The 261,253-nt window shown below is 44.4% G+C and overlaps 4 protein-coding genes and 1 non-coding gene across 7 annotated transcripts; 2 read left to right on the top strand and 3 right to left on the bottom strand.

The window, feature by feature from the left end:
- Positions 1-20,490: 20,490 nt before the first annotated feature.
- On the bottom strand, positions 20,491-31,454 carry LOC126543958 (ubiquitin domain-containing protein 1). 2 transcript variants are annotated; one of them, XM_050191120.3, is made up of 3 exons: positions 31,232-31,454; positions 30,318-30,554; positions 20,491-22,037 (listed from the first exon to the last, which is right to left on the bottom strand). In XM_050191120.3, the coding sequence occupies exons 1-3, from the start codon at positions 31,311-31,313 to the stop codon at positions 21,664-21,666; spliced, it is 693 nt and encodes a 230-aa protein (XP_050047077.1). In that variant the 5' UTR covers positions 31,314-31,454; the 3' UTR covers positions 20,491-21,663. The 2 variants fall into 2 exon arrangements, with proteins under 2 accessions (XP_050047077.1, XP_050047078.1); XM_050191121.3 differs by having other exon boundaries at positions 30,318-30,545; positions 31,232-31,453.
- A 143-nt stretch (positions 31,455-31,597) lies between these two features.
- Positions 31,598-104,844, top strand: Mms19 (MMS19 nucleotide excision repair protein). Its single transcript, XM_050191111.3, has 25 exons — positions 31,598-31,733; positions 31,939-31,987; positions 32,052-32,155; positions 32,230-32,318; positions 36,062-36,206; positions 37,583-37,708; positions 43,284-43,345; positions 51,178-51,339; positions 51,639-51,716; positions 51,803-51,889; positions 53,013-53,046; positions 53,110-53,240; positions 58,520-58,598; positions 63,124-63,328; positions 72,477-72,568; positions 72,648-72,767; positions 77,027-77,246; positions 77,319-77,373; positions 78,056-78,361; positions 83,004-83,078; positions 84,255-84,363; positions 84,460-84,542; positions 85,792-85,950; positions 86,356-86,516; positions 104,540-104,844. The coding sequence occupies exons 1-25, from the start codon at positions 31,640-31,642 to the stop codon at positions 104,568-104,570; spliced, it is 2,856 nt and encodes a 951-aa protein (XP_050047068.1). The 5' UTR covers positions 31,598-31,639; the 3' UTR covers positions 104,571-104,844.
- LOC126543951 (lateral signaling target protein 2 homolog) lies at positions 104,621-173,289 on the bottom strand. Its single transcript, XM_050191112.3, has 14 exons — positions 173,060-173,289; positions 124,664-124,810; positions 124,467-124,598; positions 124,252-124,401; positions 122,332-122,384; positions 122,176-122,265; positions 119,104-119,193; positions 118,939-119,040; positions 115,772-116,467; positions 115,524-115,684; positions 114,694-114,812; positions 111,142-111,325; positions 105,363-105,466; positions 104,621-105,267 (listed from the first exon to the last, which is right to left on the bottom strand). The coding sequence occupies exons 1-14, from the start codon at positions 173,093-173,095 to the stop codon at positions 105,133-105,135; spliced, it is 2,199 nt and encodes a 732-aa protein (XP_050047069.1). The 5' UTR covers positions 173,096-173,289; the 3' UTR covers positions 104,621-105,132.
- A 614-nt stretch (positions 173,290-173,903) lies between these two features.
- On the top strand, positions 173,904-232,265 carry LOC126543955 (ribonuclease H2 subunit A). Of its 2 annotated transcripts, none has more exons than XM_050191116.3 (8): positions 173,904-174,108; positions 176,682-176,753; positions 176,828-176,951; positions 178,174-178,261; positions 188,555-188,692; positions 199,086-199,173; positions 218,222-218,345; positions 230,511-232,265. In XM_050191116.3, exons 1-8 carry the CDS (start codon positions 173,982-173,984, stop codon positions 230,653-230,655), a joined length of 906 nt encoding a protein of 301 aa, XP_050047073.1. In that variant the 5' UTR covers positions 173,904-173,981; the 3' UTR covers positions 230,656-232,265. The 2 variants fall into 2 exon arrangements, with proteins under 2 accessions (XP_050047073.1, XP_054917410.1); XM_055061435.2 differs by lacking the exon at positions 173,904-174,108 and adding an exon at positions 175,356-175,427.
- A 21,460-nt stretch (positions 232,266-253,725) lies between these two features.
- On the bottom strand, positions 253,726-253,798 carry TRNAK-UUU (transfer RNA lysine (anticodon UUU)). Its single transcript has one exon. It is a non-coding gene; the product is annotated as a tRNA-Lys (tRNA).
- Between the last annotated feature and the right edge of the window lie 7,455 nt (positions 253,799-261,253).

Genomic DNA, 261,253 nt, shown 5'->3' with positions numbered 1-261,253 from the left:
AACTGGTTGGCAAAACTTGCACGTCAGCGGGTCGTTCTTAACAGCGCCTCCATGGCCCGGAAAATCTCGACTGTCCAGCGCTGACAACCGCTGGGCAGGAAAAGAACGGCTGGTGGCCAGGGGGTGATGCCTTGGCTCGCAGCGACCACTTGTGTAATGATTTTACCGCCCCAAAACAACCGACAAGGATAGGCAACTACAAAACGAACCCCACAACACGGCTCTGCGCCGAGATGACGTACCTTGGCTCTCACTTTAGGCTTCAAAGAAAACATAAGTGCAGAAACAAAAAGTGCTGCATTTCGCTATGCCAATGTTTTGAAGCAATTTCGTGCTGACAAATTCAGCAATCATGGAGGGAATCCTGCTAAATGAGAGGGGATCTTCTTGGCTTAACAAAATTAACACTAGTAACCCTAAAATTTAGGCGGGACCCTCAAACGCAGAATTCAAATTAGCCTGCTCAAACCATCCGCATTGCTATGCAACTTTCCCTTTTTATATCTAACGGAGAAGTTGTACTCTTGGAGAGTGAGACTCCATCGAAGTAAGCGGCCATTTTTGTGTGACATTTGATTGAGCCACGTCAGAGGACAGTGGTCGGTCTCGAAGATGAACTTCGCTCCGTACAAGTAACACGACAACTTCTGGGCGGCCCAAACCAAACAAGCGCATTCCTTCTCTGAAGCGCTGTAGGCTTCCTCTCTTATATTTAGTTTACGGCTGGCATAGAGGATAGGATGCTCCTCGTTATCGCCGCCGACCTGACTAAGTACCATGCCCATACCTCTGTCGCTTGCGTCGCATTGAACTATGAATTCCTTTGTGTAGTCTGGCGCACGAAGCACAGGACGAGAAACCAATAGCGTTTTCAAACTTTGGAAAGCGTTCTCTTTGTCCTTATCCCAGTGTACGCTACTTGGTTCTCCCTTTCGGAGGGCGTCCGTTAATGGACTAGCCATTTGCGAGTAATTCGGAATGTACCGTTGATAGTACCCCATAAGTCCCAAAAATGAACGAAGGTCTGTTTTCGTGCGCGGCTGAGAAAATTCTCGAATCGTAGCTATTTTCAGCTCGGCCGGCCGTCTCGTGCCCTGGCCGACAACATGTCCCAGATAAGTAACCTGTGAACAACCTAATCTACACTTTTCCGCTTTCATCGTTAAGCCGGCTTCCCTCAACCGTGAGAACACCTGTTTGAGGTACGATATGTGTTGTTCCCAGCTGTCCGAAAAAATTGCTACATCATCCAGATATGGCAAGGCGAACTCCTGCAAGTCTTTTAGGACAATATTCATTAACTGAGAGAAGCTAAACGGCGCGTTCTTCAGCCCGAAGCTGAGTGCCTACAGGTGAGGTGAATGCGGCCTAGCGGCTGGCACTTTCTGAAAGGGGAACTTGCCAGTACCCCCGCACGAGATCTATAGTTGAAATGTATTTAGCAGCACTAACTCTTTCAATTCGTTCCTCAATGTTGGGTATCGGGTACAGCTGATCCCTAGTGATGGCATTTAACTTCCTGTAGTCAACACACGGACGAGGGTCCTTGTTAGGGGTTTCTACCAGTATTAGCGGTGACGTGTAGTCACTCTCAGCGGGCTCAATAACTCCCAACTCTAGCATGCGCTGTATCTCTGCCTCCATAATTTCTCTCTGTCTTGGAGACACCCTGTAAGGCTTTGATCTTACGGGTTCGGCTGATGTCAGCTCTATTTCATGCGTTATTAGTTCGGTTCTACCTGGCCGATCGCTGAACCTGTCGATATATTCCCCTAACACCTCTTTTAGTTCCTCTAGCTGCTCGGGTCTTAGAGCGTGCGAGCTTACCGAATGTTTTACTACTTCTTCTAGGCCGATTTCAGAGTTGGAGGTCGCCCTATACTCCTTAAACTTGGTACTAGTGCCATCCTGCTCTTTGATAGTATAGTTAACGACTCCGCTCCGCTCTATATACGGCTTCATCAAATTGCAGTGATATATCCTCACCTCCTTCCTGCGACCGGGCATTTTCAGAGCGTAGTTAGTATCTGAAAGTTTGTGCAACACTTTAACGGACTCGTTCCAGTGAACTTCAAGCTTGTTCTTTCTTGAAGGTTTGAGGATCATTACCTGGTCTCCGGCGTTAAACGTACGAAGCCTCGCATTCTTGTCGTAATAGAATTTGGCGTTCTTTTGAGCTACTCCCATGTTCTTTTCGACTAGTTCTTGGGTTGCGCTTAGCCGTTCCAGCAAATCTAGCACGTATTGACCACTGTTGGACTCTCTCCTCTTTCTTCCCACATCTCTCTTAACATTCTCAGTGGAGAACGGAGTGTCCTCCCATACACTAGTTCTGCTGGCGAGAACTCTGTAGCCTCATGTGGAACCGTTCGCAAAGTAAACAATGTTGCCGGCAGACAGTTCTCCCAGTCCTCCTTGTGCTGGTAACAGAGCGCACGCAAAACTCGCTTAAGCACTGAATGCCACCTGTCTACACTGTTTGACTGAGGGTGATAGACGGAACTGTGTATTAACTTTACCCCGCACTTTTGCAAGAATGTGGAAGTCAGTGCGCTGGTGAATACTGACCCTCGATCCGCCTGAATTTCGGCAGGAAACCCAACTCGTGCAAACACTGTCAAAAGCGCGTCTACTACTTCGATGGAGCTGAGCTCTTTCAGAGGGATTGCTTCTGGAAACTTTGTAGCCGGACACAGCATGGTAAACAAGTACCTGTAACCCGATTTTGTTTTTGGTAGAGGCCCTACCGTGTCTATCACAAGTCGTCTGAAAGGTTCCGTTATTAAGGGCACTATCTTTAGTGGAGCTTTCCATGTCTCTCCTGGCTTACCAGAGCGCTGGCAGGCGTCGCATGATCTTACAAAGTTTTCTACGTCTTTGAAACAACCAGGCCAGTAGTATTCCATAAGCAATCTTTCCTTTGATTTGTTTATGCCTAGGTGGCCGGACCACCCATTTCCATGACAGAGACTCAAAAGGTCCTCCATGTACTTAGTAGGTAAGACTAATTGATCTAGAATCCTACCCTTTCGATCTCTGTAGTGCCGATACAACAATCCTCCTCTCTCTTGTATCGTCACGTTGTGCCTAGCAATGCCTTCTTTAGCTGTGTGGTATAATTTAGCTAAGCTGTCATCCTTCTTTTGCTCCGCTGCCAGTGACTCTCTGTCCACACGTAAGAGCTTATCAAAGTTCTTTGAGGCCGGTGATAATAACGACCCTATCTCGCTTGCGATTGCGTCAGCTTGCTCTTCCTGCAGGCTTGAACCTTGACACTCTAGCGCTACGCTCTCAGTGAACTTGTCAGCTGGCAGGCTCTCCTCAACTGTTTTTTTGTCCCTCGGGCCTAGATCGGATTCGGGTATGGAAGTTATCCCGTTTTCTGCTTCCACTGGAGCAGCTTATGCATTTTTAGCCGAAAGCGACGTGATTTTACGAGCTTGGCCTCGGTTAATGCCTGTAGTACGCCCTCTCCCAGTTTAAGCCCTTTTTCACACAGTAACTGATTCGAACGATTCGAAAAGATGTAAGGGTACTGCAGTGACAAAAATTTGGAAACTGCAGCTTCGGTCACTAGCTCCCCGAATGGTCCACTGATATTGACTTTGGCCATGGGCAGAGACACGCTGTGTTCTTCTACAACCTGTTTGATTCATGCTACTTCTCCGGTGAAGTCATCTACCGTCACGTAAGACGGATGGACAATGTCCATCGTGCCGGCACTGTCTCTTAGCACTCGGCATGGTTTGCCATTAACTTGCAGGTCGTGAAGATATGGGCTTAAAAGGTCCATATTCTCGTCTTTTTCCTCTACGTAGGAAAAAACTACACTGGGCTTCCCGCAGGTGACAGCTATATGTCCCAGTTTGTGGCATTTATAACAGCGGATCGGCCTAAAAGATTCGAATTTTCTTTTCTGTTCCTTTTGTGCGGTTTGCCCGTTAAGTTTCTCCTCGGTCTTTTCTGCGGGCTTTTCCTCCACGTCTACAGGCTCCGATCGTCTAGTCTGCGAACCCTTTTTGAACGGAAATGGTTTCCGCGGTCCATTTCGACCGTCCCAATTTCCGTCCTCGGCGTTCAACTTTCTACGGGTTGCGTACTCTTCGGCTAATTCAGCCGCCCTTTCCACAGTGTTTACATTCCCTCTCTCTTGCACCCACAGTTTCACAGCTTGGGGGATGGTTTTGTAAAACTGCTCTAGACACATGCATTCAATGATCATGTCTCTGCTGTCGTACGCTTCCGCGCTTTTCAGCCACTCGACTAGGTTGGCCTTTAAGCCGTATGCAAACTCCGGATACCCCTCGCTATCTTTCTTGCCTGTGCTCCTAAACCTTTGCCGAAAAGCTTCGGCTGAAAGGCGGTATTTCTTCAGGAGACTAGCCTTAACTTTCGCATAATCATATGCATCCTGTGCGCCGAGTCTGGTGATTACTTCCGCCGCCTCACACGGCAACATAGACAGCAACTGCTGTGGCCATGTACTCGGACCGAAGTTCATCTTCTCGCAAGTCCTTTCAAAATTGCTTAGGAACAAGCCTATGTCGGTCCCGACCTCAAATGGCTTTAACAGCCTGTCCATGCGGTATGATTCTGCCTCACTTGAGCGTCCCAGAGCGCCTTCACTTCCTTGAGACAACTCCAAACGTTTGCTTTCAAGTTCAAGTTGCATTTTTCTAAACTCGCGATCTTTATCGCGTTCCTCTCTCTCTCGTTTTTCTCTGTCCCGTTCTTCTCTTTCTCTTTCCCGTTTCTCTCTCTTTTTGAGAGGTTCCAATTCCATTTAAATTTCTTCCTCACTGGCCTGTTCGGAAATTAGCTCCAATAATTCCGGTTTTAGCATTTCCTTGCGTACATCTATGCCCAGTTCCTCACCAACAATCAACAATTCGTCTCTCAGCAGTGTCCTTAACTCCATGATTGCTGCTTTACTGCCTTGATGCTGCTCTCTAAATCTACCTAGGAAAACACAGCCTAGCTAACACTCAACAATCAAGCTTCCCTGCAGTTCTAAACAGAAAAAGCACAAAATGAAGCCTAGAGAGTCAAAGCAAGAACCAAGCACTCACCGCAGACACAGCACCACGTCGCAAAGTCCATCTCACCGCTGTCAGCCAGTTGTTAAGATTGGGGGCCCAATCCCATCGTTCGTGACCCGTTGTCAAGATTGGAGTCCGGCATGAATTAGAAGGTAGCTGGCCCGTGCCTTCGTCCAACTTATCCACGCTGAGGACGTTGATGAAGGGAAGGACTGCTTCTCATCGATAACGAGGAATATGGGTTTATTTACAGTATTTACATGCAGTTCATCAGTCTAGCATGACTGCGAGAGAAAGTATGTCAGTCTAACATGACTGCTTGAGAGAGAGTGTCCTGAGACACGCACGCACGCACGCACGCACGCACGCACGCACGCACGCACGCACGCACGCACGCACGCACGCACGCACGCACGCACGCACGCACGCACGCACGCACGCACACACACACACACACACACACACACACACACACACACACACACACACACACACACACACACACACACACACACACACACACACACACACACACACACACACACACACACACACACACACACACACACACACACACACACGCACGCACGCACGCACGCACGCACGCACGCACGCACGCACGCACGCACGCACGCACACACACACACACACACACACACACACACACACACACACACACACACACAGGTTCACGGAGTCCGCCGAGGTCCGACTGTCTTCGCAGAACTCGGGGCTTACTTCAAGAACGGTGCGTGGGAAGGGGTCTCCGTCGACGTTCCCGCGGCACTTCCCCGCTCGCGGCAGACCAGGGCGGCGGTGGCGAGTGCAGGCACAAAGCCTGCTTCGTCGAACTCGGCTGCAGCGACGGAGAGTTGAGGGCGCGCGTATTGTTCTCGACACACAGTCGACTTAGTCATGCCGTGGCTAGAGGTTTGCGGCGACGCTCCAGGAAAAGTTGACGCCCGTGGTCGCAACTGGTTGGCAAAACTTGCACGTCAGCGGGCCGCTCTTAACAACCCTTCCCAAACATAATTCTCAATCACTGGCGGCTCTTCTGTGTCTCTAAGGTGCGTTTCCGTAACCGCATACACCCCTATTTGTTCGCTATTTAACTGCTCCTCAATCTCTGCCCACTTTTCCTTCATTCTTCCGCCCTGCATATTTATGTAGCCTATTGCATGGCGAGCTCTCTCTCTTGCTTTCCTCCTTTTTCTGTTATGGACGGCGATGCTCTTCTGATGTTCCCCTAGGGGACCTTCTTCATTACTATCTACTCTGACCTCCTGAGCGCCTGCGGGCTCCCTAAAAAAGCAACAGCGCGACCACCATGTCGCTAGCCCACTTCTCGTGCTAGCATGTAAATGAAGTGGATCCCGTCTCGTTTAAAACCACCACAACTCCTCACTTCCCTGTTTACTTCGACAACCTCGAAGCCTTTCTCTCGGATCATTTTTCATATCGCCTCTTTAGCAGCCACTACGGCTCTCTGTACGTGACTGTCACGCACAGGCACTTCCGGTACCGTGCACACCACGATCTGTACCTGAGGGGATAGCTCGCGCAAGTCGTCCACCCCCTTCGCCAAGCGCTGGCCTAGTCCTGTCTCTGGCCTAGTCCTGTTCAAGTTTTGTAGCGTAAAGCTACATACGCATACACTACGCGGGTTGAAACCGAGCTTCGCGTGCTTCTGCGCCTGCCATACTGCGCATGCGCGAGAGCCGCGTGATGTCACGAGAAGCGCAGCTGCGTCGCCCTCGCCGCCGCCGCGGCCGTAGCCAGCGCGCGCTCCTCGCCGCCGCCGACTGCGGCGCGTTCCTGAGGTGCGACGTCGCAGTCTCCGCAGACGCGCCGGCGCCGTGTGCGCCCGCTGCTGCATTTACGATTGCGGCGCCGCGCGGCACTGCGCATGCGCGAGGAGGGTGCACCGTGCGTATACATGCGCGGGACAGACAGCCGAGCCGCTGCCAGTCGGCGCAAAAGACTGGAAAACCTAAATTCTTCACACCCCGAGGTTGTCGCTTGGCAGTTGGCCGTCGACGGTCGAAAGGACGAGCGTGCCAAGGCAAAACGTGCGAACGAGACCCCGCAGCAACGCGAAGAACGCCTAGCGAGAAGACGTCGCCAAGAGGCTCAACGCCGTGCTATGGCCTCCCAACAGCAGCGTACCTTCACAGAACACCTATACCAACTTGTACCTTTACGCTCCGTATGGGGCTCTTGCATTGCCCCGGGGGCACTGCGAAAATGGTGCTAAAAAGCGCCCTCTGTCCTGAACTGGGTAGTACCAAGCTCGGTCGTCTGCTTCGGAAAGCACGTTTACAATATGGATCCGTCACTTTCGGTATTGTTGTACCACGGCTTGCAGCGAATATCGGGCACTGCCAATTTTTTTTACCAAGCCTGTACATGCAGTTCCGGCCTCGCGCTATAGACTGGCATGGCTAGTCGCTCATAGCACTTGCGGGCGACGAGCGACGAATTCTAGATTTCCAGAACCGAGCGACAAGGCCTAGTGATCTTTTCAAGCGACGGCCCGTTTCGTCGCTCGAAGCGGTCGCTCGTCGCCGTCACGCACAAAATCGCTCTCATGGAGTTTAGCCTTTACAAGCGGCTGTTTGCAATCACACCTCTGAAATCGCGCACCGCGCGACAAGAGCGACCGCTGAAGTGGAGTCGCATCATGTTTCGTATTAAGTCCAAGTGCGATAGGGCGTCTTGCGCTGGAGTTTGAGGTATAGTAGCGGCGCCTGGTGGCGGCGAGAAAAGTTATCTGGGTAGTACCAGCTTGGGTAGTATTGAGCCCTGGCTGTGGCGAAGCACGTTTCTAGCCCGGTTTTTGCGTTGATTCGCACTTTTTTCTGCCCTGTTGCGAGTGCCAAAAGGCTCGTCACTTCTCACAGATCACGCCGACCACGCTGCGAGCTGGCCGCAGCCTATAGTTTAACGAAAACGGACTCTCCGTGTGCCGTGGGACATAATGCTGGATGCAAAAGGAATCGGCGACGCCGATCCGGAGAGACCTAGCTCAGCCTCGAAAAAGCGTCGCAGTCGTTACTGCTGCGTCATGGGCTGCCATGAACAAGAAGGCCTGAATAAAAACATCAGATTCTACCATTTTCCTTCAAGGCCTCACGAAGCGGAGCGTCGGGCGCGCTGGATAGCTGCAGTTCGTCGCGCTGGGTCAGCAAAACTTCGCGCCATGCTGACTGCTTCGCCTGTCTTGAAGCTTGCTTGATTATCTGCATTTCTAAAATTCGGTCTTTTGTACCTACAGTCCTGAGGGCAAACCGTGGGAATGCGCAACACAGCAAGCAGTGAAAATAGAAATGCACAGCACAGGCACGTACCCAGGATTTTTTTTTCGGGGGGGGGGCCCAACCAAAGGTAACATTTCTGTGCAAATGAGGGGGGGGGGGGGGGGGTGTACCTTTACTAGTACAATATGAATAGCGTCCAGCATTTGCCATAAAAACGCGTAAACCCACAAAAGAGAAATGAAATAAGGTGTACTTTACAGGTACGCCTGTGCTATACGCCTCTCCCTTACTTGGCAAACAAAGAACCACGTCAAATGGACTCGCGCAGGAAAGAAGCGCAGGAATAACACTACGAAGAACAAGTACAGAAGCGAACGTGTAACATAAATACTCCTTTAGTAGAATAAAACTTTAAGAAACAGTAGTTGACAACAAAGGCACACGGACTACGCGGAGTTGTGTTACTCCGCCAGCCAATCACAGAAGCAAACAACATCGTCGTCATGCGGCCTTTTCAAAATGGCGTCGTACTTGATACCTCCGGAGCGTCTGCTATTCTTCAAGAGTCTTTTCATCGGCGGAAGCAATGAGGTGTGCAACAAACATGGACAAAATGGATGCCGTTTACAGAACTGCGATATCTGTTCTTGATGCAGAGCTATGGATTTGTGGACTTCTTGCTTCTATTTTTTTCAAACTGTCGAATATTTGAAAATCTTTTTAACAAAATTCAGGCCCTAAATGGAAATTCCGCTTCTGACAGTCACTATAGTTTAGCTCTCTCTCTCAAATCCAACAAACTTTATTAAAATCGGTCCAGGGGCTATCTCAGAAAGACGTTTCTGCGTTTTACGTGTATTTGAATAAGCCACGTCGGAGTTGGGCTCGAGCTAAAGCTTCCTCTTAAGTTGTATCCGACTATAGTAGCGCTTTTTGAATTAGCTCTGGAAGAAATATACAAAAATATACATTTGCGGAACAATCACAGTTGTTTTGGATCTCTTGTTCACTGCTGTAACAAGTGCCACAACCGACTCGTATTGTTATTTGGGAAGCTACGTAACGATGCGTGCCAGCGAGCCGCGTACAACCGTGCATGGCGCAGGAAGCTGCGATTCTACACGTACTGCGCCCACCGCGGAAGGTTAGAAAAACATCTACATAAGCACAGGAGAGAAATGGCAACGTTAAGCGGCTCTAATGATAACTGTAGAAGCGTCATTCAGAACACGCGGAATTGTCCTCCATTTCCGGCGGTGTTTTCTCTACTTCCTTCTTAAATAAAAAGATGTTGATCCATAAATGTTTTCATAAACAACGGTTACAATTGTTTTTTCGCTCTTCCTTCCTGTTTGGCTGTTGCCTTGGCTATCTTTCTCTCTTAGGAGATCGCCTAATTTCTCAAATCCTTGCGACTATTGTTTTAACGGGTGACTGTCATATTGCCTAAGAGTTTAAGGGTTATTGCAGGGATTGATGATGGATGCTGTCTCGCATCATTTTATTTTCCACCTTATCTAACCCATATCACGGGTATCGTTCCGAGGATCTGTCAGCGTCGCGGCGAGCCGTCACTCGAGGAAATAATGGAACAAAAAGAAAAGTTAAAGGCAATTGGTATTTTCTTTGGCCGCAACTCGCTCCACGTGCACACAGACCAGCTGACCACGAACTGAATCCCTTTCCTGGCCTCTGGATCAGTCTAAACGAGGAAGGTTGAATATACGAAGCAACAACAATGGGCTTGACCTTTGAATAGACGGTGACAACTAAATACATCTCGAGTTATTCGCGCGGGCACCGAATTGATGAGGAAACTGGCAATAACATCCCAGGAGACGCCGATAACTGCCGCCATCCAAAAGGAGTGTGAAAGGCAGCAAAATGTGGACCGCTGAATAGCTGTCAAGCCTCAACACTGATTTGGCGGCGCTTTAAGAATGTGTATGAGCAATGGTGGCGTGGGGGGGGGGGGGGTATGCGTCTTAATTTCGGGGGGGGGGGGGGCGGGCCCCCCCGGGCCCCCCCTTGGGTACGTGCCTGGCACAGCATAATTTACAGACCATGTCTAGGGAATGCACAACACACAAGTAGCAAAAATTAGAGATGCAGTATATAATATACAGGTCAAGTTCAACATCTCACTTCTTATAATCACTATTAAATGGCAGACCGACATAGCAGCAGGCATGGCTGGTGATTCACGATTCGAGACCCGGCCACAGCGACAATTAACAATTCGACCGGTGCGAAGTGGGTGCAAATGACCACAAATGGTCGGGCTGATTCGGTGTCAATTCACTACCCCACTACGAGCAGCACAGGTTAGAGTTAAATGTGCTCATCCTTAACCTCAAGCCAGCACGTTGAGGCAGCGCAGCAAGGTAGTATTGATTGCAGCACATCGATGTTCCAGCGCTGTCATTAAAAGCTACATCAAGCGAGCAGCGCGCAAGCTCGCGCTACAGCGCGATTCGCACGTACGTTACTGCGAACTCATATGCATTGCATCAGTTATTTATCAGTTGCTAAAGGAACATATGGCCGCTACTACAGCGCAGGCATAACTATAGTTGTCTAGAGGCATTCAGTCAACAAAGATTGCAGAAGGCCCGCCGTTTCGCGGCATGTCGAAAGACCCCTGCCGTCGCGGCGCGTACGATCGTGCGCTCGAGCAGTTTCGTACACATGATGTCTGCTTATCGCTGCTGTGAATTCATTTATAGCAAGCATTTCCTCGCGTTTGTGCGCCTGAATCTAGCAGCGTGCAAACCTTACCTGAAGTTCAACTTCGTACGCGACTCGCTTCACTTGCGATTGACTCCGCGCTAAAACTTCGCCGCTTATTTCTTGAACCTCGTACACATATTCGGCGTTGCATAATTTCTTGCCTTTAAGCTGCTTGCCACCCCTGAAAAAATCTTCGGCGCCCGATATTCGCTACAAGCCGTGGTACAACACAACCGAAAGTGGCGGGTCCATATTGCAAACGGGCTTTCCGAAGCAGACGACCGAGCTTGGTGCAATCATGGCCGCTCGATGCAAAAGCACAGGTTTGCATCGGGTGCAAAAGGCATTTGCTTTGCATCGAGCGGCCGTGGTAAAACCCAGTTCAGGACAGAGGGCGCTTTTTGGCACCATTTTCGGTTTGGTTAGGGTTTTGTGGCGAATGGACGTGCTTTTCGGGGCTCCGTGGCGGCTACGAAATCATGTTTTTGTGTATGCTTTGACCTTGCTTCTGTTTTTGATTTGCTGATTTTTTTTGCCTTTAAATAGTAATTGGGTGGTTTTCTATTTCTTTCTTTTTTTTTTGTCCCGTATTTCGTGTGAGCGGGTGTGTTTCGTGTACATTTGGCTTTGCAGGATGGTTAGAGCGTCCTTTCGCGCCACGTGCTTCAACACGTGCAGCCGGGTGGGACTTTGAGTGTTTGTAGTCTTTAAATAATAGCTTAGAAGTGGCAAGACTAATAGCTATTAGTGTTTTACTGTGCGTGTTTTGGTAGGAAAGTGAGAGCGTGGCCGCGTGGTTGAGCGCGTGCGAGAGCGTGTCATACCTTCGGTCTCCGCGGCATTGATTGCTTTTGAAACAGTGGTGAGAGTTGCTTTGCGACATTTTGAGGATTTGGATCCTGTGCGTATCGGTTTTTTTCTAAAAGGCACGTGCTCTGCATTTATATAGTATTATAGTATTTGCTTTAGTAGTAACATTATTATAGTATTGTAGTATTTGCAAAAGAAGCGGTGCAATACATGGCGAGAAAGCCGGAAAAGCAGGCAGTGAGCGTGGGGACCCTCAAGGCAGATGAGGAGACGGATGAGAATGGAGAGGGCGTCGAATCAACCGGCACACAATGTGATGTGGATACTAGGCTGCAGAAAATGGAGGCTTTCCAGGAAGAGCTTGTCAAACAGGTGCAAGAGCTCAAAAATGAGCTAAACAGGGAGCGTGATGCACAAAAGGTAGTTGAAAAGAGACTTGAAGCAGCTGAGGAAAAGCTGAACAGGGCCGCCATTGTGAACGAGAATGTGCATGACAATGGAACGCAGACCCCTGAGGTGACAGGAGAGGGAGTAGCAGGTGCGCTAAATGACGTCCTAAACAGGAAAGGGACAGGACTAGCCCAGCGCTTGGCGAAGGGGGTGGACGACTTGCGCGAGCTATCCCCTCAGGCGCAGATCGTGGTGTGCACGGTGCCGGAGGTGCCTGTACGTGACAGTCACGTACAAAGAGCTGTAGTGGCTGCTAATGAGGCAATATGGAAAATGAACCGAGAGAAAGGCTTCGCGGTTGTCGAATTAAACAGGGAAGTGAGAAGGTGTGGTGGTTTTAAACGAGACGGGATCCACTTCAATTACAGGCTGGCACGAGAAGTGGGCTGGCGACTTGGTGGCCGCGCTGTAGCTTTTTTAGGGCGCCCGCGGGCGCTCAGGAGGCCAGAGTAGGTAGTAATGAAGAAGGTCCCCTAGGGGAACCTCAGAACAGCATCACCGTCGATAACAGAAAAAGGAGGAAAGCAAGAAAGAGAGCTCGCCATGCAATAGGCTACATAAACATGCAGGGCGGCAGAAGAAAGGAAAAGTGGGCAGAGATTGAGGAGCAGTTAAATAGAGAACAAATAGGGATGTATGCGGTTACAGAAACGCACCTTAGAGACTCAGAAGAGCCGCCAGTGATTGAGAATTATGTTTGGGAAGGGTGCATCAGAACTAAGTCCGAAAGACTGGGAGGGGGAGTCGGAATGCTCATCCATCAGGGAGCCAAACGGAAAAGAGTAAATTCACAATGTCAAGAGCATCTTTGGTTATCAGGTACAATGAGCGAGAAAAGAACTTGGCTGGGCGTTACGTATTTGTGGACCGGAAATAATTGCACAGAGAAGAATAAAGAGTTAGTGAAATGCATAAGCACTGATATTAAGGGTTTCGGGAATGGGGCTGGAATTGTCCTATTAGGTGACATGAATGCCCACGTACAGGATTTAGATGGCTATACCGACAACAACGGGAAGTCAATGCAAGACCTTTGTGGGCAACATAACCTTGTTATCGTGAATACAGGGCCTAAGTGTGAAGGGCAGATCACGTGGGAACTAGGAAACCGGCAATCAACCATTGATTACTGTCTGATGACAGAAGGAATTCATAATAAGTTGAGAGAAATGGTCATTGATGAGGAATGGTATAGCAGCATAGGGAGTGACCATAAACGCATCATTTTGAATATGGGATATGTAGTTGGGAAAGAGAGCAAGGAGCGCAAAATGGCCGTTCCAAATTTGAACGCTGAACAAATAGCAAATATAGTCACTAGAGTCGAGGAAGAACTTGGCAAATGGCCAAATAAAGAGTAGGAATATAATGAGCTTTAAAGTGTAACAACGACAGAAATACGGAAAGAGAAACAACATGTTCGTTGGAAAGGAAAAAAGAAACCGAGAAGCTGGTGGAACAGGGAGATACGAGAAGCGATCGCCGAACGACAGAAAGCATCTCGAGAGCACAGGCTGGCAAAGAAGGCGCAGTTGCCGCAGGATGAAGTAACCCAGTAAACGGGAAATATACCGGGAGAAAAAGTCTATGGTTCAAATACTGGTGCAAGTAAAATTAAAAGGTGAATGTGAACGTTGGTTGTCAGAAATACGTGAGAAAAAGAAGGCCGCACCTAGAATAATTTGGAACCACATAAAATGATTGGGCAGGAAGTCAACAATAATACAACAACATATCCTAGACGAAGATGAAAACAGACTGGAAGGGGAAGCGGCAATAAATTACATCCGAAAAATAACAGCCAAATCTTTCCAAGGCAATGACGAGATTGTATTTGAAGAAAAAAAGAGCATGAAAGAGAACCAAATGGGAAAGGAGCTGGTGCTGACAAATTTCAACTGGAAGAAAGCGGAAGAGAAAATTCCTAAGCGCACAGCCACAGGGCTAGACGACGTTCCCGTTAGGCTGATTAATGAACTAGGACCAAAAAGTAAGGATTCAGCCTTGGTGAAAGCAGTGGAAAAAACTTTAAAAGATAGACGAATACCAGACAGTTGGCGACAAACTAGGATGAATTTAATTTATAAAGGTAAGGGGGAGAAAGATAGAATTCATTCGTATAGAGCGTTGACCATTACATCGGTAATATACAGGCTAGCAATGCAGGCAATCAAATTAAAGCTTCAAGCATGGGCAGGGAATAATGGCATTTTGGGAGAACTTGAGAATGGCTTCAGAATAGGTAGGCGTTTAGATGTTAACTTATTTGTTCTTACTGAGTGTATTGAAATATCAAAAGTAGAAAGCAGACCGTTATATGTGGCCTTTTTAGACATTACAGGAGCCTATGACAACGTAGACCGCAACATATTGTGGGATATTCTGGAAGGGGAAGGTCTAGATCTATAGGTGACGATTGCCTACAGCTTTTGAGAGAGATTTACCTAGAAAATACCGTTTGCCTTGAATGGGACTAGAAGACGTTTGCCCTGCCTGAGTAGCCGATTGAGTTAGACCCATTCCCTCGGCGTTTTGGAAAGTGCCCACTACCTCGCCTTTTTTTATATCTTCGTGCACACTGCCTCATTGTCGTTAGGGCCCACTTTCATGCACACATGAGGCCAGTGTAAGTTCATCCCGTTTGCAGTGGGCATCGCGCGTTTGAATCGCGTAAGTAGACCAGGGCCACGAGATTATAGGATTCTCGCATAGTGAAGGCGTCACACCGGCGGTGCTGTCGCTGTCACGGGTTCACTGGAAGAAATATTTTTGATATAGTTTACTGAGGTATCGTTCGTCTCTACGAGAGAGGGCTTCACAGGCAGTTGAAAAAAATGGGTTATACGTAGCGTCCTTTAACCAGAGACCTTGGCTAGTTTTCAGTCAAGCACATGAGCAAGCTGCAATTGCTCGGGGCAACCACAGACCACACTCAATACCTTTAAGGCATGCTCCCCCTGTGATTTCGTCGAGAGATGCAGGCGCCACCCTGAAGCTTATGCTTTCTTGATTAATTTGCTACTTGTGACATATTTCATGATTACAAATACGAGATGCCACTGTGGCACGGTATTTAATATATCATTAAGCGGCTGCAGTCAGATCTTAGCTACGATCCTCGCAAAGTGCCCGTGTTCGAGCATGCGCAGGACTACTCATAGCGTTGTTCCTTTGATTTGGTCCTGGGAAACAGTAACTGATGATTACGATACTCGGAATTGTGAAATTTGATTGTATCGCGTTTGACAGCGGTCGCCAGAGACCCCCGCCCGCTCATCCAACATACGCTGCCAACGGTATGCCAGCCGGTCGGGTGGCTTCCGCTTCGCCACCGTCGCGTTCGCGCCGCGCTCGCCGCACTAGTTTTTCACGAGCGCTGTTATTAAACGACGCTTGAAAGTCATGCTTCCCTCGCCCTCTTTATCTTCGGCGCAAGCGAGCAGCGGCGCGCGCCGACGGTGGCAGCGCCGCGATAGCGGAACGCAGCTGCTCCGCGGCCGTTCACAGCGGGTTCAAGTTTTTTGACCAAGACTGTACGTCACTCAAATGCTACCGATTGTCGCACGGAACGAGCAAACGATTGAATATTTATACGTGCAAGAATAAGAACCAACTGCAAAACCGTCAGAAATATTTTATGCTGCTTTTTACAGTAAAATACATCAACTTAAATTAATAAAGCACGTTTCACGCTAATTTCGACGCGTATTTGCTGCCCTCAAATATCGGCAACACCGGGGAGACGTCGCTCGAAATCGTCGCTCGCATGGGGTACGCAAATCGCATACAAGCACACTTGGTTATGTTGAGGTTCTAAATACATGGTGTTCCATGGACAAGAGGCTATGGAAAATTAAATATTTATATCGAGAATTTCGTTATATTGAAATTACTTGTATCGATGTTTAACTGTATGTTATGCAACGGCACTTAGGGCAGAATTAAGGTACATGACACTAGTGAATCTCTGTATAGTACAGTTAAACAAGAAATAAGAAAAATGGCAAAAGTGAAAGGTGAAGTTCAACTAAGATATGCAAGAAATTACAAGATGCACAAAGGAAAAAAAATACTGGTTTAGGAATTTAAACTACGTGCTCTTTTCTACGGCGCGAAGGAATGCCAATTATGTAGGATACTTGGTTGAAACCGACACCTTGTTTCAATGGCCACACAACTAGCATGTAATAGATGCTCGGATGCTATCGATTTGTTGGAATCGGCATGAACTCCATCGCAGTGTCAAATACATGCTCCAAACTGGTGCGCATGCTGTGCCACATCTTTAGTGGACTGGGAATGGTACGATGATCAACGACTGGGTTTCAAGCCGCCGGCTTCGGGCGACGTGGTGTCGTGTGGTTGGGTAAGAGAGGTGAAACACTCGGCTCGGCATCACTTGGGACTCGGAAAAATCATTGACAGTCACTCTACCACAGCTGCACAGTCACTGCTCCTGCTCTGCCATTCTAGTACAATCGATTTCATAATTTTCACCCCACTCCTGTCAAACTCTTGAAAAGATTGATTAATCAAACAGGTTTAATTGATTAAGTCAATTAAATGAAAGGTGGAAATCAATGAAGATTAATTGTTTTGCGGGATACTTATAAGTGATTAATGTTGATCGATATGTTACCATATTACCAACCCATATTACCAACCCCATTGCACGAGGAGAGGTACGAGTTGTGGCAAGACAAGCATTGCTGCTGCTTCAGGACAACGAACCAAGTCATAACAGCTCCAGCATCTGCCAGTTCCTGGCCAAAATGAACATCACCATTCTGAAACAGCCCACTTAACTCCTTCACCTTGCCCCCAGTGACTTTTACAGTGGAGCTGTTATACGCTAGGTTCTGGCAGTTTGTGTGTTTGGGCAAAAATGATGGCGGCCACCCGAAAGCTAAAAGAGCCAAAGCATAAAGCAAAGCGTATCGCCGGGTATGCATCCTTCCTCCATGAGGGTATGTCCAAGGAGGTTAAAGAAAAACTGCTGGAGTGGAAACTATGCCACGAAGGTGAAGCTGCAAAGGAGGCCACAATAAAACAATAAACTATAAAAATTGTGAAGAAGTGCTTTTCGCGCACTTTCAATGTGTTAATCAACCTCCTTCGTTAATCATGGCTTATTTTACCAGACAGTTATTTATGTGCACCTCTGTATTACTGGTTTTAGTGTGAAATCTGAATGTCCTGGCATATTGTATTGGGGAGAACATCAATATTCAGAAGTTGCTATTTTCATTGGGAACAGCCAGCTTTTATTTTCTAAAAAGCCTAGCATTACAATAACAGAGCCAAATCACTCAATCTGTAAGCGGACCCGACAAGGCTCTATTTCAGGTGAAGGAGGGCATGCATTGGCTTCACCTTTCGTGGTGAAAAGCTACGGGAGCCTCCACTCCAGCAGTTTTTCTTTAACCTCCTTGGGTATGCCCCAGCTGCGATTGACCATGAGAAGTGTCAAAACGTATTATGATAAAAGAAATATTGTAATAAAATAAAGTAGAGCCGAAATAGACACTATTTAGTATGGATTGCCGTTTGATGTCACAGGCTCTATAGGCAAACCATAGGTGTTCTGTGGGCAAACCAGGTAACATTATCTCAGTTCCGTTCTACCCGTGCAATCGGTAGGCCGTGTGCGGTGAGGACTTTGGAAGAACAGCGCGCCTAGAAGAACACCATCATGAACAGAAGCAGAAATGTGCGTGGCGACGGCGAGCGATATGTACAGACGAAGATCGTGCCGCAAACACCAAACGTATGCACCTTTGATTGGATAATCCCAACCCGTACTGACTCCACTCCCATCGTAATTGTGGGTGATTTCAACATAGACGTGTCTTGGCCATACGGAAAGTGGTTCATGGCATTTCTCTTGGAAGGAGTCGGCGTTTAATGTTGCACAAATTTCAGTGTGCCCACGACGCGTCATTGGTCGTGTATAGACCTCACATTTGCCAGGAACCTTTCCAGTGTTGCCACAGAGCCACTGGCCGTCATGTCATAGCGATCATAAAGAGATTGCCACCTTGGTGACCAAATAACAAATAAAAAGAAAGCAAACAAAAGAAGGTTAAAAATCAGAAAAGCATCGAGTATGCAAAAAAAAATTTACAAAAAATTAATTGTGGCATGTGTCTTTTATTTTCTATCAACATTTATTATCAACATATTTATCACTATACATATATACATCTCTGCCGGTCATCCACCTTCACAGAGTGGAATGGCTGAATTTTTCTCATTCCCCAAGCTGAAGGTGTTTATCAAGGACGCTCGTTTTGAAGACGTGGAGGCAATGAAAAGGGCCATAAAGATGCAACTGCTGATTATCCTACAAGAATCCTTCTAGCACCGCACAGAGGCATGGTAGAAAACAAAAGTGGGTTAAACTGCAGGGAATTACCTTGAAGGGGGCACCTTGAAGTTTGTATGGTGTATAAACGAATTGTCAGTGACACCAGTCCCATTACTTTTCAGACAAATCTCACATTACCATGTATGGAATATCGAAGTAGATGTGGAGTTGCTGCACAAGTGGAGCCATTTTGTGATGGTCGAGTTCAGCCAGAGCACACACAACTGTTATTGCAATGATGGACTACGTTGTACTAAGCTTAAAGGGGAACCAAGAAAATTTTTGTCATGCGTTTATTGCTCTGTGAAATAGCTGCCGTTTCCCTAATCGCATTGTGATGCTTCAATTCCTTGAACGTGCAACAAATCATGAATTATAACATCTTTTAATGTGACAAATCCAAATAGCATGCCAAATGTTTTGGCAAAGAGTTCATTACAAGAACAACCTCTGTTAGTCATGAAAATTGGGGGTTGACCTGGTATCACTTGAGGTGATGTCAGCTGCATTTTGTGACATCCGAGCCCTTCATATGCTGGTTGGTGAATCACTCAGTTCAGTGGGAAAATTAAAGCTCCTTGGTGCCACAGACTATCCTATATACAAAACTTAATATGCACTCCTTCCCATGCAGACACTTGTGCCACTCAAGTGGTGCACATTGTAACCAGCAGCCTTTAGATGTGGAATTAGTGTAGCTGTAACAAGCAACTGTGTGGCACGTTGTACATGCTTCAACTGCGTGTGCATCTGCCTTGTGCTAGCAGCAGTCAGCATCACACAATGCTTTTCAGTACTTTCACTAAGGTAGCCACAGCAGGCTCTTCCCTTGCGCAAGGATTATAACCTTCGTTTTGCTGTGCCCAAGTTCACTTGCTTGGTTGCCTGTGCGAACATGAAACCTCTAGGTACTGTTTGCACCATTTACGCAGAAGTTTGTTAAACTGAAACTGCATAGCAGCTTTATATAATACAAGTGGCACAATTAAGCTTATCTGTCAGTGTTGTTTGTATCCATCTCCATGCTTGTATGGCTCATGCGTTTTCCTGGCATGGCAAGCCAGTGTACAGTTCTTCAATGCCACACAGTTCTTCAATGACAAAATTCTAGAGTTGAAATGACTGATTGAATGACATATTCCAAGTGATGATAGCAATGAAAAGGCCAAATAATTCATTAGTATTTAGAGTATTCAGATCAAGGAACTTTATAAAATGTTCTACACAATACCATTTGAGTTTAAAGCCTGTTAATGTGTCACTTGGACAGAGATTGAATTCGATACTTTGGAAAACCGTACAAGAGGCAAGAGAGGCTGAAACACCTGGCATTCAATGGGTTAATGGAGTGCCAATTGCAGGAACCCTTGGTGCATTACAAGAAAGGGCAAGGTGTGGGAAGAAAGCAGCAGCACTGTTGAGCTCTGTTTAAGTGTGGCAGTTCTGCGATCACCTCTTTCAGAAACTTCGGAAATGTTCATCTAAGGGTACTTTGAAACAGCGATTGAACAGCAAATTTATGCTCAGGGTGCTTGAGGTCCCCTTTTTGCTATCATGGGCTTAAAATGAAGCTATGCATGCAAAAACCCCCCCACTACTGCATTTTGTGTATTAAATATACTCTATTTTGCATAGTCAGTTAGGCTGTAAAATGAAAGGATTGACTAGGCAAAACAATTTTGGCAGCCTCTCCACATGGCCACAGTTTAATTCACAAAGAACGGTATTCTCTCCTGAATGAAACTTCTAACATGCTAGCAGGGACATCCTGCACACTGTCACTTGGCAGCAATAAAAAAAAAATTACTGCAAGCTGTCCACACAACCAAGCAATCAGTGCACAAAGATAGGATGTTTTTTATTTGTGTCTTTAACAGGCAAACACAAAAGTACACGCGCATAACATCTTGAACTAAATTCATGTCATCCTATATCTGCCTGGCAGGCTCTTTCAAATAAAGGTTATATCAAAAGCAGACTGTTTGTATACGCAAATACAAATGGCATTATTTGTATATGATATATACATATATGTACAGCAAACAAAATGACTTTTCATAAATGCATCCTTAAAAGCCTTAAAAAAGCAATAAGCCTAGGAAGAAAAACTAAAATTCTATCACGTTTCAAGCACGGTTGTGCCACTAGTCAACATGGGCACTAAGACATGCATAAAATGATTATCAGAAATGATTCATTTGAGAGGTCTGCCACAACACAACCTGGCATAAGGAGCCAATTATGGGCTCTCACAGAGAGGAGCCTCATGACATGGTTGCTAGGCATCCTCTGACTGCCTTGACTACATATCTGCTTCAATGAGGCTGAATAGACAATCCACAACTAGATGTGCTGTAAAATCTTAAAAAGTAGCAGCTAAAAACAAAGGCTCTGTCCATTTCCTGGCCCAGGCCATTGCACTGGGGCACGTGCAACACTGAAGGAATGCATCTTTCAGGCTACAGTGCTAATTGCAGTCCTTGGCAAGGTTGAACAGACTCAATCCAAACCAGGACACGGCAAATCAAAGGTGCCGGAAATTCTTAAAAGAAGCTTCATTCCGCCCAGGTTGCATGCCTTGGCTAAAGCAATGTGTGCAGTAAGCACCGCTTGACTCCTCACTAACACAACCCAGGGCAACATACACCTTTGGACTTGCGTGCAGCAAAAATGGCTGCAGCTGGCTTGTAGGGCTTAATTTTTGATGAAGTTACTGCATGAGCTGAATTGACTACTCAGAGCTACTCACGGCATTAAGTTAAAAAAAAAAATGGACTAAAAGTTCTTAAGAACAAGGCTCTGTGTCCATTTTCCCTAGGTCTCGTCCAAACCACTGCACAGGAAGTGTGCTCAAACACACTGGGCTTCTCCACACATGGCAGAGGTGCTGGTGCAACACACGACGCTGGGCAGTGCACCCACAGGCACCAATGTGCTGGCGTGCTGTGTTCTATCAGTCTTGTGCAGCAGGAGCTTCCAAAGCACAGTTGTCGCAGTGGGGAGGGGGGCACTAACTTGGAGTGGCCACAGCTACCTGGACAACAAAGCCCATCTGCAGCTTGGCTTCATCAACACGCGTCCGATCTGAGAGCAGCTTGCCCCCAAAGAACCAACGTTGGTGGCTGGCTGGGATGCCCTCAAGGTCCTCCAAGCGCCTCTTCGCAGCCAGTATGGTCTCACCCGTGCGCACAGCCATCTTGGTGTCCTTTCCTGTGGTAGAGAGGCGCAACTTGAGAAGTATCTCATGACCTGCACATGGTTCGCTCTCTGGTGATGGTGACTCGGCATCGCTTGTATCCTCCACCAGGTTGCCTGGCGCACTCAGACAGTAGACAGGCAACTGGTACCGATTGCCCAGCTCATCATAGCAGTCAAGCAAGGTCCCTGCAAGAATGAAACGAAGCCACTTTTCATGGTGACTGCCAACCATGTCTGCACACAAATGTGGTCACTAAAACTAGGTACATAAACAGAGCAAGTGGGCCGAGTATCTCAATTCCAGAGGCTAGCATCCTGCAGTATCAAGAGTATACACATCCTGCAGTATGTGTACATCTACATGTATATGACGCACATCATCTTGTCTGACATGTTCCTTTGAGCGCGTTTCCAACATGCAATTGCACCAACTTGCCCATCTATTAACTGTCCTAATATACATAAATAGCTCCAATTCTCAGAGTAAGACAATGCTTCTACACCCACAGCCAATGTGTGCAGTGTTGAGCATGTTGCATAATTTTACAGCTACAAATGCCTACAATGCAGCCATTACCGCACCTTTTTGAAAAACTGCTGTGCAAGAATGTTTTTGTAAAGCGGGCTGTGACTGTCAATTAAATATAATTCCCAAAGTGGGTAAAGAGAGTAAAGAGAGTGCAAGGAGGAAATCATGGCAAAAACGTGAGAAGAAAAGCGTAGTGCCGCGCATGAGGGGCTTTATGGCTGCGATGGCTACGATATGGCACCGGAGTAATGCGCGTCTGCATGGAAACAAAGCGCTGCATGAGCAGAGGTTGTCTGTGGTGGCTGCTGTGAATTGCACCCACGTGCTTCCTCTCGCAATACAGCTGCTCTCTAAATTTGCATTTGGGAGTATCGTAATCGTCGGTGAATTTTTTTATTGGGGAAATGAAAGATTTATAGTACTTGATAGGGCTACATAGAGTTTCTCAACTCCATAGAGATGATGAAAATGGTGCCTCCACAGACCATGCAGATTTCATTATGAGATATAGTATTTGGCTTTACCTAATGGCTGTGGCAATGTAAACTATCTCAGGAATAAGCGCCTTTTCCTACTTAACCACTACCCCTCACATGTGTATGATTGTAGTAATACACCCATTAAAAAAAGAAATGGCAGGCTCACACAGGTAATACATATTTTCTAAACAACTTCTCAGCAATGTGCTCAACATCCTTTTTGGCCGCTACAGTATTATTGTCAGAGTCTATGTTGGGCATAAGACCGCACAAAGATTTGCGAATGTTGTGTGACAGCACAGTGGCTACCATGTCCTGCTAAGAATTGCACATTGCCACAGGGACAACAGATTGAATCAGAGTAGTACTTGTGGTGAAGTTTTGAGTGTGCAGGCCTGCTATTTCGTAGTGATGCTAATGCCTTTAGGCACTTTTCACATTAGCGAGCGGCGGCATTCATTGCTTGGCCTGGGGTAGTGTTGCTTCACCACTCACGAATATGTAATGCGCTGAAAGGCATTGCTACAAAGTCAAGGGGGGAGGGAGAAAAAAAAGAAGGAAAGAGCGCTTTTTTGGCTACATTCCTCGCGAAACCTACTGCTGAAGCAATAAAACCTTTATGAGCATGATGCACTCTTCTAATAAGAGGTCTGTGCACTTTAGGGATACCCATGAGCTGACTGTATACAGGGTGATCATTTTTAATTGTTACGGAATTTTTAAAAATCACATGTTACAGATAGCATAATTCTCATCCTTGAGTTGAATTATTTGAAGATGTGGATATTACTAGCACCAGAAATTAAAACATTCAATTAACCAAATTTCACTAATTAACTTCTTAATTACTTTACAGCAAATACTGCAATTTACGAATTGCAGCCGGTGAGCTTTTATTTTATTTTTTTTTAATTTTGAGTTTACTTGCAACAATGTTACGGGAGACCAGGAGTAAAAGCTGTTTAAACAGCTTGACCTGGCCACCCTACATACACAGCATAATGGTAGTTGCAACAAGGAAAAAAAAAATAATGAAAAGGAAATACACAGTGCAGTGTACATGGCTCACGTACAAACAAAACGTACTTGCGTGTGGCACGCATCAGGAAACTTACACAAACACTATTTCAATAAACAGCAAAATGAAAATAAACAAATCGGCAAGAATTTCGTACAAACGTGTACGAGTTTATGGTAAAAATTTTACTTCCAGTAATACTCTCTGTAGCTGTTTGAATGAGAGTTGTGAAATGTCAAAGAGCTGTTCTTTACTAATTGTACTTAGTAATGTGGGTAGCAAGAACTGTAGCATGTGCTCGCCGTAATTTGTGCAAAGTTTTTTTATTTACCATTCTTCCAGTTTGCGTCTTATATTTTGTAATGTCTGCTTCTAGTCTAGCTAATATTGCTAGCGTGTTAGTATTGTTGACTATAGCAAATTTTTACTGTCGACACAAATTATAAGTGTACATAGAATTGACCTAAATACTATGTTTTCTGAAAAGGTCCTCGGTGTGAAAGTGGTATGGAACGCTATATATTAATTGAACCACACGCTTTTGCAACATTTCAAGCTTGATATTTTCGTTAGTGGTTGTACCCCAAACTAGTAACCCATAGTTATTTACTGACAGAAAGAGCATTATAAAGAAGTATGTTGACAGGTACAGGGAATTAAAAGAAACGCGACACATCACACCTATCGTTCTAGACAACTTACTAATCATATAGTTTATGTGTTCATCCCATGTCATGTGTTCACCAAAGTAGACTCCCAGGGTTTTTATTTATGGTACTAGTTCTATTTCTATGCCACTTAAATTAATTGGAGCAAGCTAGACAGGTTTGTTTTGAGGTCGAAATAAGCCCGCCTTTGCTTTATTAATGTTAAAACTTTAAGTGGTTTTGAGTAGCCCAGAAGAAAGGGGGTTAACCGAGGGGCCCAATTTTTATTAGTCATATCATAAGAAGCCAACAAACACTGACACCAAGGACAACATAGGGGAAATTACTTGTGCTTAATAAATGAAATAAAGAAACAATAAATAAATGGAAATGAAAGTGGGTGAAAAGACAACTTGCCGCAGGTGGGGAACAATCCCACAACCTTCGCATTTATGCGTGTGATGCTCTAACCAATTGAGCTACCGCGGCGCCGTTTCCCCATCCACTTGGGTATTTATGTTTCCTAGAGAACCCTGGGAGTGCTAGCCAGTGCCACCACTCACAAACCTTGGCGGCGGATGTGGAACATCCTTTCTGCCACAGACATCATGTTCTCACGACGCCTGCACATTCTCGTGACGCCCGATGCCTGCACGTTCTCGTAATGCCTGCGGCAGAAAGGATGTTCCACATCCACCGCCAAGGTTTGCGAGTGGTGGCACTGGCTAACACTCCCAGGGTTCTAGAAGGAAACATAAATACCCAAGAAAGTGGTTGGGGAAACGGCGCCACAGTAGCTCAATCGGTAGAGCATCGCAAGTGTAATGCGAAGGTTGTGGGATCGTTCCCCACCTGCAGTAAGTTGTTTATTAATCCACTTTAATTTCCATTAGCTTATAGTTCCTTTAATTTATTAAGCACAAGTAATTTCCCCTATGTTGTCCTTGGTGTCAGTGTTGGCTTCTTATGATTTGAGTAGCCGAGTCATTTATTTTAGATAGTGCTTTGTTACCTCTACTTACTAAGTCTGTGCCTGAATTTACCGCGAAAAATAAACTGGCATCATCTGCATATATTACAAATTTAGCTGGATTATCACTGGTTGGGATCCCAATAAAAGTCACAGTCCCAGAATGCTTCCCTAGGGAACACCACATTTGACCGGTTTCTCAAATGACCTTTCTTCTGCAACTATTACATACAGAGTTCTATGTCGTAAATAGGAGGAAATTAAGGGGTGTGCAACGCCTCCAATACCATAAAATCCCAGCATTCTCAACGAAATGCTGCGATTAACAAGGTCAAATGCCTTGGAGATATCTAAAATTAAGCAGAGTACCATTTTCTGACATTCGAATTTTTCTAATATTAACTCTTTTTGGGCAAAAAGGGCAAGTTCAGTGGATTTCTTTTTTTGGAAGCCGTATTGGGCAGAATGTATAAGATTATGGCCAACTACAAAAGATGGCAGGCGCTGTAAGATTATTTTTTCAAAATCTTTAGTAAAGACTGGTAATATGGATATCGGACTTTAATTGCTCAACGCATTTTTGTCCCCTCCTTTAAATACTGCAGTCACTTTGGCAGTCTGCATGTCACGCAGAAAAATGCCTAATGATAAGCTTTGGTTAAAAATATGAGTCAGAAATGGTGCCAGAACATCGATTACGTGTTTCACTGGTTGTATTTGGATACCTGACACATCAGTCGCTTTACTGTTGCTTAATGCCATAAAAGACAACTTCATTCTCGGAAACCGGTGTAAGAAACAATGTGTGTTCAGTGCGAGAAATTGTATAATTAAAATCTGCATCAATGTTTGAAGACTGACTGAGTGAAAGAAAGCAGTCATTGAAACTGTTCCCCAATTCGCTACCTGTCAACCAATTTGCTACTTGTCAATTCTATGCTATCTCGTAAAATCGTAATCATTTGTTCAGGCAATCTTCCTAGCATTGTATTAAAGGGGGCATGACACGGTCGCCCAACATTTTGTGGTTTCCCACGAGAAATTGTAGCAGAGGGTTTATTATGGCTATACACGCATAAAAACTGGGCAGTAAAGGCACATTTCTGTCTGAAACCTGAGCTAGAACTCGCTGGCTCTAAGCCCCGCCCTCCGGCGCCCACCGCCATATTGCCAAGCCATGTGCGATGTCATGCGCTGCATGGAACCGAGCCATCGTCTGCTACAAAATTGGCCACCGCGCCATGTGAGGTCAGGGCATAGCTGCCGTTTCTTACCATATTTGCTCCGGATGTCGCATGGCATGTCTTCGACACTGCCAACTGCACGTGATGAAGCAAGAGAGGCATCTTTCAGAAGCAGGTGCAGCGATGGCGTAGTATATGCTGCACATTTGATATCGACCTCATCGCCACCAGCTGGCTTGCGCAAATCTCGGAGGCCATGAACTAAGACCGCATAGGAAACGTGGTCAGCATAGATGGCGACATTGGTGTTGCGCTAAATGCTGCTGATGCCTTTCTGCACTCATGATATTTTATGCGTTCAGCACTGCTTAGCCATCCGTTCACTGGAGGCAAAGTCTGGTGCTACTTCGCACAATGCAAAGTGTTACGCGCGTAGACTGTTAGCGGGTATGCATTTCTCTAAGAATCGTACTCAACAAAACTATGTTGTTAAGCTGCCGTGCGTTCCCACCAGTTCTTTTTTTTTTTCGCCGGTAGTTGCGTGCAGCATATGTAAACAAATGCCCGCGCACATGTGTCCGTGGCGCAAGGATTTGGCTCGATGTATGCTTTGGCTGAACCTTCACTTGAACTTGCTTTATTGCACCAGATATCCATAAAACAAATAGCAAGGCTAATGTTTGGCCAGGGTGCTGCCTGCCGGATGGGTCGGTGCGCAAACACAGTCTGCATCGTGTCTGGCCGCAGCCTCAGCTTTCTCACAGGTATCCCAAACTCAGCAAGCAGGTGCAAATCGTCGTCTTAGCTGCTTGGCGTGAAGTGTTCAGAGAACAAAACAAAAGCTTCAGATAATCCCCAGTCCTTTCTGAAGTTTGACAAGCTCCTTGGGGAACCTGAAGTACGATACGGAGCACTCCTTGCTCCGTTCGCTGTAGCACCCAAGAGTGCTACATAGGCGCCGCGGTGGCATTGTTTCAGCCGGTACAAGTTGAACAATTCCAATGGCAAACTGAACAAAGCAAAAGCAGAAGCTTTCCACATGCGCGCACAGCCGACACACCGATTCTTCGCCGGAATATACCATATACATGCTAGCTTGGCAGGCACGCAGTCTGCGACGTCACGGCTCGGGAGCGTGCCAGTGTTGCCCCGCTGTTATGCCGTTCGAGTGCAATATAAAAAATTCCAATTGCAAATTATGTGCTGGTTCAAATGAGCTAAAATTTCACCAATGCGTTTTTGAACACACAAATATCTCACACTATACAGAGTAGAATCAAAAATCGGGTGTCATGCCCCCTTTAAGCATCGTCCTAATGTCAGCATTACGTCCTACAGACATATTAAACTTGTCGAATAGATATTCGTTCTTAGCCCTCTGTAATTCCTTGGTAACGGAGTTTCTAAATTGCTTAAACGCTTTAAGTGCCTCAGGCATTTTAGTTTTGATGAATGTTTTGTACAATTGGTCACGTTTTTCTAATTTGGTGGAGCAATTCCCTTGTCATCCATGGTTTCCTGCATTTTTTTTGAGCTTGCCAGAATTATTTACTTGAAATTAATTTCCAGGATGACACCAGTTTCAACATATTTTCCAAAAACAAAATACATGAGCGTTGCGGTTACTTTTGTGCTCCAATGAATAAAAGCAGATTTTGTTAAAAAGGTAGGTGGAACAACAGTGCACTTTTACGACAAGTTTGATGGTGCATATCTCCAAACTGGCATCATTCTGGAAATTCAAGATAATTAGTGGATGCTTGTTAATTAGCTTAATATGCATTTTGATTTCTCATGCAAGTAATGTCTACCTCATAATATTCCAACTAAAGGACTATAATTATCTGCAGGAGCGTATTTTTAGAAATTCCATAAAATTTTGGAAATGGTCACCCTGTATATAGTCTAAGATATAATTAACAGGGATATAACGAATTATGGGATATAACAATGTAAATCTAAGATTTGATTGATCATGCATTATTTGAATGGAGTATTCTGCTATAACAAAACAATGCGGGATCCAACATGGTATCACTTATAGTGAAGCAAATATTTGCTTGCAAGTGGCTGAAAATATATATTTTGGTATTAGAAATGTCAAATACAGCTATTTCAGACCTGCATGTTTATCTGGACTTCCCTGTAACAGTGCCACCTACCTGTAGAACCAATATGTAATAGCAATGGCAATTTTTGGTGCCACATGGTTTTCCACTAAATTTTTTGGACATGATCTGGGTGCGTGCAACACTGCAAACATGGTGCTGGACTTCACACCAAATCCCAACTTTCGTTGCCAAATCCTGAAATGAAGCTGGTTAAGTTTCCAGTCAAGGCAGTATGACTGCGATGAAAATTTGCCGACAGCAGGTTGGTGACGAGTCGCCGCAGGGAGCTCACCGTCAATATGTTCATGCCTATAGATCTCATCGGCAATTGAATGCGAGATCACATGTATGGGCTAGACTGACGAATGTAGTAGCAGAGCTGGGTCTGAGTGTGCTCCCCTCCATGCTCGAAAATTCACTTGGTGACTGTACTCATCAAGAGCAACATGAAAGAACACATTCTGGTCACATTCTGGCAAGCAGTTTAGCTTTGACACTGTTGCCACCAGCATAATGAAAAGGACAGATGAACGGACACAGCAAACCCAGTTTTGAGCTTTAAACTGCTGTATAAAACACTTCAGCTCGCTTGATTGCCTCCTATGCTACTACTCATTGTGAGGCCCGATGTAGCAGCATAGCAAATGACCGAGCGAGACGGAGCATATGTCAATGTTGCAATGGCCTGCTCTCACTTGGCCACCTATTGCATTATGACGTCACAACACAGCCACCTCCTGGGAAAAAGACACCGAAACTGGCCATAGAAAAGCTAGTAGGTTAAATTATTTCGTGTGCTTTGAGGCTAGCCAATATTTCTTCTAGAATTTATAGGTACAGAACCTTAATGTAATGCAAAAGAAAGTCTGAAATATGTCAGTACTCTTTTAAGGTTAATTTCCCATTATAGCTACTGTGTCTTCCATTCAAAGCGATCATCATCATGTGTGTAGGAAAGAGTACTTGTAAGGGCTCTTGAGGCAGTTATGTGAATGAGAACAATGCACATAGCCTTATATACACATACTATACTTTGTAGTTGAGATAAATCTTGTCTAAATGGCAATGGCAGCACAAATTTCACTACCTAGTTCATTTCCTGCACAGAAGCCAACGACATTAGGATGACAAACTGGGCATGTTGGTTTAGCATATTCTAAGGTGAAAGGTGTGTATATGATGACACAAGAGAGATATGCCATGAGTATCTTTTTTGTGTCCTCGTCTATGCGCCTTTCACCTCAAAAAATCCACGTCATTATTTCAGCAAGGCTGACAAGAACACACATTTTATAATTCAGGGTCCTGTTAAAAGCAAGAGACGTCATACCACAGACGAACTGCCAACCACGACACATGCCTGCTTCCCCATTATCAGCACTTCTCTGGATACAATCGACAAAACTCCAGTTCCAAGCATGCATGAAGCCCTCCGATACCTGGGCTTTGAGCCATTGCACCGGCATATTTCTCCTGCAGAACACGCACAAGCGAGATGAAAGTGTCGGAGTAGCAAAGAGTGGAGTACCGTTTGGGAGAGAGATGTTGGCTCCGTCAATGATAGCTTGCGCGAGAGTGAAGTCGTTGGTTTCTGCGGCATAAGCGGCCGCCTTGAGGGCATCCCAGATTTCTTTACGGCCCTCAAAGGCTGGTGCGGTGTCCCAGAACTCGTCCCGCTTACTACGCAGCTGGCCTTCCATGAGCGGCACATCGCTTTTCCACCGTGGCTTCTCATGTCGGAGCGGTTGGTTCTTTCCTATAGAAACTATAAGAATTAATGCACTTCTAAGTAAAGCTGAATGCGTACTGCGCACCTCAAGAATGTTTATCACCAACAAACTAATGCGCACCTGCGGTATTTCTAATCGAGTTACGAGTGTGTCACTCTACTACCAAGGGCCGAACAATGGGCGCGTCTTTTTCCAAGACTGGCAAATCAAACAAACCGCGGGATAATTCATGGCTCTCATCAAGAGGTCGCGCCCCTAGTACAGGAAGTATTCAAGTTTCACAGATATAAGTGAAGGGAACGCAACACTGAACTAGAATGCGCAATACACGGGCGTTTCGCGAGCAAGGAACAGTGCGCCTTGTGCGCTCAAAACAAATAGGAAGATTCAACGTTACCGCAACAGTACTCCTAGTTATGACAATGAAAGTAATGAGACATCATATGAATCGTTTAAGAGACCGCACCGAATCGACCTGACGTCAACTATAGTTCAATATTTAGGGTTAAACTAAACCATTGGCTATACAACTATCGATAATACTTCTAGAATAAAGCCATGCATTGCATTTGCGCTGTTTCCTTTGCATTTGGGCGAAACATTCTTGCTCGGCACACGACACAGGGCACAGAGCAGACGGAAAACAACGTTTAACGTGAATAACTACCTCTCTTTACAACTACTATAATAGACCAAACAATGAAGTCCATACCAGTTTGTTGCAAGTTAGTTTCATCGGTGGATTCAATACCTGACGATGGTCTACTGTTTCTGGTGCCAATGCAACCGCCCATCGTAATACTTTACGCCAACAAACATTGTTACTTCTAACATTCATAGAAGCATAGTTTTTCTAGCAACTGCCATCCCCTCAATCCTGCGCAGCTGACCCAAGGGACACCACCGTGCATCGCAGTGCCGCAGTCAAATGTTCGTTTTTGTTGTTGTTGTTGTTTTTCCGGGCGAATAATTGTTGGATTTTATAAGTATCTGTAAAAATATACTTACTTACAATTAAATTGGAACATATATTAGTACTTACGATGCTGAAGTGTGTTCTGGAGCTTGTATGCATGTACACCAGTGTACACTTTGTGGCGGTGCTGGAACTTGAAGGCACATGTTGAAAACGGGAGCGTCTGCTGCCATGGACGCATCTCTTCTCAATGACGGTGACGACAAGTTTCAAGAAGAAGTCGCCCGTTATGTGAACGGTAGAGTGATCAGAAATTTGACAAACACTTTGACTAGCTCTGTGCTGATGATGTGTTGGTAGTTGTGGTCACTGAAGTTGATCAACTGATCGAATTATTGCTTTGTTCCCACATGCGTTCCCGCAACGGTTTAGCGTCTGTGAGAATATCGGCAAAATGTGCTGAAGGCTGAATGAAGTTGTCTTTTCGTAACTGTTTATTGCAGTGATCAAAGAAGATAAGGATCAGTTGCTGCAGATGCTTGAAAGTATGGGGTAAGAGTACAAATTTTGATGTAATGTTTGTTCCCGCACTGTAAGTACTACTGTTGTCCTGTAGGCACATTTTGACGCACAAAGACTACCAGCGAAGGGCTACTGGTGTAAGAGTAATCACCAACGTCATCCAACTTCTTCCTCAAAGATATCTTGGAAAGGAGCAAAGTAAGTTTCGATGCACTGCATGCTTTCAACATGTGGACTGTCTTAATGTCGGTCTTGTGGTTTATGAAACGCAGCTACCACTCTACTTGATTACTATCTGAGCAAGCTGGAGGACCACCCAATAATGGTACCGTTCGCCATACGTGGCTTGTACGAGCTAGTGGTGAGTATAACCTACGGTGACCGCTTTCCCCATGTCCAGAAATGCATCTTGAAGCGTACGTATGACTTGATTAAATGGCGCCTGTCGTGAACGCAGTAGGAAACGCTATGAGCGTCTCGGGCACGTTCACGCCAGGCGTAATTTATGTCAAGTCGAGCATGGGCTTCAATTTAAGATGAGCTGAGCACAACGGGTGATCAAGCTCATATTCAGGCTACATCATACATCTGAAGTCCACCACACACTCGATCATTTTCGTCGATTGCTAATTTGCTTTCTGCGGCACTCCACTTGTGGTGGTGGCGTCTTAAAGTACGTGTGGTTGGTTATATTTCTCCCTTCTTACCTCAACTCAGGTTTAGTGAAATTGTGGGGCTTCCCGAAACAACTCGTAAGGGGTGGGGGGGTGGGGGGGGGGGACTTGCTCCTGATTAATTTAAATCACTTGGAGTTCGTTAACGTGCACCAAAAGCACGGTACGCGCATTTTTTCATTCCACTCCAATCAGAATGTGACCGGGAATCGATTCGGCACCTCGCGCATACTAGCAGAACACCATAGCCTCTGAGCCACCTTCCAGGGTCCAGTAGAAGAGAGGTTTAGTTCTAAGTTTTTTTTGGGATGCAACATGTGCACATCATATTAAAGAAGTATTAAGAGAGCAGAAGCGAGCAATACTTCCCAAAATATGCACAATAATACAATGCAGCCAGGGCACAGTTTCAACTCAAGCACAAACCAACACCCTACCTACACCCGCTAAACTCCACTGTATCTGGGTTTTGGCATAATCACCACCTTCAAGATGTATTTGCTGTGGACAACACCTCAACATTGAATACATGCACTAGCACTGCTATCCAACCCCCACTGCCTCATGCCCTCAGAAACCCAACTATCCCTGCCCCTGACTCAAGCCTCCAAGACAAGGTCAAAGATTCCATGCTCCACTCGTAAAATCAGCATAGGTGCATGAATACAGTAAGTGAGGCCCTGGACTGAAGGTCTCTGAAAATCTAAAACTGCAATAAAGCTTTCTCTCTCTCTGTAGATTGTGATATTCGCATTCACAGAAGCCATTCTTGAGTGAAAATGGAGCTGCTTTGCGAACTAAAAATAAAATGGGTGGTGTACTTAAAAATGTATGGGAAATGTGCGCCCATTTAAAGCTTCTTTATCTATAGCATTGAAGCGATGCTACGCCCTATCTTGCATTCATAAAAGGGCAGCGCATCCAAAATGCAGCTTGTGCCACTATCAAACAAACTGAAGAAAAAGTTAAAAATACAGAACAATCAATTTTTGTTTGCAAATCTATGCTTTACACCTGCTTATACCAGAAGCAGTACTGATAATCTAGCATTTGTATGTACAAGTGGTGTTTTGTGAGTCACAGGAATGCACTGAATTAGTTTTTGCAAGAGTTGCCTGGAAGAAATTCGAAGCACACATAAAAGGAGTGTGCGAGAGAGAAAAGAGCCATGGGACTCTTAGAAGTGACGTGATGGTTGTTTTCAATACGCTTTCTCTCGCACCCGCTGTGGTTGCTTAGTGGCTTTGTTGTTATGCTGCTAAGCGCGAGGTCGCGGGATCAAATTCCGACCATGCAGGCCACATTTTGATAGGGGCTAAATGAAAAAACTACTGTGTACCCTGCATTGGGTGCACAGTAAAGAACCCCAGGTGGTCAAAATTCAGCCTGAGTGTAGAGAGCCTTAATAATCAAGAAATCAAGGTAAATGCAGGACATCATTACTGGGACATTCAAGCACTTGCCCGATGACGAAAGCACTACTCAGTTGAATTCTGTCACTAGTACTCAACTACTCGTTGCAAAAAAACATCCTCGTATTGTATTATAAGATGAAATAAAATGCTACTTGACCAGTTCAATTTCATATTTAGAAAAAAAGAACTCATTGAAATTGCCGTTGACAACGACGCGGGCGGTCGAAAGGTTTCGTTTTCACTCGACTCTGCACCGTCCACGCTTTCGCATTTCAGTACTTTCTGATCGTGTAGTGCTGCGCTGGTTTTGCTGGCTATTAAAGCTCTCATAAACAACAAGTAGCAGAGAATTCAACTTCCATGTGATGTCACGGGATGCCCGAATGGTCTACGCCACTTGACCAAAAAGCAGCTGCTGTGGCGAATCCGCCGCTCTGTCTTGGCTTTGTGAGGGTGTACGCAACGTCACCACTCCCGTGGTTGGGTGACGGGAGATTTGAATTTTGAAAAAAGTATTCGTACCCTTCAGACACAATTTTCTTGTAAACTAGGTCTTTTCTTGGCACGAAACAAGCATTGCGAGGCTTCCGGAAAGGTATTTAAACAGCCCACGCCGACTTAGTATTTGCTTTCAGTGTCCCTTTATTGAATATATGACAGCATCAACAAAGGTTATAGAATCTATTCTTTAAGAAAAATTTGGGGAGAAAAAATGCATGGCACACCATCTTAATAAAGAAATTGTTCTTTCAGCATTTCGTTCTTCAACTAATATGTTTTTGTCGAGACGTTAATTTTTCATAGATTTGGTATATAAAATCTCAACTATGCATGTGCATCATGAAAATAGACTGTAATGTAAAAGTATGCTTGGTGGTAGCTAAAACTAGTAATGGTGGGGTTTACAGTGGGGCATTGTAATGACTACCCTACGGCCGCTCAAGTGAAAATGAAGAGAAAACTGTTTCAGCATTCCAATGTCTATTTAGAAAAATGTTTTTAATGAGCCAAGTTAAACTTGATGTTGAATAACTTCCTTTGTATTCAAAATTAAGCCTCTACTGAACTATTGACTGAACAGAATATTTGAGCATGGCTTATGATGGGCATGGTGCTGTCACTAGTGAATGTGTCTAGAGTAGAGCTTCATAGGAATTGCTTCTTGGCCTTGTTGGTATTGGGTGATAGACACATGAGTCGCTGAAAAGACGAACACAAAAAGGAAGACACATTGGCAATGGCTGCCTATGCTATCATCAACCCGTTTTATTTATTGTGTATCTTTTTTGTGGCAAATGTGCTGCTCAGTAGAGTAGAGCTGTTGGGGTTGTAAGGAAATCCACCAGGTCCTACTAGTGAGTTTTCTCACTGGAAACCTTGGTATATATAAAGTGCCTGCATCAGCTTTAGATATACAGTGAGGCATTTGTGCATCCTGCAATTGGTGTGTGCAGATACTTCAAGAAAAACATGGAAGGATTTGACATATGTCATATGAGATTGAAGCACATGGGCTTGAAGAATGTAGATTGTTTCAGGTGAAAGGTGCAATATGCTCTATTGGAAGAATGGAATGAAAAGGGTAATGTTAGAATAAGAAATTAATCGGAGATGACGATGCAAGCAAAAAAAAAAAAAAAAATCGGTGCTAGATTGCTGTGAAAAATTACTTTTAGAAGCCTTTCTAATGCCCCTCCATGGTGCATTTGTGCAAGTTATTATGCTTGCACAAATAACTTTGAGTCCGATAATGGTTATCTGCACTAAATTGCTGTTTGCATCAAATCGATGCACAGCAGTAATAATTGTTGTCCAGAAAGCAGTGTGCCTAATGCAGAAAAAAAAAAAATTGTGCATGTAGCTTTAGTTGTGTGTTTCAACTTAGTGTCAAAAAGCTACATGCATTCCTATAGATTTGTATTTGTAAGTGATCAGAAGATGAGTTGCTGCTGTATAGAACACATATGTTATGAATGTTTCCTTTTGAAGAGGGTTTAACCTTATGTTTTTTACAGGTTAACCAAGATAAGGTGGATGATGCCGAAATTGAGAAGTTACTTCAGGCCATCCTCTATGATGTGCAAATGCCTGGGCTTCTCCAGGCTGAACGCTACCTCGTCTACAGGATGCTAGCTTATATGCTCCTTAATTATACATCAGGTGTGTAGGCTAGTAAAAGCCTCCTCTTGCTGTTGACATTTCTGTTTGTCTAAGTAATAAGGAGTGTTCAGTTCTGTATGGCTCGAAAACAAGCACTACTTGGGAAAGCTGTGTCAAAATGTTATGCAATTGGTAGCAATTGTACAAGTTATTTGTGAGGAGTAGTAGTAAAGACACAAATTTCCACCACTGCTGCAGTAATGCAGACCTATGCAACTGAAGAGAAATTGGAAGGTGTTTGACAGACGCAACAGCATGTATGGCCTGCTTCAGATGTGCCATGTTTATAAATTAATAAAATCACTTCATACAAAATGATAGAGTGGAAATTCGGGCTAGTTGGTTATTCATGATCATCTAATAACAGCATGTAAAACGTTTAGGGACAAACATAAAAGCACCCACAGGGTTGTCTGAACAGACCAATCAAACTCTCTCCTTGTTTATAGGAGGTCACTTTTGTTTGCTTGAAAAACGAATTACATTGCCTACATTGAGTGGCTTGTCTTATCTAATTGGCTGACAAGAGGCGAGGGCATGCTCAAGTGCAGAGGGATTTTGATGGGGCCGAGCCAGTGCACTGAAAATCTGCAACTGGATGAAGGAAGTAGTGCCAGCGTCTGATTGGTCCGCTTTCCCTTACTTAGCTTGAGGTGGCTGGTCGAAAATTGCGGCGGCATGCAACGGAAGGTTAAGAATGCCGCTAAAATGTATCCTCAGCAAATAACGACGTCGTAAACATGCTGAAACTGCTCGAAAACGTTACACGGCCACGCAAAAAGTTTTATTGTACCCAAATATACCCATGCTGTCCTGCCGGTGTGAATAGCCAGTGCCTGAGTGATTGGTGGCAGCCATCTTTTATTCTTTTCGGAACGGGGCAGCCTGCGGCTATTCAGAAAAAAAAGCAGTTTTGTTCTGCATATTAATGCATCTTTAACGTGTACAAGTTACTTTGACGCGGTGAGTTTTCGCGGTTTTGTGACGTCGTGTGACAGGCAGGTAAAGTAGGTGCAACCCGAAAACATTTGGCCAGTAGCTGAGGACTGATGACAAAAAGGTGTCGAATGAGAAATAACTATTTTTCTTTTGTTCGGTCCAATCTTCAGTGTGTACGTGTCATATCAGATAAGGAGCTATCGCGGTTTTCATGACATTGCGTGACAGACGGGCGGGGTGGGGGAGTTCAAAAAAGTTTTTGACCAATCGCCGAGGGCTGATTGCAAAATTTAAATTGAAAAGTTTGGAATAGCTTTACGTTATAGCAGCCCAGGTCCTGTGCACTTATGCGGAGGGTACCAGTGCAGCATGTAGTGTCCATGCAACTTGGACAATGCAAGTGATGTGCATGTTCTCTGCTTTCTTTTCTTTTTCAGCTCTGCATAACATGGGTAGCAAGTTTGTGCATGGTTGCATTCAAGCAATTGAAGGCGAACGGGATCCACGGTGTCTCTTGCAAGTTTTTGCCATAATCCCTATGATTTGCAACAACTTTATTTTAGGTGCGTCTTTGTTTTGCACTGCTTTAGTGATAAAACTGTAACACAGGACTCATTATCACTTTTCGAGACATCTTTAATAAAAAAAATTTTTTTTTGCACTTGCTGAGATTGTTAGTGATAGCACTGTTTGACTGTATGATTGGAAAGGATCGCTGAAGTAACGTTGAAGCGCTTGTTTTCGCGCCTGTTTTTTGCGCTTGTGTGAAGCGCTTGTGTGAAGAATTTGTTGAGTGCAGTTCGCCATTTTTGTATTTATTTTGTTTTGTAAACTTACTCATGTACCACGCTGCTAAGATCTTGTTTAAGATCGCAGTATTTATAAATAAATAAATAAAGATGATGTAGAATGGAAAGCTTGGTAAGCTTCTAAGCAGTATGTTTATAACATGCTGCTTATAACTGCTGCTACATACTTAAAATGAAACATGTTAGAGTAAGATCGATGGTGAGTGCTGACTTGGTTTAACAAGCTGGCCTGATATGTTATTGTGAAGGGTCATCTCTGTGCGCCAAACAAGTGTTTGTGCACCCTGTACCCAGAATGATCCTGACTGCACACATACACGAATGTTCCTTGCCAAGAAAGGCTGGCTTGCTTTTATTATTATAATTTTTTTTGTTACAGGATGTGCATGCAGTCTTCTTATGACTCATGCATGCTTCTCACTTGTCGCAACTCTTGTCCTCTGCTTCACCTGGCAATCTGTGCTTTGTTGGACTCAGTGGTATCTGCACAATAAGCAGCATACTCTAGCTTTGAGTGGCTGTGTGTTGCGCCATATCATTGCCAAAACTTCTTAGTCTCTTTTTGTGGCTATGCAGCAACAGAAAATGACAGCAGAGGTTGACTAAAATATAACTTATTGGGTTTTGCATTTTAAATCTATACCTGGACTCCATGGGACGCTTCAGACCAATTTTCAACACGTGGCATGCACCGTTTTGGCATTTTGGTGTTTTTTAATTTCCGCCTACGTCAAAATGGGGTGGTAGTAGCTGGCAATTGAACCTGTGGCACCATGCCCAGTGGAGTGTGAAACCAAAACATGTTTCATCCCGGTTTTCATTCCAGCTCAGAGAAAAATGGTTAATTTCTGTTTCAACTCGAGAGCAAAAAAAATGCTACAAACTGGTGCCAACTGGTTTACATTCTTTTGCATAACCTAAGAATAATTACAAGAAAACAGCATAAAATTATTTTGTAGAAAAGCTGGGCGCTGCTCTTGAGCTGCACAGAAAGGACTGAAAAAAAAAGTGGTTACATGTGCGGTGTTTTTTTTCCACAAATTGATAAACGCATTATGGAAGCATACCTCAGAAGCAATGTGTCACAAAAGCCAAACATCATTTATATCACACCTACTTCAGTGTGATACCAGTGTAATCAAAAGCAACCACTTATCTAGGAAGTGCTTGTTAATTTCAGTAATTATATAGGTCTCCCACTACAAGAAATCTATTTGATGGTCAAAAATTTTGAATGCTAAAAATTCAATTACATTTTCACGTTTAACATCCTGGAACTATACAGAGGGTTATAAGAAATGCCATAGTGGGGAGCTTCAGGATAATTGTAACTACTTGGGGCTCTTTAATGTGCACGTAAGTCTAAGTACACAAGTATTCTTGCATTTTGCCCTCGTTGAAATGCGGCTGCCACGATTTTCAAATATTCATGAAGGTATTATTGACATGCTTGCCTCCGAACAAATTGGGTTGAAAACAGCAATAATGGTGTTGGCACTACTAAAATTATAACAAGCCCGGTGCATTTACAATGTTGGCATTTCTAAAATGATAGCAAGCCTGTTAGCACTCACAAATGAGGTGGCGTGGTTGAGCCACAAGTGCAAGCAATGCATGAATGAAACTCTCTAAAGATGGTGGCTAACCTTAACAAAAATACCATTTTCTTTTTTTATTCCGGAATGAAAAAAAAATGGTGTAACAACTCCAGTTGTTACATCATTGAAAAATTGAAACTTTGCTCTATTTTTATTCATAATGGCCATCTTTTTCTACACATTTTTGTAGACTGTGTTCCAATTTCTGTATCCCAATGTCGTATAACTCTGCCGCCAACCCGTTGAGAAAGCGTTTTACCTCTTCTTTGACGTCATTGTCGCTCCAGAAGCGTTGGCCACTCAAATGTTCCTTTAACTTGGGGAACAAGTGATAATCACTAAGCACGAGATTTGGACTGTATGGTCGGTGGGGCATGATAGTCCACCCAAAGTTTGTCAAAAGTTCCTGGGTTTGACGGGAGACGTGAGGTCGGGCGTTGTCGTGAAGCAGCGTTACACTGGCTGCCAGTCGTCCTCACCGACGGTTCTGGATAACTTGCCTGTTTTCTTAGTGTTGCACAGTAACTGTCTGAGTTGATTGTTGTCCCACGTTCCATGAAATCAATCAGCAGTATCCCCTTACGATTCCAAAAAACACTGGCCATGACTTTTTGTGCCAGCAGAAGAAGTTTGTACTTCTTTGCGACTGGTGACCCTGGGTGACACCACTGTTAGGATTTTTGTTTCATTTCGGGAGTGAAATGGAACACCCACATTTCGTCTCCCATAACAATGGAGTCCAACAATCCTTCCTTATCTTCTTGACACTTTTGAAGAAACTGGTGAGCACAGTCAAGGCGTTTCTTCTTGTGGTCTGATGTCAATAGCCGCTCGGTACCCATCAAGCACAACACTTCTGGTACCCCGATTTTTCAGTCAAAGCTCTTTCCACAGTACCGTAAGAACTCCCAGGAATCTGAGCAACACGTTCACGGACGGTGATCCTCCTGTTTTGAAGCACTTCGCGTTGGACCATCTCGATAACCGTCTCTGAAACTGACGGTCTTCCACTCCGTTCTTCATCATGGACTTCCTTCCGACCAGCATTAAACTCCCTGCACCACTTTCGGATGTGTTGAACGGACATACATTTGTCGCCATACACCTCTGTCAACTGACAATGAATATCCACGGGTGGAGTCCCTTTGGCGTGCAAAAAGCGAATTACGAAACGAGTCTCCCACTTGGCGGGATCAACAATGGGAACCTCCATATCAGACGGCTGCTGAGCCAAGAATGAGCGGCGTAGCGAAGCGCGGCCGGTGGGAATCGAGAGTGGGGGGACAGCCGCGCGCAGCAGTGTTGCCGGATTTCGCCTTGCACCTTTCTGTGGGGCTGGAGCTCTTTGGAAACCTTATTTCTGTTTCAACCCTCATATAATGAAGCTGATAACAAAATTTCTTTACCAATATCAGCTTGTAATGAATATTATAATGAAGGTGTTTTCGATTTGGATGTGGCTTTGTTATAGTGGGGTTCAACTTTATATTGATAATTGAGATTGAACATATTGGCTGTTAAATGTGTGGCACAATAATTCACCAGCCATTTGCATTCCAACAAAAATTAAGTGTTCCGGGTGTTATCGCTGAAGAAAATACTAGTAGACCAGCAACAAGTGTATCAGGTACTGCCAGCAAAGACACTCATGCTAGCTAGCCAGTTTGACGGCAACTTTTTTGTTTCATAGCTGATGGCATCAGAAGTGTGTACACTAAGTCTGTGCTTGAGTCTGTGTTGCTATCATTCTGCTATTTTGTTTTCCGTTGTTATTGATAGCTTGCACACTGTTAAATGCAAACTGTGAGTGGAAGGGCAGAGGAAGTGAAGTGGATGCAAAGTTATAAAGCTGTGATAAAGTGAGGCAGAGAAATCAAGCTAAATGAAGACTATGCCTCTGAAGGCCAGCATGTCTTTTAGACAGGGAAGTGAATGCATTGCTGGATGCTTGAGCCAGCAGTCCCACCTGTCTTGCTGTGTGGATAAGAACTGCATCAGTGGTACTGGCAAGCAACTAAGCATCACTTACTGTAGCACCAGTACTAATTGACAACTAATCATTATATGCAAATGTGTGGAAATATTATACAAGGTACCCCAGCCAGAGGAAGGCAGCGATATAAGAGTGCACGCTTCTCATTGAACCTTGTTATAATGAAGTCACATCCAACTTGAAGAAATACCTTTGTTATATTTGATATTCGTTATAAACATACGTTCATTGCACATTGATTTCAGTGAGAGACAGTTTAGATTTACTTTTTTATATCCAATAATTTGTTATACCCATGTTTATTGAATTGAGATTCAACTGTATTAACAAACAGGCACAGACTATAGGAATGGATGGACCCTCGTCATCATGTGTTTAAGCGAGAATGGGGGGCCCCTTGAGGCCTAGGAAGATGTATGAGGGAGGCAAGCAGTGGGCAGGGGGGTGGGGTCGAGGGCAACGTAGGATGTTGCAGGCTGAACTCATCTGGTTTTTCCAAGCATCATCAAAGAGGTTCAGCAGTCAGATAGTTTGTTAGGGGAGTGGGTAACTTGACCCCGTTGTAGGTCATAGCACCTGCTCTTCTTAGGTGACTCTTTGTTGTTTAAGCTTGAATTATGCATTGGATGTTAAACCATACAGGTTCCACAGCGAGCCATCATAACTTAAGCACATTAGGTGTGGCAGAAAACTTGTATTCTAAATTTTTTAATGCTGCAACTGAATTGTACATCAGTCTGGCAACAGTTATGGGTGACAAAATAAAGTGAATTCTGGGTGGCCGATATGCACTGTATACGCGTGGATTTGTTTTCACGTGTGCAACTCGGTGATAGACTAGAAGTAGTTTCTGAAGGCATTCCCTTGTTTGTGCTGTTGTTATTGTGCAAGTGAAAGAATTGTGGGCATAATGCAATGGAGATGGATGCCAGAGCATGTGAGCAAGGAGAGTAGGGTGCCCCAATGCATTACCTTTCAGCAGAGGTGCGCATTCAGGCACCTCGGGAGAGTCCAGCACAGCGTCCACGTGCTGGACTCTCCCAACAAACCATTCCAAAATGGCATGATTTGTTGGTGGGACGGGCTTAGAGGCAATGACGTTAAATTGAAATTTAGGGTTAAAAGTAGTGGTAAGAGCCCAGTTTAGTCGTTCATATAACCATAATGGCCCCTCTATTCTCTTTATAATGATAAACTGAGAACAGTTCGATGACCATGTCATTGCCCCTTTATTCTGCTCAAGTTCATGCAGCCAGTGCTGCATTTTCATTTTTATATTTTTGCATTAACTGTGTAGTGGCCAGTATCACTGTGCCTGTGAAGTATTAGGTGGAATTGTCTGTGTATCTTTGTGCATGCACTAAACATAGCCTTGTGCTGGTGTTGTCTTCACTTTTGTGCTGCTTTCACAATTCTTGGTACTATGAAAACTCTTATGTTGGCACTGAACTGACTTTCTTGTTCATTTATAATTTCTTTTTGTGACACTATTGAATGACTCTAGTGTTAGCTATAAATTGCATGTTTTATTCCAGCCAGTGTTTGCACTTTGATGATTGTAGCTGCTTCATTCCTTTCTTGAAGCCAGCAGTACAGTTTGGCAAATCTTGCTTTTCTATGTTGCGCATTTGCTCCCTCGTATTGTCAAAAGTTTACTTGAAAGCATGAAACTCGAAAGTAGGTTTTAAAACAAACCAACTGTAGCTGCATTTGAAATTGTGAATGCTTTCTTTTCCAGGAGAACTAGAAGAATCACTGTTTGAAGTGTGTGCGTGCTATTTTCCTATTGACTTCAATCCCGTAAGCTCTACTTTCTGCATCTATCATCCTTAAGTTGTTAATCTTTTGCCTTGGCAGAAAGTGGTGTCATGATGTTGTTGGCTTTGGAGCATTCCTAATTTACATTATTATGAAGGGCAGTATTAAGAGCTTATACAATGTTTTGCGATTGTCATTTCATGACAACAGTTAGAGATTTTTTAGAGTGCAGCTCTTAGGCGACCGTTCCTGCTGTGAGCGTCGGCGTCATACCTTGTAACCGAGCGAACAAGCACAGTGAAAGATGAGAGCGAACGCGGAACTCATGAGGCGGAAAGCGGAGGAGGAGGGTATGGCGAAAGCATGAGAAGAAAAGCGTAGTGCTGTGTGGGACGGACTATGGGAATGATGACTATTAGATTGCACCAGAGTAGTCGTTAGGGTTCCTCGATGCGCTCGCTCGCCTTCGCTCCCCTCGCGGGGGTGCGCGCATTCAGGCACTCTACCCATCGTCTGTTCACCAAAGCGTTGCATGAGTGGAGGTCTGTCTGCGGTGGCTGCTGGGAATCATGCCCATGTGTAGCGGATCAGTCGTGTCACACTTCGCTTCGTTTAGACTGTGCCGCATGAGACAGATTGTGCGCGCCTGCTAATATATTGCGAAACGAAAACACGTATAGAGCTCCGCTCAAATTTTACATTAGGGAGTATCGTAATTGTTGGTGGATTTTTTTGTACTTGTACATTTTTTACTTTGCACTCCCAGTACAGACATGCATTTCCATTGGAAGCAGGCACAGGTACCTCTGCAGACTACGCAGTCATCTCATTTCTGCCAAATGTAAACAGTGGCCCTTGGTGTCGACTTTGTCCAGTGTTAAGCTTAGATATGGCAATCGCCCGGTTTTCCTGAAATAGATTAAAATGTGTCATCTATCCATGGCAACACCAAATTAAAAATGTGGAACACTGTGCAGACTGCCATGGTATTGTTTAAAATAGAAATCAAATGCAGCACACTAACAGATAACAGAAGGGTGCTATTTCATTGCCCACATTCCAACAGCTGGCACAGCTAGAGATTGCTCAGTGTTGTTTAGCTGGACATTACTGAAGGTGGTGTATATTTATTTGTTTTGGATGAACCAAGGAAGATCCGATATTAAAAATGGCACAGTACTAAGCCTACCAGCAGATGTGAGCAAACGAGGCTGTTGGTCTAATGCAGAACAACCAATAAAAAAAAAATCATTTGTGATTTAGTGGCCAATGCGAGAAATGCATTAGGGCATTATGTCACACCTCTTTGAGGTCTCGGATCCATGATTTAAAAGTGCATTCACCACATTTCAAAATGTTGCTCAGGAGCTCACTTGACACGTGTCCCGACTCTTTGAGGAATGAAGTGCAACTGACAGTGGTCCGGAGCAGAATGCCGCAAGTAAACGAACAGGAAGAGAAGGGCAAGCAGAAGGGTAGAGGAGCAGTGGGTAAGGGGAATAGTTGGTTTTTGGAATGGCTGAGATTTGGGTGTGTCGTGTACTGCTTCGAACCTGTTCAAGGCCTCCGGACTCCCATTACATTTTGGCAGCAGCAGTCATGCTAACCCGCAGCAAGACGTCTCCCAGTACGATACCCTCGCTCGCATTGGTGCCTCAATTTATGCCGGTACCGTTATCGGGCACTCAACTGGACTAAGCACTTTCTGTGAGCGACACCACCACTCACTGTCAGCCTACACCTCGCTTAGCGGCTTTCCTGGTCGCTTTTGAAGCACGCCGTGACCAGCAACTACTCTCCGTTGAGAACTGTTTAGTCCAGCATATGTATTCTGTGGAGAATCGCTTCGCTGACCTCACCACACGTGTTTCAAGCCTCATGTTGCCTGTTTCCACTGATCAAGCCCCACCTGTCTCGGCACCTCAATCTCCCTTTCCGAATTCCATCACACAGCAATGTCAGGGACCCTTCCCTAGTCCACCTACCTTTGGTGGTACCATGTCATGGTCTGCTGTTTGTATGCAGTTCGAGTATGTCGTTGTTCTCCACTACTGGTCATCTCACCATAAAACTCAAATCCTTGCGGCTCAGCTTCGTCCTGCTACCTCTGAACTTCTGGAGTTCCTGCTGGCATCCGACCATTCCAACTACGCAAGTCTCATCCCGGCACTCAAGTCCTACTATGGTAATGCCCATCTTCAGCACTTAAATCTTACAAAATTATGGCATGTGCAGCAGGGCCACTACAGCCTGCAAGAACTCGCTGCTCATCTCGAGCGCCTGTCTCACGGGATCGAATCCCAGCCACGGCGGCCGCATTTCGATGGGGGCGAAATGCGAAAACACCCGTGTACTTAGATTTAGGTGCACGTTAAAGAACCCCAGGTGGTCCAAATTTCCGGAGTCCTCCACTACAGCGTGCCTCATAATCAGAAAGTGCTTTTGGCACATAGAACCCCATAATTCAATTCAATTCGAGCGCCTGTCATGGAAGGCCCTGGCTGGTTGTTTGAACTTCACTGCCGACTTCATCGCTACCAAAGCCTTCATCGAAGCCATTACTGACCTCAATGTTCAACACTTCATCCGCCTTGCCCGCCCGTCTACAGTTCATGCTGCCTTAGCTCTTGTCTTGGAAGCTCACATAGGGGAATGCTCCAAAGCAGTGCCCCACCCCTGCCCTTTTCCAAGTCAACAAGCATCAGCAGCCCAAGCCAATCGCTCCGACATATACCATTTGCGCTCTCCAACCATGCACTGCTATCAGTGCAATGAGATCAGCCATTACACTTGAGACTGTGTCTCTCATACTCCTTCATCAGAAAACTTCACTGTGGGCCACTGAGGAGCAGGACCCCGTGCAAGTCGTCAAGTCCCTCCTATCACTGGGCCCATTTACAGGTATGCCCACGTTGCAAGTCCAGCTAGGTGAGCCACCGGAAAACGTTGAAACCCCATATCAAAAAAAAAAGAAAAGAAATCTACATACCCTTAATTTTAGGCTGCAACTAGCGCTCAGCACTGGGCGTACGCATGGACTTTAACCACGTTGGGTGCATAATAGGATTGCACCCTCACGATCCGGCACCTGACCTGGCAGCCATCACAGTCACAAATGATATGTTGTCCTCGTGCGTGCGCTCTATTTTTAAGTTGGCCAGCCACGCGGCCACAGGAGCTTGCTCCTTTCTGAGCAATGGCACTTTGTCATTGCGTAAGCATTTCTCTTACTTTCATGTGAGAGTATGCGCCCTCTCAATATGGATATGTGTGCTAATGACTGTGCTTCTATTGAAGGCCCACAAACATGAACATGTTTGCCCACCACCACCACTTTATTTTCCTGTGCTGGCAACATCTATGGTAACTATACCCTTGTTTTCTTCTGCATGGGTACATGTTCTTTGTGACATGGACGCATGCTTAGATGCAGATGTCTTTGTTGACTGCACTACCTGCTTGTGACCGGGCAATGAATTTGCCATCCCACTCTCTTTACTGCGCTCCTCTTCTGCACTTGCTGTCCTGGTGTTCAACCTATCAGACAGCCGGCTGCACTTACACTCTGGAACTGTGTTAGCATCTGGCCCTTAAGCCCTGCTCCATCCTCACAACAGTGCAACACTGTACTTCTCCAGAGAGTGGCGATGATTCCGTCGACTGGAATGCGTTTCATTTTGGCCCAAACCTAATGTCATTCGAGAAGTCCAATATCCAAGCATTGCTGGGGAAATTTCAAAGGTGCTTAGTGTTATCACTGAGCGAACTTGGCTGTACTACTCTTGTTCATCACAAAATCAACACTGGCTCCCATGCACCCGTTCGGCACAACCCTCGTCACGTTTCTGCTTCTGAATGTGCTGAAACTACAACTCAAGTGGAAGATATGTTACAGCATGGCATCGTATGTCTCTCATTCAGTCCTTGGTCATCCCCAGTAGTTGTGAGAAAGAAGGATGGCACTACGCAATTTTGCATGGACTATCACAGCCTAAACAGCATTACAGAGCCGCATATATACTTTCTTCACTGCCTCAACGACGCCTTAGATTTGCTTCACGGGGCCAGATTTTTCCCTGCGCTCAACCTCCTCTTCGGCTACTGGCAGGTCGGGCTTGACAAGAACGACGCGGAGAAGACTGCTTTTATCACACCGAATGGCCTGTATCATTTTAACCACCTTTGTTTTAGTTTCTCTAATGCACCTGCAGTGTTCCAAAAACTAATGGACCGGGTCCTTGGACACTTGGAAGTGGTCGATGGCATTAGTATATTTGGGTGACATCATCGTTTATGCTTCCTCATTTTCCAAACACCAACGCTGTTTGGAGCTTGTCTTGCGTGCTTTAGGTGATGTTGGACTCCGCATAAAGCCTTTAAAGTGTTTCTTCGGCTATTGAGAAGTTACTTATTTGATGTTGCGAGTGCCCATGCATCAGCCCTGACCCTTGAAAACTACAAGCTTTAGCAAGCATTCCACTTCCTACAACGGCCAAATAAGTTTGGCCTTCACTTCCTGCTTTTGCCATTTTGTCCCTGGCTTCGCCGCTCGTGCTGCACCCCTCAACGAACTTCTGAAGAAAAATAGGTAGTGGCATTGGGGCCCCGACCAAGAATCAGCCTTCCAGAACATTAAGGCGGCTTTGATGACCCCACCGACACTTGCGCACTATCAAGAGGACACCCCTAGCATCATCCACACTGATGCCAGTGGTCTTGGCCTTGGGGCTGTTCTTCTACAGTCTGACTCTGAAGGGAATGAGAAGCCCATTTTCTATGCCACTTGCTGCCTCAGTGAACCAGAGACTCGGTACCATGCTTCAGAACTTGAGTGCCTCACGGTAGTCTGGGCCATTGAGAAGTGTGAGCTTATGTCTATGGCGAGCATTTTACTGTTGTTACTGACAATGTTGCACTGTGCTGGCTCCAAACAAAGAAAGACCTAAATGCCAAACTTGCCCAGAGGGCCCTTAAACTTCTTGACGACAGTTTCACAGTTGTTCATCGTAGTGGTTCTTGTCAACAAGACACCAACTACCTTTCATGCAACCCTGTCATTACTAGCTACTCTGCGCCAGCATTTGCAGTACTCAATCTCCAAGCTGCGCAATCAAAGGATACTGAAACTTGTGACATTGCCCAAGGGCCTCTCTGGGGATACCAGTACAGCTAAGCGCCACCTCGAGAGACTTTCATCAGCTTGTACAGTCCTGGATAGCATCCTTTATCATCGATGTACAGGAAGTGAATTGTAACTACCTGTGGTGCCTGTGGCAATGTGACCATCCATACTTTTCATGTGTCATGACGCCCCCTCTGCTGGCCACATGGGTCAGCAGAAGACTCTGGCTCACGTTAAGAGAAGATTTTGGTGGTCTGGCATGTGCGCCAGTGTCTACCTGTGCATGTCATCCTGCAACATTTGTCAAGCTTGTAAGGTCGTCACAAACCCACAACCTGTGCCCTTACAACCAATCACCCTTCCTAATGAACCGTTCAGTATTGTGGGCATTGATCACATGGGCCCATTTTCTCACCGCAAGCATGGCAACAAATTTCTCATTGTGGCCATGGACTGCCTGATTAAGTGGGTAGAAATTCGAGCTCTTCCTGATTCTGCAGTGCCTCATATTCTGCAAGGCACACCGAAGTTCATTTCCGACCATGGCACGGCATTTATGTCGCATGCCTTCAAAACTTTCTTGTCTAAACATGGAGTACGACACGCTGCAGTGTCCCCTCAACATCCACAAACAAATGGACAGGTCGAGCGCACCAACCGCACCATAAACAACATAATTTCTTCCTACATCTGTCCCACACACGATGACCGAGATTACTACGTCGGTGCTGTGGTTTTTGCTCTAAACATGTCCCAACAGGAAGTCACTCGCACCACGCCATTTCCGCTTTATGGGAGGACGCCAAGGTTACTGCAAGAACACCTTCTTGGCTGCAACACGTCTTTTCAAGAATGCCCTGCAAAAGTGGAGTCGAGCGAGACCCTGCGCCAGGCTCACCTCCGAGCTCAGTTGGCAATACTGAACCACCAAGCACAGTTTAATATGTCTTCTCAGCAAAGTTCTGCTCATAATGCAAAGAAGGGGTAAGGCATGCAGACATGGACACAAGAGGAGAGAAGTGGACAACATGAACGCCAGCATTATGAATTCTTATGAGCTGGCTCAGTTTTCTGTCGTTCTAAAAGTCCTGCTCGCTCTTTCCAATCAGGTGATTTAGTCATGGTCACGGGCTGTGAAAAATTCTTGCCCCGGTTTTCTGTCTTTTTCCATGTTGTGGAAGCTCTGGTTCCTGTGATGTTTTGTTTAGCCATGATTACCGAACTTGATGACAACCGTCACAAATGCACTTTTCCTATTCATACCAGCCAGATAACGCTTTATGTCCCTCGTGAAACCTGTACTGAACTCCTGTCTTACTCCTGTGCGAACTTGAGGGGAGAGGGGGCGGTGAGTGTAATGGCAACGAAGAATGCCTCAAGTGAAAGTAGAGGAAGAGAAAGGCAAGCAGAAGGATAGGGTAGCAGTGAGTCGGGGGAATGGTTGGTTTTTGGAACGGATGAGATTTGGGTGTGTCGTGTACTGCCTGGAACGTATTCAAGGTGCCAGACTACTGTTACAATATATGTACCATGTGACCGGCTTCCCGCACTTAACGCATGTACACTTTTTTTCATGTTGACACTCTTTTAGCTGGCGCACAATAAAAAGAAAATCTGTCAGTGCTAGATGGAAGGGAATTAGTATGTTTGTTTTCCTACATCTTTGACGGACCTTTTCGTGTGCTGCCACCATGAAGTTGTTCATGCATTCATGTTCATTGAAAATGCTCTGGCCTTTACATTATGTAATATTGTATAGAAAGGGAAGTTTCTCTTCTTGCTGCATACTACATTTGGTTATTGTTGCCTTTTCTGATGGGATTAGCTTGATGGTATGATGTGCTGTGGCGCATTCATGCAATGCGCCAGTGAATGCCTGTAGTGTTGTTTGTGCCTTAGCTAGCTTGCTGTAGTCCATTGCAGTTAATGCTGAAATAATAGATGTAATTTTTGAACATTGGCACGAACGAGGCAAGTGGGGCAATCAAATGTAGTGAAAGGAAAAGTTGATATCCACCTGAATGTGGCTACAAAGCTACAAAGAAATTCCACATGGGTTCCTCAGAAAAGAGCATTACATTTGGAAAAATAAAATGCCTCAGTTTTGGGATCAAACCTAGAGTACATCTGCCTGACTGGGGCATTCACTTTACCAATTGAGCTAATCAGGAGATCAGCAGTCGTCTCCTGAGTAGCTCAGTTGGTATAGTGATAAATTTTTCTTCATATTTATCCTGAAGCTTTCTATCTGAGGAACTTGTAGGGTTCCTTTGTAAGTGTTTGTTACATTCTCATAGATGACAACTTTTCTTTAATAAACCTACCTGCACATTGTAAATTACCACAGAACTCATTCGAGTAAATACGCTTTTTTGAAAGTAAAATTCAAACTGAAACTGCACAAGATAGACCAAGGATGTGGAGTGTTTCTGCTGTCTTTTGCAAGTTTAAAGTGACTTAGACATTTTTTTAAAGCTGAGTACACAAAGCTCTGCATTTTCTAACTACATCTTAATTAAATGGCGCGCTGTCAATTATAGAAATACCATTGCCAAAAGAAATGCTACTTGGGCATTAACTGCATTCTGTGATTGGCATATTGTAATGGTTGTAAATGTTCATCCTAGTTTTTTGCACTTAGATCTACATATGGCAGCATTGATGTTAACAAACAATACCTAAATTTAAAAGCAGAATTTGTGTTTCAATTTATATTATCTTGCTTATGATTTCATTTATCTCACTTTTGCAGCCTGCCAGTGATGCAGGCAAAATTAGCCGAGAGGATCTGGCTGAAGCCTTGCTAATGTGTATGACTGCTTCGGCTGGTTTTGGAAAGTACTGCGTACCACTGGCTGTAGAAAAACTAGATTCTGATCTTACTGTTGCAAAGTTGGACTCACTGAAACTCTTGGTAAGTTCTGTGGCTAAGCCTGTATATATATATGCATATAATCAGGTTGTTGCACCTGTTATTTGCTTTGTTTTGTGGCATCTGCTTGAGGCTGCTGAAAGCTGCTTTAAAAGCTGCTCTGGTGTACTGAGTTTCAGATTTAACATAATCAGGTCAGTGTATGAACTTCAATATCCTTGATATGTGTGTATGAAGCTTTCAGAGAAATAGAAAGCAGTACAGGACAGTTCTGTTGTGATTGATAAATGCTTATGTTAAAAAGCTTCTGGTGCCTTATTGCCATCTCTTTTTTCCTGCAGATTCAAGGAGCCAAAGTGTTTCCCCCTGCCTGTTTCACTGAAAAGACAGTACTTATCTGGAAACAAATACACAACCTGGTAAAACGTAACCTACCAATTAAGCTACCAGTGTCATTTTTCTTAGCCTACATAGAGAATAACTGAATTTAAACATTTCTTCATAGGTATTTGTGAATAGGCATGAGGCCATCATTCCCACTGCCCTCAATTGTCTTGCAAGTGTTTCAAGAGTCATCTCTCATCACAAAAATGTGAGTTGTCATAGGTTTTATATACTAACTGTAAATATAGCTAGCTAATTATAGCAGCTTTTTCCAAATCAGGTAAACATAATGTGATTCTTACTCTAGCTGTACATAACCAGATAACAATGTAATGTAACAGTGATGTAACATCATGTGAAGCTACTTTGGTTATTTTACTTACTTTAGTTCCAAGTTTTCTTTATGCTTGTTGGCTTTTATAATGAATTTGCAGAAGTGTATGAAGTCGAGAGTATGACGGAAGCCCATCTGGTCTGGATGATGCATACTTAAAAGGAAGAGGCCCGGACACCGATCAAAATGATTTAAAATAGATGTTTATGTTACGGCTCCCCACGGGCGCCTTGTTTACAATGAAACAAGTGGCAGAGCTGGCGCCCCATTTATGTGTGGCTCAAAACATGACTAAGCTTTCTGGTATACATGGGCAGCAGATTGCCTTCGTTGCAATTACGAGTGTACGCCATGGTTTGGATCATTAGGGACTCAAGATAGGTGTCTGTAAACGCTCAAGAAGTGTCTGTGAAAGGGAAGGAAAATGCACTGCTAGCAAATTTGTGAGTTTGTTGACTATAATTGGATGAAATTCATGCTTGTGATGCACTTATGTAATTCACATGGTTGTGTACGTATCCTGTGTAGTGTTTTTGCTCAACTACTGTGCAGTGTAGTAAAAAGCTGGGCTATTATTTACGGTGAAATCACCTATATGACATTGAGTTAAGGCCCATAGGCAAGCTTGTTGGTTGACTGAGTAATGCACGATTATTTCCAGCAGTGGAAAAGTTTAACGAAGAAAGAAAAGAAGAAAACACTGGGAAGAAAGTAGGGTCTTTTCTGTCTCATAATAAACTTTTTCACCGCTGGAAATTATGGTGTGTGATATTAACACTACTACTCCTCATGCATCAGTACAGTTGAACCTTGTTCTAATGAAGTCCAATATTTGTTTGTAAGCATACTATCTGATATTGCCACAAAGATTTCTGGATTTTAGATTTGCTTTGTTATTCATGATAATTTGTTATCTGTGTTCATTATGTCGAGGTCTAACTGTGTTCTATCTAACCTAACCACTAACTGGTGAGATGGAGCATTAAATTTTTTGCAGGGATTGACAGCACTCTTCAAAGTTGTTTGGAAAGGTGAGTTTGTTTTATATTGACTTAGTAGATAATTAACAATTGCTTTTTTGTTATCCCCTTCAGACTTGCAACGAGGTGAAGCCCCAGGAATGGGTAGAGTGTTTGAAACATTTGCAAGCGCTTCTTCAGAAGCCTGTTCAGTTGCCCTTGTAGAAGCACTGCCCAGTATTCTTCAGCTGCTGTCAAAGAATGAAGTAAGTGTTAGTGGCAGGCCTGCCCAAAACAATATACAACTGAGCAGATATGGTGATGTATGCTTGTGGAATAACATGGTTTGATTATTTATAGTTTAATATTCACTACAAGGACAGAAACTCATATTACTGTGGTATGTCGTGCTAGGACGAGCAGAAGAATTGCTGAGGTTAATTCAGGCTGCCTTGGCTTAAGTGAAGTTGGGTCTTTGCATGGCAAGCATTCCAGCCTTCAAAACTACAAGATTCATGGGCAGAATAGATACAATTTAGACACATCTACTGGGCAAGTAGCAGAAAGTGTAAAATCAAGTGTAAGAAGTGTGAGGTCACAGTAAAAAGCATGCCAGCAGTATATGAGGAGGGCTTTCTGAAAAGGCTGTTGTAGAATATACTAGTAAACACAGTGCGGACAGTGCCACAAGCACAGAACTTAAGAGCATGCCAGCAGCATATGAGGAGGGCTTTCTGAAAAGGCTGTTGTAAAATATACTAGTAAACACAGTGCTGACAGTGCCACAAGCACAGAACTTAAGAGCATGCCAGCAGCATATGAGGAGGGCTTTCTGAAAAGGCTGTTGTAGAATATACTAGTAAACACAGTGCGGACAGTGCCACAAGCACAGAACTTAAGAGCATGCCAGCAGCATATGAGGAGGGCTTTCTGAAAAGGCTGTTGTAGAATATACTAGTAAACACAGTACTGACAGTGCCACAAGCACAGAACTTAAGAGCATGCCAGCAGCATATGAGGAGGGCTTTCTGAAAAGGCTGTTGTAGAATATACTAGTAAACACAGTGCTGACAGTGCCACAAGCACAGAACTTAAGAGCATGCCAGCAGAATATGAGGAGGGCTTTCTGAAAAGGCTGTTGTAGAATATACTAGTAAACACAGTGCTGACAGTGCCATAAGCACAGAACTTAAGAGCATGCCAGCAGCATATGAGGAGGGCTTTCTGAAAAGGCTGTTGTAGAATATACTAGTAAACACAGTGCTGGCAGTGCCACAAGCACAGAACTTACCACAGCTTTTTATATATTGTGAATACTGTAAACATTGTGAATGCCTTCTCTTCTCCTTGCTGTCCTCTCTCTTCCTCACTGTCCCTGCCTCTATTTTCTCCTATGCTGTCCACTTTTTACCCCTTTCCCTCTGCTGTCCAGTGTTCAGATGTTGGCCATTCCAGTAGAATTTTCCTTTCCCTTTCTTTCCTCTCACAACCACAAATAAATATAATAGTAAAGGCAGTCGCATTATATTATTAGAGAACATTAGCGATTGATGAAAGAAGTGCTGCTGCTGGCATGAACGCATAAATGTTGCGAGGTAGCATCTCCAAAAGCAATCCAGTTTTGATAAGCAGTTATATCTATTGCATTATTGTGTTTTTTTATGTTAGTGAGTTATTGCATTGTTTTATGGTGTTAGCAGAGTTCTGTATATATTTGAACACAGATCTATCAATCCAGAGGCAGTAGGAGACATATGTTAAAAAAGAAAACAACAACAAAAGTATGGTTCCATTTGTGTCTCTTAAGTAGCTTGGGGGTAGAAGCTATTGCTATCAAAGCCAGCACTTCATGGAGGGCATTGGGCAAGCAAAATCTGGCAGAAGTTTCATGACCAGTCAAAGCACTGCAGGACTCACTGGGGCTATATGCATTGCCAAATACTGAATGTACTGGCATGGTTTGAACACTTCAAACCATGAAACTAATTGTTTAAGGAGTTCTTCGAGACTTCTTGGACACGGTAAACAAATTCACATAGTCTCTAGGCAATACAGTAGAACATCGTTGATGATAGTAACGGGACTGATCTTCAATGGTTATTTCCCCCCTCTTAAGGGGGGACCCTGTGCCTGAAACTTTTTTTAAATTTCTTTGTCGATTTTGGTGAAACTTGCTGAGTTTTATGTATTTCAATGTGCTAGTTTTAAATATACATCCAGTTTTCTTGCAGAGTTAATAACTTTCCAGAAACTGAAGAAATTCAGCTTTATTGCATAATTTGCATGGAGGTGAGCTATCTACTAAACTATACATGGCATAATAAATATCGACATGCCAAAATGATGTGGAACTAACAAAGAGTGCAAATAAGCAAGTATGGTGCTCTAATTAAATTTTATATCAAATGAGAACGTTGTAAACTTCAGTGAGAGAAATCCATCTAACTGCTAAAAAAAGAAACATTAAAAAAAATTTCCTAATAAATGCAACAATATTATTTCGTATATTTGCTCTCTGTACAGCTTTGCCTTTCTTGAAAAAAATAAAAAAGGAATTACAGTGAATAGCACAAGTACAAGCAGAGATAATGCACCTCCAATATGGCATCATAATCAAAATTGTGGTTTTGAGAAAACAACAAAACACATGTCCTGATATATTGAAAGAATGAAAAAATGGCACCAAAGGCTATCAGTAGGTACTAGGTATAATTCATGGCTGTTTGGCCGTTGCCGGTCGACGACATAGCATGCACTGCGAGTATGTTCACTTCAAAAGGATTACATGTTTTTGGGTCCTCGATTCCCCGCGAGCTCCATCCCGACGCAATTTCACCGCAGATCTCGCAACCCACCGTCTGTTTAGTAGCGAGACTGTAATCCTGGTCACTCCGCACCAGCTATGCAGAACCACCGCAAGTATTGCACGAGAAAACACCGAGAATATAGTTCACTGCTGCAAGTCCGACGACAACCTACGGAGTAGCAGGCTTCGCGACTGAGGCTGATGCACTATCGGCGGTCGGATCTTCAACAAAATGCCAAATCTTTCGCTCCGTAGTCGTCGTAGATGCAATCTTGTCGAGCATAGCTTTCTCATTTGCTCTTATCTTATACACTTTCTGTTCAGTTACGACAGCCGTGTTCAATTCTTACGCGAGTGTAACCAGCATGTGGATATGCGTGATCTGGCAAAGCAGTTGAGCGTCGACATTTGGCGGCGGTACGACTTCAGTGGCGAGCTACTGGGTATCCTGTGCCAACTGCGATGACAGAATCGCTTTTGGAAGTTCATTGCGTCTCGTTCGTTTCCGTCTGTAACAATTTACGGAGTGAAACTTTGTCGGACCTCCAGCATATCCAGCGTCACAGTCGCTGAAACAAAATGGCGGCTGTTTTCGTCGTTTGAGCGCTCGTGGTCCTTGGAGCCGATCATGACTCGCCATCTTGATCACATGCTCAAACTGGCCAATTATACCACGCGTCACAAATTTCGCTTTCTGTTGTTTTTTCGTGACCGCAGTGCCGGCAATGTTGCTGACTGACGAATAAAGAAAGGCAGAAACGTGAGCTTTCGAATTATACCAAAGTGCCACTGGCAGGGCGCATAGTTATCGAGTTATGCGCGATGAAAATCGGGCGCGATTTGTCCCCAATTTAAAGGGCAACGCTTGCGGATCTTTAGATCATGGTAATGGAAGAACCATGCGGTATTTTGAAACCAAATTTCGGAGATAGGTACGGAAACTCATCAGGAACGTGGAAAATAAAAATTTAAAATTTGAATTTTGGGCCGATATTCGGTCCCAAAGACCCAAGTCCCCCCTTAAACCAAGCAAACCACTCGTACACTTTCATTTTTACTGAGAGCATGTTTTTTGTAAGTTGTTTGCATCATCACAACAGTTCCTGCTGCATTCTTGCTGATTAAAAAAACTAAGCTTCAAAGCTGCATGTTATTCATGAGAATCTGCCATTTCTTCGTGTCACGAGTACACTACAGACAGACACACAGAAATGCCAAAGAAACCACACACGTGGTTGACGCCACTTGGCATACCGACTCAGGAGAGGTCCTCCCATAGGACCCTAGCTGCGCAACGTCATACTGCAAGTACACAATGCGACAGAGTATGATTTCGGTTATTTTTGGTTTCACCCTCGTACATGTAAAAAATGGCTTCTTCATTGGTTTGACAGGATAGGAAATGGCCTGCTGTAGAAGTAGTCTGGCTTAAAAGTGCTTGTTCTTGTGCTGGTTGGTGAAGAGCTTGTGTTCAGTGTTTTATCCAGCATGGAAATGAAGGGTGGAAAATGTTATGTCAGGCTGTGCCTACTGATAGTGCATTATTATTAATGTCAAATGTGCATGTGAAGGGAGGCTAGCTTCCTATGGTAAATCAGGCTATTGCTGTCCTGTATTTAATCAGTACACTATATTGAGCACTTCTAATGAATAATGAAGGCTAATATGCATTTGTGGAAACTTTACTTTTTGGTCAGCTTCAAATTGTGACTTTTCTTACCCTAATCTGTCATCATAAATTCGCTGTGTAGCAATGATTGTCCTCACTTAGCCTTCAGTTTTTACCATTGTGCAACAGTGACAACATTACAAATAAAAAAGGTCTGTTAGAGACAATCAAAAACCCATGGCCAGTGTCTCTGCTCTAACATCAACTGGATCTATCGAAGGGTTTGTTTCGAAACTTTTTACGTACTGAAAATTACCTGATACAATGAATTAGTGGTTAACACGAAACAATCAACTGCTCTAAAAAATAATGTATGGCTAGTACATAACACGGGTGAACCACGAGTATCACTAAAAGAAGCTGCAACATGCTTTTTCAATGAAGCAAGCCAAATTGTAGAACAATCTATGTACTACCCATCATTTCCACAGTTTTTGAGCAACTGCAGTCCCAGATTTTTCCTATAATTTTAGTATGAAACTCTGTGCAAACAAGGGTGGAGGGATGCAGTGGGAAGTTGGTTCACTGTGCTTTGCTTTACCTCAAGCATCTTTAGCTGTAACGGTGCAGTGCACACAACACCCACTGCGACCATATTTGAATGCGGGTGGAATGCAAAAGCATGCGTATCGTGCTTTGGGTATATGCTAAAGAGCCCCCTGGTGGTCAAAATTAAACCGAAGCCCTCTAGTATAGCGTCCCTCATAGCCCACTGTGTAGCTTTGGGACATCAGACTTCACAACTTATTTTAATAATGCAAACAACCACACAGCAGCGCCGTAATGCACTTGCTCACTAGAAGTATCAAGCACCGAGTTTAGGCCATCACATTTTTCACAATGTTCACATGTCTGATGGATGGCAGTGAGAGAATTTCAATCACGCGAGTCAGAGGGTAACTTATGAAAGGAGAAAAATTCGAAACTGTCAGTCTCATGGAAACCAAGAGTGGTCAGACTATTTGCCACAGTGAGGTGGAAGCAGCAAACTAGAGCAGTGTATATTCTTACACTAGACTGCAGATTTCCAAGGCTGTCTTGCAGTCTGCCATAGATTGAACATTTTGCAGGGTCTGAGGCCAATCCTGGTCCTTGAAAGTACCACCGCTGTGTTGTCATTATATGCGGCACTCTGCAATCACCAAGAGGGTGAGTGATCAATGTGACAGAATCTTATTCTGCTTGTCCTTTGAAATTGGAGCCTCTTGTTATTATGGTCCTGTAATTCCTGTGAGGCTTCTGTTGTTGCACTTTCCTTGACATACTTTACAGGTATTTTTAGAAGTGTTGCATGAGGGAGGAATGTGAACATAAAGGGAGATTTGTAATAGGATCAATACTTATTAGTGTCTTTGTTACATGCTTATACATACCCATTAGTCATGATTATAGAATAGCAAAACATATTGTTTCTTTATGACTCTTTACAATCACATTATACGTTACTAATTGTATGTCATCCTATCATTCATGATTCAATGCCCTGTTATGGCGATCTTTGGCCAGCCTTGGCCTTCATGCCTAAAAGCCATTGCACATCATCACAGATCAGATGAAAACGGCAGAAATATGTTTTTGATATCTCATAAACAGCTAAGCTTATAAGCAGCTAAGTTATTATCTTTGAAGCATACTTGTTGATGTTGACTACCTTTAACCCTTTGAAGCTGGAATTTTTTCGCTAATACCGTGCCTGTGTGGTCAGTTTTTTTTATTGCTATTTCTTGTGGTAGGAAATGATTGAAAACTTACGAATATACAACAAACATTATTGCAAGCAATATTTTGTCTCAAAAATGCTTTACTTGTAGCAACAGCATACACACAACTATGCAGTGCAGTAAGAGATCAAGAAAAATTTATAGGAAAAGTTTTGGCTATCAATTTGTTATCCTGGAAATGTGTTTGTTCAGAAGAAGTGCATCAGAAATGAGTCAGAAGAAAAAAACGCTTCAGCAGTCGCCGCGACAAGAGGCACCATGCGTGGCTATACTAAAATCACGACTTCACACACCCCAGCGTATGGAAACACACGATCTGCCATCTAAAGGGGAACCGTCATGGAAGGCAAAGAAAACGAAAATGTATTAGTATCTCCAAACTTCAGCTGTGCAGGCTATATCTAAGCTACCGGAAACGTGACAGCAGTGGCCATAAAAAGTGGTAGCATCTCCTTCACGCACGCCTTTGAAATAGCAGTCACCCACGTGACAATGTGACCAAGAGCTTGGAGGTAAACAAGTTGAATTGTGCACCCCAATTAGCTTAAACGCAATTTCAGATTACTTTCGACGACTCCATAGAGATGACAGCACCTCTGAATGAATAGGGGTGTTGAATACGAGCGAAATATCCAACATAAGATTGGCGCCATACATTTACATACATCAAAAACCATGTGGGATGGGTCAGCGGTGCTGTACATGAACGGCAAAAATCCTCAAAGGGTTAAAACCCATCAAGAACAAGAATTCAACACTATGAATACTTTTTGCATCTGCTCGGGCAAACATACCCATGCTGAACCACTGTAGGAAGATAAGAATCAACTAATAGCAACAGGTGGAGCTTTAGAAGGCCATTGAATAGATTTGGATATCTTGAGTTTCCTGTCTGCACCTACTTTCCAGTGGTCCCATCAATCCCACCAGCACACCACCTGCCAGTAGCTCTGGCATCTACTTCAATGTGCTCTGATCTTAATCATGTTAACCATAAGAGTTGAGGCACAGAACCATTGTGGTTGGAATTGTCGACTTCTACAACAAACACACATAGGAGTGCCACCATGAAGTAGACCTCCAATCCTATCTGCTCTTGCACGTTCACAAGGGCCTAAGTGGAGGTGCCAGACGGTAAGCATGAACGTTGAGGAAAATGTGCAGATGAGAGCATAGATGAAAATATCACTTCAAACACCTGTTGCTTGCCCAGAAGCGCACTTGGGTTGTATGTGACCAGGTCTCTTTGGATTCCCCTTAGTACTGATGCCACATTTTGTGCTAGTCAGTATCAGTAGGTGTCAGTGGCGTAGCCAGGGGGTGGCACACTGGTGCATGCCCCCCCCCCCTCTCAACCTCCTCGTTTCCGGTCAAGTCCGTGCCTTCCCACACAGAAAATATTTTCTGGCTACACCACTGGTAGGAATGTATACCAAATGAAGCGTCTGGACACGAGTGTGCGAGAGTGAACAAGATTTATTCGAACCAAGGCTTTTTATAGCCTCGGGCAGTATGCGCAAGGAACATGCGCAATATACAAAAGACGTGTGCCAATTACGCTGCATCAGCCTTGTTTCCCCTCAAGGCTGGTAACGATCCGGGGGTCGTCTGGTTTGCGTTGACCTCCGTAACATGTTATGGCCAAGCTCAGGAGCCTTTATTGACATCATGCTCGCTGCGGACGGCATTTTGAACTTGACTGCTGTCCTTAATTCATTGGCTGTCGCTTACTGGTTCACCTAGGCTCTTGGGGTTTTCTTCAGTAACTTGTGCGTCGGTCACTTGTGTGGCGGGGTCTGAAGCTTTGGGTTGCTCTGCTTGAACAATCGACTCGTGCTTGATACCCGTGTCACTAGCAGCAGATGCCACGTGGCTGGTCTTTTTAACCTTTAAATGGTCATCGTGTCGATTATGAGCCCGTGCCAGCGCTGGGCGGAAAAGTTGCAGCAGAGGCTTGTGATCTGTAATGAATGTGAATGTGCTACTAAGCAGGTACTCGCAAAATTTTGTTACGCCAAACACCACTGCCAGCACCTCATGCTCAATTTGTGCATAATTCCGCTCCTCGGCGGTCAGGGTGCGTGACTGGAAACCGGCTGGCCTCGAGTCTGTGTTGACGCAGTGGTATAAAACAGCGCCGATGCAGTACAATGACACGGCGAATGCCAATGACGTCTCGCCCACACAGGTTAGGGCCAGAGCATCGCAGTACTGCCAAGGCAGCTTCCAGAGTAATCCCACCGTACGTTACTGAGACGTCCAATTGACCCTTGACGGGAAGCTGATCGAGGAAGCAGGTCAGTTGCAAGGATGTTTTCTGAAGTCAGGGCCAGCGTTGAAGGTTCTTGGCGTATGTGGGCCATGCGATGATCGACACGGGGGAACCCGTGTCCACTTGCATTCGAAGTGGCACGCCATTCCATTCCAGGGTACAGAAAAGTGGCGGAACCATGTTTACCGACAGCGTTTGTAGGTTGAGCAGGAATTGCTCATAGTCATCATTGTCCGACCCACAACCTTGACAGTGAGCTACGCTGCTCTGTTGACGCTGTCGTTGCTGGCGCACACAAGCCAAGTGCCCTTGTCGATGACAACAGTAGAATTTTGCATGACGGAATTTGCATTTTCCCGCTGTATGACCGGTTCTGCCACAGCATATGCACTCCCCTTCGTGCCGCCTGTCGTGTCTGCCCGTCGCATTTTGCGGTAGTTGAAATCTGCTGAACTGTCCCTTATTCCTCAGCACATCGACCGTATTTGGTGCATCTGCCATCTATTCCACAGCCGCCATCTCTGCTGCACGTGCTGCCTCTTCCGCATCTTTCAGTGCGAGTTTCGTTTTTGCCAACAATTTCCAGCGCACATTCATGTCGTGCGACCCACAAATGAGACGGTTACTCAGCATTCTGTCGAGCGCATCACCGAAGTTGCAACCATTCGCAATCTTTTGTATCTCGACTATAAATTCATTCACCGACTCGCCTGCAAGCTAATTTCTTCTAACAAACTTGTACGATTCGGCAATTTCATTGCACATCGGGACAAATCGCTCACCCAGGAACTTCACTGCATCTTTGTACTTCAGCTCCTGTAACTTAGCCAGTGCGCAGCGTGCAGCCAAGAGATGCACTGTCCTGGTGCTCAGTGTCGTGACCAAAAGCACCCTGCACTTCTTCTCGTCGATGATGTCGTGCACCTCAAAGTATGATTCCAAGCGCAGCAGGTAAGCTTCCCAGTTGTCCACCTCTTCGTCAAAAGCTGGTTGCCCCTTGGGCGCAGCCATGGCCGCTGAGTGCCCACCGGTTCAACGGCCTCGTCGCCACTGAAGCGTCTGGACACAAGCGTGCGAGAGTGAATGAGATTTATTTTAACTGAGGCTTTTTGTAGCCTCCGGCAGTATGTGCAAGAAACATGCGCAATTTACAAGAGATATGTGCCAATGACGCTGCATCACCTATGTCAGCAGGTTTTAAAGGATGTCCTGTGATAAAACTAAACATTGGAATCTGAATAACTCTTTTGAAGATATTGGTGTCGTAAAGTAGTGCTGCGGACAGACCACTTGGCCATGCCCCCACGAAGTTATCGTTAGATTAGGCTGATTGATAAGTAGGTAATTCTTTTTGACATGTGGACAAGTGCCTCACCTCTATGTAAGTAAAAGAGAAGTACTGAATGCATTGTAAATTGCTGTCTTTCAAACAATCCTTTACCAGTCTAAATTCTGTCATTTGCTTAGCTGTTTGCTTTGTCAAAAAGTACGCTTTCGTATGGACATGAGTTACTTCAGAAAATTTTCCGTGCTCTATGTGCCAGAGTTGGGCTTAACTGTGGGCTTTATGATTTTTTTGTGCAGTCTGTATTATAGATGTAGTCAGAAGTGAAAGTTGTTTCTGCTACATACAAAGTTTTGCTGTAATACTAGCCCCCTCATGTTTTGGTCAACTATGCAGCGACACCAGAGCTGTACCAGTTGCTTGGCCTGCTGGCTGACCTGCTGTGCACTCTACTGGCTGGCAGTGATGAGCTAGCTTTACGAGCTGTTAAAGCTCTTCACACTGTGCTTCCAATTAAGGGCTTCTTGACAGAATCGCAGCTGCAGATAGTAAAGGGGCTACTACTGCATGTGGCAACATGTGAGGACGCTCCTGCACCACGGTAAGATGTCATGAGCATTTGAACTTTCAAGAAGTGGATACAGGCTAGCATTAGAAGACATCTGGCAAAACACATTGGTTTACCAGTTATCGCTTTTCTGCACTGAAAAAAAAAAAGAAAACGCAGTTAGGAAAAATGTCAATTAGAACAGTAATGTATTTTGCCCCACATTTTCTGTATGTATTTCTTAAAGGAGCCATATCACTCATTTTTCGAGCTAGATTAGGCATTGCATGTTAAACTGTATACATCCCACAGCAAGCTAGCAAAATTTGAGGACAAATGGTGCTGTAGACAACTTGTATTTGAAAATTTTGATATCGCAGTTGAACCGTATAGCAGTCTGGCAACACTAACTGGTAAAAATAAAATCGCACCCCCAGCAGTAGCGCCTTCGAATTAACGGAACCAAATCACGATGGCCATGCTTTTGTGCACTGCAACTTTTGGATTGTAGGAGCTGAAAATACGTCATGGTTGCCATTTGTTGTTTCATTTTTGCATGTGCGTCTCGACAGTCAGCGTAAGATGATTTATGCAGGTGTTCTCTGGTTTGTGATTATCGTGCAAGTGAAAGAATTGCGGGAACAATTCAATGGCAACACCCTTGCTGTGCCACTGGGTGCCAAATTAGGTGTGTGAAGCAAGAGGTTTGATGCGGTTCCAGACTGTTTTGTGGCAGACGACATACTAGTGGTGGTCCCGCACTTCCTGACATCACCCAAACCATTCCAAAATGTTCGTCTCTGTCTGTGGGAGGGCTTAGAGGCAGTGATTTCAAATTGAAATTTCAAGTTATAATGTGCACTGAAAGCCCAGCATCTTGTCTGTATATATAACTACATTTCCCGCTCTGCTATTTTACAATAATATATTGAGAATAGTTGGATGACCATGTCATGGCCCCTTTAAGAGCGGCACTAGATGCAGTTCTAGGAAATGGCTATGATTTGCATACAGTACTGGCTGACTTCAATTTCGTAGTTGCAACATGCATTTTATAGTGTTGATTTTTGAACTGCACAATAGAGGACGCAGAATAAACGACGACAGAGCGCTGACTGACAGCTGAACGCTTCTTTCCTGCAGTGGCATTTACAGTTAAACTTCGATAACGAAGTCAATAAAATCAATGCTTTGCTTCATTGTATAGAAATTTTGTTATACTGAAATTTGATCTTTTATGCAAAGAAGTACAGTTGCCAATAGTTTTTGTCCTACGTGGAAGGGGCTGCAAATTTGAACAAGACAGGAATTAATTTGATTGAACTTTAGAGTTGGCAATGAAAGATTCGGTTTCATGCCATGTCGAGCATATCTTAATAATTATTGGTGGTATGAAGCGAAGCTAACCACACTTTCGTGTTCACTCCACCGCTATGGCTGATAGTGTCGTCTGCAGTGGGATGACGCTATCATGAAAAGTGCCGGCAGCGGGGAGCGGATGCTTCGTCTGCCTCTAGGTTCAACAAGTCTCCGAAACTCGAGATTGCACAACCTCCAGCACTAAATGCGCAGGAAAACGGCACATGATGCCATGCCATCTCAGCGCTCCCAGTCTTTGTGCACACGACAAAAATTACCTCTAAAACAGGGCATGCAGGCTGTGCATGCACTCAGCCACGCTGACAGCCATGTGCAGCCACAGCAAGGCTAGAAAAAAAAAATGCCCCCCCCCCCCCTCACGCTTGCTTGATCATGTTACCATCAGCTTGCTTCCCTCCCCCCTTTTCCCTTGCTCGCGCGGGAAGACTGCGCTGATCAAGCCGCCATTCTTCTTGGCTCACCCTCGCGTGTTTTCACTCGCACCTAAGGCATACAGCATGAGGGGCACGATAGGATCTTAATTCACTTGGACTTAACGCTGCTTTGCCCTTTGGCAGTTGCTCTCATTTGCATGGCACACAATTTAAGGTGCGTTCGCAACGGCCGCATCTAATTCAACCATTCGACCATCTGTATCCGCAGAGGTTTGCATTTATTGTCTCGGTATTCCTTCGCGGCAGCAGTGAAATTTCGTTATACTGAAATTGTGTTAAACACACCACGTTATATTGTGGTTCATAACACATGGTGTCCTATAGACAAGAAACTAAAAAATTATGTACTTTGTTATATCGAGGTTTAACTGTATAGTCACATGGAAGGCATGGACAAAGAAGGAAAAACATCAGCATGAAATAGTATAAATAATTTGTTTTGTCAGTAGTGACAGGTTTGGAGAGCTGATGCATCTGTCTCCACGTGTCAAGATATTGAAAAATTTAAATATCTTGTGGGTATGCTGTTTGTGGTAATTTCTTACTAGTATTATAGTTTTCAAAGTTAAGAGTTCAAGCACACCTTTAACGTTAGTTGGTGAACTGATTGTAAGTGGATTGTTTTAGTAAAGCAACATGTTTCCGTAGGCGGTCATTGATACATATTGCCATTTGCCCAGCGTAGCAGTGGCTGCACATTAGCAAAATTAATCTCATGCATCAACGTGTGCAGTATTCAATAAAACGTTCTGTGGGTTTTTTAGAACAAGGTTGTTTTTTGCTTTCTTCTTGATTCACTTTCTTACATTTCCCAGACTGATTTTTGGAAGTGCTGAAAGTTACTGTCACTTTGGCCTTCACCGCAACTTTAATTTTGTTATGGGACATATACGTAAAGAATAACAGCAGTCCTTCATCCAGAAAGCAGGAATGATTGTTTTGTTTCTGTGCCCTACTGGTTTTGATTTCACTCATACTCTGTAGTACTACATTGGTCGAATAGCCAGCATATTTCAACCTGTAAATTTGTGTTGAAAAGCTTGTTTCTAATAATTGCTTGTACAAGTACATTCAAGCATTCAGTGATTCCATTCACATATATCCTGATGTCTACCACCCAAAAGTGGCTGACGGCGCGAAAAGTAAGAACGCGTAAAAAGAATACTCAGATTGACGTCAAATTTGTTGAGCAGGTTTCTCTAAACAAAGTAAATTAATGCCGTCGAAAAGAAAATTAGGGAAACTTCGATCTGGGTGGGAATGTCTCAGACGCTTATTTAAGTTCTGTGCCACATTTATTATTGCTAAATATTTTCCCTGACACACCCAGTATACCTGCATTCTTGTTCCCTATCACACCAAGTAAGACCAAATGATTAATGTTTTTATGCGCTGTGATAGTGTGTTCTTACTCTGCTGTATGCTTTGGGCTGTGACATAGTCTGAGTTTGGCCCTTGAGCCATGGTGCATGTATGTTTTGTGTACCGGTGACATATTATCTACCATAATGCTCATGCACCTCACAGGATATTAAAATTTTTTTAGTACATATGTACAAGTACAAATTAGGTGCCATTCATGCGGCTTGTGGGATCGCGGGTTGGTGGGGTTGGAACGTCATCATGGCCAGCAGCATGGTTTAATAATGGATTAGAAGTGTGCCATTTGTGAGTTATGTGACTGAGACGATGGCATGGAGCAGAGGCAGAACACTGGGTCTTTAACCTGAAGGTTGTAAGTTCGAATCCTCCTTCAGTACACTCCATTTTCCAACTTGGACACTGGCAAAAAAAAAAAAAAAAAAGAAAAAAAAAAGACGAGAGTCAGTGAGGTTATACTAGTCCAGGTGCAAACAAATTAGGCAGGTTCACTAAGCTTCAACAAAGGTACTCCCTCACCAGAAAAGGAATTGGCCTCCCTGATGCAGTATTTGGCTGCTACTGCTCTCATGACCCCTACAGTTAACCCATGGCTCTTAGTCCCCAGCGGCTGCGGAGCACCTGACCAAGGTGGCGGTCAGACCTGCGATGCGGCAGAGGGTGCTAAGAATCTCTGGACCCGGACAGGCTGCCACTGGAAACTGAACCTGGCAACGTTCAACGCATGAACCCTCTCAAGTGAAGCTAGCTTAGCAGGACTCCTTGAGGAATTATCAGGCATTGCGTCGGACATCACTGGCCTTAGTGAGGTTAGAAGAACTGGTGAGGCTTATGCAGTGCTGACTAACGGCCACGTCCCCTGCTACAGAAGAATTCCAGTTAAGAGACAATACAGGGTAGGACCTCTCATCCACAAGGACATAGCAGGCAACACTGTGAACTCTACAGCATTAATGAGAGGGGAGCAGTAGTCTTAATAAAGCTGAATAGGAGGTTTAGAATAAAGGTAGCAGAAGCCTACACCCCAACCTCCAATCACGACAATGAAGAAATCGAACAGTTTTATGAAGATGTTGAATTAGTGATGAGAAAATTGCAAGCTCGGTATACTGTAGTCAAGGGCGACTTCAATGCAAAAGTGGGGAAAATGCAGGCTCATGAACAAACAGTGGGCAACTACAGCATCAATTCTAGGAACACTAGAGGAGAGATGTTGGTAGAATTTGCGGAAAGGAAGAAGCTCCGAATAATGAATACCTTCTTCAGGAAGCATAGCAACAGGAAGTGGACCTGGAAAATCCCTAATGGAGGAACAAGAAATGAAATAGATCTCATACTCTCTGCCGATCCCAGCATAGTGCAGGATGCAGAAGTGTTAGGTAGGATGAAGTGCAGTGATGATAGGTTAGTGAGGTCCAGGATTTCCTTCACTATGTGGACGGATGTTTTTTTTTTTTTTTTTGCCACAACACCTATCACCACAAAAGGAAATTCACAACGTCAGTTCGAATGTTTAAAACTGCGTTTCGTTTCGTCCCAGTCGCCATGTCTCTAATGAGCAGAAGGTAAAAATGATTCCTGCCTTGGGAGCTGCAAATGACAACAAGAGGAAGACCGCAAATGTGTATCAGTCATGGAAGTGTGGCGGTAGACCAAACACGTTGACTATCATCAGAAATTATGAAAACCTGAGACAAACCGGCAGCTTCAAGAAATAGCGGCGGAGGACTCCACTTTTGAATCCTAGCCTACGCACAGATGTTCTAGCATTTATTGCCTCAAACCCTCCTGCTAGCGTACGGGATGTGCCTGCCCAGGTACCAATTTCCAAGTCATTTCCAAGCTGGTTAAGGTGGTACAGGTGAAAGGCCGTCGTTTAGAATCCAAACTGATTCTAAACGACGGCCTTTCACCTGTACCACCTTAACCAGCACCAATGCTTGGAAGATAGGGACCTGTAGAATCATCTAGATTTCTCGAATTGGGTCCTTACAAATGCTGATGAGTCACCGGACTATTTGAGCAACATCATGCGCACAGATGAAGCTAATTTTCAAGAAACGCCCGGGTAAATTTGCATAATGCACACTATTGGAGTGACTACAGTGCACACTAGGTAAGGCGCAATCGGCACCAGTACCAGTGGTCATTCAATGGGGGGTGTGGCATTTATTCTTGTGCTATAATCTGTCCCATCTTCTTTGATCACACCCTGACCGGACAGTGTTGCGTGGAAGGAATCCTTGAAGGAGTGGTGGATGAGTTTCTCAGCGAAGTCCCGCTGTCATGTCTTCCACTTCTGTGGTATCACCAAGACTGAGCACCAGCACACAGCAGCAGCCGAGCACGAAACTGGCTAGATGCGACTTTTCATGAGCAATAGATTGGAAGGCACGGGCCTGTAAATTGGCCGGCTACATAGGGTCAACTGACCTCTCTCCACTCGATTTATTTATTTTTTGGCGTTATGTGAGAGATCGCGCTTACAGGATCGAGACGGACGTAAGATTAGCTCAATACAACTTGGACAACGGATGTCTGCCATAGAATTCGAGTGTCGGTCATCAGGAAAGCCACTGAAGATGTGATAAAGTGGACTCAGTACTGCCTAACTGCCGAAAGACACCTGTTCGAACAGGTCCTCTAGGCAGCAGCTGGTGTTGAACAGCACTTATGAATTCATAGATAATAAGCGAACACTGAAATCTGATGGTTCTCTTTTTTTTTTTTGTGCAGATGTCCCGGTTGCCAATTCGGCTCATGTAGAAGTGGTTATTTACTTTCTTGAACGCATTAGTTTTGCCTTTTCTCAACATGTGGGTCTCTTCCCGGTCTATTTATTTCACTTTTATTTTATGCCATGAACCCGTTTTTGCAGAATGTATGCAGTCTCATGAAAACTAAAACCGTCACTTTAATTTGGCTTTGGTCCGAAGCAAGCTTCTTGCACGAAATATAGCTGCGCACGCACTCTGTCGATACGGTGGGGACCCGCCGTGGTTGCTCTGTGGCTATGGTGTTGGGCTGCTGAGCACGAGGTCGCGGGATCGAATCCCGGCGACGGCGGCCGCATTTCGATGGGGGCGAAATGCGAAAACACCCGTGTACTTAGATTTAGGTGCATGTTAAAGATCCCCAGGTGGTCGAAATTTCCGGAGTCCTCCACTACGGCGTGCCTCATAATCAGAAAGTGGTTTTGGCACGTAAAACCCCATATATTTTTTATATACGGTGGGAGCAAAGCCGGGATTTTGAAACATTTTATGCCTATTACTTTGCTTTTCGCATTTCGTGTATGGTCAGAGCAGCGCTTCGGCCACGTTATCAAGGGGCTTTTGTTATCAATTTGATCAGTCGGCCTTGAGAGAGTGATAATAAGTGTGAGGTAGAGAGGAAGGAATAGCTGCAAAGTCGCGAAACCTGCAGTTGGTGCTCCTTCCGTACCATTATCAAGGTGATGTGCTGTCTCTTTGGGTTTGCGACAGGCAATGCAGTTGCTATCAGTCAGCTTATTTGAGGGCGCTGCTTTATGATGCGGGTGGGAGCGCATTCACGTGGTATTTTTCATATTTTGTGGGGCTTGTTTGCCAGTCGGAAAAAATTGCATGCAATTACTACGTTGCTGAAAATACAGCAGTTAGATGTCATTTGTGGGTGCCTGGGGGTGCCTACAAATGCCTCATTGACTATGCCTCCTACTATGAGGTCTTGTAAATTCTCGTATAAGGCCGTCACTTCAGTGAACAATTCTTCAAGGTCACACGAACTTGACCTTCAAGTGCAATATATATATATTATAAAGGAGACTTATAGGGGTTCGTAGCGACCGCTGGTTCTAGGATGCACCGAGTAGTTCTCGAGCTCGAGCCTCTGCTGCGCGCTTGATGCTGCCGATGCCGCTGACTCAGTGCGCACGTTCGTTATCTTCCTTACAATGGCCCTGCGGAAATAAAGGCGCCATCCTGGCGACCTAGTTTTCTGGAAGCACGTTAGAATGGTGGCATGGCTTGAGACGCTGAACGTGAACGAATTCGCAGTTACGACATCGCATGTTGGACGGCGGCGTTAGCGGCTCAGCCAGGTAATTAATGGGTGATGTTCGCTCGAGAACGTGGTATGGCCCATCGTACTTCGGAAGGAGTTTTGAAGCGAGCCCGGGCGTGCGGTGTGGCACTAATAACCAGACGAGAGCGCCTGGGAAAAAAATGGGAGTCGAGTTCTGGGCATCGTGAATGGCTTTTTGACGGTTCTGGTCATCCGAGGTGAATTGGCGGGCCAGCTGGCAACATTCCTTGGCGTGTCTGGCAGCTTCCGAGATCGGCAGGCATTTGGATGGGTCTGGCCGGTAGGGCAGAATGGTGTCAATTGTGTGCGAAGGATGACGGCCGTAGAGAAGGTAAAAGGGTGAGAATCCGGTAGTGGCCTGAGTCGCGGTGTTGTAGGTGTAGGTGACAAACGGAAGAACTAGGTCCCAATTAGAGTGATCAGGTGAGACATACACGGTGAGCATGTCACCGAGAGTTCGGTTAAAGCGTTCCGTGGTACCATTAGTCTGTGGGTGATAAGCAGTGCATTTACGATGAACAATAGCGCATTCAGCAAGCAGTTGTTCGACGACTTCGATGACTGTTATTGGGGTTCGTAGTGACCGCCGGTTCTAGGATGCACCGAGCAGTTCCCGAGCTTGAGCCTCTGCTGCGCGCTTGATGCTGCCGATGCTGCTGACTCTGTGCGCACGTTCGTTATCTTTCTTACAATATATATATATATATATATATATATATATATATATATATATATATATACATATATATTTATTTATTTATGGGGTTCGAAAAGCTGGTTTGGCCCCAGCCCCCCTCCGGAAAAATAAAAACTTTCCGCGTATGCAGGAGGCATACGTGAATATCTTGGGAAATATCTACAGAGATTCCACAGCTACCTTGGTTCTCCACAAGCGTAGAAAGTTACCTTTCAAGAATGGAGTCATGCAAAAATACACAATCTCTCCAATGCTATTCGCTGCATACTTGGAAGAAGTACTCAAGCTATTAAACTGGGAAGGCTTAGGAGTAAGAATCGACGGCGAATATCTCGGCAACCTTCAGTTTGCCGATGACATTGTTCTATTCAGCAACAATGCAGACGAGTTACAGCAAATGATTGAGGGCCTTAACAGAGAAAGTGTAAGAGTGGAGTTGAAGATTAAAGATGCAGAAGACAAAGATAATGATGAATTGCTGGGCAAAGGAACAAGAGTTCAGGATTGCCAGTCAGCCTCTAGGGTCTGTAAAGGAGTACGTTTACCTAGGTCGATTAATCACAGGGAACCCTGATCATGAGAAGGAAATTTACAGAAGAATAAAAATGGGCTGGAGTGCATACGGCAGACATTGTCAGCTCCTGACTGGAAGCTTACCACTATCATTGACAAGAAAGGTGTACAAGCACTGCATTCTACCAGTGTTAACATATGGTGCAGAGACATTGAGGCTGTCAAAGAAGCTCGAGAACAAGTTAAGGACCACACAAAGAGCGATGGAACGAAGAATGTTAGACGTAACATTAAGGGGAGACAGGAAGAGAGCGGTGTGGATCAGAGAGCAAACGGGTATAGACGATATTCTAATTGACATTAAGAGAAAGAAATGGTGCTGGGCAGGTCATGTAATGCGCAGATTAGGAGACCGTTGGGCCATTAGGGTGACAGAATGGGTACCAAGAGAAGGGAAGCTCAGTAGAGGACGGCAGAAGACTAGGTGGTGCGACGAAATTAGGAAATTTGTGGGTGCTAGTTGTAATCTATTGGCGCAGGACAGGGCTAATTGCAGATCGCAGGGAGAGGCCTTCGTCCTGCAGTGGACATAAAAATAGTTTGATGATGATGATGTATTGTGTGAAATAATTGTGCACACATTGTTTTTTGAAACTGTTTTCGATAAATGAAAGTCTAATGCATTTTTCCTTTGTGCTTTGAATGGCTGCTTACTGGCTTGCTGCCTTTTCAGGGACGAGCATGTCTTACTACTGGCTACAGCTGCAAGAACAGCTAGCTTATCTGAAGAGATATGGTTCACACTAAAGCAGGAAATTGAAAAAGGTATTCAATGTTTTGTATCTATTAATGAGTGCCATAGCCTCAAGTCCAGTTTCTCACGTGCACTTTTTTGATGAAATAGGTTACCACCCTGGCAAGACTGAACGAATCATGAAAATAGCCACTGCGTGTGGTGGTAGCACATTATCTCTGTCCATATTGCTGCCATTGGTTGAAGAACACTTTGTGTGCGCTATTACAGGTGAGCACTCGTCACTCAAGAAACTCTATTTTCCCTATTGCAAGAAAGCAATTATTATGCATTGTATCATGTAGAAACACATAGTACAAAAGGGAAAAGGAAAACAGCATAGCTACCGCTATAAATAAAGTTTTTACTGCTTCTCTACATTGTGTTCTTTCACTGCAGTTACTTTAGCAATTTCTCAAACTTTGTCTTGAAGAATAAGAGCACGAAAACTTGTAAGGATAGGAAGGATGTCCCAAAAATACATCTCTTCTTATCCATGTAAGTATACTTGCACTGATATTCTTCAAGATAAATGGAGTCCAACTTTTCCAACCTGCTGCACTTACAGAATTCTGTTTTGTACATAGATCAGCCTGTTGCTACTTTTGTTTACTGATGCATGGTGTTGTTTGAGTGTGAGAGCTTATGCATATGCTCTAATGGCAACATTGGGAAGTGCTGTGTTGGTTTTTAATATTTACATGAAGTATTTGAGGAGCTTGCTACATTTGATAGGGCTGGTACAGCTGCGCTAAAACTAAAAATTCCTTCCAAAAATATGAGTGTGACCACCAAGGGTACGTGCTCAGGCCACTTTTAGTGGAAAGTGGAAGCTATGTAACTGCCAGGGCTTTGTTAACTTCACTCTCAGGATATCGGAAGTCGCCATAGTCATAAAGCATTGCACCATTCCAGCCTGCGTTACGCTGCATTTATGTGCGATAATGCACAGCCGTATTGACACTCCCACGAACCTGTGTTTTTGTTTTGTAGGGGGCTTATGATTTCCATATCTTCAGACTTATCCCACGATCATACTTGCCACCAGGGCTACTAGACCAAACGTGCTTTGCTGGCTTGGTCAGCCGGCGACGGGAGACGCCTGTTCTTACTCATTCAGTATGGTTATTTTATTTGTGTGCGGTTCCTTTACACACAGCAGTGTGAGTACATGTTGTGAAATGTAAATGCAAAAGCTTGGAATGGGCTGCCCGTCGCTTACGAGAAGCACTGTAGCAGTGCACAAGTTCTATTTGAGTCTAAGAACATTCGCTTTAAAGACACTTGAAGTGCCCATGTTGTAATAATGTTACTGCTTTTGTCAAATACTATTTTCTTACTGGATGCTCTGGGTACTAGGACCAAGGGAACCATAAAGGGGTTTAAATAATGGGAGTCCCTTTCATACAAAGCTACACTGCAGTCTGCAAGTTGTCAGAACATGCATTAAATGCGCTTGCACCAGAGTTTTTGGTAATGTGGTGGCCGTGACATCTAAGTCATTATATCAGAAAAATAAGATATTTCATGTGAAAACGCTAACGGAAAGGAACGAAGTTGATGAATATGTTTGTGCTGATAGAGACCTAAAATGCGTGCAAGAACTAGCTCTGGAAACCCAACTGGATTAATAACATACCGTGAATGTTGGCCACGGTTAGTATGTAATGCTAGCATCAGCAATTACAATAAGGGGATTCAGTACAGTGGCAAGTGCACCACCATCTGTGGCACGAATTCCAAAGTGCCCTGGGTCGGTCACACACTTTGGAAAACAGCATTCATGTAAATTCACATAAACATTACTTATCATTGGAAACACGCTGGTTTACACAGCATTTTAATGTGTTAGCATTCTTTGAGTACTTCATGCACTTTCTGGGGGCTATCTATCTGTGTTCATTTGTATGTTTGTATCTAACCATTTTCCCACTTATGTGGCCCACTGGGTAGTCCAAGGTCAAAGGATTAGCACATCGGCGGCTGCGCTCAGGTAACAAGGTTCAAAACCAACCATAGGACTAACTTGTCTCACTGAGTATGTGCCAGTGTGTACACACGTGCCGCTATTCAACTAAGCTCTTTCACATGGGTCACTGGGACATGGGTCATCGTAGATACGGGACTTGGTAGGCGCCGCTGTTCGAAGAAACTCTTTGATGCTGGCTTGGAGCGGCTTGGTATGTGCCACTTAGTCCATGCTAGTTTTCAGTGAAACTCTTTGATGTCGACTTGGGTCAGTGGGTATGTGCCATTACGTAAGTGCCTCTGTTCAATGGACGTATGTGACACCAACTTGGGTAACTAGGTATGTGCCACTGGGAATGTGCCGCTCTAGAAGGACGAAAAAGATCCCTTAGATTTCTCCGACACTGAGTGCAATCAAAACCACATCACAAGAGTTCCACAAGGTCAGCAACCCAGTGCATTAGCAGGCTGTGACACAAACGCAACGGATAGGTGCCGCTTTTTAAAGAACGCCTGTCATGCCAATGCTTTAGCGAGCTATATGCCATGAATGCACTGGGTATGTGCCACTCTTCAATGAACCTCTCGCCAACTTGAGTCACTGAGTGTGTTCCACTAAGTATGTGGCAAGCGAAGCAACAACTCTCAGTGTTCGCAAGCACCGGCGTGGCACGCTTCTCATCTCGGAGGCCACACGCAGACTTCTTGGCAGTGCCATTAGATGGCAGAGCATGTCCAGAAAGAAGCACAAGAGAGGAACCTGGGTACCGTATGACACATTTCTCAGCGTTCGCATGCACTGGCGCACCATGCATTTTGGAGGTCATGCGCAGGCTTCGTGGCGGCGGCACTAGATGGTGTGGAGTGGAGTGTGCTTAGGGGAGTGCTATAGAGCAGTCCCACTGCAGCATGTGTCTCATACCTCATACGTATAACTTGTTTCGATGGTGGCAGTATTTGTGTCACTATATTAATTCAGTGCTAATGCATTACCACCTACAGTCATCATGAGATGGGTTCTGCTGCAATTTTTTAGACAAACCATGGTTCAAATCGTTTGAAGAATGCCTGCAGCTGGCATCACGTGGTCCCCACCGATATGCAGTACACAGAAATTTCTGTAGCATACGCCATAGCTGTGCCGGAGAGCCTATAAGCATAGTGCTAAAAAAATGAGACGCAAATGTGTGTGTCATAGTGTTCGACCAGAATTTCATTTGGTGTTCAGGTATCGTATTTCTGCAATAAGTGGCAGGCGGAAGCAGGAATTCTGCTTGAAGTAATCATGTTACGCCTTTCTGTGTTCGAATACCAAGAGTTTTTCTCAATTAAATGTCTGGTGCTGGTGATCGGACCCAAAATGCCATTCGAGTTATCCGTTATATTGAACTGTGGGAACTAGAATTGTAGGGATTTCACTATTTCTGGTAAATACTAGAAAGCAGAACACAACAGTCTTTTGCGCACTCTGAAGTCGGATCTATGACTGCAGGATGAAATGTAAGAAGAAAGGACTAGAGTAAAAATTGCAATTACTTCCTTCATTGAGTTGCTCCAGATTTAGTGTGTTCTGCTACGGATTACTTGTTCCAATTATAATGATTGAAGCTCTAAAAATGTCCCTTTTTTTTGTCGTTAACCTGCTCCAAATTCAAAATATTTTGCTTCAAAACCAAGATTTTTCTTCTCCAAATGTTCTTCTTGCTGTCCCACTTCTGTATACACTTACCCTGTGAAACAGAAAGCTGTAAGCATTGGCTTGCACCTTTGGTTTTGGAGTGAGAGCAATAGACTTGTCTGTTTCAGTGCAGTCACACAGCCCAAAAGGGAATGTCCATGACTTTTACAGTGAATTAACCCTACTACTTCAGAAATTCGTCTTAGCACGAAATTCACTCCAAATGTTTTTTCATAAACCAGTCTGCTTAATCCTTGAAGTGCCAGGTTTTTCAATTGCTTCCAACTGCTGAGTGTTGTTTTTCTGCTCTGTTGAATGCGTATTTCATTTTCATAACACAATACCAGCCTTTATATACGAGTTCCTTCAAACAGCTATCTTGATGATTATACATTTCATCCTGCAGGTTTCTTTTATTTAAGGGCAGGCCTTTCTGTAGTACTTCCCTCAAGTAATGTACAATGGAAAAGAAGGACTTTTGTTTGAGATTTTACTAGGCTACTTTAGTTTCTCAAGCTCTGAATATTTAATATATAATTTAGCTCATACAAAGCTTTATTACTAATATGAAAATGGCCAACAGTTTTATTGTGACCTACATATATTGCATTGTTAGATCTGAATGCTTGCTCACGTTTGGGACACACAACAAAATAAAGCCAATCACCCATCAACCTTTTGTATGAATGGCTGTTGCACTGTATTATTATAGCATTTCAGCATTATGTGCAAAATTTTTAAACATTGTTCTATGTATGAAGCTGGCTGCAGCACTATTATTGCAAGCAGGAAATTTTGATCACATTACTTCTGATCAGAGTTTTTCTCACTTCCATCCTGCCAGAGTTTCAAATATGGTACCGGAACCAGCTGGCAAATTGCCTAACAGGAATTGCTTGCCAAGCACAAAAGTATAAAGTGAGTTTTCATCACTCATCACTGCTTAAGAAGATTGTGGTTGCCTGGATGGATACAGTGAAGCATGGAAATGAAAATGAGAGTTCTGAAACCTTTGCTGAGGTTGCACATCTGTTGCATAAACTTTCCGAAATGTGCAGCAACAGGTGGGTTCAAATGCTTTTTAGGTCTTTATAATAACTGATACTGAAGCTAACAATCCTTTTTACTCATTGCAGAGATATGAAAGATATCATTTCCCTTGTTGAAGAAGCATGTGTACAGACGTCGCTTGTAAGTGTTACGATAGTAGTGTAAGTTTTACATTCAGAAATGCTAAAAATTTGGTTCATTGTGGAACTGGCTGTATCTTTTGACAGCTTAATATTACTATGCAAACAAAAAAGAGAATTTAGAGGTAGACAAAAAACTTGAAGGTTTCATTTGACATGCTTCGTGGATGACAACGATCATTATTGTGGTGACACGAACTGGAAAAAAAAGTGCTAATATCAATTGAAGAAAAATGCCGGAAATTTGAAGCCTAAATGCTGATTAACAAACCCCATATATTTTTAAATGGTTTAGCGCCTCCTTCTCCAACTTCTTGATGAAAAGCCAACTTCACATTATTGATTCAACCAACTAAATTGAAGTTCAATAGTATAATGAATGCAGGTAGGATGAATTAATGGATAGAACGAACATATTTTTGTGTTGGATGCAACGGAGTTAGTATTATGAGGTTGGACTGAGTCATTAGTCATGTAATCCATACTGTGAATGATGTTCCTTCCTAGGGTGAAATCGCTCAGTAAAATATTGTATGTTTTGTAGCACTGAAGTCCAGTGCATTTAGTTTCCTATCCTTTACCCTGGATCTGCATTGTTGATAATGCACTCTACAAATGACATGGCTCAGAGTTTTCCATCTGCAGCCCCCTTCATTTGTATGCACATTCTGTTCAAATTGCAGGCCAACAGCTCACTGCTGTTGCTGGAGTGCATTGTGTGCCATGCACGTCCAGAAGCACTAAGTGCCAACCAGCACCTTGTGAAGCTGCTGATCAACGCCCACTGCCAGGGTACCTGCCAGCGTGCGGCTCAATGCTTAGCTGGCTATGTGAACAAGCTGCCAAGTGCTGACCTAGAGGAGACCCTGGGCTGCCTGTGGCCATGCCTTAAGCCTGAATGGACGGCAGCTAAGACTGAACTGCTGCTCTGGGTGATCAAAGCACTTCTATTGAGAGGGTACCCAGACCTGGCTCCATATACAAAGTTGGTAAGTTTCCAATTTATTTATTTATTTATTTATTTATTTATTTACAAAATTTTGTAGCACTATTAGGGCCAAGGTTGAGGACTGGGTGTGTTGGTATAGCATATTAGAGGCTCGATTGCACAACATTTGTGTGTGTCATCCAAATGTTGCGCAATCGAGCCTCTAATATACTATTAGGGCATTATAGCAGAAGGGGAAAACATGTACGTGCAACTTATTGCCACAATTACACTAGATAAATATGCACACTCTACAGAAGTAGCAAACAAAAGAACCACGGTATTGAATTGGAACTGAACCAAGAACAACACTGCTATTTTTGCTTGAACCAGAGCTGAGCCGGAACGTTAAGATTTCTTTCACTTTAGAACAAAACTGAAAAGAAAGAAACAATAGTTTTTGGTTCGGATTGGCCACCTTCTCTGGAGCCTTTTGTCTATACATGCACTGTAAAAAAAAGAAGAAGAAAAGGAAGAGGCAATTTTAGTGACATAACCTTTCCTATTTCTCACTTTTTCTGTAATTTCACTGAAAGTTGCTGTTACTGACTCTTTTTTGCCAATTTACAAGAAAAAAGATTGCTTCCGGAGTTCACTTCCTAATGAGAGCAGCATTTACTTGCCTCCTGACTGCAGTTCTCAGAGAGTACGAAACAGTCAAATGTTGTGATGTGGTTGTGACAGAACATACCAGTATAAATTACCACTCTGAAGTTGAAGACTGCACTATTTCGGACTCTCCAGGGACTGCAGTTATGTCCAAGAAATTGGTCCTTGAGTGCACATAGTGCTAGTACTCATGAGAATTGACGAGGCACCTGGCCCTACACTCTACTCTACAGTGCACTCTTAAAAACGTTTGCACCCTTTGGGGCTTATGTTGTACCACAGCAATAATCGTCATCTGCCTTGTGCACCTTTCCTTTCTTTAATGCTGTGTGCCCGATACTTCCAGGCCATGAACGGCACGCACGTCTTCGGCGTGACATATAACATTCTTGACAGTAAAGTAATGAGCACAGAGTTTCAAGACAGGAAACGCAAGCAAGGCAGATGACTATTATTGTTGTGGGACAAAATAAGCCCCCAAGGGGTGCAAACTTTTTTAAGACTATATATGTGAATGTAGCTATAGTCTCTGTGGTGTGACTAACCCGGCAAGCAGCTTATCTTTTTTAATAATTCACTCAAGCATATGAAATCTGTCCGCCTACAGTTACATGGGTGAAGCTGCACACAAATGTTAATAAAGGAACCTTAAAAAGCAATTTCACTCCCAGTACTTATGACAAAATTTTCACTTTATCTTACAGTGGCCATTTTTTCCGCAATGTTGCCTGGACTTTTGGATAAGCTGTGCTACCTGATTTATATATGCCCGCAAGCTTGCCGTGATTTTCAAAGTGGCAGCACATTTATTGCAGCTTTCAACATGTTGCTGTTAAGGCAGGCATGTTAGTAATACTTTTATGAGTGTTCCAAATTGGTGACCCACTAATAAATCTCCGGTAGTGGAAGAGCTATATAAAATTGCTCAAATGAAGAAGTACTCCCTAGCTTGGCTCTTACTTTTGATCACATTGGTATTTAAATTGAAGTATCTAAAAGAGCAGCGGCATTTGCTTTTGAGGTATGCTTCCACAATGTGATTTTTTTTTAACTGCTTGCAACCTGAAGAACAGCATGCATAGGTACTTTCTTCCAGTCTTTCTGTGTAGCTCAGTGGCACTGTCGAATTTTTGTTTCAAAATAAGTTCACGCTTTTTTCTTGTATTGTTATTTGGTATTGCAAATAAACCTAAACTGGTTCAAACTGTTATGAACTATATATTTTTTCTCTGGAGTTAAACCAGAACTGAACAGTTCTAACTAAACTGGAAAGAAAAGTGTTTCAGTATGACACTCTGTAAAGAACACAGACACACACAAAAAAAGAGACAGCATCTATTACATAGTTTGCCTTCAATATCAGCTCAAGTTGCAGTCATGTCAAAGCAAGCCAGTGTGTATGAAATGCAGCCCAAGTGACCATGAGGGTGAACATAATAGTGCGATGCGTTGAAGAGGGAAGCAACAAGATGTCTATACATTAGTAGTTACTGTTGCCTTTTCCTTTGTGTGTTCTCCTCAAACATTAACCACATGGACAATTTGAGGAAATTGGAACTGACAGACGGGTAGATTACAGATGCTTGACGTTTAAGTGCCGAAGATGTACGTACGTACATGTGTTGCAACACATAGCAGTGCAGTAGTCAGTCAAGGGTGAATCCTGGGTAGCCTTGATAGGGGCCCCATTAAAGCATACAGGGAACAAAGGTGAGTAAGGAGAGGGAGTGCATTGTGCCCCCAAGGCCTCCCTCTGGATTCACCAGTGCTAGCAGCTACTAGAAGTAGCTGAGCTGTTGCTGCCACTACGCCTCAGGCTACATTCTCCATAAATCAGTACCTTGGTGGAAAAAGCAATGTCACCAAGCACACAGAATGCATAATTGCATCTTATCCTATTTTAATCAATGCCAAGGATTTAACAGCTTCAGCTTTTTTCATAGAGATGAACTGAGGCTAGGAAAGAAAAAGGGGGAGAGGGAGAGGACAGTCAAAGGAATACTGTGGCACAAACATGTCAGCTCTTTTAGCGGTAATGTAAAAAAGAAGCAGTATGTGAAAGGTTCAGAAAACTTAATGGGAGCTGTCAAGCCATAGCACTCTCATTCTTTGAAGATAGCCAGGACCAAAACAATTAGAGGTCTACATAATGAACAACTCATATGCTAGGTATAAACCACATACATTGGACAGCTGAATTTGTTTAATTTAAACCTGCGGAAAGATCATGTGGTATTTACTCGACAGGCAGAGGCTTTATCAGAAAGACGAGATGCAATATCTCAGAGGCAATACCATAAAGGTGAAAGTTAAAGGGACTGTTTACCACCCGGAACATGTCTTTGGATTGTGGCGGGAATGAGAAGATTCTGTGTCGAATTAATGGAAACAAACATGCTTGTACAGTGTAAACAAGGAATTATATATTTAATTTGGCTCTGAAAGTGGTGCAAGAATGGCATGTGATGGCGCTTGATGGTGAAATGGTGCAACCAGTCAGTGTACCATCACGTAACGAAAAAGCCGGACAGGGAGAGCTGTTTTGCTTGAATACAATGTTGTATTGCCTGAAATTACTATATTTGATGTGCATTACTAACTTTTCTTTACATGAGAGAATAATTTCTTTCTTGTTTCCAGCTAGTATGTGTTGAAAAGTGGTGCTGCCTTGTGCAAACGCACAGAGTCACGGTGAATGGAATGGTGTATTGATGCATGGCCTTCGAGATTGCACATCCAGTAGTCAGTGTTGCTGGCTTCCATACACAGTTTTCAAAAGAGAATATGCATATTAGAAGACCTAGTTTTAAAATTTTCTACTTGCTTTCCAGAGAAACCACTGCTCATTTAGACACTTCAAATTGGTGGCTTTCTTTTGCACCACAAAATAGAAAGTCCTTGAAAAATGGTAGACAGTCCCTTTGGTGGGTTGAGCAGTTTACATCATAAAGTTTGCATCATGAGAGGACACCTACAATGTGATCTCGTATCCATTTAACCAAATATACATGAAGGGTTACTTTCCTAAAGCCTGTAAACAAATCCTGCATTAGAACATTAGAGTCAGCTGTGGCTGCTGTGTCATAAAAGCTCCAACTATTAAGAAAGAGCCTGTATACTGAAAGCAAGGTGATCTTACTTAAAATATTTAATGTATGTATATGTCAAATAGCAGACTTCTTAAAGGGGCCCTTAAACACTTCTAAATGTTGCCGATCTGTAGATGAGGCTCCTGTGAACATGCGAGCCAAATGTTATTGCCCGGTGTGCAGGAGGGAATTTACAATCTTGTGTCAAAAACAGTGAAAAATTGCTTGCTTTCTCGTTTGCAAAGTCGTCAGCAGCTACGTCGCAGGCCTATCAGGTATTCGCAGATTTCGTGATTGCAAGAAAATTCTCAGTAATACCATAACTGCTAACTTTGAGTTAAATAAATGAAAATACATGTGTCTGCAATCTCAAAAAGAACAATAATGTATTTAATCTTTGTTCTTTCGGTCTACATACGACAGTTGCGTGTAGCTGCGTCTGCTGCGCATCGTCTCGTAGATCGCACCGGCATGCTTGGTACATTGATACTGCAGCCGCCATGAGTGCCGCGATGAGCAGTTTCACCAGCAAGGTGCTCTGACAACCACGTGCTCCGATTGCTCCCTGTAAGCGAGGTAGCTCCACGTCGGAGCGCCCATCTCACATCAAGCTGCCCAACTTTGGGGCAGGGCCTTGCCCCCTTGCCATCCCCCCTTGTATCTTTCAGCAGGCTAGTGGATACAAAAAGAGCGAGAAAGCTGTGCATCAGTGTGATTACCTCTAACTCCACTTATACTTCAAGGATTCGAAAAGTTAATGTAGCAGGAGATTTGTGAGGTGACATCCTCTAAAAGTGAGGCCTCTTTAAGGGCCTCTTTAAGGGCTCCTTTAACAGATTCTTTGAAACTGATTCAAGTGATTCAGTGCAGTGTATACAGTATAGTCCAATACTAGAGTACTTGTAACCAATTATCAACGTATCGTACTGATCCTTTCTCTTTCAGCTGAAAGATCTTTTGAAAGATGGATTGCTGGGAAGACATGTCGCCAAAGGCTTTCGACAAATTCTGCAGCCATCAGTGAGTAAACAGGATTCTTGTTTGATTTTCTTTTGTTTTATATTATTGTAGAGCTATATTGTTGTTGTCATTGTTTTAATAATACACTGTCATGTTGCCAATTATTATTTATTTAAAACATTATCATTATTATTATAACTACTATTTTGTGTTATATTATTGTAAACTCCAAATGAAATTTAGAAGACCACAATGCATCATTCAGTACATGCTAACTGCTGCAGGGGATGTGAAATTTAATGCAGAAAATGTGCTGAAAATTTGAGCACACAAGGAATTTGAGGGTACAACAAAAGTGACAGGGAAGACCTCAAGCTATGTTGGTCTACACATTCATCGGCAAGCATTAAATGTGATTTTCACATGAATTGACATCATATTTCAGCTGCAGTAAATGCCTTTCTAGACACACAATACAGTTTTTCATTCAGTGTTTTGGGTCGACTTCTCATTTCGTGTGTTCTCAAGAATGTTTTTAATCTTAAGCAGTGTAAACCTAATTTTGCATGGAGGTGCTGAAATGTGTGCAGAAAGTAATTTTCTGAATTCCATTTGAGTCTACTTGATTTCATTAAAGAATTTAAAAGAAAAGAAACACGTAATTGTTGGCTTTACAAAGGAAGTTTGTGTAAAACATATTTTCTTGTTATAGAGACGTATCATGGTGTTTTCTTTTTTTTTTTTTTTGTACTGAATTGCATTCTTTGGCCTTTCTAGCAGCAACATATTGTGAATATTAATTCTCCCAGACCCAGTAAGATACTACAAGCCTGTACCAAAGAGCTTGTTTCCTGTATCTAAATACATTTATGCCATTTAACAAACTTGAGCTATAGCAAATTTACGAGCAAATTTGTAAACAGAAAATTGAGCTATACAAGCTACAAGCCTCATTGAAATATCTTCAGCATTAATAATGATTACTTTCTTAGGTGTACATGCAATATGCATGTGTGCCTGAGAAAAGCAGTAGGGCAAAAGTGGCAAATCAATGCTGGTTAAGAATGTCAACTGGCAATTGGAAACAGTCTGGCAACAGCAAGTTGACTTCACACATGAAAGTCTATGTTTAAATTTCTATTGATGATTAAGCATGATTGCCCTTTAAGTAATATCTGGTGAGGCCCACTTGTTTCTGTCAGAAAGATGTGGTAAAACTGGATTTTTTTTTTCAAGGTCTTGACAACAGAAGGGCACTGCACAATCATGCTAATGCATCCGCAGCGGTTCTTTGTGGAAACTGTAGACTTCTTAATCGAAGGTTTCAACAGTGCCACAGGTGAAGGTATGAAACAGATGTTTTACCGTGAATCTGTGAGATTTGGTGCGACTGGAAAGCAAGTGCCAAGTGTGAGATCTTGCCTCCTTTTGTGATTGGCAGCTGTGAAGGAGAACTTCCTTATGGGCCTTTGCTGCCAGCTTGCCTATGTTCCTAAGCCCGTGGTGAATACTTATATTGATGAGGTAAGCAAAACAAGATCCACAAAAATTGCACTAGTCTTTCCAAGTGTTGGACACACGATGTTTCGAATACTTACACCATGTCTCTCCGGTGTCCAATTTGTGATTGATTCATGGGGTTTAACATCTCAAAGCAACACTAGAGCTGGGGTCTCGATTAATTTGTACAACTTTAATGGGCACCTAAACCTGAGCATGTGAGTGCTCTTGCATTTCTCATCGAGTTCCGGTTGCTGCAGCTGGGACCTCAGCAGCAGAACACCATAGCCACTGAGCTACAGCAATGAAGATTGTCCAGCAGCCCATGCAAAAAAGTGCTTGTGCAAAGTGTCGTACAGCTTAGGAAGGCTTCACATGCCTGGCTTACCAGCTGTAAGATGGTTTAAAATAAGATATAGTGAAATCCTATTCTGAAATCTCACTAACCATTCATAGCTACACTACGGTAGAATTGTGTTGTTGCACAAAATGCAAAAATGCTGTTTCAGTAAACTTTTGGGGCAGTACAGTCCAGCTGTTTTGTCATAATATTCTTTTTAATCAGCTATGGTGTGAAGTTACTCCAAGATTAAATCTGACCTATAGTGAAGATTGAGCCAAAAATTATGCAGATCTAATGCATGCATGCAGCAGGGAGCCCACTATTTCGCATGAATAATCGCTTGCTCCCTCTTGTGGTTTTGGAGGCCTCTCTTTATCATGACCGATCTATGACATCATAGACGTGCGCGACAGCCGATAGATTTAAGCCATTTAGCACTTGTTCATGATCTTAAGTTACTCCCGAACACATGCATGCGCACCCCTCCAAACTTCTTACAAATGGGGAAGCAGTGGTTGTTAACGATTCTCGCCTGCCATGGCATCACTCCTTTGTCACTCTTGGGCAACTTTGTCAGGAACCAACTTTAAAAGCTTAACATAAGTGCACTGCAGAAATACGGTAAGTAGAAATTAGAAAGAAGCAATAAGCGGGGCAGTGCTGTCAGTGCTGCCCCAGCTGAGACAAAATACTGTGTTGAAGAAAAATGGCAGAAGTAAATATTGCAATCTTTATATCTCCGTTATTTTAGGTACTTGTAAAAAATTTTTATGGCAACATATTCATTGAAAGGCATCACACTCCTCCTGAATGAAAAAGCACAACTATACAAGTTTGTGTATATGAGTATAAGCATAGCTGTGTAGCTTGCATTGCACAAGCAGTTGCTTTAACTTCATGCATACTTTTAATTGCATTTTACATGCACAGATCCTGCCAATCTTGGTGACTGCCTTGAGCAGTGCAGAGGAATCAATAATAGGAGAATGTGTACTCCCATGCCTTACTGAAAATGTAGGCCTGATGGTTTCCTGCCTCAACTCAGTCTTGGTACAGCTTCTACGGCTTGCAAAGCCCCCTTTTTCCATGGTGAGAACACTTCTGGCTTACTGCACTTGCACGTTTGCTCTGCTGAGCTTCACATGCCAACATAGCAGATTCATTTTAGAACATCCAGAAATTAATCAAAACTGTACTTGTCTAGGATGTTTCTTTAAGAGGCTTGTGAAACAATGTCAGATTAGCAAGCAAACCTTGGACGGGCCTATGCCCTCTCCAGCACTGCCAAGGAGTAGGATAATGTCAGTATGTTGTCCTGAAAATCCTTCAGAACAGGCATAATATAAAGAAATGAATAATATTCTGACAAGGAGAGAGAGTGTTCAGCATTAGATGGACAGAGATCACTTAGAATCTTGTTACTAGTGTTTAGCACAGCACTTACGATGGTTGCAGTGAACCATACACAGTGCCTCTGTGTCACACTGTTCATAGGAAGTCCGCCGGTCAGCTTTGGAATGCTTGCTCCGGCTTTCCACCATTGAGGAGAATAAGTTGCTGCCCTATCGACAGCAGGTGGTACAAGGCTTGACACAGTGTTTGGCCGACCACAAACGCGTTGTACGCCAAGTGGCAGCTCAAGCATCATCAATGTGGTAAGTAAAAATTTAATACACTGGTGGATTTACAAATTATTCAATAAATACTTGCATATGTGAAATACTAAAACTTCATTGAAATTTAACAGTGAAACCAATTTATGGATAAAAAAATTGTGCTGTGTTTATACAGCAAAAACATCACAAATATTGCAGCAGTGAATGATAGGGTTAGCCCCTTAACCATTCTGGCAAGCCTAGTTTGCCATGCCCAACTGTCCCCAAACTGTTCTTTTTTATGACAAGTCGAGCTTCTCCATGCTGAGTCATTTCCACGAACACTTACGAGCTTGTCCAATCTCACTAGCTTTCTGCTTGAATGTTTTGAACAAGAAGGTCTCATGCCGTCTTGGAAAATAAGCATTTACATAAGTTCAGGTGAGAATATTTATTATAGAGGTACAGTTTTAACCCTTTCTGGGTCAATGGCGTAAATATACGGCACCGCAAACAAGTCCAAAACGGTCGATGCCATATATCTACGGTGCTATCTGTACGTTTAAAAAGCGTGCCAGTTTCCGAATTTTTTCTTTCCTGGCATGTACTGCCACTATGTGGGAATACAGGGAATTTTTTTCTCGTGCCTCCCTCTCTCGGTTTTCGTTGTATGGTTTGTTTTAGAGCTAGTTTGCTCCGACGCATCTATGTACTACCGCTCGCGCATTGGCGTGCATGCGGGCGGGCAGCGGATTGAGGTTTGTTCCGCGGGCGGTTTCGGCTTCTTGCACTCGCAAAACTGATGGCTATCTCGTTACTAATCGCTCAAAGGGTGGCCACCTGTTTCTCACTCGTTTAGTGCTCACAGGGGTGAGCATGGGAAGGATGTCGCTGTGCATGCGTTTCCTTTTCTTTTCTTTTTTTTTGGCAGACTCGCGATATCTGATTGCCTCTGGTTGGCGATAAGATGAAGATTAGCAGAAGTTTGTCGCACGTTTTGCTTTTTTGACGGGCACACAACCACACAGTTTTCTTTAGTGCGCTCACCTACGCAGTAATATTTAAAACAGCGCCAAAAAACACGGACAAGGGAGGACACAGGACGAGCGCTGAAACCATGTCACCTACGAAGTTCGATTACGCTATGGACGTAAATATTACTTTACTGAAAATATCCCCTTGGGTTGAAGTGCAGTGTTGATCATTTGTTTGACACAGTAAAAGTCTTTAAAAAAATTTAAACTACTTTATTCTGGTGCCCTGATGTTTGCTCTTAAGCTAATGTCACTGCAAGAAAAGTGTGAAGTTTATTTTTCAACAAAAAGAATCATGTTAAAATTATGTCACAAAAATGGTGGACCTGGTGAAATAGTATTGAAAAAAAGTGTTGTGACTTTGAAAACAACCTATTCACTTTTAAGTAAGTTTTATAAATTTAATCTAAGCTATTAACTTCAACTGGGATATTATCAGCTTGGAAACTACCAGCTGGACACACTTATGGAGAGCCTGTTCAAATTGTGTGGAAACAGTGAAAACAGTCTGTATTCTTAAATAGTCAGCAAGAAAAAATTTTTCTTATGATGGTGTCTGTAGATTGGCATTTTTATACTTCCCAGTTTTTTCATATTTGTCATGAACTGCTATATAATTACCTGGCAGTCCACTTCATTACTGGTTCTAACGTAGCCACTTACGATACCAGTGGATTACTTGTCATTTAACTTCCTTCTGATGACCTGTGAGACGCAATAATGGGCACTAGATTGAATTGTGTTTCATATATGCTAACCACTCTGCCAAGTTTGTCACTTTCAAAACAAAAAGACCTGATTAATTGATTTTCTGAATTCAGTGGGAAATATTGTTCTTTTTGGCCTCCCACTAACCTTTGCAAAGGATTGATGGCAACTGCAGTGATAATTATCTGTTCTTTCCTTAAATTTATCACAGTGCTGAAATCTTCTGGTATTTCTAGTTTTTCTTTGATGGACACTGGTATTAATGGTGTACCTCAAGGAAGTATATTGGGCCCCATGATATTAATGCCTATATATAAACATAAAAAGGGGTCCTACTATGCAAGATATACTATTACAAAAGTTGAAAGCATTATATACTACTTTCTGGTTGCAGTTTTGACTGTACACTGTATAGACCTCTAAAAACACTGAAAATCTGTTTCATACACTGTACATATGAAAAACTTGTTCAATAAGCCTTATGTGTTCATCTGCAGTGTCCTAAAATTTTTCATATGTGCATTGCAGAGAACTGGCTGAACAGAAAGGCATGAAGCTTAGCACTGATTTACGTGTTAGCCCAACTTAGTGTCTTTATTTCATCTCAGTAATTGAGCAGAATAGGAGATAATGCATAAGGACTCTGTACTTGAGGCCGAGGTAGGCATTCCTTATTGACTTCATGTTAAGAATGAGAACTACATTCTGCTTGAAATGCGTCTGTCAGGAATTAACATGAATTTCAGCAACAGCTCATCCACTAGTGTAGATAATCCAAAAATGCAATGGGTGTGGTAGGTTCAAACTGGCACACTGATATTAAAAAATTGTATATATGTTAATCTAATGAAAACAAAACTATTTTGCAAGCTGTGAACAAGAATGCTCTATGTTGCAACGCGCCCTTAAAGGGACACTAAAGTGAAAAATGATTTCTTCTGCATCAGTAAATTACCATTCTACAACACCAAAAACACCACTCATACAACGATAAGACGTTTGGTAAGCCAGAAGAAGCGCAAGAACGAAATACAAGTGGCGACGCCTACTTAAGTTCCCGCACCTGGGGGCTGTGACGTCTTGGATTTTTATAGCTTCTTCTAGGGCCTACTAATTATATATAGCGGTACAGATTGACTACACTGTGTTCTAAAGGAACCAAATATTAAACATGGCAAGTTTCGGGAACCTTTATGCAGCCAACGCGGCCCAAATGCGAAAACATAATTTGGAATTCCTGACGTCACGCTGACGTACCGGCGCTGGGTTTTCGGCACGAAATTCAAATAATAATACTTGGACCTTCATTTTCTCATCTAATAATCAAACTATTTTTTTTAATGACTGCCTGCAGGGTTCTCATACAATGCTTCATTAGTCTAAACTGATTTATTGTTTTGCTTTAGTGTCCCTTTAAATTGTACAATATGTAGCCAATGAGTGCGAAATTCTTGGTGTTATATTCTCACCATTCTGAAAATGGGATCAGCATGAAAGTTTTGGCAGTTTCAGGTGTGCTTTCTTGCAGTTTACTTTTCCAGTAAGGACAAATTTATTATGGTCTCCTCACATGATGTTTTATTGACTGTAAATTAGTGTGGGCGGCCACAATTAATTAATACACTGTAGCTGCTAAAAAAATGTGTGGTTCATGGCAAACATTCATTATTTCTTTTTGATGCACATTGCTTTTCTCTGCTTCGATGAAGGTAGACTACATCTGTGACCTGCATTGCCATTCATTTTGCTTCTAACCTTAAAGGGCAAATCCGATAACATAAGTATGCATTTTCTTAGATGTGCTCTCCTGGGAACATGCATAATGTGCACCATGCGGTGTGGCTGAGATTTGTGTAAAACACAGTCACACGTTCTGGTCAATGGGCAAATGCAGTGGTCTGAGCAAGCACAGAATTTCCTTCATGATGTGCGTTTTCTGCTTTGGTACTGCTGCAAAGCGTGCGGTGTTTTTGAAAATACATGCACAATGACATTTAAATAGAATTGGTAGACTTCAGATATTTTATTTCAAGTTTCTCGCAAAAGAATATTTTTAGAACAAACAAAGCAGCCAGCTAATTTCTTGATAATTGTGACAGTTGCCAATAAAACATTTTTTTTTTTCATTCCTGTAAGTAATGAAAATGCTGTGAAATTGAAATGTGCAGTAAGATGCCCTTAATTTCTTGCTTTGATGTCAATCGTCATATGCATTTTGTGAATGTCATTCTCTGTCCAGTTACTGTCATATTTATGAACTTGTCAATTGCTTTCTAGTAGAATTTTTGTTCTGTAAATGTTTTTCTAAAAATAGTAGCGATTAGCTAGGTGCGTATATTTTGTGTACTAAATTGTATTGCTTGTTGTAGAATGATAGATGTGCAAATGCTGCAATGTAAATGCTTGTTTTCAACTGTACTCTCTCTTGCTCACCGTTGTTTTGAGCTCTTATTTAAACATTATTACGTTTAAAACCCGCCTATAAATGGCCCTAGAGTGAACTCTTGCTTAGTGCGAATAGCTCATCATCAAAGAAGAAGAAAACACTAAATAAAAATTTTTAAAGCCTGTGGAATGCTCCCTACTTACAACAACCTGGCTGTTGGAGTCGGTCTGTTCAGAACAAAAGGAATGAGCTATGGCACAGTGGTGTTGTGATCATATGACACACACCCAGAAGCAAAAAGGAAGCACTACTAGCTTTCATGTCAGAAAATTGGCAGCAGAGTATGTTCAAAGCACAGAGGGACACTAAACATAATTTTTGAAGTTACTACCTTGCATGTCGAACTTTACAGCATTGAGCGCATAGAGAGGCTGTCAGGTGCCTACATTCGTTTGCTAGTGGCGGCCTCAACTTCAATAAAGCAAGGGGCAAGATAAAGCATAAAAGAGCAAAGAGAGAGCCTGGTGAAGTGTGTTAGATCATTGGGTGGGTGGGTGTTACAGAGCTTCAAGTAGGCCACAATGACATGCTTTTGAGGTTTCTGGGGGGAAAAAATCACCTTGTGCATTATATTTATGCCTCAAATATTGGTCCCCCAAGTTATTTACAATTATAGTAAAGTTCCACAATAGTGAAGTTTTTGCACCATGAAGCAATTTGTTATAAGCAGACTCAATTCTATATTTTGCAAAGATGTATGGGGCTATCAAGGTGTGGATACAGCTTCTAGCGATAATTCTTTCTGGAAAGTAATAAAACATTTTAACGCTGGCATTATTGAAGGCATGGCAGAAAAAAAATTGTGGCAGTAGATTTTAACTTCATTTAGCCCTCGTAATCGCATGCCGCCAATACTTTGTATGAACTTTGGGGTATGTTGTATATTCGCGACATCCGGCACAAAGGCCATGAAATGTTGTACACATATAGAGAGAATAAGAAACAAGTCTGAGCCAGTTCCTAACTTGCTCGAAACTGCTTATTTTGCACTAACGATGAGCACATATTTATGAATGGGCTCACATGACTTTTTCTTGTGACCTATGAGTGGTGAAAACGCCGATAATAGTTCACATTTTTGTTCAGACTGTGGTGCACGTGGTACTGTGCACATAATAACTGGCCAGTCCCTCGCAAGCTAGTCGATGGTTGGCATGTGCTGTTGATGGCTGGCCAGTGTCCGGTGATGTCAGTGCTAATGCAGGCTACAGACAGGGGTGAGACCATGGGAAGGGCAACAGGCGTAGGCCCTCCTCCACCCCTGAAAAAAAAATTGCTGGCTACGGGCACACACTTCACACGAGTTCTCTACCTCTTGGGGGTGATTCCACGAGCGCTTGATATTTTTGTTTTGTCTGTTTTTTTTTACATGTTATGTAAGAATATTCAAACTACACGGAACTGAAAATATTATTCCCGAAAAGCCTTCCCAGCAAGCTAAAAAAATATTCGAACGTGGCGACGCGAGCGTCCTATTGCTTACCACAATATTTTCCAATTTCATGGCTGAATTAAATGCAAACTAAAAACATTGTGTTGAAAAACTTTTATGGTCATTTTGATACGCTTTGCCGTAAATTAGTTACATGCGTCTTTTTATGCTATCCGCAAATTAAAATGTAAAAAAATTCTAAACATGGCCCCAAAGTAAGAAAAGTTTTGCAACTTTGATATGTCTTGGTGCGTTTTCTATTTCACACAGAAACTTGAAAAAAGTGTAAAACATAGCACATTCTCTTTGCAACATTTATGCAAAATATTATCTTCCTACATGAAACACAAGAGAAAAAAAAGATAGTTAAATAAGTTAAAAAGAAAGCTCATTTTCAAGAAACAAAATTTTAAAAACTCTGGTTCTAATTTTTGAAAAAATTTTGGATGGAAGTTCGCTTATGTCAGGCAAAACATGGGTGCGATAATATGTTTACTCATTTGCTTTATTCACAAAATATAACAGGCCAAAGTGACCCATGTTGAGGGTACTGGCTTCAGTACCTTTGCTGGTTGTCTGTCAGTTTGCATTGTACACAAATCTAGTCCCAATTTCTTTGCTGCTTCAGAACTTTGCTCTGGCAGGTTGTTTTCAACAAAAATGTATTATCAGATTTTATTTGTGTGTAGCATGCGCGGGGGTAGGGGGCTGCCGCCCCCTAAAGTGCTAATGCGTACTGAGTTTGCAGCCTACAACCTCTGTGGGCATCACACTAATAACTCCATTGTTCGCTTGTCAACAGCATGCGAGACACCGCGAGTGAATGTTGTGGCTGACTTTGCCAAAACCCGCCTGGTGCACACAGTAATTCACCTGTAAGTGGCACCAAGGCAGGCTAAACTGTAAGTCACGGAGCGCTCCCATAATTAGAAGGTGCACCATTATAGAGCTGCTACTTCACTGCCTGCTCCCCATCCCCACATGCACTGAATACTGGAACTTTCTTTGGCACCACCGCGTGAGACTCGCACTGTGCCTTTCTAAAAACTTATCTGAGTGGTTTCTCGAGCTGTTTATTTCGTTTCCCGTTATCACGTTTTCCATGTCACTCACAGATGTCTTCCTGGTGTCTTCCTGTCTTACCTCGACTTTCACCTCTGCGTTTCAGCTGTTCGAAAAAGTGCAGTGCGGCATGACTGAGCCAAAGGCTGCCGAAGTTGCCTAATTTATGATGTTTTGTCAGCGCCGTGCTGACGCACTTTCCCACGCCGCGAACAGCAGAGGTCACTGGTGGCGCCAGACAAACATTATCCTTTGTTAACAAGCGTGGCCAACATGTAGCTTTATAAGGCCTTGTTAATAGAACATGAAACTGTGAGATATTCTGGAGGCTCAGTCACGACAGCAGTACAGAAAAAGTGACAGAAAGGGTGCAGTGCTGTTCAGTATAAATGTTTCGACTTGGTCTAGCTAGCTGTTCATTACACGCAATGCATGTGGCTCATAGCTCGGTCCAAGTATTCCGTGCTGATTATTTACGCGTTCTCAAGAAGATTGCCAAGAAAAAAAATTTTCATTGCGTAAATGTTTTGGATGTTGCCTCCCTGCGGAAGCTACTGCCAGAGGCTGAGGATATTCGTGACACTGACGAGGTCTGTAAACATTGGTTTACGTGCATTCCTTCAGGAAGAAGAAGCGATTGACACCTTGAACAGGTACATCCACCTTTCTTCTGATGTTTGACCATTGAAGCTACCATCTTGCATTCACAAATGCAGCAGACGATCTTATAGAAAGAGAAAACGGGCTGAGATTGAAAGCATCGTGGTGATGAACATACATTCAACTTTAAGCACTGCATACAGAAGCGTCGGTACAACTGAACTGTCTGTGACAGAATGTTGTGCATGCACTGGTTGGTTAAATAGCTTGAAGCGAGCGTACAGGGCTTCAAGGTCCTATCGAGAGCGCCTCCATCTCTTAACCATCATGCCACCAGAAGTTGAAAACAAATGTGTTCAAGAGGCAATCCCACTTGTCACAATGTACATGCTCAAAAAGACCTGAAATCGGCGTGAGAAGCATGGAATGTGGTCAGATTTTGATCCCTACATGAGGTCAAAGTTAAGCCCATCGGATGTATAAGCTGCGCTCGACTACTTCACCAAGGGCGAACTTTGGTGCTCTTGGCAGAGCCCGAACAAGAAGGACATTGTGTCAGTCATCACGAACAGCCAGAGAGAGTACGGCTCAAAGTGGTGTATGACACATTCTGTCCGCGAGATGTTCTGTTGTGCTGCTCGCACCACAAGAGGTTTGCGTTTCCGTTTATTGCACTAATGCCAACCTTTGTGTCTCCATGTTTGAGGATGTTTGAGGTTGTAACTGGCATAGAAATCTCATTGAAAACCGTAAAGTATTGTGCCTTTACAGCTCCCAAACCACAGATTGTATGTTAGGTGAATGCGAGTGCTGCCCATAGAGTGAAAGCCTCACTTTTGCCAGTCTAGGAACAGCAAATGGACGAGGTCACATTTGCTGTTTGGGAAAGCGGTGACTTCACCACAAAAGACGTCGTCCCCAACCCTTTTTGTGAAAGAGCTTGGCAAATGGATGACCAAATGGATTCCTCACAAATACATACGCCACTCTCAAGCCATGGCTATTCATTAGGCAAAGAAGTGTGAGCAGCATGGAAGCATTGTTCTGCATTTTGATTTTGCGGTAAACTGGACTGTCCTTCTCTCATATGAAACACAATTGTACCATTGGCACAGGAAACAAATCTCCATTTTCACCTGTGTCGCCACGACAATTGGAAAGCAACGCATAGCTTTGCTGTCATAAGCGACGACATGCATCACGATACAGCACATGCCTGCTATGAACTAGGTAGAGTGCATGAAGTGTTAGATGAAAAAGCGCCCATCTCCTGTCACGTAACATATGTCAGCGATGATGCAGCGAGCTATTTAAAAAATAAGTACCAGCTGTATGAGTTGTGCCACTTAAGTTATACATCCTCAAGGTGGATATTTTCCGCTACCAGGCATGGGAAGAACGCCTGTGATGGTGTGGGTGGACTCCTTAAGCACCAAGCTTCCCTGCACAACCTGAGGTCTGGAAGCGCCGTCTCCATTGAGTTGGCACATGAGATGGTCTCCTAGCTTAGCTGCAACATCAAGAGTGTGGCCCTGCTTTATGTGCCTGCTGCAGCCAACGAGGAGCATCGTCAGCACAAGTCAGTGGAGTGGAAGTCAGTGCCGCTTATGCTAGGAATTCTGTCATGGCATGTGTGGTTATGCGCCTGCAGTCAGTCAAGTGGAGATGCGCTGTCTGTTGCGAGAACTACCCCTAGCCAGCTGATGGTGATTAAACCCTTTTTAATGCTAACTGCAGAGGACGCGCAATAAGTTTGTTCAAGCACCATGAGTAGTGTCGAGTTTGTTCTCTTTTGTGTCCCAGAAAACAAAGCAGAAAACATGTTCTCTGTATAACATGTTCTCTGTTCTTGCCACAATAAGAAACCCAGGTAAACCTTTCTTCATTTGCGGCAACCGTTGCCTTTTCTTTTTTTAAAGGAGCAAATGTTAACAAACCGGAACAAGTCATTGTGGCCCTAAAGCCAGTAAGCTCAACATGGGCCACTTTGGCCCGTTATATTTTGTGAATAAACCAAATGACGAAACATATTAGTGCACCCACGTTTTGCCCGACATAAGTGGACTTAAATCCAAAATTTTTCCAGAAGTTAGAGCCGGAATTTTTTTTCTAACATGAGTTTTTTTTTAAAAGACTTGTTTAACTATATTTTTCTCTAATCTTGTGTTTTATGTAGGAAGATAATATTTTGCATTATGTTGCAAAAAGAACGTTCTATGTTTGACATTTTTTTCAAGTTTTTGTTTGAAGTAGAAGTCGCGCTGAGACTCGTCAAAGTTACAAAATTTTGTTGATTTCGGCCATTTTTGTAATTTTTTGACATCTTTTTTAGTTTGTGGACAGCATGAAACTAATTTACTGTGAAGTGTATTAAAACCAGCCAAAAAGGTTTTCGACACAACGTTTTTAGTTTGCATTTAATGCGGCTGTGAAATTGGAAAATACTGTGGTAAGCAATAGGAGGACTCTCGTGCCGCCACCTTCAAATATTTTTGTTTCGCTTGCTGGGAACGCTTTCTGGGAATAAAATTTTCGGTTCCGTGCAGTTTGAATATTCCTACGACATATAAAACATACAGACAAAACAAAAATATCTAGCGGACATGCATGTTTGATCTCTCATGGAATCCCCCTTGGGCTGTTGTCGTCGCTTATATCATCTGGCGGAAGGTGTTCGTGAAGCCCGTTTCTACATTAAAAGGACTCCACATTCTTTTGATGCGTGACAACTGGTGCTTGAGCTAGAAAAGATATTACCAGGGCATAAGCTGCACTTATTTGGTATGTCACCAATTCGCGACAATCGGTGTTAAAGGGTTCAATCCCCACATTAATAATAATTGTTGGGGTTTAATGTTCCAAAGGCACATTTTTTGGTTATGTATGAGGGATGCCGTAGTGAAGGGCTCCAGTTTTGATTCTCTGTCATCAGAAATACTACCTGTACACAGGAGTTTTGCACTGTACCCCTGGCTGAACGCAGTTGCTATGGGTTCAATCCTGCACTCTCTTGCTCAGTAGCAGAGCAACTGTGGTGGATACACCACATTAAAATATGCATGACTCACCTGTTATTTCATTTCAAATTTTCATTTGGACAAGTGCTCTTACCAGATTGCACAATTCTCCCTTTGTCGTACAAGTTGCCTGTCCTTCCATAAACACAGCTGCACAGTGGAACAATCAGTCATCTAATCTACTCACTAGTAGTGTTAACTTTAATTATTCAGTCTAGGGCATACATTTTAACTTTGAAACGCCTCAAAGTTATATGCACATTCTGTGAGAGCTTTCCCAGATTACTTTCTTCAGTCAGTGTGTCGGCTAAATGCTTCTGTCCCACAGGCTTCACAGCTGACCACCAATTTCTGTTATGTCCATGACACTAGAATAAGGTGCAGCTATCTGGCCAATAATGAGCAATGTGTTCAGTACATCACTTGGTTAAATGAAGTCTATGGAGTGCAATCTTTGATGATGTATAGTTACTGATGTGCTTTAGCTTAAAGGGAGAGGTGCCTCAGAGATCCATTTTATTGTGATAGCAACTATATGGACACTCCAGGCAAATTTCCGCTGTTGTTGACGCCGTGAGGTTCCATATAAAGTCCAATTTTGATAAGATGTAGCTGCGAAGGAAAGCGTGTGAGAGTGAGCCAAGAAATATGGTGGCTTGATGTGGTGTCTTCTTGTGCACGCTAGGGAGAGAGCGGGGCAGGTTAGTATGAACCTCCTCTTCTACTCTGGCTGCAGCTGTGCACGACATTGTTGAGTGCAGCTGCGCTGTGGTAGGTGCAACGACTAGCCAACCCAAGAAGCCTGATGCTTTTCTGTGTGCTGTGTTCTCGTACATCTAGTTCGTGTTGAAGTGAGAGGCAGCACTAAGGTGAATTTGCTTGCTGCCACTGGCACTCTTTTTCATTTCAATGTTCTGACAGCAAGTGTCTACGGTCATCGAGTGAGATGTATTCATGTTTGCTGATGCTTGCGACACCATGCTTGTTAATTTAGTAAGCAAATGTTTACAGCCACTTATGCGACTGATAAAACTACTAACCTTACTTCATATAGCTATCGCAATCAAAGCTTTTTCATTTATAACAATAAAGCTAATTAGCTGGAATTTATCCATAATATAAAGTTTATTTTCCTATTTTTGAATATGGCTTTAGTTTTTCAATATCCTATCTAGTCATATTTCTGTGCTTCCTGGAAGTGAGAAAAGCATGGCCTCTTGAGCAAGGATTGAGCTTCATATCAGATTAAGTGTGTCATAAAATAGCCTATATTTCTTCCTATAAATAAGCAATTGTTTCAGTTTTAGTGTTGAAAGAAAAAAAAAACAATAATCTCAACTAGAGTTATCGACAACATTGGTTTCCTAAAAAGTGCATCACCAAAATTGCTGCAAATTGCAATAAAGCCTAGAAACTTTCATTCAACATGTCCATGCAAAATTTGGCTGAGATTGAGTTGCATTAAATTCAATTTTTGTTCACTAGCTGTAAAAACAGTAAGAGACTTAAAAAAGAGAGAAACAAAGTTAAAATTCCTTAACGTGCCGATTGCTATTGCAGATGATACATTTGCATGAAATTTGGCCACAATGTAGATTAAACTTTCCAGAAGAAGTGCAAAACGTCGGGGAGGAGGAGAGGAAGAGAGGGACAGGCTAGCCAGTGCTTAGACAAGAGGAAAAAAGAAAGACTGTACATGAGTGCAATGTAGCATGTAACACTTCTCAAAGTCTGTCACTTGTCCTCAAGAAGCAGACGAGAGAAAAAACTGTACATGAGTGCCATGTAGCATGCAACACTTCTCAAATTCTGTCGCTTGTCCTCAAGAAACCCAACGACACTTTCAACACCTTTGCTGAGGACAGTCTCGACTAGGGGACGTATTCTTTGACCATCACTTTCGGCAATACTATTGCCTCTAATGAGCCAATCGGCTCATCCAGTCCCCAGCTTCCATTCTTGCTTCTGACAAAGGCCGATTGTCTGTCTGACTGATGTGGTTAAGACATCTTTTCTAGGTGCACTGAAGTGATGACATTCACAAAGGAGATGTGCAATCATATCCTTGCAGCTACAGTTTTCTTAAGTGGGGTTGTCAGCCATTCTGATGCAAAATAAAACTTCAAAATTCTCCTGCTACATAGGTGGTACCCTCGGAACCCTTGTGAGCTTCCTGTTTCTGCTGGGTGTTCTCTGCTGCGCTGCAATGGCGAGATCAATCTTCTGCTATCTGCATTTTCCAGATAGTATTTTGATTTTTCCCTGGTCTCTAGTTGCTCAGAGCCATAAACTCCCGAGCTATAATGAAAAGTGGAAAGGTTCCCATGTGAAGGTGATCATTGACAAAATTGGATAGCATTTTCGTAGAATATTGTTGCAAAAGTACTTTGTTATGAAGGCTAGTGTTGAGTGCATTTTAGGCTTTTCTCTTGCTGTGTCTGTAACAGTCTTTTGTGTAAAGGATGTTAATCTGAGAAGCAGGTAGGTGCATGGTTAACTTATTAGGGTGAGAGCGGTTAAAATGGCCAATGAATATGTTTACTGCACCGATACTGCATTCCCTATAAGGATGTCATCTATGTAGCAGAGAAAGATTTAAGGTTCTAACTGTCTCATAAAGATGTTAGTGTGAAAGGGTTTTCCATGCTAGTGCTGAAACGTTGTAGGCATTAATTAGGTCTAATCAAATTCAGAATAGTTTGTGTAAATGGCCGAGACAAGTTACAAAAATGGCCTCGTCAGTGTGCATTTGTTGCCTTAATGGAATCTATTGTTAGAAGAAATGGGGTTTTGAAAGTGACTCTGCTTGGTACGTGTTGTTGGGTATAATAAGGCTGTCCGAGATATGTGGAGTGAACAATTCTTCTATGGAGACCTTAATGGGACTGCTTATTGTTTTTCAAGAGCCTTCTATTTTGTAGTGCAATAGAAAGCCTATTATTCAGAGTGTCTAGACATGCAGTTGTTTCTCTCGAAAGCAAGTAGAAAATTTTAAAACATAATTTTTTTTTATCTGCGTAGTCTTCTTAAAAACTATGTACAAATGCCGATAACACTGATTACTAGATTGTGCACTAGTGCACAACTTTGTTCACAGCGACTGTTTGCACAAGGCAGTGCCACTTTTCAATCCGTACTAGCTGGAAACAAGAAGTTACTCTCTCACGCAAAGATAAGTTAGCTGAAGTGCATGAAATACAATTTCAGGCAATACAATATGGTATACAAGCAAAATAACTCACTGCGCGGCTTTTTGGTTATGTGATAGTACACAAATTTGTTTCACTGTTTCACCGTTGAGCTGCGCCCCATGTCATTCTTTCACAACTTTCAGAGCCAAATTAAATATATAATTCTTTGTTTATGGGTTACAAGTATGCTTGTTTTCCTCAATATGACACACAATCTTCTCATTCCCACCACAATCCAAAGACTCGTTCCGAGCAATAGACATTCCCTTTAAAAATCGTGAAGTGGTATTCAGAAAAAGTGATTACATCTATGGTTAGAAAGTACATCTTTGTGTGCTTATGATGTCGTATTACTGTATGTCTTTTCTATCCACAAGTTATTTTGTAACTGTGTGCAGAATAAGTTCTTGTGCTTAGAATTTCTCTTGAGTAGTTTTGTGTATTTATCTAGTTTTTGGCATCTAGTGTCCATGTGCTTGGCAGTCGTGGAGCTTTGTTGTTTAGGTTGTCATAAGCTGTATCATCACTCAACACTTCATAATGACCTTTTTCGTTTGCCTTCTTCTATCTTTGACCTATGCGACCATCCGTTTAAAGTTCAGCGCTTGTCATGTTGTACATTTAACTACGCACATTCTTTCATACCACGCACCATAAGCGACTAGAATGCTCTGCCTCCACGTGTTGCTACTGTCACCGATCCCGATAAGTTTTGCAATTTGTTGTCTGCTTTATCCACTGCTTAACATGATGTGTATATTATTATTTCATGTTTGAACTGTTTCTTTTTACTTTGTATTTCTAATAATGTAGATGTTTTATTTTGTGCTGTTGTTTGGAAGATGTATAATTGGTATAATTGCCGACTACTGCCCTGTTCATGTTATTGCTTCTTTTTTGTACTTGTTGAAAATAACAGTATTTGGTACTTATATTCTAATGTCACATGTGTGCTTAAATTTTTTTATCAGTTGCCTGTACCCCCCTCCCCCCTATGTAAATACCCTCAGCCATGAGGGCCTTTAGATACCCCTAAAGATACCCCTATGCCTGCGGAGTTCATACAGTGAACTCTCGTTCAAGGGCCTCTCACCAGGTCTGGCCATTTTGAGCTGACAAGCGCAGAGCATACAATGTGCGCTAACGGTCGTGTTTGCAAAAAATTACATTGCTACGTGTCGCGGAACGGTCTGAAATTTCAATCCAAACGCTGTTTTCCCTTTCCCTCGCGGCGACCGCGCTCCAAGCCGGACGGTGACGTACTGGGGGGGTATTCTGTAAGAGTCCACCTAGTGGACTGTCCATTTTGGCCGCTGCTGATTGGATGCAGCTGTACGAGCGAGGAGGAGACGAGCGGCCCTAGCCAATCAGGAATGGCCGAAATGGACAGTCTGCTAGATGGACTCTCGCAGAATACCTCCCCTGGTGTCTCCGCACCTACGTACTCGGGTCCACAGCGTGATGTTGCTCGTGGCGACACATCACTGAGAATTATTCAAGGCAACATCTGTTATTTGTGTGATCTGTTGCTTGAATTGACGAATTGAAGTCTAGAGAAATAACAAAACACACAAATGGAATGTCTGCATGTTTTTTGTTTTACTTCGCACCAAAGCAAGAGAGATGTACTTCCGCTTCGTCTGCTTGTTCCCATGGTCGTGCAGTCACGTGTGCAGATACCGAAACTATGCCATTTTCTACCCTGTTCCAGGGCGCGATCATGCTCTGCGATCCGCTTGTTCTGCCTCAGTATTCGTGTAGCACTGAATTATACCGCTAGTCATGTGTCCTTGTGCACAGCGCGCAAAATTGTGCGCTGCGCGAAACCAGACAATCGCAACAGCTCATGCGCAACGCCGTCAGCAAAAATGCGCAGTGCCGAGGGGGAAAAAAAAATAAAGAGGAGAAAAAGAAATGACTATATGCTAAAAAATACTAAATGCTCGCGATGTATGCGCCACGCGATTTTTGAGGTCCGGTATGGGAGAATGCAGAGAAGGAATTTTGCTTGCGGAGGCAAGACTGGGCGAGTGGAGAGAGTGTCTCGCTATGCAGTGGAGCTCGCCTCCTGAAATCATATGTTCGTGGCACTGAAATATTTTTATCTCGGCTATTAATGAGCCGATATGAAAAATTTTTGCGGCAGAATGCTCCCTAGAGGACATGTAACAACTTTCAGTGTATAACCAAAACTTGCTATGGGGCCTGGTGAGGGGCCCTTTAAGACTTAACTCGGTTAAGCCGAATTCTTGCATATAACGAACAACATGGGAATGTTTGTTTGGTTTTCCATAGACTCGATGTAAAAAAAAAAATCTGCTTAAGACAAACCGCCTCAGATATACTCTTTGGTTAAGATGAACATTCGGATGAAGTGACCGCCATAGCTACCGATCCTGGGGCCGTATTCCGAAACGTTTGCCTTCTGTGAAAGTTTCACCGCCGCGATAGTCACGTTCAATAAATCAAGCGACTGCTTACCCGTGACGTCAGCGTGCACTACCAACACGCTGTCGAACACTTCACGTCGCATGAGAGAGTGCACCGTGCGAGTGTAGAGCGGCTCGGGTGTGTTGTTTTCGAGTGTAGTGGCCGCAGTACGGGTTCTGCGCACTGACTACGGTTGGTTACGGCCGCTTTAGGTAAAACAAGCTGAATAAATAAGTGTAAAATGTTTTATTTTAAATGAATCAACAAATATCGCTGCGAAACAATGCGTGTAAGACTACTATAAACTACCACCTATCTTATCTCTAGTACACTCCACCACCAACTGAATGCCAAAAGACGCCAAAGGACGTGTACGTTAAAATGGCCTGGGCCGGAACTACTAGATGGCGCTGTTTATTTTCCGGTTTTGCTAAAACAGCCAATCAAGGCGTGGCCAAGGCGATAGTTTCACAGAAGTCGAACGTTTCAGAATATGGGCTCTGGAGGCTAGGGTGCCTCGATGTGCCGTGCCCATTCACTTCGTGAATGTGGGTGACGTGTAAACATACGGGTGCTATAGCACATACGAAGCTGTTGGCCCTTGGTGCACCTAGACGCCTACACTGTCTGCATTGCAGATCGTACTCAAGACAACGCTTGCGCGGCCACGCCATACGCAGTAGCCACCAGAGTAGAATTCTCCTTGTAAACATTCGCTTATTAACTGCATTAACAAACATAATGTCAGCGCGTACAGGCAAACATGAACACATCACTTTCGATAACCATAGACGCTCGCCGTCAAAACGCTGGCACGAGGAATCATGGCAGCAGCAGCATTGAGAAAGGTGACCTTCGTGCTGTCTATTGCTTTAATGCAAATTGAGCACTGAGAACACAGTGCACGCAAAGCTACGAGCTATCGGCCCACCTAGACTGTGCCCCAAAGCAGATCGCTTTCAAGATAAAGCCTGCGCGGCCAATGTACAATAGCCCCCTCCCTCCTGTCCCCCCGTGCCATGCATGCAAAGGAAGACTGTTCGCTTCCTTCCCCTTTCCTCCCTTGTGCATGTGAGAGAGAGGCGCCATCGTCGGCTCACCAGTGCACGCTTTCACTGGCGCGCACAGTGTATGGCATGCGATGATGTTGTCATGAGACGATACTGGTACGTCCATATTGCAAACAAAACCTGTAGCAACTGATTCAGGAGGTCAACCCAGCGCGCCTCCACCTACCTTCCTCCTCCATGACGCTTCGCCCCATTTCTCCTTTTTCTATTAAGTTCAGCTAAATAAATGCTTTTTATGTCATTTTCCCCCTTAGCTCTACTTCATTTACCGTTTTGAAGCAAGATATTTGGATGCACCTGAACATGTTGCCAATTATTCTTCTGATAAGACTAACAAATTTTCATGGTTCCTTTGAGTTTGTCTTAAAGTGAGTCTACTGCAATTATTTACCGCACTGCTATGAAAAGCAATTGCTGCTTTGACCACGTCAGAACAGCAACTGCTGCTTGTTGAAACATTGGCTTTGCGAGATTCTTTGTTCGAGCACTTATGATGAAGCACCATGCATTCCGTAACTCGGGAGCAAGCAGAAACCAAATATAGGAACTTTTTTTCCTGTACAGGTGTTCGATCTTGACCTCTAGAAAGAGGCACTGGAACAATACAAAGCAAGTGCTATAGAATATGTTCCACCAAGAAAGCTTGTGTGCAACTTGTGCTCAACTGCATGTTGAGCATATTGCAGTTGGGGCTACACTGGCGATATTCACCCCCCATATTCTAGGATGCTGCTTCTCGACGCTCCATCAGCAAACAAGAAAATGGATAGCGGTGCCATTCCTTGACAGCATTAACACCGCAAAGCAATTCCTCAGTGAAAGATGTATAACTATGTTTTCAATGTCTGCATAAATGCAGTGGAGTGAACATGTTCTTTTGGGGAAAACACTGAAAAGCATTATTGAAGTATAGTGTCTGCTTTGGTTGAGAAGTGGCACTGTGCGCCACCGGCTAGAGTAGAGGCCAGTTTGTACTGGCCCAAATTGAGGTCGGTCCACATGTAACACTTGCCTTTAGAATGACAGCAGTGGATTTGAAAACTAGTGTGTTGGTGTACAGCAGTGGAAATACATTTGGCCTTGTATTTTTCAGGCACATGGTTGGAGAGCCAAAAGGTGTGTGACATCTGGTGTTTCTGTGACAGCAACTTGCATCAGAAGACACGAAGGCCACTGGATTGCATAACAAGTTTTATGTAACTAGATTCCATCTACAAAATGTGTTCAGTTCAAATTGCAACTTGATCAGGCCTGAATTAAGTTCGAGTTTTTAAAAGTAAAGAACTTTTGTGATATACTTGACTGTAAACAACAAACTTGTTTCGGTCACTTAAAAACGGAATGCAATGTAAAACTTTGGCACAAATTTTGCTGCAAATAAAGTTCTTCACTCATTTCGGCTGGGAAAAAAAGAAAGGGGGGGGGGGGGGGGCGGTTGGACTATCACACACAAACACACACTGCTGTTCAAATGCACAGGATGTCAATTTTATGGGCACTAGCGTTAGTACACAGCTATAAGACTAGAAAATGTCCACGACTGCAGTATGAACAAATGTTTGACACACAACTCAATCATGGCCAATGGCAGATGTACAGCAGTACTTGGCAGGTTCTCATCACAGGCATCTACTGGCCCTTTTGCTGCAAAAGCCTTGCCATCTTCGTCACAGAAAAAAACGTTGGTCAACAACCATGAACCAGTTCTTCCACCACAGATGTCACACGGCAGATGAAGCATGAATTGCAGACACGCACTGGCTTGTAGTGGCCATAGCGGGGCAGTGTTATTGAATGGGCACTGCACCGGGAACAGAAGATCTGCACAGACAATGCACAGGTTGCAGTCAGTGGCTCTACCAGGCAAAGACTTGTGGAAGTGCACTTATCCCCCAATACAAACTTGGACCACCTACCTTTCCACATCTTCGGCAGTGATGCCTCCGGCGCAGCAGCGTAAAGTGGGCATTACAGTCCATGCAGTTGGATGTTAACTCGTCTGGCATCCAGACTGGGCTACCTGAAATGTGAAACCCTTGTTTCAGCACATGACATTGCAAAGTCAAAATGACAGCAAGGTCTGCCTTTTCATTATAACTCTGCCTTTGATACCAACAGCAATATTAGTAATCCAGATTATAGGTTGAAAGGCTGCACATGAACAAAACCAACTGCATATTGCTTCTGGCTGTGTGTCCCAGCTGATAAGTTTTTATTAGTAATATTAACAAAGTGTCGGAGAGTTGTAGGGATGACCTAGCAACGTGAAAACCGTTGCTCGGATGGGCATGAAAATGCAAGCAGGGCATGAAAAATGTAATTAGTGCTTTTTTATTTGTAGCCTAAAGGAAATTGTCAGTGCTTCCTATAAAACATTCTAATTAACACTTTTGCCACAAAGCGTATCATTTTAAACTGGTTGATCACATTAAAAACGAGGCGAGACAATGTTTTTACCATTTAGACACCAAGTGTAAGCAAAACTAGCACAAATATGTAATTTATTCAACACATGTAGCTTGTCCATCTTTGTGGGCAATAATAATAGATTGTATTGGTATGTCTCTGCATTCAAGAGTATGACCGGGTGGCTTTTGTCCACGTCTTTTTATTACAAGTGTTATATGTACTATTGACGTGCTCTCTTGACTTGGTCGCGCAGATCTGCGGGTATTTAAGCAGGTGGTTCTTCAAAAATAAAACCAGTTGTTAGAAAGCGCTTGTCCTTGTGTTGCTCCTATTCTTCGTCCCTGTTTATTTGTGCACAAAAAGTTTTAAGATGAATCTGTTCCAACTAGGTCGACTCGCAGTTATGCTTCAAGAATATGAATTCTGATTACGATCCTTTGCGGTCTTCTACAAAAAGTCAGCCAGATAATTCTCCATATATTGTTATACATGTATGATGTGTATTATTTTACTGTATGCTGTGCTGCATTTGGCATTTATTATTGTATCCTAAAATCTACCTGAACTTGTGTGCAGAAGACAAGCATTACAACTTTGTTTGCAAACGGCCGAGTGGCAGCAATTGCACAAAATATGAAATACTAGATAAGTGGAACCAAAGTATTACACTCTATGCAATACCAACCAGCCACAGGCTAAGGCTCTGCTGTAATGCTTTATGCTATTCTAACAAATAAACTGATGATTTGGACATTTTCATAGGTCTGACAACTGTCATATTCCTGTAGTTAAATCTAACTGTGTGCAGTAAGAAAAAACACGGCCTATCCACAGATGAACACCCTTCATTATTTCAAATTTGTCACTCCCCATTTAGTTATGACTCGCATACGACGGCAATGTTTAAGGATACTGCAGAGAATAAGCCTAAAGCCAAAAACAGTACAGCAAAGGGACTCTATTAGACATAGGATGTTGTCATACTGCATAAACAGATGCGCCATTAGTGACCCTGTTGCGCTGCAGCAACAGTCGGTAAGAAACATGTTTTTGTTTCCTGCCAAAAAGTGCAGATAATGTGCCTGTGTCGGTTCAATTTTTATACATTTTATTTGTGTAGGCACATGCCACAGTGAAACACAAGTTGCTTCTAATGAATGACATTCCTTTCGTATGGAGCCTTCACACACGCGGTTTACTGCCTGGCAATCAGAATGACCGTGCATGCCCTAAGGACTAATTTATGAAAGCTTGAAAGCAACTCAATTTTTTGTGTATGGCACAAGGGGAATCGCTGTTGTGAGCCACAGGTGACCTATGCCACAGTGAATGTGTTGAAGAAAGCAATATAAAGCAGAATGCATCACTGAGTCTACATATTTTGCACATACAGCTAGTGACTCCAATGCTGGCATAATATGATAAGAATGACTGAACAGTGTGAATAGCATGAGCCGCCTAACTGCAAGAAGGAACTGGGCAGTTTTTCTCTGAAATGAACAGTAATGTAGAGTGTTTATCGACCAGTTTTCTTATACGCTGAAATTTACCGATTCTCCAAGACTATCAGCAACATGGATCACTTCCCAGGAGTGCACAGTGAATGCTCGAAAACAACATTCTCACTGGCCACTGATGAAAGTCACTATTTTCAGTTGTAACCTTCCACTCAAAATATCGCCATGGTTTGCTGGCTAGCTTGACAGACCTGACATCAGCTATGGTTAATCACGCAAATTTGAGGCCAGTTTTAACATCCACAAACACTGGGAAACAAAAAAATTTTAGCATGCAGGAATCCCCAAAAGCCTGTTCAGGTTCGTATGTTTCATTTAAAAAGACCAGTAAGACTGTGCAGAATGCTGTGCACACAGTAAAGCTGTGATAATTTGAATTTCACAGGCCCCCAAAAATGTCAGACTTAAGGCCCCATGAGCGCGATTTTGTGCGCGACAGCGATGAGCGACGGCTTGGAGCGACGGACCGGGCCGTCGCGTGAACAGATCGCTTGGTCATGTCGCGCGATCGCTCAGTTCTGCAAATCTAGAATTCGTCGTTCGTTGCCCGGCAGTGCTATGAGCGACTAACCAATAGCGCGAAGCCGGAACTGGATGTACATAACTCAAGTACTTCCGATTGTCGCATGGAACGAGCAAACGATTGAATTTTTATACGTGCAAGGATAAGAACAGTGCAAGACTTTCAGAAATATTTTATGCTGCTTTTTACAGTAAAACACATCAACTTAAGTTAATCAAGCACGCGTCACGCTAGTTTCGGCGCCTGTATTGCTGCACTCATACCGGCAACACTGGGGAGACGTCGCTCGAAGTCATCGCTCGCATGGGGTACGACTTGTAGGCGACGAGCGAACACGACAGCCATCTCCATCGCGTTGCTTGTCACTGTCGCGTGCAAGATCGCTTGCATGGGGTTTATACTTTATCCAAATGTCAAATTAATTCATCTTCATAGGAACCACAATTTCTGTCGCCTCAGGCAAATAAGACTTCACACCCTATCGGGATAACTCGCACAAAACTGCTGATGAAGAGGGCTTTCGAAATTCCTTCGTGGTGTGGTGGCAGAATGGATGCTTTCATCCAAATAGATAATGGGTACATATCCTACTTTCCTTGCCAGTGAGATAATTGTGAACTGCCTATCGTGACGCTGTCCGCAGGCTGCAGTCGAAGTGCCTCTTGTCTATTTTGCACATGGCTTGCACTACATTTATCACATCCCACACCACACACTGTATCAGATAAAGTGAAAGTGCTTGCCACAAATGCTGCTGTGACTACAGATAGTGACAATGCAGCTTCGCAGGCACACCGCTAACACAATGGCCACATGATGCTAGTTCTACTGTGTGGTTCCAAACTCTTCCTTTCGGTATGATTATTGCGACAATAGATACAATACAGTTGGACCTAGATCTAACGAATTGTCATATACAACGAAGTAAAAAATTCTCGCTTCTATTTACAGTGCGGCAGTTAAACCTCGATATAACGAAGTCAGTAAAATCTGAAATTTGCTTCCCTGTATTGAAATTTGCCCCTTTGTACAAATAAGTAGTCGCCAATCAATTTATCTTATATGGAAGGGGCAGCAAAATTTTTGCTATTATTGGGTAATCGAGAAATGAAAATTTGAATGCAAAAAAAAATTCATTTTGTTGAATTTGAGAGTCAGCAACTAAAGACACGGTTTTCTGCCAAGTCGGTAATAAATTAGCTGTACGAAACTAAGCCAGCCACGCGTACACTCAGCCCCTGTGGTTACTAATTAGTAATGTTGCACGCAGTGGGATGATGCTATCATGAAAAGCGGGTAGCGGGGAGCAAATGCTTAACTCTGCCTATCGCTTCAACGAGTCGTCGAAACTCGAGATTATGCAACCTACAGTACTAAATGCGTGCGGGAAGACTGCACACATGATGCCACGCCACGCTCTTTGCAAATGCGGCAGATTACCTAACAGGTAGCATATTCGCTAAGGCATGCTGGCAGCTATGTGAAGCCACGGCTGCACTAGAAAAGAAGATGCGTGCCAACCTGCCCCCCACTCCACCCTTGTATGCTTGATCGTATTACTGTGAGCGTTGCTGTCCTCCCCCCACTTTTCACTTCTCATGCGGGATGACTGCGCTCATTAAAGGGACACTAAAGGCAAATACTAAGTCAATGTGGACTGTTTAAATACCTTTCCAGAAACCTCGCAACCCTTGTTTCGTGCCGAGAAAAGACTTATTTTACGAGAAAATTGCATTTGAAGGGTCCGAATGCCTTTTTCGAAATTCAAATCTCCCGCCGCCCAACCGGGGGAGTGGCGATGTTGCATACGCCATCAGCACCCTTTGCTGCTGTCAGTGAGTAAGACGGCGTCCGACAGACGGCGGCACTGATACAAGACAGAGTGGTGGATTCGCTGCTGCAGCTGTTTTTTGGTCAAGTGGCATAGACCGAGTGGCCATCCCACGACATCGCATGGAAGTTGAATTTTGTGCGAATTTTGCAAGCCAGCAAAACCAGCGCAGCACTAAGAGATAATGAAACTAGTGAAACGCTTAAGCGTGGGCAGCGCGGATTCGAGCGAAAATGAAACCCTTTGACTGCCCACGTCGTCATAGGGTAATTACAATGAGTTCATTTTTCCGAAAATTAAATAGAACTGGACAAGTAGCATTTTATTTCGTATTGTAATACAACACAAGGATGTTTTTCTGCAACGAATGGCTGGGTACTAGCGACAGAATTTAACTGAGGAATGCTTTCGTCATCGGACAAGTACTTGAATGTCCCAGGGGAGTCTCTAACCATGTCTTGCATTTACCTCAATTTCTCGATTATTAAGGCTCTGTTCGCGATAATATTGACGCCTTAGAGATTCTCTAGCAATAATCTATCATTTTAGCTTGACTTAACATTTGCCTTTAGTGTCCCTTTAAGCCACCATCCTTCTCGGCTTCCCCTTGCACGCTTTCACTCGCACCCAAAGCATACACTACGCGGGGCATGTAGGCTCTTGTCGCACTGCGACTTTGTACGGAATGTGACGCTGCTCCACTTCGGAGATTGCTCTTGGTCGTGCGGCTTGAGAGGTGCGTTCGCAAGCAGCCTCTCGTAATTTAATCATTTGCACCCGTGGAAGTTTCCATTTATTGTCTTGGTATTTCTTCGCGGTGACAGTGAAATTTTGATATACTGAAATCGTGTATAAACACACTTCATTATATTGGGGTTCTAAATACATGGTGTTCTCTGGACAAGTTATGAAAACTTAAGTACTTCAGTGTATTGAGGTTTAACTGGTATTTGTTTATAATGAACATAGGATATAACTAAGCTATTTTTGTGTCATAAGCAACTTCATTATAATGAGGCTTGTTTGACATTAGTGGATTTCAATTAGATACTAGTGCTGCTTTAGTGCCTGAACTTGTGGTGCTCATTTGTTCAAATTAGCTGATGCGTGGTCAAATACTACTGAATTAACAAGCATTTGATGCCAATAATAATGCACGTTTGCCAGGACAAGATATGGAATTCAGATTTTCTTATCGAGTCAAAATAAAAAGGTAATGCAGTTGAGTACAACTGTGAGGAAAATGTACAACTCTGAAGGCAACTACTTGAATGTTGGTAGCACTAACATTCTGCACCACCTTTTCATTATACATAATTGATGCAATTAAAAATAACTTCACCATTTCAAGCACAAACAAGGCCTACAGTTTATGGTTCCCTTGTGTGTGAGGCTGCAGATAGCCACAACCTTACCTCCATGCCCAGATTCCGAGGAGAGCTCCAATGACAGCTCATCAGGCAATACCTCCTGAGCACTGTCCACTGAACGGCGGCCAGAGCTATCACGCTGCTCCCCTTCCTCTTCCAATTCCACCGCATCCACAAACGACAGTGAGAAGAGGGAACGCTCAGGGACACTGCTCCGCTCTGTAGGGTTCTGCCAAGCAAGCAATGGTCCACTCTGTTATCCACCATGGCATATAGAAAGGCACATGAGCTAAAAGAATACTGGGAAACAAATGCTATATCCCCACACAATGTGCCTTTGCCTTTCAACTTAAATGGACATTACAAAGTACTGCAAGTTACCCTCCAACAATATACCAATAATCCCATAATGGCCCAAATATGAAAAGAAAAAGGCTTTGAAATCTGTGAAGCTACATTGGCATGTGGAAGTTGTGGCACAAAATTTACAAAATTCAAATTTGGCCTTTTTTTCGTTCTTGTCACAAAACTAATAAAACTATAATTGTGAAAGAATACTGAAACACTAATTTAGTGTTTCTCCTTAGTGTCCCTTTAACGTAGCTCATTTTGAGTGGTGGGAGTATACTATCCTAATGTCGCAATTTCTCTTGAGGCCAATTGTATGAGACGTCGCTCTTCCCATCTTTCTCTCTCTCTCCCTGTGCGCGTGTGTGTGCACGTGCATCCAGAACAGGACAGAGGAAAGGACAATATCAGTGAACAGGAACAGGGAAACAACATGGGCAGCAGTTCCCAGTTGAACGCAAAGGATGGGGCTGATATAATCTGGAAAGCTAGCACAATGAGTAAATCAGATCTACACAACAGACATGAAAAATGTGTAACCCTTGAACAAAAGCTGCAATGCAGGAGGCCGTGAAGGAAGAATAGCAACAAGAAGATTACATGGAGGCAGAGTGGCAGATTCAAGCAATGCCGCCCATTATTATTTTACTAGGACTCTGTGTTAAGGGGCCCTGAACCACCCTTCGGGTTTGGTGAAAAAAACGCAGTCCACGGATAGCATACGCTGCTGTGAACATATCAGCCAAATTTTGCAGTCGTGTGCGGCGTGTGGATCCCTCAAATGGAGCGCAAAGCCACCTTTCTCTCAAACGCTCTTTTTTTCAACAGAAGCCTGCTCCTCACTTTTTTCTGGATGATTTATGTTGTAATACAGCCAATTCCCATGGCCATTAACTCACAACAATCAAGACGGGTATTTGGATTACTGCGCTTCTCCCTACTGTTACTGTGTATATTTGTTGATCCAGTTTAATAAACAGGCTGAAGTAAGCGAAAATATGCTTTTGAAATTCAATTATGTAGTTCCGAAAGACGGCAGCTATCGTCCGCTGAGAACTTGGCCGCAGCCGCCCACATAGGAATTAAACTTTGGCCAGTCTGCTTATAGGTGTCATAGTCATTGGGTCTCACTAATTTCAGCTAGTTCTGAACACTCAACTAGCCTTGAACCATGTGAAACTTAAGCTCAGACCACACACGCATGCTTGCCAGCGCGTGCTCACTCCTGTCCTGCTTAGACGCCATGGCAGACTTTGCTTTGTAACGATCTAGCTATTGATAGCGCTTCAAAATGCACAAAATTGATGTGTTTACTATCTGTCAGTCAAGCTTGGTGCAGGACAAAGCTGGTCTGCACCATGTAGCACAGCCAGACAGGAGCACATGAGTGCGAGTGTGCCCTCTAGCCCTGTCGTGCATAAAGAAAAACACTGCTGCTGCATTTAGTTGCAGTCTGCTACGTAGCGTAGGTACTGCGGCTTGCTGAGGACAACCACATTTGGCACGTTTGGTTACGTCTGGCACGTCACAGGTGCCAAAATTGGAAATAGTGGCATCTACGTGAACATCCAAATCAAACGAACTGCGCGCCATTGTGATGTTCGGTAGGCGGAGTGGTGTGGACATGCCCCACTCCGCCTTAGCCTTTGCAGTGCAAAGCATTTAAGAAGGCGCAGAAGCACCGTGAAGGGAATGTTTAATTTTCAATAATTCCACTTCTGCTGAATGGACGTAAATAATTTTTGTGGCAAAGTATTTCTGAAATGGGCCTAATTTAAATTCAAATGCATTTCTCTACTTGGATAAAAAGTTGTTTAGGTCCCCTTTAACATTGAACCACCATGGAAATAATGGGATTGTAGTAGGCTGAGAATGTGCTTTGCAATTTCTCATATTGTTCTTTAAGGTTTGGTTTTTGTCTTTTCATTTTGTTCTGCAGGAATTTGAGGTTCTGCAAACACACTGCACAGAACTCTACAATGAGATGCTTCATCTACTCAAATAGCAACCGCAAAATTAAATGAGTGCCGTAAATTACACTACATGTCACAATCTTAGTGCAAAAGTGCCACTTCAGCTTGCATTCCCTTAAGCTAACAAGAAAGAATGACAACACTTAAAAACTTGAAATGACATTGCTTCAGATTAAGCCAGGCCTGCCTTCTGAAACAGGTCCTAGTGTGACACAGGAAGGTTAAAAGATGTCAAATTTGAAACCAATAAACATAACCAAAGTGGCGCATTCACAAACAATAAAATCATAGTCAAATATTCATATGCTAACCCCAAGATCCATCATAGCTAGTTCCTACTTCTTGTTTGACTGTCATGCAAGAGAACTAACAATAGAATTTTTATTACTGATCTCTAATTATTTACAAAACACATGCTTCCCCAAAGCCAAACAGCAAGCTACATACATACACATAGTACAACACACTGAATATGGTTGGAGAGCAAATTTCTAGCTTCGCGGAGCATCTAACAAACCTCTAAAGGAGCAGAGATATCAAAATTCTGGTTTTACACATTTTTTAAGTTAAGCACAGAAATGTTGAAGCTGCCTCATAAGTATGTGCTAAGTCACATTAGACTGGCAAAGTGTTCTTTTGAAACTCTCTCTGTGCCTATCAGGTTGCAAGATTGATTGTTTGGTAAGAAAATCAAGGCCAATGGTTAATTCACTGAATCTGAATTTTGTGCCTAAGCAATTGTTCTGATGATGATATTCAACATTATACAAGCAGTAATGATACTGTGCGACGTAACAGGAAGCTGCCTCAAAGTCAAGGTGGCACTGCCAAGTGTCACTCACCTTTGAAGTCATTTTCACAAAAAAATTCTGCATTCATTGGAAATCACCTATACAAGTGTAACAACGCTATTACAAGAGTGTAATATACCACTCTAGTTTAACTAAGAATTTTTTCTGATTCCTTGCTCACTGAAGAGATTGCTCCAAAGCGCACAGGTAAAAAAAAAAAAATGTGAACACTGTGGCCACAGCAATTGTAAACCAGAGCTGTTACAACCTTATGTCTTGTCATGTCACAATGGGCACCTGATTTCCAGAATCAAAACCCACTGAACAGAAAAAGCTTGATAAAACCCTGGCACGTGTTGAGAATGTTACACACTCCATGTTGGCAAGAAAGTACTAGGTATTTCAAACAGAGAAATAAAAAATTTTAATGCCTCTGCTCCTAACAAAACTACAGTCAGTAATGCATACTGCTGACATGAGCCCACCTCCGTGTCCAGGGAAATGGCAGAGGAATCTTGCTTTGAAGAGCTGTTCATTTCAAAGACGCACTTCAGTATGTTTCTCATCTCGCCGGCAAAATTTGTCTGCAGCTGGTCAGCCACACCTTTTCCAAGAAAGAAGAATAGCCAATGCATGTTTGTAAAAAGATTTATTACATGGTTGCATTTTTTTCTTAAGATCCTGGAAATTCCACTAATAAATTTGGAGCAGCTTTTCTTAGTTTTGTGGATATAAACATAGCTGCTCTGTTTGGTAAAATGCTGCAAGATGAAGTGGTGAATTCAGAGATATATGACTTTAATTCACCAGTAAAACATGTGATCTTGCCACATATAGAGCAGACAAACACTCATTAACATATATAGAGGGAAAAGAAATTGCTCCAAACTGACCAGTGAAATTATGGACAAGAATTTCTAGAGGACATGCATTGCTGCTCACAGCCATTCCTGAAACACACTTTTTAAACGCTACAGTGATAGAAATGGCATCTGATCCCTTTTCAAGCAGGGCTAGCTAGTGACCAACATCATCAGTTCATACACCAACAATGTTAACCTTATAAAGCCTTTCCTCCACACAAGACCGAATTTTTCAAGTCGTCAACCAGCAAATGCAAGGTAACGTTTTTCTGTGTGAAGGCACCAAAAAATATAATACAGCAGTCCTGAATGCTTTTCATACAAGAAAGCTGACCCCCTTTCGAAGGTCTCTCCAGCACTAGCACTTTTGAAAATTATCACCAGGTTGATGAAAACCTTCACGGCTTTCACATATCTCGCACAAATGACCAGCACAGGGTTGAATAACTCACCGGAAATTCCCACGAAGAGTCTATGAATGAGGTCATCAGTGCTCTTGAACCGACAACGAAGCTCATTGTGAAATGCAATTTCTGCAGCCTGTAGAGCCAAAGCTATTTCTTCATCATCAGGGCAATCAGAGTTGTAGGAACTGGTGTCTGTGCTTTGGTAACTATGGAGCATTAGCAAAAACAGGGAAGAAAAAAAGGCAGAAAATGTTATCAGGTTCTTCTCAGTGGCAACCTAGAGATGAGCATACCTCATGCACTCCCATTCAGCACTTGAAAGACTTGACAGACTTTTGCAACTTGAGCATGGGGATGGCAGAGAGCGCTCTTCATTCTGCAATCGCCGAATCTGTGGCACCACTGGAACACGATCAGACGCATTTGATGTTTTGGAGGATCTGCGCAAGCATGGACTCTGCCTTGGCTGCTGCTGCTGCTCTGTGGAGGCACCTGCAGACGCCCCTGCCTGCAGGGGGTCACTGAAGAGAGGCCACCAGTTGTCGGAGACCACACTGTCATCAGAGTCGTAACTGGCACTGCTTTCACTGTCAACAGCACTTGGCTGCTGCTTGTGCGGTGAAGTGGTATTCTGCAATGGACACTGGGATGCTGCCGCAACTTTGCGAGCGAGCGGACTGGAGTGTTTTACAGCCCAGAACTCTTTGGTCTCCAGACCAAGCTCACGGATATGCTTTTGCATCTGCTGGACAGGCTCGCTCTCTGGGGCTACACCAAAATTGTGGTTGTAAAAGTCTTTGATGAACTGTTTACAGCTGTTATAATTGCTGTAGAAATGCTTGATGCACACATCAGAGTCCAGTCCTATATATTCGTCTGTACCAAATGAGCACTGTTTGGAGTTGATGCATGCTTTAGGCTCTTCAAGTTGGCATAAGGTTTTTTCTAGAAGCCAAAGCTCCTCTCTTGACAGGGTCCACAGCAGTTCCCTAAAAGAAAAACAAAAAGCACTCAAGCGAACAATCATGTTGTTTGGCCACATTCAGAAATCCTGCATGTTCTGCAAATGAATAGAACATCCTCAAAAAGTCACTTGACGGTACTTGACAAACAAGGTAATATGGTGGTTAGATATCAAGCTTTAGGGTAAAGAATAAACAAAACCACAAATAATTTATTAGGACATTGATGGTGTACAGAACACTACAGGGTAGTCCACTGTTTGCTACATTGCTTTTCTCACTACAATTCAAGTTTATTTCTAGGATACGTACCGAAAATGAATATGGGCTAAAAGCTGAATCAACAGCTTTACTAGGCCCATAAGCCCTTACAAGGAAGGCTATACAAATGTCTACGAACATAAACATTACCTATAAGACACGAGACACATAAACAGCATGTACATTGTAGCTTTTACAAATATATTCAAACATCTATGACAAAAATTATAACGCATAATAACTACAATATTCACATTCCCATAGGGCCTTAAGCAGGAAATTTTAAATGCAAAAACAGTGCAAACGAGGTAATAGTTCAGACAAACCATTAGATATCAATGAGTTTATCCCAACTATACTTGTACAAAGAGTAACATTCTTGTTCTGCACCACAAATGAATCTAGCAACCAGGGCCGGATTAACCCATTGGCTATAGTGGCTGCAGCACTTGGCCCCGACTGCTAGGGGGCCTCATGAAAAATGTTTTTTTTTTTCATAGGCCCCTCAACAATTATAAAAAGTCCCTCAACATTCATAAAAAGTCTCTCACCAGGAGCCCATAGAAAATTTTGGTTGTACAATAGCAGTTGTAAAGCATCGTAGTGGTTCTACCACAATATTTCTTAAAAAGGGGTTTAGTAGCAGCCGAAATAGAAGCAAAGAATCTGTGGTGCGAGGAGGCGACCTGCCCTTCGTGCACAGAGGCTCTCTCCCTTTGCTCGACCAGCGCCTGCAAACGACCTTCCTCTCTTGCCTAATTCCATATCAGAGTTCAAGGGATCACACCTCCTAGTACATGTGCTATCTGGTATTCGCCTAGATTGCATGCAACATATGCAGAGAAATTGAAAGTGTTGATGCGAACTAAAATGTTTGTTGCTTTACAACAGGCGATTCTCTTTTTCCCAATTGATGGAGATGGAGCAGTTTGTGAATTTTTGACTAACTTCATTACTAAATGATAGCGACGTGCCCGTTAGACAATATAGCATTGGATGACAACTTGGGAGAAGAAAAGAAACATACTTTCTCAAAGGAAAAATTTTGCTAACATTATATCAAGGTTAGATGCCCTCGTGTATGTTCATGGGCATGTAACGTTTTTTCCAAGAATAAAATTGAAAACAGAACTTGATACCTGCAACAGTTTAAATATTTGGCATCTTAGGTGATCGCCATGATCATCAACATCGTCATCACCGAGTCTCCCAGGCAAATTTAGACACGGGCCCATAACTTCTTAATCTGGCACAGCTGGCAACAAGTGCGTGATTCATACAAATGCTTCATAAGAGACAGTATCAGATGGTAACATTCATAAGTTAGTGACAAGACAAAAAAATCAAAGAAAAATACTGTTTACTGCTTGTATATATACCATGTGTTCTAAGTAGCTGGACAGAACCAAGGTAGTTAACACTTTACAAAACCTTGGCATGTTCTAAATTAGAGTACGCATGTGCCATATGGGATCCTACTCGGACTACACTCATTAAAACTCTTGAAGCCATTCAGAATTGCGCAGCACGTTTAATCTTATTAAATTATTCACATCATTCCAGTGTCACAAAACCCTAAACTTGCCTGACCTTACGTTGCATTGAAAGTCATCTCGCCTTAACCTTTTTCACAAAATCTATTATTTTAACAACGATTTGAAGGATGTTCTGTTTCATCCACCTCACTATATATCTACAAGGACTGATCATCTCTTCAAGGTGGGCCTACCGTCTTGTCGCAGGAAATTGTGTAATGACTCTTTTGTTCCTAGAACAAGCGTTGCATAGAACTATCTTCCCTACAGAATCGCCAGCATAACTGATGACCAAGAGTTCAGGATATATATATATATATATATATATATATATATATATGTATTTGTTAGCTGCACGTCCTGCCATTTTCTTTCCACTCCTTTCTGTTGTGCTTTTGGGCCCTGAAAGTATTTTTAATAAATAAATAAATAAATAAATAAATAATGTTAGCTGTTGCTTGGAACAAGTCAGACTATGTTTTGTATTCTGCTTAATTACAAAATGAGTTAATAATCAACTTCTCAAATATTATATTCAGAGCAAAAGTATCAATGACAAAATTTTAGGTTGGCCTACCTTTATCCACAGCCGAAAAAAAATTCTTTTTTTTAATGCCACCACGTTAGCTGCATCATCAAAATACTTGCTTTTCAAGGCAACACATAAATGTAAAGCACATAGCAACACAAGTAGTCACATACCTGATTTTGCATAGAAGACTGTAGAATGGCCGAAACAATTCCGAAAGGCTTGAAGAGTCCTTGTCAACATTCAAAGGACCATCAGAAAACAGCACCAGCCCACTGGAAATAAAAAATCCAGCCATTAGTTGTCCTGCTAAGCTGAATTTCGTATGAATAACTTACGCAACAATTGCTAGCCTTGGAATGGTGAACATGAGTGCTGGATCGTATGTCTCCACCATCTCCTGGGGAACTAGCTTTACCTCAATTGCTCTGAAATTGAGTACATTTCTTGTAAACTGGATGACTTTTGCCAACAAATAAATAAACCACATTTTTAAGGGCTTACAAGATGTCAACATCACATCCTGGCTAAGACAGCAACTTCAAAGTGCATCAGTGTTATCGGTGGTGCAAGTGCCTTTAGTGAACACTAATGAAGTCACATGCAGGCAAAAACACTTTCAGAAGGCTATAAAGCACAACCCCAAAGCCACAAAGTGCGAGACCGCAGCCAACTATCGGGTACATAGTCATCCTCCTGTTGCACTTCTGCTTAAAGAGACAGTAAAGAGAAAAATTATTTGACCTGTATATTACCCTACCACAACACCAAAAAAACCATTCTTACCATGATAAGTGGCTTAGTAAAGCAAAAGACTAAAAAATAATGATGGTTGGTGCACGTATTTCCACTTTGTCAAGGGCGCAGACATGCAAGAGCTGTGCTGCCTTTGTCCGACACTTGTGCGCATGCACGAGTTGAGAGAGAAACATCGGGGGATTGCATCTAGGTACTACAGAGGAACAGAGAAGAACACGCTCAGCTCCGTTTGTTCCTAGCCCATGGCAATACGCACTGCGTGACAAGCGGTGCTTAACTTCCGTTCAAATGGGATAACAGCAGCCGATACAGAGTCCGTAATGGGGAAGCAAACAATACAAGAAATTCACTGTAACAAAGTGTCATTATATATTGGCCTGCGGCCACTAAAACAGCATCTATTAAGTACCCAAGCCCACGCTCCGTGCCGGGTCACTTCACTCCCCTTGGCAGAAACCCTACGCATTAGGTGTGTTGCTGAAGCATAGGTAAAGAACAATGTGCCATTATTCATTGGTCTGTGGCTGCTAAGGCGGCATCTACCTAAGCCCCCACCACCGCATCTTGTGCCGGGTCGCTTTGCCCTCTTTAGCAGGAGCCCTACAGCATGGAGTTTCCTACAATAATTACTAGAAGGAACTCAGGTGCTCCGATTGTTGAGCCATCATGGGAATGATGGTTAGTACATAGATTTGTCTGATCTTCATGCTTGTGGCTTCAGACGTTCTCGTGGCTTCGTTTATTACCCATTATCTGCCTTCGTTGGCCTAAATTTCAAAGCGATCTATGCCTTCTATAAAAGCAGAGAGACTCCATGAACACGCATAATTGCTACTTATTGCAGTAGTTCCATTTGTCCATGAGTCCGTAGTGCAATGGTTTCAATACTGGGCTTCTTTGTTAGAGGTCCTGTGCACAAATCTTGTCATTGGGCAATTTTAATAATGTTTAATTATTTATAACACAGTACTTTCTTGAAACTGATCAGTTTGCAAAGTCACGAAGCCATTTAAAGCCAGAAAAACAAAGTTTAGGCATATCCATGTACTAACTGTCATTTCCATGTTGGCGAACCACCCTGCTTGCAGCTCCTGTAGACACTAGCACCACAGTTCCCTCCAGTGATTGTATGCAACTTTATGCCCTATGCATCAGGCATGCTGGTGAAGCATGGATAAAGAACTACTACTGTTCGTTGATCTTCGGCCACTAAAGCGGCATCTACCTAAGCCCACACATTGTTCCCATTGGCAGGAACCCTCCGTGTCAGGCCTGGTGCTGAAGCAGGGATAAAGAACAACTACTGCAAACGTGAAATGGGGGGAATGATATAACAACGCAGATCTAAAAAATAATTTTCGGAACACGCATTTGAATTATGGTACTCCCAATTACAAACGCGGTACTGTGATTGCTATGCCAGAATAGGTGAACGAAGGGAGAGCTTATTCCGAAGTATTTATTCGTAGATAGACAGATAGATAGATAGATAAACTTTATTAAAAGAATAATCAGAAAAACCGCTAATCGTCGGGGCCCTTAGTCCAGGGCTCCGCTGGCTCTTGCCATCTTCTCAGCTCTCTTAATCAGCGTGAGCTGGTCGTCGAGGGCCGAGCTGGACAGCAGTGCCTCCCATTGCTCCCTCGTTATGTTCGTGTCTGGGTGTTCTATGTTGTGTAGTGTGCACTCCCACGTAATGTGGTATAGGGTTGGTGTGGCCCCACACCATGGGCATTCGTCCCTGTAGGCTGTGGGGTGTATCCGATGTAATATGTGTAGGTTCGTGTAAGTGCCTGTCTGGAGCCTACGCCAGGCAGCGGCTTCTTCTGTCGTGCTCGCGTAGTGCAGTTTGGCTATGGACAAACCGGCCTAAATGTGTCCTCCTCTGTAGTGCCTAGAGGCAGTCCCAAAATTTTTTTCTTGCAACTCATGCATGCACACAAAGGCCAGGACAATGCGGCGTATCTCTCGAGTACCTGTGCACTTGACAAAATAAAAACATGGAGGAGGTGTACTACTATGAAGTTTCCACACCAGCTCGTTGTGACATCATTGATTTTGATGGTTCCTGCCCGCATTTATTTAATTTGTTGTTGGCAAAGGTTAGCTACATTGTGTTCAAAAAGACCCAAAGACTGAACTTAGCAAGTTCACAGCCACAAGAACATGTAAATGTACTCTGAAATTTATGACATCACACTGATTTACTGGTGCAGGGATGTCGGTGCCAGTGTGTCAGCGTCATGAAATTTGAAATATTTATTTTTTAATAATTAACCTATTGCCACAAAACTTAAAGAAAATAATCTTTTGAATGAATAAGTCATTAGCCTAAACTGATTTAGTGTTTATCTTTAGTGTCCCTTTATGTGCTCAAGAATAGGAGGCAAACCCCTGGAATCATGCTCAGTACATTGCACACAAGGGTATTCCGCCACCAGAATTATCATAGTTGCAACACAGTGCAGCCAGGACCCAGCAACACACATACTCCAAGTAACTCTCTTTGGTTGTTTTTCACAAAAGCTGTACATTAGACACATATGCATACAGTGGCCTACTCCTACGAAAATCTGAGGAAAGAAATTGTTGAAATCACAGTTTCCTCCTGTCTTGCATGCATGTGGAGGTTTAGCTGCAGGGGAACAAACCTTTGCAATGTCTCGGAAAACAACACCACAACTTCTTGTTGCAAGTGGTATTCCTTGGCAGATTTTACAGGTACCATAGCACTTACATAACTGCAATAAAAAAAAAGATCAGTATTGTGCAAACTGACTTATTTTAAATGTGCAAAATAATTTTACCTCAATTCAAATTCAGCGAAAAGCCTATCAAACGTCTTCAATGATTCTTTCAGCTGTGGAAAAGAATGAGAATCAGTGTGAAAATGACAACAGAAGTTATAGGTTAGCACTTATTTGCTTTGCGACCCTGGGAGTGTTAGCCAGTGAGTGGCACTGGCTAACACTTTCAGGGCTAATCCTGTACACATACACAAACACCCTAGCCAGTGGGCGGGAGGATGAAACCGTGCTAGCTTAATCGGTAAAGCACCACAAGTGTAATGCGGAAGATGTGGGCTCGGTCCCCACCTGTGGCAAGTCATCTCTTCGCCCACTTTCATTTCCTTAAGTTGCACCACTCGGATCCCCCGCCATTTCTCTAGTTCATTATATATATGAAAAAAAAAAAGAACAAACTAGAGCATGTAGGCAAAAAAAGCGACTTTATTGATGTTTTGCCTACGAGACTGGCTGTTTTTTGTTTCCCTATGTTCTTTAAGCCTTGTTTTGCTTATTATACTGCCAGATCCTGCGATTGAATGTTTCACTGATTATAGAAATCTTGGGGGCACTAATGATCTGAAGTATGTTCTTGTGTAATCCATACTTTCCTTATTTGCAGTACATCTCAGTAAAATTATTTGTTTCATTAATACTTCTGCATAGTTTCCACTCAAAAGTTCAAATTGCAACCAATATTTATTGGAAAAGGTAAGAACACTAAAAATATGGGCATTTGCTGCAGTAAGGAACAGTTTACAGGACACCATTCTTTGAAATGACTTGGTTAAAATGAACGTACATGCACCACAAAGTTGCGTGCCACAGCATAATTTGTATTGTGAAACAGAAGTGCAAAAAACTGCAATACATATCACTCTTCATGTTTAGGAACCTGAAACATGACAGGGATATCCAAACATGCGAATATCTGAGCAGACTATGTGAATATTAAAATATGTAACACATATGGCATTCTGTGGTGGGAAGCACTGGTCAGATTAAGAATCCGTCACTACTCAATTGATCCATTCGCAACCAAGGCCAGCAATTTGTCAGGTGAGAGGTATTGTTGATTTAAAAAGCGTAGATGACCTGAGAGAGAATATATGCTGGACAAGTGTCGAAATATTGTCAATAGATGGCACCAGGTGATCACTTCAATGTAGTTCGACTTATAAAAATTTTCACTTGATATTTGTCAAACGTGTTCACATGCATAATGTGCATTCTGACACCTATGTGCCTTGAAGAGTGCAGTGGGTGCATTTGCTATGTCAGATTCCACTGTATCTTGGCAAACAAAACACATCCTGGCAGTGCGAAGTGTGCAATGCAAAAAGGAGGAAAAGCACAGCAGGTGAGAATGTGAAAAGACAGTGCTGCATTCTGAATGTCTTAGTGTTTCAATGTTTTTCATATAAAGATGAATATGTGACTGCCATTAGGTTTCTGAACTGAAAAGTGCTGCTTCATACTGTAAACACAACTTATTTGTTTGCATTTTTCAGCATTTATTACTATCGCACTATACAATAAGTGTGACAATGGAAATTTGCACAGTGTGCCACATACAGTGCAAAAAAATAATTGGAACAGAGGGCGATGTAGCCGCATAATATTAAGCGCTTGCATGTCAAATTTCCTTTTAAAGATGACGCTGATGTAAACAACCCGATGAGAGAAAAAGTTCCCGAAGTTGGCAAAGAATGCTTCGCATTAAAATGATTAAAGTCAGCTAAGTTAAGCCCTCCCATTCAAGCTGAGTGTAGTATGCAAGTGATCTCTGACTGCCGCAGGCACCACCAGGCGCTATATGGCAGAGAGAAACTATATCCATGTGCCATTGACCGCTCTACTACCTTGCAGGCAGGCATGGGTTCAGATATGGATAGTTTCAATGGTTCAGCACGATTTCAATGTGGAGAACACACAACCTACCTTCTCTGGGTACTCATGTGGATTGCAAAGGCACTGTTCCCGTAAAAGGCAGCGAACATTGTCCAAAGACCTTGTGAGAGCCCTTGCCAATGGCCGCATCTGTGAGCTCTCCTGTTCCCTGTTCATGATGTTTGAGCCAGCAGCAAGACACTGCAGTTCAGAAAGGAATAGTGCTTACACCTGAACCACATTGCCTTCCTAACAAGTTCTCGTACCTCAGCACCAAACCAAAGCAGGCCAGACATGTTTTCCTGCAGCACATCATCAGGAAACTTGGCACGAAAGTCACGATTTGCCCGAGCATCGGGGATGGCTTCATCCATGATGTCATGGCAAATCCCTAGCACCTGCATATGGTGGTAAAAACCCGTATTGCTTGACATGGCTAGAACAGCAACAAACTGTGCCTTACCCTGTCCTGACAAACACGAAGCTGGTTGATTAATGCAGAGCATCGATCTGGGTCCTTTCGGCCATCAAAGCTGTCCAATTCAGTAGCCACTAGATTGAGTTCTTGATCGGCCCAATAGAACTGTGCAAGGGCTGAATTATCCTCCTTCTGCAGGTAAAAGTAAAATGCGTGACATATGTTAAATATCTATTCACCACAGAAAAAAGGACACAGGAAATAATGCACAACAGCAAGCAGCTGAAGAAAAGAAAAAACTACGAAATATTGCAGCTAAAGTGGTAAAAGTTTCAATATACATCAGTTGTTGAGTTGAGTTGAGTGGTTGTAGGCTACTGGTGGGATTAGCCTTGCAGTAGCTGCCGGCAATTGCTCCACCGTAGCAACACTTAAAATACATAAATCATATAAATCAGACACAGACTTCACAACTACACATAGTCACTCCTAAGGTCACCATGTGGAGGCCGAATCCGTGTCCTGCAGGTAATTTAAAAGAAGGCGAGAAACCTCCTTCCTATCTAACTGGTTCCCGCGCTGGAAAACTGTCCTGAAGAGAACTGTGGGAAATTCCTGTCTTCTTGAGGGACCCGAATAACACACTCCTTTCTGCGTTATACAGAGTACAGCACATAAGGTAATGTTCTATGTCACCGCACACACCACACGTTGAACACAATGGAGACAACACCAGGCCAGTCTTATACATACACGCAGGGGTACGAGCAGAGTCCGTGCGAATGCGGAGCAGTAAAGCGGCTTGGTTTCTTTTGAGACCCTTGGTCATTGTCATCACCAATCCAACCTTTAGAATGTGAACGTTTAAAACCCACAGGCTATACAATATTTCTACAGATCTATGCCACTATCAACAAGTTAACAGATGCTCACTCAGTTTCAAAAATTTTCGTTTGAAAAAAGAAAAACAAAAAAGAAAAAAAGGAGAGAGAGATGAGAGAGAGAGAGAGAGAGAAAGGAGAGAGAGAGAGAGCACACTGATCTTGAACTCCCAAAAATTAACTTAATTCCTACAACGAAAGACATACCTCTTCAAGTTTTTATAAGGGCCACCCCAGCACACAATTTAAGCTTATTATGTGAAACTTTGCGCATTTCTTTTTAATTTAGAAAATTTTTTCTTCCATGTTTTTTGTTCTGGATTGAGACTTTCTGGTGCTTTGTTAGGTGTCTGCCCAACCAGAATATGTAGTAAAACTAGTGCTCACAAATGCACATATTTCTCTAAGATTTTCAATTATTTTACATTTATTGTTTTCATTTGGCTGCAAACGCCATACGAGTAGAATCATACCATGACGTCTCTGCATATTATAATGCAATACTTCTGTTGAAAAGAACAAAACATTGCAAGTTTATTTTTCTGTGCTTAACGACAGTGCACACTAAAAATTACGTGGCAGAAAGAAACCTAGCTCTCTCTCTTCTTTATTTGCAAATACTGTTTGCAATAGTGTTGCAATAGCACTTTCTCCTATATTTCTTGTGGCAATTAGAAAATGAACAAAAAGAAAGTTCTTCAGGAGGGAATATGTTTGGGCATGTTGGTTATTCATCATATGCAAGTAACATAGCGCAGTAAGGGCGAGGGACAAGTTGAGACAGGACAAGCGCTAACTTTCAACTAAGATTTTATTGCAGATCCTGATTATATATGCGCGTAGTGTGCGTCGATGGACGCGCCACTGGTGGCAGCCTTGCGCAGAACACTTGGGAAAGGAGCCAGCCGCGCGCCGCAGTTTGCTGCATCGTTGATCGTGCTTCTCTGTCTTATTCCCATTTTCAGAGCAAAATAAGCAACACCCTTCGCATGTGTGAGGTGGCCAAAGCTTCAGGGAATGTCGAAGAAGAATTGTTGCACGATGGGGGGCTCAAATACCAGCAAAAACGTGCCAGTGATACGGTTATAATCATTCCCCACAAAACCTCATCAGCGGGAGCAACAGTAGCAATGGATTGCCGCTGTTCGGTGGGAAATTTCTTGTTCTCATCCTTTCCTTTGTCGTGTCAGTGTTTTTTCCACTCGATCATAATTACACAGGTCAGCGACGAAGTTTGTTTGCAGTGCAGCATGTGGTTTAAAGACATTTCACTAAAGTTCTGAATGCCGTTTGCCACTTTTACTGCTTGCCGCTTCATTAGCGCGTTGCGCCAGCTAGGCAGCACGACTGCACGAGCACATTGTGTTGTATGTTAAAGCTACTGAAGCTTGCAAGAACTGAAATTGTTGTTTCTATGCAGCCCGGTAAATCCTCGCACCAGCTGTCGTGCAGATTGAACTGTTACTAGTTGCTTCATGCATAACTGTTGATTTTTTTTAGGTGCGAGGTTTTCACCCTGCCTCATTTGTAAAGGGTCTGAATCACGCTGTGTCTTATCGGAATGATACCAAGCAAGCACTTCTTTAACAGCTTTATTCTTTTCGCCTGAGTGCATCTTAGATATCGTGTTTCTTTTGGGAAATGTGTTTAGAAAATAGGTAGTTCAGGGCAAGAATTGCTAATAGTAGCTGCATATAATATTTTTGTTCTATTTTCGCTGAAAAGTTCGCATTACGTTTGGCAAGTCATCACACCTCGATGCTGTCTGAGCAGACTTACCACGCCGAGTGATTTGTTTGTTTCACAACGTAGTCCCTTTTTGCATGTGAATTTTGTACTCAACTGAATTCTTTCTTATTATGCTTACGCTACAGAGGACTAAACCCGGCCTTGCCGCCAGCACTCATCGACTTTGACTGGCGCTGCTCTGCCTTTCAATATATCATGTGGCATCTCTCTTTAGTAACATTAAAAAAACAGCACTGAAAATTTGGTCAGACTTTAGCGTTGTACGTTTCCAAGCAGTTCCCTAGGGAAATTTCAAATTGCAAGAACTACAGCGGGAATGGCAGTTCATCGGCGTATGCAGCAGAATAGCTTCAGCAGTACAGCACTGACACGCGCTCTTATTAACCTGTGCGTTTGGAGACTTTGTTGGGTAGTGTACGCGTTTCCATCAATAAATTCGCAATTACTCTTCCTGGGGGGACTTTGAGTGCACTTATTCGGCGATGTCACATGTATTCATCGGCAGAAAGATCACAATGGCATGTGCAGACATCGCACCATGCAGATTTGTTTGAGATATAAGTCTGCACTAATGATGGGTGCTTATTATTGAGGTTCAGAAGCAGCATTAAAGCAAGGATAGAATTAAAAAATAATGATCGACACATCGCATTACTATAAAAAATTTAGCGGCTAGTTAACGTGAGCTCCACTTCATGTAAATGGAGTTCATGGCGTTTGTCTGCGGGATGCACCTGGCACGTATGTGGACCGGGTTGTCCCAAATACCGGTAACATTGTGTTCATACCCGCTCCCACAGAGGCCAACGTCATCCCTACAGCTATCACCACAGAAGAAGCAGTCTGGCACCCGAACAAAGGAGAAATCGCAGCTGCGAACTTCATCCATCCTTGCTGCAAAGGGTTGTCGTCTGCTCCTGCTATTGAGTGTACTGTTGGAAGCGCCCACTAGGTGGCTATCAGTGGCGCCTCTATAGGCGGTGCACTATGCATATATACACACACCCATCTGAATCTGCAGAGAAGAAGGTAAACTGCCACGTGCCGACTATGTAAATAATTCAAGCTCTTTCTTTGATAAAACCACTGATGGACAACTAATGCAATCATCTCCTTCCCATGCAATCTCGGTAGCTTCTACGATTTGCCTGGTTAAGTTGTTGTGATGGTGACACACGATCAAAAAGAGGACAGCAAGGTGGCTGCATGTCACATTTTTTACAATGGGCAGCCGTTTGGCCGTCTGTAGCCACATTGCTTACTTTTTTGTTGTGCTCTTGCAGACGCACATTTAAGCACCTGCTTGTCTGACCAAAGTAGCATCTTCTACAAGAGAGTGGAATTCTGTAAACAACTCCCTTTTTGCAGGTGACGTAGGCATCTTTGTGCTTGATAGTACAGTCTGGTTTGTGCATTCTCGTAGAGCAGCTAAACTTGCACAAACTCAAAAGCTTATTTGGCGCCGTGTACAACATTTTGACACTGGAACGTCATCCTACCTTTTTAAGATTGTGAGAAACTTTATGCAGGTAGGAAATCACTGCTATCTTACCTTTTTGTCTTTCTTCTTCTTTCTTTCTCTTGTCTTCCACTCTTTGTTCGTTGCTCATGCGCGATTCAGCCTTCCTTCTGCGATGCAAGCCTTCAGCAACTGAGACTATAACGTGCCTCAGATACCTCGCCACCTCTCCAAGCGTGCCACTTGCCTTTGAAGACTTTCTACCATGGAATGATCGCATGACTTACAGAGAGCACCCGACAAGAAAGAAAGAACTATATGTCTTTTTACAAACTTAGACTGTGCTGAGCTGTAGAGTAAAGGGGGCTTATTAGCTCTTGGCCCATACACCAAACACGTGTGATCATCTTTAAAATGCAGCCGTAAATCTAAAAACCTAATCCTGTCTTGTTTGAGGAATTCAAAGGTGAAAGTAAGTGGCCTCAAACATGCATTAAAAGAGGCTAATATATGCGAGACAATAGGGTATGTAAAATCTAAAGAGCAATCTAAACGCATACTGACAGTAGGGTTCGTAAAAACAGACCTATCTAAAAAAGATTTAAAAATCGTCAATGTAACGGAAAATGTTTAAAACCTCAAGTTCACCCAGCAGCTCAAAAAGAGCCTTGTCACATACAAGGTCAACCTGTTGAATGTAAACAAATTGTAAAACATTGTAAAGCAAATAGAAGGTAGCAATAGTGATTGTCTGGAAATGTTTTTCTTGGCTAAGACCAATAAGGTGGAATGTCCTTTCCGCGTGATTGTCTTTGAATTTGGGTTGTGGCAAAAGTGTGCTACGGACTGCTTGCAAATCAAGTTAAAATGACTTAACATGACTGACCTGCTCCTGACTAAAGATTCTGCTGCCGTTATTGATTTCTTAAGATAAAGTGACCACAAAAGTTTAATCACTTTTTCTGTTGATATAAAAGATTTGTTTTATTCTTTGCTGCATGAAGGGCTGCTGTCCTGCGACAAGGCTGCAATTGACAAGCACAGTGCTGTGGATTTTTCAAATGCCTGTGGCGTGAGTACAGCTGGTTTTTAGAGCTCTTATCATGCTATTTGACATCAACATTTGTTTCTTTCGACAACAACATTTACCTGCAAAAGTAGGGTGTTTGCATAGGGTCATGCATTGCACCTATTTTAAGTGATTTGTTTTTAGCTTGACGTGACAAGGCTCTTTATGAGCTGCTGGACAAACTTTAAGGTTTTAAAGGTTTTCTGGTATGTTGGTGATTTTTAAAATTTTCATAGATCTGCTTTTACGGACCCTATTGTCAGTACTTGTTTAGATTGCTCTTTAGATTTTACAGACCCTATTGTCTCGCATATTTTAGCCGCTTTTAATGCATGTTTTAGGACACTTACTTTCACCTTTGAATTCCTAGAACAGGACAACATTAGGTTTTTAGATTTGCAGCTGCATATTGTTCCGCGAAGGACGAGTCAGTAAGACGAGCAACTATTTACAGGTTGTATTTACAACAGCAGTTGCAGCGCTGACCGGTTAGATTCACACCGCGAGCACCATTCGTTCTTCCTCTTCTTTTCTCGAGTGATGGCGCCCACACACCTCTTTCAAACAATCAAATACCACCCGCGTGTAGCAATATTAAAGAAGATCACGCGTGTTTGATGTATGTGCCAAGAACCAATAAGCCCTCTTTACCATACAGCTCAGCACAGTCTAAGCTTGTAAAAAGAAATATAGTTCTTTCTTTCTTGTCAGGTGCTCTCTGTAAGTCATGCAATCAGGTAGAACGCCTTCAAAGGCAAGTGGCACGCTTGGAGGCGGCGGGGTATCTGAGGCACGTAATAGTCTCAGTTGCGGAAGGCCTGCAACACAGAAGGAAGGCTGAATTGCGCATGAGCTACAAACAGAGAGCGGAAGACAAGAGAAAGAAAAAAGAAGAAAGACGAAAAGATGAGGTAGAAGTGATTCCCTACCTTCATAAAATTTCTTACAATCATAAAAAGATATGGCGATGTTCCAGCATCAAAGTGTTGTTCACGGCGCCAAACAAGCTTTTGAGTTTGTGCAAGTTGAGCTGCTCTACTAAAATGTACAAACCAGACTGTACTGTCAAGCACAAAGATGCCTACGTAACCTGCAAAAAGGATGTTTACAGAATTCTACTCTCTTGTGGAAGATACTACTTTGGTCAGACCAGCAGGTGCTTGAATGTGCATCTGCAAGAGCACAACAAAACAGTCAGCAATATAGCTACAGACGGCCAACTGGCTGCCCATTGTAAAAAATTGATGCACAGCCATTTTGCTGTCCTCTTTTTAATCAGACTGCTGTGTATTGCCACTGCAACAGCTGAACCAGGGAAATCGCAGAAGCTACGGAGAACGCACGGGCAGGAGCTGATTTCATCAGTTGCCCGTCAGTGGCTTTATCAAACAAAGAGCTTGAATTTTTGACACAGTTGGCACGTGGAAGTTTACCTTCTTCTCTGCAGGTTCAGGTGTGTGTGTGTGTGTATGTGTGTGTGTGTGTGTACACACACACACACACACACACACATATATATATATATATATATATATACACGCAGGAACGAGACGACGAACTTTTTGGAAGACTTCTTTTACTTAACGTTTTCGGCTGGTGGACCAGCCTTCGTCAGAGTATATATATATATATATATATATATATGTATATATATATACACACATACACACACACACACACACACAGGGTGTCCCGCCTAACTTGGACCAAGATTTTGAAAAAAAACCTATGCGTTCTTCAGAACAGAAATCGTGTGGATGTTGTTGGCGTTTATCTAAACTTGCAGTACCATCTTTTTGCTCGCCTTTTTTTTAGTTATTATCCAAGATAAATTAATTAACTTTTTAAATATTGCTTGAAATGTTCAGGTGTCAATAGAAAAGTTGTGGAGCTTCACAAATATTGCCCAACCCAGGCACTCCCAATGAGATAGACTTAGCGTGGCCTTTTTATTCGGGAAAAACGAAAGCCCGCAGAGGTTAAAAAATACCACGTGACAGCGTGCTCTGTGCACCCGAATGCGCCACAATTACAGCGCTCTCAACCGTACTTTGTAAAAAACCATCGCTCGCTTCGCACCTTTCGTGCTGCCCACGACAGAGCTTCGCGTTGTGCTTGGTCCCGAGATAAACGCCAGTTGGTTCAGGCAGCAGCTGAAATACAGCGCGGCTACCATTTCTGTGGTAATAATTGCACTCTCACGCTAGCAGTATGCATGTGGAGGAAAAATGACAAGCTGATGAGTTCGAATTTGGAAGCAAGACCCAAGAAGCAAACACGCATTATAACAAGCTTGATAACGTCATGTAAATTACGCTGGTTGTCACAAAAGGAAGGATTGTAAACTGACGTGGAAGGTTGCTTTTTAGCTTTCTGTCCATTCCTTGCTGGTAGAGAATTTGTAATTTCATATTACTTACATGCCTTTTCCACGTCGTACAAAAGTTTCACACAGATGGCTCTTTTCATGGATAACGGTTGTAGAGATTTATTCGCTCTGATGTCTGTCTAAAGAATGTGTTCAAACAAGTCACCCTCTGCCGTATTGCAGTATTGGCACCTTTTCTGCATGTTCGATGTAGCTTTTTTGATGACGCAGGATGGTATCTCGCTGCAGGCTTCAGCAATCGCAGCCTTTAGCGCTTCTGGTGTAGTTGTAGGTTTGCGGTACACTCTGTCTTTCACATGTCCCCGCAAGAAGAAGTCAAGAGATGTCAAGTCCGGTGACCTTGCAGGCCATGTCACTGGTCCATGCCGCTTGGCCTACTGGCATTTGAAGGCTTCGCCAAGCCAGGGTTGGGCAAGGCTGCTGCTGTGAGCTGGTGCACCGTCGTGCTGATACCAAGCTCATTTTAAAAATGCAAGAGGAAGATCCGAGCGAAAATCTGACTGGGCCTTCCAAGATGTCGTTCACGTACCGCTGAGCAGTGAGCATGTGGTCAAAAAATATGGGGCCAATTATTCTTCCGTCAAAGATACTGCACCACACACTGAATGATTACTGGTACTGGTGTCTGGTCTGCGCCACCCAATGCGGGTTCGTATCGCTCCAGCAATGCGCATTATGGATGTTGACTTGAGAATTTCTGGAGAAGGTTGCCTCATCTGTTGAGAGCACTTTGTCAACAAAATCCATTATTTCGTTACTGTTCACAAGGATCCTATTTGAGAAATCAAGGCGCCATAGAAAGTCTCTTTCTTGCAGCTTTTGATGCAATTGGAGGTGATACAGATACATTTCAGCCTTCCTAAGAACTCTTGACACTGAATACTTTGAAATGCCGACTTCACTCACATCACGCATGCTAGAATGAGGGTTTGCAGTCATGAAAGAAAGATGTCTCCTTCAGCCTCTTCACTGATGGTCCCCTTTCTGTACTGCGTCTTCTTGAAGCTACCTGTTTTTTTCAGCATCAAGTAACCCCTCATAATTGTGTTCGTGCTAGGTCTTCCCTCACATTGCCAATTTTGGTATACCTTGGCAGCTTTCCTCTTGTCGCCCCGTGATGCTCCCAAGGCTAAGACCATGTTCGCCCTCTGTTCGCTTGGGTACGGCATGCTTTAGGCACTGCAAACAATTTCTTCGAAACGGTTGCACGGCATGACAGTAATAGACAGTTGAACTCACATGCATCTAGCCGCTGGCACAGCTTGGAAGAAAAGCGGCGTTGTAAAAAATTATGCTTTCTCTTGCACAGGTTCCAGATGTATGATGCATGTTTTGTGTGTATTTTTTCTATTCCGCATCGACCTGAACACTGGAAAAAAATTGCTCTTCTCGTCATGTCGGAACAAACGGCTGATGACGGCGCATTCTTCGGTGACAGGCACGAGCGGCTGCTGACGAAACGCTTTTTCGTAGCACCGTCTCGCCAGCCGGTGCCGGTAATATCAGAGCCGAGCAAAGGTTGAAGCCCTTTCTCATAAGTGAAGGGAAGGCGCGGCGATGTTTTTACAAATCAATTGTGAGAGCGCTGTAATCGCAGCGCATTGAGGCGCACAGAGCGCGCTGTCATGTGGTATTTTTTAAAGTCCGCAAGCTTTCGTTTTTCCTGAATAAAAACGGCCACACTAAGTCTCTCGTTGGAAGTACCTGGGTTGGGCAATATTTGTGAAGCTTCACAATTTTCCGATTGACGCCTGAACGTTTTATAAGCTATATTTAAAAAGTTAATTAATTTATCTCGGCTAATTACTCAAAAAAAGATGAGCAAAAAATGGTACTGTAAGTTTAGATAAACGCTAACAACATCAACGTGATTTCTGTTCTGAAGAACGCATAGGTTTTTTCAAAATCTTGGTCCAAGTTAGCTAGGACACCCTGTATGTATGTATGTATGTATGTATGTATGTATGTATGTATGTATGTATGTATGTATGTATGTGTGTGTGTATGTATGTACGTACGTATGTATGTATGTGCTCAGGATCCGCAATAAAATCTTTGTTGAAAGTTAGTGCTTGTGATGTCTCCACTTGTCCCTCGCCCTTACTGCGCTATGTTACTTGCATTACGATAGTTCATCAGGCATTATATACAAAACAGTTTTTGTCGCTAGACAATAAGGTGGTTGACCACAATAAGAAACACATGGCATGACACAAGCACATAAAAAAAGTATTTTGTGAATGTTTCAGGTACATAGATATGCATAGGCTTTGCATACAAGTTTATGCACTCTACATAGCATAGTATCTGGTCCATAAGAATCAGCACACAGATGGTCTAGAATCATAGAACACCTTAGCTTTAGTTGTTCCCATAGCTGTGTTGAGAAATGAATACCTGCAATTTCCAGCTATGTTGTTTGTGGATTGTTTGACAGTGTGTGGTGTACTTAATGCACACACACACCGTTTTTATTCTTTTCGGAAGTTCCCTTATTTTGTAAAAAGGGGGTTGTTTTCTACTTTTATGTGTTCACCCACATTAATTTGGAATCAACCAGTATGCCTATGGCCTTCCTGTGTGAAGCCCCCTTCAAGAGCCTTCAGTAAAATAAATAAATAATAGTAAGAATGGCAACTCTAACATGTGGGAAAAGACATGAACAACCAATGCCAATTGAGAGATGAACTGCTTTCTTTCTTCATTATCAGCCTAGATAATTTCCAAATACATATAATAAATGTAATTATGACATGATGCAACAGAATGTGGCAACCAAACCATTATATGAGCCATATTTTTATGAACAAACAAACAAACAAACAAACAAACAAACAAATAAAAATAGTGCAGATTCAATGCACATTGTGGAATCTATGCAAGACAAAGCTTCCTCGAAGCGGCTAGTAAATGTATTGCCGTAAAACAACCTTCTGCAACATGTTTTGCATCAGAGTTTTACGTGCCTGCTTGGCAAAATCAGCAAGATACGAATCCCCCATCCCCCACCCCGCGACCGCAGATTACACTATCTCTGGGACTGGCCCGCTTTTTATCATGCCCACCTCCGGGATCTGACCAGTTTACTATTGCGCTATCTCCAGGACTGGCCCACCGAGGTGGACCGAGCAGACTCGCCGAACCTCAGAAAAAGAGACAGACAAAGCTTTGCTTAAATTTATAATTGTTGCAATGAGGATATTTAGGTACCGTTTGTTGGAGCAAGGTACATCTGTAGGGATAGCACGGATATGGCTCTATATAAGCCGATGAGTTGCTCTCCTGTTCCGCGGGACGGAAAGATTTACTGAGCGGCCACTCTACAGAGCTTTGCTGCATTACTGTACTGTGCGGAAAAGCATCTGACCCTATTTTCCGTCCGACGAAACGGCGCAGTCACGTACAAGGCACGTGATTATCGTGTGGCCGATTCTTTAACGTGCAGCTAAGTGTCTCCACGCAGGCGCTCTCGTATACCGCTTTGGTCGGAATGCCGCTGCTTAAATAGGATGTCGTGCTCCCAAAGAAAAAAAATTGGACGGACACGTTTGTGCCCATCACAACAGCCACGCAGAACACCGTATCAAGCGACAGGCAAACGCGTGTCGCGGCAGCTGACGTGACCCGGAAGGCCGGGACGCCGCTCCGGGACTGCCGATTATGAAGCCCTCCCCTCTTATTATTTTCCGGGGACAGTGCAACGCCGGCGGCAACACCGCGAAACGGGCGCGTGACAAGTAGACCCGTGCGACCTTGCGGAAGTGGCGCCAGGTCAGTGGAACTCTGAAAGCGGGCCAACCGGTCTACGATCGGCAAACACCCTCCCCAGTTACGACAGGCCGACCACGAGGCGCAGCTCGACTAGGCAACGCGCCGCCGGTCACGGGCTCTCGCTGAAGACAACTCTTAAAACGGTTGCACCATTTGGGGTGTATATTTGCCACACCACGATAATCGTCGTCTGTCTTGCCCGCATTTCCTTTCTTTAAGGCTGCGAAGCCGGTACTTCCAAGTCACCAACGGCATGCGCGCTATCAGCATGACTGAGCATTCTCGACAGGAAAGTAATGAGCGCAGTGTTTTCAAGAGAGGAAACGCAAGCAAGGCAGATGACGATTATCGTTGTGTGGCAGATATACATCCCAATGGGTGCAACTGTTTTTAGAGTTGTTGTGGGACAAGATAAGCCCCAAACGGTGTAATTTTTTTAAGAGTGTATACACTCCTAAACAAATGCTGTGTCAAAAAAAGAAAAAATTGCCTGTACACTCTAAAAACAGTTGCACCCTTTGGGGTGCATATTTGCCACACAACGATAATCGTCATCTGTCTAACGTGCGTTTCCTTTCTTGAAAACGTGCTCAGTGGCTATTGTGTTGGGCTGCTGAGCGCGAGGTCGCGGGATCGAATCCCGGCCACGGCGGCCGCATTTCGATGGGGGCGAAATACAAGAACACCCGTGTACTTTGATTTAGGTGCACGTTAAAGAACCCCAGGTGGTCGAAATTCCCGGAGTCCTCTACTGCGGCGTGCCTCATAATCAGAAAGTGGTTCTGGTACGTAAAACCCCATAATTTTTTTTTTAATTTTTCTTGAAAACGCTGCGCTCCCTATTTTCCTGTTGAGAATGCTTTGTCATGCTGATAACGGGCATGTCGTTCGTGACTTCCAAGTACCGGGCTCGCAGCGTTAAAAGCACGACCTACTGTACAGTAGGTCGTGGTTATAAGGAAATGCGGGCAAGACAGACGACGATTGTTGTGTGGCAATTATATACCCCAAAGGTCGCAACTGTTTTTAGAGTGTACAGGCAAATTTTTTGTTATTTGAGATTTTTAGCACAACTACCAGACCGGTTCAAGGTGACGTGGTGACGTCGTCAAAAGCGTTACAACATTGATATGTTAACGGGCGCATATGGCGCATGGCAAAGCGCGCCTTCCGAGGCCCGAATCACAAATGCGACAAGTTCCCGTCATTGCCAACATGGGGGAAGCGAAGGTCGTAGGGTTGTAAACAGACCTATTCGCTCTTCATACTTTGGCTGCACTGGAACGTGCGACTATACGGATGGTAGCGTGTGCCGCGAACAAGTCCGGCGAGCGGGATAGAATTAAAGCAGCGACGCCTCGATTCCGGATAGCGCAACCTTGACTGCGTACGAACTCGTCCGATCAGTGCCGCTGGCGGCACGCCGAGACCCGCTTCGATTCGAGCCGGATAACAGGCACGGGATGTCGAGCGCCACCACCAGCGGCGGGGGCTACGCAATACCTCATCGTGACGCAACGAGGCCTCTTCCGAGCCGGTCACGGTTTCTTCCACGTGCACCGACGCCGCCACGATAGCGCGCAACGACTTGTTCATCACTCACTGGGCCACGACCTTGCGGGTCGCGCTCACCTGGCCGAGATTAGAGCCAGCGGCTCGGCACGTCCATCCGCTTTTCAGAAAGCAGGTTTCGCTTTCGCGCGTGTCGTCTCTCGCCGCGAGCTGTGACTAAACAGCCGAAGAACAAGGACGGCAGAGCGCAGAACTCCAGCTTCGACTTTTTGTTCCAAGTGGGCTCTTCCTTGGCTAACTGACGCACGGTTTCGAACGTAATTGATAACAACAACGGACCAGAGAGGGCGAGAGAGAGGGAAATGTTTCAGCCTTCTGTCGTCTGCCAGATGTAGAAACTTTTAAAAGGAAGGCATTTTCACCTGCTCGTTTGCGAAAACAAAGCCGAACAGGAAGACCCGCAGCGATGCCGGAAGAAAACAAGTCACATCTGCTAAATGGTAGGTTCCAGGCAACCTCATGGATGCTCGGTCAACGATCTCCTCGAAAAAAAAAAAAAAAAAAAAAAAAATGTGGGGTGTACATGATAAAACTATGGACGAATCACAAAACGAGAAACGTATCAAATGCAACCCGCAATTTGACCGATTTCACAGCTTTCACCACGCCATTACTACTGCAAATGTTACCGATAGTTCCTGACCGATTACCTGCGTAAGGTGTCTTTTTCGCCGGCATTTAGGGCACGGATGAAAACGGGATCCGTGAAGTCTCGCACTCTAAATTAGCACAAAAGACGAGAAAAAAGCTATCGCGGCAGAGACACTGGTCCGCGATAGACAGATGTTGAATTGGCCTATGTGAGAAGACATCCGTGCTTTTCCACAGAACAAAGTAGAGGAGAGGGAGAGATAGCAGGACAGGCACAGACAGCATGCGCGTTACCTTCGTCTTCACGTCAGAACAATAGGCGCAGATTAGCACACGAAAACACCCTAGAAACAAGGTTGCAATCGACGGCCTAGACGCACAACAGCTATTCGGCATCCCCGTAAATATCAGCCACAGTGGCCAGAATGCTTTACTTCTGCATAATCAACGGTTCAATTTGCAGAGGCCGCATTGTCGTGGGGGCGGAATGCCAAAACACCAGTGTACTTATATTTCGGTGCAGGTTAAACAAAAAACAGGCTGTCAGAATTACAGCTGACTGAAGGGGTGCGGATATGGTACGTTGAACACATATCATATATATTAGATGATGAATTAATTTACAAATGAGGGCATATAAAAATGTCGTTGGCCGCGAACGTATTGACTGTTGCTTTAGTTGCGGTGGCCACGACCAACCCACTCTTTTAGGCACTGTTCGACATAGTAGCGAAATCCGAAGCGCCGGCAACAACTGCGGTTCTGGTATCTGCGGACTGCGCTAGACAGACAGGCCGGTCAGTAGGAGACTTTTTCTACCCTTCCTTTATTTACCTAGTTATTTAAAATAAACCAACTACTACTACAACAACTGTCATAGTGTGTTGTCGACACTAGTACACTGACATCAGAATGCTTCTGCGCCCGTCCGTGTCGGACCAAGCTGGTTCTAGTAACGTTGTATCGGACACCATGCCCTAGTGCACCTGATGATCAAGAGACTTCTCGCGCGCCATACTGCTGGCGCCAGCGCGCTGTAGTTGCACACAGTACTCTAGAGAAAGTGTGGCACAGTAGTTGCCGTGCCGGTAAAAGTACCGTGTGCGGTCATAGAATTGCGCTCAGCATTCATTCAAGGCAGGGTGCCTCGATGCGCTCGCTCTCTCCGCCGCTGTGGGGAGAGGGAGCGCACTGAGGCACCAATGAAACGTGCTACTGCTTATCACGTTGTTGTGGCCGAGTTCCGAAACTTGAATGACCTTTCCAGTACTCAGTCCAGTACGAGTCGCAGGCAGTGCGTTTCCGCACTGCCTGCGACTCGGTGAACTCCGGCTGCAAGCAAGTGAAAAGCGGCGTTGAAGAACGTTTTAGAACGCACGTGTGCGCTGTGGCATTGTGTCAGTTTTGCTAAACTAGCCACATCCCTTCACTTCTACAGTGCTCATGATCAGTTTCTGCCTTTTCTATGCATGGTACGTTTTCATTCGATTCGTGCAGCTGACGACAGACGATAGTTTTCGTTCACATGCTCTCTCCCATTTTTCTTAAAACTAGATCACCTAGTTCATCCTCACGAAAAAAAAAAAAAAAACGCAAATTGATCAACGCATTTAGCGTTTCCTTTTTTTTAACACCAATATCCCCCTCCCACACTACACATTCTCCGGCAAACGCTGCATATTTTCTATCTCTGCAGCCATTTAAATTTAAAGGCCATTTAAAAGCAGCCAATTTCAAAAAAAAAAAAAAACGGCAGTTACCTTTAGCCACACAGCGAATCATTATAGCCCATTTCACTCGTACATTTTTTTCTACGTCTTCCCGTCCCACAAGAAACCTTACGCAAGGTAATTTCAACCTACCCTATGTAAATAATATTTAAAGGGAGTGACAGGTACAACTTACAGGAGTTAAAATATCGAATAGTTAATTACCATAAGAATTAAAACAATTAGGGGCACCTACTGGCCAAATTCAATAGTTTTTTTCTTTCAATGCGATGATTACTTGCACTGTATTCCAAATGTCTCACATACCTGTTAAAATAATTACTTCATCACCAGCTGACATATTGTGCCACGTTACATTGCTCGTATGACGCCGTGTTTATCAGTTATTCTTTTTTCTAATAAAAAAAAAAGCTTGATTTTTCTACCATTGTTTATCTCTTTTGTCGTAATATTTGTGTGGAAACCTCAAACATCGTTATGTCCTTCAATTGTTATATACATTTTTTTACACGTAAACCATGTGCTTATAAAAAATTGCATGACATTTAATAAAAGTGCCTGCGCCATATTCACTGATATATTTTTCTTTCATTAGACCCGTTACTAGCCTTTGGCTATGGGCCCAAACATTTCTTGCACATTTTGAATGACGTATTGTATAAACAAAGTATTAACTTAAAGAACTCGAATCTTTAAATGCAGCAAAAAGTACAGGCAATGAGCCACGAGTACAAAGGAAGTCTCCATTCCACGAGCACAACGAGTACAAAAATGTCTTCATTCAAGTGCAGGTGTCCGTGATAGATAGATATATCTTATTATGGTGCACAAAGGTTAAAGATCACTGCCCTCGCAACGAACTTTTTGCCATTTTAGAGCACGCCCATATGAGCGAGTTGGACGAATCTCAGGACAAACGGAACAAAACTACATTTCAGCTGTCCCTCCCTACAGCCTGGGTTGTGCAAATATTTAACATATCTACTACCAAAACAAGGCTTCTGGCTGTATCGCGATGATTCCAAATCTGCAGATATGTATGAATGTATACGTATCTTTTTTATAATACAAAATCCATAGATAATATATATATATATATATATATATATATTACTTATCGTAGAGGGGGTCGTTTTCTTTAGCGCGATTCTGCATCATTCAGCCGCGAAATCGCCCGAACCACCCATTCTTGCTAAGGGAATTATTTTCCTATATCTGCCTGCGCAAAAACATTTCCTTATGCATTCCATGGACGAAAAACGAACTGCGAGAAAAATCTGGTATAACCTTTGCAGCTTTTTTCATAAAATGTTCCGAACACATGCAGACAGCGAGGTTATCTGACGCATGAGGCAGCCGGCGAAGGCTTAACTTTTAGTCGGCCTGGCAATTTCACATTGAACAGCAAACTAAATCGTTCAAAGAGTATTGCGGTACTGTGGACGAAGCGGATGTGCGCGCACCTCTCGTGCGTCAACGAATTGCGCGGGACGGTAAAGGCGACAGGTGCACCGGAACTGTGACATCATCGCCGCACTGGCTCACCTCCCTTAGGCTTTTCAAGGTATTGCACAGGACGGCATCGCAGCGTGCTCTATAACACTGCCTGGTCGCAATTACGACAAACGCGTTAAGACTGCGCTGAACGTTCAAGCACTAAATTGTAAACTAAATCACTTCAAAATCTGATTGCAAAACTGAGAGAAAGGTTCAACCAACTGAAGGCTATCCGGAAAAATGTCGCCACGACGGTTCTGGCACGCCTGCTAGCGGATCGCCAAGAGCTCAAGTTGCGTGAACCCGATCATTTGACTTGGTGGTTCCTGGGTCGTTCGAAAGCGCCGCAATGGTGCTTTTGCGCGGCTGCGGTTTATTGAGCGTGTCGGATGCAACTGTATAAGCTTCAGCATTTTTTTTATACTACAGAAAGTACAGAAAACCAATCGGACCCAACGCTCGCGTTCCATACTAACATTGGAGTATAAAGGGGTTATGACGTATACACAGATCGCCCTCAGGCGTAACTTTTCGAACACGCGAGACAAGAAAGCTTCGAACACCCAGCGACAGTGCTCAACCGACAAGATTCCTGCAATGGCCGAAAAAAAAAACGCAATTGGGTATTTTTTTCATTAGGAAGACTGAGCGATACTGCGACACACAAGCGAAGTATTTACTCGGACACTAACACACCCTTCTTTGTGTCGCCGTCTTTTGTGACAAGAAAAGCAGTTTCTCGCCGCCTGCCATAGCAACAGAAGGAGTCAGACGAAACAATTTCCTGGAGTATCCACGTGAGCGACTTCACAATGGCCAGGTGCTGTACAGATAACTGCAGGTCGAAGGAGCGCGCATTCACTGTTGTCATGTGTGCGCCCGAGCTGAAGCCGTCTGCCGAAGACCGTGCGCATGTAAGGCGCACAGAGGTGTCAGCAGTGTGCAGCCACAAAATAAAGCAACAAAGACAACCACGCTTAGCGCCACATGGCTGAAAGGCAAAACATCTTATGCAAAATAGTTGGCATTATATATACAGTGTTTATACATACAGGGTGTTTCACTTGAGCTAAACTTTAAAGAAATATGCAAATGCTACGTAACTGGACAGAACCAAGGGAATGTTTGCCGTCGCTTGGAGCGGCTCGAGTTATTTCTGCCAGAGATCTTTGTAACCAAGGCGCTCTCACATGTTCAAAATTGAATTACAGGGTTTTGCGTGGCAAAAGCACGATTTGATTACGCGGAACGCCGTAGCGGGAGACTCCGGATTAATTTCGACCATCTGGGGTTCTTTAACGTGCACCCATAGCACGGTGCACGGGTGTTTCGGCATTTCGCCCCTATTGGAATGCGGCCGGGATTTGATCCCGCGACCTCGTGCTTAGCAGCACAGCACCATAGCCGCTAAGAAACCACGGCGGGTCTCACATGTTTCGTAGTCGGTCGAGCGCCTGCGGGGCACATCGAGCAGGTGACCGGTGTTGTAGAGGCAGCAGCATCATAGTCCGGCGAGCCCTCAGCTTCACCGACTTCCATGCTGGAGTTGTCCGGTTTCTCGCTATTGCAGACCAATGGGTTACGTACGGCGCGGGCCTTTGTAGAGACGCCACTTGGCCAGCGCGTCCTCTGTCGGAGGGCGCCTTTGATGGTGACGATTTAATGGCATCTCCTTTGAAACGGGGCGGTGACAGATAGCCACCCAGCCTGCTTGACTTAATCAGGTATGCTATACATGTTTTTTTTTTATCTAGCATTCTTGTATACATCTCCGGAATATTTTTTCCCTCCCTTCAAAATCTACCCTGTACCGCTAGCTATGACTAAGAGATCCGGTCGCATCAATCTCCTTCTTGCTTTTTCTTCCCCACCAATACTCTATATGTCTCCTGCCTATCTCGACTGCTTACCGGTTGATGCTTTGGTCCACTTTAAATCTAAGCTCTTCTGGGAGGCGTACGTTACCTATACGGTTCTCACTGGGTGAATTCCTTCGCATTCCATCAGGATGTGCTGAGTGGTCTCCGGACTTTTCATACAGCAGGCACATGCATCATCTAGTTCCGAATATTTGTTCCGGTATGTTTTTGTCCTTAGGCAACCGGCTCGAACCTCAAATAGCAAGGCATTGTTCTTTGTGTTATCGTATAGATTTTCTTTTCTAATTTATTCCTTCTCATTCTTGTAAATCTCCATGGTCTTTTTTTGTTTCCATTCTTTGCATCCAAAATGACTGTCTCTGTTTCTCTCAATTTCTTTCTGACTGCTGGTAGTCTATTTACAGTTTCACTTACCCTGTAACTTGATTATCAACTTTCTCGACCTCTTCCTCCCTTCTGTGTCCACGCTTTTCAAGTACAGATACTTGTGCCACTTTAGTTGCCCATTTAATTTTATCCATGTTCCTAAGTCTTTCTTCAAAGCTAATTTTGCTCTGCGCTTCTCAGATTTCAAAAGAGGCCCAACCCACGTCACCCTGCACTGCCTCATTTGTGGTTTTACCGTGGGCACCCGAAGCCAACCGGCCTACCGCTCTTTCGTTAGCTTCCAACCCCGACAAGATATTCGGTTTTAAGCACAGAATGGCACTTGCGAACGTTAGCCCTGGCACCACTACTCCTTTACAGATTCCAAGCACCAGATCACACTTATTGTGGCCCCACAGTGCTCTGTGTTTCATTATTGCTGCATTCCGCTTTCCCTTGATTTTCATATTATCTTGGTGGGTGCATGAATAAGTCTCCTTCGTTTATGTATACGACGAGGTATTTATATTGCTTGACTAGGGGTATATGACTTACTGTTGAATTGATACCGCGTAATTGCTCGTCTCTTCATTAAACATCATAATTCGCGATTTCTCTGTGCTAAACTTAAGGCCTAGATTTGTCGCTGCGTTGCCACATATATTCAAAAGTGTCTGTAAATCTCTTGCATTGTCCGCTAGTATCACTATGTCGCCCGAGGACTTTCTGTTGCACCATTTGTCCATTACGCATGTAGGAAAAATCAAACTAATTCGCGGTTTCCAGTCGTCTTTCTATTCCCTTAACATAAAGCGTGAACAACAATGAAAACAGAGTACATCCTTGCTTCAGTCCTTGGTGAATTCTCACCACTTCATTACCTTTTCGACCGTCCCATACAACTTGAACTAGGTTGTCTCTCTCTCTCAATATATATACATCAGCAGCTCCACGAAATCGTCCTCTATGCTTTCGTGCTTAAAGGGACACTAAATCGAAACAATAAATCAGTTTAGACTAATGAAGCATTGTTTGAGAACTCTTCAGGCAGTCATTTCAAAAAAATTGTTTGATTATTAGATGAGAAAATGAAGGTCAAAGTATCAGTATTTGAATTTCGCACGGAAACCACAGCGCCGGTACGTCAGCGTGACGTCAGGGATTGCAAAGTATGTTTTCGCATTTGGGCCGCGTTGGTGGAATAAAGGTTCGCGAAACTTGCCATGTTTCATATTTGGTTCCTTTAGAACATAATTTAGTCAATCTGTACCACTATATATAATTAGTAGGCCCTAGAAGATGCCACCAAAATCCAAGACGTCACAGCCCCCAGGTGCGGGAACTTAAGTAGGCGTCGCCACCCGTATTTCGTTCTTGCGCTTTTTCTGGCTAACCAAACGTCTTATCGTTGTAAGAGTGATGTTTTTGGTGTTGTAGAACAGTAATTTACTGATGCAGAAGAAATCATTTTTCACTTTAGTGTCCCTTTAAGAACACCCCATACCTGTCTACGTTGTCATAGCCTCCTTTAATATATAGAATTGCTATCAATAAAGATCTATTCTGAGCTACTAAGATCTCTATGCACTGAGTTAGCACAAACATATCCTCAAAGCGACTGCCTGGTCTGAGCCCATTCTGCAATTCCTCCGATATATCATTTTTTCTACACCCATTTCGACAGTTCTAATTTTATGGCTTGCATTGCAATTCTATATATCACCGACGTTACTGTAACTGGCCTGTACGAGCTCATCTTATCCTTATCACCTTTAAAAATTAAATTATGGGGCGTTACGTGCCAAACCACGATCTGGTTATGAGGCACACCGTAGTGGGGGACTCCGGAAATTTGGACCACCTGGGGTTCTTTAACGTGGACCTAAATATAAGCACACGGCTGTTTTCGCATTTCGCCCCCATCGAAACTCGGCCGCCGTGGCCGGGATTCGATCCCGCGACCTCGTGCTTAGCAGATCCTTGTCAACTTTGCTTTTGTAGATGAGATTCATCTTGCTTTCACGCCATCCAACCGGAATTTTCTTCGTTTTAACCACTTGCTCTATGGCATTAGTCAGCAGTGCCTTGCTCTTTGAACCGGAGTTCTTTATCAGCTGTATTGGAATTTTATCGGGGTTCTGCTGCCGTGTTATTACAGACATTTTCTTCAGCTTTTTTTTTTTTTCCAGTAAGAGCTTTCTATGTTATCTCGCAGGGTTCTCTGCTGTTGCTGGATCTGTTTGACTCTGAATTATCCTGCCGAAGTTATCCGTAATAACGTCTGTCTGTGATGTACCGCAGCGCATCTTCATCTATTACAGCCGTTTGAGAATTTTTAGTTGGAGCTCCGAGTGCTCTTATATGGTTCCAGAATCTTTTTGGGGCACCTCTGTCTCTTCTGCGAATGTTATGCACCCAACGTTCACCTATGCAATTAATTTTCTCTTGCACGAGCTCACTCGCCACCCTTCTATTTTTTAGATATTTGTTCCATCTAAGGAGCCCCTCTTCTTCGTGTAATCCCAACTTTTCGGCTTCTCGATGATCCCTAGACGCCTGCTTACGCTCTTCTATAGCTTGCTTAATTTCCTTGTTCCACCACTTACGTGGTTTCCTCTTTCCAAACCAACAATTTTTTTCTGCCGTGTCTCACTTATTTCCTGCTGCACAACGTCTGCCAGTTGCTTCTATTCCCAGACTGCTGTAGGAAAAACCTCCATTTTCTTTTCTATGTTTTTTGCGATCCCTGTTATTTGCTTTTCATTCATTTTTAGAAATTCTGATGCTACTGGTTCACGTTTTGCGTATCTCTCTCAAACTTTAATTTTAAGCGTCTACGATCGCTACCCAGGCTAACTTTTTCCGCGCTCGTTTATTATCACTTGGTCTAGTTGTTCGTAGACCATTTTTGACACTACGGCGTAGTCTATACATGACTGCCTGTTTCCGCATTGTCACGTTACCTGTCCACAACACTTATTCTCCCTGTTAACTGCTATAAGGTTATGTTCACCACGCAGATCCAGCACTAGAGAACTGTTGTAATCAGTATATCCGTCTAAATCATAGATGTGGGCGTTCATACCTCCTACTAAAGCCACCTGGCCCGATTTCTTGTACGCATTGATATCGCTTCTCATGTAATCAATCAGTACCTTATTTTTATCTCTGCTATCACTACCTGTCCACAAGTCAGCTACTCCCAGTCACGTCTTTTTGCCTTGCCATGTGCCGCTAATCCATAAATGCTCCTTACATCTCTCTTTTACCGTTTGCCGCTTCAGACTTCGCCTAATTAGTATGCCTACGCCTCCGGCTTTCATTGGCCCAGTCATTCTGTTGCACCCTTCACATACAAAACTGTCAATAACAGGCGGCTGCTCCAAATCTCGTAGATGCGTTTCGGTCAAGGCGTACACGCTAATCGCTTCGTCATTGAGCTGCGTTTGTATATCCAGCCATTTTTCCTGCTTGCGACCTTCCTGCATGCTTATGTAATAAATTTTATCTTCTCTATTCTTATGCTTTGTACGTATTTTCCTAACTCCTTGCTGTCTAATTCTGCCCTTTACTGGTGTGCCGCTACAGTCAATACTTAATATTCCTTACTGATTGTTTGCCTGGGGTCTGCCTAAAAAAGCTAGAGCCCGCGCCGCGAATCGACGTCGAACCGGCGTTGCTACACTTTCGCTAAATGTATCCCCTCACGCACAAAAGCGCCTTCGCGGCGTGCTCAGTGCACTTCTCGGTTAATGTCAATGACCATTATAATGTTATAACCTTTTGGAATTCACTGCGTGCTTGGAAGAAGTATTCAAGCTATTAAACTGGGAAGGCTTAGGAGTGAGGATCAACGGCGACTGTCTCAGCAACCTTCGATTTGCAGATGACATTGTCCTGTCCAGCAACACTGGGGACGAATTACAACAAATGACTAAGGACCTTAACAGAGAAAGTGTATGAGTGAGGTTGAAGATCACTATGCAGAAGAGAAAGATAATCATGAATAGCCGGGCAAGGGAACAAGAGTTGAGGATCGCCAGTCAGTCTCTAGAGTATGTGAAGGAGTAGGTTTACCTAGGTCATGCAATTACTAACAGGGAACCGTGATCATAGGAAGGAAATCCACAGAAGAATAAAGATGGGTTGGAGCGCATACGGCTGACATTGTCAGATCCTGACTGGAAGCTTACCATCATCATTAAAAAGAAAGGTGCACAATCAGTGCATTCTACCGATGCTAACATATGGGGCAGAAACTTGGACACTGACAAAGAAGCTCGAGAGCAAGTTAAGGACCGCGAAAACAGCGATGGAACGAATAATGTTAGGCGTAACGTTAAGAGACAGGAAGAGAGCGGTGTGGATCGGAGAGCAAACGGAGATAGCCAACATCCTAATTGACATTAAGAGAAAAAATGGAGCTGGGCAGGTCATGTAATGCGTAGGTTAGATAACCGGTGGACCATTAGGGTTACAGAATGGGTGCCAAGAGAATAGAGGTGCAGTCGAGGACGGCAGAAGTCTATAACATCACCCCACCTTTATAGGTGGGGTGATGAAATAAAAAAATTAGCAGGCGCTAGTTGGAATTCGTTGGCGCAGGACAGGGATAATTGGAGGTCGCAGGGAGAGGCCTTCGCCCTGCAGTGGACATAAATTAGGCTGCTGCTGCTGCTGCTGCTGCTGCTGATGATGATGATGATGGTGATCCTTTTGGCTAGCACTTGGGCGCCGCGTGGTAGGTTAGCCGGTAGCACGTGGTCATTCGTCACAGTCTGTGCCGCCAGAGGACTCCTCCTCTTCTGTTCGACCGTGCTGACGCGCTCGGCCGGGTCTGGGTCGTTCGGTGCGGGTAGGATAGGGAGAGCCGGCTCTGCAAAGAACCGCTCCTGGCTGGGCCCGCGTACTTTGGCAAATCTGCGTCCCGGTCCGCCACACCCGCACTTCAAGGCCCCTGCGGAGCCTGTTGCTCCAAATCTTTATGACCCGAGTGTGGGTGAACACTTTGGGGTGCCTACGATTAAATTCAGGGCGTCCCTGTTGTCAGTGAAAACCTTTAGTTTGTCTCCCGCTTCACGTTCAGCGTTCCAGCTAGGGCCTGTTTGTATATATTGTGGATAGCGGCAAGGATAGTGCCCAGTTCGAGTTGGTTGTAGCTGGGCGTGTGGCCGCGGCCATACTTGTGCGTGGTTTCCCTTTTACCATGCTACGTCACTACCGCCAGGTTAGCTCGTCTCGTGGTCGGGTCCCATGCCGCATCAATGAATACTGCATTCTCAGAGCGATCCGTAAGTGAGACAACCGCTCTAGGTTTATCAGCGTGTCCTTTCTTGTGAAATCTGCGAGCAAGGGGGTTTGGAATGCTCACCAGGTCATCTTCGCGGATCAAGGAGTCCCGGGATTGACTGCTCAATAGGTGGTCGGTGTCTGGGGGACTGTCGGATTGGTACCGTGAAGCAAGGCTGCCTTCAACCAGCCTCCCGTGCTCTGCATGCCTCCTCACGCCATGGCCCTCGTTGCGCGACTCAGTGATTGCCTTGAGTGATCGTATAGGCCCGCATATCTGTAGAACTCGGTGCTCTACGTGCACCGTGGCAGACCCGTCGCAGGCACACCAGGTAGAGAACTTCCGGTCAATTGCTTCAAGTGCGTACACCGTTGAGCTGGAGATACGCAGCTCCACAACAAACCTTGGAGGTTAACGTAGCCCGGCCGCACGAGTGGTGCAGGTTTCGGCACCACCGAAAGCGGTGTAAATGCGTGCGCGCTTATATTGTTGCGAGGCGGAGACAAGCACGAATGTTGTTTATGCAAGGCGAATGCTGAAGGCACCAGTTGACACTAGAACATGGCGGCCGAAGCGCCACAGCAACAACAACACTTCTTCGTCATCGTCTCTTGTCTACGCGTCCTGTTCTGCATCGCGACACTACGTCGTCGGGGTTGGCGCGCCGACCCGGCGCAAGCGATTACGGCACCGCAAAGGCACGCACGTAAGGCTTTAAACGGGAGACATGAACGTGCGTTGTCTGGGCAATGCTGACGAGGAACGGTGGGATGCCCTCGAGGTCGCGACGAATTAACCGCGCCAAATTTTCCTGTCCAGACAGAGGGGGTCCACGTGGCTGTTCCTCACACGAAAACGTCGAAGCTGTATTTGGTAGCCTGTTGACCTGCTGCGTAATGCGGCGACTCTTCATCAGTTCAAAATTGCGTCCACCGAGTCATAGTTCTTGCAGATAAGCAGGTTGAATGTGTCATCTGCTACGCCGTTCAGGATGTGGCCAATCTTGTCGGTATCGTTCATGTATTTGTCAACTTTTAATCTTGTATACCACGTAAGATTCTGTCGACGTTTGAGCACGGGTCAATAGCTCCTTCTTCGCTGCCAACTGACGGTCAATTAATTAAATTAAATATGGGGTTTTACGTGCCAAAACCACTTTCTGATTATGAGGCACGCCGTAGTGGGGGACTCCGGAAATTTCGACCACCTGGGGTTCTTTAACGTGCACCTAAATCTAAGTACACGGGTGTTTTCGCATTTCGCCCCCATCGAAATGCGGCCGCCGTGGCCGGGATTCGATCCCGCGACCTCGTGCTCAGCAGCCTAACACCATAGCCACTGAGCAACCACGGCGGGTAACTGACGGTCAAAATGCTTTCCAAAAAGGTCTAGAAACTGCTCCTTGCAGACGTCCCGACTCGTTATGTGGTGTCCGTGGGTCTCGTACGATGCGAGCGCTGTGTCTCGGAGGTAGAATGCCACATTCGCTAGCATTAGCGTTGGGGCCCACCGATTATTCTAGTGTCAGGCACCAGCTGACACTAGAACATTGCAGCCGAAGCGCCCCAGCAACAATAAACACTTCTTTGTCATCATCTCTTGTCTGCGCGTCCTGTTCCGCATCGCGACACTATATATGAATGAAGTAGTTCTTTGTACCCTGTGTTTACAAAATTGAAAGTACGGACACACCTAGAAAAACGTTTAATTCCGACGTTTCGGCCTGCTTTGTATTTGCTCATATTATATATATATATGGACGGCATCTCCCAGCGATCTCCAATTAGCCTTGTTTTGCGCTAGTAGATTTCAACTTGCCTCTGCAAATTTCCTCATCATCCCACCTAAAATTCTGCCGGCCTCGACAGCGCTTCCCTTTCCTTGGCACCGATTCTATAACTATAATGGTCCATCAGTTACGTACCCTACGCATTACACGAGGTATTGCATAAAACGAGGTTTTGTTAAGAATGCAACTGGAACACCAATGCATTTCTCCGCAAAAGTTCGGGAATTAGTATCTCGAAACTGATGTCATCCTGAGAATTCGTTCCAAGTGTATCCGCCTTGCGAACTCCACGGCTAGAATTTGTAAATTGCAATACGGACCATAAGGTAAGTAGTTAAAAACTTAGTGAATTTGTTAACTAGTCATCTATAGATTTTAATTTTGTGAGCATGTCCGCCTCTTCGAGAAGCCCAGTTCGTGAACTAGAATTGTGCTATCTGCCACAGGAAACCTTTAAAATTAAAAGTGTTCGATGAAACACACGGTACATCAGTTCGCCTGCGGCACCCGCGCGCGCGACGTGATACGGAGACAGTGAGCCACGCCATGTTCATCCGTGGACTGAATCGGCGATTTGGTCCGTCGTGCGCACACAACGTAAAGAGTAACACGAACTGCTTGCACCGGCCAAACTTGATCCATTTAGGTTCCATGAGTGGGGTCAGAGCAGCCACGCACGCTGATGTCGCGCCGGCGTTAGCGCACTGATTGGTTGCATCCGTTCGCTGCGCGCGATCCGAGAGTCTGGATGTTGCGGCAAGAGGTGGTTCCTGATGAGGAAACTTCCGGTGAGCTGGTCGACGTCTTCATTGCCGACGACACCGCAGTGGCCCGACAACCAAATCACACGAAGACACAAGCTTGGGCGAACGCGGCGGTGTTGCACAGCAGTGGCGACGCCTGACCTCTTGTATGCAGTTGACACTTAGCGTGGTCGCTCGCGGTACACAGAGCAAAACATTACGCAGGCGGTGACGTCACTGCCAAAGCAGGTTCAATCCGAGCTTCACTCCAATCAGTTCCACCGTCTCCCAAGTAGGTGATGCGCTCTAAGTAGGCTGATTTGCATATGAGATGTTCCCGCAGCTGTTCGTGCAGGATGGCTTCGGTCAGTTGAAAAATATCACAATGAGTGTTGTAGATGCCGATCATGTTTATTATCGCAACGTTCGACTGATGGCTAAAACTTTAGGCAGCTGATGTAAGGGTGGGTCTCCAGGTGCTGTGACGTGAAACGGAGGCAAATCAGCCAGTGCGCACGTAACTACCCATCATGACTTAGCGAACGGCACCAGACAAGCATAGGCCTTGGAGGATTGCACATGCCGCCCTCGGCGTTCCGCTCGGTGAAGTACACAAGGCTCTACGGTTGGTGGGCGCCGAGCCAACATTTCAGGACGGTGGCGTCTTTTTCCAATTTTTTCTCGAGCAGTCATATACGATGACGCCGGATATGCTGCGAGTCGCGGCCCCACGAAAGGAAAGATGCTTCAGCACCCGCGGGGGAAATGACGCGTCAAGCATGCATGCTCACAGCATCGGATCCAGAACAGCAGCACTCATTAACCGTTAATTAACCAATCGTGCCTCGGTCAAAGCGGTAACAATGGGGCAAGGTTCGCTGCCGTGCACTTGATATGACGGCCGATCTGCACACGGTGCGCGTGGTGGAACGAACAGAATGCTTTCTCGGTGTCGCAAAACGCACAAATATTCTCTGCTTTAACATCTGCCGCGTGACTGCAAAAGCTTAAGAGCCAAATAACAATCGCTGCTGTATTCCATATAGCACTGCCGCCACAATGACGGTTTACGATTAGGAGGAGAGCTCTTACTCTCCAGGTCTAAGGAGCGTCATCAGTTAGGGCATCAGAAGAGCCACTACATGGCCCAAAAGTTACTCGCGCTCCGAGTTGGGGAGAGGTATTTGTTCTTTTCACAGACAGCGCATAAGATGCTCTTGTGGATAAGCTTAAAAAAAAAAAAAAACTGCTTTAAAAAACTGCTTTCATATATCAATCAATCATACAGCAGAGCCAAGCGCAATTAAGGGTGGCATTAAAAACAAACCAATGCATTCCTCACGGAAGAGTGACAGAACACTAAAGAAGTATATAAGCTATAAGAGGCTGTTCATTTCGGAAAATTAATTTTTTTTATCGAGAACGAGGAGGGTGTTCATTGGCGTTTATCCGTTTTCTTTAAAAATAACCGGTGTCATTCGATGCGATGCGCTGCGGAAGTGCGAAAAAGCGGCAATTACCCACGAAAAAAAAAAAAAAAAAGAGGCAGCAGAAAGCTGCCATCGTGAGTGCTTCGTATCCAGGGAGAGCTCCTGAATACATTGATTGATGCTGATTTTTTTGTTACATGCACGAATAACACGCGTTAGGAAATAGGGACGTGCCAAAGGAAGTTTTGCGTAAGTATAAACAAACGTCAGAACGCACACATATACACTATATGGATAGCGGAGGAGGAGCAGCTAAAACCTCAAGATCAATGATCAGAAGCGCTTAATTGTTGTTCGCGTTAAGCGGCGGGAGCATAAGACGCTTCTTTTGATAATCATACAGAACGCTACAGTGGGCTCCCTTTCAACAACAACAACAACAACAACAACAACGATAATAATAATAATACCTACGCTAACCGCTGCTGTGTTTTCATCACAGTTCCACACACCAATGGTTTTATTGGATTCGCCGGAATAACCAGACTGAAGGACGCCGACCGAAAAATTCAATCTTGTTGCGAAATATGAGCGAGAACAAAGAAAGCAGCGATAAACACAAAATCTTTCTCAAGGTTGATAAAAACGAAGGTCACTGTATATACATTTAACCCGCACTTCGCCCAACAACTTGGAGCTCGAAACACCCACCTTGCTTAACGTATTTGACCGCGCGCAAGGTGTCGTCTGACGCATGCAATGGCGGGAACGCCGAGTATTTGAGCCTGCTACAGAAAGTTTAGCGATCGCGAGTTGTCCACGTACAGAGGCATGGCCAGCGCAAACAGAAAACAGATTTCCTGCAAATATTTTCCCGCTATAGACATGTAGGTGGGAACCTGTATATATAGAATTTTCCGCCTTGTTAGTCACCTTCGACAGATCTATAGATTGGTCCAGCTGTGCACAGCGAGGGCTCGTAATGAAACGTGTTCCTTGTTGCACTAACGGAAAGGAAAGCACAGACGTTGTCAAGCGGCTCAGAAGAGTGCTTTCGCGCAAATTGTCTCGGGAGGCAGCTATCTTTAGTTTTGCTGCACATTTTACAGCCGCCGTAAATTTATGCGTCACAAGTACTGCGCTTTTCAGAGCAAACATATGAGACCAGGTCGTTGACTTTCTTCATTGAAATGAATGGATTCCGCAATGGTAGCATCGCGCAGCGCCCCACCGAGATGAAGTACACACAGACAGGGTTTTTTAAGCGGCGGCCGTCTATCGGTTAAAACCATGGAAACCTCGGAGGAAAAAAAAAAGAAAGTCGCAATTAAGTAGACAGCTATAAGAAGTAAGGACAGCAGTTTTATCGGCCGTATAAACTTGGAAACATTCGCTTACTAATTAAATTAACATGCATGATGTCAGCGCGCACAGGCAAACATGAACACATCACACTCAATGACCGCGGGCACTCGCTGTCAAGACGCTGGAGTGAGAAAGTGCGGCTTCAGCAGCAGCGAGCGAAGTGATCTTCGTGCTGTCTATCGCTTCAACTTAAACTGTGCGGCGAGAACACATCACGCACGAAAGTGTGAGCCGTCTGCAGATCGCTTTCAAGATAGGCGCGCGCAACCGCGTAAAGTATGTATGTACACTGTCGTCCTTTATGAAAGGGAACACGCGAGCGCGTGGCCTGCGCTCTGCGGCGGCTGCCTACAGTGCCATCAACCTACAGCTAAAGAAAGCGCGTCCGCTTTTGGCGTCATCTATTGGCAAACAAAATGACGACCGTGCTTGTGCACCACGCTCGATTTGTTGGCGGCAGACGACGCGCTACAGCTATCGCTCGTTGCGCGAGTGAAGAGGGAGCGTAATCTAGCAGCGCTTGTCCACCGGCCATGACTCGTTGTTTTGTTTGCCAACAGATGACGCCAAAAGCGGACGTGCTTTCAGCTGTCGGTTGATGGTGCTGTAGGCAGCCATCGCAGAGCGCATGCCACGCGCTCGCGTGTTCCCTTTCATAAAGGACGACAGTGTACGTACGCAGTTGCTGCCGGAGTAGAACCCCCCTCCCTCCCGCTTTCTTCCTGCGCGCGTGCGAGCTTGAGCCGCGATCAACGGTTACCGTCGCGCCCGGTCGCGAAATACGCAGCTGCGGCCGGAGCACGACGCCCCCCCCCCCCCCCCCCCCCCCCGCCGGCCTTTCGCGCGGCTGAAAACGGCGCGTTTCCTCGCCGCTTTTTTTTTCTCTTGCGCGCGCCAGATTGAGCCGCGATCGTCAGCTCCCCTCCCGCGCTTTCACTCGCACATACAGCATACAGCGCGCGTTTATAGCCCTTGGTATCACGGCGATGACATCACGGCGACGACAAAAATGCTGGAGTGTCCATATAATTGCTATCGCAACAAAAATATCACGAAAGGCTTACTGGAAGCCAACGCGTCGGCCCCACGCAGAACTGAAACGTACAACCTGCCAGGGGCCCTTATAAAGCAAAACTATTCCAATTCGTTTGTATTCCAATCTCCTGAAGTAAATTAGCGTAACCGCCGACGCAAGGCAGCTATCGGGCGGTGACCCGCAGGGTTGTCTAAACAGACCAATCAAACGCTCTCCTCTTTTAAAGGAGGTCACTTTTGTTTGCTTCAAAAACGAATAACATTGCTACGCTGCGCGGCTTGTCTTATCTAATTGGCTGATAAGAGGCGAGGAGCACGCTCAAGTGGAGAGGGATTCGATGGGGCCGAGCCAGTGCACTGAAAATCGATAACCGGATGAAGAGGGTGGTGCCGGCGTCTGCGATTGGTCCGTTTTCCCTTACTTGGCTTGCGGTGGCTGGTCGAAAATCGCGGCGGCATGCAGCGGAAGGTTAAGAATGTCGCTAAAAAGGATTCTCAGCAAAGAAAAGTTGGCTGACCAAGGTCGTAAACGTGCCGAAAGTGCTCGAAAACGTTACATGGCCACGCAAAAAGTTTTATTGTACGCAAATAAACCCATGCTCTCCGGCAGGTGCGAGTAGGCAGTGCCTGAGCGATCGGCCACAGCCATCTTTTATTCATTTCGGAACGGGGCAGCCTGCAGCTATTCAGTGAAAAATTCAGTTTTGTTCGGCATACTAATACATCTTTAAAGCGTACACGTAACTTTGACGCGGGGAGTTTTCGCGGTTTTGTGACATCGAGTGACAGACAGGTGAAGTGGGTGCAGCCTGAAACCTATTGACCAATAGCAGAGGATTAATGGCGAAAAGGCGTCGAATCAGAAATGATTATTTTTCTTTTGTTCGGTATAATCATGCATAATCAGTGTGTACACGTCATGTCAGATTGGGAGCTATCGTGGTTTGCGTGATGTCGCGTGACTGACAGGCGAAGTGGGGGTGGCCCCCAAAAGTTTTGACCGATCGTGCAGGGCTGATTGCAGAACTGGAATAGAAAAGTTTAGAATAGCTTTACGTTATAGCGGCCCTGTACTTGCGTGCAGCCAAAACGCGAAATTACTTCACTTATTGCGTTCTTCGAACACATTTCGCAGTCAAGTTCACCGACCACAGAACTAGTAGTATAGAATTTTAACAGCTTCGGGCACAAAGATAATTTCCCAGCGAACTGTACTAATGAGAGTGAATATCAAACGGATGAGAAGAAAACGATATGTCATTAACGCGCCAGGCTTTTAACCAACGTATGCAAGGTCGCGTAATCTTACTTCGTTGTTTGTTCCTTTAACAGAACGATACTGTCACCTCGCTGTTTCCGTTCATATTTTCTACCTTTAACTGTTAATGACACGTCCCCTTTGAAAGCACTAAGGTCACTGGTGTTAAAAAAACGCCAAAGAGCAATACAAAAACCGGTGACTGGTAAAGCATTATTTCAGAACTTTACTTACATTAATAAGCGTTTTAAAGAATTCTTACTGGGAGAGAAAACGGAAGTCAACCTTAACTAAAGTTCGCGCACAAACAGCCGAACCAGCACGTCAGTGTGACGTCACGGATTTCAGTGTATTTACTCGTATTCAATGTGTTTTGTTCTTTTTTCGGAAAGGAAGGGGGGGGGGGGGGGTGTGGAGAGAATTCGCGAGGTGTAGCCGTGCACTGACCCAGCTAGCTGAGTCAAGCACGAAGAATTAAAAAAAAAAAAAGAACCTCATTCTGCGGTTGACATTATGTTGCGCACAGCACATATCAACAGCTGTCTCCACCACGGCGACGCACGGGAGTTTGCTGTCAGCTGATGTGCAGAGTTGAAAAGCTGTCAACAAAAGAGCCACTTTGAAGAGCCTATGTTTTTTTTTTTTACTAGACCCACGACTACAACATACCCGAACAGTAACGCCAGCAGTTTTTGCTGCCTTTGATTCACTTACCCCGCATTCAAGAAGGTTTTCACAATGTCGAGAGAGCAGAGCTTGGGAGCAGGGGCGCGGAAAGCTGTCGCAGTGTGCCGGACGAAAAAGATAAAACGACACGCACAGACTTGTCGCGAATAGAACACTGACCTCACAATGACTAAGAGCTTCCCAAGTACAATGGAAGTCACAGTACACCATTGAATACGCATTGATCAGCGGACGCGAATGCTTCAGTTCTGGGAAGACGGTAGTAAGACCAGGAGGCTGGGAAAATTCACAGTCGCGTACGCGTGGCAAGAAAGGGCCTGACAATTTGCGGGGCACAACGCGCGCGCGGAAATATCCGCCATCCTTTCGCATCCGTCTCGAGCGAACAGCCGAATACGCTGAAACCCTATTCGGGCGCCCTTACAGGCAGCCTCCCCGCTGCGCAAACATCCGCAGCATCAGTGCGAATTAGACGGTTTTCGGTACTTGAAAACCCCTTATCAACGCACGTTACAGAATGTACTTACGACACCCGAGTTTTGTGAAAAACCTTCGGAGCTCAATGCAGCCTCTCGCACTGCTCCTTCCAATAAAGGGCGTTGAACGCAGGCTGTGGAAGAAAGCAAGAACCGGCACCTTGGGCCGACAAAACACGACAGAGGCTCTCATTTGCCCTCAGTACACACAGTGAACTGCCGAACACAGAAAGCAGCAACCTTTATGGCGCCAAACAACCGTTCTGCTGAAGTGAACGATGAATGAAGGAACGCAGGCGTGCTTCAACGAAAGGCGATACGACTTGTATTGCTCCTGTGAATTCGCGTGAATAAGCGTCTATAGCCGCGAAGGTAAGTCGAAACAACAGTCGCACCTAGCTCTGACAAGGGCGCCCTGATATGGAATGGAGTCAACAGCCCAGGAGAGACGCTATGTCTGCTCTAAGGAAACGCGTTATCACGAGAGGAGCCCAGAAACACCCGTCGCAGTAGTCCGGTGGCTACAGCACTGCTAAGCTTGAGGTTGCGAGTTCGATCCCGCACCCGGGTGCATTTTGATGGGGGTGAAATGTAAAAAGACGATTACGATATTCCCTAATGCGAAATTTGAGCGCAGCTTCATACGTGTTTTTATTTCGCGATATATTGAGGCAAATAATTTGAAAGAGACATGAAGCAGAGTCGACAATCGTCGCAAATCTGATATGCGGCTCAAACGCGTCGACTTTTATACATGACTCTTCGAAGATCCCAGTGTAATCCCTGGTTCCGCGTGGCTTCCAGAAAGTACTACACCATTCGCGTCGCCCATGCAATCAAATTACGAAACACTCGCAAACAATGACAATCGAAACAAGCGAGAGCGAGAGCTGGCGCGAGCAGACGATAGTACGCATCGAGCGGCTCCGCAGGCAGCAGTTTCCCGCGCGCACGTCACTTAAGGGGCCGCTCTCATTGGCCCCCGCCGTTCGCAGCTTACGTGTTTCATCTCCGGCTCCGCGTTCGCTCTTTCATCTTTCGCTGTGCTCATTCGCTTGGTTACGCCTACGACGCTCGCCTAAAGCTGCGCTCCAAAACGCTCGTGAACTTAGATATGGGCACATTAAAGAATTCCAGGTGGTCCAAATGAATGCGGAGTTCCCCTGGCGTGCCTATATACTCAGATCGCGGATTTGGCACGCAAAACACCAGAATTTATTATTTATTAGAAGCACAGAAAGACGCGAAGGGGACGTGGGACCAGGGCAACGGCTCGTTTACACAAACCTTGCACGAACCGGCTATCGGACGCGCCCGATTCGAGCGTGTGGCACGCTGCCGCGTCGACAGATCAGCCGCAGCCGACGGCACCCGAGGGCAAAAGGGTCGCCCGCTTGCCGGCGTTGGCCAGCCGCTGTACGGGGAAACGGAAACCCCAATCCGCCACCGCGCACATAGGCTTATAATAAGATCGCCCAATTCAATGCCGCCGGCTTCCTCTCGCGCCACTGCCTCGCCAGCCGCTTAACTTGACGCGCGCGCCCTAGAATTTTCTCCCAACACAGTTCCCTCGCTTGCACGGTCGGAATTCACTAAGCGTCTATTAACAAAAAAGTGGCACACGAGAAGGAACGGTCGAGCGAGCTACAGCACATGCCAGGCCGCCGCCACAGTCGTGCCCCAACAGCGCTTGCTGGCAACGATGCTTCGCAGCTGCACTTTCCCTCGACCGCGTTGAGATTGTAGCGGATAGGTAGCGACAAGGAGCGCAACGCTGAATAACAGGTCCAGTGTACATGGTGTCAGCTAACTTTAGCTAGAGCTTAAAAATATGCAAATGCCACGTATCTAGACAGAACCAAGTTAATGTTTGCCGTCGCTTGGAGATACTCAGAGTATTTTTTTTTGCGTTCCGACCAATTACATAATTAGTCGTAATTAATTAAACAACTTCTCAAACGGTATAATTAGATTAAAAGTGTCAATGAGAATATTGTACAGCGACATGAAAAACTACCGATACAGCTTTCTGTTGCTCAAAACGTGCTACATTAGTGTTTTTCCGATTGTGAAAGAAGCCTGCGAATACACGCAAAGTGCCTCGAGCGGCCAGTCGCGCGGCAATTTTTAGTGCATTTGCGGGCTTCTTTCACGCTCGGAAAAACACTTTTATGTAGCACGTATTGAGGTACAGAAAGCTGTATCGGGAGTTTTTCATGTCTCTCTACAAATTTCTCATTGACACTTTTAATCTAATTATAATGTTTGAGAAGTTGCTTAATTAATTAAGACTCATTATCTGATTAGGCAGAATGAAAAAAAAAGTAGTTTGAGTTTGAAACTGGCTAAAGTTAGCTGGGACACCCTGTAAGTGTGCGTGTGTGTCAATTCCCTGCATCACACGCTCTTGACGGCCGGGTGCTGCGGCTGAGTCAAAATTTCCACCGCTACGATATACACGCGGTGGCAAGGCCATCACAACGTAGGTGTGGGCTTTGACGTCAAAGGCAGCAATATGGTGCTCCCTTAGCGGTGACCTTCCGAGCTGTTTCAACATCGCGCCTAAAGGGCGGATGGTCGCTAGACTGTGCAAATGAGCTTACTCTGAAGGAAACTCTAGTCCTGTACTAGAATACGCATCCATCTCAGACTTCCGCCAGCAATCGAGATGACTCTTTAAGGGCCCCTCACCAGGTCTGGCCATTTTGAGCTGACAACCGCAATGCAAACAATGCGCGATTACGATCGTGTCTGCTAAGTATCATATTCCTACGAGCCGTGGAAAGAGCTTAAATTTCAAATTAAACGCCATTTATACTTCTCGCGGGCGCCGCGGTCCCAGCCGGGGAGTCGACGTATATCGCGCAACTGCGCCTACGCACATGGCAGTGCTGCGACGTCGCTCATAGTGCCACAGGACTTCGAGAATTATTCAAGGCAACATCAGTTATTTGTTTGATCTGTTGCTTCAGTAGACGAATTAAAGTTTAGAGAAATAATAAAAACATACAAACCGAACGTCTGTGTGTTTTTGTTTTACTTCGTACCGCAGCAAGAGAGATGTGCTTCCGGTTCGTCTGCTTGTTCCCACGTCGTGCAGTCGCGCGCTCAGAGAACGAAACTGTCATTTTCTACCGTGTTCCAGCGCCGCGATCACGCTCTGTGATCCGCTTGTGTCTAGTCAGGTGTTCTCGTGCACAGCGCGCAAAACTGCGCTGTGCGAAACGAGACAAGCACAACAGCTCGCACGCGAGGTCGTCACCGGTAGTGCGCCACTCAGCAAGAACGCGCGAGAAAAAAGAAAGAAAGGAAGAAACAAAGAAACAAAGGCGGGGCCCGTGACGTATTGGTCACGCGACCCTCCGGCTCCAGTATGGGAGAATGAAGGGAAGGAATTTCGCTTGCGGAGGCCAGACACGGCAAGTGGAGAGAGTGTCTGGCGGTGACGCTCGCCTCCTGAAATCATGGGTTGGCGCCACTTCGAATACTTCTGTATCTTCTATTAATGAACTAATCTGAAAAATTGTTGCGGTAAACACTCCTTAGAGTGCACGGAACAACTTCCAGCGTATAACTAAGATTTGCTATGTGGCCTGATTAACGCGTGCACAAGAACAGTATACCAGTTTGCTAAGCACGGATAAGAATATCAGCAATATGGTAACAGAAAAGTCATCTCATAACACTTAAGCGACATGGTCGAACAGTAAATCACCGTATAAACTCGTGTAAGGGCCGCACCCCCGAACTCGGCAGCCCAAAATTTGGAAGAAAAGAATTCCAACGGAGAAGCAACCACGTTCGGTGCCCGGATGCCGGGCGCGCGCTTCGGCGAATTTGCGCGCGCTGCGTACTTCTGCGTGCCGCTACTAGATGGCGAGAGTCGGGGTATGCACAAGATCTGAGGTGTGCACAAGTCGCTGGCTGCGCCAGCACCATTTTCCCCAAAAGGTGCGGTCCCGTGTAAAGGCCGCACTTCATCAACATCGTGAAAAAAAAAAAAAAAGCCCGGCCGCCGTTACACGAGTCTATACGGTACGTTCTACAGGCATCCGTGTGTGTGTGTGGAGGCTGCACACAACGGGGTTTGCCATTTGCTCCCTGATCTCCCTCTGAGAGCCGAGTACATGAACTACACCAGTTGAGCTAATAGGGACCTTTAGAAATAGTCCTTTAACGTGCACCTAAATAAGTGAACGAGCGTTTTTGCATTTCACTGCTATTGAAATGCGGCCGCCACGGCCAGTGATCGAACCAGCTGAGAGCTCACGCTCAGCAGCAGCGCGTTTCCCAAAACATTATCAAAACAGCGGTTGCTGTCCTAGCGATGGCACGATGGCGACGACACGACAAAGAAAACGACTACTACACCCGTCTACAACAGAGCACACTATTGAGGAAGAACGCGCCGCGGAAGCTGTCGGGTGGCAGCTTTTTCGTGAGGGGTCGGTTCTGGACGGATTTTTCGCTTCTTGCTGCGTACAGCGGACTGAGGAGACCATTGAGAGCGGTCCTTTCAGCGAGAAACTGGTGTCAGGACCCGCCCGAGAGCTCGATTTGCACTCGCGTCTGGTGTGAGCCGGACTAATCGTTTCGCATTATCGTCACGCTTGTTTTGGTTGGCTTGGCTTGGTTTCATTCGCACTTGTTTTGGTTCTCAAGGCTTGCGACTGTTTTTGCAATGATGAGTCTAAACCGAGATGTCCCGACGGAAACGTTTTTGGAGAAGGGTTGAAATCTGGGCCAGTTGGTACATACTTGAACGAAAAAACCAGTCAAAAACACAAAGGACAAGAGGAGAGGTTAACACCACAACGACTGGACTATCAACTGAGGTTTATTAGAATCGGTGTAGTCCCACCAAGGACAGCAGAGCATGCGCAACTGCATCATCGCTAATCACATAGCATGAAAAGACAAGAAACGCTTCTATCGTGACCGACCTAGAAATTCAAATTCTTTTTCAAGTAAGCGCACCGAGGTTGTACTAACGCAGTCATCACCTAATAAACTGATGTAGTACGCTTCCAAGATTTCTCGCTCTTCTTTGCCCTTGCCCCTACCAAGAATCGTCACATTGCTGAACAAAGGGTAACAACCACACTCATTGCAATGGCGAGGCAAGTTTGCACCGTTATCTGACCCCAGGGAGGAGTGGTGCTCACGCAGGCGGTCATTAATACATCGACCGTTTTTGGAGACAGTGTGCCATATCCGATTCTTCTGTACGACAAGACGGACCCTGAACACAAGGTCGCGGAGGCGACTCTCAGTGTCTCGTTCCCTTTTGAACACGGCGACGTCGCACCAGAAAGATGCACATCATCATGATTATGATCACAGTGGCAACGACGCCGTCATTATCATCTGACATGACTTACATTTTTCACGCAATAATTACTATAGGGAACTCTGGCGCTGCGATCGTTCAGCCAGCATAGGGATGATGGGTAGTACCTACATGGACTGGTCTGATCTTTGCGCTTGAAGATTCAGACGTTCTTGTGGCTTGGTTTACTACCCACTATCTGCCTTCATTGGCCTAAGTTTCAGAGCAGTCTATACCTTTCTTGAAGTGCAGAAGGCAATAAGACTCTGCGAACATGCATAATCGCTGCCAATTGCAGCGGTTCTGTTTGTCCATGCGTCTATGGCGTAATGATTTCAACATCGAGCTTCTGTGCTTCCTGTGCTCGAATCATGCCGTCGAGAAATTTTAACATTGCATATTTCATTATTTATAGCGCCGTACATTCTTGAAAATGACAGGTTTGAAAAGTCACGAAGATGTTTAAAGCCAGAAGCACGAAGTTTAGGCAAATACATGTACTACCTATCATTCCCATGCTGGCTTAACCGCTCTGCTTGCAGCTCCCGTAGACACTAGCGCCACAGTTCCCTACAGTAATTGTATGAAACTCTACAGCGTTAAGGCTGAAGAACGTAAACACAGCGCCAATCTGTCAGACGAAGGAAAAAGCGCGTGACATACACGCAGTGAGGAGGAGAGATTTTCATGCCGTCACTTGACGGCCGCAGGCAATTTTGCGTGCGTTCGCCGGCTTTTTCCACGCTCGGAAAAGCACTTTTACGTAGCACGTATTGAGCAACAGAAAGCTGTATCGGTAGCTTTTCACGTTTCTCTGCAATTCTCTGCAATTGACACTTTTCATCTAATTATAATAATTGAGAAGTTGGTTAATTAAGTCTAATTATGTAATTAGTCGGAATGCAAAAATAATCTTAGTATCTCCAAGCGACGGCAAACAGCATTACCTTGGTTCGATCTAGCTACTTGCATAGTTTCAATGTTTGGCTCAAGTGAAAGACCCCGTATACGATTAGTCAGTATTCACAAGAATTTACTCTCGATTCGTCCCGCGGGTACATTTTCCACCAGAAGGAGTAGAAACCGACAGTGGTCGAAGATCGGGGCGTGACCAAACTGACCAGGCGGGCGGAAAACATCCGAATCTTGAACGCCAGGGGTCTGGACAGTGACAAATTACGCCATATTGGCAAATTAAACTATCTTGTGGGTTCTGATTGGCCCAAAATGGCAACATAGCGAATTTCGATAAGATTGTCGACTCTGACAGAGTCCAGAAAGACCACTCCGGGTCTGGACATCCAGACGCCGCAGTCGGACGAAGTTCGTCGAGTGCTCGTCGTTTCCTCATCCTCTGCATACTGTTTGGGCCATGCCAAATTGGCCTGCACAGTTTGTAAAGCAAAATAAATAAAGTACTCTAGGCTTTGGGCACTGTTCCCATTGGCGGCTACAAATGCGAATACGGCTGGTGCTACAAATGCAAAAAAGTCATCTGAATTTGCGACCGCAGCCACCTCACCGGCAAACAGCTAATTAGAGAAGATAGTCGCAGCTGTCGTTACTTATTGCACAGAGTATCCATTTGGTTGAGAAGAATCTCTTGCGCTTTGTGGCGACAAACGCCGTGTCGTGTGAAAACGCCCCAACACTCGAACTACACAACGCGAGACTGCCACGCTTCGCATTCACGGCAGCAGTTGCCGGTGAAAACCGGCAGCAGTCGAACCGAGCTCGTGAGGAAAAGATGACGGTCAACAAGCACGACTCAACCGCAGATTGCACCGTTCGAGTGAGGGCTTGCTTGAGCAATAAACGCCTATGTGCAACCTGATTGCAATATTTATGGCACGGAGCGAGAACATCAGATGGTGCCTAAGTTGCTGGAACACAATACTACATTACTGCAACAGCGTTTGCTGAATACAGCCAAATGCTCCCCCAACCCACATCCAAAGTTTTTTTTCTTCTATCCTGGGCGCGTCCTTGTGTACGCACGCGAGATATTCGACCACTTTGGCAGCTGTATCGCCGCGTTCGCCATGTATGTACTTCTTGGAGGCCACCATCTTGATCGCGCGATCGTTAATACAACTTGAGCGTGAAACACTATCTGCTCATGGAATCGGCGCCTAGAGCTACAACTATGCTGCTGCATAATTTTGATATATTTTGGAGCCGCGGAGCGCTGTTTTGAGCGCATTTTAGCACAAGGTTGGCTGGCAAACGATGCACCAACAGTCAACAAACAGATACGTGCCCGTTGTATGCATACTTTTGTAAATTTCTAAGCTCTCCGACATGACAGCTACACAAGCGGCTGTTTATGCCTCAGATATATTTATCACGCAATATTTCTTCCTTTGAGTACATGTTCCCGCTGCCTTGTCTCTGGCAGATATGTCAGCAGTATTTCTTTCGTTCCCTAAACTCGTGTTACGTCAGAAGGCGTGCAGGAGTCTGCCGATATCACCTTGAACACACCGACCCTCCCGCCTAAAAGAAAGGAAGAAAGAAACAATTTCCCTGCCATGCAACTTTTACGATTTCGGCGACACGATTGAAATGTGTAAATGACATAATTAAATTAATTAAATTCTGGGGTTTTACGTGCCGAAATCGCGATCTGATTATGAGGCACGCCGTAGCAGGGGACTCCGGAAATTTGGACCACCCGGGGTTTTTTAACGTGCGCCTAAATCTAAGTACACAGGTGTTTTCGCATTTGGCCCCCATCGAAATGCGGCTGCCGGGACCGGGATTTGATCCCGCGACCTCGTGCTTAGCATCCCAACATCATGGCCACCAAGCAACCACGGCAGGTGCACCCAGCGGAGGCTACGAGCGCCAGTGTGCGCTTTAATAATGGACCTCAGTTACATGCGACAGCCCCCTCGACTGCCTGCACGGCACGGAAAAAAAAAAGCTGTCATGGGAAAGGAAACAAGCGCGACTTAAGTACTTGACTCTCCCAACAACAGCAGTGGCACACGCTTGCCTCCTCCCTTTGTTATACTACCTGCCCCGAAGTATGTAGAATACCATGGGCGGGTGTCGGACATTCGCATTTTCGAGGCTGTTGTAGCATTGAACGGCAGTCTTGTGCGGACAAATTCACGGGAGACATTACGACACTCTCGCAGCCCTTACTCCATTACTCAACACGCCACACGCGACCGCGCTGCCTGGCGACTTTCTCATTCGCTCCAGCGAGCGGCGCTGCTGAGCAGCCTAATTAGCGCCGCCTGTAGCCCGGGTTGGGAAGTGTATCTTAACTACGTTTACTGTTGCTATGGCACTCAGTGGCCGCCGCTTCTGCGGTGACTTACTTTGGGTCAGAAATGAAATAGCCCTAAAATTTCTTGCTTATTTCTGACACAACAGCTCAAACTAAGCCGATCACACAGAAGAACGCAAGGTCATTGACTTCTATTGTCGTTTTTCTCGCTATTATGTCTTCTCTAGACGCGAACCAACTATCCAAGCAAAGAGGTCTGTTGAAGTATGTGTCAGGCGTTTCTTAAAAAAAAAAGAAAAGAAAAAAGAAACGGTTTACCATAGATAAAAAGGCTATTTATCAGGCAACACAGCCTTCGCCTTGCTGGACAACAGTCGCCAATAAGCTCTTCAGTTAACTATAGTATCAGCGAAATTCAAGTCTGTGAGCGGTCAAGGCCCAATATACGTCCCCAAAATGTGCCCGCAAATACGCCAGTGTCCCGCGTATCATTTATCCACAAAGCCTTATTCCTTACGCACTGAGAGACGAACCTATGCAGAGCACTGACTTCGTGGATGACATTGGCGACAAAGAGCTAAAAGAAATGCTGTAATTCTACAATTATATGTGCGGTCAAGTCACGAATTAAAACCTTATTAGTTAGCCTTAATTAAAGGGCTTACGCGTGACTACTGAGCATTTGGACGTCTGCTGCCATGAATGTGTTGAAAAAATAGCCTGTTCTTGTAGGCCACTGAAACAATCGCTACATACTCGACGACCGACATGTCACGTTTTTCAGGCGTTTGGTGACGTATGCGCATCGGTAGTGCTAGTAATAAAGCACCCATACGTATAATTCTTGTAGAACGCAAACCCTAACACGCGCAAGAAAACAACGCAAAACAATGCGCAATGAATGACTGATCGATAGCCTGATTCATCCATGGGGTTTATAACGCCCTAAAGCAACTGCAACATATGATAGATGCCGTATAGTGGCAGGCTCTGGACTAATTTCGACCACCTGGAGTTGACACGTACAACCAAATCTAAATGCACACGAGCTTTTTTGCGTTTCGCCCCTATCAAAATGCAGCCGCTGCGGCCGGGAATCAAAATCGCGATTTCGTGCTCAGCAGCATTGCACAAGTTCGCCTTTCTCGAAGTGAAAGCGCTGCACATTCAACTCGTGCCCCTGTGTATACACCTCTACTTGGCAAAACTCGCTTGCAAACCCTGTTGGTGCCGATTCGAGCATCTGACTCGTCGAGACGAAAAGCAAGCTGGCAAACAAGACGGAGCGAGGCTGGGCTTTTGATCGTTCGGTTTCACCAATTCGAGGGAAACCATCGGAGAACTGGTGCGCGCACGACAATGGAATGTGCCACGCTATTTGGCAGGGATGTGGAGGCAGCTGCTAAGCACGACCGAAGATGTTTCATCGCGATGATCGCATTGGAATAATGACGCGACGCGCCGGCTCGCGTGACTACCTCCTATATCACACGCCAACGGCGCACGACACGCGCAGGAAACAGAGACGTGCGCGCGGATCGCAATGGCGCCGCACTATGGACCCGTCTCGTGTGGCCGCGAACGCTTCGGATGCCCGACAGCAGCAAGTACGCGCGGCATTTCGTCAACCAAATGTCGCTCGCGACGTGGCTAATCTGTCGCGCGCGGTAACTGGACAATCGCGCAAACAAGACCAAAGTGATGTAATTCGCGGTGGCTGACATCATCACACAGCAAAGTGGACAATTTTTAATGTCAGGTCTCAACGTCAGACATATAGTCGGGAAGCAAAACTGTTTTAACGCGATATCGTTAAAGGCCCCGTGTCGCATACCTAGGCCCCCCATGTGGCGCAGGGAAGCTACTGAACTAATTGAATTTCTCGAACTAAAATACGCAGAAAAATCGCAAAGTACGACTTACACACAACCTACAGACATGACAGCGTCGGATTGTAATTTGACTATGCGAGAAAACATAATTCTGTTACGCGAAAACTAAAAGAAACCACTTTTCCAGCGTTTCTACCATTCATACATTGGCCACGGCGTTCGCCATTTGCGCGCGCCGGCGTGTGGGTATCTTGGAGGCCACGCCTCATCGCAGCCCACGCAAGACGCCGCGTTTCTACCAGAAAGGTCGCCTTCGTGCATAGCGTTAGCGGCCAGCGTTTACCGGTAAGCATTACGGTTTAAATACGCTCCAGTTGCCGGGAAGCGTGAGAAGCAGTCAGGAACGTTTGAATGCTATCGCGTTCCATTGTTAAAGGCGAAGCTTAAGCGTTCTCCAAATTGTTTCACGTTCAACCCCCCGCGGTGGCTCAGTGGCTATGTCATTCTGAGCACGAGGTGGTGTGTTCAATCGCCGGCGGTTACAGCGCCTACGTTCCGCGCTCTTTTGGTGCACGTCGCCAACTCCAGGTGGCCGACCGGAACACTCCAGTAAACATGCTCTAATTTGCCCGTCTCCGAGACGTTCAACCACATTTTTTTGTTTCTCTTTACTTATTATTGTTGTTGTATTTGTATTATTATTGTTGTACATGAGCAGCCATGAAGCAAACCTCGCAGGATTTCAATTTTATCACGCCATGCTAGACGCATGCCAACGCCTCTCGCTAACGCTTTGGATTAAGAAATAAAAAGAGGAAAAATAAAGGAACCGATGATAAAGAAAGTGACAGGCTAGGTCTGTTGGTTTCCGCGGTGGAAAATGCATGCTACACGCTCGTAAAGAACGCAGCTTGTACAAATATTTATGACATAGAGTGGAGGAGGGAGGCACCCGACTATTTTGACAACTTCGGATTTTAAGAGAGGTCTTGGAGGAGGACTGGAGGGCGGGGTTACATACATGTGCAGCGCGCGGAATAGGCTCTGCCTTGGTATGTAAATTTCCCCGCTCATGTGGGGGGGGGGGGGGGGGGAGAACATGTTTAGGGTAGTTGGCGAAGCGACGAAGAGGATCTCGCACCCAAGACGCAGGGCTAACCGCCAAAATGCGAACGGGAAACGTGCACTCACAGCCGCTAGTCCGAAATAACGCGGGCCAGACACGAAATCGTCCCCGCGCACTGCACCGCCACGAGACGACGGCGCTCAACGGACCCAGACGAGCCCCAGGGTGGGGTGGGGGTTGTAGGGGTGAAAAGCAGCGAACGTTCCTGGAACGCTGGCAGAGCTGCGAGACGCGCCTTCGCGGTAATCGCGCGGGAACTTCCCACAAGCGTCCACTCATCCCGCCAGTCAACAGCTACTTTGTGAGCAATGTCAAATCTTGTCTCAGCTCCCTGCAACAGGAGCGACATCGAGCAGACGTCGGTCCCCACGCTTCCGCGAATAACATACGAAGCGGAATTCGCTCGTTCCATTGCAAAGAGAATGTTTTTCAAAATCATACGCGGCAGGGCGATAACGGCAGACTCGACCGTCGCCCACGCTCGACGCGATCGAAGCGTTCGAGACGACGGGAAAGCTACTAGTAATTGCGGAAGTCAGGTGCCGACTTTGCCTGCTCTCTCCGACCACCGACGCCGAATCGTACGTACACTGACTTTTGACGTTCACTGTGACTTTTAGCGTTCACTGAAAGTTCCAGAGCGTTTCACGAGCGAAATAAATGTAAAATGTGCACTCGCGGCTGGAGCACGGTCGTGGTTCCGTGACGCACAATATACCTGCCTCACCGAGTGCTACAATCGCAACAGCTGTACTATAGCAGAACGCACTACTTGCAAAAGAACTTGAGTAGTTAGCATCCTGTGTCATTTGCGCTTCTTGGCGATATCCTTCGACGTTCTGAGAGAAGACATATGCAAACACATTTTACTTGAATATATCTTTCTTTAGAGTGGCGGCGACATCGGCTCGATGCCTCTGCTGTTACAACGAGCGGAGAATTCGTGCAACGTTGTGACATTAGCACAGCGCCGTGAGAAAAAAAAAAAAAAAAAAAAAAACACACAGTACAAAGATTACTATATTAAGTTGTCGGGTTTAACGTCCCGAAACTGCACAGCGGGTTAGGAGGGAAGCCGCAGTGGAGGGCTCCGAAAAAAAGCACGGTACAGGAACGCTTTTGCATTCCGCGCCCATCGGAGTGCGGCCGTCGCGGCGGGAATCGAACCGACGCCCTCGTGTTCAGCAGCATAACACCATAGCCACTGAGCCATTGCAGCAGGTCCTCATAAACATTAGACCCACACAAGGGCAAAAGCAGAGAAGTGGTCCGTTTATCTCTAGTTCTGCATGTCTTTGCACTGTAGCTTTTATTGTTCTATGCATGTGACAAGTAGTTTGCTAAGACGTGGATAAGAAAGTCGAGTGTTCTCCAGTAAAAACGGAACTATCAGCAACTTAATCCTAATCTCTGAGCCTTGGCACGCTCAGAGGGCGCCTCAGTGCGACGTCCTGACCAAGTGACGATAAAAGCAACAACGTGGCCAGATTGAAACACGGAAACGGCCCTCAAGCAGCGAACGGCCTCGCATGTAGGATACCGAGAACAAAGTTCCCGTCACCCTTCAAGAGAGGCCCCGAGCTAGCAGCACCACCGCAGTGAACAAACACACTCCTCACATCACAGCGAACACACTTCTCAGTGAATGACCTGCGACGCATGTTGCGGCAAGCACAGTGCAACATAAGCAAGGTTCACCAACAAGTCGCTGCCACCGACTTCTTTTGGAATGCTTCCGCCCACCAAGGCCGCGTGTGAGGCCCCACGCGCTTGGTGGCGGTAAGTAGACATGGCATGGTCGAGCCAGAAGACCGTTCTACGCGAAGCACATATCTGCGCCTGTGTCTTCTTCGCTTAGTCCTGTCATCTGCGTTGCTTGTACTATAATCGAGTGCCACGTTTTCCTGCCGGTATGCCTTCCCCCGAGGAATCGCTCGCGAGAAGTCGCCTGATCGTTTGTCCAGAATAACGCGTTGCCGGGCAAGTCGATGCGGTTTACTATGCATTCTTCTTAACGGCACGAAACGCTCACACCGTGCAGTGAACAAGAATACGCGCTTGTGTGTGTCGTGTTCGCTGTGTGGTGTGTTTTTTCGCGCCGTTAAAAATAATAATAGTTGGTCGCTATATAGAGTTGAAACATAGGAGGATATGGTTGTAATAGCCTGCCTTGTAGCACAGTTCCCGTTGTAGTTCAGTTCACGTAACTGAACGATCCTGCATTACGACAGAGACACAAAGACGGCAGATGAAATCTGCGCGGCATGCCACCAGAGCTTCAGTTACCAATCGTCAGCGCAGACAGAATTTAGACCGGAGCAGGTGCGGACACGCACTGTTGAGGTTTTGAGGATATATATATATATATATATATATATATATATATATATATATATATATATATATATATAATATTGCCTGCGGCAGACAGGAAAATTCTTGAACTAGATGGCTCGAGGAGGCAGACAATACTTGCAGAATAAATCGCGTATTATAATTGACTGATTAACCACATTTCACTAATTAAGTATTGAACTTATTACTTAAGGGCACAATTTACAAATGATAACCGGTGAGTTCTCAAGGCATTGTCCACTTGGAATGAATTCTGAGGATGGCACCGGATGAGCGGTAATATAGTGTTACAATCAATGAAATACGCGTAAATTACAATCCAGTGCCATCAGCGAAATAAAATAACAAATAAAGACTCCAATCCACGAGAAGGGGGACAGGGGCAATCATCGACCCCCAAAGTTTCCTCGCGACCACTTCCTCAAAAACACGGAAGGTAACGAACGGCTGGCTAGCTTTGTCACGTCGTACCTACAAGACCGATGGGCGACACAGCGCACGAATGCGATAAGGCACCTTGGTGTCAAGAATATAACAATGTTCAAGCAATCGACACCTTAAACCACTCCTCGGTGCCTCACGCAGTTGTTAAACATACGGCACAACGAAAAGCTAGCCGAAAGTAATCTCGATGCAGACGCTCATCGGTGTCAAACAGAAACGCGATTGTCAAATATTGATAAAGTGATCCGTGAAATCACTGCTATCTTCACTTTATTTTAGACAGAAAGGACGCAAGAACATTACCAAAGAAGAAAATTATGAGGAACCGACAATCGTAATTCAAATAGCAGAGGAATTTTAAAGGTCATAAAATACTTATAGTCGGAACAGCTACGTAGTAGCCGTCACGACTAATGAAATAGCTAAACGTTGCGAACTATGCATCATAAATTGTGCGTGATGTCAGTTAACGGCAGGGGCAATTCGACACACTCTGCTCCACGTCGGTTTCCGCACATAACGTTAGCTGCATCAGCAAGCGTGTGAATATACCGCTCGTCAAATTATCAACTACTAGCGGCAAAAAAATATGGGTCCCGAGCGTATTGCATTGGCACGTCACACAGGCCGGCGCGAAGGGGCTCACTTTCCGGATGTCACGGCCCAGCGATTTGAATATATCCCTGCTGAAGAGATTGCGAAAGCTAATGGGTCTGATGACGCATTCGGCACAGCCGACAGACAATGCTCACTCAAACTGCACTAAAGCAGATGTAATACGCCTATGGATGGACAAATTATTCACACAGCATGCAAACGATCGTCGGCCACCAGTCCTGAGGCTGGAACCGCGCGCTTCAGCAGACGCGTTTCACTGTAGTTTAGGACGCTACTAAATGTTGCTGAAGTAAACAGTAGGCCAAAGTTAATCACACTAGTTGTGCGGCGTTGTTTGAATAAAGTCTGAGAGTTGGAACATTTTGAAAAACGACGGCGCACCACGCATTGCAGATCATGAGAGACAGGCGCGGATGGTACGCAACTGCTGCAGACGATAAAGTCGATCAAGCATTAAGCCTAAATATCTCACCTTTGGTCTGTAGAACCATTTCCTCAGGGAGTTCATCGTGCGGCTCTGTGCGTCTTCCTGATCTGCCTTTACTCAGTCCGCCAACGCTTCGCAAATCATAATAGCTATTAGCCCAGCCAACAGCAACTAGAGAACCGGGTCGAAACCGTCGCGACTTTCAGTCACGCCCGCACTCGACCGAAGCCCCTTCAGTTTGCGTAGCTGCTCGCGGAACGGGACGCACAGCACGGGACGCGAGCAAGAAAACAACGCATGCGCGAAGTGCGATGCTCTTTCTACTTAACTTCCGGCTCCGTTTTCAAGACGGATGTACGACAGCATGACGCTAAAATGTATATGACATGATCATTGAACGCACTGATCATAAGCATAATAATGGCAGGCATATTTCTTGTTTGTTAAGTTGATACTAAATTATATATCAATTTTTGTGAAGTGAACTTGTTCTTTCTTGGAATTTAGGCTTTGCGCATCAAGTTCCGTTGAAAAGAAATGGCAACATTGCAGTGCTCTAAATGCATATCTAAATGCAAGGCCTTTGAGATTGTATACATATATAATGCCGGACAGCCGCGAAGAACTGAATGTCGCAATCTTGGAGGCCATACCAACTTGCAATAATTTGAACTTTAGGACTGTCTAATAAAAATGTAATACCTATTTCACTACTTTGAGCTAGCCATGAAACCAACGCAGAACCGTTCGTACATTTATTTGCACTTTTGAAGTCCCATCGAGGACAAAGCATGGAGGAAGGAAGTTTTTACTTCCTCCATGAGGAAAAAGAAACTGAAAGGGGGGGGGGGGGAACTTTCAGGAGTGGCTTTGACAGCGATCAACAGGATCCAATCCAATCTACAAAGCGTTTACTGAAAAGGCGGGCTGCTTCAGTATTTTTCGTCGTCAGAGTGCCATTGTCAGCATGAATTTAGATACTTTTAATAAAAATAATAGCAAAAATGCTATAATTAAGTCAGTTGTACCGGATGTAACAAAATCAGAGCCTTGTATGCTGGGCGTGGACGAGGCTGGAAGAGGACCTGTTTTAGGTGCCGTACATGGATGCTTACTTTTGTTGCCATACGCGTGATCTACATAGCTCTGAATCCCGCATTGGAATAATAGACCCAGAAACCTTTCAAGTGATTCGCTGATGTACCTTCGATCATATTGTAGCTACCGTCAGTCGCGGCAAACTCGGAATTTTGCGTCCTATAGTACATGCTTTGAGTATGAAACAATTATTCTCGACATACACAGTAACACTACACATTCAAGCACTAAATAATATATCACTAATATACTGAAGCATTCAGCGAGACAAGCAGAAAAAGAAAAATAACGTTTTGATTTTATTTACTGTTATGCACGCAGTGCCGTGGGTAGCGTGTTGCAAGTCTAAATTGTAATTGAATCGTTTTGAGTAAGAAGCTTTCGACAAAACTTCGTTAAATATCCCTTATCATCCTGACGTAAACACGTAAGTTTACGCGGATGATATTGCGTTCCTTGTTTCTTCAGATGATATTCAGTCTCATTACGGGACGTAAGATTATCACCACCCTTGAACAGTGGCTAGAAAGAACTTACCCGTCTCTCAACGTTAACAAAAGCGTGGTTCTGGTCTTCCTTTCCGCTAAGGAGTTCAGTGTATATATCTCTCTGTTATCAGAACAAAGTCATCCCCCAAGTTGAAGAAACTAAGTACTTTGGGGTGATTTGTGATAGTAAACTCAATTTGCTACTGCATATTGAGTATGTTGCTGCAAAAGGAGGCAGTTCTCTCGGAATATTGCGACGACTGAGCAATAATCGTTCTGGAATGCGAAGAGACACGCTGCTAATGATATACAGCATGTATGTCAGGCCAATATTAGAATTTGGGTGTGTTCTGTTCTCTGAAGCTGCCGCTTATAAGATTCGTCCCTTTGTTTTAATAAAATTGGATGCACTACACTTTTGGCTTGGCCTCCCCAAATTTCTAGCGAACGCTGTACTGTACCTGGAAGCGCGAGTGCCTTCGTTAATGTCTAGGTTTTGACTACTAACAGCTGAAACCTTTCTGCGACTGCATGAAGCCCATTTTAGAAGACACAAGACAGTGTTTATTAGTCTTGATAGTTTATTTTTTAATGTCCATTGGCCCCATTTTCATGCTTACTGGTGGTCTCTGCACAGGCATTAGTTCAGCCCTTGAACTCCAGCAAATTGTACTACTGTCCCTCTAGAAATTATTTTTGATAATGTCTACCTAAATAATGCAAAATTTTTATCTTTATGAATTCTCAATAGCTTGCTGGGTGATCACTTCAGGCATATTCAGACCAACGTTATAATAGCAACAGATGCCTTGCAGAGCAATGAAAAGGTAGGTGTAGGAATCTTTTCTCATTTGCTAGATGGGTCCCATTCACTTAGGCTTCCTGGTTTTACTTCTATCTATTTAGCAGAATTCTTAGCTTTAGTTTTATCATTGTGGAGATTGAACCCCTCTCTTTCAAAGTAGCTACTATTGTCACCGACTCGCTCTCTCTATGTTGATCACTTACAACATGTAGAGACTAAAAAATTTTGCAAGCATTATATCTATTGGCTCTCTCTCATTTGTATTTCCTTTGTTTAATTAAGGTGCCTCGGCACAAAGGTTTACCTTTGAATAAGTGTGCCGACTCATTAGCGTAGGCTTTCCTCTGTGGCCCTTTAGTTTCTGCTGTTCCTTATATCACTGCCCCTAGGTTTCATAGATTAACAGTGATGAACGAGCTGTATAAATCTAGCCTGGCCTCATGTTCTGCCTACCACCACCTACTATTCCCCTGAAGTCGTAAATTCTGCCCAACATGCAAATTAGAGGTTGCATTTACTAGGGTACGCTTCCGCATCCTGACACTAAATTTCTATATACACAGGGCTGGTTTGGTGGCATCTCCTTCGTGTATAGAGTACGATGAACTGGAAATAATTGACTACTTTCTCCTTGCTTGCCGACGATTTTGCTCAGTAAGAAGGTTGCTCAAGGTCCCTATAAACAAGCTTGGCCTCAGCATGAATGTCCCTGTCCTGCTTTTGTTTGGAGATTCCACATTGGGGTACAGCCACCAGAATGTTTGCACAGTGATGAAAGACTATTCTTGACACCAATCGGCTGCCTTCCTAAAACAGTAAACTTAGGATAACTATTTATCTATTTTTTAGGACACTTTAGCATGATGGCTGCTCCACTTTAAACAGTGAGCAGAATACATGTTTCCTCAGTATTTTCTTTTCTAAACTTCTTTCACTCATTTTCTGCGAACTGCACACTTTTTCTCAAATAAACAAGTGCCATTATTAGAAAATTTATGACTGGGTAAAAAGTGAGGTTACCTTAAAGATGATATTGCTATGCTAACATAACTTCTATTTTTTATTTGTATTCTCACTAAACTACAATATAAAAGTTAGTTATGAAGCACCAGAGCAGTGTAGAAAGCATATGCACAAAAGAATTTGTATTGTTTTTGAATGCAATATTTATTCAAACATATTTTAATTTGTAGAAGGGCACAGCTGTGATCATGAATTGTTTTCACGCAAAGGGGCACTCACCACTTTTTTTCTTTTTGAAAAATGTTTATTGCAGGTCCCATGGTCTATGGAATTGCTTACTGTCCACTTTCAGCAGAAAGTCAACTGAAAGAACTTGGATTTGCTGGTAAGATGTTCCCAAACGAGCAGCGCAAGACTGCTGCAGACATGTACCATTTCTTCTTGTTATTGCCTCACCAGATTCTAAAACTCTTACTGAGGAGAAGAGGGAAGAGCTTCTGAGTTCTGTGGAGAAGTCTTCATTTCTTGGCTTTATGGTGGAAGTCATACCTCCGTCTGTCATCAGTGGCCACATGCTTGATGTGTGAGTGCATATTTGGCAAATCAAAATCCCTCAAGCAAGCATCTGTGCACATGTGCACAAACTGTGCTGGGCTGCAATAATGCAGTCCTTCTATTCCATTGCTGTTTCAAAGCACTTAATTTTGTCCTTGGCTTCAGTAGCTATGTTATTAGCACCAGGATCAGTTTGCACGGCAGATAAAAAAGGAATAAACTTGAACGAAAATAATTATGCTAAGTGGTCATTGCCACATATTCAGAAACTGCTTGTGATTTTGCTGATTGGTAATGTATTGCTTGGTGACCGATGATGGATTCAATGAATTAATGTAGTACAGAAAGTTTGGTAGATGGTATTAGCATTCAGTTTTGCAAAATCATATCCTCTGCTGCTATCTTTCTTCTGTTATTAGTGTTGCAGAGTGACATGTACACCGTAGGTTTCATGTCGCTCTTGTCGTAGCTTTTAGGAAGGCCGAATTTTGTTTTATGCCAAGTGCCCTGCACTAGACCTTTTATCCTAAAAGCATTTTAATGTACACTTTACTAGGGTGATATTGTTGGTGGCTGACGCAGATTGTCTGTGCTTAATTCTGAAAGCAGTGCTTGTGAAAACATCAGATTGGATGCAAACGTTATGGCAGTTTTGCAGATAATAAATTAATCAATTTTGTAAGTGTGCTAAGCATAATGGCTGAAGGTACACCTTATAAAAGTGTACACCTTTTGGGGCATACCCTGTCCCAAAACAACAATCGTCATCTGTTTTGCTTGCATTTAGTTTCTTGAAAACTCTGTGCTCGCTACTTTCCTGTCAAGAATGCTATGCCACGATGATAATACACATGCTTTTCCTGACCTGGAAGTATTAGGTACACAGCATTAAAGGAAAAATCACTCAAGATAGGTGATGATTATTATTTGGAGACAAGGTAAGCCCCAAAAATTTCAATCTTTGTTAGAGTGCTGTGGGCAGCTTTTGCTCGAGGAGGAAGCCAGCCGCTCTTGTTCAAGTTCCTTCATAACAAACTTGTCACTTTATGGTCTCAAGCTAACGTTTGTGAAAGACACTGCATGGGCAGAACATTTGTAGCATGCTTTTTGAAGGCAGAAGTCCACCTGTAAGCAGATCACATCCTCTACCTCTTTTTAACTTGTGATCACGTGTTATGATGCATGAAATAGTTGATACAGATTGACTATTTCCACAGCAAATGGATGTAACTTCTGCTTTTCTATGGTAGGACAAAGTACAGTTTGAATGCAATCAGCCATGACTCTGCCATTGGTCTCATTCAGCAAGCTCTGGATGATGGTGTACAAGTAGCAAAAGTAAGCACTTGCTCTTACCTATGTTCTATGTGTGAAACATGTTTCATATTAACTCGATAAACTGCTTCAATAAAATATACCATATGCCATTAGAATGGCATGTAATACATTCATGTTTACTGGTGCATACTGCTGGCTATGAGAAAGTATGTTCTGTTGTTTAGGTTCCTTAAGGTGCTCAAATATATTGAGAAACTGGTTTATCAGCATTGTGTCATCACGCACTCACTGAGTAGTAGACAATCTGCATATTTTCCCACATATTTTACTTTATTAGTGGGGAATTTTATTGTGTTTAGTTCACCAGAACTGTAGCTTCCTTCAATGTCGCCTTCCAGGAAGCACCAGTATTGAAAAATATGTTCTCAAATTATGTGGTGAAGTACATTTATATTCTAGTTAACATTTATCAGCATTATGAAAACAGTGCTTTACTGATAAGTAGCTAGAACATCAACGCTTCTCAGCATGGATTTTGAGGGTGTATTACTCAAAACTGTATCTAACCACATGTTTCCTGCTAAAGAGATTAGACTTCATTTCTACTCGGCTTCAGTTCGGAATTAGCACACGTGCCTTTAAGTGAATAATTACAAAGTTAATTTGGGAAACTTTAGGGATTAACTATAATTTCACCAGACTTGTACGCGTTTCAGAAAAAAAGTGTGAATTACAATTTCAATCAAAAACGTAATTGATTACAATTAGCAATTACTTCCCCGCGAAAGTAACTGGGCAATTACTAAAAATAAAATGAGCTGGCCTGGCTCTTTGAGCCCGTTGTTGCAGCCCTTCATGCATTGTTTAAATTCACCAACCATTGTTTTCAAACTTTTCATCACTGCTCTTACCTCTTTTTCTTCTAAAGACATCAACACTGATACAAAAAACTCAGTAGATGTGCTCGCTGGAAGTAACAGTGGTATGTTGCATATGAACACTTGACACACAAGATTGTGATTGCATAATTCCCTATTGCTCGCTATCTAGATCCTCCTGAAGAGTAGCCTTTCATTGATGTTGAAGCATGGAGAAGACGCTCCTGTTATGGAAAAGCTGAAAATATTATCCGCAAGTGATTTGCTGGAAAGAATTTGCAGCGTCGTCGATAAAACACACTTGTGCGCCGAGTTCCTTATCAGCTACCAGCAAGAAACGTTGCTTGGCCGCAGCGGGTGTCGCTGCTCACGTGGTTTCTTTTCAGTAACTTAAAAGCTCAAGTACAGAGCAATAAACAGAACAGTATTCTGCAGCTGCTGTGTTGCGTCACTTCAGTGACGACGAGGATGGAATCAAGGCCACCCGAGTTTGACAAAACAGCAAGCAGTTGTGATGCCTACCGCGTTTGCCTTGAGGCTTACATTGAAGGCAACGATATTAAGGACTCATCGAAGCGCCGGGCGCTTTTGGTAGCATCGCTCAGTGACAGCGTAGTTCGAGTTCTTCAGGGACAATGCCTGTCAACGCCCGTGAACAGCTTAGAGTACGACAAAGTTGTGAAGGTGTTAGAAAAGCACTACAGCCCGCAAGTGAACGAGACGGCGGCAAGTCACGCATTTTTCATACGGAAGCAAGAAGAGGGCGAGACAGTTAAAGACTTTGTGGCCGACTTACGACGTCTTGCGAAATATTGCAACTTCGGCAGTTTTTGGTATCTGAGACAACGATGCCAGGCGGTTCCTGCTGATGCAAAGGAAGCTGAGGAATTCGCAATGCCTTCAGAAACGGCTGACCGTAACGTCCGTTCCATGAGGAATGCAGATGGCGAGAAAGACACTAGCAATGTGCTCTTCGTTCAACGGCGTCGTGGCAGGGGACGAAATACTGACAGCGGGTACGATAGACGAGACCCACGCCCTTCGTGCTGGAGATGCGGCTCAAGTCATTTGGCACACGAATGCCAACATGTCGGGAAGGTGTGCCGGAAATGCGGCACTGGAGGACACTTGGCGAGAATGTGCCAACGCCGGCGCAACAACCAACAGGGATCCTACGCGCTCAACGAACTGTCCGATAAGGAAGACAGCGGGGAAGAAATGCTTTTCGCCCTATTCACTCAGAACAATGCTGACCAGAAGATGCGACCAATGGAACGAAACTTGGTCTGGGGCGGCAGGACACTGCGGATGCTGATCGACACAGTGTCATCCGTCAGTGTTCTTCCAAAAATTGTCTTTAAGAGGCACCGTAAGTGGTGGCCTGGGCTAGAAAAAATGCCACTTCGATTGGCCTGCTTCTTGGGGCCTCTTCCAGGGCTCGGCTGAGTCGCCATGAGGGCAAGACACAGCACAGCACAGCAAGACACAAGTGGACAGTTCGCTCGTGGTAGTCGACTGTGACGGACCACTACTGTGCGGTAGAAACACAATTCAAGCTTTCCGCGAAGCCGGCTTGTCACTCTTCGAAGAACAGCCTCTACAAGGCGTTCACGCGCTGCAGTCTGAAGACTGCATAAAATATCTGCTTGATGAGTTCTCAGACTTGTTTGAAGACCGGCTGGGCTGTTGCAAAGGTCCGCCTGTGAAGCTGCACAAGAAAGAAGGTGCAGTGCCACGGTTTTTGAGGGCTCGTTTGGTGCCGTTTGCGCTTCGCAAAGCCGTGTCCGCGGAAATTGACCGCCTCGTTCAGCAAGGCGTTTTGTCGCCGGTGAGTGTTTCCGAGTGGGCTCTGCCTGTTGTACCAGTGGTGTAGAAGAATGGGGACTGTTAAGAACGGCCCAGCTGAGGTGCAAGTTTCGCCAGCCATTTGCGACAGCGGCGTAAACTTTCCTGGAACGCCACCGCAAACCTCTAGCCACGGCGTCACTAAGTCGACTTTGTGTGGAGAACAATGCGTGCGTCCTCGACTCTCCGTCGCTGGAGCCAAGATGAGTTCGACGAAGCAGGCTTTGTGCCGGAACACGACACCGCCTACCCGGTCTGCCACGAGTGGGGGAGTCCCCGAGGGAACGTAGTTCGAGGCCCTTCCCACGCGCCGTTCAAGACGCAAGACAATGGGCAACCGGCTGCGCTGCGGGGGTCAGCTCGGTGAATAAAAGGCGCCTTTCCTGAAGTAAGCCCCGAGTTCTACAAAGTCCGTCTGACGTCGGTTGAGGACCATGAACCTTGCGCAAAGAAGTGTGTGTGTGAGTGTGTGTGTGTAATCCCTCGCGCAGAGAGGCAACTTGTTTACGATGACTGGTCGAGCGTTTCCCTCACCTTGGGATCGAGGGAGGACCGAGTGTTTATAAACCGCTGTTGTGCGGCTGCTCAGTGTACTTTCTCTCGCAGTCATGCTAGACTGATGAACTGCAATGTCCTTATGTAGATACTGTAAATAAACCCATATTCCTTGTTCTCGATGAGAAGCAGTCCTTCCCTTCAACAATGTCCTCAGCGTGGATAAGTTGGACGACGGCATGGGCCAGCTACCTTCTAATTCATGCCCGACTCCAATCTTAACAACTGGTTACGAGCGAGGGGATTGAGCCCCCAATCCTAACAGGACATCAGGCTGTGCGGCGATTTTAAACTCACCGTGAATCCCGCCACTCACCTGGAGCAGTACCCGTTGCCAAAGGTGGATGACATTTTTGCTGCGCTCTACGGGGGAGAAGTATTCACAACACTGGACTTGCGGAATGCTTATAACCAGCTTGCTTGACAAAGAGGCTAAAAAGATAACCGTCATCAACACGCACCAGGGCTTATACTCGTACAACCGATTAGCCTTCAGCATCTCGTCTGCTCCCGCACTGTTCCAGCGGCGCATTGAGTCGTTATTGCGGGGCTTACCAAGAGTGCGCATATACTTGGACGACATTATAATTGCCGAGAAACAGCATGACACGTCGACGCTTCGACAAGTGTTGCAGAGACTGCGGGACAGTGGCCTCCATCTGAACAAAGCCAAATGTCGGTTCCGGCAGAAAGAAGTGCAGTTTCTGGGGCACAAGATTGATGCAACCGGCCTTCACCCGCTGCGTGACAACCTCGAAGCCGTAACAGCTGCGCCAAAACCAGATTCGGTAAGCCAACTTAGGTCGTTTCTGGGGTTAATAACGTATTACTCAAAGTTTTTGCCTAATTTGGCTACGACCCTGGCTCGGCTCTATCGGTTGCTGGCGAAAGGTCAATGCTGGAACTGGAAAGAAGAGCAGGAAAGAGCTTTTGAGGAAGCAAAGCGTGCCTTGTTAAAGGCAAATTTTCTGGTTCACTGCGATCCGCAGAAGGAATTGCGACTAGAGTGTGACGCTTCATCAGATGGTTTAGGCGCAGTATTATCTCACCGCATTGAGGGCGTGGACAATCCGATAGCATTTCGTTCAAGAACGCTGACGTCAGCAGAACGCAATTATTCACAAATAGAGAAAGAAGCGCTGGCCTTGGTGTTTGGAATTTCGAAGTTTAGCGATTTCCTTTCACGTTAGTAACGGATCACAAGCCACTCACCGGGCTCTTCCACCCAGACAAACAGATTCCGCAGATGGCGGCAGCTCGAATTCAGCCTTGGGCGCTCCTATCAGCATACCAATACAATCTGGAATACCGCAAGGGACTGCACAATGGTAACGCGGACACTCTTAGTCGCATACCTTTGCCAGGGGATCATGAACGCGGAAGTCAAGCGGTAATGGAATATGTGCTCTACACGCAGGGTTTAGATGCAAGTGCCCTTCCATCTGAACAGATAATTGCTCTGACCGAGGAGGACGGCACACTGCAGCAAGTCAGGGAATGGATCGAGCGTGGCTGGCCATGACATCTTGCCAAGGAGCAGCAGCATCTGCTTCCGTACTTCACCCGCCGAGGCGAGCTCGTCGTGAGCCATAGCCTCATTTACTGGGGTCATCGTGTGGTCGTGCCGGAGACAGCCCGACAGTGCTTATTGAACGAGCTGCACAATACGCACCCAGGAATCAGGGCCATGAAGAGGCTTGTGCGTACATTATTCTGGTACTCCGGATTAGACAATGACATTGAAAGGTTGGTGAAACGCTGCCCCCAGTGCGTGCAGTGTAGGTCGATGCCTGCGGTGCAAGTTCCTTCCCCGTGGCCCAAGACAGGAAAGCGGTGGTACCGATTGCATATGGATTTTGCAGGCCCTGTTGATGGTTACCTTATATTCATCCTAGTTGACGCGGGAACCAAGTGGATAGAAGCAACGCCTGTGAAAACAGCGACAACAGACACAACTGTTCAGCTGCTCAGAGAAAGTTTCGCCCGTTTTGGTATTCCGCAGTGTGTGGTGTCGGACAACGACCCCCAGTTCTCGAGCACGGCAATGGCAAAGTTCATGCAGGAAAACTGCATACGCCACGTCAGGACGGCACCTTACCATCCACAATCAAATGGATTAGCGGAGCGAGCTGTGCGAACAATAAAAGAGGGTCTCGAGAAAAACAAACGCAGCACATTACAGGAACAGCTGCCCCGTTTTCTGTTCCGTTACAGATCAACGCCTCTCGAAAGTGGTAAATCACCCGCACAACTACTCATTGGATTCCAGCCCCAGACAAGGCTGTCTGCCCATTTCCCAGAAGGCGAGGTACCTGCAGAGGCTGACACAATCCAGGAATAGTTTTCGTCATCCAATACACAACCACTGTTCCCACCTGGCAAGCGCATCTGGGCCCGCCAATTTCAGCGAGGGCGAAAATGGCTACCAGGGACTGTGATAGCGACAAAGGGGAATCGCATAGTAAGGCTTGAGACACCCCTGGGAATACAGCGCCGTCATGTGGATCAGTTGCGGACACGGCCAGCGGAGGCGACAACGCGAAGGGAGAATGCAACAACGCTCGACCGCAGCTCAGCGGAAACGCAGCTGGCCGGGGAGACTCAAGAAGCAAGTGCAACTGTGCACAACAGTCCAGCGACTCCCCAGCCGGCCACAGAGACTCGACAAACGAGTGCATCGGAAGCGGGCCCAGTGCACCTTCGCCGCTCAACACGACCAAGACGCCTGCTGGAGCAACTGGGCTTTTGAAGGGGGAAGAGATGCAGTGTCGTCGATAAAGCGCACTTGTGCGTTGAGTTCCTTATCAGCTACCAGCAAGAAACGTTGCTTGGCCACAGCGGGTGTCGCTGCTCATGTGGTTTCTTTTCAGTAACTTAAAAGCTCAAGTACAGAGCAATAAACAGAACAGTATTCTGCTATTCTGCAGCTGCTGTGTTGCGTCACTTCAGAACTTCCAAAGTGGCCATTGGTGTTGAGTCATAGCAACACCGGTTCACTTCGTCGGCCAACATCTGGTGAAGCTACTGCCAGCCTTCTCCGCTCGTTAGCCATTTAGACTGAAACCGAAGAATTGTAAGGGACGCCAGCAGAAGTTTGCATTGCTCGAAAAAGGGGTTAAATGTGTAATGTACTTAAAAATATAACTGCCTATCATTCAGCCGTCAAAATACTGTTTTTGTTACAATCGCAAGATAAATGTAGGCGTGTCACATATCATGCAGACAGACAGGAACACGTACATTTAATGTCCGAAAAGTTGTCTATATGAGAAAAATCATTGATTGCGCTAAGCAAACTATTGAGTAGCAACTCCTACCGCCTATGGATGCCTCTTAAAAGCGCCTCCAAGAGAGGCGTGCAAAACTGGTTTGCCTATCGAAAGAGGCACACCCATGAGGCTGCTGCGTTTTATAACTACAGGCGTTCTACTGTAGTCCCTGCCAAATGCAACTGCTAAAAGCTGCATATCTTGTTAGAGCTTGTCCTGGTTACAACTGGTTACAAGTGATGGGTTACTGAAAAATCAAATTGAGTTACAGTGACTGTTACTGAGTAATAAAGTAATCATTGAATTACAAAATCACGAAGTAAATAATTACATGTAGTTTGTTACATACAAGTCTGCATCTAACTGCAATTATAGTGCAGGCAGTATTTGCCTGTCCTAGTAATCCAGCTGATATCAGAGATTCTCAATATGTGCCTTAGGAGATTTTACTGCAGAAGCGGTTTTTCCCAAGGTCTCTTGCACATAGAAACAACGTCCTTGCTCAGCATGGCTCATCACAGGGCAGCACACATATAACGAGTTGGCAAATAGGCATAGCCATCTAACTACTGCTACAAGAGCGCTGGTCACTGGCTCTGTTCTCTACAGAATTACACAACAATATAACAAACACAACCAAAAAAATTGTACAGAAACCATTGATGATGATAGTTAGTTTAAGTGAATAGGCGAATGCTTCTAGAAAGCTATTCACATTTTTAAAGGAATGATGCACTTGAAGGTGCATATTTGTTTCAGTTAGGACATTTAGGTAGCATCTGTTGTTTCAGTGCGTAATTTCATAGAGAACAGAGGTATTAACCAGTACATCTGCAGCTGTGCTGAAGCCTTCTCTTGCAGGCGCCACTGGCGGAGAGAGTGACGAGAAAAGGGCTGTTTTTACTGAGTGCTAGATTGCAGCATCTAAACCTTCAGGCACTGCAAAGCTGTCATGCAACAGCATGTGCCGGTAGGTCAGGTTGTTTGCTGACACATTCAACGTTTACAGATGATGTTACGAAATACCTGCCGCGGTGGCTTAGCGGCTATGGTGTTGCGCTGCTAAGCATGAGGTCACGGGATCAAATCCTGGCCGCTGCCGCATTTCGATAGGGGCGAAATGCAAGGATGCCCGTGTTCCGTGCATTGGGGGCACATTAAAGATCTGCTGCTGGTCAAAATTAATCCAGAGTCCCCCACTACGGCATGCCTCGCAATCAAATCATGGTTTTGTTCCGTAAAACCGCAGAATTCAATTCAATGTTACAAAACCATGTTTACGACGAAGCCGAGTTATGCGTTCACATTGTCGCTTATTGCGCATTTTCACAACCTCCATTAGAGTGCTGAAAGTTTAAATGAAATTTCACGAAAATTATATCGAAGGATATAATTTGTGTAGGCATTCAGCAACGAATGCCAACAGCATGCATCTTATACATCGGCACCTTTGTGTCAGCAGTGAAAGCCCAACCAACAACCATGAAAACTGATGAAAGAGCCAAAGAAATCTATGTGCTTTACTAATCGCACTGCAACAATTATGTGCTGTCAAGCATATCATTTCTTTAATAAACCCAATTGACTTCTTTGGCTCTTTCTCCTGTTTTCCTACTTATACTTTCTCTGCTAAAGGCACTTGCTCTCACGCAACCGTGTTGCGGGACGCATTTGTCGCCAACTATCTCTTTGAGACGTATGCGCTGTCGCACGAGAGCTTTGTGGTGTCTTAAGGTCTAGATGTTGTGGTCGGTGGTAGCCCTGTGTTGTGTTTCTCTGGGCTGATGGTTGCAAGGCGCATTTGTTGAAGTCCACTGCACATCTCTTGTTGATATGCGGCAAAATGTACTCTGCTTCCATGAATAATACACATTTTAATGCCATATACTTCCATATCTCTTCGAGACTGCTTACACTGTCCTGTGGCATTCAGTGGCCGCAGCTTCTGCGGTAACCCAGTATAGTTCAGAAATTAAATTGTCCTAAATTTTCTTAGGTCTGTTTCCAAATACCAAAAAAGAATCACCTTGTGTATGCGTGTGTTTGTAGGGAAGGGAAGAAGTGGGGAGGGGGGTAGACGCAATTGTACACATTGCTCCACAAGGAAGAATGTGTATTTAAGATCTGTAGATTCTCACTGGCATAGCCTGGTGTGTGCTTTACACATCAATCATAACCCTGTATTTTCAGATGCGTTGCAGGGATGTACGTGTGTAGAGTGCATGGGTACAGGTGACGGTCATTTGCCCGTTTTACACTCAGTACAGTCCAAGAGGCACAAAAGCAGTTGTGAGCGTTGTGAGCTTCAGGCACAAGATCATCCATGTTTCTATATTTTGGCGACAGGCCTGTGGATTGGGATTTTCGGAAAGCATGATCATATCTCACAGTGGCCCAGCCGAAAGGGCTCTATTGACTCCTTTTTGCAGTGCAGTTTGCTCTAGAGAAATGAGATGGCAATTTCAGCACTGCGCTGCATGTTGCCTCGCATGAAATTCCATGAAAACGAAAGCATTACCATGCCTGCCCTGCTACTATGTGATCAACTGCTAGAAATGCAACTGGGTGTTCGCTAATGCACTGTGCTCCATCCATGCTTCAACATCTGGAACGGTAAAGGGAAGGCGTGTGCAGTGGTTGTTTGCAAAAAATAGTGACTTTCATAATAAAAAATTTAATGAATATGTGTGATTAAGTCCACGGACCGCTTCTACATAAAGAATGTCTGTGTTGCCGTCCACCATTTGCGATGCGTGGCTTTCTTCGAGGATAAAAAAATTAACTCTTTTGCCATTGTTGTATCGCTAACCTCCAAGGAAAGGACTTCAAGCACGGAACGGAACGTTGGCGAGAATTAGTGCTGCTCGTTACATAGTGGCAAAGGGAGTAGCACCGCTTCCTAGCATAGTAAGTTTCTCGCACTCTGTCGACATGCTATCTACGCTCTACCTCCATCCACCCCAACACACATGCAAACTTACGCCCATCATATCACCCACGTATGAAGAATAAGTTAATGGACTCCCTCTTAAATCAATGCACCGAAGCATGGGTGACAGCGACTTACACTGACTACACATGAATGTTCGAAGCTGAACGTTTCGTGACAGTCCACACACTAAGCGAGTGACTAGCGATATTACATCTTTGCTACAAAGCAAAGTACAGATCATCTACATCTCTACATTCCAAGCCCTTATGTGCAGCAAGGACAAACCTATCGCAACTGAGCACACCTGCGAGCGATTAGGCAGAAAATAAACAATCAGATAGTGACTGCACCAAAGAAATTTATGGAGTCAGTTGGAAACATGACAAACTGCTGCTTTAAAGTGATTGCCAAATAAAGAATGAAGATTGACCACTGATCCTGATTAATTCAAAAGCGGAAAGTTTGGACAACTTGGAAAAAATTTCTAGCCTCTGAAGCCCGTGTCCTCTGAAGCTGTGACCAAAGCTTCGTGTTGTCCACCCAATGACAGTCTACAACATCCACCATAACAGAGGTTGCTGAGCCACACTGCGGCATCATGCACATCCATTAGAAGTACGGATGCAATGGAGGCAGCTGAGGCAAGCAATGGACGCATCACCACGTGATCAAACATAGTGGCACCCATGAGATCTTTGGAACAGGGTCAGATCTATATAAAGCCCAAGTCTTGCCCACACCCTCCTAGCCTTTGTTAGGCTTGTGCTTTTGAATATGGCATAGTTCTCTGTGTTGCTGATGGCAAGCTGCTCTAGAATGTTTGGGCACCCCAGCAGCTTTTGCATTTTGTTTCTTCATACTTTTCTTTTTCCAGGTGTATGTAGACACAGTAGGCCCACCTGAAAAGTATCAAGAAAAACTACAGGCACTTTTTCCTGATATAGATGTCACAGTGGCCAAAAAGGCAGATGCTACGTATCCCATTGTTAGCGCAGCTAGTATCTGTGCCAAGGTGAGATACTAATTATTACACCATTTTTTTTGTTATCTGTGGTATTTTGGAATGTACCTATACTGTGCACCAGTATGAAAAGGAACACTTAATCTGTGTTTAAACAGTGATACCTGTAAACATTTAAGTGAGAGCCTCACTCACTGCTATTTGCTGTATACATAGTTGTGATAAAGAGTCTCTTACATGCAACTTTTTCATTTGGAGAGCAACAAGAAGGAAAATTACAGGATTTAAATGCAAATCTGGTGTTTGCCCTCAAATTGGCAAACTGTTATGTCACATGCAGCATACCAGATTATTTTTTTCCTTCCATGATCCAGCTATTCTGTCTTCTTTACAGTGCAATTTTCCATAAATACCTGGAGGAGCCTCTGTGTTCCAAAATATATTTAAGTGTTACTGAGTTTAGAAGTTCTCATCACTAACCTGTAACATTCATTTACTGTTCATCATTGCAGTCATTATTTTAGATGCAGAAGGGAAAATGCATTGTTACATCCCTATCTGATGAAATCAATGGGCACTGTAAATTGCCTTGTTAAGCACGCAAGTTTGTTAGGTTGAAAGCATTCTGAAAATCATGAAAACATAGAAATCACATTGTGCATAATATATGCTGTAATTTATTTACCTCTGCAAGGTTTAGTGGGAGCATCTCTATGCACTGTTGCGACTGGGGGTCCGAAGTCGTCGAATATACTCTGCTCATAGAGGAGTAAGGGAACATGGGGCTGGGCCGATATCCAGAACGTTTTACACACAAGCTTATATTACATAATTACAAGAAAATTCAAAGTAATACAGAAAAAGTTCATGAAAAAGTTGTAGCAGCCTATCACTCCTGCTGTCCGTCACTCTTTTTATCCCCTGCGTGGTCATTGTTCACTCACCTCCCTGAATCTGGCGTCAGGAGACTGATGACCTCAGGTCCCACCAATCCGGAGGTCTGTTGCCCTTTCCCTCCGAAGGGAGCTTTGTCGGAAACACACGCACATCACTGGGCACAAACAGGGGATGGAAGGGTAGAATACTGACCCCGTCTCCGGCGTGGATGGACAGTTTGGGCGGCTGACAGGTGAAGGACCATATCCTCGCACTGACCGCGTCCCAGGTGTGGACGTGCCAATTTGGGCGGCTGACAGGTGAAAGACCGCAGCCTTGCTAATTGCCCAAACCTCTCCTGACCGAGGTACTCCAGTGGTGGCCATACAACATCCAATTTGAGAATGACCTTGACGAGGCCGTCGGCCTGTTTCCCATAATCGCATTATCCATGACCGGAGGTTGTCGCTGGGTGAACGGCCAATCACAACAGCACCTATTTTAGTTTGTCAGGAGTTTGTGTATTCTTAATCTTTCTTGCACACCAGGAAACTAGAAATGAAAAACAGTGCACCCGAAGGTTTTTATCATTATAATGGCTATGTGCCAACTTAAACTAGCCCAATAACAACCTCTCCACCAAGAGGCTATATGAAGATGTCTAATAGCTAGAACACTGCACTGGGACCGGGCTGGCCTGAAAGCCTGGGCTGGACTCGGGCCTAGGAGCTGTGGGCTTCAGTCGGGCCCGGATTAGGCCTGGACATGCTATATGCAACTCCACAAAACTGAAGACTATAAAAACTTCATCCCTATACAAATTTTTGGTAAGTGGTGTCTGTCGGTTTACGGGAAAGTCAAGGAAGGCAGGCCACGACACAGCAGCTGTATGATGCACAGATTAGTGTACATTAGGAGCCCTCTTCGGCCATGGAGAAAATGGTACCAGTGATCAACCGTGCCCACTGTACACCCTGCCTCGTGTTTAATGCGATCAGCATCCTTTGCCTACTGCAGGCACTTTTTTATCTGTCTGTCTGTCTGCCTGTCTGTTTCTTATTTTTTCTCTCTCTCTGTCTCTTTCTCTCACTCACTCCCTCTCTTCATGTGGCCCCAATCGTTGTCTACTAACTTGAGCCACTACGTATGTTCTTGGGGTCATGGTACCAACGTCGTCATACAATCGCGATCATCCTGTTCTAGTCATGTCGTTCTCGTAGCACTGTTGTACCATTGTCATCATTTCAGAAACGACATCAAATTGTCATCATACCCTCATCGCCATACCGCCTTGGCAGTTCCATCGACGTCATTCCGTCATAATCATGCTGTCGTCATTCAATCGTGATTATGTTGCGATTGTCGTGCCATTGTCGTCATTGTGTTTTCGACATACAGTCATCGTCATGTATTTCTTGTCACAGTGTGGTCGTGATACTGTCATGGTCGTTCCATTGTCGTCATTCCAGCTTCATCGTCTGATTCTCCTCCCTGCCATTTTCATCATACAGTCGTCGTCACACTGTTGTCATCATGCCATCATCATCGTAAGCTTGTCATACGATTGTTGGCAGGCCACTGTTGTCATGCTGTTGTCGCATTGTTGCCATCATTTCAGAAATTTCATCCAATTGTTGTCATGCCGGCGTCGTCATACCGCTTTTGTTGTTCCACTGACATAATTTATCCTTCATTCTGTTATAATTGTGCTGTCGTCACTCATTTGTGATTATGCTACCGTCATCATGCCATTGTAATTGCGCCGTGGTTATTTATCGTTGTCACTTCAGAGTCATCCCATCGTCGTCATGCCGCCATCCTCATAATGCCTTTGTCATTCTATTGATGTCATTCCTTCTTAATTCCATTGTCGTCGCAGCATGCGGTGTCGATGTACAGTCCTCATCCTACCATCCCGAGATAAGCTTGGCGAGCGATGGTTATAACAAAGTGGGCCAATCACAAAGACAGTGTATATTGCATACAACCGAAGCACTTGAAATCTCAGGCAGACGACTACAGGTTCTAAATAAAGGTGTCTTAGCAAATATGGTGCGTCGCTACGTGGTCGCTAAGTTGCGTAAATGCTTATTGCATTAGCTTCTAGTCATTTTAAGATGGTTTCTACTAAAATTCCTTCATCTTAGTGACACTAAAAAACTGGTCAACATTGTTCCCAGGTTATTAAGACCTTGAATTCCTAGAGGTCATTGCTCAGGCATGAGATGGACGACCAATGTTCGATGGAGGTAGTGCTGTGAGTTTGACAGCGGCCCCTCCTATCAAGAAGGGGAAGTATTGGGGTGGTTGGGAGTGGCAGCAAAAGGCAAACTTCAAAATTTGCAAGACATCACAGGGTCAAATCAAAACGATGAAGAGTTGGAAAGTTATTTGCATTGAAATGATACTAAAGAGATTGGAAACTATTTGAGTGGTGTGAGACTGATCGCTAAAAAATTCCCCAGACTGTCTTCAGGTATCCAAGCCGTCCTTGTATACCAGCCACAAGAGGAACCAATGAAAGGAGTTTTGGTACAGCTGGTTACATTTTTCAAGTTCAGAAGACGTGCCTAGAGGCAGAGTCGTTTGCAATATTTTAGTGCTGCACAACAATATGTAGATTTTCGACAGCGGTCACTGACGTGCCGCTTTGCACTGCTTGTGTGTGATCATTTTAAAAGAACAACAAAAATTCAATAAATTTTCCATGAGTTCTTAGAGTACCTAAATAAAGTAATAGCAAATAAATTCTGGAAAGTACATTTGCAATTTTTTTGTGTGTAAAGTCAGAGTGTAACTTAGTACTGGTTTCCATCTTTTTTTCTTCATTATTTGTTCAAGCGAGTTGAATATTTTGCCGTAGTTTATCGCACAATTAGTCCAACTAATAAAATTTAGACTTTCAACTGTCCATTGTTCTTAGATAAATACTTTAAGCCTATGCGGATGCTGCAAAATTTCTCAACATTTGTGAGAGAAATGGGAAAACAGAGTGCAGAAAATTTAATTTTCTCAGTGAATTTTTTTTAATGCTATTTTCACTTGTTCAGTGGCTCAACCCTCATGTTCGCAGCCTTGTATATGTTTGTCTAGGAATAGGTGGGTTCCCTGTGAATCTATGTCAACAAACAAGCAGATCATATTCCAGTCTGACAGGAAAGAAAATGATGTGGCCTATGTTGTACATGCACTGTCCTGAAACAGAAGTAGACAGAGTTAAAATTTGCATATATTGCGAAACAAGGATGCCTAAATTGTCGACTGAAAGACTGACATTGTAATGAAGCTGAAAACAGGAATAAAAATGGCATGTTCCATGTGAAAATATGATTGCATATGAGCGTTAGCCTTGTGGATCACCAGTTTGTGTTTAATGAAAAAAAAAGCTTCTAGTGGCTGTGTATTATGGTATTCCTGAAAGCCAATAGACCAGCATATTTAAATTTACATTTGCACGAAATTTATTGGCTCGAGTTCCATCGCTGTACATCCGAATGATTATACGAGATACAAAAGTGAGGTGAAATGGCTGGCGATGTGTACGGGAGTGTTAGCCTATGCTTCTCTATAGTATATTGCTGCACAACTATTTAGAAAATGTAGTACGGCCATTCATACCGCCCTTTAAAGCATGAACATGGTGATCGCTGCATGTACTTTTTTTATATCTTCCTCCCTAAATGTAAGCAGCCGATGTGCCACTCCTGGTGGCTGTTTCTAGCCTGATCCCTCCCTATTTTCCTAACTGTCCATTCTGTATGTGTGTTTTCATACCAAATATTCAAATAATAATCTGTGCGGGTTCAACTAGCCATGAAATTTTTATTTCTCTCACGTTTAAAGTAGCCATCAAGAGGGGCTGCCGGGCAAGAAGCTGCTTTGATGCAGCTTGAATACTACCCGGCGCCTGTTGATCACCTGGCAGTACCTTCACAATAACCTAGAACTTGATCTAGCTTCGTACAGGCTCAAGGGCTAATTGGTCGAACAGAACCGGGTCGGGCCGGGCCGGGTCAAGTTTAAAATCAACAGGCCAGGCTCAGGCGGGCCAACGCATGGTACTTTCGGGCTCAGGCCGGGCCTGGGCCTGAAAATAACCGGCCTATGCAATGGCCTACTAACAGCTCACTCGATGTTGGCAGTGGCGATTTGGCAATGTCCACATAGTCGGTGGTTTCTGATTCCTTGACCGCACTACCAAAAATGTTATGTTCTTTGTTAGAGATATCCAACCAACAAGCACTTCATCCTTTCAGGGTCAATGACGTAAATATACGGTGCCACGAACAAGTCCAATGTGGTCGATGCCATATATTTACGGTGCCGTCTGTACGTTTAGAAAGCGCACCAATTTCCAAACTTTTTCTTTCTTGGCATGTGCTGCCACTATGTGGGAATACATGGAATTTTTTTCTCGCACCTCCCTCTCTCGGTTTTCATTGCATGGTTTGTTTTAGAGCTAGTTTGCTCTGGTGCATCTATATCCTACCTCTTGCACATTGGCGTGTGGGCGGGCGGGCGGCGGTTTGGGTTTTGTTCCGCGGGCAGTTTTGGCTTCTTGCTTTCGCAAAATTGATGGCTATCTCGTTACTGATCGCTCAAAAGGCGGCTGCCTGTTTCTCACTCGTTTATGCTCACAGAGGTGAACATAGGAAGGGTGCCGTCATGCGTGCGTTTTCTTTTTTTCTCGGAGACTTGTGAAAACTAATCGCCTCTGGTTGGCGATAAGATGATGATTAGCGGAAGTTTGTCAGATGTCTTGCTTTTTTGACGGGTACACAACCACAGCTTTCTTGAGTGCGCTCACCTACGCAGTTCGATTACGCTATGTACGTAAATATTAGTGTAAGAGCAGAAACATTTGACACTTTCGAAATATTCTCGTTTGTGCATTTTCTAAGCTTTGAACTTTGTGTATAACAATGCATAAAATTTTTAATTCTTATAAATTTATTTCCTTTTTTTATTGTTGTTATTCATGAGTAAACAGTAGATATACACCAACGGAAAACATTTTTTCCTCACTTTACGGTCACCCTAGAAAAATTATGGTAAATCGAAATAGGTCCCTCAGAAGGATTGGAATCTAGTAAAACAAATTTACCCTGGGTAAAACAAATTTACCCTGGGCAGTCGCATATGGCGGAAAAAATCGACCCTGAAAGGGTTAAAAATATGCATAGAGAAACTCAATTTCTGTGGTGTAATGAAGGAGATGGCCTTGCAAAACACCTATCATTCACTTTTTGTATAAAATATACTTCTGTGACTTCGTGCATTGTTGTGTCATTATGCTGCGACAGTAGTAATCTTGCATTGGACATAAACGGAGTACACTGGCAACATCTACAGCGCAAATTTAAGCCTGCAAAACATGAACAAGTGCCGGGCAACTAGTAAGTTGGAGGATGGCTGGCTTTTCTGTGAAACATTATGATCCCTGAGGCGGTCATCTTATAAATGACCTGTCTGACTGTTGTAGCACACTGTTTGCATACTTGGCTAATCTGTCCTGATGCTGTACCTTGTAAAGGGCAACATATAAACTCTCAGTTGATAGTAAGCACTTTGCTGTTGCCTTCTTTTGCATTCCAATATATGAGCAGAATACAAAAATGCTTGTGTACCATGCATTGGGTGCATGTTTAAGAACCCCAGGTGGTGAAAATTAAACCAGAGGTCTTCACTATGGCTTGTCTCAATTAAATTGTGGTTTTGGCCCATAAAATCCCAGAATTTTGTTTTTTGTTGCCTTCTATCTTGCGCGTTTCTTGTAGTACTTTTCGTTTATCATGTTTGGCATCTATACTGCGCTGGCAAGCACATCTGTGTGCAGCAGTGGATTATCTGGGGGGAAAGCATTGTTAGTTTTAACCTGGCAGTGTGCCCATCAAATATGCACACACAGTTGAGGACAAGTGGTGTGTCAATGTAGTGACAAGGCATGCAACCTGTGATTATATTTCTTTTACCTGTGACTTCCCTTCTCTCCCAGAAAACCTCCCTCTTCACTTCTTTTCATTGGCAGTTGGTAGCTCTCGTATGCTGTCGCAAGCACTGTTTCATACAGCGCCACTTGTAGTGGAGTTGCCAAACCTGGAATGCTATGCTAGCAGATGACGTGGTTACTCACTACCTTTTCCATGTGCACCTGCACCTTTTAGCACCTTATAAATGGCAAGCCGAACTACAGTAGGGCTATCCTAGATAAGGGGATGCTCATTTATGACGAAAGACATGTTTACAGAGTTCATGATTGCAAGAACAAGATGAAACTGACCTCTCCTAGTTAAATGTTGCTGAGCTGCTAGCTGTTCATTTATGCGTGGCAATTCCGCTTGCCTATATTTGTTAAAAATTATTGGTGTTGGGATCACATGCCACAGGGGCCTGCTGCAAGCACACAGCTGCTGTCCTTGCATCTCCTTTGAGGAAGTATGCGCAACTTGACAACTTTTATAATTCATTACTCCACATCTTTAAACAGCTAGAGAATTTGAGCTGTCTAGCCAATATAGGATTGTGTTGAGCCATTGTAAGGGGGCGCATTGTATATTCTGCTGAGAAAAATGGCATTTCTTGTTCAAATTCTGTTCTAATTCCAAAGCATCTGCCATTTCACAGCAGGATAAGATAAACTTCGTTGTAGTTTATTGTAAAATAGCTAGTTGTGCATGTGCTTTCCTAAACACTGATATTTTATGCAAGATTACTTTGCCTCGGAAAGAAGTTTCTCAGTACAGGAAGAGTAATTTGAAAGTGCCACCCCGCCCCCCCTTTTTTTTTGTGGTTTGTGTACATAGGACCGGACTTGTTTGGTGAAGAACATTGACTGATTACATTTGTTTGGTCTGGAACTCTCTACTATACATCAACAAATATGTGTAAATAGGCCCCATGGATGGAGCTTAGAACGACAGAAAGCTGAGCTAGTTGGTAAGGATTCATTATGCAAAAAAGGTGAGGCGTTTTACTGACTGTCGTATGGGTGTGGTTTAAAAAATTCCCTTTAGCTGTGGCCAGTTCTATGTAGGGCAAACGGGGCAGTGTATCAATCAGAGGCTAATGGAACATAAAAGGTCGTTAACCGGTGGATCGCCTTCTAATCTTTCTCTACATTGCCAAGATTGTAACTGCACGCCAGAGTTAGATGAATGCGCGATATTGTACAGGCATAATAATGAAGATACGTGTCTTATGGTAGAGGCATGGCATATCTATAATGGTGGAAGTGCGTGCGTGAGTCAGCCTTCGATTATTTTACATAAGGAAGAGATTAAGTGTCTTAACAGTTATCTCTCGCGTAGACTGGCATGTGTACCCGACTGACACCTGGTGATACCATTCCAGAGCTTGCACAGATGTTTTTTGTGTCTTCTTTCTTTTTTTTTTTACTCAGTGCCTCCTTCAGTTGATAGTCGGCGTTCGTATTGTCCACTTCTTACTCTTGTGTCTTGTCTGCATGCCTCACCTTTTTTGCATAATGAATGGAGCTAAATACTGGATCTTGTTGCTGATGATTGTCATATTATGATTGAAGTTTCTAGAAATGCAGACGTATATTTGCTTACAGAGCTATTAGCATAACAAGCATGACTGTTGATGACTGTCTCGTCTTTGTGGAACTAGCCAGTGTTGCATGTCACAACAACAACAGGACAGACACATACCATGCTCACACAGAAGTTTTCTGCAGAAATGCACAGGCTGGGCACTTTTGCCATGTTTGCACAACCACAGCAGAACCTCGTTTATACTTTTTAAAAAATGCGAGAAAAAAATGTACTAACCGAGAAAACGGGTCATCTGAAGTAACTGAAAAATTGGACAGACTCAACTGTAGCTGACATCTATGTAATGCTAAGCATTGTGCGAATCGTTGTGCACGAGGCACGAGACACTGATCTGCGTCGAACTGGTGGGGCTTCAACGGTCCGCGGCACGTACATATTGTTGTTTTCCTATTGTGCAGTGTTTAAAGACGGTGACAGGAAGCCGAAACGAAATAGAGCTGGTGGGCGATGCTGTATGCCGCTGAAGCGGAACGTGATGCTCACATCGTGGCGTCTGTAGTATGGAAAGGCGACGCATTTGGATGATTGCCCATTAAAAGCGTGCAGCACGCTACCAATGACACTACGCCCCACACGCTGTAAATTAGATAGGTGAAGATGCTTATTACAATAGGTTGGGTGGTGATAGCTGTGAATGAGGCTTGCGATGACCCTGTAGGAGATTTGCTGGTACTGGAATAAAGACTGAGTGCCGCTGGCATTTTCACGTGAGATGGGCGGCCGAGTATTGCGGTGAAGCTGCCGATGTGGGCAACTATGTACTGTTCTCGACTGCGTGCACCTCACGCATTTTATTTTTTGCTTGGGATCTGGCGATTGGAAAACGTATCATACAATCGCAGTTTGGCGATGTACTGAACGTTGGTGCCAAAAATCATGTTTTCCGGGAACGTATGACCTAGTAAAAAATAAGCGTAACCCGTGTCATTTTTTTCGTTCTCGATTGCGAACTTGGTGCTGGGAAATCGTATGTAATGGGATCGTATCAACGAGGTTCTACTATAGAGTAAAACTATACTACTATACTATACACAATAGAACTATCTACTACACTATACAGTAGCCATAGCCTGTAATATAAATAAATCAGTCTCAACATTGTAGAAGCAGGCACTATGATCATGGCACTACAATTTGGGCAAAGACACAGCATTCTCAATTGATACAAAAGCTATCTGTAGAAATGCATCAGCTTGGGCACGTTTGTAGCGTTTCCATTGCTGTGAATACAGCCTACAGTATCACATGTCAGGCTCTCCTTGGTAAAACAAAGTAGTCTTTATGTATGCAGCAGTACAGAATAAATGAAAACACACCATGCTCAATCACTACTCACATTATTTGCAGAAATACACCCATTTAGGAGCCTTTCACATTTACAGTACTTTCAAGAGTGTTAGCACTGCCTACAATATCAATACATCACCATGATATTTGCAGTATTTAAATGCGCAGCACACGCACTGAGAAAAGTACCAGTGTATATAGGCTATAGAATAAAAGCACATCAAGTTGGTGGTAGCTCAGGGGCTATGGTGTCCTGCTGCTGAGCACAAGGCCACAGGTTCTATTTCTAGCCACACTGGGGATTCTTAGGTATGGTGGGGGCAAAATGCATATACTCTTGTTTACTTAAACAGGTGCTCGAATCCCAGGCGCTCGAAATTAATCCGGAGCCACCCTACTACGGCATCTGTCCTAGCTCCTGTGTTGCTTTGGTATGCTAAACCCCGTGATTTGATTGATTTGCCGGATAGTCCATGTACATAAGCAAACTGCTCTACACGTCTAACTATCCGTAGCATTTAAGCATATGGAGCATATGATATCTAAGTAAGCAATGAGCTTTTCATATTCATGAGTAATAAGAGCTCAATTTAGAAGTTATTGCAATGCTGGAATTTTTTTTTATGCACAAGGAAAATGAACATAAGTCATGGCATGTTTGCAATGCTGCTGTGTACAAAGTTGTAGTGTTTTTCTTCTCTATCCAGGTGGCTCGGGATCATGCTATTCAGTCTTGGGAGTTTCCAGAAGGCATAAGTGTGAAGGCAGAGGATTATGGCTCTGGATACCCAAATGGCAAGATAGAGCTCCACATTCTTGGATATTTTGCTTCCTCTCACCTGCAACGATTTACTTGCTTTGCATCAGAGAAACCTGTGTAGAAGAGCTTAGATAGCTTTGTTGCTAGCTACCTCCTTAATTCCTACCTGTTTACATTGCAGCCAAACATGTAGATGCACATCAGTCATTGCAGTCAAACAAGTAACAGTGTAACAGGTAAACAAGGACCATGTAAACAGGCTGGTGTTTGTATTGAAGATATTGTGTAGCTTACTAATTGCATGCCACATATAAGATCAATTATTGAGGTTGGACACTGAGTGAAAAGGTTTGTTCGATTCAGAAATAGCTGTACGGCACCACAAACGAAAAGGTGCAGGGGGTGCCAGTTATGGTGTGCCGGGCTGCACCCACTCGCTTTAAGGTTCAAGGGTGAACTGCACCGCGGCGGCACCTTGCCTTGCACCCTGTTCAATCGTGCACGGGGGTGCAGGGTGCACCTCTGCACCTTGGGAAATCAAAGGTCTAGGTGCAGCACACTGTGAATAGGTGCAGAAGCTGCAGAGAAACTTGGCTGAATCGAATAGACCTAAAAATGAATTGATATGGTTAATGCTTTATGTGCATTGCCTGTTCTTTCAAGCAGACAAATTTTGTCTGGTGTCAAAACATGTTTGAAACTTTTAAGGGGATCCTGCTGTTAAGCTACCTTGGCATTTTATGGCACTAAATTTGACCAACTTCAGTACGATTGTGTAAATTGTTGTACATATGTGAGTAGAAAAAAAATCCGAGGACCCCTAAGCACTTATGAGTTGTGAATGTGAAAGCATTAATGTCCAATTGTGAACACTGCTGAGTGGTCCTTTGAGTTTTGCGCTGCAAGTAATCTTTGCGTTAATGCTCGTTCCACCTGCCGTGTGTTGGGATAGTTGACGACGATGGTGGATTTCGCTGCCTGCCTCCGCTCGTTTTTCTGCGTTCTTCCACTCCCTTACTTCGTCTGCAGTGTACTGGTGTGGACGGCCACGTTTTTCTACTGCCAAAGTTGCTAGATGCTTCAAACTCCATAGCAGTACGTGCTGCCCGAGCCAGTAAGCAGCAGCAGCCTGCGGTGCCGTTTCACTACTGCCAAGGTTTCGGTTGCTGACGTTGTAGATGTTTCAGACTCCGTAGCGATACGTGGTGCCTGAGCCAGCAAGCGTGAGCCAGCGTCTTGCGCCCTCATGACATGGCGTTGCATCCAATGGGAAATTAGGTGCTGCTTTGTCGCTGCCGTAGACGCCGCTGGCTTTTTTGCTCAATGGGCGATTTGACACTTACGCATCAATAAGTGGAAGTTACAACATTTAGTACATTTCCAATTTCTTTCCAAAACAAATAACCTATTAGATGAAAATAGGAGAAAATTTTTCTAGAGTATCAGTATGCTCACAAAAGTATATGTTTTACACTGAAACTTCTTTTTTTATCATTAAGCTTAAGAAAATAGGTGAGGCATAATAATGATACTGAGGTACTAACCGTGGGCGGGATCAGAGATCTTTGTTTGATACTCGTTCTGTTCGGTTGCTGCAACATCACAAAGTGGGCAGTATGCAAAATTTGTGATAATGGGAGGGAGAGAGCAGCCAATCGGAGCAAGCGGTGAACTCCCAGGAACTTTACTTGCCTCATTTGTCGTCTGCTTGCAGACAATATACTATAAAATGAAATGTTTCTCGTCTTCCAATGAATAATATTCTTGTGTAAAAAATGTATTTTTCCTTCTCAAGTGTTCTCAAATAGTAATATATATGACTACTACAATTTACAAATATTACTCTCACTGTGTGGTCCCTAGGTGGCGTCACGCTCAGCGAGGGGAAAAAAAAAATAAACGATGGGAGCAGTGGCGCACATTTGAAGAAGAAACAAGATTCCACTGGCTCGCTGGCACCCTATGATGAGGTCGAGTTCACCGCACAACCAACGCACTGTTTCCAGAAACAAAAGTGACATGTGAAGCCAGTCTTCTAATGAGTGCATGCTCGCTTCAACTTCACAACCACGGTGGAAGAAGAGAGGTGATCCGACGGCGGCGCGAGGCACGGCCACTTAGTGACTTTTACGCGCGTCGCTGCCGCAAAGGGCAGCACCTGCTCTGGGGGCCTACTTGCTTGCTCGCTTTGCAGGTGCTTCTATGGGCGGGCTTGGCAGAGGTGCTTTATTTCTATGCATATGTGCCGTTAACCTGCTTAAAACGACTCTATTTGGTTTAGGGAATGTCCCTTTATATTTCTGCCGACATTCTGTGCCATAATTCGACTCGAGACCGCATGAGTGAATTAATAATTGAGGGCTCTAGCAGCTGTCATCTCAGCGTATGGCTGCATTAGATTCATTTTCATATTTATGAGAAACACTGGCCATGTAATTGCATACTTACTAAAAGTGCCAAAGTGAACATGCATTCATAGGAGTGCTAGAGCACAAGATAAGCCTCCACAGCTGCCAACATGTACAAGTCATGCATCGCTCAATCTGCAAAGTGTCACGGCACAATTCAAGGAGTGCTATAATTGATTTCTGAATTGTGTTAAGAATGGAATAGCCAGAGAAAACTGCACTCGCTTTCCTTATTTTTGTTGTAAGAGAACTGATGCCTAGCATTATAAGCAGGTCGTTTGCAGGTCATTTATCTCATTTAAGGAAACAGGTAATTATATACTGGAATGGTTTAAAAAAATTCAAAACAGAAAAGTTAGAAGCAACGCAGAAACACAACCAGCACTGTCAGGGTGTCTACCAACCGGGAACACCGGGAATTCTCAGGGATTTTGAGTAGTCTGGAAAAACTCAGGGAATTTGTGCCTCTATCAGGGAAAATTAGCTGTAATTTTATCGAAAGGGTCAAAAGTCGCGGTAATGCTGGCTTGAGTAAAAGACAGGAATCATAATGAATCGTCTTTGACGCCCTCTTGTCGGCGGGAGGAGCTGCCAGTGTACAGTCAACGACCGACTTTCCGGATTCCCCATAATTTGGACGGCTTTGTGGCACCACCACGTACCCCATAGAGTCAATGTATCAGAATGTCTGAAATTTCGGACGCAAGAACCCTTCGCTGTCCGATTTTCTGGACGTTTTGCCGTGACCGCAGGTCCGAAGCGGCATTAATCAATGCCACCACTGCTACCGTTTCGATTATCTTGCCGCCTCGAACCGGTGCTCTCGCACGCAGATCCGATGGCAGCCTTAGCGACCACTGCGGCAACGCTAGACCGAGCTGCTTCGACGTTCGCTGGGTGCCGTGTTTTTCATTGAAACAATTCGCTGCTGTCAGCAACGGCACCGACTCCGTCTTTGTGGTGCTCGTGATTGGCTTAGAAGCTTGGAAAGCACGGTGCATTGCATAATGCTGGTTCCCGAAGTCAGCTTCGCCTCTGTACAGAAATCTTACTTGGCGAAGCATACGCAAAAGTATTGCAGTGAAGTATAACAAGCGTGGGAAGGGGCTATTGCCACGGGACACAGTATGTATTCCTTAATTATACACGCTTGCACCCGGTATTTCCTGTCACAGTATGAGCACCGATATGCTTAATACGTGTACCGACATGCTTTCAGAGCGTTTTCAAATGTGCCTGTGGCGGTTTGAGCCCTTAAGGGCAGTAAATGACATGCATTTATTTTTTCCAACTGGCCGATTTTTCAGACGTTTTCGCGGGCTCTAGGGCGTTTGAAAAATCGGACGTGGACTGTGCAACTGACCAAGAAGATGCTTCAAATGGTGCATGGGGTGAACGAGTTGCGGAAGGAGGACAAGAACAGAAAGGACCTACGTATTGAGGAATGAACGGGAAAGGAAGCGTGCTGCCACTGTTTTGAAGGAGCTTGAACTCAGAAAACGAAGTGTTGGTTGATGCTGAGATGCAGGTGTCCCTCATCCAAACCAAAATAAACTCTTTAAAGCAGTGAAACACAACACTGCATGAGGCTTTGTGTGTGGGCTGAGAGTATGTCAGGACAGTCGAGGTTGATCTTACGGGCTGTTGAGGGAGAAGCTCAATTGTGACAAAGTTCGGGCCTCATACCACTGAGCTTGCTATCAGTTGATAGAAATAGCTCATATTCGAAAATATTTGCTTCTGTATGCATCTCCTTTTTATTTGTATTTGAGAATGTCCGACTCGATTTGCCATTTTTTTCGAAGACATTTTATTTGCTGTGCATTTTACTAACCCCTCCCTTATATTCTCTTTTTGAATAACCTAAACAATACTGCTTACTATTCACATTGGATTAGGTTTTTTTTTTTGTGTGTGTGTGTGTGTTTTTTTTTTTGCATTAGAGTGTGCCAGCATTGGGCGATATGGTTTCAGCCCGTCTTTACATAAAACATAGTTCTGCGTCACTCAGGGAATTTTGTAAAGGCACTCAGGAAAAACCCGGAAACTCGGGGAATTTGGAAATGTCAACTTGGTAGACACCTTGACTGCATGTCTTTGTTCCCTTTAGCAGACGCACACGGTTGCAAGCACGTTGCAAACTTGGGCTGTATTGACGGTATCCTGCCATCGGTTGCTCTGCAGATGTTTGGTTTCACGTTACCGTGTGTGCCGTAGGATATTTGAAGCCGCATAGAAATCGTGGAAGATGTGCCTTCATTCGATCACTCAACAGCCGGCCGTCTGTTTGCATCAAGAGCTTTCACATTTGACCCCTCAGCTGGTGGAACAACGCATGTAGCTCACACGAGCTTCGCGAGCTTTCTCAAGTTGCGCGACTTGCTGCTGTCAGACCTTCTTTGTTTGCCAAGCCGTCGCATCTTCATCGCAACATAGTAACTGAAAAGATGTGCTGCAAGATCTACTTTGTGCTCAGCACATGAAAATCCAATGCGAAGCTTCTCCAGCATTTCATCGATGGTGAGGCGAGCTCCTTCTTTGGGAGCTTTGAAGAGCAATGCCGGCTCCTTGCAGGACGTGTAGCCGCTATTTCCGCCGGGTATGAAGCACTTTTTGCCCATATTAAATAACAATTATGCACTTCTTGCAGCACCCACATACACAGAAGATTCAGACAGCGAATCAGGGTGCATCTCTGCTGTCGCATCAAAGGGAATCATTGAGACGGTCTCGCACATCGCCCTACACCCTGCAGCTAAGCTGCCGATCACCCAGTCAGGAAGCGTCAGTGATCTGATACCACAAAATGGCTCTTCAACTGACCAGACAGAGCAACAATTCGCAAGAAGCGCACCTGGTGCACGCCCCATTGCAGCGAGCATCTCTTTCGTGTCAGAAATGACAGTATTTTGACAGTAAGTGGCATGAAACCTTCTACCTGCTCAGAATTAAGCGTCTAAATAAGGAAAAAAGGCATATGTTTAGGTATGGTTGTTTCAATGCTGACTGAAGTCATAAATTATCCACGCTTGTGCTGCTGATCCATAGGAGCGGCAGCAGAATTGGCGGAGAGCAAGGCCCCTTGAACACGCGCTGCCCCTAGCGGCGGCGCTCACTTCCGGTCACACGAAGTGGCCACTCTCTCGCCCCAGCACGTGTGCACCATCGGAGCACCTCTCTTCTTCCACTGTGTTCATGACTTCTGTCGCGTTAGGCTCCTAGCAGACGACATGCTCGTTTGCAATATGATTGACATGAGCATGTCATCATTTTGACGTCACCAAAAACGTGGCCGCGCCCTGCAGCTTGTGGTGCAGCGCGGAGTAGGCCAATCGCGCGTGCCGATAACCAAATGAACGCACCGAACAATGCTCTTCGATCGTGCCCCATTTTTTATGAAGTATGGTTTACATATATGTAAGGCATGCAGACAAAATATAGATGCTTCTATTGCATTCTTTAATGTTACAGGAGTCTTATGCAAGAAGCAGAACCATTCTTTTTCCCTTTATCAATTACCTCTCTCTACCTTGCGGGTATCTGCAGAACTATTACGTCATTCTATTTTCATTTGTTAATCATTTGAGGCTTTTGCCATACATGCATGGCGCCACTTATCTGTCTTGCATTGTGTTTGCCATACATATAGGCGCCAATTTTATGTTTGATATTTTCGCATATTCAACACCATCGTTGTTGAGAGGTGCTGCACACTCTATGGGGTGGCACTTAGTCATTTGAAATTGCGATTTCACTCACTGCGGCATATAACTCAACTTGCTCACCTCTGGGCGCTCGCTCACATCATGACACATGCATCGTCTGCTACATTCAAGGCATGCGTGGAGGCGATGCTATCATCGTTTATGGCTGCCGCTATCGTGTTTCTGGTAGCTTAGATACAGCCCCGTGTGGTGGAAGTGCTGAGATAGTACTAATAAGCTTTCTTTTTTCTTTGCCTTCGGTTGTGGTTTTCCCTTCAGTTGCATAAGTTTTCTTTTTCTTTGCCTTCAGTTGTGGTTTCCCCTTCGGTTGCTGTTCACATACTATTTCTGGGTACTGGCGTGCACGCAATCGTGATTTCAGTACGGCCACGCATGTGCTTCTTCTCGCGGTGACTTCTCAAACATTTCTTCTTCTTACTTGGAGTATCAACCAAATATGTCAAGTCAGAATCGATGGATTACAGCTCCTCATCGGATGGGAAATTTCCGATTTGCAGCTCAGACTCGGGAGTGCAGTGTGGTTGGAACATCTTGCAAGATGTTTTTACTGTATTCATGAGTTTGCAATTTAAAGCACCTGCACTTATAAAAATTGGCCAGGGGGTCACATTCTTTGAGAGAAAATTTAACCCTCAAAAGGGTAAAGGGCCCCTCTTGTAGCCTTATTGCAAATTGTATCATGCAAGCAATAGACTCTATCCAGAAATGTACTGCAGAAGATACGACATTTGGGCAAGTTGGTACTGGTTGAACATCTTGAAGGGGCAGCGTTGTCTTGTGTCTTTCCTGCTTTCTGTTTTTGTTGTCTTGCGCTGCCCCTTCAAGATGTTCTATCAAGAAACTACTATTTGGCAGTAATATTTAAAGGGTCCAGTTGTAATAGAAGGGCTGCAGGTAGTAAATCTAATGTGATTTCCCTTTTTTCCCTTCTCCCTATCAGATTTGTGAGCCTATGCTGTACATGCTTCACTTCTCTCCGACCTGCTCCTGTTATTTTCCTTTGGCGCAGTTTAAAGGGACTGGCAACCCATTTTCATGGGACCCACTTTTTTTTGGTGCAATAGAAAGCTTACCGGCCAGAGCGTCTAATCATGAAGTACAACACCGTGGAACATCTTTTATCAGAATTTTTCGATCTGCAGTGAGGATGAAGTCGTTCACTGGAAGCATGCTGAAAACTGTGATAGGTGAGCGCGATAGTGATTATAGGCTGGCACTAGTGGGAGGCAGACAAGTGCAGCCGTAGGTGTGAGGAAGTATTATTTTATCAAGTCGATGTTCCTGCGATTCATGTTTTCCAAGGTGTTAAAATATTTCTGCGATAATAGCTACATGTTTTTGCGGTTTCCTGTCCAACTGCTTTGGTATTTGACTAGTCAAAATGAAACCAAGCTTATAAAAATGAAACGATGCTTTTACACGTGATACGCAGCTCGTGTTGCTGTAGCCAAGTGTGCGCTTCTGATTTTCGATGTCGTCTCATGAAGACCTGAACGAGCTGGAACAAAGGATTTTAGCTTGCATGCGTGCTCAGAATTTAGATCCTTACTAAGCAGCACCCGAACGTCATGCATCGATGGACAAAAGCGGCAGTGGAAGTGACGAATCCGACTTGCACAATAGGCCACCGTACCCGCCATTTATTTATTTATTTATTTATTTATTTATTTATTTATTTATTTATTTATACATACTGCAGCGCAATTTGCGCTATAGCAGGAGTGGGTTGAGAAAAGGTACAGAAAATGCATTGGAGTATACAGCGGTAAACACAAGTGAACACTTCTTTAAAAGAGCACTGATGAAAGGAAAACAGACAAGAAGTTATACAAATGCTGCTGGGCATGGGTGAGCACGATTATGCATCTAGGATGGCGGTTGCAAAAATTCGGGATGAGCATGAGCGAATGGACCCAGGTAATGAATTCCAGTCTTCAATTGAGCGGGGGGAAAAGCTGAATTTGAACGTGTTAGTACGTGCGTAGTAGGGTATCAAGTGTAGGTCATGATGTCTTCTCGTGGATGATCCTGGCGCGAAGTTAATGTAATTATCATTTGAGAGCCTAACCAAAGAATTGACAATGCAATGCAAGAATTTTAATGATTCGACACAGCGACGAGAAGAGAGCGTGTTTAGGTTCAAGGAAGAAAGTGTTGAAGAGGGCGAAAAGTCGCGATCGTAACGATGACATAAAAATCGCACAGCTTTTTTCTGTATTGCTTCTAGCTTATTAATCTCTAACTGCTTATGCAGGCTCCAAACTACAGATGCATAATCAAGAACAGGGCGGATTAGAGATTTATACATTAGTAACTTTGTGTCTTTAGGAGATCGGGTTAGCGTTCGCCTCAAGTAACCTAATTTCTTTAGTGCTTTACTGCATATGTAATCAATGTGTTTAGACCATGACATGTTATGCGTAAAAATGACACCAAGATACTTATACTCAGAAACCTTATCTACAGCACGGCCATTGAACGAGTGACTAAAAAGGGAGGGGCAAGATTTGTTGCAGAAAGACATCAGAACGGTTTTATTGAAATTAATGTTCATTTGCCAAGTGTTAAACCAATCGCAAAACCTAGAAAGCGACTCTTAAAGGCGATAATGATCATTAGAAGAGTTAATCGCTTGATATCGAACGCAGTCATCAGCATAAAGACGGATGTTAGAAGAGCAGTGAAGTTGCGTTTGATTCTGTCGAAACCTCAGCAGTCATGGAGGCATTACGGAATCAGTGTGCAGACGAGCCGTATGTAAAAATACTGAAAGATGTCTATAGTGGCTCCACAGCCCCCGTAGTCGTCCATAAAGAAAGCAACAAAATCCCAATAAAGAAAGGCGTCAGGCAGGGAGATACGATCTCTCCAATGCTATTCACAGCGTGTTTACAGGAGGTATTCAGAGACCTGGATTGGGAAGAATTGGGGATAAGAGTTAATGGAGCATACCTTAGTAACTTGCGATTCGCTGATGATATTGCCTTGCTTAGTAACCCAGGGGACCAATTGCAATGCATGCTCACTGACCTGGAGGGGCAAAGCAGAAGAGTGGGTCTAAAAATTAATCTGCAGAAAACTATTGCTGTCTCGGAAGAGAACAGCAATTTACAATAGGTAACGAGGCACTGGAAGTGGTAAGGGAATACATCTACTTAGGGCAGGTAGTGACCACGGATCCAGATCATGAGACGGAAATAATCAGACGAATAAGAATGGGCTGGGGTGCGTTTGGCAGGCATTCTCAGATCATGAACAGCAGGTTGCCATTATCCCTCAAGAGAAAAGTGTATAATAGCTGTGTCTTACCAGTACTCACCTATGGGGCAGAAACCTGGAGGCTTACGAAAAGGGTTCTACTTAAATTGAGGACGACGCAACGAGCTATGGAAGGAAGAATGATGGGTGTGACATTAAGGGATAAGAAAAGAGCAGATTGGGTGAGGGAACAAACGCGAGTTAATGACATCTTAGTTGAAATCAAGAAAAAGAAATGGCCGTGGGCAGGACATGTAATGAGGAGGGAAGATAACCGATGGTCATTAAATGTTACGGACTGGATTCCAAGGGAAGGGAAGCGTAGCAGGGAGCAGCAGGAAGTTAGGTGGGCGGATGAGATTAAGAAGTTTGCAGGGACGATATGGCCACAATTAGTACATGACCGGGGTAGTTGGCGAAGTATGGGAGAGACCTTTGCCCTGCAGTGGGCGTAACCAGGCTGATGATGATGATGATGATGATAATGAAGTGGCAAATCGTTTATATATAATAAAAAAAGAAGCGGCCCAAGGATGGAGCCTTGGGGCACACCTGATGTCACATCAACAGGAGTCAGTCGAACTGTAAGAGACGAACTGGTAGCGAAATGAGAGAAAGTTTAAAATCCAGCTAAATGAGGATTATTCAGTACAGCTTGAAGTTTAGCAATAAGTTTAGAATGTAAAACAGTGTCAAATACCTTCAAGAAATCTATAAAAATGGCATCAACCTGGTTGCCTACATCAAGGTTAAAGGAAATGTCATGCGTGAACTCAGCTAGCTGCGTTAACATGCTAAAACCGCACCTAAGCCCATGTTGCAGGTTAGACAGTAAATTATTTGATTCCAGAAAGAGCGTAATGTGCTTATGAATGACGTGTTGCATCATTTTGCATGACTGTGACGTCAGTGAAATTGGCCTGTAGTTCGACAAACACTGCTTATCTCCAGATTTATAACGAGGGAGCACTTTGGCTAACTTCCATGAAGAAGGTACAGTAGCGGATGATAAAGACTTTCTGAATATGACTGACAGATATTTCAATGACCACAACGAATAACGAACAAGGAACGCGTTGTGTATCCCATCCGGACCGGTGCATTTCTTAACATCCAGGTTTAATATAAGGTTGAGGATGCCTTCGCAGTTTATCTCAATGTCACTGATTGCTTCAGAAGAAACTATATTGGTAAGTGTCGGGATAAAGTTGTTATCAGAAACAAACACGGACGGGAAATACTTGTTGAAAGCATCGGATATCACCGCCGGGTCGTTGATGACGTCATTATCTATTCTGAAAGAAGTGGATGAAGCATCGCGACGTAAAATAGAAGACCAAAATTTTTGTGGGTTAGTTCTTAACAAATTGTGCAGGCGAACGCGAAAAAAGAAATCCTTGGCCTTTTGCAACTTAAGATTGAGTTCTTTCTTTGCCTTAACAAATCTATCCAACGCCAAGTGATCACTGCCTCTTCTGGAACGCCTTAACCTTCGAATGCGACGGGACAAATGCGAGATATCACGAGTCATCCATAGAATGTTAGAATTTCTTTTCTTAGTTTTAATGGGCACAAAACGTTCGATACATGATTTGACAAGGCGCTCAAAGTAATTAGCAAAGCAGTTGACATCCTGGTTATCTGAAAGTGCACTAAACGTATCGAAATGATCAGATAAGACATCAGTAATGGAGTTGTCGTCCGTACGAGTGAAATTAGGGAAACTAGTAAACGTGCAGGGGGATTTACAAATTGGACAAGAGAATGAACGCCTTTGTGGTCTGAAATACCATCAATTACCTCGCAAGAAAAATCACGTTCGGCTAGGTTACCGCTTAGAAAAACAAAGTCAAGGACGGAATTTAACCTGGTTGCACTAGGAACAACCTGGGTGAGACCAAAGGACAATGAAATGTTTATTAGTTCTTTACAAATAGCTGTGTCGTGACCGAGTGTAGTCAGTGATGGCCAGTGGATGCCAGGGGCGTTGAAGTCACCCATACAGATAAAACTTGACGAAGCAATGTTAATCTCGCTCATAGAATTTGCAACAGCATGAAGGACATCAAGAGTAGAGCCGGGGTGACGATATATAACACCAATCACAATACACCGATTATGTAGGTAAATTTTACACCACACGGATTCTGTTTCTGGAGGAGAAGGCAAGACTAAGAATCATAGATCCGACCGGATAAGCAGTGCCACGCCACCACCAGTACCACTATTCCTGTCTAAGCGCACGGCAACAAAACCGGGTGGAGTGAACTCAAATTCGTAAGTACCATTGTGCAGCCAAGTCTCTGTGATGCCGATAACATGGGGGGAATGAACAGATATGAGGGACAATAAATCGGGAAACTTTTTAACAATACTACGAGCGTTTATATTCAAGACAACAAGGTTCTCAAGACGGCCAGGATTAATTCAGGAAGTGGATGGAACGGAAGTCAAATGGCCAGGCTCAGAAGAAACACGTTGAGCGGGTGCCATTACTAATGAGTTTGAACTGTCATCCCAGTTATAACGAACCTTGTCAATGAAAGCATGATCATATCTCAACTTCACAACAGAACCGCTGTCCCAAAAAGAGGCTGATGCATCCCAGATTTTTTTCCGAATTAACCGAACCCTAGCAGAGAAATCTTCTTTAATGACGAAATTTGAGCCCTTGAGTTTTGAGATGTTACTAAAAACCTCGGTTCTGTCGTTGAAGTTCGAAAGTTTTAGAATGACGGGACGAATGTAACCAGTGCGTGCTCTACCGAGCCTGTGGCAGCGCTCAATATGAGGGCAGTGAGTCTTCAAGTGCTCAGTAAATACAAATGAAACTGCAGTCATCGGGGTGGTAGCGTTTTCATCCAGGACTTCAGAAATACCGTGTGTTATAAGATTGTTTCTACGAGAATGATTTTCAAGACTGTCATTTTTTAAGACCAAGTCCGTTACCTTAGTAGTCAAGGCATTTATTTCAGCACGTAAATCACACAGTAAACTAGAGTCTTTGGACATAGGAGTGGTTTCTAGTCCATGAACATGTGACTCTAAAACATCAAAGCGACGCGCAACTGACTGTTGAAATGATCTAATTTACACAATATCTCGTGCCAACTGAGTCTGCCCCTCCAATAATTTAAAGAACATTTCGGATACCGAAGGGCCGTTGTTGTCATGGCTATCAAAGGAAGGGCGAGCATCATCATTCTCATCAAGAGCGGAACCAGATCCACGCCTAGACCTAGACCGAGGGTCGGGCCAGGGTTGATTTCCACATCTCCGCTCAAGAGGAGACAACTTGCGCAATACAATGCATGCAAGCAGCAGGATACAAGACTTTGTGGGCAAGGGAGCAGCAGCAGAAAGCGATGATCATATCGGATACACTCGGCATCAGAATAGTAACATACCTGCGTGAAGAACAAGCAGCGATTAAACATGGTGCCGGTGCCACTGCAGCCTAGCCCACTGAAGAGTCGGTCCACACGCTGGACATTTACACCGTCGGCTGTTGACGTCACAGACTGAGCATTGTCGATGATTGGCTGATCAAAGGACAGGACATCGGGGTGACTGGCATGCTGTAGCTTGAAGAGGGACACGCCGAGGTAATCGCATAAGGAAGCGATAGAGCAGTTCCTGGGCAATCACTCGGTGACATCCACTTGCTCGACCGCAAAGGGAGCCAAGTCAGACGAAGCAGTTCCAAGCCATGTGATGCCGCAAAGGGGGGGGGGGGGGGGGGGTACAGCAAGGAAGCCGAAGAACTGCGTGAAGAACAAGCAGCGATTAAACATGGTGCCAGTGCCGCTGCAGCCTAGCCCACTGAAGAGTCGATCCACGCGCTGGACATTTATACCGTCGGCTGTTGACGTCGCAGACCAAGAGTTGTCGATGATTGGCTGATCAAAGGACAGGACATCGAGGTGACTGGCATGCTGTAGCTTGAAGAGGGACGCGCCGAGGTAATCGCATAAGGAAGCGATAGAGCAGTTCCTGGGTAAGCACTCGGTGACATCCACGTGCTCGACCGCAAAGGGAGCCCAGTCAGAGGAAGCAGTTCCAAGCCATGTGATGCCGCAAAGGGGGGGTACAGCAAGGAAGCCGAAGAACTGCGTGAAGAACAAGCAGCGATTAAACATGGTGCCGGTGCCGCTGCAGCCTAGCCCACTCAACCAATGCCGATTGGTAAAGGCTCACTCACACTAGGCCAACCTGACACTGATGTATATCTGCCGACTGTCGGCGACAGTGTTTTTTCCTTCGTGTCGCCGCCTCTGTCACACTGTACCAACACCGACAATCTGCCGACCGTCGGCGGAGAGCTTGGCGTCGGTACAGCGTGACAGAGGCGCCGACACGAAGGTAAAAAACGCACCCATTTACGGCACAACTCATCGAGGGCATCTTGTGTCACAGGGAGATCATAAAGCTCTGCGTACTTGCAAACTCTCGCTATACTCGCATGCGTACAACAGCATGTGCGCTGCTATGCATGTGGGACGACGCAAGCGCCGCTCATTAGCGTGAACTTTCTTTGCTTCGTAATACGCATAGAATAAAGCGCGTCTAATAATATACTAGCTGCAATTTTAAACAATAATTATACTGTACTTAATGACAGTCGACTTACCTACAGTAAATCTCTTGACTACATTTCGAAGTATCAAGATTTCACTGCCAGGCCTCACTACTTACTGGTTTTTCTGACTTTCTTTGTCATATTAAAATTATATTTCCTACTTAAATTCCTACGAGAATGCTGGATTCTATCACTATAAATCATGGTCATTTCATTTCCATCAATGTCTCCCAACACATTCTGGCCAGTTGTCAGTCCCTTTAAGTGTCAACCACATGCACGCAATATTCTGGCAACGCCTTGTCGTGCTCGCGTCGCAGCGTGGAGCAACCACATGGACATGACATTGCGAAAAACAGTAGCAACAGATTTATGTTGTTTTCCAAATAAATGCAATTGTGTGCACATAAAAAAATCAAAAACGTACCATGAAGCCAGTGTTTTAACCAAGGTGCGTCAGATCTAGGTTTAATATCCTGTCATCACCAGTGGTAATCCTTTCATGCTGCCAGGATGGATGGATGGATGGATGGATGGATGTTATGAGCGTCCCCTTTGGAACGGGGCAGTGGGTTGCGCCACCAAGCTCTTGCTATTATACTGCCTAATGTCCTACCTAGGTTAAACAATGAAAAAAGAAAAAAAACACCATGAACTATCACGGCCAAATTTTCTGATCCCCTATTGCGAACCGTGCTTTTGTACATCTCCGTCTTTTGTCGTTTCCCTACTTTTCTTCCACCAATCCTCCAATCGCCTCTCACTAATGCCTATTGCGGACATGTTTGCTTTACCACTACTCCCGCTGAACCCAAGGGCTTCAGGGAGGCCAGTGGTGCCTAAATCGACCGCTGGGTAGACGTCTTCACGTTCTAATAAAACATGCTCCGTCGTTTCCCTAGCTTTACCGCAGCAAGCACATGCTTCTTCTTCCTTCTTATATCTCGCTTCATAGGTGCGTGTTCTAAGGCATCCTGATCTCGCTTCTAAAAGTTATGAGCTTCCCTTTGAGTTATCATAACTTGCTTCTTTCCTGATTTCGTTTTTTCCTCTGAAGTAGTTGCTCAAAGCAGGTTTGTTTTCCATTGCCGCCACCCATGAGATTATCTCAGCTTCTCTGATTTTCCACTTGACGTTCTTTGTTGCTGGGTTGCTCACCCTACATGCCACATACTTGCTGGTAAGCTTCCTAGTTTTTTTCCTCGACCGGGAATCAATGTTTCTTCTGTACAAATATCTGAACACTCTCCCAGCCCAATTACTCTCTTCCATATTCCCCAGTCGTTCTTCATAATCAATTTTACTGCGAGCTTCCCTCACTTCAAAACTAGTCCAGCCCATATCACCCTGCACAGCTTCATTTGTAGTCTTCCCGTGAGCGCCCAATGCTAGGCGACCCACTGACCTTTGGTTCCCGTCGAGTCCTGACTGTACCCCTGATTTAAAGCAAACAACCGCATTTCCAAAAGTAAGTCCTGGAACCATTACACCTTTCCACATACCTCGGAGGACCTTGTACCTATTTTATCCCCATAGTGCTCTGTGCTTCATTATGGCTGCGTTTCTCTTCCCCTTTACTGTTATGGTTTTTTCCTGTGTTTCCATATATCTGTTGCCTTCGTTTATCCATATACCAAAGTATTTATATTCTGTTACCCGAGGTATTTCTTGGCCCTGTATCTCCACTGTCTGTTCACTGTTTTCATTGAAAACCATAACACCTGATTTTCTAACACTAAATTTCAAACCTAAATTGTTGCCTTCCTGTCCACAGATATTAGCCAGACGTTGCAAATCACTTTGCTTGTTAGCTAGCAACACAATGTCGTCGGCATAAAATAAACCTGTTAGTTGCTGCTCTACTACTGTACTCGCCTGTTTGTATAAGAGATTAAACCCGATATTACTTCCTTCTAGCGCCCGCTCCATCTTCACCATGTATGTCATAAACAGCAGCGGGGATAAAGGGCACCGCTGCCTCAGTCCCTTGTTGATATGAACTTTCTCCTCGCTCCTCATCCCTTCCCAATCAACGTAAACGGTATTTTCTAGGTAACATCTCTCTCAAAAGCTGTAGACAATCGTCACCTAAGCCTTCCTCTTCCAGAATATCCCACAAAATGCTGCGGTCTACATTGTCATAGGCTCCTGTAATGTCTAAAAAGGCCACATACAATGGTCTGTTTTCTGCTTTAGATATTTCAATACACTGAGTAAGAACCAATAAGTTATCATCTAAACGCCTACCTATTCTTAAGCCATTCTCAAGTTCTCCCGAAATGCCATTATTCTCTGCCCATGCTTGAAGCTTTAATTTGATTGCCTGCATTGCTAGCCTGTATATTACCGATGTAATCGTCAATGGTCTATACGAGTGAATTCTGTCTTTCTCCCCCTTACCTTTATAAATTAAATTCATTCCACTTTGTCACCAACTGCCTCGTATTCGTCTATCTTTTAAAGTTTTTTCCACTGCTTTCACCAGAGCTTCCTTACTTTTTGGTCCTAGTTCATTGATCAGCCTAACAGGAACCTCGTCTAGCCCTGTGGCTGTGCGCTTAGGAATTTTCTCTTCCACTTTCTTCCAGTTGAAATTTGTCAGCACCAGCTCCTTTTCCACTTGGGTCGCTCTCATGCTCTTTTTTTCTTCAAATACAACCTCGTCATTGCCTTGGAAAGATTCGGCTGTTACTTTTCGGATGTAATTTATTGTCGCTTCTCCTTCCAGGCTGTTTTCATCTTCTTCTAGGATATGTTGTTGTATTGTTGTTGACTTCCTGCCTAATAATTTTATGTGGTTCCAAAATATTCTAGGTACGACCTTCTTTTTCTGCTCCTCAATCTCTGCCCACTTTTCCTTTCTTCTGCCGCCCTGCATGTTTATGTAGCCTATTGCACGGCGAGCTCTATTTCTTGCTTTCCTCCTTTTTCTGTTATCGACGGCGATGCTCTTCTGATGTTCCCCTAGGGCATCTTCTTCATTACTATCTACTCTGACCTCCTGAGCTCCCGCGGGCCCCCTAAAAAAGCAACAGCGCAACCACCAAGTCGCCAGCCTACTTCTCGTGCCAGCCTGTAATTGAAGTGGATCCCGTCTCATTTAAAACCACCAGAACTTCTCACTTCCCTATTTACTTTGATAACGTTGAAGCCTTTCTCTCGGCTCATTTTCCATATTGCCTCATTAGCAGCCACTACGGCTCTTTGTACGTGACTTTCAAATTGACTGCCAGTGTCAAATGCTGTAGCGCCATCTGGTGAGCAAAACTCGAAGCACTTTTGTGTCTCTCCCTGGCATTCGGCTCTAACAGCATCAAAACAAACACTTGATCTCAATAATGACAAGACAATGCCGATACTTTGTTCTCAGCTTGAGACAAGACGAAGCAATGGCTGATCTTGCTACTTATTTTTTTCTGTCACGGCAGAAAGCGAATTGCTGAGCCAATTCAGATCGAAGTGGACAAGTTGCTTCCATGGTATTGCACAATCACACTGTCCCCAGTGGAAGTCACCGTGTGAACTTCAAGGCCAAAAGGGAAATTTTCTTGCTGGTCAAAAATTGATGACGCGACAAGTGACAATGTTCAATTGCTCTCCGCAACGGCGAAACCTGTTGCTGATTGCCGTCACTCAAAAATCGCGTGCATGTAGTTGTGCCTTTATAGGCAACAGCGAAAGCGCAAGCTGGAAAGTTGTGAAAGTAGCATTTCTTGATGCTGTTTGCATATTCGTTATGTGCGTTCCCATTGCACATGGGAGTACAACAGGGCACTCTTATGTTGAAGTGAATGTTGAGAAGCACAAGAGTAGTGCTAAATGGCAGACGCATGGCCACACTAAACTAGAGGGTTTCCATGCCTAAACCTGGCTGTGCAGCATTTGTGTAAGCTTCCTGAGGTGTACAAATAGGGAGAAAAAGAACCTAGCATGCAGTAATCTGAAAGGCCCACACCTTTCCATTGCCTAGGCAACCCCTTTGCACACACTCATTTCACCCTTTTGGAAGCCATTGCAGCTGCCTGTCAGTGCCTTCTAATCTCTGATGTCAGCAGGATGAATCTTCAACGTTGTCATTTGAAAGGTCAGGTGGTGAGAAGACTGGTTGTGCTAAGATGATACGTGCACAAGGTTTTGCTTGAAATTTCAGCTGTCGTTGCTACACATATAGGTGTATGACTGCAGCATCTGCACACCATAGTTCCATATCTGCAGTCCTTAAGCGTGGTGACAGTTTCATAAAGAAATGGCAAAGAGATGAGAAATAGCAAATGAATAAAGTATTGAGGCTGTAGAAACATGTATAGTTGTATAATTTTGTGTTGTAGTGCATTAATAAGGTCTTCCAAATATTATGTGCATGTTTAGCACTGATGCATCACCACAAAATAAAAGTGAAGTGTAATGGTTGCAAAAAAGGGGAAGAAAGCTGTTTCAGCCAAACAGTCAATTTTATTAATACAATATGCATTCGCAATAGTGTTGTCATGGCACTGCATACAGCTTCGTGAAGTATACTGCACACCAGAAATACTACTGGCACCTAGCAGTGGTGCTTGCTAGCTGGCACTAATATCTTTTTTATTTTTTACCTAAATAGACATGCTATCTTATTGCCAGCAATCATAAAAGAAGGAAATAGACTAAGGTTCCACTCGGTCGTGCGGCTGTATATTGAGAGTGATCTGCATTGAAGGCAAAAGTCGGTGCGTCGGCGGCTCGTAGCTTTGTGTATGCTGTATGTTCTAGACACTCAGTTTATGTTGAAGCGATATGCAGTGCAAAGGCACGAAGGTCACTTCGCTCGCTGCTGCTGCCACGTGTCCTCACACCACTGTTTTGACAGCGAGTGTCCCCGGTCATCGGGTGTGATGTGTTCATGTTTGCTGGGCGCTCTCACATCATTCTTGTTAATTTAGTTAGCAAGTGCATGTTTACAGGTTTATATGGCCAATAAAAGTACTATCTTTACTTCGTATGACTGTCTGCTAATTTGCTATCGCAATCGATGCTTCACCTTTCAGGTGAAACTGCGACTTCTTATCATAACATTAATGTGGGGGCACTCTAGAATGTGATATGTATGACAGACTTCATGCTTTATTTCATGCAGATCCTGTGACAAAAAAGTTCCTTTTGGAGAACATTGATACAGTATTTGGATTTCCCAGCCTTGTGCGGTTCAGTTGGTCTACAGCAGAAAAGTTGCTTGAAGACAATGCTGCTGCTGTTATGTGGTGAGTTACTGGCTCTCTTTATTTTGTGGGATTTTCTTGAGCAGTATAGACATTCAATGATACCCGAGTCACGGCCGCTGGATAAAAAAGAAAGGTGCGGCTTGCCGCGTGCATCAAAAACGCTGTCATCCGCCGCGGCGCTACCAGTCGGGGTCTGTTGTCCGGGATCGACATAAAAAATGCGCGAGGAACGTGCTTCGAACGCCATCGCCCGTGGAAACCGACGCGTCCCGTCCCCGAGAGCTAGCGCCGTTCGACCCAGCCAAGTGGCCGAGAATGCAACTACGGCTGAGACATTCGCTCCCATTGCAGCCCGCCTGACGTAGCAGGCCGCACCTTTCTTTTTTTATCCAGCGTCCGTGCCAGAGTCCTTCCATAACGGCATTGAAGCAGACGCCCGATCAGCGCCACAGGTGTTTTATGCATACGCCTGCTATTGCACAAGGGTCGACTTCCATTCCCGGCTAGTGAATATTGTTGGCACAATATCAAAAATCACCGCCCTTTTTCTGTAAATGATTCAAAAATTTAAATGTAAACAATTTTGAAACAGCTGCAATGCCTTGTTTCATTTCCAGGTTCACCTGCATTTCTAACAGCAACCTAATTCATAATTAAAAAGCTACACTTGGGAACATCATTGGAAACAGGCTACAGAGTGATTGCACATCGCACTTTTATTTAATTAGGCGTAAAATTCCTGCATTGCTGTTTTTAGCCATTCACATTTTAGTTTTTTTCACGGTAGATCTCTTTCCGTTATAGCGACAATTCGTAACGTTTGCTGTGTCTCTCCGTGTTGATCAAGTTGGAAGGGCGCCTCATTAACCTAACTATACCAGTTAAAAGGCTAAACTTACTGATTACCTAAACAAATTCCATAAGTAATAATAAACTAAGCTAACTAAACTAGCTAATTAACTTGCTTAACTAAACAATAACATACTTAGCTAATTAAACCAATACAGCTAAATGAACTAGTTACTAAGATATCTATTTAAACATATTTAACTAAAGTTACTAATTGACTAGCCTAACTAATTAGCTGACTAAAATTAGCAATAACTGACTGTGATGCAGGTTCTTTTCTTTCTTTATTTTTTGAGACGGTTCCCTGGGCCAGAGCCTCCAAGAACCCAATTGAGGACGAAGCTGTTTGTTCCAAATGCATAAAAAACTAATGTGAACAGAAAAACATAAACTAAACACAATGAAAATTTACAGCGTGAGACCAATGCACTCAAAGCTAGAACAGTATCTACACCATGCGAGTTAAGGCAGACCACTAGTGTGATCGTGCGCAACAGTTCATCGTGGAGGGGTGGAGGTGATGCAACGAAAGAAGCGGCGTTGGTCTCACCAAAAGGTTGACATGGTTAACCGATAAACGAGCGACCAGAGCGTAGCAGCTCCGGCTTGGAGTCGTGACGCCTCCGGCCTGGCAGCATGTGCAGATAGAGGCGGTGTTCTGGCCAAGCAGCTCGATGCAAACTTGGGCACGTAGCCTGACTGCTCGCGCTCTGCCTGCGAGCGCAGGGTTTCGCCGGCCTTTGGCAGCAGTCCGTGATTGGGTAGATTGGGTAAAAAAAAACGAGTGACAAACAAGCGGTCGCCTTTTGAGCAATTAGTAACGAGATAGCCATCAGTTTCGCAAGTGCAAGAAGCTGAAACCGCGCGCGCGTTAATGTTCGAGCAGTACTATATAGATGCACGGGAGCAAACTAGCTCTAAAACAAGCCATGCAACGAAAACTGAGAGAGGGAAGAGCACGAAAAAAATTCCCTGTATTCCCACATAGTGGCAGCACATGACAGAAAGGAAAAAGTTAGGAAATTGGTGCGCTTTTCAAACATACAGATGGTGCCGTAAATATACGGCATGAACCGTTTTTGGACTTGTTCACGGCGCCCTATATTTACGTCATTGACCCTCAAAGGGTTAAGCACAAATGCATTGCACGTTAAATTATTTTGCTTAAGTTGCCGTTGCCTGTTCGCTCTGCAATGATGCTGAAACAAATGTGGAAGACGCGCCTTTACTCGTGGAGGATTTCCGTGATCGTGCATCTTGGCCATCTGGCGCTGCAGCTTGATCCTCAATGATGATGATGATGATGATGATTTATTGGCATCCACTTTAAAACGGGGGTGGCGACAAATAGTCACCTAGCTTGCTTAAGTTACTTAGTTATGCTATACGTGCTTATAATTCTAGCATTTTTGCATACATCTGTCTAATCTTTTTCCTCTTCCTCAAAACTTCCCTATCTACCTTGTACCGTTACCTATGCCTATAATGGATCCACTCTTATCAATCTCTTCCCTGCTTTTTTTTCCACCAATATTCTAAATGTCTCTTGCTTATTTTGACTGCTGACCGATTGATGCTTCCGTCCACTTCAAATCTAAGCGCTTCTGGAAGGTGCAATTACCTATGGGTCTTGCTGGGCGAATCCCTTTGCAGTCCATTAGAATGTGCTGAGTGGCCTCTGGATTTTGCTGCAGCATACACATGTCTCATCTAGTTGCAAATATTTGCTCCAGTATGTTTTTGTCCTAAGGCAACCAGCTCGAGCCTTAAAGAACAAGGCACTTCCCTTCGTGTTATCGTACAGATTTTCCCTTCTCATTTGTCTTCTCATTCTTGTAGATCTCCATGGCCTTTTTTGTTTCCCTTCTTTGTATCCAATTCACTGTCTCTGTTTCTCTCACTTCCTTTCTGATGACTCCTGCTTGTCTATTTACACTTTCAATTACCCTGTATTTGGCTGCCCCTTCTACTTACGCCAGTGTTTCTGGTGCCACCTTCTGTCCCTATATGGAAATTTCGGAAAAGTTTCATGACCAGAAGGAAAGTGTAGAAGGACCCTGATGATACCTACACAGCACAGACTGCCTACTTGCTATGTCACTGAATGGGAAGGTTTGATGACAGTCATCACCATCCATCATATCATTTTAGAGAAAGTGAAGTAAATGGTTTGCTTAATCAAGAAATTTGTCAGATCAAAGTTTGTTGAAGGGACACTAGAGTGGAATGTAAAGTCCGCTTTATTGTAAATTAGACTTCTGGAATACCAGAAACAGCTGTCCTACGATGACTGACAGGCAAACCTGGTAAGCTGGAAAGGCACAAAATTTAAAGTGGTGATTCGAACTAAAAGTTTGCAGTATAGTAGTTACCTGTGATGTCATACATTTTTACGGCCTCTGTTTGGAACTAGTTAATAGTTTATCAATAAACAGATTATATTGTATTCTATAAAAATCAGACTCAACTAACTAGTTCTTATATTTTTTCCTGCAGAAGAATGGTTTTAAATTTGCAAATATACTTTTAAATACTATATATCACACTGATATACCAGCACTGCAGATTGTATGCAAAATCAAAATAGAAAAACCTTGCCCTTCATTTTTTCTGCTAGTAAACCACTTTTTTTCACCATGTGAGTGAAGGTGAGGTCTTTTTAAGGGTGCCTAGACGACGTATGACATTTGGCACACATTTTGAAATAAACACGCGTCACTACAGGGTGCCATGATAATCATCTTTGGCAAACATGGCAGCACTAGATGTCACATGCATGCCACATAGTATTCATAAAACAATTCTGTGCTCCTCTCCGGACTTTTCTGGTCCTTTCTTCGCATACTATGATGCAAGCAGTATCGCATGCATTACGTCACCAGGGAAGAAAGCTGTCGAATTGGTTCAACTACAATCAAACTTGCGTAATTTACAGAAAAAAAGTAACCAATTACAATTAAGTTACTTCATTCAAAAATGTAATTAGTATTTACAGTGACCAATTACAACCGTACGAAAGTAATTGAGGATATTCTGAAAAGTAATAGATTAAAATGTAATTAGTATTTACAGTGACCAATTACAACCGTACGAAAGTAATTATGGATATTCTGAAAAGTAATAGATTACTTCTATGTTACTTTCCTCATACCCTTTATTGACCAATACAGTAAATAAAATGAGCTGGCCTGGCTCTTTCATACATCCTCTGCTGCACTTCAGATGTTGTTTATCTTCACTATCAATTGCTTTCGAAAATTTGCTGTGGTCATTTTTCTTCGTTTTTTTGTGAAGACAGCACTTTCACTGGAAACTCGCTAGATGTATGCACTGGAGGGAAATGTGGTGTTGTAACATAACATACATATACTTTGCACATACATTGTGATTACTCAATGCCATGACGCTCATGTCTGGGTTCCTTATGAAGCACAACACTCCATTGCTGGGGCTTGGAGAAGGTGCTCCTGGTAGGGCTAATGAAAAGCTGATAAAAGAATCGTTAGATGATTTCCTCGTATCAACATCTGAAGTGGCCATTGCTGTCAAGCCTTAATAGTGCTGGTTCAGTTTGTTGGCTGGCATCTGGTGGAGTGTTAAGATGAGGAAACAAATACTGTGCACCTCGGTTTGCTTGTCTGAACATGTGCATTCGCAAGGCTACTGCATGGCACACGACCATGGGTGTTCTGCTGTAGCTCCTGCCAAGTTCAAGCGCTCAAAGTCGTATTGCCTGTTTAAGCTTGTCTCGTCAATGATGTAACTGGATAACCGTAATTTGTTAATATACAGTGAGTGTTACAGAGCAAAAAAGTAGTCTATCAATTACAAAACCAAAAAAAAAAGTAATTGCTTACAATTAATTTTTTACTAGTAATATTGTACATAAAAATGTGTACAATAGACAAGAGTGCAACATGCTTTTCGGTACTTATGTGGTGCCGAAGGGTCTCCTAGAGAAGTATACGTAGAGAGTTCTCGTGGGGATGGTAGTAACAGCAAGTGGGAAACCGTGTAGGCATTCACTGAATACATGTAATTTAGCTATTATGGCATCATTTTGAAGAATTATTGCAGCTGTATGTTCGTTGTGGGCTGGTGCATAGCTGCCATTGTAAAACAAATTTTTTAGCCCAGAGTAGTTTTGGGGCCCTTTAAAGACTACTTTGCCAGTCTCAGCCAACTTACTGTGGTCCCTTAGTGTCTCACTGTATGACTATATTACTACAGGAAGATTATTTGCTTTTTCTTTCCAAAATGTGTATATAACATAAATTTCAGTCATTTCACAAATGAACAAAGTGGCTTGCATCAGATGAAAATTTATTTGTGCCTGATTCAGGAAAAAACAACATTGTAAATGAGTCCAATTTTGTTTGCTAAAGTGCATACTCTATCCATGTTGTATATGAGAAATCATCTACATTTGATGCACAATTCAGAAGTTAATTTCAGGCCAAATTTTCTTTCCCTGGCTTTCTTTAGTGGATGCTTTGTTCAACCCCATTGTATGAGCATTATGTCTAGGTGTAGTAGAGCTCAAGTTCAGACCCTTTCCCGTAATTAAGCTATACCAACAAACTTATGTTCAGACCCTTCTGTTGTGATATGCGTATTGGATTAGCATACCATAATTGCACAGTGCATTTTTGTCATGTCTGACGGAAGGACAGTGCAACGGTGGAGCGAAAACAATTCGGCTTTATTTAGCCATCAACTTAACAACGGCGGGCGAACTGCCCGCTTCTATGTTACAGGAATGAAAGTGCGCGCCAGCTTGAATGCCGGCGCTTTTAAGCACAACCACAAAGTGATAATGTTTGCGCCACTGCCACGGCGCATGCCTAGCTGTGACGCCTTGTCGCCTAGGTGCGCGACATATCATCTCCCCCTCACTTGTTTACTGTCCCGTAGTAGGATTAGGTGCCGTAGCTGTCGGGAGGTCTGCGCTGATGTAGTGGGTAGCGGCAACCCTGTTCGGCGGCTTCCCTGGGTGTTGACGGCTGTTCCACAGGCTCGGTGGGGCTGCTATCGCTCGTGCCAGCCATGACGTGGTCTTCATCGTGAAAGTTGGTGGCTGTGATCACCGTGTTGTCAGAGTCCGGAGCACGTACAATGTGGTTACGGTGACGCACTCACTCACACACACCCCGGGGGGTCACAACACTAACATGATACGACACTGGACTGGTGCGGGCAAGAACGGTAGCACTGAACCACCTTGGTCCTCAACAAAAATTGCAGACGCACATGAAGTCTCCTTCGCTGAACATAGTCGCACGATGCCTGAGGCGACTGGTGTCCTGAAACTGTTTGCAGGCGACCCGCTCCTCCACGGAGGGCCTGACGAAGTCTAGCCTAGTCCTGAGGCGCCTCCCCAACAGCAAAAGAGAGGGTGCCTCTGCAGTAGTCGCTTGCGGAGTGTTGCGGTACGACAGGAGGAAGTCTGCGAGCTCTAACGGTGATGTGGGACGGCTGGACTTCCGAAGTGCACTCTTCAGCATCTGGACAAAACGTTCCGCCAGACTGTTGCTGCTGGGATGATACGGAGCTGTACTCACGTGTCTGGTTCCTACTCGCTGCAGGTACTCCTGGAAATCTGCAGAAGTGAGCTGAGAGCGGTTGTCGGGCACTAAAGTCTCAGGAAATCTGAATCTGCAAAACAGTTCAAGTAGGCATGAAATGGTTGCTTTAGTGGTGGTTGTCCGCATTGGAAACACTTCTGGCCATTTTAAATGTGCATCAACTACCACAAGATACGTCACTCCGTTAACGGGCCAGCAAAATCGACATGCAACCGTTGCCAAGGGCGCATAGGCCATGCCCAAGGATGCAAGGACGCTTTAGGCTGCAGATTGCGATTAGACACGCAAACGGTACAAGACGCAGTGAAATGCTCTATTTCACTATCGATAGGCCACCAAACGTAGCTCCTTGCTGGTTCTTTGGTGCGAACAACACCTGGGTGACCTTGGTGCAACTCGTCCAAAATGAACATGTGGAATTTTTCGGGAACAAGTACATGCATCCCGAATTTAATGCATCCTCGATGTATGGACACTTCTAGTCTTCTGTGAAAGAACGGTTTGATTTCATCCGGGACACTAAGTGGCCAGCCTGACAAGATATGATGGGTCACAGTGCGTAAGGTAGCATCACGTGAAGTTTCACGAGCAATATCATTGCTGTTGATTGGCATAGTGTCGAAGCGTCGGTCATAAAAAGATTCTTCCTGCTCTTCGACCATCGGCTGTGTTATTGGCAGCCTAAACAAGCAATCTGCATCAGCATTTTGTACAGAAGGCCGGAACTTTAATGAAAAAGAATAGGCCGACAAACCCACTGCCCATCGTTGTAGTCTTGCGGCAGCAACTGCTGGTATGCCAGTCTTGGGACCAAAAACTGTAGCCAAAGGCTTGTGGTCCGTGATCAAAACAAAATGCTTTACATACACGTAGTTATGGAATTTTTTAACGCTGGACACAAGAGCCAAGGCTTCTTTTTCTAATTGGCTATAGCCTTTTTCAGCATGACCCAAGGTGCTTGAGGCATACACAATTGTCCTTATCTGACCGTCGGAAAAAATGTGTGACAACACTGCACCTACCCCGTAGGCGGACGCATCACAAGATAAGTGCAGGGGCAGGCCTGGATCATAGTGCACCAAGATCGGAGCTCACGAAAGCAGCTGCTTGATGTGCTGAAAGGCACGATCACAAGCTGTGTTCCAATTCCAGGCGAAGCCTTTCTGCAAGAGCCTGTTTAACGGGAAAAGAACGGTGGATAAGTTTGGAATGAACTTTCCATAGTAGTTGATGAGGCCCAGCAGCGATTGAAGTTGGTGCTTATCAGTTGGTGCCGGTGCCTTGGTTATCGCAGCCAGTTTTTCGTTCGTTGGGTGGATGCTGTGTTTGTTGATTACATGGCCCAGATAAGTCAGCGCATCACGAAAGAATTCACACTTCGATGGCTTAACGCGAATTCCATGTTCTGACAGTCTTTTGAGAACTGCGTCAAGGTTCTGCAAGTGTTCTTCCTTTGAGCAATCCGTAATTAGGATATCGTCAATGTAGAAAAACATGAAGTTGAGGCCCTTCAAGATATTATCAATTTTTTTGAATATTGCAGGTGCCGAAGCAATCCCGAAGGGTAGACGATTCACGCCGTAAAGACCTTTGTGGGTGTTAAGCGTAAGGTACCGTTTTGACTGTCGATCCATTCCTACTTGCTGGTACGCCCTCTTAAGATCAATTTTAGAGAATTGCTGTCCGCCAGCGAGGGCTGCAAACAGATTGTCGGGCTTGGGTCACGGGTAATGTTCTACATCTAGTATGGGGTTCAGTGTCAGCTTGTAATCACCGCATACTCTTATTGACCCGTCCCGCTTCAAAACTGGCACCACCGGAATGGCGTACTCGCTACTCGTTATCGGTGTCAGTATGCCCATCTGTTCTTGTCTAGACAACTCCTGCTCAACAGTACTTTTTAGAGAAAACGGAACGCTTCGAGCTTAAAAAATTTTGGCGTCTTCCCATCTTTGAAAACAAGAGTCGCCTTCTAACCTCGGATGGTGCCTAGCTCGTTCCTGAAGAGGTCCTTATGGCGGTCAAGCAACGATTGTAGCTCGGGAACTTTTTGAGCACTTAGTAATGTCTCACCCCATAGCTGTTGCAGGCCGCGAACTTGGCTCCAATCGACGCGCACTTGCTCAAGCCAGTTGCGCCCGAACAGTGCTGGCCCGCTCTGGGGAAGCATGTACAGTGGCAGGCGCTGGCACTGATCGTTGTGCTCAACTCTAAGAAAACAAACACCGCATGGCTTCACAGGTTTGCTCGTATAAGTCCTGAGCGTCAACTTAGTTTGCTTCAGAGGTACTGCCAGAAAAAGTGAGCGGAACTGACCCAGTGAAATTGCCGAAACGGTAGCTCCCGTATCAGGCCCCATTTGCAAGGGAACACCCTCGACTATTAAACTGAGCATGATGGGGTCTCCTGTCTCTACCTCTTCCGTTGCAACACTTTGCAGGGGTGTTTCTGACGGTTGTAACACCCGAACGTTATGTACTGTTCGCTTTCGCTTCGGCTGCAATTTTCCTTGCCATCTTAGGCAGGCTTTCTGTATGTGCCCTTTCTTGTTGCAGAAAAAAAAAAAAAAAAAAGTCACATTGACGTGCGGACATGCATTGGCAGTGTGAGTTGAGTGACAGTGGAAGCATTTCGTTGTTCCCCTGGTAGGTAACTGATGCACCCCGAACTCGCTTTCAGGCTTCGAATGAGCAGCTGTAGCATTAACGAGCGCAGCTTCCAAAGCTGTTGCACGGTCAACGGCTTGTTGAAACGTTAGATTCTTGCCTTCCGAAAACAAGTGTCTTTGAATGTCGACTCTGAGCAAACCGCACACAAATCTGCCTCGAAGCGACTCGCCAAGAAATCACCAAACTCGCATGTTTGCGCCAATGCCCGTAACTCCGCCACATACTGTGGTATCGTTTCGTGTTCCTTCTGCCCTCGGCGATGAAACTTTGCTCGCTCGCCTATGACTGACCGTTCAGGGGCCAAGTGTTTACGAAGCAGCTCGCACAAGCTTTCCAGGGACTTCGAGGACGGCTTGTCTGGAGCGGCGAGCGACTTGAGGAGTGAATACGTCTGTTGACCCAATATGCTGATGAACGCGTCTACCTTCCGGTCCTCTGGGACATTATTGGCCCGAAAGTATGCGTGCACGCGTTCTTCGTAGCTAGTCCAATCGCTCGTAGAATTGTTGAAATGTTCTACTTGCCCTAGCTGCAGACTCGTGGTCGCCTTCGCCATACTGCCCCAACCGGCTGCTCCTCAACTGTCCGTGCGTCATCCGTCAGCAGGTGAATTCCGTTGCTCTCAGGCAGGAGCTTGTTACTTGCTGGCAGCATCCCATCTTCGTCGCCAGTCTATGTAGTTTCTGACGGAAGGACAGCGCAACGGTGGAGCAAAAACAATACTGCTTTATTTAGCCATCAACTTAACAACGGCGGGCGAACTGCCCGTTTCTATGTTACAGGAATGAAAGCGTGCGCCAGCTTGAATGCCGGCGCTTTTAAGTGCAACCACAGAGTGATAACGTTTGTGCCGCTACCACGGCGCAAGCTTAGCTGTGACGCCTTGTCGCCTAGGCGCGCGACATATCAATTTTTCGCATCTCTCGACTAGGCCTTTCGGTCCTGACGTGGTAGTGGCCTGCCTCGGGCTAGGAAACTAGTGCGACCTGAAGGACCTGAATAAAGTTTTTCATGCCATACCATATGGATTATGGGGCATGCTCTGCGTGCCCTATAAAGAGGCGAGCGCTGGTTCTACCACACACACTCATTCTGTAACATGTCTCCAACATATAGTGCAAGTAATCTCAACTATGGTGGGTTCAGGTGACTAATGTAAAGCAACTGGGTACACTCAAACAATATTTATTGCTATAAGCAAATTGAACTTAGCGCTAGAGAGAGGGTCGGCTTGCCTCTTGTTGCTTGTGATCGTCAGATGTCGGGCTCGCTTACAGAACAGGGGCAGGTAATCTGAAGGTGAATTTTATCAAAATTGACTCGGAGCAAGAAAGAGCGTCTCACATTGAGACTTGCCCTGTTATACCTTTTCACCTTCAGCAAAAGGACTGTCCTTCTCGCTGAGGGACAGATACTTCTCCCTTTGCCACAAATGCGGTGATAGCGTGTGCCACGGTGTCGCAAAGAGAAGTTGAAGGAAGGAGGCATTGTGCACCCTCCCTATGACTCTGCCAGCTTCAGGCATGCATTACATGGTGCGATGGCACGTCGGTGCGGTAACCTGGAAGAAATGAGCACATGTGCCCCCACAAGGTGCAGTAGCTATACAATGCTGCTGGTGGTAGCATATGAGGTACTGTGGACAAGAAACACAATTTCGTGTGCTTACTCTTATTCTTACTCTTACTTTGGCACCAGACAGCTCTCTAACGATATATGCACCACAATTTTGGACCAGCTGGGTTAAAAGCAATGCCTACTGAAGTGTGAGCACATAGCCACTAGTCCAATTATGAGACCTTCATTTTAACGAGCGTCTACATTACAATGAAAATTATATGTGGCAGCAGTATGGAATATAGTCCTGTCAGTACTAGTAGTACTTGGAGTCTGCAGCATTCCTGCCTGGAAACTATTGTTCCTGGCAGTACATATTCGCCTACACCACTTTCTTGTTCTTATAAGGAAGCAAAAGATAAATAGGAATTGAATCAAAACTGGTTGATTATAGCTCTGAAACTGCATATAGGTCGATGTTACTATTAGTGGATACTTAACATGCAAATAAAGATGGAAAATGCAAAAACAGAGGACTAATGGCGACACCATTATGAAATTGGTGTATCATGACCCCATGACATATTGGCAGCATGAAGCTAATGCTAGAAAATTGTTTATTAATTCTAAAGGAAAGGATTACAATGCATTCAAAAATAAGCAAGAAAAACTTGGTGGCATTTTTGGGTTTCTCTGCCCAGCAAGGGCCCAAATACACAAATATACCATGGAATTCTGAATGTTACCATGATGTCATTGACAAATTCGAGAAGAGACAATATTGATACAATGCCAAATGAGGAAACACAGAGTGAACAAATATGACAGGACTAGGTGCGACATCCAGCCAACATATAATTTGAAAGTGAAATGAATCAGCTTGCCCAGATCAAGGTTTTATTAAAAAGGGAGGAATGGCCTCGATAATTCTTAGCTATAAGTAGGGTTCCATGTTTTCGGTGCTTATTTTTCTTCGAATTCGGCGATTATTTATTGTTGTTTACTTTTTCCCCCTTTGAATTGGTGTTTTTCGGAGTCTAATTTTAATGCTGGAGAAAAATCGATGTTTATCGGGGCTTGTGTTGTAAAGCGACTGTATGATTACTGGAGAAAATATAACGCACCTGACATTACACAACTTTGTTGAACACATACCAAACATTCTACACAAATAATTAATGCACCAACGAGTGAAAATAATGACTGAAACACAACGCTTTCAGGAGCTTGAAATTAATACTGAAACTTTTTGAAACAAATGGACATGTTGTACATTGTGAGAGATTTACCAGCCATCGGAATACACTCCTTGCGGCTCAAAATCTGAGTTTTTCGGTTATCACTGATTCAGGGAAAACCACCTAAGGGCTTAATTTTCGGTGTATACCGGTATATGAACAATGAACCTTAGCTATAAAGCAATCCTTTTTTGGCAATAAAGTTAAGCCACTGTTAAATGAGTAATCTACCAGTTTTAGTAGGTGTTTCGCTTTATTGAAATTTTAAGAATGTCCAATGGTACACTTGCTTGTTGGATGCTGCAGGGACGAAGAGGACAGTGCTGAGCAGAGTGGCATGGCATCAATCCAAACATTCTTCCAGAGAGACCCCAACCGAGGGAAGAAAGTAGCTGCAAAAGAAAGCTCCTTCTTCACCAGCCGTGCAATCAGCCAACTCCATGTATTGTAGCTTCTTCTGCGAGCATGTGCATGCACTGGTTGGAGTATGGTACCATCAGGGCTGCTTTAGCTGTGGATTTCTGTCTTGTGACATATCTGTGGCAAGTTCATATATATATATATATATATATAAATATATATATATATATATTTTTTTTTTTTTTCCTAATTCAGGGCTTTGCTGCAAGGCATATGTAGTAAAAGACAAATTTTAAAAGGAAGTCAGATGTCTGCTCAATTTCATTAACCTCTTATTGCCTAATTTATTTTCGACTCGTGCGAAAGGCTTGAGGCTTTGTAGCTTCTCAGACTTGAAAACCTATATTGAAAACTAAACAGGGACTGGCAACTGGCCAGAATGTTATGTGAGATGTTGATGGAAATGAAATGACCATGATTTATAGTGATAAAATCCAGCACGTTCACGATTTAAGTAGGAACTATAATTTTAAATTGGCAAAGAAAGTCTCAAAAACCCGTAAGTGGCGAGACCTGGCGGTGAAATCATGGTACTTCGGATGTATTGTACGAGATTCCTGTACGTAAGTCGACTGGTATTGAGTATATCTTAATTATTGCTTAAAATTGCAGTTGGTATATTATTAGACGCATTATTGTATGCTTCGAAAATAAAAAATGCACGCGTGGCTACTGCAACACGCTAAACTCCGTATCACATGTAAAGGCATTGTTTCGTTTTCAGTCCTGTTGTTCTTTTTTTTTTTTTACTGCTTAAATGCCAAAGCAGTTGGACAGGAAACCACGAAAACATTTAGCTATTATCGCAGAAATCATTTAACAATTCGGAAAACATGAATCGCAGCAACATCGATTTGATAAACAAAATCATACTTTGTTACAGCATGGCCATACTTGTCGTCTGCCTCCCGCTAATGCTGGCATATAATCGCTATCGCGCTCACCTATCACCGTTTTCGGCATGCTTCCAGTGAACGACTACATCCTCAGTGCAGTTAGAAAAATTCCAATAAAAAATGTTCCATGGTGTTTTCCGCATTAGCACGTCATGATTAGACATTCTGACCGATAAGCTTTCCATTGCACTAAAAAAATGGGTACCATGAAAATTGGTTGTCAGTCCCTTTGAAAGCTTCAGTGCTCTGCTGTATTTCAAAAAATTCTTATGACGTGAATTTGTGAGATGAGCATTTGGTCTTTCATCAAGCAGTGCTTAAAATTTATGCAGATTTGTATGTAATTAAAGAATGTTTTTTATCATCTCCAACGCTCTTTATATTAACCCTTTTATGGACAAGACATATAAATACTCGAAGGAAATGTTTGTTTTTAATCAAAATGTGCAACATATACGGGAACAAGCATATTCAAGGAAAGAAAATACGTATATATATTGCGGGCAAAAGGGAGGCAACACTAGGCAGAACCTTGAAAGTGAGCTTTACCCCAAGGCACCTATGGCTTTGTGTAGAACTTGTACAGGCAAATCTCGGATGTGAAACATTAGTGTACATTGCATTTGCTTTATACCTGTGCGATACTACCATTGCAGCCAGGGATCTTGCATCAATCTCTTCTCTGACCATGCTACACATAATAAAAAGCAAATTAAAGAAAGTAAAGGTACTTGCATGCCAAGCATCTTCCTTGTACTGTGTTCCTGCTATAATTCAGCAAATGACACTTGCTGCCTGTCATTCATTGTTGGCCAGAGACATTTAGCCAGCAACTCCATACTCAATACTTTGCCTATAGGCAACACTCGTCCTTAAAGGGTTAACAAGCCTCATGAGGTTAACAAACCTCCTGAATTCGATTTTGCTGCATCAGCTGCTGCTGGAAACAATAAATTTTGTTTATTGAGGAAAAAACGTGGGTCCTTACAGTTAATCTGATTGCACCATAGCTGTGTGTCATTTACAAGGCATCAGTACCCGCTGCTCTTTGTTGTGCCTTTAAATGAAATGTTATGCAAGGTTTCTATGAAAAGATATTGCATGTAAAGCAATCGGAAATTTATATAGGCCCTAACAAAAATGGGCAAAACAAAAAAGTTTATCAATGGATATCTTTTTTCCTTTTCAACACACAGAAAAACAATACTTAGTGGTTTTCTAGGTTACAGTGCACTTATCTGTGCAAAGTTGTTTTGTGTTCTGATGAACAGTTCATGAGTTATTGCTTGAAATTGGCAATTTATGGCTATACTTGGTCACGCATTACCAAAGAAGAGGCAAAACTATTCAATCTGAAACTGAAATTTTCAATTGTCAAGCAGTAAGCCCATCTCTGCAATTTTATAAAAAGAAAGTTGTCTTATGTTGAGTAAGGAATCCACAAGGAAGCAGTGAATTTAAAAAATTTTTCTGCTGGCCATGTCCATGCAAATTGGTATTCTTTATCATGTGCACACTAATTCACGAGTGCTGCACATTGGTAGAGCCATACAATGTATTGTAATTACTAGCACTCACTAGTGTTACTAAGCGGTGCTTGAAACAAAAGATTTACAACAATTAATAAATCTAACGCCTTTTTATGTTTTTGCTGGTGGCGACATCTGTGCAAAAAAATATCAAGCTCTTTCACGTCAGTTCCAACATTTTTCAAATGTGGCACCACTAAGCATTACAAAGCGGGGAAAACGCGGATGGATTCTTTCTCCAGGTTTGAGTGTTTGGCTCAGTCTAGTCGCTGCGCCTACCCAGGCCTACTCCACATTCCGTCAAGCACACGTGTCTACAACCAGGCCTTCAATGTGCTCCTAAGGCAGCTCACTCAATTGTGACTGTTGGGAAAGAAGGAAAGAAACAAAGAAAGCACCGTTCACGGTACAGCGCATCATGACTGCATGCCTGCTAGCGAGCAGGTTAGGCTATTGTGCCATTGTGCCCTGGAGAATTGCAGATAAAGAAAGATTCCAGAAATTTCATGGATGTTTAATTTTGTTCACAGTTGACTGGAAGCGCTCTTGAAGTGCACACAGAATTCGCCTTCGCCTCCTCCTAGTCCCCAGGCTCGTACGACGAATCTGGAAACTTGCATTCCCCACGCGGTGAAGTGCGACGTGTTCGATAGAGTACAGTGTTTGCCTTATTCTGCGTGACGCCGGTTAAACGATAGGATGAACAGCAAACAATGAGGGAGCATTTATTTCCCCACTGTAGCGAAAAGTGCTGATGGCTGCGTAACCTGTAGCATTCCAAGCCGCGGAATGTCACGAACAAACGGAATGTCACGTGTTCCAACGCCCAGTGAAGTTTTGAAATACGTGATTTCTAGTAAGTTGTCTTCTCATGCAAAGATATATCGTATTTACCCGTGTAATCATCACTATCGCATAATGCTCGAATCCGCACATTGCTCACTTTCTTTTTCGAGTAATCATTGTACCCTCGTAAATTACAACAGTGATTGTCATCTGCTTGTTGCGGTGCATGGTAGCCGATCAAGCAGAGCTCTCCGCTTTTTTATTTTCTTTTTGCGAACCTTTCTCGAGGAAGTCGCTAAACGAACCTTTTTGTTTCTTTTTACTTAGGCGCTCAGTCGTAAATATTTCGTTTTTACTCTCTACTAACTTTACGCCTTCTCTTCTATCGCCACCCTTCCTCTGGTGACCGCTGTTCAGGTGTCAGCGGACTGCGCTAGACAGTTACTGCTGTCAATAGCAATTTCCTTCCTTTTCTATCTGTGTGTTTATACGCATAAAGGTACATTTACCATTTCAAGCCTAGAACCTTCCGTTCGCGGGCCCGTACATTGCAGAATGCTAAATAAAGGAAAAAAATTAAGGTAGACACTAGGAACAAAAGAAACAAAACTAGTTGACGATTAACGTCACTCAAGGTTCTGCCCATTTCAATCTTAGTCTGTCTTTATTATTACAAGTGTTGTTTTCCGCCGAGGTAGTGAGCACTGCACTCGCCATCTACCGAGACGGTTTTCGAAGCAGCGGCCCTCATTTTCATGACAGCCGCGTCAAAAGCGACAATGACGAACCACTACCACGCCTGTAGCCATCAGCAGCAGCACTGAGCATTTTACATAGAGAAAGGTTCGACCGAGCAATTGTTGAAGTTATCAGCGGGGAGAAAGCCACCACGCGCAGCAACAAAACAACAATGGTGCCAGGCACTACCCGTCCTGAAAACAAGGGGGGAGGGGGAATTTTCTTCAACTACAGCAGATCACCTGCCACAACAAGAAGAGACCGGAGCATGCTGCGACGGCGAAGAGCAGATTTCTTTCCCCTTTTTCATCACATGACTGAGTGGCGTCGCCTGCAAAAACGCTGCGTACTTAGATTTAGGTGCACGTTAATGAAACCGAAGTGGTTGAAATTCTCGCTCTACGGCGTGCCCCGTAATCATATGGGGATTTTGGCGCGTAAAATTCCAGAGTATAATTTAATTTTTGTGCAGTCCACATTGCCATTTTCTTCCAAACGTGAATGTTCGGAAAATACCTGTCGATTTGCAGATATTGAAATACATGACTGCGGAAAAAATTCCAAGCCCTGCCTGCTTATAGGCAGTGGCCACAAGTGCTAACTTCATATGACAATTATTACCCAGGCCAGAAGGTGTCTATTTCTTTCTCCTTTATTGTATTGGTCTGTGTCGAAATTCTCCCATAAGGGCATTGATATTGTATTGATGCTGAAAATGAAGCTCCGGAAAATCTTCGCCAGTAGTTGGCGTTCTGGCTATCGCAAAATGTCACTGGGTGTTATTACTTCTCTCTTCGGTCAACCGTTAATTAATTAGCCAGAACGTAGTGTGGGTGGGGTGGCGCCGCTTCGGGTGGCTCCCAAACTCGGAACACGCGAGTGTAAATATTTGAGAATGCCACGCAAGGCGTTATTATTATTATTATTCGTACTTTTTCACCTCATTGCAATGCATGAGTCGGTGACAGGGCGCCAGCAAGGGGGCTTGCGTAACGCGCAAGCGATTAAAACCTGCGGCCGAATTTCCCAAAACCGGCGCTCCAAGAACTGGGCGTGCCGGCGGTGCTTGATAGTTCAAGTGGTGAAGCGGATCCCATTGTGACTGCCGTAGATCCTTGCGCATTAGAGCCTGCCAATTACGCTTACCGGTGTTTAATTCTGCTTTAAGAGCGCCCTGTTCCGCGCCTTCCGACGTCCTGAGTCGTGACACGTCAGCCCTTTCTGCGATGGAACAACACGCGCACCTAGCGAGAGGAACTGCGCCGCCCGTGGAAACGGCGCTTTGATCTCGCCGCAAAGCCGAACGAAGCCGTTTTCTCTCGCACTCGGCTCTTTCTGGGTGGCTCTTGCCGCTCCTGAGCTTGCACCAGGGAAGTCTGCACCTCGTTGCGGCCGCCGTTCGCACCTGGACGTTACGTTGCTCCCTGCAGTGAAGCGTGGTATTGGGACTCGCCCGTACAGGCTGCATGGCCGCGTAGCGCGAAAGTGGCCTTTGGCAGACGCACCAATTCTCTTGTTATGCCCCCTACGGCGCGCACCCATCGGTCCGCGGAAGAACAATCGGTCACCTGATTGGATGAAGGCAACGTCAGTCTAACTATGTTAACATACTTGTCACATTTCAAAGGCTGGTATCCAGAGCACTGTCTGCAGCGAAGGACACTGCGGGCCAGTTTGCTAAACTTGCCCGGGAAACCTCTAGTGGCAATGGCACTGAAGACATTCCGGGAGAAATATGTGCCGGCCTAAGCATGTGACGTCGTTCAAGGACTGGGTCCGGTGATGGGTTAACGTCGAACAACTCACCATGGAGCTTCGCATATGTATACCCTCGATATAGTTAACCATACTTGACTCAATCGCTTTTACGCTTTTCTCCAAATAGGCCTCACGCCATCGTTTGAATATATTTTTTCTCTCTGGTCCAAACAGTTCGTGAAGGACCCCAACTAAGAGACTTTGGCACCACTAGCTACTGACGTGGTGTTGTGGGGAAAAAAAGAAAAAGGGAGCAAACTGCCCAGGGATGTGCGCGCCTTTACCCGGCAAATGTGGCAGCGACTGAATCAAACAAGATTCGGGAAAGAGCTAAGGCAGCCGTGTCAGCCACCACATGATTTGATGAAATCCCCTGCTATGATTCTAGAATTTAGTCCGCCTGTATTGTATTTCATCTTGTCCTATATATGCTACTTTGTAACTGTAACTTGCCCGCACTGTATACGCGCTTCTTGAAATAATGGTTATGTTAGTATATCTTCTCGTCAAAAGTATACGGGCTACTGCTATCATTTGGAGCAATTTTTGTAGCAAGTAAAATTGCGCTTTTGGAGCAGACGAAATTTTGTTTTGAAGCGGTTTGGAGCAGGCCAAACTGAATTTTGGTAGAATGATGGGATATGGCAGCTCACTTCGAAACCACGATGAAACGCAATAAACCAGCGCGGAGCGCGTAGTAAAAGTGCGCTCTTAGCTGTAGCATACTATAGAATGTGGAAGAGTTTGTCCAGAGGCGGCACGGCGCACGCTTTCCTATAAAGCCGAGAACATAGGTGGCACTAGCATCGAACTATATATTCCCGTGTCGACGCTCATGATGATACCGGAAAATATTCTAAAATTATGCGATCCAATCGACGCGGTAACATAATTTCTGGGTCACCATATGTCACCGCAGACCAAGAGATCCTCGAGTGGTATAAAGTAAAGCTACTCCAAACTGTTATTGCGATAGCAGTCATGTGGAAATTCCAGGCGCATTCCTGCCGTCGGCGTAGCCGTTATGTTCCCTATAAAGTCCAGGGGCGGTAACATCGTCGCCGCGCGTTGTGTGCTGTACAATATGTGCAAGTGAAAGCGTGCGAGGGCGAGCCGACGATCTCGCGTGCGCAAGGTAGCAAAGCGGGGAGGATGCGCGCAGTCTTCAGTCGCGCGCCAGACACCGGCTGGAGGGGGGCGTTGACTACTACGTCAAACACTTGCCTTTGCTTCGTGTTGTCGACAAATTCGACTTCGCCCTGCCATCTGCTAGCCGTCTGGTTAGCTCAGATGGTAGAGCGGCTGCCCCGGAAAGGCGGTGGTCCCGGGTTCGAGTCCCGGACCAGGACGAGTTTTTCTTCAACTATGAGGCTTTTCTTTCGAGGAACCCGTATGGGTTTCCTTTGTAGCAATCGCTATGAACGGGTGGATGTCTGATTTTCTCTTTATTCCCTGACCCTATCTTGAAAGCGATCTGCGATGGGGACAGTGCGAGTGCTCATAGCTTCGTGTGCGCTGTTTTCGCCGCTTAGATCGCGTTGAAGCGAGAGGCAGCACGAAGGTCAATTCGCTTGCTGCCGCGCTTCCTCCCTCCAGCGTTTTGACAGCGAGTTTCCGCAGTCAACGAGTGAGATGTGTTCATGTCTACTTGAGCCCGCGTGACATCAGGCTTGTTAATATAGTTAGCGAATGTTTACTAGTCTATACGGCCCATGAAGCTACTATTTGTACTTCGTATAGGTGTCTAGTAGTTTGTTATTGCAACCGATGCTTCGCCTTTCGGGCGAAACCGCTTTTTTGTTACAAGTCCGCCGTTAGGTCAAAATGGCTCAGGCCTCGCCAATATGAGCATAAAAACAGACCGGAATAGAATACTCAACCATATTCTAGTACACTTATAGATACAGCCGCCCAAGAGGCCGCGCGCGCTCCGGACTTGCCGGAAGCGCCGAAAAGTCCGGTATTATAAGCGCGAAAATTCTGTGCAGGAGGCGCGGTCGCCCGGTGTGCGGCATGTGAACGGCTGCACTCTACGGAGAACGAATCCGCGCTCTGTTCGCAGCCACTGCCGGAGCACACACGGCGAAGTGGTTCTGGCGCAGGAACTTGCGTTTGTATCAAAATGGCGCAATTTATTTATTTATTTGTTTATTTGTGATACCCTCAAGGTACATACTTGTACATTGCAGAGGGGAGGGGCGAGAATACATTCCACGAGTAAAAAATACAGGATTAGTTCTAGGAATTCACAGTGACGGGAACAAAAGCGATATGAAAGAACTAGTAATGCATTCATAACCTAAACAGAGTGTTACGTAATATCAAAATACAGAAAGAGTACACTTTAGCAAGCAATGTTCACGAATAAGTATGTAATTATGCCATTTGCCACCATACATTATTTTATGTTGATTAGTGCATTCTTATAACGAGTGGGGTCACTGATGCTTACTAATGATGTAGGTAGATTATTCCAGTCGATTGAAGTCTTAGGAAGGAATGACATGTGGGCACGCGATGGTGTTATGACGGGGTACGTTAACCTTACGTACGTGACCACGACGAGCCGAATAATAAGGCGCAGGGTGGATCCGAAGAGGGCTAAAGAGATGCGTTGTCGTAGTACATTTTATGAAAAAAGGAAATGCGTGATTCCTTTCTGCGAAGAGATAATAATGTAATTTGAAGGGTACTCCTCATTAATGTAACACGGAAGCCGTACCGTGCAACCGAGCAGCACAAATGGGGAAGGTACGGAGTAGCCCGTATACATTTGGCTAAGTGTGTACATCAATCACTTGACACATAAATCCAGGGCACATTGAGAAAATAAGCTTTATTGTTTTCGCCGTCGGGGTGATGACTCCAAACAAGATGTGACAGGGCCATGCGTGCCGTAGCCTTTTTCCTCGTCAGGGATACTACACAGGAGCCCATGCAGTAGGAGCATCCGTCTTTTATGGGGGAGGTACTTTATTCGACGTCTGGTAGCGTCGAGAACGTACCGAGAGTATTATTATTATTATTATTATTATTATTATTATTATTATTATTATTATTATTATTATTATTATTATTGGTAGGTAAGGTATCTTTTCCACATCTGTAAGTCCAGAGCCGCAAAAGCACCAATTTTACCGGAATAGTGCGCAGCTAACAAAAAAAAAAAAAAAAAAGAAATGGTGAAAACAGAAAGAGAAAGAGATATGAGGTTGCAGGCGCAACGACGTACAGCCGCAGCTGGTTTTACCCTGAATGCTTTGTGCTTGAAGTAGGCCGTGAGATTTTGGAGGCGGCGAAGATTTCCACGACAGCTAATTTGCCGTTACGTAGGACCATTAGCGTTCGGCTCGTAGAAAGAAGAGCAAAGCGCCATTGCTGTCTTCTATATCCGCGCCGAGGCCTGGCGTACAATATATATATATAGTTTTAGAAATGAAGGTGCACACTTACGAAAATTGCATCTTTAATGTTTTAACGTTTCGGCCGTGGCACGGCCTTCGTCAGAATAAACACACATACAAGCGCGCAGCCGCTTTTATGGGCATGCGCACGTGGGCATAATCAGTAGTACATGCACGTGTACAATTGCAAATAATTAAAAAAAAAGTACAGCAGCAAATATAACTTAAGCACGATAAATAATATGCATTAAATATTGTTGACGTGTCATGATGATTGTACATGAAGTACAACATGATATCGATTGCGACATGGCAAAACTGATTTGGCATGCTTTGTCAATTCTTTACAAGAACATGCACATCAAGATATGGCAGAAAGGCACGACACTTTTCCTACGCTCTCGTTGATACCGGATGACACAGTGTTAAATTTATGGATGAGAAAGGATTCTCGTACTTCTCGATCATGGTGCGATTTGAAACCTGATTGTATTATGGTTACACTGATATTGTCAAACGTATGACCTGGCAGTCGAACATGTTTAGATAATGGTAGGTGTGGCAAGCTGTTAACGTGTGCTTTGTGGTTATTGAATCAGACACGAAAAGATGTTTCAGTCTGACCGATATACTGCATATGACACACTGAACATTCAAGCAGATAGATGACGTTAGTGCTGTCGCAAGTGAAGTCGCCGTTGATTTTAACAAAAAAATTGGATGCTGTGCTTCTAGTAGTCTTTGATGTGGTCATGTGTGTACAAACTTTACAACGGGGCTTATTGCAGGGACGACAACCAGCAGGAGCAATCGCTTTAGTTTTGGAAGAGGTTACTAGGTCACGCAGATTCCTAGAGCGACGATAGACAACCCTTGGCGATTCCGTGAAAATGTGTTTAAGACGGTCGCTTTGTGTTAGTAAGTTATAATGCTTCCTAAGAATGTGGGACACGTTAGGAATAGATGCAGAGTGTGTTAGGATAAGGTTCGTTCGTGAAATCGGCGCCGATCGCTTGTCCGTGCAGATGAGTTCCTTCCGGTCGGGACAGTCGGCCCGTTTAAGGGCATCGTCAATTATTTGTGAAGGGTATTTCTGTACGGTTAGTGCGTCACGAAGCTGGTTACAGTTGTGAGTGAATTCACTATTGTCTGAACAAATTCTTTTGAACCGGATAGCTAGGCTGTAGGGAATGCTCGTTTTGCAATGCTTGACATGGCTGCTATTAAAATGTAGATATCGCTGTCGGTCAGTGGGCTTTCTGTAAAGATTTGTCGTTAAGTTACCATTGCACAGAGATACCGAGACATCAAGAAAGTTTATGCTGAGTGATGAATAGGAATGGGAAAAGGAAATTGACGGTGCGGCGTTGTTAAAGTCGGTAATGAAGGAAAGTAATGCAGCTTCACCATGGTGCCAAATTAAGAAAATGTCATCGATGAAGCGTTTGTAATAGAATGGTTTGAGGTCACGAGTATCGAGGAAATTCTTTTCTAGTATGCCCATGAAAATGTTAGCATAATTGGGACCTATTTTTGTGCCCATGGAGGTAGCACTGGTTTGAACGTAATGTTCGCCGTCGAATTCAAAGTTGAGTTCAAGGATTAGTGTTAGAATTATGCCAAGGGTAGAATCGTCGATGGGTTTGTCATCTGCGGAATCGTTATATGCACGGAGTACAGATTGAATCCCATCTGTATGGGGAATGTTTGTGTACAGTGACGCCACGTCCAGTGTGACTAGAAGAGCATTGCTTGGAACACACAAGTCAGCGATATCAGACAGGAAGTGGTTAGTATCTTAGATATAAGAAGAAAATTTAGGAGGAACTAAACTGATAAGGTTATCGGCATAGCGGGACAAATTCTCTGTGACGGTACCTATTCCTGAAACTATTGGTGGCCCTGGGTTGTTTTACTTATGGATTTTAGGAAGGAGATAAAATCTACCAGCTACCGGGCTTAGGGGAACTAATGACTTGACTACAGATTTTTCTATCATGTTTTCTTTCGCGAGATTGTCTAAAGTGTCCTTTACCATGGTTTTGAACTGTTCGGTAGGGTCGTAACTCAGATGCCTGTAGAATGACTGTTCTTTAAGTTGTTTGTGAGCCTCTGTTATGTAACTGGCTTTGTCCATAATGACGACTGCGCCACCTATCAGCGGGTTTAATGATGATGTCGTCACGGTTAGCCAACTTTTCAATTGCGTCCCTTTCTTTGGGGCTAAGGTTCCGACGGAATGGTAATTGCATTTTGTATGCTTCAAGTACATCTCGCTGCACAGCTCTGATGTATAGATCGAGGCATTTATCTCTTTGAGAAAGAGGAGTCCAGTGCTTAGTCTAAAATAAAGAAGTCTTGCGTAGACTCGCGTAACTTCATGTTTCTTTCAAAATTGTGCAAATCATTAATCAGTTGAAATTCATTGTATCCGCCAGTTGCGGGACAAAAGTTTAAACCCCGTGACAGGACACCATATTCTTCGCTCGATAATGTGCTACAAGAATATTGACTATATTTCCCGTTTCTTCGGAGCTGGAATGTGTCGATGTCGTTGCATCTGCAGGGGTGCTGACACTAGTGCAGACCTTGTCACGTATTAACTTCTTATATTTCTTCTGGTTAAGTTCGCGCGTTTTATCTTGCCTGTAATTATCCAATGATGCCCTCTCTCCGGTACTGAAGTTATGAGTCGCAAACAGTTGCTTCTCTTTGTTAGTTAACTGTTTCGCGGATAACTCATAATGGTTAATAACAATGCGCGTTAGGTCCAGTGATGCTTGTTTGTGGGTGTTGTCCCACCTCGACAAGTTGCTATGGGACATTTCAGACGTGGCAGGTCTTAACATGAGGCGTAAACCTTTAGGCACAGTAGATGCAGCAATGTACGTTTTTAAAGTGGAAGCATGAAGGTTACACTGAATGCGTTTTTGAATTACCTTTCTAATCTTAAAAAAATGCACAAAAAATGCACAGAGGCGTTCCGAAAGGGTGTCTTACTCCGGCAAGATGTTGTTAGTCAATTGGTTCCATTAGCTGGATCAGACCGCGTGCTTCTGAGCCCGTACCTTGACTGACGCGACGTGGCACAGCGCGTCGATGAAGTTGCCGATGGGCTAGCTGCTGCCTTGCGATTCACTGGATTGTCCAAAACATCACTACAAGCCGTACTGTTGTCTGTTGACGTCCTTGTCGTTTTGCTTGTTTCCGTTCGATCTGTAGGTGCGTTTGGTGTAGGTTCACTATTTCTTGGTGCCTTGCTACTTGATGTCTTTCTTGCGGATGCCTCGCTCGCCGATGTCTTGCTTTTCATGGCATCGCTTGTGGCCGTATATTCGCGTATATATATATATATATATATATATATATATATATATATATATATATATATATATGGTGTAGGTTCACTGTTTCTTGGTGCCTTGCTACTTGATGTCTTTTTTGCGGATGCCTCGCTCGCCGATGTCTTGCTTTTCATGGCATCGCTTGTGGCCGTATATTCGCGTATATATATATATATATATATATATATATATATATATATATATATATATATGCTAAATGAAAACTTTTGCTCGTACAAGCCCTTATTGATCAAAATCAATTATGAAAATTCATTCTAGGCACTGCCAGCGCCATATGCAGGGTGTCCCAACTATCATGCGCCGAGATTAAAAGTATGCAAATGCCACGTAGCTGGAGAGAACCAAGGTAATGTTGTTTGCCGTCGCTTGGAGATAATCATATTATTTTTTTGGCATTCCGCCTAATGATATAATTATTCTTAATTAATTTGTCAAATTCTCAGATATTGAAATTACATGAACCGTGTCAGTGAGAAAATTGCAGAGAAACATCAAAAAATCCCGATACAGCTCTTCTGTTGCCCAATACGTGCTGCGCAAAAGTATTTTTCCGAGCGTGATAAAAGCCCGCGAGTACACGTACGCAAAATTGTCGCTTTACTGGCCGGTCGAGGCACTTTGCGTGTATTCGAAGGCTTGAAGAAAATAAAGTCGGAAGCCTGTTTTCCAGGAATTTATTTCACATATTCATTTCTTCGTTATTTCTCAACAACAGTAATTCAACTGCGTGAGCAAGTCACACAGATCAAAATGATTTATGTAATATGCTTAGTTACCTAACACACACATACAAAAAAGTTTCTTTTTCTCAGAAATGTAACCGCTTTCGGAGCCCATTACGCCTTTTCCAAATGGCACGAGCAGCGTACATGGTGCTTGTGCCAAACGCGGCGCTAGAAATATATTCCGAGGTGTCCAAACTTTCCACTTACGAATTAAATCAGGATTAGTGTGTTTCGCTCTTCGTTATTTATTTGGCAAACACTTTAAAGCAGCGGCTTGTCATGCTTCCGACTCAGTGATGCTCCTCGGTGCGGTCGCTATCTGATTGTTTATTTTCTGCAAAAGGATGGACGGTTAGGCGAGGTCGTACGGTAACATATTATTGTTTTGTAGCGCGAAGTGACGCAGACGAAGATTAGAAGTCTTTGTTGCGTGACTTCGCGCTACAAACCAATAATATGCTTATTTTCTGCTTAGTCGCTCGCGGGTGTGCTCAGTTGCGATAGATTTGTTCTTGCAGGGTACAAGTTCTTGGAACATTTAGTTATTCTGTACTTCGTAATATATAGCTGATAGCAAAGACGTATTATCGCTAGTCACTCTCTTACTTTGTGAACCGTCACGAAATGTTCAGCTTCGAACATCGGTGTGCTGTCGGTGTAGTCGCCGTCACCCGCTTTGGTGCATTGATTCAACTGTGCGCACATTAACTTATTGTTGATACGTTGGCGATAGAGTGGGTGTACGTTTGCATGTGAGTTGGGGCGGACGTATGTAGATGACGTTCGAGGAACTTACGATACCAGGAAGCGACGCTACTCCTTTTGTCACTGTGTACCGAGTCGTGCTCACTCTTGCTGACGTTCCAGTCTGAAGCTCTCTCTTTGAAGGTTAGCGATACAGCACTGGCAGATGGTCAAATTTCTTCATCGATCGAGGAAAGCCGTACGTCTAGAAGCGCTGGTAACACGGACAGTTGTAGCAGCGGTCCGTGAACTTGGCTGCACAAATTCATTCCATTCCTTACTATGACATTCACTATTTTTGAAGCTAAGTACTGCACACGTATTTACTCTACCGCTCCACATTTTGCAGCAGGAATGGAGCACAGTGCGTTATCGAACACCCAGTTGCACATAGCAGGGCAGAAGCGGTAATGCATTTCGTATTCGTGCGCTTTCGCTGAGGCAACGTGCGGCGCGCCGCCGAAAGCGCCATCTCGTCCCTCTAGAGCAAACTGCTCCGCGAAAAGAATCAATAGGATCTTATCGCACTTGGATTTAATACGGAACCTCACGGCGACGACAACGGCGAAAATTCGCCTGGAGACCATGTAATTGCTATCGCGATAAAAAGACAAGTCGGAAATATTATGTCAGTACTGCTTTAAGGTTGCGCCTATCATTTCCCATTCCGTCTCGCTCTTTACGCGGTCCTTGGGTCCCTTTCAAGTTCCTTACTATCCTTCAAGTGTCGGCCCCATAGGTTAGAACTGGCAGAATGCAGTGACTATGTCATTTTCTTTTCCTGGATATCGGTGGGCTAATACTTATTATCTTGGACGGCCTGGCGTGTGCGCTCTAGCCCGCTTTTATTCTTCTGCAGATTTATTTCTCGCGATCCGGGTCTCTTGTGACTACTTTGCCTAGAAGAACGTATTCATTACTGCTTCAAGAGGCGGGCTGCCAAGTATGGCCTTTCGTTTTCTTGCCACTATTATTGAATATTCTGTCGGCTTATTATTATCTTTAAAGATATAGTTTTATATATACCTAAAAATTTAAACTTGAAAGAATATAAATTTGGGCTTGTTCCATATTAGCCTACAAGCGCAAAAAAAGTACAATAGACGCAGGCAAAGTGCTTTGTCTTTATGTATTGTACTGTCCTTGTTTTTTTTTTTTTATGTGTGCTAGTAGGCTAATATCATTAGACCGTGCTGTTTCAGGTCCTTAATAGCTTCTTCTAAGTCACATCCAGGGTTGCTGAACAGAACAATGTGATCTTCGAAGAGGAGGCTACGGAGTTATTCTGTGTTGATCTGATTACCTAAAGCTTCCCATCTAGCGTCTCGAATTTTTCATGCAAATACGCAGCGAATAAAAACGGAGGGATTGTCTTTCCTTGCCGCAAGGCCGTCTTAGCCAGTATTTTCACACGTTTTTTGTGAAAAATTATGGTAGCTCTGGAATTTCTGTATATATTACCTGGGGTATACACGTATTCTTTCTCCACGCATTGACTGCAAAATACCTGTGTTACTGGTATCTCTACTGGATCGAACGCGCTCCCGTGAGGGGCTGGTTGTGTTTCGCACCCATCACAGCAACCTGATTACACGAGTGCGATCTGTTGTTTAATAACCTTTTCTAAGAGCCAGCTTTTCCTGTGTGTTGATGGAGTGTTGCTTCCATTCTGTTCTGTTCTGCTCTGTTATACAGACAGTGCTGTGAAAAATTAGTCTTTTTATAACTTTACAATTCCATCAGATCATGAGCCATTGCATGCGAAGGATTGCAAGCTTTTCCAGTACAATACCACAGCCGTCTTTCATCAGGTCAAGCGTTATTCCATCGTCCACTGCCGATCGTTTCCCCTGAAACTGCTTTGCAAAGCCTTCCTAACTTCATCCAAGGTTCCACATCTACGCGCCGCGGTGACGTAGTGTCTATGACGTTCTGCTGCTAAGTACGAGGTCGCTGGTTAGATTTCCAGTCGCGGCGACCGCATTCCTATTGTGGCAGGTGCAAAAATATTCGTGTACTATAGCTCTAGGTGCGTGCTTAAAGAACTTCGGGTGGTCAAAAATTATTTCGGAGCCCTGCACTACACTGTCTTATAACACCTGTGTTATACTTTGAGGTCAATCGCCACTTGGTCATCTTTTGTGCAACTATACACGTCTAATTCCGTGGACGAGACTGGTCTCTTGGTCCTAACATTTGCAAGCCTTCTGATTTCCCGAATGTTAATGAATTGCGATAGTTGAGCCACTTCGGATAGGGTTTGAAACTTCCATGGTCTAACGCTTCTTTATAAGGTCATCTGTTTCTTATAGGAGAGTTTGCCTGTTTTCTGTCTTAGTACACCGCCGACTTCTGTTGTGGTCTCTGGAATAAAAGTTGGCTTGCTCTTTTTCCCGACAGCTCTGTCGCTTCAAGTCAAGGATTACCCTGTACTTTACTAAATAACCTACGCTATAGTCATACCTTATCCTCCCTAACGCAAAGAGCCCCGCTAAGCTATAGCTTCACTCGATAGGTTTTCGTGTTGAAAATTCCCAGCGGCGGCCTGTCCGGCTAGCACTCTCTGCTTCCGCCGCCTGGATCAGGCGCTCCGAAGCTGTTGGTGACTGAGGGCCATATGTTTATCGCTGGATTCAAGTGCCAATTAGTGACTGCTCCACGGTGTCCAATTCCTGTTCTGGCGAAGGAATGTATTTTGTCAGATGTAGGCCTTCTTTGGGGAGGAGGGGTTCTATAGACTCACAGGATCTCGGCAGGCCTCGTGCCGGAATCACGCATTACTCCAAGCCAGCTGAATGTAGTAGCTTGGATGGAGATTCGAGCCGGAAACATTGAGCGCCTGATCGAACGCGATACTGTACTCCACGCCATCTTTCTTTATTGTTATATACTCCACCCCATCGCTTCATTAATTTAACTATGCTACTATGTACCGTGCTAAATTACATAAGTTATACTAAGTTGCAAGGAATATGAGGACCACACCAAGAGAAAAGTGTCACTGAAAAGGTTAGAAAGCTTCAATAATTAATTTTAATTATTTGCTTTGTGACATATGTTACAACTAATGCGAAATCGAAGCTGAGCAGTAGTGACGGCATATCTCCTTAACAGAAACCCTGAAGCTTGCACGACTTGCAACATATCTGTCGCCAAAATCAGCTTCTATATATATATGTACACTGGCGTTTGTTCAGCTCTTAAGAAAAACGAAAATAGGTGCAGGCGTAGAAGGTAAAAGGATCGACGACAGATCTTAATACTTTTGCCCTTTTGCCTCTGCAGCTGTTTTCAATTTTCTTACGCGCTGGAACTTGTCTTTGTCTAAATTCCAACTAGCCCAACTCTCTGCCTTAAGTGCCGCTTAAGACCGTCCCGAACTGCTAGAAAGACGAAGCGTTTGCGAAACTGTGGATTGGAATGCCAATATATATTTCTTAGCACAATTGAAGGACGGATATCACGAAAGTGGTGCCGGTCGTAATATTTATAACCAAACATCACTTCACTGCTGCTGGGCTTCAATTTTGCAGCTTAAGCATCTGTCCTGGGTGAATAATTAACATCTTGGTGAACATATTGCTACGGAACAGTATTTGCGATGACGAAGAGGCGAGCAGTGGGAAGACGACGACGACGATTAGAGGCTAACGCGGGCTGTTGCCTCTTGGCCAAGTGCGGCGTATTTTCTTGTAAATATACTTGTATATAGCTTTTTCGTCTGCTTCTTCCTACGTAACAATGTTAATCAGCCATGTGGACATTGCGATTTTTGGTGCAAGTAATGTCCTCCTCTTCAGGTAATGCACCTGGGCCTCTATTTTGTAGCGACGCCTCCCGCTCGATTCTATACCAATCTGCTCATCCACCGCACGGCCGGCTTGGTCCCACTGATAACTCGGGTGGAGCGTCGCTCTAATCACTGACGAAGCGCACAAAGGCATTCGCGTTGGAAACGGCATTGCAACGAAATCGCGGCCCTGAACAGGCCGAATAGCTCCATGCGATTTTAAAAGGATATGTACGAATTAAAAAAAAAAATCAAAGAAAAAAAAGGAAAAAAAAAACACGATACAATACGAAAGAATAACGTGCGGTATATATCTTTGCATACAGTTTTGGAACCATAGTGGGAAAGGTAAATTTTAGTCAGTTAATATCTTAATGATGGATTACGGTTTTCAAATCGCGCAACTATATCTATATAGGCTCCTACGGCGGCCCGCTGCAATACTGTCATTGCAACGTGGACCTTAAAATTAGCGAACAACTCACCAATTTCAGTTAGCGAACGGATTGCGACCGCTATGTACTCGCCCATCTAGTGTCCGCCGCGCTGATGAAACAAGTAATGAATTAAACATCCTCGCATCGGTTAAGAGGAAGCTTTAGCTCGATTGCTCCTATATCTAAATACATGTAAAAGGAGAATTCGTGTTTCTCGGCAACCACTGCACCAAATTTGACGAGGTTTGTTGCATTTAAAATAAAAACTCAAAACCTAGTGACTGTTGGTTTCGAATTTTTGAGTAAGGTCGTGAATTTTTTATTAAGAATCGGCAAAAATCGAAAATTTTCAAAAAACGGAACTATCAAGTTTACAACTCTGTAACTCAACAACAAAAAACGATAATACAATTCTGTAAATTGTATCTAATAGTACATCTAAAGCGGACAAAATTGATATGTTGCACATAAATAGAAAAAAAATTAGTAATATGGAAATACAGCTTTCGCAGAACCCTTGTAAACAACGTAGCAAAATCACGTAAGATGTAAAATGACATATCAAATTTGTCCGCTTTGAATGATCTAATGGATGCCGTTTACAGAACCGCCATATCTGTTCTTGATGCAGAGCTATGAATTTGTAAAATACGTACTTCTATTTTTTTCAAACGGTCGAATATTTGAATATCTTTTTAACAAAATTGAGGCTCTAAATCGAAATTCCGCTTCCAACAGTCACTAGAACTTAACTTTCTCTCTCAAATGCAACAAATTTCATTAAAATCGGTCCTGGGGTTATCTCAGAAAAACGTTTTTGCGTTTTACATGTATTTGAATAGGCCGCGTCGGAGTTCTGCCCAAGCTAAAGCTTCCTCTTAAATCCTTCCACTACCACCCGCCTCCCCCCCCCCCCTTTTTTTTTTCTCGCTAGAATCTGTTTCCATAAGAACGATCATTCATGGTATAATGAGCGAGAAGAATAAGGTGAAGCAAGGGGCTCGATATTTAGCAACAAACATGTCAAGTGGACAAAGAAAACATACAGGAAAATAGTTTCGTTCTTTTATTTGTTGAATTGTATGAATAGATACAGCTGGCGCATCGCTTTACGATAAACTTCATATCCTTAATGTCAAGGAAGGTAATCCAAAAGAAAATACAATTTTGCCGCCCACAGCCTCCGCATGACGCTTGAACGCATGACGCTTGAACTATATATGGCGATGGCTGTCCCTCCATCTAATTTCTGTGGTGTACTCTCGTGCAGTCGGCCGCAAAAGTTTAGGTGCCCAGGGTTCGTGGAAATTCAGCCTTTTCGCGAATCTCGTGCCCCGGTAGGTTTTGGGGCCGACTGTACATAAGCAAGAGGCACGTGTACGCAACTGCAAATGTATGCGCTCATATAGAGCAGTGGCAAGCACAGTCGGGGTTTGTCGAATCGAATCACGCGTCTGCTCAAGTCTGTCCCCTATTCGCACGCGCTTCATCATTACATTCCGGAGCAGTCGGTGGGGCTGGCGTCGGGGAGGTTCGGGAATGTAGTACGCTATTCGTGTACAACCTGATTTGACGAGCCCGTTGAAGTGGTGACAGCGTCTATGAGGTTTCCGATATCTATACAGCGAGCGCATCTTGTTCGTACTGTGGTAAAGCGGCATTAATGTCAGTTCGGGGCAAGCATGCCTTCGGACCGAAGTTAGCTTTAATGCGAAAGCATTACATTCCCCCCATTACGCGAAAATCCGGCGTTCTCGTCGGCGGCGTGACCGAAAGATCGTACCAAAAATAGCCGACGGCGCGAAGAGTAAAAACACGTCAAATATGGCTCGGATTGACGTCAAATTTGTCAGGCAGGTTTCTGTGAACAAGTAAATGAAGGCCTTTGAAAAGAAAATTACGGAAATTTTAGTCTGGGTGGGAATTGAACCCGGGTCTCCGGGGTGCGAGACGAACACGCTTCCCCAACGCCGCGAGGGCGCCATGCTTTTGGTTGACCTAAGTTGTGCCGCTAGTGCGCGCGTCATTGCACACGTCACATCACTGCCTCCGTCACTGCCTCCCACGTGTCACTTGCTCTTCGGATTTCATCGATGCAGTGCCTACTGCGCTGCGCTCCGAAGCGTCTACCTCAGCGGCAGCTGTGAAACGTGGTTGGCCACAGAAGCACGCCTCGCAAGACGAAGCAAGCGAACACCAAAGAAGGCGACATATTCACGACAGACCTACCATTCATCGTTCTGCAGCAAAATGGTCCGAATGTTTCCAGCCTGTGGCCAACGTATACGCAAACACACTCACCGATTCAGCAGAAAGTACTTTAATGCATGTCGAAAACATCAAAAACATTTCACCTAAGCGATTATAATGATTTCGCATTTCTACACGTAAGCGGTCGTGTCTCAGGTGAATTTTTTTCATGTCGTTTGAATTCGAATCACACTTCTTGGCATTGTCAGACCAGTTTTCTTTCCGCTTATCTAGCTATCTCACCAATAAGTTAGGCCAATCCAGGAGACAGTGCAGTTAAACAATTCACCGACGATTACGATATTGCTTAATGGGAAATTTAAGCGCAGCTCTATGCGTGTTTTTATTTCGCGATATATTGACTGGCGCGTACAATCGATCTTGTGCGGCACGTTGCAGACGGAGCAAAGTGTGGTGCGACTGCCTCGCTAATCCGGAGATTGCGAGAGTCAGCGTGTGGGTGACGCGTGGGCGCGATTCGCATAAGCCGCCGCCGACAGACCCAGACGACGCGCGTTACTCTAGTGCCATCTCGTAGCCATTGCCGCAAGGCCCCTCATGCGCGGCACTACGCTTCTCACGCTTTCGACCCTACGCCGCTTTGCGCCTCATGGTTCCGCTGCACCCTCCTCTCCGCTTTCCTCCTCGCGCCTCTTCTCTCTTACCGCGTTTATTGCGTTAGCAATTATATGGACACTCCAGGCGCGTCGCCGTGAGGTTCCGTATAAAGTCCAAGGACAATGCTGTATGTGCGAGTGAAAGCGTGTGAGGGTGAGCCGGCGATCGCGGCTCAATCTCGCGCACGCAAGAGAGGGAAGTTGGGAAGAAGCGCGCCGTCTTCCGTCGCGCTCAAAGCTCCGGGGGTAGGGTAGGGAGGGGGGCGCGTTCTACTCCGCCCGGGCCGCTGTATCTTGAAAGCCACCTGCAACGGGGACAGAGCCCGCCGCGCGCTGTTATCGCAGCTTAGTTCGCGTTGATGCGAGAGGCAGCGCAAAGGTCTATTTGCTTGCTGCTGCTGCCGCGCTTCCTCACTGCGTTTTGACAGCGAGTTTCCGCGGTTATCGAGTGAGATGTACTTATGTTTGCTTATGCGTGTGTAACACCATGATTGTTAATTTAGTTAGTATGCCTATGTTTAAAAGTTTATACGGCCGATAAAACTACTGTCCTTACTTCGTATAGCTGTTCACTAACTTGCTATCGCAATCGATGCTTCGCCTTTCGGGCAGAACTGCTACTATTTAATGACTTCCCGTATCTTATGCCAAACGCGAACTGCAGCCGCACATCACATCAACACATACCGTAAGGATTCCAGAACCGGGTACAATGAGCAATCTGCAGACAATGGGACGAATAAACATCTGTTATTAAGCCATGTTTTCACAGGCAGTAAAAAAGTATTTGACTGCAGGCCAAACTGGGTAATGTGATAGGCGCTTTAATTACATCAGACACGAGTTGGCTTCCCATTCTAGAACGGTACAGTGGCGGTGGAACGAGCATGCCAATAGTGTCTCGTGAAAGTATTTGTCGTTTCACTTGCTGTAGGCATTCAATGGAGTACTTCTGCGCAAAGAAACGCGCTGCATGCTCTAGCACTCTGTAAAACCATAGTTGTTTTTTTTTCGCTTGGGTTGCCACGAGGCATAACGTCGCAACCCAAGCAAGCAAGCAAAAAAAAAAAAAAAAAACACAACAACAACAACAAAAAACATAGTTCCCGAGCTCTCGATGCTCCCTGAGCATCCTCCAACCAATCGCTGAGAAAAGCCCCTTCAAGCTGCCTGTAAGAATACGTCATGATAGCCCTATCCTGCTAGCAAAGAAATAAGTGTCTTTGAACCTTCAATTTAAGTTCAGTACTCACTAGGCCGAGGCCTCATTTTGCCAGGCTCATGTAAACGCTGCTGCATGTCATGCGTTCAAACCGCGAATCCCAGATGAATATTGCACAAAACCGCTGTTCCCGGTTGACTTGCATGTCAGAATACGGGAGACACCTGTGCTGTGTACCAAACACTCTGAAGAAACACTGAGTTGGAAACAAAAGCCCGGTTTGTTGACGGAAAGTTCATTCGGTGCCATTCATGAAGCGTTGCAGCGAGGAATTAAATTCAGCCGTGTGGTGGCCTTGCCACTTTTCAGATTTCCTGAGACCAAGCACACTCACAGGCAACTTCTCATTTTGTCAGTCCCTTCCGTGCAAAAAAAAAAAATAATAATAATAATAAATAAATTTTAAAAAACGCGATGGTTTTGAGTTTTATTTTCTTAAGTACGAGCCTAAAAACTTGTCACAGTTCACCTTAGCAATAGAAATGTCAGAAAACTTTGTCAAGTGCTCCACCAACCGGCACAGTTCGTCTTTTTCATCGCACGCTTGGGTCAGGTCGTTCGTATAGGCCAGAACCTTCGAACGACAGAAAGCTAAGCTAGTTGGTAAGGATTCATTATACAAAAAAGAGGTGAGGCGTTCAGACAGGACACAAGAGTAGAGAAGTGGACAACACGAACGCCGAACGCCCAGAAGCTTGATAGCGTGCTCTCACAGGATGTATCCTCCTACCATGCAGTTTTCTTTTGCTTTACTGTTTTTGTTGTACTATTTGCGTGAATGAACGGATTGCACTAAAATAACTAGAATAGGTAACAAAATAATTAAAGAAAAAAAACATACGCCCGAACAGGGACTCGAACCCTGGACCGTTAGGTTAAAAGCCTAACGCTCTACCGACTGAGCTATCCGGGCCACGGGAGTGTCCATTTCTGCGCATTTGGCCTTAACTTAAGGAAGTGGGCTTTGGCTTGTGTCGATCCAACAACCCAAACCCATAGAGTTTCCTACAATAAGAAACTCTATGCCCAAACCCATAGAATTTCCTACAATAATTAATAGAGGGAACTCTGGCGCTGCAGTCGTTGTCCCACCATGGGAATAATGGGAAGTACATGGATTTGTCTGATCTTCGTGCTTGTGGATTCAGACGTTCCTGTGGCTTTGCATCTTACGCTATATAAATCTTATTGGCGTAAGGTTCTGCACAATCTGTACTCTTCGAAGTGCAGAAGACGCCGCGAGCACGCACAATTGCTATTAATTGCAACGATTGAGTCCAGGTGGCCAAACCGAAACGCGCCAAGCGTCTCAGGGCACTGGCATGCCCGCGATAAATTCATAAGGTCGTTTCATTAGCTTGTCGATGCATGCGTCCGTGGCTTAATGGTTTCAATATCACGCTTCTGTACTAGAGTTCCTGTGCTCGAATCGTGCCGCCGGACAATTTTAATGATATTCATTTAATTATTTATTACGCAGTACATTGTTGAAAATGACCAGTTTACAAAGTCACAAAGCCGTTTGAAGCCAAAAGGACGAAGTTTAGGCAAATCCACGTACTTCCCATGATTCCCATGCTGGTACAACCAGAGTTGGGTATACTAACTCTATGGGTATAGTGTCTAGAATATACTGTATATTTTATATTATAGGCACTATACTATAGGTACAACCGCTGTCACCGCAGCTCCCGTAGACACTAGCGCCGGGGTTCCCTCTATATAGTAATTATTGTAAGAAACTCTATGCCCAAACCCACTTTGGGTCCCCCATAAGCTTACTGTAAACAAATATGGCGGAAATCATCGAAGCGACGGCACTCACCTAGCACCATATAGTTTCTAAATAAATGCCCTAGAGGAAAATGTAGCGCTAGTGTCCATGGGGGCTCTCCTGAGCGTTGCTTCAACCCACATGGGAATGATGGGAAGAACAGGCTTCGGATTGACTTCGATCTTTAGACTGGCAGCGTTTGCTTGCGGCGCAGTAAACGAAGCTATATTCAAATATTATCGCGTAAAATGAAATTTTATTTCTGCAGTATCTTATATAATGCACAACACATTACATAAGCTTTGTATGACGTTGAGATTGAAACACGGTTTGCCACCAGGGCACACCAGGGTATGCATTCTTCTGCAATTCTGTTCCAGATTTAGCGCCAAAGAATAATTATTTATTTATTTTTACAACAGAAATAAGAACCGTGCACGTACTTATATAAGAATACTCATCAAGTATTTATGGAAATGAAAATTTTGTATTGTGAGAAAGTGTTGCGCCTTTGAGAGGAATGCTACAAGTGTGGTCTGCTACGACGCCTGCTCGCTGCGAACGCGAGACTTTTCTCGCAGACGACCCGACCCTTGCAAACTCTCTCTCGCTCTTTCGAAAGGCTGTGTCGGCTGTCACGATTGCTGAACGTCTTCAAGTACTTTTAAGCACATCTGCTGCAGTGCTAGCTAGGACGGTTGTGGCCTCCTACGAGTATGCTTCGTTGTATGTTATACTGACGTACCGCTTCTGAAGCGTTCGCCAGCAGCTGTTATGGCGTGACTTTGCACTTACCCATTTTGCGACCGCAGACTACAGCCAGAAAGCAGGAACCGTTCCTACCGCAAGTAAGCTTGTGTTTTCAAAGCCCTAAAACACACATTTCGATGAGCACATAAACGAGCAAAATGTACTGAAGCCCTCAATCAAATTTGATTGTCAAGCCACTGGAAGTAGAACTGCCCATGTCTTGTATCAGTAGTGCCTTCCTTTTGCTCTTCTGAAGTTTACGATGCCGTCGGTTTCTCGTCAGGGCTTCAACTTCACACCGCGACAGAAACATCGGCATAGCCGCTGGCCCAGCGCGCTATCGTCACTTCGAGCAACAGAACAAAGGTACAGAGCTTTGCGTCGCACCGTCCCACTACGGGTTATAGCAATTGCGCTTGGAGCGAAACCAAAACTGCCAAAAAATACCTGTAGACTAGTTCGCCAGTCAACAGAATACCAATCCGTAGTCTGTACTTTCCATCATTCCCATGATAGTTGAACGATCGCAGTGCCAGATTTTCCTCTAGTTATATTAATGTGAAACTCATGCCTAGCACCAAATTTGATCGGATTTCTGAGTAACTTATGTTCGTAAGAAACAAATGATCATGCCGGTTGTTGCTTTGGCTCATCTCACGCAAAACACAAAGGTTGAACTAAAGTTGAAACTTCTGCCATGATGCGATGTGCCGTGTGAGACAATGATAATGCTCAACCCTCTCTGAGATTATGAACAGTGACACACAACAACGCCTCAAGCAAACACGTCTGCCTGTGTGTTCTGTGGACTACGCAGACAAACAGCAGTGGTGCACGGACGGTAACGTTTAAAATCAACTCACCACTCTCGTATTCGTCTAAACGCTGAATAAATTATACATTAGCCGCCAGCATCACCACTAATTACCGTCAACCAAAGTAACCAGCATACAAAGCTTCGCTTACATCGATTCCCACAGTGCGTGGGATCCGCATATTTTTCTTGTACTTTACTTTGCACTCTTTCTTTTGGTTTTCTACCGGTGACGTCATCCTGCACAACTTAGTCAACTTGTCCGGGGCTGACATGACGACTTTCACGTTGACAAATAGTCAAGTTGTGCAGGATGATATCTCCGGTAGAAAACCAAAAGAAAGAGTTCAAAGTAAAGCACAAGAAAAAAATTTATTTATTGTTGTATTTATAGCAATAACAGTTGTATATATTATAAATGAATATTAAGGCTTTTCTCTGTATTGTTTCTAGGCTCTTTAAGCACTGTTTGAGATGCGGGAAGCAACAGGCAATGACTTATTCTTCCAAAGAACGCACATTTACACCGATGGGTCTGTCTCAGCCACCTGCTCCACAGACACTGTTATTATCTCGGCCTTACAAGTCACAATGAAGTTCAAAGTGTTCCGCATGACCTCTATGGCAACAGAGCTTGCCGCCCTACGTGTTGCGGTTAATTACATCGCACAAGCAAAACCTCGAAAGGGGGTCTTTTTTTGTGACTCCAAGCCCTTCAGAGTCTGCAGTCAGCCTTACGACGCAGTACTGGTGTTTGAGACTATAGGTTTTCCACCAAGCCCGCATACGGACGCGACACCATCTTCCAATGGCTTCCGGGGCACCGTGGCACACTCGGCGATGACCTTGTTGATGTTGCCGCCTGGTCAGCCCATAAAGAAACCCTGATAGTTCCTAAACCCTTATCAAGGACAGACACTGTGAGGGGTCTTCGTTAACGTGCCCAAATCAAGACTGAGACTTCGTGGAACTCCCCGATTTTCTCGAACTGTCGACTCCACTGGCTGGATCTTATAGTACATTGACGCTGCAGATTCCATCGCACTTCTGCCGCCGTGATGCAACTTTACTGCGCCGCCTCTGGTTAGGGGTGGCTTTTACGAAAGCCCACTCATTCCTTATTGGAATGTCTGACCACGGCCGCTGGATAAAAAAAAAGGGGGGGGGGGGGGTGCTGCGTGCATCGAAAACGCTGTCACCCGCCGCGGCTCCACCAGTCGGGGACTGTTTCTGAGATCGGCATAGGAAATGCGTGAGGAACGCGCTTCGATCGCCGTTGCCCGTGGAAGCCGACGCTTCCCGTCCCCGACAGCTAGCGCCGTTCGGCCCAGCCATGCGGCGAGAATGCAACTACGGCTGAGACATTTGCTCCCATTGCAGCCGGCCTGACGTGCAGGCCGCACTTTTTTTTATCCAGCGGCCGTGGTCTGGCACACCTATCTGTGACTCATCCAACTGTGAAGGGGCGATCGAGCACGTGTTGTGTTTTTGTAACCTTTATGACATCGAACGCGACGTTCTTCGGAGTATGTTAAACCGATTAGACAGCAGGTCGTTTTCAGAGACAGATTCTTGGACCATGGCCCCACGCGTCGCAGGCTTACAAAGCGACGCGGGCATCGCTACGATTAATAAAATCGACTGGTCTCAGTGACCGATTGTAGGCGTGAAGTTAATGTACAATCGCACGTGTTCACACTGAGAGTACCTTCTTCCCTCCCTTTCCTTTGTTTTCATTCCTTAAATCCCTTCGCCAGTGTATGGTACCAAATCGGACGCGCGGCTGCTCGACCTTCCTTCTTTTCCTCCCCCTTTGACGCCAACTTGGTTCACTGGATATGCACCACTGGGCATGTGCCGCACATTTATGAGCCTCTTTGACGCAACATGCACCTCACGGTATGTGCCTCCAAGAATATGCCGTTCTTCAATCACGAAAAATCGGGTAGGCTGTATCAGGGATGCAGCTTCAATAGGGCATACGTGAAATGTCTTGTGCGTGCTGCAGAGGGTGTATGGGCACTATAAACAGAAACGGACGTAACCACATGCGCACGTTACATTTATCATGCATTAGAAAGCTTACAGCTAGGGGGAGGGGGGTCTTATTGTTAAATTTTGCGATCGCACTCGCTCCAGCGGGCCCATTCGTTTTGCAGAAGGTGTTTGGGCGCTAGGATACAGAAATGACCCCCTACTGGCGGCGTCTGAGGCTGCCCTGCGCCGCCCGAGCCCGCCGCACTCGCAGACGGTTGGGGCTCCTTCGCTTGCCTCAATCGCCTGCGCTTGTGCTCCCTATGGAGGCGGACACTTCCCGCCGTGGTCAAAGGCGTTGCGTATCCCCTTGTCTTGCTGCCCGAGTCTATCCACGCCATCTCTGGACCCTACGTGTCGAACGCAGGCTTGTCAGAACCGAGCAAGCGTGAAATTAGTACAACAAATTGCACACTTGTAGGCCTTATAACTCGTGATGACCACCAGTATGAGTTTGATAAGTATACCTATTATGACATAGTGAGCTCTCTGAAACGCGGCAACTCCTGCTCGGATCGACAAACGTACTCCCGAGCTACGCCTCTCTGAACGTTGCGCGCCAGGCTAAATTTAGCTCCGATTTTGACATGCATGACGCCACAACGGTGTTATCCGTGCACGCGACACATGTGGGATCGTGTGATGGCTTTTTACAGTGCAGCTCTGCGCCCGTTCCTGCGTTTCGTATCGGCGTCGTCCCTGGGCGTAACTGAGCGAACGAGCACAGCGAAGGATGAAAGAGTGATCGCGGGGCGGAGCGGGAGACAAAAGACTGCGATAGCGAAGAGATCGTGAGGAGGAAGGTGGATGAGGAGGGTATGGTGAAAGTATAGTGCCGCGCAAGACGCACTCTGCGGCGACGACCGCTACTAGACGGCGCCAGAGCAGCGCACCGCCTTCTGTTGACAGATAACATGCGGCGAGCGCGTCGACCGATACCATATATGAAAACAAAGCACTGCATCAGCGGAGGTCTGCCACGGCTGCTGTGAATCGCACCCAAGCGCCACCTACGCGCTGCCTGTCGCGATCTCCCGATTAGAGAGGCAGTCGCGCCGCAGTTCGCTCCGTTTGCAATGTGCCGCAAGAGGCAGATTGTCCGCGCCAGTCAATATATCGCGAAATCAAAACACGTATAGAGCTGCACTCAAATTTCGCGTTGGGGAGTTTCGTAATCGTCGGTGAACTTTTTTTTTTCCTATACGCAACAATACCAAAGTATAGCGCGTGGGTAGTACGATTGCAACGGTGTAAGCAATAATAGTATGACATGTTCTCGTTACATGCAGCTTTAGCAAGGGCTGGCCGAACTAAGAGACGTTTCACGTCACAAATCATATAAAATTTATCCAGTGCTGGACAGAATCGAACCCGCGTCATATATATTCAGACAATCTTGTCTGAATATATATTCACTCATGTGCGACGCGCGGAAGCGCGTGAGAGGAGCCCAGCTGCAGTACGCCTTCTGCAAGACGCGTCTCGGCGTTGGCAATACGGTGTGTCGCTATATTCATCATCATCGTCATCATCAGCCTGGTTACGCCCACTGCAGGGCAAAGGCCTCTCCCATATTTCTCCAACTACCCCGGTCATGTACTAATTGTGGCCATGTTGTCCCTGCAAACATCTTAATCTCATCCGCCCACCTAACTTTCTGCCGCCCCCTGCTACGCTTCCCTTCCCTTGGAATCCAGTCCGTAACTCTTAATGACCATCGGTTATCTTCCCTCCTCATTACATGTCCTGCCCATGCCCATATATTTTTCTTGATTTCAACTAAGATGTCATTAACTCGTGTTTGTTCTTTAATCCAATATGCTCTTTTCTTATCTATTAAGTTACACCCATCATTCTTCTTTCCATAGCTCGTTGCGTCGTTCTCAATTTAAGTAGAACACTTTTCGTAAGCCTCCAGGTTTCTGCCCCGTACGTGAGTACTGGTAAGACACAGCTGTTATAAACTTTTCTCTTGAGGGATAATGGCAAGCTGCTGTTCATGACCTGAGAATGCCTGCCAAACGCACCCCAGCCCATTCTTATTCTTCTGATTATTTCAGTCTCATGGTCGGGATCCGCGGTCACTACCTGCCCTAAGTAGCTGTATTCTCTTACAACTTCCAGTGCCTCGCTACCTATCGTAAACTGCTGTTCTCTTCCGAGACTGTTAAACATTACTTTAATTTTCTGCAGATTAATTTTTAGACCCATCCGTCTGCTTTGCCTCTCCACGTCAGTGAGCATGCATTGCAATTGGTCCCCTGAGTTACTAAGCAAGGCAATATCATCAGCGAATCGCAAGTTACTAAGGTATTCTCCATTAACTCTTATCCCCAATTCTTCCCAATCCAGGTCTCTGAATACCTCCTGTAAACACGCTGTGAATAGCGTTGGAGAGATCGTATCTCCCTGCCTGATGCCCTTCTTTATTGGGATTTTGTTGCTTTCTTTATGGAGGACTACCGTGGCTGTGGAGCCGCTATAGCTATCTTTCAGTATTTTTACATACGGCTCGTCTACACCCTGATTCCGTAATGCCTCCATGACTGCTGAGGTTTCGACTGAATCAAACGCTTTCTCGTAATCAATGAAAGCTATATATAAGGGTTGGTTATATTCCGCACATTTCTCTATCACCTGATTGATAGTGTGAATGTGGTCTATTGTTGAGTAGCCTTTACGGAATCCTGCCTGGTCCTTTGGTTGACAGAAGTCTAAGGTGTTCCTGATTCTATTTGCGATTACCTTAGTAAATACTTTGTAGGCAACGGACAGTAAGGTGATCGGTCTATAATTTTTCAAGTCTTTGGCGTCCCCTTTCATATGGATTAGGATTATGTTAGCGTTCTTCCAAGATTCCGGTACGCCCGAGGTCATGAGGCATTGCATATGCAGGGTGGCCAGTTTTTCCAGAACAGTCTGCCCAGATTGCCGGCTTTGTCTCTTAACGCATACATCTCATTCTTGCCAATTCCTAGTTTCTTCTTCACTGCTTT

Source organism: Dermacentor andersoni, chromosome 1, assembly GCF_023375885.2.
Source record: "Dermacentor andersoni chromosome 1, qqDerAnde1_hic_scaffold, whole genome shotgun sequence".
Lineage (NCBI taxonomy): Eukaryota > Metazoa > Arthropoda > Arachnida > Ixodida > Ixodidae > Dermacentor > Dermacentor andersoni.
Note: the sequence above shows the minus strand (reverse complement) of the source record. Positions and strands in the feature narration are given on the sequence as shown.

Coding starts and splice junctions, on each gene's coding strand:
- LOC126543958 (XM_050191120.3), bottom strand. CDS start 31,313: ATGGGCGGTTGCATTGGCACCAGAAACAGTAGACCATCGTCAGGTATT. Junction 30,555..31,231: donor AACTAACTTGCAACAAACTG/GTATGGACTTCA, acceptor TAATTCTTATAG/TTTCTATAGGAAAGAACCAA. Junction 22,038..30,317: donor CAACATCTCTCTCCCAAACG/GTACTCCACTCT, acceptor TCATTCTTGCAG/GGACCTTGCTTGACTGCTAT.
- Mms19 (XM_050191111.3), top strand. CDS start 31,640: ATGTTGAAAACGGGAGCGTCTGCTGCCATGGACGCATCTCTTCTCAAT. Junction 32,319..36,061: donor GTGGCTTGTACGAGCTAGTG/GTGAGTATAACC, acceptor TGTTTTTTACAG/GTTAACCAAGATAAGGTGGA. Junction 58,599..63,123: donor ACTCTGCAATCACCAAGAGG/GTGAGTGATCAA, acceptor TCAACTATGCAG/CGACACCAGAGCTGTACCAG.
- LOC126543951 (XM_050191112.3), bottom strand. CDS start 173,095: ATGAACTCCCTGAGGAAATGGTTCTACAGACCAAAG. Junction 124,811..173,059: donor AATGGTTCTACAGACCAAAG/GTGAGATATTTA, acceptor TTTTACCTGCAG/AAGGAGGATAATTCAGCCCT. Junction 124,599..124,663: donor TTCGTGTTTGTCAGGACAGG/GTAAGGCACAGT, acceptor CACCATATGCAG/GTGCTAGGGATTTGCCATGA.
- LOC126543955 (XM_050191116.3), top strand. CDS start 173,982: ATGAATTTAGATACTTTTAATAAAAATAATAGCAAAAATGCTATAATT. Junction 174,109..176,681: donor TGGAAGAGGACCTGTTTTAG/GTGCCGTACATG, acceptor TGTTTATTGCAG/GTCCCATGGTCTATGGAATT. Junction 199,174..218,221: donor TGGCTCTGGATACCCAAATG/GCAAGATAGAGC, acceptor TATTTCATGCAG/ATCCTGTGACAAAAAAGTTC.